Source organism: Gopherus evgoodei, chromosome 4, assembly GCF_007399415.2.
Source record: "Gopherus evgoodei ecotype Sinaloan lineage chromosome 4, rGopEvg1_v1.p, whole genome shotgun sequence".
NCBI lineage: Eukaryota > Metazoa > Chordata > Testudines > Testudinidae > Gopherus > Gopherus evgoodei.
This window is the reverse complement of record NC_044325.1, coordinates 119,920,944-120,167,092: the sequence shown is the minus strand read 5'-3', so window position 1 is coordinate 120,167,092 and position 246,149 is coordinate 119,920,944. Positions and strand designations below refer to the sequence as shown.

General features: G+C 47.6%; 3 protein-coding genes across 4 annotated transcripts; 2 read left to right on the top strand and 1 right to left on the bottom strand.

Annotated features, from left to right (window-relative positions):
• Window positions 1-54,217: 54,217 nt before the first annotated feature.
• Window positions 54,218-149,084, bottom strand: IGHMBP2 (immunoglobulin mu DNA binding protein 2). 2 transcript variants are annotated; one of them, XM_030560742.1, is made up of 15 exons: window positions 148,933-149,084; window positions 142,572-142,741; window positions 137,451-137,643; window positions 136,403-136,500; window positions 118,784-118,947; window positions 116,955-117,155; window positions 109,732-109,879; window positions 102,592-102,766; window positions 86,003-86,185; window positions 72,379-72,497; window positions 67,394-67,488; window positions 66,749-66,872; window positions 62,939-63,778; window positions 61,262-61,446; window positions 54,218-54,778 (listed from the first exon to the last, which is right to left on the bottom strand). In XM_030560742.1, exons 1-15 carry the CDS (start codon window positions 149,007-149,009, stop codon window positions 54,581-54,583), a joined length of 2,970 nt encoding a protein of 989 aa, XP_030416602.1. In that variant the 5' UTR covers window positions 149,010-149,084; the 3' UTR covers window positions 54,218-54,580. The 2 variants fall into 2 exon arrangements, with proteins under 2 accessions (XP_030416602.1, XP_030416603.1); XM_030560743.1 differs by lacking the exon at window positions 86,003-86,185.
• A 42-nt stretch (window positions 149,085-149,126) lies between these two features.
• On the top strand, window positions 149,127-175,662 carry MRPL21 (mitochondrial ribosomal protein L21). Its single transcript, XM_030562153.1, has 7 exons — window positions 149,127-149,190; window positions 153,744-153,804; window positions 161,043-161,128; window positions 165,592-165,755; window positions 167,958-168,010; window positions 174,131-174,234; window positions 175,518-175,662. The coding sequence occupies exons 1-7, from the start codon at window positions 149,127-149,129 to the stop codon at window positions 175,580-175,582; spliced, it is 597 nt and encodes a 198-aa protein (XP_030418013.1). The 3' UTR covers window positions 175,583-175,662.
• Window positions 175,663-193,787: 18,125 nt separating this feature from the next.
• On the top strand, window positions 193,788-215,123 carry LOC115650575 (ras-related and estrogen-regulated growth inhibitor-like). The gene is made up of 4 exons (XM_030560741.1): window positions 193,788-194,064; window positions 207,496-207,552; window positions 210,852-210,925; window positions 212,877-215,123. The coding sequence occupies exons 1-4, from the start codon at window positions 193,968-193,970 to the stop codon at window positions 213,360-213,362; spliced, it is 714 nt and encodes a 237-aa protein (XP_030416601.1). The 5' UTR covers window positions 193,788-193,967; the 3' UTR covers window positions 213,363-215,123.
• The last annotated feature ends 31,026 nt before the right edge of the window (window positions 215,124-246,149 follow it).

Here is a 246,149-nt window from a genome sequence, read left to right as displayed (position 1 = left end):
GAGGCAGGTGAGACTGGGGGAGCTCTCTGGAGGCCCAAGGACCATGCCCTGCAGCCACAGAAGATGGGCCCCAGTCTGCTCTCTGCACAGCCTCTGTAAACCCAGAGCGATTCAGCTAGAGGCAGTGGGGTGTGTCTGGATTTGCACTGGGGTTAGTGACAGCAGAATCTGTCCCAGTAAGTCTAGCTGCTCAGGTCCTCCCTTGGCCTTTCCTCTGCCCATCTGTTAGCCCCTCTGTTTCCTAAGCCCTTTTTTATCTGCCTTTCTTTTCTCCTTCCCCACCCCCTCCTTCTCTCTTTCCATCAGCCCCCTTTCTCTGTTCTCCATTCCCTTCTTTCTGTCTGTCTGTCACATATCTCCTCTCTTTTTTCTGACCATCCCCATTTCCCTGCTCTCTCCCACTAAGCTACACAGCCTGGTCTTGTTAGCCAGCCAGCAGCAGCACCTCTCACTGCTAATGCAAACACTCTAGGCCCTTCCCTCATTTGCTCTCTGTGTCCCTGAGGAGACACCTCACTGCCAGGTGAACTGGGCCCTGTACCAACATCCTTGGGAGAGTTCAGCAGCCCTGGAGCCTCCATACATGAACATTTGGCTGAGTCAGGGCAGCATTCTGAGAGAGGGCTCTAAGTCCCTTCAGTACAATCAGCAAATAATTCTTCCAGCTTCGCTGGTTCCTCTGCCACTGGGAATTGCGTCCCATTGCCTCCCCTTCTGTGCCCCTAGGCTTTGGTTAGTGTGAGTCCAAAGAGTTACAATGACTTGCTGTGACAGGCAGCACTGGTACTAGCCTTCCCAAACTGGCATTGCCCTGACATACAAGCACAACAGCTGAGGAAGAGGCCACGGAAGGAACATGGGCGAAGAGGGCACCAGTGAGATTTAATCCTGCTTTCTGACTGGATGCTGAGAACAGATGGCTCCATCCCATGAGAGACCAATGAAAGACTCAGCAGGAGCTCCTAACACATCCATGCAAATGTACACACACACAGAGACCAGATTTTGACAACTCATTAAGCAGGCACGTCTTCTGCCTCTCTGTATTTCTGTCCCCATTTCTCCTGAACTGCCTGTATCAGCACAGACACCATCTTGTGTAAAACCTGGTCTGTAGGGAAGTAGCATTGTCTAATGGTTAGAGCACTGAACTGGGCCATAGGAGACCTGGTTTTTAACCCTGGCTCTGCCACCGAGGGACGACATGTCTAGCTTAGGAATTTAGCTGTTGTTCCCCCGACCCCCAAATCACCTCACACTCTTTAATGCATTTCACAGCACCCCTGTGAGGTAGGGCCAATATCCCCATTGAACAGCTGGGAGCTGAGGTACAGAAACGTATTTAGGTCCCTAACTGCCTCTTCAAGCACCAGGGATGGGCTCAAAACTGCTGTTTAGCTGCCACCTAACCCTGTAGGAACCTGAGTCTCCATGGTGCCTATGTTTCTGGGGGGTGGGCATGCACACAGCCGGCTAAGCACTGACGCCACCCAACAGGTAATAGCTGCTCGGAGCCCTAGTGCAAGCCAAAGCCCCAGCACATACAAAGTAGGGGTCTCAAACCATGTGTTCACCCGCCTACCTCGCAAATGGGGCTGGCTTTTGTAGGTGTGCTTAGCATGCACCTAACACGTGTTCTCGCCAACCTCTACAGCAAGACAGCTGGAGCAAGGCCACTGCCATGGGCTGGGGCAGCACAAAAGACAGCTGGGGGCATGTGGTGTGTGTATTCCCCCATAATATCCAATAGCTCAGTGACTAGGGCATGCCCCAGGCTGGTGGCTATTCTGGGTACTTGTGCTTGGGTTTGTCATGAAAAACAGCTGCCCTGGCTCAAGCAGCTATCGCCAGGGTCACAGCTGAGAATCCTGACTGATGGTAGGTCTCCCTCTGGCTTGGCAGGCACCTCAGGTCCAAATCAACAGGTGTTAGGCACCAAAACAACTTTGAGGCTGCCCCACACCTGTTTCTTCTGCATGCCTGGCTAGGTTAGGTGGCTGGGTGGCTTCTGAGAATCCCTTCCTTAGGTGTCTAATATCATATAGGGCGCCCAAGCACCTAATGGAGGGTGAGGCTGTCACTGAGCAGGAGACGTTTGGCATTGCAATGGAATCTAGCCCTAAGTGATTAACCCAAGGCCACACACAAAGTCTGTGGCAGCGCAGGGCCCTAACCACTCACCCACGTCTCCTCTCGTGTGCACTGCCTGACCCTGGGCACTTCCACTCCATGCCAGCTGTTGCTGCTCAGCCATTGTCTGGCTCCTCTATTTAGCTTGCATGTAACAGGCCTTGCTCTAAAAAAATGTACAGTGTGGTTGTAGAGCACCTAGCACAACGGGGCCGGAATCTCGGTTGTTACACAAATCCTAATCATGACTTCAGTTGGGCCAACACCCCACTCAGGAGGTCAGAGGGCTCATTCAAGGACATTGCAGCAATTGTGCTGGAAAGTGACTGTAAGAGGCCTGCCTGGACCACTGAAAACAGACACCATTAATTAAAAAGCATGGTTAATGCAGACTTATGGTTTCTCCGCAGCAGCCTGTGTCCTTCCAGAATGTTGAGTTCAGCCAAACTAAAAATGTCGGGGGGGGACAAAGAAGAACTACAGAGTTTGACTTACACACCCATGTAACTTTAACTCTGCCCTGCCCTTTCTCCCAACCCCAAGCTGGCAATAGTTACTCAGCATTAGTCACATGCACAGCAGCGTGACTGTAGCTATGTTGAATGGTTTGATGGCAGAGGCAGTAGATCGGGAAGGTTGGGCGCGAGGTGTTTGAGAACTGAGCTGAGGGTTAGTTTGAGGGATGTCACAGAGCTGTGCTATCAGGCGATGAGGGCTTGTGCGTACCCTGTGTGTGAGTAAAGGAAAGCGGCACATGTACCCTGAGAAGCTAGTCTGCAGCATTTTAGTGCAAAATTGTGCAGATTAGCGCAGAAGTCAGGCACCTGGGGGAGGTCTTGCTGCTAGAATTGGCAGTAATGAGGCGGGAGAGCGACACAGTCTGTGGGGTTACTCATGAGTAAGGCCAAGTATAGTTTAGATAGTGTATTGTAAGTGTGACATGGTCCATTTCACAACTGTGGTCTATCAGGAGAGTAGGCTTAGGCCTGGGCCACACTACAAGATGAGGTTGACATAAGCCACCTTGTGTCAGATTATTTGGGCATGTGTCTATATTCCGATTTGTCGCCTGCTCCATTATGGTGCTGCAGTAACGCCACCTTCCCAAATGGCACTGAGCCACGAGCAACGTCCTGTGTTCGACGCAATGCGAGTGTGGCCACCGCATGACCTATGTCAAGCCTAATAGTCCTCCGGCATCTGTCCCACAATTCTGGACAGTGACCGCTCAGGTCACAGTTGTGAACTCCACTGCCCAGAGTCACAGAGACTGGAAGCCATGCCCTTCCTCCACACTTTAAAAGCCCTGGGTATTTTGAAATGCCTTTTCCTGGTTGCCCAACTGGGTCAGCATGCCTAGCAGCTCTCCTTTGTTGTGTGCAACTGCCTGTCACACTGCTGGAGGCATGGCCAGGAGATCCAGGAGGCCAGGCACGGTTACAGAGCAGTCTTAAAAACATGGACACCTGCAACAAGATTGCACAGAGGATGCAGGCAAAGAGGTAGGACAGGGATCAGCAGCAGTGCAGCAGGCACGCAACAAGGCCAGGAAGGCTAACAGTTGCTCTGGTGCCAAGCCACAAACTTGACGCTTTTGCAATGAGCTACATGCCATATTTGTTGGCTGCCTAACCACCACTTGGCAGGGCAGGTGGGTACCTCTGAGGAGCCTGTGACACAGACCCCTGCTGTGAACAGCGTGGAGGAGGAGGGTCACATGTCCAGCTGAGCCATGAGCCAGAAATCTCTTTGAGACTCCACCAGCTGTCTAGACCATTCCACCAGGATGAGCCCCAGCCCCAAGTTGGCAGGCCACAGGGGTCGACTTTTCTTTGATTTACGAGAAGAGAGGTAGGCAGGTACAACAAACACAGGTAAAGTTATTATCTGCTTGTCATTCCCCTCTAGGGTTAGGTGGGATCCCAGAACGCAGGCTCCATGCCCTCCTCCCCCAGCCTGAACAGCTACACAGCGGTTTTACAGCCGCAGAGCCTGAGCCCCAGGAAGCTGACTGAGGCCAGCCCCAGGTGTTTAATTGCTGTGTAGACATACCCTTAGGGCCTAGTCTCCCCTTAGGGATTGTAGGCAACTTCCATTGTCACTCTGCTGCAAGAGCTGCCTGTCCTCTCTGTCAAGGAGAGGCACCCTGCTCTGAGAATCTAGGGTCTCCCACTTTCTTGCTTGTTTAATTGCCCAGACCAGCAAGAACCACAACTTCCGCTGTAGGTTTTTAGGCAGTGAGATGCCCATATCATACTCAGGAGAAGGAGGCGCCCCCCCTCTCAACATGTAAGGAGCAAGGGATGTTTTAACACTCTGGCTCCAGCCCCCTTGAGGGCACAGCAGGTTCACTCTACTGCCAGTGGGTTCACAGGGCCAGATCCTCAGCTGGACTAGATGGGAACAACTCCACGAAAGTCAGTGGCGCTGTGGCCATCAAAACCAGCTGAGGCTCTGGCCCACCGTGCTATCACTATGGCATTGGAATGAAGCAGGGTGCCACTATGCGAGGCGTCCCCCCTGGCCAGCATAGGTTGTGATGATCTCAGACAGGACAAAGGAAAGCAGTGGGGTTTGGCGGGAGGGAAAGAGCTCACTGCACAGAGATGGCTGAGCACCACTGAGAACTGCTCAGCCTGAGCACGGCCAGTAGAGCCTGTCCTGTGCCGAGTCAATGCAGGCTGACCACTACCTGCTTCTGAGATGAGTGTTTTACCTGCCACTTTTGCCCACCTGTTTTGGTGTCACCAGCTTCCATTGCTGACTGTGCAGCAGCATCTAAGTCCCAGCAATAGGTTGGTGATATTTTAGGGGCCATCCCACTCCCTCTATTAGTCTGAAGTGACATTTCCTCCCTTCCCATTGGCTGCCTCTGCACAGATGGCCATGAATAATCAGGGACCTTGCCTTGGGCTATTTCCAGCCATGTGTGGAGCTCCCAGCTGTGCCTCCACAAGCCCAGGCCTGTGTTTAGTGAATTGTTCCTACTCAGCATAGAAAATGCCATCCAAGTCAGCCCCGTCACTCATACACCTCTTCCCTGTGGTTGTCAGAAGCTGCTGACTGTATCCTCAGCAGCTGTCAGCGAAGCTTGTAGAATACCACGTGGGGCTGTCAGCCAGCATGCAGCTGCGCCCGTTCCAAAATCGGCTCTCAGGAGTTGAAAAGGGGACTGTAAAATGTTGCTATGAGGATTTCAGAGCAAGTCTCCCTTAGTGACAACTTTGCTCCCTGATGGGCCAGATCCTCCACAGATGCATATCACCAGACCTGCATTGACTTCAGTTATACCAGCGCTGGGCATTTGGCCTGGCTTTCCTAAGTGGCAGTGTTGCATACAGCCTGGGTTCAGAGACTCAGAGTGGGTTCTTTCTGCCCCTTGTATCGGGTCTACCGTGCAAAAGTAGTAACAACATGACCTTGCACTGTGTCGTCGGGCTGCCTGCCATCTCTCCATGTGACAGGTCTTGTCCTAGCAAACTTCCTGCATACCAGATTGCATGCTCAGATTTTACTGTTGCTCAGAGTTGTATGCAGAGTCCAGCCCATTGAGTGTAATCTCTTCATGACAGGCCAAGTGGGACTGGATTCTGTTCTTACTCATGCAAAGATCATTCTCCTAGCCTGCTGCTTTACTATGTTACCTCGCTCTTTGACTTCCTCCACTGGCTCTCCCTGCTTGACTGCATTAAACGTAAGCTCCTTGTACACATTTCCGAGGTCTTTCATGGTGATACCCCACCCTATCTATCATCTCTCATTCGCTGTTTGCTGCTGAGGCTCATCTCCACTCAGACATGACATCAGCCTCCATCACTCACTGCATTTTCAAAGCACCTTTGCGCTTCCTCCCATGTTGCTCCCCATGCTTGGGAAGTGCTCCCCATAAACAAAGCTAGCTCGCCACCCTCGTCCAAAACCCCCCCTTTGCCAGGAGACTCACAGACCGCTTGATAACAGTTAAGGGTTAGGCTGCTGGTATGCAGAGACTACTGCCTATCAAGCTGAGCAATACCGTCTCACGGGTTCCTTGTACGCCCTCAGCTGTCTGTAGCCATTGCCTGGCTCTTGTTTTACACGGGGAGAGAGAGAGAGAGAGTGAGAGAGTGTGTGTGTGTGTTTTTGTTTTCACTCCATGCCAGCCTCTGAAGGAGTTAAGGTGGCTAGGGGGGGCCTGTTAACCACCTGGGCTGTACCTGGAGGAGGAGCTGGGAGCAATGAGGACTAATTAAAGCAGGGGTGGGCAAACTACAGCCCAGGGCTGCATCTGGCCCTTCAGACATTTTAATCCGGCCTTCGAGTTCCTATTGGGGAGTGGGGGCTTGCTTTACATGGCTCCTAGCAGCAGAGGCACCAGAGGTGAAAGGCAGCTATTTAAAGGGCCTGAGGCCCTTTAAACTGCTGCCGGAGCCCCCAGTTGCCACTGCTACCCCGATGGGGGAGTGGGAGGGGGAGGGCACTTACTGGTACAGGGCGGGCTGGGGCTGGCTGTGACCCCCCATTCCTGCCCCTTCCTCTCGAGGCCCTACCCCTTCTGGGGGCCAGAGCCGGCCTCAGCCCAGCCCCGTACCGGTAAGTCCCTATTTCTACTTTCACCCCTAAGCGGCATATTCCGTCCTCCAGCTCCTACGTGTAGTGGCAGCCAGGGGGCTCTGCTCTGCACGCTGCCCCCACTGCAAGCGCTGCCCCCGCATCTCCCAGTGGCCAGGAACCACGGCTAATGGGAGCTGCAGGGGTGGTGCCTGTGGATGGGGCAACGTGCAGACCTGCCTGGCCACGTCTCCATGTAGGAACCAGAGAAGGGACATGCTGCTGCTTCTGGGAGCTGCTTGAAGTAAGCACTGCATAGAGCCTCCAAATCCCTCAGTGCCACCCTCCTGCACCCCAGAGCCTGCACCCCCAGCCAGAGCCCTCACCCCCCCACCTGCACCCCTTCTCCAAGCCCCCTCCCACACCCTAAACTCCTCATTTCTGGCCCCACCCCAGAGCCCGCACCCCCAGCCAGAACCCTCACCCCTGCCACCCACACCCAACCTCGAATTTTGTGATCATTCATGGCCCACCATACAATTTCTATATCCAAATGTGGCCCTCAGGCCAAAAAGTTTGCCCACCCCTGAATTAAAGAATGATGCTGGACAAGAATGGAGGGGAGGGTGGTTGTATTAAGCCAGGTAGCTGAGGGCGGAAAAAGGCTGCAAGGGAAGAAGTCTACAGTCTCTCTCTCTCTCTCTGAGGCCTAGAGGACAGTGGAGAAGCCTGATAAAGGCAATGTAGGAAGCAATCCAGGGAAACAGCAGCAAGTGAGGGTGCAGTGCAGCCTTTAGCTGGTGGTTGTGGTTGTAGGGTCCCTGGGTTGGAATCCAGGGTAGAAGGCAAATCTGGGTTCCCTACCAGCCATTGGGGAAGTGGCACCAGGGAGGGGCAGTGAATAAGATACAATCAACATGGAGAGACTTGCTACACAACCCCCTGGAAAGGGAAAATAACAGCAATCTGCCTGGAGGGCCAAGCCATGAAGATGGAGCCATTGAGTTTTGAGAGAAAGGGAGACCGAGTGAGCACCTGCAGGAAAAGGCATCAGACTGGCAGAGCTAATCCCTAACCACGCCCACAAAGAGGTGCTCCTGTAATGAGTCGAGCAGCCAGTGACAGGCAGTGACTTATCTTTTTGGTCAGTGTTTGTCCAGTGCCTAGCACAATGGGGTATTGGTCCATGACTAGGGCTTCCAAGTGGTACGATAATACAAACAATTAATACTTAAAAATCTGGAGCAACTGTGCTGAAGTGAATGGAATTACACAGGTGTAAAACCGGTGTGAGATCAGAATCAGGTCCCTTGGGCTCAGTTCACCGCACCCCTGCATGCTGTTCACCTATTTGCACCAGTGCCAAGGGAATGCCATGACTTCATGACTTTTAAACATGGCAGATGATGGGGCTGCCCAGAAGGGATGGAAACCTTTCTGCTTTATAAACGATCAGGGTCAGTTTTACATTTGTAGGAGACGGGCAGTGATGAAGTGTCTCTCTCTTAATGAAGCTCCTTTGAACATTTATCTCAGACAGCGAGCAGGCTGGGCGTTGGGGTTTTTTTTGTTTTGTTTTTGTCTGTAAAATATTCTGGGAAGCCTGGCAGGACAGCGTGGGGGTGGATTTGGTATATTTACTAGAAAGCAAGTGACACTTGGGAAGCTAGATGATGTATTTAATGGCTGCAGTATTGAACGGTTTGAATGAATTGAGCAAAGAGAGTGTGAATTGATCAATTTATCCTTCATTACAGATAATGCCAAAATAATTATGGACACGGGATACTTAATGGATGGCGTTTTCCTTTCTGCTTGAATCCGTTTGTTTTAAATATGAGTCTCATTTTAGGATTAAATCTTCATTTTTCATGGTTTCTCTCTCATTTCTTCCACACACACTCTCTTTCTCTATATATCTCCCCCCACAAAAATCACACCCCCAAATCCTCCCCCCCCCGTTTTTCACACTCAGTAGGGCTAGTTTCCCCTCTGTTACCTGCTGTGCAAGTGACTAAAAAGATTGCATCAGCTTCCAGAAAAAGATAGAGGAGTTACATCCAAACAGCACCACTGCCATGGCCTCCCTCTGTGGAATGAACTGAGGGCAGCACAGGGCTGTGGTAGCACTAAGAACAAATGCAAAGCAGGAGCAGCTAGAGAGAGAAAACACCACAGTATGCTCCCCCTCCCCCACGCAGCTCTAAAATACCATGAATGAAAAGGCTGAGGCACAGGGGATCAGATTCTGCTATGTGTCTCAGTGAGAGGAAGGATGGGCCAGTGGCTAGGGAGCTACTCTGGGATTCAGAAGACAGGCCTCATTTCCTTGCTGTGCCCACAGACTGTCTGGATGGCCATTTAGTTGTTTTGTGCCTCAGTTTTCCATCAGTAAAATGGGAATAAGCACTCCCCTACTTCACAGGGGTTTTGTGAAGATAAATACAGGAAAGACTGTGAGGCAGTCAGTTACTACAGGTATGGGGGCCATAGTCACATCTTGATAGACACATCCAGGAGGGCTAGAAACTTCTTTCATTTCAGTGGAGTCAATAGTTATTCTGGATTTACCCACTGTCTGAAAAGTCAAGTCTGGCTTAGGGGGTTCTCCCTGGTGGGACACTATTGGGGGCCAGTGTCCCACTGAAAGGAATTAGGAGACTTGCACACCCCAGAGGCTGCCTTTAAATAAGGCCAAAGAAAATGTTAATGTACCATGGATGGCTGGTCAGCAATGGGGACTGAACACAGGACCCAAAAGTATGAGTCTCTGTTGTTAAAAATAATTTGTACAGAGGTAGCACCTATGAGGCCCAGAACACCATTGTGCTCGGTACTGTACAAAACAAAAAGTCTCTGCCCCAAAGAGTGTACAAATTAAAGGAGAAGATGCCTTAGCTGGAGCTGAACAATCAGTTGCTATACATATAGCCACTAGAGGGGGACAGAGAGCCATGCTGGGTTAGCTTGAATTCTGTCACCAGGGGATACCTCTCATGGGTTGAAAAAAAATGTAGCATCCACCTTACGTCACCTTTCTTTTTAGCTGCAAAATAAACAGTTCAATGTGAATAGTGCTCCCAGTGCCTGTGAAAATACATCTTGACTTGTCCCCCCAACCCTTTGTCAAAGTGCTGGGTGAAACGCCACCCTCGATAATCAATGTGGTTGATAGCAACAAAAAGTCCTGTGGCACTTTATAGACTAACAGACGTATTGGAGCATGAGCTTTCGTGGGTGAAAACCCACTTCGTTAGATGAAAGCTCATGCTCCAATACGTCTGTTAGTCTATAAGGTGCCACAGGACTCTTGTTGCTTTTTACAGATCCAGACTAACACGGCTTCCCCTTCTGATACTTGACACAATGTGGTTGGTGTTAGGTAGAGCTGAGTGAGTGTGACAGACCAACTTTCTGCAACTCTGCTAGGGAACAGGACTTACTCGCCAGGGTACTTGTAAAAAGCTCTTTTGAATCTCAACCACTGAACTGTTCTGGAAAGCAAAGCACTTCAGCTTCCATGACCTCCCAACCACCATGTGGATGTCAATTTTACACTCCAACATGCCATTCCCAGTTGATGTTGATGGCAGTTGGTTCCATGAGTTGCCCAGTCAGAGAAAGAAAAACAAACTTAGCTACATGATTTATGTTACTAATTGACACAGAGTGAATGCTGAATGGCTCATCAATGACTGCAGGCCCAGAGTTACTCACTGCAGCTTTTGTAGTGTGCTGGTGGACATTTCCCAAATAGAAAAAGAGGTGAAATAAACAGATTGAAATGATTTGTTATGAGTTATTTACCTAGCTCTGATCTCAGTGTATGGGCTTCCAAGACACTTGATAATTAGTCTTGCTTCTGGGCCACATGGTCTTGGATTCAAGCCCCATGTTCAGTCTTGGGTTTCTCCCCGCTGCTGAGATTGCAGTACCGTGCTGTCCTTTGGATGAGCCATTAAACTAAGCTAGGGTCCCTGGAGCTTGTCCAGCCAGACATCAAAGCTGCCTTGGCACATTCTGAAAAACAAAGGTCCCAAGGTCCAGTCCAATCTCTTTCTCAATAAAGCCCACTGAAGTCAATGGGAGTCTTGCCACCTAACCTGGCTCTGGTGCTCAAGGCTGAGCACCAGCTGCTGCAGAGCGTGGTATGTCTGCTTCTTTTGCTTGCGCACTCCTTGCCCTGCCAGGACCTAACTTATTGCTTTGTGAAGCACTCTGAGTATTCAAACTGCTGCCGAAAACATTCTGTTCCATTCTATGCATAATTTGATTTGGGTCAGTTGAGACCAATGCTTCCCCTCGGAGAGACTCTGCCAAAATACAGATTCCAATCTCTCTGCTGAGGTGCGGGCCACATACTGGGGTCCTCGGTAATTCTCAACACAACCTTAAGGCCTGTATGTGATCCTTGACCCACAGAGCAATCTTTGCCCTACAACAGCGGTTCCCAAACTGTGCGTTGCACCCCAAATGGGGTTGTGCCCACAGCAGATGGGGCCATGGTGATCCCAAGTGTGCAGAGGATACTGTTTTGCTCGGCCCAGTGTGACCTCGCATGTACGGTGCATGTGAGGTCACAATGCACAGAGGACATGGTTTTGCTCTACAAAATGGCATCCTCCACACAGCGTGACCTGACATGCACCAGGTGTATGAGATCACCCAGTGGAGGATGCCACTTTGTAGAGCAAAATGACCTTGCAAGTATGGTGCATGGGAGGTCATGCTGCGTGGAGGATGCCATTTTGCTCTACAAACTGGCGTCCTGTGTGGTGTCTGGGGTCCTGGCAGGAAATACTTTATTACAATGGGGACATGCTGGCAAAAAGTTTGGGATGCCCTGCTCTACAATCTTAGGAAGATTAAACTGATAAATTTATGGCAACACCATTTGTAACAATGTACAGTAAAAAGGCTGTTTCATTCATAACTTACTAAAGGGAGGGTCCCAGTGCTAACTTCTGCACAGGAAGACTGAGCTCATCATAAAACATTTCTATGCCCATCTATCACTGACACCTAAATGCCAGTTCACTGTTCTGATAAAGGCAAGATCAGGCCCTTAGTATGTATTCTAGTGCTTTGTCCACTCACATTTAAAACAGCTCAAGCAATAAAATTTCCACCTCTCCCCTTGGGAGCCTAATTTCCTAGTTAGGCAGAGCTCTCCACTAGGAAACGGTCCTTTGCTCAATTTTCCATCCCATCTTTTCAGTTATTTCCCCTTGGACTAGCCTGAACAAATCTTCTCTCTCTTTAGCCCATGTCTATACAAACAGCACTGATACAGCTGTGCCACTGTAGCACATTTGGTGGAGAAGCTCTGTGCTGACAGACTCTCCTATTGACATACAAATACCAGTTCCATGAGCAGCACAAGCCATGTCATAGACCAGGGGTCTCAAACACACGGCCTGCAGGGTGATTTTCTGTGGCCCATGAGCTCCTCGTAGGCTCCCTGCCTACCCTGCCCCTGCACTGGCCAGAACGTGAGGAAGGGAGGGACACAGGGTCTGTGTATTGCTGTTGATTCAGACAGTGCCCCCAGCATCTCCCATTAGCCGCAGTTCCCGTTTCCTGGCCAATGGGAGCTGCTGCCCTGCCACCAGTGCAAGCCAGGCCAGAGCTCACCCCTCCACCCCGAAACCCTTCCTGCACCCCGACCCCCTGCCCTCAATCACCTGCCGCACCCTGCACCCTGACTCCCAGCTGCACCCCAACCCACTGCCCTCATCCCCTGCCCTGAACTCCCTGCTGCATTCCACACCCCTCTTTCACCCCAACCCACAGCCCCCTGCCACACCCTTCCTGCACCCCAACCCCCTGCCACATCCCACATCCCTCCTGCAGGCAGGGAGGGGGCAGAGCCTCATGGAAGGGGTGGAGTGGGGCAGGGGGAGATGTCAGTGATCTAGCCCTCAGGGCAATGTACTAGTTCTTATGTGGCCCTTGTGGTCATTTGAGTTTGAGACCCCTGTCATAGACTATCAGGGTTGGAAGGGACCTCAGGAGGTCATTAGTCCAAACCCCTGCTCAAAACAGGACCAACCCCAACTAAATCCCCAAATGGCCCCCTCAAGGATTGAAGTCACAACACTGGGTTTAGCAGGCCAATGCTCAAACCACTGAACTATCCCTCCCCCGGACAGTGCTGTGCACAGTGGCACTTAGATCAGTGTAACTTATGTAATTCAGGGTGGCAATGGGGACAGGAGCGGCTCCAGGCCCCAGCACGCCAAGCGCGTGCTTGGGGCAGCATGCTGAAGCCGCAGGACCAGCGGACCCTCTGCAGGCACGCCTGTGGGAGGTCCACCGGAGCCGCGGGACCGGCGACCGGCAGAGCGCCCCCAGTGGCGTGTCACTGTGCTTGGGGCGGCGAAATGGCTAGAGCCGCCCCTGGGTGGGGAGAATATTTAACCCCCTCAGCAACATACATTTTGCCAAGGTAAGCTGTAGTGTAGACATAGCGTTTACACCATTCAGACACTTTTGGACAGTTACAACCTTTTATCCTAGTTTAGACAAACTGGACCTGATTCTCCACTACACGAAGGCCTTGTCACCTCACCCAGATGGTGCAAAGTGGCTATAGAGAATTTGTACCCACATTAAGGCTCTTTCAGCCTGAAAGATGTGTGTAAAGCAGCCTGAGTGGAAATGAGAATTGAGCCCATTAGACCGAAGTCATTCTTGGTGTAATTCCATTGCCCTCAGTGATTAATGTGGGTCAGTTTTTCTCCCCCAAAATTAATCACTCCGATTCCTTAAATTTTGCTGCTCTCCTTTGAATTTCTTCCAATTTCATTAGCAGCTTTTGGCTCCAGACATGCCCCAAAGCATTTACATGTGCCAGTATCGTACCAATCCTCTCTGGAATGACTGGATCACATTGACACTCCTGTGCCCAACTGGTGGCATGAATGGAAGGACACCCCAGGCAGCTTAGAAATTAAGAGAAACTAAGGGTAGGGCTACACTTACAGCTGTACAGCACTGGGAGTTACAGCTGTCTTCATACAGCTGTGTAGGGAAAGCGCTGCAGTGTGGCCACACTGACAGCTACCAGCGCTGCAGTGTGGCCACATTTGCAGCACTGTTGGGAGTGGTGCATTATGGGCAGCTATCCCAGCGTTCAAGTGGCTGCAACGTGCTTTTCAAAAGAGGGGGGTGGGGTGGAGTGTGACAGGGAGCGTGGGGGAGACAGAGAAAGTGGATTTTTGGAGCTAACACTGTTCTCAGCTCCCTGCCTTGCAAGTTCTAAGGACTGGAAGATAGACAGCGCCAACCTTCTATCATTTTAAAAGTTTCGACCCCGTCCCCCCACCCCTCTCTTATTCACTAAATGCAAATAGCCTTGAGACCAGATAAGCAGCTGCTCCAAAATGGACTCCCCCCTCGTCCCCCGCTGTGTTGCTTCTCTCCTCAAGCAAACTGTGAACATTCCAAAGGAATCCCCCTGCCTGCCTCTGCTCAAGCAAACGAGTTGTTTTTGTTTTTTAGATAAGCAGCTCAGGGAGCCTGGAGTTCACAACAAAACAGCAGAGTGGCTGAACAGGCATTCTGGGATACCGCCGAATACCTCAGAGGCCAATTACAGCGCTTTTGGTGGCCACACTTGTGGAGCAGCGCTGCATCACTAGCGCTGCAATCCTTATACCCCAGGCAGAGCAGGATTACAGCCAGCGCTGCAGCCAGGGAGATGCAGTGCTGTATGTGCCTTGCAAGTGTGGACGGTGAGTAAGTTGCAGCACTGTAAAACCACCACCAGTGCTGCAACTCTCCAGTGTAACCAAGCCCTAAATCCCTGGCTGGAAGGCAGTATTTTTAGGGCAGGAGGACAGGACTCTACATGTTAAGCAGAAAAGGGATAAGAAGGACGTTTTCAGTATTGGTGTGCAAGGAAAACAAGACATACAGTAGAAGTTCAGAGTTATGAACACCTTGGGAACGGAGGTTGTTCATAACTCTGAAATGTTCGTAACTCTGAACAAAACCTTATGGCTGTTCTTCCAAAAGTTTTCACGTGCACATTGACTTAATATAAAACAGCTTTCAAACTTCACTACGCAGAAGGAAAATGCTGCCTTTAACCAGCTTAATTTCAAAGAAACAAGCACAGAGTCCATTTCCTTACTTTGTCAAATCTTTTTTTTTTTAAACTTTCCCTTTATTTTTTTTTTAGTAATTTACGCAGGGCCGTCCTTACTCGTACACAAAGTACGCAGCTGCATAGAGCACCAAAGGTGCGCTGCATAGCTGCGTGCTGCTCCAGCTCCTACTCTTCTCCAGGGCCCCCGCCTCCGCCTCTGCTCTGCCCCCACCCCGTCCCTTCCCTGCCCCAGCCCCACCTCTTCTCGCCCCTGCCCAGCCCTGCCCCCACTCCCCTGAACTATGCAGCAGGGCCAGGCCAGCACTCACTGGTGGCGGGAGTGCAGCGACCCAGCCCCAGCCATGCCATTGTTGAGTGCTGGAAGGTGGTTCCCCTCTGCCCCCCAAGCCAGCCCCCGCCCCCCACAGAAGCCTGGGGCCCTCTCCTCCCCCATGGAGGCCTAGGGGCAGCTCTCCCGTGCCTCTCCACAGAGGTCTGCCCCCTCCCCTGCGGGGGGTGGGGGCTGCATAGGGTCCCAGAATAGCTAGGGACAGCTCTGAATTTACCTTTAACACAGTACTGTGCTGTACAGTAGTTTTTGGTGTTTTTGTCTCTGCTGCCTGACTGCATACTTGCAGTTCCGAATGAGGTGTGGGGTTGATGGGTCAGCTCGTAATTCTGGTGTTCGTAACTCTGAGGTTCTACTCTGTGCCAGTACTGGAGATAAATAAGTTAGAGATCTAAGACCGGAGAACTTTATCAAGCTAGCCACAAGGGGGGATGTTGAAGGCTTGAGGCTATGTGCTGATTAAAATGCTGGCCATAACCCAGCAGGCTCTCTCACAAGCTGGCGTATGCATGGACTCTACATTCCATGAGTAAGCAGTGTGAAAAAGCCCAGGGCACTGTGCCTCCACAGGAACAGGAGCAATTTCAATACCCTTTACACCAGCACACACTGTACAATCAAACGGTTACACTGATTCCATAATAACATCTGACATTTACATAGCATCTTAGACTCCAAAGCACTTGACAAACACTTTTGAGATGGAAGGCAGTAGCCTTTAAACAGCACATGGCAGCACTGCAAGTCTGTTCAGGACAGAAAGTGAATAAGAGAAAGCCCAAGTCAAATGTCAAGGGAACTTCATCAGATGCAATGTAATTACCTGAAGTGGAATTTGGCCAGGACACCTGGGAGTTCCTAGGTTTACTCTTTCAAAAAGTGACATGAAATCTCCAATGAACTACAAAGGGATAGTGCCTGGGTTTTATGTATCATGAGAATGTGCTATGATCATAAGTGCCGACTCCATAGGTGCTCCGGGGCTGGAGCACCCACAGGGAAAAATTAGTGGGTGCTCTGAACCCACCAACAGCCAAGCTCCCCTCATGCTTCTCCTCTCCCCCGAGCGCATTGTGTCCCCGCTCCTTTGCCTACCTCCCAGCGCTTCCCACTGCCAAACAGCTGTTTGGCAGTGTTAGTAAGCTCCAGGGGCGAGGAGCGGGAACATGGTGTGCTCAGGGGAAGAAGCGGGACCGGGGTGGGGATTTGGGGAAGGAGTTGGAATAGGGACAGGGAAGGGGTGGGAAGATGCGAGGCAGGGGTGGGGGACTCATGGAAGGGGTGGAGTGGGGGTGGGGCCAGAGGCAGAGTGGGGATTGAGCACCCATGTGAAAGAGCGGAAGTCGGCGCCTATGGCTACAGTAGCTGCTCTGTCCACTGGTGTCATGCTGGCGCTAATGATGAATCAAAGAGAGGAGCACCAGCTACCAAGTCACCAGTCTCATAGCTGTGGAGATCTCATATCAAGTTACTGACTATGTCTGTAGGTTATGTGATCAGGCAAGGATGGTTTCACAGCCACTGCAAATGCCATGGGCAGGAAATAGGGCAACAGAAATGACTGGTGTTATTTTATTTTGGAATTGGTGTCCATAACGTCTCCATCATCCGCTCTGCAGGCCCTGCAGGATTTTGGGCTCTGCATCTGAAGTAAGCTGCCTCATATAAACCTGTTTCTGAAGCCCATTATCTCAGAGTCTGATTACTTCCTGGATTTGAAAGGTAACACTGGCTTGTATTTTGTGCAAAGCCAGCTCTTCGTTTCCTGGCAGAATTAGTGATTTCATTCCATTTGCTCCAAACGGTACTGGTTTAATGAAGGGCTCTGCCCTGGAGCAGTGGAGCCTGATCAATATGGGTTTCTGAGTGAGAGAGAAATGAAGGCAATCACAACCAAGTTTGGTGTATCACTGTCCACCACTGGCAAGAGGAGGCTGTCATAGTATAATTCCCAATTCTGGACCTTAGCGTCCAAAATATGGGTACTAGTATGAATTCCCCTAAGCTTAATTACCAGCTTAGATCTGATAGGCTGCCACCAATCAGGACTTAGAGTAGAGCGCCTGATAGACTCTGGTCTCCCCCAAAAACCTTCCCTGGGAGTCCCAAGACCCAAATTCCTTGAGTCTCACAACAGAGGGAAATAAACCTTTCCCTTCCCCCTCCCTTCTTACTCCCAGCTCCTTCCCGCCCTGGGAACACTAGGAGATCGCCTGATTCAACTTCTTGAATCACCACACCGAGAGGAGTGTTACCTTCCCTCTCCCTTCTTCCCCCTCACCCAGAGGCCATACAGATTCAAGCTGCGTGAATCTAACACAAAAAGAAAAGTTATCCTTCCCTTCTCACCACCAATTTCCTGGTGAGTACAGACACAATTCCCTTAAACCTTAACTAGAAAAAAAAATCAAACAGGTCTTAAAAAGCAAAACTTTTAATAAAAAAAAAAGAAGTAAAAGGTTTATCTCTGCACTTTAGATGGCAAACAGTTGCAGGGTCTTTCAACTTATAAACAATAGAAAAAAACTTTCTCCAGCAAAAACACAATTTAAGCTACTTCGAGCAAGTACACATATGCAAATAAAAAAACAAATTAAAAGATTATAACCGCCTTTTTTCTTACTCACAATTCTGAAAAAATAAGAGACTGTAGCAGGGAGATTGGCAGAAACCTGGTTGCACCTCTAGTCTCGTCCAGGACCCAGAGAAAACAAAGCCAAACCCCAAACCCACAAACAAAGGCTTCCCTCCACAAGATTTGAAAGTATCTTTTCTCCTAATTGGTCCTCTGGTCAGGTGTTTGCAGGTTGCTGTTTGTTAACCCTTTATAGGTGAAAGAAACATTAACCCTTAGCTATTTGTTTATGACAGAGGCAGCAATAAACTGCCTGATACTGATGACTGAATCCAACTGAGGTGTTTAGGTGACCATTTGTGTAGCTCCTCCTTGTCTCTGCTGCGATGATGCACCACACTGTCTCCCCACTAGGTGAAATGCGATCTGGTAAATGTTGAGATGGATACGCCAGTTCCATAGTGCCGTAAGACCCTTGCACAGTTGTGGGGAATGAGCTGTTTGTTCACACAGAACATCGCTGTCAAAATGTCGGTCAGTACTTTGCCTTGTGAGGTGGAAAGGAGAACAAGAGAAGAAATCCAAGGAATGACACACAGTGTGAGAGGGGGCTTTCATTTTCGCTTAGGCTCTGCTTTTTTGGCTAGAGTAAAATGGTTAATTAGCAACAAAACCTGTAGTACAGTGTTGGGCCATGGGCTTTTGGCTCCACAGCACCGTTAGATCTCAGCCTTCTTCTGAAGGGGGATTTGAGGAGGGCAGGAAAAGGAACCTCTTGAGAATGGCTGTGACTCCCATTGACTTCTGAGGGAGGCTAGAGCATCTCTCAAGATTTTTCATTTGATATACCAGATCCAACCATCAGTCATCTAGCCCAGGAGTGTGATATCCTGCCTCCTGCCGGGCTCAATCTCTGATGGCTCAGAAGAAGGCTTCCACAGAGCAAGCCAACTGCATATTTCTGTCCATGAGGCAGGTGAATTACTTGCTGTCCCATCAGTGGTCAGCTTCAGCCTTCCTGCATGTGGTTTGATTACCATTATCTCAGGCTTGTCTACAACACAAAGTTAGGTCCACATAAGCTGCCTTAGTCAGTGTCTATGTCACTATGGTAGTTGCTACACTACAGCCTTGTAGTAAGTGCCCTACTACACTGACATAACTCCACCTCCACCAGAGGTGTAGGATTTATGTTGATGTAGTTAGGGCGATGCAGAGTCTGTGTCAGTGGTTCTCAACCTATTAACCATTGTGGGCAGCATCCAATACTACCTGCATGGCCCTGAGGATGTCACGTGGGATGCAGCTCTGTGCCGATTGTGCCGCAAGATTACAGGTTGAGAACCACTGGTCTGTGTAGACGCTGTGTTCCTTACATCAGCTGTTGGCTGTCTTAAGAAAGCCTGCTCCTGGCTCCCCAGCCAGGCTGCTGCCAGCTCTCCACTCCAAGCCAGGCTGCCACCCAGACTCCTGGCTTGGGCTGCCACCCAGGCTCCCGGCTTGGGCTGCCACCCAGGCTCCTTGCTGGAAGCCCTGTTGCCCCCTGGAGTCCCAGCTCCCCACTCCCTGCCGGGAGCACAGCAGCCCAGAGGACTCTGGTCAAGGATCTCCTTGACAGAGACAAGAAGCCCCAGGCAATTGCCCCACCACCCCTGGGTAGAATGGGGAGGATAGAAGCCCTGGAGGAAATTGCTATCTGCTCAGAGAGAGAAAAGCAAGGAAGCTAAAATTAGTCCTATAAATTAGCTGTTGTGAATTATTTACCCAGCTCCAATCCTGGTATTTTGTTCCCTGTCACTGGGGAGAGACTTGGACATTGGAATGGTTTGTGCTGTCTCACTAATAAATGCTGTGCATGATAGCAGAGGCTAATGTGCCATTACAATCAGAGACTAATGTTGTGAGATTCCATATTTAACCCTCTTTTAGTTACCTCCACGTTACATTTGGTCTATTTGTAATTACCAATTAAAATAGGAGTTTCCTGACTGTCCACCCTGCAAACTCATCCTAGATCTGAAAATCCAGCTCCCGTCATTAATTGGGGTTCTGCAGCTGGAGTTTCACTGACAATGCACGAGGCAGAAGATCACCCACCTCATTCTCCTCTGGCTGGACTGCAATTACAGCATTAACAGGAGCAACCTTGTGTCTGTCAGTTAAAAAAAAAAGTGATACTTTAAGAGGATGTGGTAAGGAGAAGACAAGATTATACCACAACTAAGATCAACTGTAATTCCTGTTTTAACTCATTGACTTCTGCCATTTTGAGGAGTTCATTGCTACTAAGTCATATCCCAGAGGAAATCAGCACACACACATATCCCTCTCCTGAGGTGATTGTCTCTCAGAGTTCTGAAAATCTAGGAGAGCAGAATATAGGAGTTGAGATTTCCTGATGCAGATCTGAGAGGAAAATTTGTCTCCAGATGAATGAGTCACCCAGTCATTAGCACATGGATCATACCACCTGAAGAGAAGATCTTGACATATGGTAAACAACCTTTAACAGCAGGAGGGCTGGAACTTGGCAATCAGAAGGCTCCAGGGAAGTTGGATTCTTGGAATCCTTGTCCTTTGGAGTAGTAGAAATCTGATTGGATGGGTTGAGAACAAGAGATCCCTCTTGGCCAATAGAAAATTAGGGAGGTGAACATTCTGGTCCGAGAGGAATGATTGAGGAGTTCTGCATGATGGGAAATGGAAGAGGTGAACTTAAAAGGAGACACAAATGTGTTAGCAGCGACGTGATAGGACACCTGAACTACACTCCATTTGCACACAAATCCAGCCCCTTTGAGAATTGATCTTCCCCCTCCAGAAAGTACATAAATTTGAGATAGTTACCTGCCAGTCTCCTTGTGCCATGATTGGTTGGTTGAAACATGAACTGGCCAATCTCCTGCAATTGGGTGTGTACCTTCCATTATGAATCTCTGGTGTACGGAAGAAGTGGGTGTTTCTTCCGGAAAGTCAGAGGAACTCTGCTGAACTGAGTGGTGTAGAAGTGACAGTCTCAAAGGAATGCTCTGTCTGGCTTACAGCTCCAGCGAAAACAGGATGAACTAGCAGAGGACAGATCTGGCTAGGAAATGCAGAAAGTCTTGTCTTTTTTTTGTGCTGTTATAGTCCATATGTGGATAGTCCTCCAGGACTATCAATTACAAGTTAGACTTTTTCAGCAGATTTTTCACATTTTAAAAAGGTGGTTCCATTCTGAAAAGTGACTGGTCACCGATAGTCCTTTCTCATGCAGCCAACGCTCTCCCAATTTGTGTTCAGAATCAGATCAGCTGGCATTAGTGACAAAAATAAGCCCTCATTACTTTTACTCCTGCTAGCCCTGCAGAGCCAACACTAAAGGAATGTCTACACTACGAAATTAGGTCGATTTTATAGAAGTCGATATTTTAGAATTCAATTTTATACAGTCTATTGCGCATGTCCACACTAAATGCATTAAGTCGGCCGAGTGCATCCTCACTACCGCGGCTAGCATCGACTTAGAGTGGTGCACCATGGGTAGCTATCCCACAGCTCCCGCAGTCTCCGCTGCCCATTGGAATTCTGGGTTAAGCTCCCAATGCCTGACGGGACAAAAGCTTTGTCGCAGGTGGTTTTGGATACATGTCGTCAGGCCAGTGCGGATTAATAAATTTGGTGCCCCAGGCCTTCAAAAAATTGCCGCCCTCCCCAGCCCAGCTCACCTCTGCTCCCCCGCCGTAAGCCTGGGAGGGAGGGAGGAGAAGGGGAGTTGTGGCGCGCTTGGGAGATGGCAGCGGTGGAGTGAAGGTGAGCTGGGACAGGGAGCGGTTCCCTGCCCCCCCTGAAGAGTTACTCCCCGTGACCGTCGGCCCCAGGTCACCTCTGCTATCCCCTGATCACGCCGCTACTCGCTTCTCCCTCCCTTCCAGCACTTTTGCGTGGCAAACCTAGGAGGGAAGGGTGAGAAGGGGAGTTGTGGCACACTCAGGGGATGGCAGTGGTGGAGCAGAGATGAGCTGGGGTGGGGAGCGGTTCCCGGTTCCCCCACGTTACTCCCCGCTCTCATGGGCCCCAATTCACCTCTGCTCCACCTCTTCCAAGTGCCACTACTCACTTCACCCTCCCTCCCAGCACGGCAAGCCTGGGAGGGAGGTGGAAGGAGGGAAGCGTTGCATGCCTGGGGGAGGAGGTGGGCTGGGGATTTGGGGAAGAGGCGGAGTTGGGGAGGGGCACAAGCAGATTTGCCGCCCCTGTAAATTTGCCGCCCTAGGCCTAGGCCTTGTTGGCCTAGGTGATAATACGCCGCTGTGTCAGGCCCCCCTCCCTCCCTCCTTCCATGAAAGCAACGGCAGACAATTGTTTCGCACCTTTTTTCTGGGGTCCCATCTGCCGGAACCATTCAGCCCACTGCCCGCCTGGACGATCGGAACCCCAGGAAGGCAATGGGCTGAGCAGGGCCGGTGGATGGAGCCCCAAACTGGCAGCGGGCTCCTGCCAGCCGGCTCCTGCCAGCCAGGGTCCTGCTCAGCCCCTCTCATCTGGCAGATCTCAGTGAGATCAACCAGGTGTGCCTGGGCAGACATGGCTATCCTCTTCTTACAGAACTGAATGGGAGTGACTCCAGGTCATTCTCTTCTTTAAGTTTTGTCTCATGGAGATTCAATCTTGCCTGGAATATCATGCGAGCTGGAGGCTTCTGCCTCACGCTGCTCTCCCAAGCCGTCAGCACCACGCGGTGGCACCTACACCAGCCTGCCCCTTGCTCCCATGGCTCATGAAGCCTGGACAGTACTAAGGAGCAGTTCAACTTGTGGAACGAAGGATTGCACTCTATGGGCCACGTTAAGATTATTTCAGAGTCCTAGATAGCATTTAGTCCCTATAAAAGGCTTCAAGAAAATGTCCCCCCACCCCTAACAAAAATGTTAATTTATCAGAGCAGCTGAAAAGGAAGGAATCCCGGACTATAACTTAGACAGAGCTTCCATATTATTTAACTCATAATTGATATAATTCAAAGTAAAATTTCACAGCGTGGTCTGTTCTAAGACTAAAAACGCAGGAGGGGAGTCGGAAAAAGGAACAGTGACCTGTTTCTGCCTGGGGACATTTTGCATGTTAGGTGAACATGATAACACTACCCTATGGGGCTTTTGAATATTAGGTGAATGTGATAACCACTACACGATAGGGCTTCTCTTTTTTTGCCACAGACTTTGCTGAATGCACAGGAATGTTTTCTCTAGCTACAGAAGCTACCTAATGCAATATTTATATCCATGGCCTTCCTGCTCACAAAGCAGTCATGCCCCCGCCCAAGGCTGACACAGCACAGAGTGCATGTGACACAGTGACCTGGCTCGGGCAGGATCGCTAGTGAGGCATGATACTTTTGCCGTTGAGAAAACAGCAATTCTTTCCTGGCCTCTGCCACTGAATGCCTCCATGCATTATGCTGTGCCCTATCAGTGCGGGAGGACTGCGGGAACTCAGAAAACATGTCCTCGTGAGTGCATTTTTTTCACCTTCTAATCTGCGATAATCTCAGGGATGGAGAGGATAGGGGGAGCGTAGAAACATTCTGGGGGGACTGCATGGTCACCCATGCTGCTGAGTTCACCAGGCTGGCCAAACAGGAAATGAAATTCAAAAGTTCCCGGGGCTTTTCCTGTGTATCTGGCTAGAGCATCTGAGTTCAAAGTGCTGTCCAGAGCAGTCACAATGGAGCACTCTGGGATAGCTCCTGGAGGCCAATACTGTCTAATTGCATCCACAGTACCCCAAATTTGACCGAGTGACGTCGATTTCAGCACTAATCCCCTCATCGGGGAGAACTACAGAAATTGATTTTAATAGCCCTTTAAGTCGACAAAAATGTCTTCATCGTGTGGATAGGTGCAGGGTTAAATCGATCTAATGCTGCCAAATTCAACCTAAACTTGTAGTGTAGACCAGGGCTAAGAGGGAGGGAGCTGGATTCTATGCCTTTTTGTGCAGTACAGACCAAGGAGGAGACACCAGTGGTAAAGTTTTCAAAAGCACCTATGTGACTTGGGTGCCCCAGTCCCATTTCAAAAATGACTTCAGCATTTAGGAGCCTAAATGCCGTTTCCAATGGGATTTAGGCTCCTAAGTGCCTGCCACTTCTGAAAATGGGACTTAGGTGCTTTTGAAAATTTTACCCAACACTTTTATGAAAAGATGGGTAAACACCCCAGAGAAACTAAAATGCAAGTATTTGCTTACTGCCAATACAGTGAAAACCAGGGACTATTCCAGGCTGAGAAAACAGCTTCCACTGTCTGCGGTACTGAATCCTCTGTCTCCATGGTGGCTTCAAGTTGTTGCTGACTCCACAATTCCTTTAATGGAGAGGACGCCATGGCACGATGGGTGCCACCATGCATGGAAAGAGAGATAAGAACTGGCTGCAGATTCAGAAGGAGAGAGGTCCTTCGCTCAGAAGCAGGAATCTGAAAGGACTCTCTCTGCCTAGGCAGTGAGTGTAGAGAGTTGACATATTTTAGTGTGGCAGCTGGTGACTTTTTCAGATCCGCCTTCTCTGTCTATTTGTTAGGAAAATGTAAATGACAGAATTAAAACCAACTGGCTGCTGGGCAGGAGGCCCAGAGGAAACCTTAGCCACTTTGCTGCAAGTCTGTCCATTTCCTGGTACTGGCATATTTTATCTTCACAGAGTAACCGTGTGGAAGGAATTAACGTTCTCCTTGGATTTACTGCATGGCATTGTAGTCTCGTGGCTTGCTTCTGATCTTTTGTACTCAGAGAATGGAACAGGGCTGGTGATATCGCATCCTTCACTCTTGAAGTATTTTGGAGCACTTCACTAAGTAATAGACTGTCAGCAGGACAGGAGGCAAAGAGAAGCCAGCGTGTGCTCAGCACCACCTCAGACAGAGCCTTGGATATAAGGCCTGATATAAAGAGAGCAGGAATGTTGGCCTGAACATTGGGAATATCCCCTAAAGTGTTATGAGATCTTTAACCCCCACCTGGACAACCAGCAGGGCATTGGAAAAGCCTCCCCTGAGGATTCAGAGCATTTAAGGCCAAAAATGACTATCAGATCATCTAGTGTGACCTCTTGTATGTCACAAGCCCAGTTACTCCTGCTCTACTAGGACCATCTGCCCTGGCATGGAACTGCAATGTCAGTGTTTTCCTATCTAAGCCCCATGCCTGGGGTTTGGCTTCACCTTCATGGGGCCAGAATCTCTGCTGGTGTAAATTGCTGTAGCATCATTGACTTCAATGAGACTGTGGCACTTTAGACCAGCTGAGAATCTGGCCCATGATTTTCAGGCCTAGAGACAAGTGGCTTGATTCTCTGCTGCCTGTAGCCACGCATACCTGTGCAAGGTGGGTGGGAAACGTTACCAAATGTGACAGATCCAGACCAGTGGGGTACAGGAGTCTGGTAGAGGGCAAATATACTGGTCCTATTGGCATCCAGCGGGGGTGGGCGGGCGAAGCCCGCCCACTTCTAAAGGGCCTCCCCCCAGCCTAAGTGGAGGACCCACAGGTCTGGGACACCAAATAATTACGGGGGACAACTAATGAAAAAAACAGGATCGGGAGTGAGGTCATAGGGCTAAACGAAGGGAACCCGATGGGGACACCGAGCAGAGAACCCCGGACAACGCCCACTGCTCCTTGAAGACGTCAAGGGAGCCAGTAGACGCCGCCCAGAGGAACTCTGCCCGGATGCGTGAGCAGACGGAGGAACGGAAATAGGCCCTACAGTCGCAGGAAATCCCGTCGGCCAACCTCCTCTCCCTGGTGTTGTAGATGGCCAGTTTGGCCAGGGCCAAGAGGAGGTTGAGAAGGAGATCCCGCGACTTCGTGGGGCCACGGATGGGGAGCGTGTAGATAAAAAGGTGAGGGGAAAAGTGCAACCAAAAACGCAGGAAAATATTCAGGAGGAGCCGGAACAGGGGCTACAACCTGGCACACTCCAAATAAACGTGCGCCAAGGTCTCCTTCTCACCACAGAAAGGGCAGGTGCTAGGGACAGATGTGAACCGCGCCAAGTACACGCCCGTGCTCACGGCTCCGTGAAGGAGCCTCCAACTGATATCCCCAGCGGGCCTCGGGACCAGGGCAGAGTACAAGCTGGCCCACCGGGGCTCCTCACCCTCGAGAGGCGGCAGGAGGTCCCGCCATTTGGTATCAGGGCGGGATGCGAGGGTGAGGTAGTGAAGGGTATGGAGCACGAGCGAGTACAGATGTTTCCGTGGCGCGGTCTGGAACAAAACCGGCTGCAGATCATGCAGCCGGCTGGCAGTGAAAGGGTGAGGGGGCCGATTGGGTCCACGGGGCAGGGGCCCGATAAAAATGTCCACGGGGCCTGGGGTGGAGGGTGGGCGGGGCGTGCCCTCTCGCAGGACCCGGTCGAGGTAAGCCCGAGCAGCGGGCAGTAAAGCGGCCTTCACCTCCTGAAGTACGCGCTGGGGAGTACGAGGTCTGGAGAGCCCCATGCGCTGAGCGAGCGTCAGGGGATCCAGCCAGTCTCCCCGGTCGTAGTCCAGGAGGTCTCCGACCCTGGTGACTCCCGCCGAGACCAACCTCTGGCACACCGTGTGGGACTCCGCCACCTGCACACGAAGCTGGGGATTGTGTAGCAGGGGCTCCGCGAGGAGGTCAACCCCCACGGTGGCCGCCACGGACCTGGTCGTTGAAAAGAGCTTCCAGGTCCGGAGGAGGTCTTGGTATAAGACCGGCAGCCTGGAGAGGTGTCGAGGAAGACCTCTCGGATGGAGGTAAAAGAGCTGCCGGTCGTATCGGAGCCCTCGAAAGCGGCGGAGGAAGGCGTGCGCCAATACGCTCCACGCCGGACTACCCGCACCAAACAGGAGCCTCTGCAGGGCCTGGAGGCGGAAGACATGGACCTGAGCGCGTAAGCACTTCAGGCCCTGCCCCCCCTCCTCCAGGGGCAGGTGGAGGACCCCTGCAGAGACCCAGTGCGTCCCTGGCCAAAAGAACTCCAGAATCACAGTCCGGAGGTTGGCCAGGAAACCCGGGGCCGGGACCAGGGTGTTGAGTCGGTACCAGAGCATGGACAGGACCAGTTGATTAAGCACCAGTGCCCTCCCCCGAAGGGAGAGGCACCGGAGTAGTCCTGTCCATTTCCGGAGCCGCTCCGTCACCCTGCCCTGCAAATCCTGCCAGTTCTCCGGCGGAGACGGATGCGTGGCAGAAAGGTAAACGCCGAGATAGAGCAGCGGACCCGCGCTCCACCTGATGGCCTGAAGCGCAGGTGGGAGGGAGCTCGCCTGCCACCCGTCCCCGACCACCAGGCCAGAACTCTTGACCCAGTTGACCCGGGCGGAGGAGGCCGCCGAGTACACAGCCTGGCAAGCCTCCACCCGCGCCAAGTCGCCTGGGTCCTGGACCACGAGGAGCACATCGTCAGCGTATGCCGACAGGACCAGCCGCAGCCCCAGCTCCCGAAGCACCAACCCCGTCAACCTCTTGCGGAGGAGACAGAGGAAGGGCTCGATCGCCAGAGTGTACAGCTGGCCCGAGAGGGGGCACCCCTGCCGCACTCCCCGCCCGAAGCTGACCGGCTCGGTCAGGGTCCAGTTGAGCCTGACCAGACACTCCGCAGAAGCGTACAGCACCTGGAGAAAACCCACAAACAGGGGTCCGAAGCTGAACGCTCGCAGAGTGCCCAGGAGATACCCGTGATCCATCCGGTCGAATGCCTTCTCCTGATCCAGGGACAAGAGGGCGAACGACAGACCATCCCTACACCCCAATTCCAGAAGGTCCCGGACCAGAGACAAGTTATCAAAGATGGTGCGGCCCGGGACGGTGTAGGTCTGGTCTGGATGGACCACGTCCGCCAGCACGGACCCTAGCCGCATCGAGATGGCCTTCGCAACAATTTTGTAGTCCGTGCTGAGGAGCGAGACGGGACGCCAATTCCGTAAGTCGCGGAGGTCCCCCCTCTTCGGCAATAAGGCCAGCACGGCTCGCCTGCACGAGAGAGGGAGGACCCCGTTCTGCAAAGCCTCGGCCCAGACGGTGACCAAGTCTGGGCCGAGGACGTCCCAGAACACGCGGTAGAACTCCACGGTCAGCCCGTCCAAGCCCGGAGATTTATTGGTGGGCATGTGACGGAGGGCCTCCGAGAACTCGGCCAGAGTGAGAGGCAGCTCTAGCCGGTCCCGGTCGCCCGTGCTGACCGTCGGGAGCCTGTCCCAGAGCACTCTGCAAGCGTTAGGATCGGTCGGATCCGGGGAGAAAAGAATGGCGTAGAAGGCCCTGGCCCTCTGGCACATCTCCGCCGGATCCGTGAGGGGGGTGCCATCCTCCGCCAGGAGGCAGGTGACGTGCTTCTTGGCCCTCCTCCTTTTCTCCAGGGCGTAGAAGAAGCGGGAGCCGCGATCCATCTCCCGAAGGAGGTGGATGCGGGATCGAACAAAAGCACCCCGGGCTCGATGGTCTTCGAGGGCCCGGAGCTCCTCCCGCTTCTCCCGGCACGCTCCGCAGAGGGATGGATCCTCGGGGTTGACGGCTAGACGCCTCTCCAGCTCCAAGACCTCCCGCTCCAACTGCCCTATCGCCGCATCCCTCCGTCGGCTGGCACCCCGAGTGTAGTCACGGCAGAAGAGCCGGGCGCGCACCTTCTCCAGATCCCACCAGCGCCGCGCCGAGGAAAAGGCGCGCCTCTGCCCTCGCCAGGCCAGCCAGAACTCCCGGAAGGACGCCACAAAGCCCGCATCCTCCAGCAAACTATTATTAAAGTGCCAATAGGCCGGCCCCGGCCTCTCCGCGCAGAGAGAGGCCGTCACGGTGGCAAGGTGGTGATCCGAAAAGGGGGCCGGCCGAACGCTGGAGGAGTGGGCCCGTGAAAGGTGGAAACGTGACAGGTAAATACGGTCCAGCCGGGAGTGGCACGACCGATGGGCCTCCACCCGGACGAAGGTGAACGTCGAGACGTCGTCTGGGTGGTGGTCGCGCCAGACGTCCACCAGGAAGTGGCGGTCGACAATCTCCCGGAGGACGTCCGCAGCTGCCGGGCACTGCTCGGTCCCCGAGCGGTCCCGTTCCTCGAGGGTGGTGTTAAAACCCCCTCCCAGGACCAGGCATTCACGAGGATCCAGGGAGCCAAGGAAGGCGGACGCCTGCTCATAAAAATGTAGCCTCTCCGGGGCCGATGTCGGGGCGTAAACATTGACGAGATTAACCACAAGCCCCTCCACACGGACCCGGAGGTGCAGCAGGCGACCCGGCACAGCCTCGGCGACCCCCAGCACCTCGGGCCGTAGGTCGGGGGAGAACAGGGTCGCCACTCCAGCCGCGCAGACAGAGAAGTGGCTAAAGTAGGCCCCGTCCCCCCACTCCAGCCGCCAGCTAGCTTCAGCGGCAGGATCCGTATGGGTCTCCTGCAGGAAAACCACAGAGTACCCCCCGTCCCGGAGGAAGGAGAGCATCTGGCTCCTGCGGAGACCCATCCTACAGCCTCGGGTGTTGAAGGTGGCAAGGATGATCGGCGCCATGAGGAGGGCTGGGGGTGATCCTCGCTGGCAGAGACGCCCACGGCCTCCGGCAGGCCGCGCAGCAATCCGTGACCAACCCCGAAGGTGAGTAAGGAGTCACGGAAGACACGGACCCGCCGGTAGGCCGCGGCGGTCTGCTTCCCGGTCCTCCTACCCTCCCCCATGAGGGCCCTCGCGGCCCGGAGGACCTGATGGAAATCCCCCCACCGCTGGAGCGCAAGATGGACTTTGTTCCGGGAGCCACGGACGTCCTCGAGGAACTCCCGCAGCTCCTCCCTCAGCGCATGGGGGGGTGGGGTCACTGATCGATGACTGGCCCCCAGTGGGGCCCCCGTCACAGCCCCGTGGCCCACTGAGGCGGGTAGGCAGGGGGCAGATCCCCAACGTGGCAGCAGATGGACCGACGCCACACGACCCGCCCCACTCCCAGATTCAAGAAGGGGCGGTGGAAGGGGAACAGCAGCCCCTGGGGGGTCGGGACAGGAAAGAACTAGTGAACCCGCTCCCTGGGAAGGATTGCCAGGGGCGGCACTGGCATCACAGGAAGTGCGGGGGACAAGGACAGAGCCAACAGGAGTAGGGCATGGATCAGGGAGAGAATCCGGGAAGGAGGTAGAGGCAGGATCCGGAGCCCTCATAGGTGAGACGCCGGAAGGTGGCTCCTCCTGGCCAGGCTCAAGGATCTGGGAAGTGGGCAGGGGACCCCTAACGATGCCGGGCTCAGCCACTGTGGCACGTGCGGCAGCCTCGGCATCCAGAGAGAGATGGTGGTCAATGGGGTCCCCGCTGGGGAAGGAGGGCGGGTCCTCCACACCAAAGAGGGACACCCCCTGGGAAGCGGGGCTCGGCAGCGAGGCACTGGCCGTCGCCCCAAGGGGCTCGGCGGCCGTCAACAGAGTGCCACCCGCAGCCAAGTTGATAGAACATTCCAGGGGACCCTCAGAGGTGGGAGCAGAAACAGCGGGCAGGGGAAGGGAACCCAGGGACAGGGGGGATGTAGTGAGGTCACCCAGATCGAGGCTCGCCGGCAGAGGGTCGTCCTCCCCCTGCGTGACCGGGGTCAAACCCAGGGCCTCGATTTCTGCGTAGATGGGAGGGAGATCACAGTCCACCACCCCAGGGCCCTCCCTGCCAGCACCCGAGGCAATACCCACCGCGGCGCTCTCAGAGGCGCCAAGTGGGAAGGGGGCGAGAGAGGCTCCCTCGGGGGCCTCCACGGGAAGGGACCCTGGAGGAGGGGCGGTGTTACCGTCCGGTGCTGCCACAGCATCCCCAGCCAGTTCCACAAAACGGGAGTCATCAGGGGGCAAGGCGGAAGACTCGACATCGGCGCCCCCCTTCCTGCTCTTCCGGGGGGCCTCCGAATCCGAAGTATGTAAAGAAACTCGAGCCTTCCGCTTGCCCCGCTTCCCCTGCACTAAGGACCAGCCCTCCATGGCATCATCCGGGGGCTGGCTAACAGGGGTCGGCTCGGGGGGCAAGGGCAATGGCTCAGGGACTCGAGGAGGCAGTGGTGGGACAGAAGAAACCGGGGAGGATTCCCCCTGGGACGAGCCCTCTCCCACGGCTGGCGGTAGCCCCGCCAGACCCTCCTCCACAGAGGTGGACCGAGAAGGAGGAGGAGGGGCAGCTTCGGGTGCCGGGCAGCTAGGGGGACCGGCGATGACAGGGCCGGTGCCTTGCCGGGACTCGGGGGTCCCGGATGCTCCTCCGTGCTGGGCCAAGGGACAGTCCCTCCGGACGTGCCCCATCGCCCGGCAGAGGTAGCACCGGGCCTCCCCCGTTGAATAATGCACCCGGTAGTGGGCTCCCTGGTAAGGGACCAGAAAGGACCCCTCGAGCGCCTCTCCGCCACGCGCCGCCGGCGGCAGTTGAAGCTGCACTTGCCGGCGGAACGAGAGAACATGACGGAGGGCGGGGTCCTTGCAGCCCAAGGGGAGAGGGCTGATGACAGAGACGGGGCGTCCCAGGGCAGAAAGGGCGGGCAGCAGGGCGGCATTGGGCAGGAAGGGAGGGACGGAGGTCAAGATCAAGCGGACCCCCAGGTCTTCTAACGGCTCCAGGGGGACGAACACGCCCCCCACCGCCAGGCCCGTCTCTACCGCCTCCTGGGCGGCAGCCTCCGATGCCAGGAAGAAGACCACCTTCCCGTACATTTTGGAGGCCGCCACGATGGCCGTGGGCCCCACTACCCTGGCCAACGCCCGCACGTAGGTCTCCACATGGGGCGAGGCGGGCACCAGGAGGCAACGGACACCGTGCTTCCTGGTCAAAGTGGGAAAGGGGCCCCGGCCGCTGTAGATGTTGGCGGAAGCAGCGGTCGAAGGGGCAGCAGCAGGCGGGGGGGCCGCCGCCACCTGGGCGTACGCCCTGGGGGCCGAGGGAGGGACACCTGCAGAGCTGGTGGAGGGAATAGCGGGGAGGGATGCCGCAGCCGGTAGCGGGGCTGCGGCAGCGGGGGCAGTCTCCGCCATGGAGGGCCTGGCCTTTCTAGCGGGGCCCTTACCCTTCTTCCCACCCCGACCCTTCCCACCGGCTGGGGGGGCTCCCCCTGAATCAGAAGGGGCGAGAGAAGTGGCAGCAACGGAGGTCTCCCCAGTACTCGCCGCCGCCGGTGCCCCAGCAGGGGCGGTGGTAGGCGGATCAGCAGCGGCGGTCGAGGTAGAGGCTTGGGCAGTGGACACGGGGGCAGGTGGAGGAGGGGTAGTGGGAGCATCGCGAGGGGTCTCCCCCGCCGCATCCCCCGCCATAACGAGAGCGGGGAGGGGGACAAACAGCGAGGGGAGGGGAAGGAGAGGAGGCGGCCACCCTTCCCCGCTAGGCTGCAGGCAGGGGAGGAGGGCGCCAGAAGGGGAAGGCTAAAGGGGCGTAGGGAGCAACCAAGGACTAAGGGTGGGATTGTTGCAGGGCACCAACGCAGAGGGGGGTTCCGGCTCCTCCAGTTGCACTAGGGGAGCGGGGGGGCAACGGCAGAGGGGGGAGTGCAGTGAACAAGGGGAAACCAAATGGGAAGGGCACAAGCGCCTGAGAGGGGGCGTGGGCGCATGGGGGGGAACCGATCAGGGCTGGGGAAGCACAGGGTGGGGGGAAAGGGCGAGCCGAGATTGGGGTAGAGGGACCACGGGGACAGCTACAGGGCCGGGGCAGAACTATCAGGCAGCAGAGGGAAATAGGTGGGGTGGACAAATGTGGCAAAGGGGAGGGGGTCAGTCCAGTATGAGGGGGGAGGTGGTGCACCCACAGGCACTTGTGCCAAAAAGTCAATGGTTGGCTGCTGCTGCTGCAGGCCCAAATGGTGGAAGTGGGCATGGTGAGCCAGGCGAGCAGCTCAGTCCCAGAGGCAGGAGTCCAAAGCAGAAGGAAAACAGCCAGCGGGGGTGGTGGAGGGGGCAACGATGGTGGTGGGGGCGAAGGGGGACACGGATGGACTGGGGACAGGCTCCACGCCACACCCCCGGTGCCCCAGCAGACACAGTCTAAACCCCCACCACAAGAGCACAGTTTGAAAAAGACTCAGTCCAGAAAAGCCCCCTCCACAGTGGTCTTCATACTGTCTCCAGCAGCGGGTGGTCCTGTTCTCCTTCCTCTCCTCCTCCGGGCACCAACAGCTCCCCAGCAACAGCCACAGTAGGCCCAGCAGCTCCAGGTGGTGGTAGTCTGGCGTCCAGGCAGGAGGGACCCCGCTTAGAGGGTGGTGGTCTCAGCAACAAGAGCTGGGGTCCCTTACTCCCCTCCTCTCTGGGAAGCAGGCCAGCAGCCCCCCCCCAAGGGGCTGTAGGTGGAATAACAGCAGTAACTGAGGTGGGGGGGGAACCACCAGCCAGCCAGCAAACAGACAGCAGAGAGAGGGGTAGGTGGTGGTGTCTAGCCCAGCCAGGGAAGCAGCAGGAGCAGGAACAGCAGCAGAAACAGCAGCAGCGAGGGCCCAGCGCCCAGCAGGAACAGCAGCAGCAGCAGCAGCAGCCCTCTCCCTTCTTCCTCTACAGCAGAGTGATAGAAGGAAGAGTCAGTACTGGCCCTATTGGCATCCAGCGGGGGTGGGCGGGCGAAGCCCGCCCACTTCTAAAGGGCCTCCCCCCAGCCTAAGGGGAGGACCCACAGGTCTGGGACACCAAATAATTACGGGGGACAACTAATGAAAAAAACAGGATCGGGAGTGAGGTCATCGGGCTAAACGAAGGGAACCCGATGGGGACACCGAGCAGAGAATCCCGGACAACGCCCACTGCTCCTCGAAGACGTCAAGGGAGCCAGTGGACGCCGCCCAGAGGAACTCTGCCCGGATGCGTGAGCAGACGGAGGAATGGAAATAGGCCCTACAGTCGCAGGAAATCCCGTCATCCAACCTCCTCTCCCTGGTGTTGTAGATGGCCAGTTTGGCCAGGGCCAAGAGGAGGTTGAGAAGGAGATCCCGCGACTTCGTGGGGCCACGGATGGGGAGCATGTAGATAAAAAGGTGAGGGGAAAAGTGCAACCAAAAACGCAGGAAAATATTCAGGAGGAGCCGGAACAGGGGCTGCAACCTGGCACACTCCAGATAAACGTGCGCCAAGGTCTCCTTCTCACCACAGAAAGCGCAGGTGCTAGGGACAGATGTGAACCGCGCCAAGTACACGCCCGTGCTCACGGCTCCGTGAAGGAGCCTCCAACTGATATCCCCGGCAGGCCTCGGGACCAGGGCAGAGTACAAGCTGGCCCACCGGGGCTCCTCACCCTCGAGAGGCGGCAGGAGGCCCCGCCATTTGGTATCGGGGCGGGATGCGAGGGTGAGGTAGTGAAGGGTATGGAGCACGAGCGAGTACAGATGTTTCCGTGGCGCGGTCTGGAACAAAACCGGCTGCAGATCATGCAGCCGGCTGGCAGTGAAAGGGTGAGGGGGCCGATTGGGTCCACGGGGCAGGGGCCCGATAAAAATGTCCACGGGGCCTGGGGTGGAGGGTGGGCGGGGCATGCCCTCTCGCAGGACCCGGTCGAGGTAAGCCCGAGCAGCAGGCAGTAAAGCGGCCTTCACCTCCTGAAGTACGCGCTGGGGAGTACGAGGTCTGGAGAGCCCCATGCGCTGAGCGAGCGTCAGGGGATCCAGCCAGTCTCCCCGGTCGTAGTCCAGGAGGTCTCCGACCCTGGTGACTCCCGCCGAGACCAACCTCTGGCACACCATGGGGGACTCCGCCACCTGCACACAAAGCTGGGGATTGTGGAGCAGGGGCTCCGCGAGGAGGTCAACCCCCACGGTGGCCGCCACGGACCTGGTCGTTGAAAAGAGCTTCCAGGTCCGCAGGAGGTCTTGGTAGAAGACCGGCAGCCCGGAGAGGTCTCGCGGAAGACCTCTCGGATGGAGGTAAAAGAGCTGCCGGTCGTATCGGAGCCCTCGAAAGCGGCGGAGGAAGGCGTGCGCCAATACGCTCCACGCCGGACTACCCGCACCAAACAGGAGCCTCTGCAGGGCCTGGAGGCGGAAGACATGGACCTGAGCGCGTAAGCACTTCAGGCCCTGCCCCCCTCCTCCAGGGGCAGGTGGAGGACCCCTGCAGAGACCCAGTGCGTCCCTGGCCAAAAGAACTCCAGAATCACAGTCCGGAGGTTGGCCAGGAAACCCGGGGCCGGGACCAGGGTGCTGAGTTGGTACCAGAGCATGGACAGGACCAGTTGATTAAGCACCAGTGCCCTCCCCCGAAGGGAGAGGCACCGGAGTAGTCCTGTCCATTTCCGGAGCCGCTCCGTCACCCTGCCCTGCAAATCCTGCCAGTTCTCCGGCGGAGACGGATGCGTGGCAGAAAGGTAAACGCCGAGATAGAGCAGCGGACCCGCGCTCCACCTGATGGCCTGAAGCGCAGGTGGGAGGGAGCTCGCCTGCCACCCGTCCCCGACCACCAGGCCAGAACTCTTGACCCAGTTGACCCGGGCGGAGGAGGCCGCCGAGTAAACAGCCTGGCAAGCCTCCACCCGCGCCAAGTCGCCCGGGTCCTGGACCACGAGGAGCACATCGTCAGCGTATGCCGACAGGACCAGCCGCAGCCCCAGCTCCCGAAGCACCAACCCCGTCAACCTCTTGCGGAGGAGACAGAGGAAGGGCTCGATCGCCAGAGTGTACAGCTGGCCCGAGAGGGGGCACCCCTGCCGCACTCCCCGCCCGAAGCTGACCGGCTCGGTCAGGGTCCAGTTGAGCCTGACCAGACACTCCGCAGAAGCGTACAGCACCTGGAGAAAACCCACAAACAGGGGTCCGAAGTCGAACGCTCGCAGAGTGCCCAGGAGATACCCGTGATCCATCCGGTCGAATGCCTTCTCCTGATCCAGGGACAAGAGGGCGAACGACAGACCATCCCTACACCCCAATTCCAGAAGGTCCCGGACCAGAGACAAGTTATCAAAGATGGTGCGGCCCGGGACGGTGTAGGTCTGGTCTGGATGGACCACGTCCGCCAGCACGGACCCTAGCCGCATCGAGATGGCCTTCGCAACAATTTTGTAGTCCGTGCTGAGGAGCGAGACGGGACGCCAATTCCGTAAGTCGCGGAGGTCCCCCCTCTTCGGCAATAAGGCCAGCACGGCTCGCCTGCACGAGAGAGGGAGGACCCCGCTCTGCAAAGCCTCGGCCCAGACGGTGACCAAGTCTGGGCCGAGGACGTCCCAGAACACGCGGTAGAACTCCACGGTCAGCCCGTCCAAGCCCGGAGATTTATTGGTGGGCATGTGACGGAGGGCCTCCGAGAACTCGGCCAGAGTGAGAGGCAGCTCTAGCCGGTCCCGGTCGCCCGTGCTGACCGTCGGGAGCCCGTCCCAGAGCACTCTGCAAGCGTTAGGATCGGTCGGATCCGGGGAGAAAAGAATGGCGTAGAAGGCCCTGGCCCTCTGGCACATCTCCGCCGGATCCGTGAGGGGGGTGCCATCCTCCGCCAGGAGGCAGGTGACGTGCTTCTTGGCCCTCCTCCTTTTCTCCAGGGCGTAGAAGAAGCGGGAGCCGCGATCCATCTCCCGAAGGAGGTGGATGCGGGATCGAACAAAAGCACCCCGGGCTCGATGGTCTTCGAGGGCCCGGAGCTCCTCCCGCTTCTCCCGGCACGCTCCGCAGAGGGATGGATCCTCGGGGTTGACGGCTAGACGCCTCTCCAGCTCCAAGACCTCCCGTTCCAACTGCCCTATCGCCGCATCCCTCCGTCGGCTGGCACCCCGAGTGTAGTCATGGCAGAAGAGCCGGGCGCGCACCTTCCCCAGATCCCACCACCGCCGCGCCGAGGAAAAGGCGCGCCTCTGCCCTCGCCAGGCCAGCCAGAACTCCCAGAAGGACGCCACAAAGCCCGCATCCTCCAGCAAACTATTATTAAAGTGCCAATAGGCCGGCCCCGGCCTCTCCGCGCAGAGAGAGGCCGTCACAGGGGCAAGGTGGTGATCCGAAAAGGGGGCCGGCCGAACGCTGGAGGAGTGGGCCCGTGAAAGGTGGAAACGTGACAGGTAAATACGGTCCAGCCGGGAGTGGCACGACCGATGGGCCTCCACCCGGATGAAGGTGAACGTCGAGACGTCGTCTGGGTGGTGGTCGCGCCAGACGTCCACCAGGGAGTGGCGGTCGACAATCTCCCGGAGGACGTCCGCAGCTGCCGGGCACTGCTCGGTCCCCAAGCGGTCCCGTTCCTCGAGGGTGGTGTTAAAATCCCCTCCCAGGACCAGGCACTCACGAGGATCCAGGGAGCTGAGGAAGGCGGACGCCTGCTGATAAAAACGAAGCCTCTCCGGGCCCGATGTCGGGGCGTAAACGTTGACGAGATTAACCACAAGCCCCTCCATGTGGACCCGGAGGTGCAGCAGGCGACCCGGCACAGCCTCGGCGACCCCCAGCACCTTGGTCCGTAGGTCGGGGGAGAACAGGGTCGCCACTCCATCCGCGCAGACCGAGAAGTGGCTAAAGTAGGCCCCGTCCCCCCACTCCAGCCGCAAGCTAGCTTCAGCGGCTGGATCCGTATGGGTCTCCTGCAGGAAAACCACAGAATACCCCCCTCCCGGAGAAAGGAGAGCACCTGGCTCCTGCGGAGACCCATGCTACAGCCTCGGGTGTTTAAGGTGGCAAGGACGATCGGCGCCATGAAGAGGGCTGGGGGGATCCTCGCCAGCAGACACGCCCACGGCCTCCGGCAGGCCGCACAGCAATCTGTGACCAACCCCGAAGGTGAGTAAAGAGTCACGGAAGACACGGACCCGCTGGTAGACTGCGGTGGCCTGCTTCCCGGCCCTCTTACCCTCCCCCATGAGGGCCCTCGTGGCCCAGAGGACCTGATGGAAATCCCCCCACTGCTGGAGCGCAAGATTGACTTTGTTCCGGGAGTCACGGACGTCCTCAAGGAACTCCTGTAGCTCCTCCCTCAGCGCATGGGGGGGTGGGGTCACCGATCGATGACCGTCCCCCAGTGGGGCCCCCGTCACAGCCCCGTGGCCCAGCCAGGAGGGTAGGCAGGGGGCAGATCCCCAACATGGCAGCAGATGGGCCGACGCCACACGACCCGCCCTGCTCCCAGATTCAAGAAGGGGCGGTGGAGGGAGAACAGCAGCCCCTGGGGGGTCGGGACAGGAAAGAACTAGTGAATCCGCTCCCTGGGAGGTATTCCCACGTGCGGCACTGGCATCACAGGAGGTGGGGGGGACAAGGACAGAGCCAACAGGAGTAGGGCGGGGATCAGGGAGAGAATCCGGGAAGGAGGTAGAAGCAGGATCCGGAGCCTACATAGTTGAGACGACGGAAGGTGGCTCCTCCTGGCCAGGCTCAAGGATCTGGGAAGTGGGCAGGGGACCCCTATCAATGCCGGGCTCATCCACTGTGGCACGTGCGGCAGCCTCGGCATCCAGAGAGAGATGGTGGTCAATGGGGTCCCCGCTGACGAAGGAGGGCGGGTCCTCCACACCCAAGAGGGACACCCCCTGGGAAGCGGGGCTCGGCAGCGGGGCACTGGCCGTCGCCCCAAGGGGCTCGGCAGCTGCCAACAGAGTGCCACCCACAGCCGAGTCGAGGGAAGATTCCAGGGGACCCTCAGAGGTGGGAGCAGAAACAGCGGGTAGGGGAAGGGAACCCGGGGATAGGAGGGATGTAGTGAGGTCGCCCAGATCGAGGCCCGCCGGGAGAGGGTCGTCCTCTCCCTGCGTGACCAGGGTCAAACCCAGGGCCTCGAACTCCGCGTAGATGGGAGGGAGATCACCGTCCACCACCCCAGGGCCCTCCCCGCCAGCACCCGAGGCGATACCCACCGCTGCACTGTCAGAGGCGTCAAGTGGGAAGGGGGCGAGAGAGGCTCCCTCGGGGGCTTCCACGGGAAGGGACCCCGGGGGAGGGGCGGTGTTACCTTCCGGTGCTGCCACAGCATCCCCAGCCAGCTCCACACAACGGGAGTCATCAGGGGGCAAGGCGGAAGACTCGACATCGGCGCCCCCCTTCCTGCTCTTCCGGGGGGCCTCCGAATCCGAAGTATGTAAAGAAACTCGAGCCTTCCGCTTGCCCCGCTTCCCCTGCACTAAGGACCAGCCCTCCATGGCATCATCCGGGGGCTGGCTAACAGGGGTCGGCTCGGGGGGCAAGGGCAACGGCTCAGGGACTCGAGGAGGCAGTGGTGGGACAGCAGAAACCGGGGAGGATTCCCTCTGGGACGAGCCCTCTCCCACGTCCGGCGGTAGCCCCGCCACACCCTCCTCCACAGAGGTGGACCGAGAAGGAGGAGGAGGGGCAGCTTCGGGTGCCGGGCAGCTAGGGGGACCGGCGATGACAGGGCCGGCGCCTTGCCGGGGCTCGGGGGTCCCGGATGCTCCTCCGTGCTGGGCCAAGGGACAGTCCCTCCGGACGTGCCCCATCGCCCGGCAGAGGTAGCACCGGGCCTCCCCCGTTGAGTAATGCACCCGGTAGTGGGCACCCTGGTAAGGGACCAGAAAGGACCCCTCGAGCGCCTCTCCGCCACGCACCGCCGGCGGCAGTTGAAGCTGCACTTGCCGGCGGAACGAGAGAACATGACGGAGGGCGGGGTCCTTGCAGCCCAAGGGGAGAGGGCTGATGACAGAGATGGGGCGTCCCAGGGCAGAGAGGGCGGGCAGCAGGGCAGCATTGGGCAGGAAGGGAGGGACGGAGGTCAAGATCAAATGGACCCCCAGGTCTTCTAACGGCTCCAGGGGGACGAACACGCCCCCCACCGCCAGGCCCGTCTCTACTGCCTCCTGGGCGGCAGCCTCCGATGCCAGGAAGAAGACCACCTTCCCGTACATTTTGGAGGCCGCCACGATGGCCGTGGGCCCCACTACCCTGGCCAACGCCCGCACGTAGGTCTCCACGTGGGGCGAGGCGGGCACCAGGAGGCAACGGACGCCGTGCTTCCTGGTCAAAGTGGGAAAGGGGCCCCGGCCGCTGTAGATGTTAGCGGAAGCAGCGGTCGGAGGAGCAGCAGCAGGCGGGGGGGCCGCCGCCACCTGGGCGTACGCCCTGGGGGCCGAGGGAGGGACACCTGCAGAGCTGGTGGAGGGAATAGCGGGGAGGGATGCCGCAGCCGGTAGCGGGGCTGCGGCAGCGGGGGCAGTCTCCGCCATGGAGGGCCTGGCCTTTCTAGCGGGGCCCTTACCCTTCTTCCCACCCCGACCCTTCCCACCGGCTGGGGGGGCTCCCCCCGAATCAGAAGGGGCGAGAGAAGTGGCAGCAACAGAGGTCTCCCCAGTACTCGCCGCCGCCGGTGCCCCAGCAGGGGCGGTGGTAGGCGGATCAGCAGCGGCGGTCGAGGTAGAGGCTTGGGCAGTGGACACGGGGGCAGGTGGAGGAGGGGTAGTGGGAGCATCGCGAGGGGTCTCTCCCGCCGCATCCCCTGCCATAACGAGAGCGGGGAGGGGGACAAACAGCGAGGGGAGGGGAAGGAGAGGAGGCGGCCACCCTTCCCCGCTAGGCTGCAGGCAGGGGAGGAGGGCGCCAGAAGGGGAAGGCTAAAGGGGCGTAGGGAGCAACCAAGGACTAAGGGTGGGATTGTTGCAGGGCACCAACGCAGAGGGGGGTTCCGGCTCCTCCAGTTGCACTAGGGGAGCGGGGGGGCAACGGCAGAGGGGGGAGTGCAGTGAACAAGGGGAAACCAAATGGGGAAGGGCACAAGCGCCTGAGAGGGGGCGTGGGCGCATGGGGGGGAACCGATCAGGGCTGGGGTAGCACAGGGTGGGGGGAAAGGGCGAGCCGAGATTGGGGTAGAGGGACCACGGGGACAGCTACAGGGCCGGGGCAGAACTATCAGGCAACAGAGGGAAATAGGTGGGGTGGACAAAAGTGGCAGAGGGGAGGGGGTCAGTCCAGTAAGAGAGGGGAGGTGGTGCACCCACAGGCACTTGTGCCAAAAAGTCAATGGTTGGCTGCTGCTGCTGCAGGCCCAAATGGTGGAAGTGGGCGTGGTGAGCCAGGCGAGCAGCTCAGACCCAGAGGCAGGAGTCCAAAGCAGAAGGAAAACAGCCAGCGGGGGTGGTGGAGGGGGCAACGATGGTGGTGGGGGCGAAGGGGGACACGGATGGACTGGGGACAGGCTCCACGCCACACCCCCGGTGCCCCAGCGGACACAGTCCAAACCCCCACCACAAGAGCACAGTTTGAAAAAGACTCAGTCCAGAAAAACCCCCTCCACAGTGGTCTTCATACTGTCTCCAGCAGTGGGTGGTCCTCTTCTCCTTCCTCTCCTCTTCCGGGCACCAACAGCTCCCCAGCAACAGCCACAGTAGGCCCAGCAGCTCCAGGTGGTTGTGGTCTGGCGTCCAGGCAGGAGGGACCCCGCTCAGAGGGTGGTGGTCTCAGCAACAAGAGCTGGGGTCCCTTACTCCCCTCCTCTCTGGGAAGCAGGCCAGCAGCCCCCCCCCCAAGGGGCTGTAGGTGGAATAACAGCAGTAACTGAGGTGGGGGGGGGGGCACCACCAGCCAGCCAGCAAACAGACAGCAGAGAGAGGGGTAGGTGGTGGTGTCTAGCGCAGCCAGGGAAGCAACAGGAGCAGGAACAGCAGCAGAAACAGCAGCAGCGAGGGCCCAGCGCCCAGCAGCAGCAGCAGCAGCAGCAGCCCTCTCTCTCCTTCCTCTACAGCAGAGCAGTTGAAGAAAGAGTCAGTACTGGCCCCAGGAGAAGCAGGCTTCTGCTCCCTGAGGGACCAGAGCAGGGGCTGCACTAGAGTAATCAGAAACCTGCTAGAACCAATTAAGGCAGACAGGCTGATTAGCCTGCCTTCATTGGCTGCAGGTGTTCTAATCAAGGCACCTGGGTTTAAAAAAGAGCTCACTCCAGTCAGGTGGGGGGGAGCCAGAGGAGAGGAAGTGCGTGTGAGGAGCTGGGAGCAAGAGGCACAAGGAGCTGAGAGTGAGAGGCTGTGCTGCTGGAGGACTACGGAGTACAAGCGTTATCAGACACCAGGAGGAAGGTCCTGTGGTGAGGATAAAGAAGGTGTTTGGAGGTGGCCATGGGGAAGTAGCCCAGGGAGTTGTAGCTGTCATGCAGCTGTTACAGGAGGCATTATAGACAGCTGCAATCACAGGGCCCTGGGCTGGAACCTGGAGTAGAGGGTGGGCCTGGATTCCCCTCAAACCTCCCAACTCCTGATCAGACACAGAAGTTGACCCAGACTGTGGGGAAGATCACTGAGGTGAGCAAATCTGCCAGATAAGCACAGGACCCACCAAGGTAGAGGAGGAACTTTGTCACGCAAACCAGAATGGTGGCATTTTACACCACACTGCCTGGGGTAAATGGCGAGCCATGGTGCCCAAGGTGGTGGAGAAACAGGTGTGAGAGTGAGCTCATTCAAGCCAAACTCTACCCATACGTTGTTCATGTCCTTAAACATCTTCTGAATCCCAGGGCTGCAGACTCTAGCATCTAAGACAAGTTTACTTGTCATCCATGGTCCATTGGGTCATCTGTCAACACCTTACCGGTTGGGCCAAAAATCATGTGCTGAATCCTCACCTGTGTTAACTCAGCAGGTTACACAGAGGCCCTGGATGCCAGGGTAAAACCAGAACACAGTCAGGATGCTCTTCGGTCCCATCTCTGTTCACCCATCTCTCATCACAGCATTAATTATCATGCAATTCAGCAGCATAGGGAGAGGCAACGGCCTCTTCCATCACTGATGAAAGGAACAGAGGTCAGAGAACCAGGGAACAGGGGTCCCCCTGCTCCTTGGTAAAACAGACCCTTAGTCCTTTTGGATGCCCCAAAGTGTTAGCACAATCCAAGACTCCTCTTACCAGGAACACACATAAGCCTCCAGCTGGTTTGTGGGAGAAGCCCTCACAGACTGAAGTGCATCACTGAGACCAGGGAGGCCACATCTCTGCATGGGATTCTCACAGGTTAGTTCTGGTCTCCAGTCGAGGAGAATGGTTGCAAAAGGATTACAGTAGAGAATATAGAGAGAGAAAAGTCTCCTTCGTGGATGGGAGAGCGTGTCTCTCTCTGAAGCACAGAACAGATCCAGGCTGAGTAGACTAGTTTGGGTCTAATGATTTACAGAGCAGCTTGTTCTCTGTATTGCACATCAGATGCAGTTAGGGGCTAGGAAGAATGGTGCAATTTACTGAGCAGCACATTGGCAGCTCCCATTTCTCAGCCAGTTCTAAGGACAACAGCGACAAGCCCTGCTAGCATATTGTGAGTTTGGGTAGTAAACCAGAAGGCCCCGCAGATCCTTTGAGAGGGACATGGATGGCTGGGGCGATCCCAAGGAAATGGGCAGCACAGGTGCTGTATGTGAGTCTTTCTGCAGGTAGAGGTAAGAGATTTGACATCTTCACTTGCCAGTTCCCAATAGGACTCTATATGAACAGCCCTATCCCAGGTCGGCTCACAGATGAGGTCTCCAGACGATGAAGTGACTGGCACATAAGCCAGAGCCATCCTTGTTCGCTATATTAGCTAAAGATAAAGAGCCTGATATTATTTATTACTCTTTCCATCTCATGATTCTGGGGGGCTTGTTGCATGGTTTTTAAACATTCGGGGCTGGCACTACTGCTCAATTCTCATCTAGCCCTGGCTCCACAAGGCTGAATTAAGGCCATCTGGTGCCCTAGCCACAACCAACATGGCCCCTCCCCTCTTCGGTGTGGTAGCAGGTTTCAGCGTTCAGATGAATGGGGTAGATCACATACCTTGGAGCTATTGTTCCAGGCTGGCTGTAGACTCCGGCAGGCATCAGTTACACTTGGTTAATGGTTTCAAGCTGTTCTTTGCATCCATGAGGCCGAGGAATAAGTGTTCAAGGAAAGAAGAGATTCTGATCTCAGCATCAGAGGGGTAGCAGTGTTAGTCTGGATCTGTAAAAAGTGACAAAGAGTCCTGTGGCACCTTATAGACTAAAAGAAGTATTGGAGCATGAGCTTTCATGGGTGAATACCCACTTCGTCAGTCTCAGCATGACTCCAGAAGCTAGTGCCTTAATCCCACCTTCTGGCTCTGTAGCCTATTACTAAGTTCCTGAGCTATTCATGCTCCCACTTCTCCTTTCCTTTATTTGTGGGTGCCACTCAAACATTCCAAGGCCACACAGGGAATTTGCAAGGGCACAAAAATCTTTATATTTTTGTTGCTAATTGTGTGGTTGGAAAGACGTTTGGGTCTAATCCAGTAACAGAGTGAGGTATCTGGACTCTTCTATGTGACCCACCCTTCCCTGCAGCCTAACCACTTAGTATCACCAGGAATAATGTATAGACGGGACAAAAAGTGATCTCTGAAAGATTGGAAGTGAATGGCTTTGCTTGGATTGCAGCTAGTCAAGAAATAGAATGCAGAGGGCAAACAAGCCAGACCGAGTAAATGGAAGCACTGAACACTGGAGATGGGGGTGGGGAGAAAAGGGCCATTGACCCTCCCCCCACTTTTTAAATAGGGGAGTGTGCTCCTGCACTTCTTAAACAAAGGGGCCATGAAATCATCAGGGACACAATGAAGGAAGCCGAGGTGCCTCCCCCATTGGCTTCAGACTGGAGTTGGCTGGCGTAATGGCAGAGCCCTTACCTTGCTGGCTTGACAGAGGAGTGGCCAGGCCACATTTGAGTGACATTGAGAGCCCACACTCCAGGTCACAACCTCACTCGCTCAAATTTGACCCAGTCGCCCCTCTGTCATGATCAGGCTAAGCTTGGAATTCGCTGTTTTGCAGACCACCGACTGAATGAACAGCGAATCTATTATCCACAATTCGTGCAGCACTCCCAACTGGGAAACAAGGAATCAGATGATCAGTCCCCATGGCAGAACAAAGCACTAACCATGAGGCCGCTGGGCCAAAACATGCACCCTCTCTAGCCTCTACGAGGGAGAGCTATGGAGCAGGAAATGAATGTGCGTCGCTTGTGTGGTAATACAGAGAAACTGCCCACTTAAATGACATTAATTTCTGGGACATGCAGGGCCAAGCAACCACCAGTGATGGTCCTTGATGGGCTTCCTTTTAGCCCCAAAGATGCTTGCTTGTTTTCCTTTATTAAATATGGCCACTTACATAACCTGCAACTGAGATCTGGGGTCACTGGCCTCCTCTTGCTTTAACAACCACACGTGTAATGCAGAGCTCCCTTTGCTTAACAATTTATCCACCCCAACATCCAAACTTTCTGCCAGCCAAAGAAACAAATCCCTCCAATCTATCTAGGAAATGGGAATGCCCCGTCCATGTTCTATCAGAGCACCGATGACTTGACATTGAGCGCATGGTCTGAAAAGCTATTCTCCACGCATATGGCATGGATTTGAGACTGTAAACCTCACGGCAGGATTTGTCTCCTCCTGTGTGTTTGTATGGTGCCTCGCTCAATTGGGCCCTGATCTCAGTCGGGCCTCTAGGTGCTACTATAATACAAATAATCATAATTAATCATCATTGTACGAGTTACTCTCAGCAGTGCAATGATGCTGAGCCATTCTCTTTGTTGTGGCTATTGTGAGAAAACTATTGCACGCAATTGATTTATGTTCTGAAAGGGTCATTCTAAGATGAGGTGTCAACTCGCACAACGATGACAAACCAAAGAACCCTGGAGAGAGCAAGAGCGGAGTAGAATTCTCATCCCGACATGCACCTGCAGCATGTGTCTCTCCCCTCTCTGCAAGATGGAATGTGCCAGCCCTGCGGATGCGCAAATCAGATCCCAACCAGTGGAGCCACTCATTGAATTAACTCACTGGGAGGAGGCCTCTGTTCCTGCAGCCAAAGGCTTTGAGTTCTTCTCCCCAATTCTGGACGCACTGGCTGGCCATGCACCACTGCACCCTTCCTGCAGCTCGTTCTCTGGTAATTTTCTAAGGTTACCACAAGCCACAAACTTGAGGCAGTGGACTGGAAGGCAGCCTCCGGCTCCAATGAGCACTCCTTGCGTAAGACCAATAGCGCCTACAAACACCCTATATATATTTTTATGGGAGTCTGTATAAATGAATCCCACCGGCAGTGCAGGCGACACGTAGCAAGTCTGGCTGCTCGCTCTGCCCTGCGTAATTTTGAGAAGACATTTCCCTCCTTGGGACACAGGAACAAGAATGATTCTATTGCTGTAGCACAGGGGTCGGCAACCTTTGAGAAGTGGTGTGCCAAGTCTTCATTAATTTAAGGTTTCACGTGCCAATAAAAGGTTGTGTGTGCCAGACACGGCAGCGTGGGTGGCAGATGGAATCCCAGACCAGTAGTGGGCTGAGCCACTCAGCCCACTGCTGGTCTGGGGTACTGTCCGCCGGGCCCTGCCAGCCAGGGTCCTGGCTGCCGGCCCCGCTCAGCCCGCTGCCGGCCCGGGTTCCGTGCATCCAGGCCGGCAGCTGGGACCCTGACTGGAAGCAGCGTGCCATTAAAAATCAGCCCACGTGCCACCTTTGGCAGGTGTGCTGCAGATTGCCGACCCCTGCTGTAGCAACTACTTTCCGGATTATTACACACCACCACCAAATCCAGATCGAGGGCCAGCTCCACAGTTACTCCAGATTTACAGAGGCTGGCCCCAAATGATTTGAAACAGCCAAGACTAAAACAGGATCAATTCAAACCATTTGGAAAATCAATATGCCAGCCCAAAGGACGCTGGGAACAAACGGGTGTAGAGAGGACTAATTCAAGGGCTGTTAATGCAGCACAGGTTGTTATAGACAAGGCCTGTGCTGCTGCTCCAAATCCCAGCACTCAGCTGCCCTGTTCTCTTTGCCTCCCGAAAGTGGGCACAGAAGGAAGCAAGGTGCTAAGTGCAATTGGCACTGTCACATTTTAAACTCCACCCTTGCCAACAAGGGCAGCAGCCAGTGACCTGAACACAGTAGCGAGGGTTGAGGATCCCATCTGCTGCCCACTCCAGAGCTGCCAAGCTCCAGGTAAAATATTTAATCAACACTCACCTCGGGCAAATAGAATTTCCATCATCAGCTATTTTCCTGAGTCTCTATATATTTGCAGAGATTCATACATTTCAAGGCCCATACAGACCATTATTACCACACACTCTGCCCCAGTCTGCATAGCACCAGCCATAGATTTTCACCCAGCAGTTGCTGCCTTGAGCCTAGTAGCTTGTGACTAAGTTAGAGCTTATCTTTTAATTTAGGCAGATGGTTTTTGAAAGGGGAAATTCCTTTCCAAGGGCATCTGTCCACCTGCCAGTGCTCCTTCCCTAGACTCAGTGGAGGTGTCAGGAGAAATTCAGATGTCCATCACATGCACCAAGTGTATCTGACACCCTTGCCACATGGGAAATCGTGTGTTTCAATACCTTTCTCTCTGAATAATATCCAGTTCCGGATGTTTTATTTCCCCTCTGACTCCCCACTGTTGTCAGCTTTAAGCTCTATTTTGGTATTTTTCAGTACAAATGTTTCTCGGGGGGGATGAGAAGGATCATTAGTCAGGTTGCAGAAAACTCACCTGAAAGATCTGGTTGTGCAGCAAATTTTGCTCAAAGTTTGGCTCACTGGAAAGTGGGCTCACCTGCTGGTGGATCTGGTGCACATTCTGGTGAACCCTAGCACTTAACAGAGTAGTGCTTCATCAGCACTACCTAATTAGCAATCACAATGGCCTGGTAAGGCAGGTGGGTGTTACTGTCCCCATTTCACAGATGAAGACACTTGAGGCAGAAAGGTTGATTAAAGCCACAGAGAGCATCAGAGCCAAGATCAGAACACCAGCAAACTGGTCCCTTGTTCTCAGCCCCCATGCCTCATCCACTAGACCACACTGCCTCTCACACTGTTGACTTATCTCATCTTATAGCCAGAAGCCACACTGGCAACTGGTGGTGATTGGGAGTGTCCCTAATGCCCATTACAGTAGCCAGGCCAGTACACAGCAGCAAACTGGTCATGGCAACTAATCTCAGGGCTTCCAAAGGCCAGACACAAGGACACTGGCTGGAAACTTCAAAAGAAAAATTAGATTAGCCTTGCTATTTCCAGACACCTGAAACGGAGTGGGCCTCCCAAGCCCCAAAGGGGGCACTGGCTAGGCTTGTTTGAACATTTCATGGAACCTTGACACCCAGGCCATTTTTAGAGATACAGACTTGGCCCAGGTCTCCAATCCTTAGCCTACCTCCGAGTTATCACTGATCTTCTAGCAACCTCACGAGTGGGCTCCGATGCGAGACTCTGTTTGTGCTGCCCTCCCTGTGACTCAGAGAGAGCCACTCTTCAGGTGGGTTTGCTTTTGAATTTTGTTCCTGATAACGGGTTACAATTTCAAGCTGCTTCACACAGAGCTTACGCAGGCACATCACAGGGGCATCAGGAGGGTCAATATTTCTGTGGGAGAAGGGATGACTCCATATTAGGACAAAGAGGATATTAGTTTCTAATCTCTGGTTGCATCTGGGTAGTTGCTTACTATTATAATGTTTACATTATTGCACAGTTTACTAGTGTTTTGGAAAGGAATAGTCAACATGGATGGCCTCCTAATTTGCCTTTGGGCCCCCTAGCTGGCATTGTCAGAATTCATGAGCACTAGGAATGCTCTGAAGTGGCTGTGTACAGGGTAAGTGCTGGGTCTCTCTGAACATAGATAGTATTTAAATCCCATGCTCTATACAGAAATTGGTGCTTAAGGAATCGGTCTCATGTTTAAAGTGACCGGTGCACAAATTGGTTTTCTTCCTCCTCCTGTTTGAATACATGAGATGCACTTTCATAGAAAAATGGCTTCTCTACTGGAGTCCCATTCTCTCATGTCTCGAGTAACCTCAGCTTCTATTGCAGTGGTTCTCAAACTTTTTTTCGCAGACCACTTGAAAATTGCCGAGGGTCTCAGTGAATCACTTAATGATCTTTCCAAACGTTGTTTGCACCATTAGCTAACTATTGTAAAGCGCTTTGGATAAAAGCACTATTGTTAGGGGGCTTATTCCTTCACCCTCTCAATTCCCTGTCCTTCTTACATCAACAGAGAGCAGCAATACCCGAAGTCCGAAGGTGCAAACAATTCAATGTTTATTGGGTGAACTTCCAGGAAGCATGATTCCAGTTTCCTTCCTCAGTGTCCCCCTTCCCAGCTCTGACACCACAGATCCTTGCCTGTGTCCCTGTTCCCATTCTTCCCCCCTTAGCGAAACATGATTCCAATTCCCCCAGTCCCAGTTCCTGTTCCCATTCCCCCCCTTACTTCCTGATTGACTGCAGACTATCTAGTAAAACTTGAGTTCTGCTTAGCTATACCTTAAACAATCATTTTACTGAAATTTTAACTAACCAATCCTAACATACTGTAACATGGTTATTTAACCAATTATATCCCACCACCTTAATTAGTTTACACCCAACAAAATTAATTATACAGCAGACAGAAACAATCACAGAACCAGACAGAGATTATACAGACAAACAATAGGGAAGTGGAGATGACAGTGATAGAACAATACAGAAATGAGGATTTCACATCCCAGCTATTGATAAGTGAGTTCTTGTCAGACCTGATGCTATCAAACTAAAGTTTCCTTTTACATCTTCTTGGCTCTTCCCTTTCTCTGGAGGTGATAGGAATATCAAGACAGGATTGTATTCCTAACAACCCAATAGCACCTTATTTCAATGTGACTAGTTTGAAATGTGAGGATGTGACCATACACTGCCCAGTTTATGGCTGTCCCTGCTACTTAGGCGAAAGCTTTAGCCTAAGAACAGGGCCTCAGACTGTCACTGTAAGAGAAGGCCCTTACACAGACAGACAGTGATTATGATTCTTTCTTTTATACCCCTATAACTAGCTTAGTGATAAGAATACACCTACATTCTTAAAGTATAGGCCTTAGCAAACAGGCCTGAATATCTGTATCCTAACAACTATATTTAAAAAACCTTAATAATAATTAATGGTTTTTGTTCTACAAACAAAAGCACACAGCTCATATTTTAATATCAGGAGTCTTACCTTTCTAATGCAATGGATGTGCCCTCTCTCCCCCGCCATGGCAGCCCCCGAACTGGGGCTGGGAAGGAGAAAGGTCTCTCCCTCTCCCCCCACCCCCACAGCATCCCCCAAGCTAGGGCTGGGAAGGAGGGGGGTCCTCCCCACCATGGCAGCCCCCAAGCTGAGGCTGGGAAGGAGGGCCATCTCTCCCTGGCAGCCGCAGCCCTGGAGCTGGGGAAAGTCGCCTCTTTCTCTGGCCGTCGCAGCCCTGCATGCCCCAAAATTTCCCCCACTCCCTCTTCTCTTCCCACTCCCCCCTACCCCCTATTCCCCCCAAGGCCACCACCTCATCTTACATATGTGTCTTCTCCAGGGTCCAGGCATCTAATTTGTAGAGCCATGCCCGTGCAGCTCCACGAATTAGGTGAGTGGCCCTTCATCCTCTCATGTGTGGCCGCCCAGGTGCACATCTTAGAGAGAACTATCCGCGGATCTCCTGAATGGAACTCGCGGACCAGTGGTGGTCCATGGACCACATTTTGAGAACCTCTGTTCTATTGACTCCACTGGGGATGGCAGGTGCTCACCACTTCATTGAATAAAGCCCTATGTGAAGATTCCCTTGCTGCCTCCCTGAAGCAAACAGGAGGTGGCTTAGGTAAGATGGCAACATTGCTTTACTTCCTGGAGTATAAGCAAACTCAATGGCCTTCCTGTCCACTGGGGGAGAGCCTGGAAACCCAGGAACTCTTTTCAGGTGGGAAGACGATTTCTCATAGCCCTTAGAACACAGAGATTTTATCAACCAAAAACCTTTGACAAAAATTCTTCAGCCCCAAAAGACCACATTGTAAAGAGACAGTTTGAAGGGAAGGAAGATAGGAACCTGGTGGTAGAACAGGACCAGAGTGAAGCTCGGTTGGGTGATCTTAGCTAAGCATTTCCAACGTTTGGTGGCTGTTGTTTGCATTTTAATGTTGAACCCTACACTCTGAAAATTAAGATTTTTCCATCTTTTTTTTTCAAATTCACTTTTTTTGTGGTTAACTGCAACATTCTTTTAAGGCACTTTCTGAAGAGATTAAGGGTATGTCTGATCAAGCCTTGCTCCGGCTACACACACTTTGTCTGGGGGAGGTTTGAGAGTTTGGCACTGGCCTGAGTTCATGTTACACCTCCTTCTTGGCATGGTCTATGGCTTCCTGCCGCCTCTCCTTCTGGACTGTGCGTCTCAGATTTGGTGCATTCAGAAGGTGAAAAAATGTGTTTCTGATTCTCCTTGCTCCAAGTGTTTGGAGATTCTCTATTTCCTACAGCCTTTAAAACCAGGTGGCCACAGAACCCTTTGTGTTCCCTACTGAAGCTTAGCTAAGAAACTGTAGCTTCTGAGATGTAACTGACCCCTAATCTTTACTCTTTGGGGGCAAAATCCCCCCAACCCAGAAGGCCTGTATTTATACATACACAGAATATCTCCTGTCTGTGTGTTCCATTCTATGCATCCGAAGAAGTGAGCTGCAGCTCACGAAAGCTTATGCTGAAATAAATTTGTTAGTCTCAAAGGCCTGGTCAACACTACGCGTTTAAACCGATTTTAGCAGCATTAAATCAATTTAACGGTGCACCCATCCACACTACGAGGCCCTTTATATCAATATAAAGGGCTCTTTAAATCGGTTTCTGTACTCCTCCCCAACGAGAGGAGTAGCGCTAAAATCGGTATTACCATATCAGATTAGGGTTAGTGTGGCCGCAAAGCGATGGTATTGGCCTCCAGGCGGTATCCCACAGCGCATCACTGTGACTGCTCTGGACAGCAAGCTGAACTTGGATGCAGTGGCCAGGTAAACAGGAAAAGCCCCGCGAACTTTTGAATTACATTTCCTGTTTGCCCAGCGTGGAGCTCTGATCAGCATGGGTGGCGATGCAGTCCCAAATCCAAAAGGAGCTCCAGCATGGACTGTACGGGAGGTACTGGATCTGATCGCTGTATGGGGAGACAAATCTGTTCTATCAGAGCTCCGTTACAGAAGACTAAATGCCAAAGCATTTGAAAAAATTCTCCAGGCTACACAGTATCAGAGGGGTAGCCGTGTTAGTCTGGATCTGTAAAAGCAGCAAAGAGTCCTGTGGCACCTTATAGACTAACAGACGTTTTGGAGCATGAGCTTTCGTGGGTGAATACTCACTTCGTCAGATGCATGTACTGGAAATTTCCAGGGGCAGGTATATATATGCAGGCAAGCTAGAGATAATGAGGTAGTTCAATCAGGGAGGATGAGGCCCTGTTCTAGCAGTTGAGGTGTGAAAACCAAGGGAGGAGAAACTGGTTCTGTAATTGGCAAGCCATTCACAGTCTTTGTTTAATCCTGAGCTGATGGTGTCAAATTTGCAGATGAACTGAAGCTCAGCAGTTTCTCTTTGAAGTCTGGTCCTGAAGTTTTTTTGCTGCAGGATGGCCACCTTAAGGTCTGCTATAGTGTGGCCAGGGAGGTTGAAGTGTTCTCCTACAGGTTTTTGTATGTTGCCATTCCTAATATCTGATTTGTGTCCGTTTATCCTTTTCCGTAGTGACTGTCCAGTTTGGCCGATGTACATAGCAGAGGGGCATTGCTGGCATATATTACATTGGTGGACGTGCAGGTGAATGAACCGGTGATGGTGTGGCTGATCTGGTTAGGTCCTGTGATAGTGTCGCTGGTGTAGATATGTGGGCAGAGTTGGCATTGAGGTTTGTTGCATGGTTCCAGGCTACACAGTGCTGCGTGACAAGTGTAACGGAAAGCCAAAGAATCAAATGGACGCTCATGGAGGGAGGGAGGGGGTACTGAGGATTCCAGCTATCCCACAGTCCACAGCAGTCTCCGAAAAGTATTTGCATTCTTGGCTGAGCTCCCAGTGCCTGTAGGTTCAAACACATTGTCCGGCGTGGTTCAGGGTAGGGTTCATCAATTTACTCCCTCCCCCCACCATGTGAAAGAAAAGGGAAAGAAATCGTTTCTTGACTTTTTTCAATGTCACCCTATGTCTACTGAATGCTGCTGGTAGATGCGATGCTGCAGCAGTGAAGAGCAGTATTTGCTCTTCTCCCCTCCCCCGTGGCAGATGGTACAATATGACTGCTATCTGTCGTCACCATCAGCCCGTGAGTGCTCCTGGCTGGCCTCAGGTGAGGCCGGCTGGGGGCGCCTGGGTAAAAATAGGAATGATTCCTGGTCATTCCCAGTAGATGGTACAGAACAGCTGGTAACCGTCCTCATCATAGCAACTGGGGGCGGAGCTCCATCAGCCCCCTCCCTTTCCTGTGTAAAGAAAAGATTCTGTCCTGCCTGGGCTGTCATAGCAGTGGGATGCTGGGCTCCTCTCCCCCGCATCGTTTAATATCCTGCCTGGACTGTTATAGCACTGGGAGGTTGCTTCCCCCTCATTTAATCTCACTAACAAGTCACTGTTTCTTATTCCTGCATTCTTTATAACTTCATGACACAAATGGGGGGGACACTGCCACGGTAGCCCAGGAAGGTTGGGGGAGGAGGAAAGCAACGAGTGGGATTGTTGCAGGAGCACCCCCTGTGAATGGCATGCAGCTCATCATTTCTGCGGGATCTGGCACAGAGCAGCTGTGCTCTCTGATACACTGGTTTTCTAGTACACTTGCCTCATGTTCTAGGCAGGACTGACTCTATTTTTAGAAACCATAAAGGAAGGATTGACTGGGGGAGTCATTCCCAGTTTTGCCTTTGCACCCCCGGCCGACCTCAGTCAGGGTCACCCATGATAGCAGCAGACAGTACAGAATGACAGATAACAGTCATCTCATTGCCAGTTTACAATGGCAGCAGACTGTACAGAACGACTGATATCTGTCTCCGCTATCATGCAAAAGCAAACGAATGCTGCTGTGCAGCGCTGCAGTAACGCCTCTGTCAGCGGCATCCAGTACACATACGGTGACAGTAAAAAAAAAGCTGAACGGGCTCCATGGTTGCCATGCTATGGTGTCTGCCAGGGCAATCCAGGGAAAAAGGGCGTGAAATGATTGTCTGCCGTTGTTTTCCCGGAGGAAGGAATGAGTGACGACATTTACCCAGAATCACCTGTGACAATGATTTTTGCCCCATCAGGCATTGGGATCTCAACCCAGAATTCCAAGGGGCAGGGGAGACTGCGGGAACTATGGGATAGCTATGGAATAGCTACCCACAGTGCAACGCTCCGGAAATCGACGCTAGCCTCGGACCATGGACGCACACCGCCGAATTAATGTGCTTAGTGCGGCTGCGTGCACTTGACTTTATACAATCTGTTTGTTTTACAAAACCGGTTTATGTAAAATCAGACTAATCCCGTAGTGTAGATGTACCCTAAGGTGCCACAAGTACTCCTGTTCTTTTGGTGGATACAGACTAACACGGCTGCTACTCTGAAACCTGGAAAATTTCAGTTCATTCTGACTTAAAAATCTTGTTTGTTCTTCAGTACACAAGTGAGATTTCTGGGCTGGAGAAACTGAATTGGTTATACTATTTTTATTCTGTTGTTTCCTTAATGCATGGTCACCTGAGGCTGTTAAGTTGTTCCCACCCAACTGGTTATGAGGTTCTCATTTCATACCCCCGGACATTTAACTTCTTATTACAGTATCACAATGAAATGTCACACTGACAGCTTACTGCTTAAGGTGTTTCATACCATTCTTTATTGTAATTCTGTGCATCCTCTCTGTATACATTACCATGCGCCAAACAAAGCAAATCGCCTTTCCTCCTCCACTACCCCACCCTTACCAGCAGTGCCTTTTAGATTGGTCTTGACTGATCTTTATTTTGTAGCACATTATACAGTCCCAGAGCAGCTCTAAGCTTTACACACTTTCAAACTAAAAGGTCCTTTTTCTGTCTTCAGCATAATAAGAACCCAGTTTATAAAGGCCATAGATTTAAGATCTCCATAGGCTTTTCACATCCCTGTGTGTTCAACCTGAATATCAGTCCCCAAAGGGAAACAATGGGATTCAGACTTTAGTGAGAGCAAATCCTTCATTTTTCTTTGTCTTTCTTTTTGCTTTTTCTCTGGCTGGTCAATTCATTAAGTTTTTTATCCAGGCGCCTCTGGAGATGAGCTCTTTTTCCTGGGTCCAGTGACTTGTCTTTTGATCCACTCCCAGCGTAGAGAATTCCTTCTCTGCTAATTCTCTGCCGAGCTTGTGCTTTGGCCATCTCCCCACACCCATGAATCTGTAGGAGACACAATAATAATTTTGGTGGCAGACCTGAAACTGCCCTAAGATGCCTTATGAATGAGTGGCATTGTAAGAGCCTGAAGTTCCTCATGCAGAATCCTAAGCTTGAACATACTTCACAGTCCATAAAAACTGTCACCAGTTATTTATAGCTCTTTTAATTCAGAAACAAAATACAAAAATCATTTGCCCGATAGAATACACACAGTAATTAAATCATCTCTTTAGACAGCTTAAGTATTTTGCTCACAAAGTCTAAACATTTTGGGAGATCACTGCTTTTTAAACTTCTCTCATGCCATCTGGTGAAATATTAACTGTTTTCTAACCTGTGGTGTTCATGTCTGCTATTTCTTTTCTCTTTCACTGAGGGAACATATCTAAAATAGGTCTTTTCAAGCAGGTAGTGCACTTAAAGTCAGAAAAGTGACTCTGGAAAAAAAAAGGCACCTTTTATTCAAGTATCTGCCCCTTCTGTATGTTTGGGCCTATTTATACTGGGAAAATTTTCTAAGTGATTTTAAAATCAGGTCAGCTAAAGCAGTTTCAAAATTGGACAGAACTGTAGTGAAGACTCTCTTTAAGGTGGCCTGATTCACTCAGCTCATTTTAAGATTATTACTGGTTCTGTAAGACAGGGTCAGGCCACTTTAAATCATTTAAAACCAGGCTGAAACTAAAGCTGTTACCAGTTTACTCAATCAGTTTAGTTCAACCTATTTTAAAACTGGCTTGACATTTTCCCAGTGTAGACAGATTCTTAGAGTCATATTACCTGATTCTTTTATTGACGTGATAAACATTTTTACTAGTTAGCACTACAGGGCCAGGTGGTAAACTCTTTGGGGGAAGGATTATCTTTTTATTCAGTGTTTGAAGAGTGCCTAGCATAGTAGAGTCATGGTCCATGACTGAGGCACTCCTAGGCACTACAACAATATAAATAATATATGTTAAGAAATTAAAGAACTGGATTCTGATCAGCCATATGCAACATAAACATTACTGCCACCTAAATTCTTTTTCTGGAGTCTTTGTTACCACTGCTTACGTAGCCAGAGAGAGAGAGAGAGAACACTGCTGGGTTTTCAGATCCCAGAGACAGCTTGCAGCGCTGACAGTTCACACAGATGATGTATATATGATCTAAAGATGACTGAGGGAGATTAAATATGGAATCCCACTGTCATGGTATAATTCCCCACTCTGAACTTTAGCGTCTAAAAGATGGGGTAGCAGCATGAATTCCTCTAAGCTCAATTACCAGCGTAGTATTTGTAGCGCTGCCACCAACCAGGAATTCCAGTGCCTGGTACACTCTGGTCCCCACAAAACCTTGCCCAGGGACCCCCAAGACCCAGTCCCTCTGGATCTTAACACAAGGAAAGTAAACCCTTTCCCTCACCGTTGCCTCTCCCAGACTTCCCCTCCCTGGGTTACCCTGGAAGATCACTGTGATTCAAACTCCTTGAATCTTAAAACAGAGAGGAAAATTCACCTTCCCCCCTCCTTCTCTCTCCTCCTCCCAGACTCTCCCTGAGAGAGAAAGTAATCCTAACACAGAGAGAAAATTAACCTCTCTCTCCCCCTTCCCTTTCTCCCCACCAATTCCCTGGTGGATCTAGACCCAGTCCCCTGGGGTCTCACCAGAATTAAAAAACAATCAGGTTCTTAAACAAGAAAAGCTTTTAATTAAAGAAAGAAAAAACAGTAAAAATTATATTTGCAAATTTAAGATGGAATATGTTACAGGGTCTTTCAGCTATAGACACTGGGAATACCCTCCCAGCCTAAGTATACAAGTACAAATTAAAATCCTTTCAGCAAAATACACATTTGAACTCCTTCCAGCCAAATACATATTTGCAAATAAAGAAAACAAACATAAGCCTAACTCGCTTTATCTACTTAGTACTCACTATTCTGAACTTATAAGAGCCTGTATCGGAGAGATTGGAGAGAAACCTGGTTGCACATCTGGTCACTCTCAGAACCCAGAGAGAACAACCACCAAAAACTAACAGCACACACAAAAACTTCCCTCCCTCAAGATTTGAAAGTATCCTGTCCCCTGATTGGTCCTCTGGTCAGGTGACAGCCAGGCTCACTGATCTTGTTAACCCTTTACAGGCAAAAGAGATATGAAGTACTTCTGTTCTATTAACTCTTACTTATTTGTTTATGACACCCACAAAGTAATTTTAATAAGAATTTTGGGACCTTGGAGGCCCTATCTGGTACCATTTGAAATCAGTGGGAGTTTTTTTCACTGACTTTGGCCCTGGTTCATCCAGGTACTTAAGCATGTACCTAAACTATGAATAATCTCAATCCTATTCAGCAAAATTCTTAAACAGCACACGAAATGGGATTTAACAAGGGCTTTGCTGAATAGGAATGGATTTACATGTGTTTACAGATAGGCATACGCTTAAGTGCTTTGTTGAGTTGGGGTCTTTATTAGGAAAAAAAAAACTGGACCCTTTTATGAAGACTGTTCAGTTCCCACCGGCACATCAATCCCAACAGGAGCTAAGAGGTTTGGTTTGCATGTTAACGGCGAGCCTGCCCCCTTACTAGATAAGACCAAAGTCTGACCTGCTGAACCCAAATAAACAAGCTACAAAAAAAGTAGTGAAGCAGGTTTTATCCTTACAATTAATTCCCATTTAATTCTTCATTCCAATTCATCACGGAAAGGATCTCAGTCAGATTCTGAATGAACATAAACACAAATACTCTTTGCCATGGAAATAGATCTTGTTTTTTCAGTAGAATAATCTACACTGATAGTTTACAGAACGAGCGAGGTTTTTAGAAGCATACAGGATACTCTGATGGGTGATGTAAAGGCCTGTGTTATGCAGGTCAGACTAGATGATCATAACAGTCTCTTATCCATTCTGGCCTTAAAATCTCTGAATATCTGACAGGGTGGCACAGACAGTTCAGATATACTCGCTTTTCATCTCTGCACAGCTGGATGCAGATTCTGGGTGTGGCACATGAAAAATCAATTTGGTGGTCTCCTCATATTTCATATAACTGGATCAAGCTGCCATGGAATCTGGCCCAGCAGGAAGTCTGCTCAGGAGAAGCCCAGTCTAGGAATACAGAGATTCGGGTGCATTGGAAGAGTAGCATGGAGGAAGTTTAGAGAGAGACTGCTGGGTAACTGGTTCAGCCAAACATGTGGACACAACTTTTGGAATCAGAAATCAAAATCTCCAAACAAGGAGAAGCTTCCCCAGATCTACTTACTGAAAGGAAGGAACTGATGAGGTGTATGAAAACAGGGAAGTTTAGAATCAGTGACCATGAGCTACTTGAGTTTACTCAATTCAGAAACCTATCTGTGCAGCTTAGGTGTATGGCCCAGGCCGCCCGTTTCAAAGCTCCTGGGTTCAAATCCCAGCTATGCCTTGTCAGCAATGGGTACATGTGTGGCTGCTTTAATTTCAAGACTATCCCAAATTGTTATAACTAATAATAAAAATTCTGAAGGGATAATAAGCCTCATACTTCAGCTTTTAAGCCAATTGTTAGTTATTGGAGACATAATATGGGATGGGGGGGCAATTATACGACATCTGCCTACTACAGGGTTTGTTACGGAGTAATTCTAGAAGGGAGGATAATTAGCAAGCAAAGGCCTATAGCTGGGATTTTCAGAGGTGTGGCACCTGACTCCTGGGTGACTTTGAATGGGACTTGGGTGCCTAAATCCCTTCAGACTCTGACAATTCCAATCTACAACTGTTCTGGAAAAGAATTCAAGAAAGAAGAAATGGCCATTGCAGCTCCCTGCTCAAAGATCTGAGGTTAAAGAGAACCTGCCCTGGATACAGAAAGAGAAGAGGCCGTCCAAGAACACTCAGCCTCTAAGGGTTGGAAAGGAAAAGGCAAAAGCATCAATAAAAGACGGATGAGCTGATTCTAGCCACCTGCGTAAATGGGAATGAAAAAGGCATTTTACAAACATACCAGGGAGGAAAAAGTTCCTAGAGAGAAAACAAGTCCACTCTATAGAGCACTGGACTGGGAGACCTGAGTTCTATTATCGGCTCTGTCACTGTCCTCCTGGATGACCTTGGGTAAATCATGTCCCTGCATGGTGCCTCAGTTTCCCCATCTGTAAAATGGGGAGAATAAAACTACAGTGGAGTAAAAAATTGATTTTTCAGTTCTGAGCTCACACTGAAAAACACAAAACCTAGTTCCGTTCAAATCAAAACACAGTATTTTGGGGTTCTCTCACCAAACCTACAAACTGGGGGAAAAAAGAAAATGCCAGTTAAAATTGCCTTTTTTTAAATGACATTTTCAAAATGAATCATTCTGACATTTCTGATAATTTTGTTTTTTTTTGGGGGGGAGAGGGGTTTGAGCTGAAACTATTTGTCAAATTCTACCCAAATTCACAAATACTCTCCGTGTCTGAAGAATATATTTTTCAGCAAATTGCTGGAGAAAAAGTCACCCAGCTCTAAATGATACTGACCTCCTTTGTAACGTTATATGAAATCTACTGATGAAATGGGCTATATAAGACCTGGGTATTATTATTGTTTTTATTAAAAACTGAGGAGGGAGATGGGATCAACAGTACTGCTCACATACTTAAAATTAGGCATATACTTAAATACCTTGCTGAATTTGGGGGCCTCATCTTGCACCTATCATGATGGCACATTAGCAGCTACCTGTCCTATGACTGGCTCTAGCCAGTGCTATTAGCTTAGCATCACATTTACATAAGCATTTTTTAAAAAATCTGTCATCTAAAAAATGAATAAGCTAGAAGTCACTTATGCAACTGCCATGTGATTCATCTCCACATGCTCATCTAGAGAGTTAGTTACATGCACATAAAGCAAACGGGTTTTTTTTTTTTAAGATCAGAGCATATTTCAAATACCGTATTATCCCCTAACACTTCTGATTGGATTTTCCTTGCTGATACTAGGACAAACCGACGGGTCTTATCCTGTACCAAGGACTTTGTGTATGAGATTGTCACAGTGGATATTACTAGAGATAAGGGGTTTTAAGGAGCATCTTCTACATCAAGATGCCATGGAGAGCAAGAATACAGGGGGGATTGACGCACGGCAATCGATGCATCGGCGGTTGATTTAGCAGGTCTAGTGAAGATACCCGTCAACATCATATAGTGTGGACCCCACAGTAAATCGGTAAATAGATCTAAGTAGGTTGACTTCAGTGACATTATTTAAGTAGCTGAAGTTGCATAACTCAGATTGATCTCCTCCCACAGTGTAGACAAGGCCAGAGTGTTCATTGTGAGCTGAAGAGGAAAGAAAGGTTTTGAGGTGAGATCTGCAGAGAGGAAGTGACTCAGACTCTGTGGGAGGGAAAGGACTCCAAAGAGCTGCATTATTTCAGCACTAACACATTCCCATGCTTGGAAAGAAAAAACATGCTGGACCTGAACCTTGACAGCAAGTAAAACCTCTCTCAAGTCTCTGCTGGAGAAAAAGGTTAAAGGAGATTTTTTTTTTTTAACCATCAATAGAAAACAATTCAAATCAGTCCAAACAACTAATGCACAAAACAAAGACCTGTGTGAAAAACCAACAGGAGCAAATGCTCCATTTTTCCATCTCTGGAGGCTAACCATCACCTCTAGACTTGCTTCTATTTCTCACTCACATTCTAGCAGGGTGTGTGTTGGTTTCATTATAGTTATTATCTGTATAGAATTGCAGTAGTGGTTAGGCTTCGCAGCGGAGATCGGGGCTCCAGTGTATTAGATACTGTACTACTTACACAATGCCAAGGATGGGAGACAGAAGTGCTATCATCTCCATATTATCCCCATTTCAGATGAGGATCTGAAGCAGAAAAAATTTAAGAGCTGATCCTGCAAGGTGCTGAGCACTCTGGTCCCAATCCAGCAAAGCACATAAGCACATGCCTAAATGCTTTCCTTTACTGGGGCCAGAGTGCTCAGCAGCTCTGCAGGATCAAGCCCTAATTGACTTGGGAATTAAATCCACCTTTTCAGATCGCCAATACTGTGCCAAGATCATCCTTTCTTCTTTTCTATTTCTATTTTCTAGAAATGTAAATGTCAGAGATCAGTAACAGAGAGCAGCTGCTTTCACCAGGAGGACTTTGTAGCCTGTGTACTGCTAACAAAACCTGTATGCTCTTTGTGTTCACTTTTTACAAATGCTCCTGATTTACAGGGTTTCCTCCAGAACAAAATGGTGCTCAGATTCAGGAGCAGAGCCTTCGTTTTAAACTTCGCTGAGAAGCCAAGAGCAATGCTAAGGAAATTAGCCTCAGAATGTTCAGTAGGAAAAGTCGATTTCACAATTCCAGGTTATAAAAATTCAGCTTGTGTCAAGCTTGGTCAAGAGAATAAACAGATGGCAAACTCCCGGCAATGCTCAGCCCCCTGCACTCAAACAGTTCCTCAGGGCTGTCTGAGGCGGATACACACAGCTCATACCTCTGGGATGTGATGGCTAAGGCAGTAGCGCTTGTTGCAATGCAGACAGAGCTGTCCCAAGGTTGTAACGCTGGCTTTACACCTGGGGAAACCACATATATTGTCAGCTTGCACTGCTGCAGAAATCAGGGCATCGATATCTTCTGCAGCTTGGCTGTCCGCTCCGGTTTTAACCACAGTCTTTCCTAGAAGTCCAGGGAAAAACCCAAATGTTTAATTGGTTACCTGACCGTTATCAAATGAACCCAACAGACAACGGGCTACATTCTTTGCTGGTATTATGGGTGCAGCTCTATAGATTCCAGAGAGCTTTGCCCATTTATGCCAGCAGAGGATTTGGCCTCAAAACACCACCAACCAGCCATGATCAGCAAGAACAGTTGCTGAGAGCCAGATACTACAGTGAGATGTACCAAATGGCATATGCCACTGATATACATGCATGGCAGTGGATATGTAACAGTACATAGCACACATCTCAGATTGTAACCTCTTCTAATTGTTCCCATAATCAGTTTTTCTTCACCACCCCGGGTTTATCTGCCTTCCACTGACTGGGCATTGTTAGGACACTTACTGGTAATGCTGAAACAGATTGGTGCAGGCTACTTGTGCTATAAGAGCTTGGCCATTGGGTTAAAGACTCATGTGGCCTTAAGCCTCAAACAGTTCTAGCTCCTTTTTGTCATCCCCGGCATGCCAGTGTTTGCCCCATGTGTCTCTCGTCATCCCCGGCACGCCAATGTTTGCCCCATGTGTCTCTCATGAACCCCGACACGCCAATGTTTGCCCCATGTGTCTCTCATGAACCCCGACACGCCAATGTTTGCCCCATGTGTCAATAAGCCTAATTCTAAGCATGTGAGTGCAGCTTCCAATTCATTCTACACAACAAACAGATCCAGGCCCCAGCCATCTCCTGTGATCATCTAGGAGCTATTTCTTTGCAGATGAGCATCAGTGACCTTTCTGAAAATCAAGTCAGATGCTCTGTGGACACATACAAAGCTCATACCCTGAGGGGAAACGTAGGGAATTAATGAGAGCCCAGCATGGCCTGGATTTAAGCATTGTCAATAATTCTGTTGAATCCCTCATCTCATGGAAACGGTCAAAGACTACGTCTCTCTGAGGATAAAATACCCCCGGGCTGGCGGGTCAGCTGACTTGGGCTTGCTGGGCTCAGGCTTTGGGGCTGAAAAACTGCTGCGTAATGTTCAATGTCTACAGAGCAATTTTCTGCCCCACAGTCCAAGCCCCTTGAGCCAGTTGACCCAGGCCAACCCCAGCCATGCCACGGAGCTTTTCTCCCCATGCAGGCCTTCCCAAAGGGGACATTATTCAGAAAGGGCCTGTTCTATCCATGGGCAGAGGCAGAGAAACAGGCTGTAGCTGGGAGTACATTACTAAAGCAATGCAGTGTTCAGAGGTCTGACATAGCTACAGGCTTAGGCTGGGATTTTCAAAGCAGCCTAAGAGAGTTAGGCACCCACTGAATTTCAGCAAGAGTTGGGCACCTTAATTTTATTAGGCTCTTCTCAGAAGAGCCCAGGGAACAGTGACAATGGGAAGCCTGCAGTGTGACTGGCTTTTGCTATGGAAATAGCAAATCTTCCTAAAGGTGGGGAAAGTGTTAAAGAGGAAAAGTCCTGGAAACCCCTGGAAGGAGGGGCCTACCTTTGGCTTCATTTTTGTGTTTCTTTCCAGCTATTTCCTGCAAATTGATGCTCAGCTCCTGATTCTTTCTCACCCTCTCTTCCTGTTTGGCTTTTTCCCGTTGCATTCTCTCCAGGTGCAGCGTTTTCAGATCCACTTTCCCTGAGCTCATGCTGCTTCCTCCCTTCTTGACAGAGGCTGGTGCCTCTTTTGCAGGGCTTTGAGATTCAGCAGGCGGGATTTGCTCACTGCCACCTGTATTCGCTGGAGAGGAGCTTACGGTGGTGGTTCTCTTGCGGATGCTGATGTACCTCTCTCTCCCCTCCCCGGTGCTTACATGCTGCAACCCATATTCTTCGGCCATTTGGTGCACCAGCATCCTGTTGTGAGAGTTTAAGGAGGAAGGGAAATCCAACTGCATCTCGCTGCTCTCCAGAAACTCTACTATCATGGCTCTGAACTTGCCTGAATTGTCTTTCATCTCTGGTCTTTCCACCCTGGCCTCGTTCACACTCTGCAAGTGACCTGCTGCTGGCTTGCGTGTGGATGGTTTCATTGAATTTGGTTTGGACTTCTGGCCTTCAGGCGGAGATTTCAGAGTAGAGGTTGTGCTGGTCTTAGTCCCTACCCCTTGCTCACTATGACCTTGAGAGTTCTCGTGAGAGTAGTTTTCTGGCACAATGTCGTCGAGGTACTCGAAGGCCGTCCGCACTTCCCCATGCTCATTCAGATAATCCACCAGCCGTTTCAGAAAGGCCTGGCTGCTGACGGTCCGCGAGTCACAGATGACTGCCACATGGCGTCGTGCCCGAGTCACGGCCACGTTTATCCTCCGCTCTTCAGCGAGAAAACCCACCTCACCTATAAAACACAAACCCCCTCGGGCCATCAGAAAGTACAGCCTGGTGGTTGGCCACGCAAACAGCAATGTTTCCATAGTAAAGGCCAGATCCTCAGTTGGTGTAAATCAGCACAGGTCATTGGAACTACAGGGGTTTACTCCAGCAGTGGATTTGGCCCAAGATATTGTATTGGCTGCAGAGTGAGATAGCAGGGAGCACAGCATCTAGTGGCCTGAACACTGGGAGGCAACAACTCCAGAGTTCCAGTCCTGGCCCTATAGCTGATTCCCTCTATGGCTTTGGACAAGTCATTCAACCTCTGCCTCAGTTTCACCATCTGCTAAATGGAACTAACAATACGTATATAGCTCACAGGTGACAGAATGGATAAATGCATAAAGGATTTGAAGATGAAGAGCATTATACAAGGGCTACTGTCTGGATGGATTATAATGAGGGCTCAGGAAGGCAACAACAGGGAATGCCTGAAATAGAAGGGGAAGCTACATATTAAAATTACGACACACTGGCAGAAATCAGCCTTCCCGGCACCTGCCCACCCATAGTCTGTCTCCAGCTATCGATACCAGTCTCACTTTCACAAGCAGAGAAATATATCAATCCCAAGCTACGCCCCCCCCACATACCTACATAGATGAAGGGTTAAAAATAACAAACATGTAGGAGATTATACCAAGTCTATTTCTGCTCTCTGGCTATTTTCTCAAGGAACCATAATAACCGATAGCAAATGCCAGAATGACTCAGCTTGGCTCAGCTAGCGAGAAGGCCAGCGTGGGTGGCTCCTGAGTCTCCTTCTATGATAAATGGGAGACAATTGGAAAAATAAACATTATGCAGATCTAGGCGACAAGCTTCTTTCTGAGCACCTGAGGATCACAATGCAGAACGAATCAAGCCACATTGGATTTTAATAGCTAATTGTGTGTGACCACGTCTCTGTGCTCCACGACCTGGCATTAATTGCCAGATATCACTGTCAGCTTGCAGAAGCAGTAACGTGCTGGAATACACTTCTCCAATCCCTCCTGAGTATCTGACTGCTGGGAAAGTTCTGCTTATTAAAATCCACAGCAATACAAGTGGGCTTCACTGTTGGATTCTGCAAGTGTATTTAGCAGTCATGAAAATATGAGGCCAGGCCAGGACCGGCACTGGTCAGAGCCATTCATGCCCCTGCTGTTTTGGTTGCTGGTCTTCACTGGGCAGAGGCTATCAGCAGTGCCGAAGTGTGGAGTTTCTGTGACGTTCATCTTGGGAAATAGGATAGATTTGGGCTCCTGTCCTTAGTGAAGTGCTGTCACCTACTGTGACGCCTCTGCTCAGATGCCAACTAGATGAGAACAGGGGCAGACTGTGATGGGGAGTTTGGGGATGTAGCCACCTATACTAAATTCATTCTGGGTAAGTCACTGACAGCTGTCAGATGGCAGAGAGCCCTGATTACTAATGGCTTTCAGTCATCACCACCGACGCCCCCTCTTCTCCGTCAATCTCTTCTCAAATCCCACTTCTTCCACGAATCCTTCCCAATTCCTTCTCTCACTCTTAAAACCCTGCACCCCTCCCTTTCCCAAACCACTGCTCAGTGTCTCGTCTGTAACGGTCTTAGACCGTAAGTCCTTTGGGTCTCGCTCTATGTCTGAAAGGTGTGATGCACACAGAGATTAAAGGAACTTAAAGGACTTACGGGTATGCAGGGCCAGGGTCCTGAGGGATAGGGGAGGCGGCTCAACCGGAATGGACAGGCCCTCAGGCAGAAGGGGCAGGGCCTTTAAATCCCCAGGACCTTTAAATCACCGCAGGAGCCTCATGATAGCAGTAGCAGCAGCCCTCGAGCTCTGGCGGTGATTTATAGGGCATGGAGCTCCAGCCACTGCTGAAAGCCCCAGACCCTTTAAATCGCTGCCTGAGCCCTGGGGCTCCCAGCCGCCGCTATCCCAGGGCTCCGGCAGCAATTTAAAGGGCCCAGGGCTCTGGTCGCTGCCGGGAGCCCAGAGCCCTTTTAAATTGCCAGCCTGGAGAAGCTGTCCTCTGCTGGCACAGTCAGCTGTGTACCGGCTCTTGCCAGTATGTCAGACTGGACCGGCTTACTTCCACCTCTGGATGCACATTTATGGTGCTATAGAAATGATTCTGAATGATAATCCTTACGGTTCAGAGAGTGCAAGATGTGTTGCGATGGGCCACAATTACATGGTTCAGCAGATTGAGTCTCAGAAGAAATACAGGGTTAGAAGGAACTGCCAGGATCATCTAGTCTAACCCCTGCCACGCTGCAGGATTTGTTGTGTCTAAACCATCCAAGACAGATCGCTGTCCAGCCCCCTTCTGAAGACCTCCAGTGAATAAGACTTCCAGCTTCAGGTGACTAGCCTCATTCCAGTTATTATCTTCCCCTGTATTCACTGATAGGAAAGAACCCAGTTTTCTGCCCTAGATTTTGCTCTGAAAACAAACAGTGTTATGCATTATTTACAATAGCAGCTTCGGGTTGCTCTTTCTCTAATGGAGGAAGCTTGCAAAAAATAGGCTTCCCCAGGAATTCTGCCTTCTGTGGGGAATGTCTGGGCTTTGCATCCAGGTAGGAAGCTGGTGATGTGACTGCAGGACTGCCAACCCAAAGGGTTCAAAAAGCCATTCTCATTATTTTTTGAGGACATATGGATCATGAGATTTTAAAAATAATTCACGTTGAGTTCTTATTTACTTTCTGCTGTGTGAGCCCTTGGGGGTCATAGTTTCAAGCTTTTCTTTGCAATCATGAGGGCTACAAGCTGTGATTCTCAGGTAATCATGTGGCTCCAAAAGCTGGGGCCTTCAGAAAAAAACACCAGCTCTCAAGAGGCTTGCAATAAAAATCACAAGAGCTGGCAATGCAGAATTTTACAGTGTTAAATTATTCCCATTTCCTTATGTGACCAAGCTTCCTCTTCCCCAAAAACACTGTCCAGCGCGGAACACATACCCTTCCGATTGGATCTCACAAAGGAGAGCACGACAGCCTCCTTCTCCCGTCCTTGGAAGCCATCTACTGATTTAATTTCCAGCTCTGGATATCGGTGACAAAGATGCTCTCTTAGCATGTCCACCTGAAAAGCAAGGACATGAACATATTAAGGACAAGGTAAACGCAAGATAAGAAGGATGAAAACAATATCGCCCCCTTCCTGGAAGATGCCTGCCTTCCTTTCTCCACATTCATGCATACCTGAACCTGTATATCCTAAGGGGGAGGACTATTACCCAAGGGAATGGTCATGGGACTGTTAGTGAAGAACCTCCTTTGTACCAATTCCATCTCCGACACTGATTCCCTCTGTGGCCTTGGAATAGTCACTTAATTCTGCTGGGCCAGATCCTTAGCTGGTAAAAATTGGTTCGGCTCCCCTTAAGTGAGACCCACTTACACCAGCAGAGGGATAGCCCTCTGTTTCAGCATCATCACCTGCAATATGAGGATACTAGGGAGCATTAGGGAGGATTAGTTATCAGGCTCTGAACCTTTACCATACTAAGTACTATTTTAAAATACCAGCGAATCTGGATTTGTTCTAGTGTATTCCTTCTACTCTCAGCTTGAAAAGCTGTGGAGGGGGTGCTGTGTGCTCACCTGGAGGTTGTAAGGAGCAATGACAGCGATGTCTTTTGCTTTAACACTAGCTTTCACCAAAGCCTGGACATGCAGGCCGACAAGACGCACTTCCCCTAGGGCAAAAGCAAACCCAGCAGTAAATCAAGAGCAGGCGATTTCATTCCAGGGGATGCTGACAGGTAAAGCCAAAAGGTGATGGCCACTCGACTGCTCACTTCTGCTGCAGTGATTAAGAAAAGCTACATTTTCCAAACTAATTCAACTGCATCATTAAAGGCACCCTCTGGAATTGGGACATTTTCCATAAAGTCAGATTTATATATCATGGCACCAACGTAGACAGAAAGCCCCAGGGTTCAGTGAAAATGTCAGAGATAGGACAGGGTTTGTTATAGTAACCCCACACCAGTGCTTAAAAAGCACTGGCAGACAGAGGACCAGTGAAAGTCTTAATGGGTTCCATCCCACTATCTCCTTGGATGGAGCTTATTGTTATATACTGCTGGAAAGCTAGGACTCCCCAGTCTCCCATCCATTTATTTCCAGCTCTCCCAGATCATAAGATATCTAGCCATTGTGACAGATCGAGGCCAGTGAGATACAGGAGTCTGGTAGAGGGCAAATATACTGGTCACTGGATGAGCAGTTTTCTGTTCCCTGAGTGACCAGAGCAGGGGCTGCACTAGAGTAATCAGGAACCTGCTAGAACCAATTAAGGCAGACTGGCTGATTAGAACACCTGCAGCCAATCAAGGAAGGCTAATCAGGGCACCTGGGTTTAAAAAGGAGCTCACTCCAGTCAGGTGAGGGGGAGCCAGAGGAGAGGAAGTGCGTGTGAGGAGCTGGGAGCAAGAGGTGCAAGGAGCTGAGAGTGAGAGGGTGTGCTACTGGAGGACTACGGAGTACAAGTGTTATCAGACACCAGGAGGAAGGTCCTGTGGTGAGGATAAAGAAGGTGTTTGGAGGAGGCCATGGGGAAGTAGCCCAGGGAGTTGTAGCTGTCATGCAGCTGTTACAGGAGGCACTATAGACAGCTGCAATCTACAGGGCCCTGGGCTGGAACCCGGAGTAGAGGGTGGGCCTGGGTTCCCCCCAAACCTCCCAACTCCTGATCAGACAAAGGAGAAGTTGACCCAGACTGTGGGGAGGATCACTGAGGTGAGCAAATCTGCCAAATAAGCACAGGACCCACCAAGGTAGAGGAGGAACTTTGTCACACCATTTAAATATTTGATCACAGCATTCTGATTATCATCAAGCTTCTTCCCATCCTCCCATTTCAATTCAGACATGATTTCAGTTGTCAGTACTTTATATTGTCTAGAAGCATGGCCCTGTGTATCATCCAAGTGTAAGAGATGCAGTGTTATTTTTGAGTCTGCAGAGAACCAGACCCAGTAGTTCTGAGAAGAAAAAAATCACCTAATTCAGCTCAATGAGCTGTTAACTCTGAATCCTGAAGATAGTTATTAATGTTCACATTTACATCACCATTTCCCCACTGATCATTTTAACAATGGCCAACTAATGTGCTTATCCCACAATACTTCCCACTCCTTCCCCAGTGCTAAAATTTACAAACCTAAAAAACCGAGGGTCATGCTCAACTGCCAAAACTTCCAGCTTTCCCCCAACACATACATGCCACCAAACCCCTGGCAACTTCTACAATTCAATTACTCTTTGTCAATACCAACATTAGTGGCCTTTTGAAAACTATAAATATGGGGACAGCAGAAAATAAATGGAATTTAACACAAAAAGAAATACCCCAGGGGCTGCTGGACTGACTGTTACCTATGATTGTATTTAATACTTTTTAAAAATCAATTTTTGTGCTTAATGGTAACTGCCATTGAATTTCCAGTCCGCCAGACAAGAACGTCGCAGAGTCCAGGGATCATGTTGCAGAATTTAGGTCCAGTTTGTCACAGAGTACACAGGGTTCTGTCTAGGAGCTTGGAATCTTGGCTTTCAATGCTCCAAAGCCCCGTCTAGCTTTAGAAGTTCACGGGATATGGTATTAGTACCTGATCTTTCAAACATTTCTTACACCCATGATTAACTCTTTGCAAGTGAGTAGGCAAGCGGGTAAGTTTGCAGAATCAGAGCTTTAGTTGATAAAACTAGGTTCTTTGAGGTGAAGGGTGGCCCAGTGGTTAGGGCAACAAACTTGGGACTTAGGAGGACTAGGTTCCATTCACTCTTCTGCCACAGACTTCCTGCATGACCTTGGGCAAGACGCTTAGCCTCTTAGTGCCTTGGTTCCCCATTTGTAAAATAGGGAGAATAGCACCGCCAACCTCACAGATTTTGAGGCACTCAGACACTGTGGTAACAGGGGTTCCATAAGTACCTCATCTAGACAGATAGGTTTCAACTGAAAGAAGGTTAAAAAGGCTGATTAGGTAAAGACTGTGATGTTCTCTTAAGGTCTGACTTGCCAGAGAAGCACTCAGACCCAGGAAACTAGAGCATGACACTTGGAACATTCAATGTCATGCACATTCCAAGCACGGGATTTGGGCTAGTGAGCAGAGAAAAAAATAATCCCTGAAGCAGGCAGCTTAGTTATCAAGCAGGCTGCATTGCCATGTGGCAGACAGATACTTGATAAGAAAGAAAAAAAATCCAGGCTACTGTAGAGGTGACGGCGTGTGGGGCAGGGAGTACACAGCATCGCTGGCTCAGGGAGACGCCGAAAGTTTTCAGCACACTTGGTTATTATTACTTGGGAATCTCAGTCAAGGATCAGGGATCTGTGGTGCCAGGCACTATATAGCACTGCACAGACAACTAACAAAGAGGACAGTCCCTGCCCCAGAGAGCTTAAAATCTAGGCAAGGACATGCTATTGTACTAGCAGCCAGCATATAGAGATTGGGGGAGAGGGCTTTTACTTTTGGTCTCAGATGATTACAGTGTTCAGGCATCACCATGATACACTGTGTAAATGGCTGGTATGAGGAAGTCAGAGCGGCTTGCTTTTCTACTATCCTTCCTAACATTTATGTATGATGTACGCTAAATCGAAATAAGCCAAACTTCCGAACACACAGGGCGAAATGGGCCCCATCAGATACAGGAAAGATCTGAAACTCACTGCTTTATGTAATGCCAAGGGATAAAATTTCATCGTTATTGCCCAACTAATTTGCCAACATAAAATGCTGTCCCTAGTGCTCTGGTTTTTCTCTGTCTGGAGTCTCATTATATGACTATGGTGAAGCTGCTACTGTCCCATTTAACTGTACAGGTTTACATACCTAATGTGTTACGATAAAGATCTGACAAAGTGATACTCCAAAGCAATTAAAGCAACAACCCCGTAGACTACTGTACAACATAAACCAAATGGGAGTTCAGCATTGAGGGCGACACTCCGTGCTGAAAACTCACAGCTCTGCCCACCATTTCCTGGCTGGTGTGACAATCTATGTGGTATTTAAACCCCCCTTATCTGATCAGAGGCGATTCAGTCTGTTTTCTTCCAGCCTGCTCCAGCTCTAACAAGCAGCAGCTGGTGCGGCTATGGTCCCAAGCCATTGTGTTGCCACCCAGAAACCCCAACGCATGCAGCACATGCCAGGTGTCATGCTCTAGGCCAGCAGAGCCTGTTTATGCAATGCAGAGAGCTGTGCTCATTCTTCCTGTTTCCAAATTCCTGGCTGACTGATCCATGGAGCTAAACTGGCACTGGCGCCTGCAAGAGACATTGATTTGTCCCTTCTGAGAGGAGGGCAGGAGCTGCACTTACAGAAGTGGCTCCAGCAGGAGAGGAGAAGTGGCTCCAAATTATAGTTATATTTTGGCTGTAAGCTCTCTGGGGCAGGGACTGGCTATTCATCGTGGGTATGTACAGCACCTAGCAGGACGGGGCCCCGATTCCTGGCTGGGTCTGGACTAAAGCAGAGGAGAGAAGAAACGGATTCAGAGGACTCAGATCTCACTCTGGGTGTGTGGTTGGGTCTGGGGTAAAGTGATGAAGAGGAAGGGGAGAGACGGTCACAGAAGGGAAAAGCGGTATCAGAAAGCACTGGAAAGGAATGGATGCAGACCTTAACTCCAAAGGACCAGAGCTGTACACAACCGATTCGCTTAGGAAACAGTCACTGCCAAGTACTTAAGGAAATGAATCTCACAATGATGGGAAGAGCGGGTAATAAACGGTGTGACCCATTTGATTAGGCTCCACTCCCTGAACTGGTAACCAAGTAAGAAAGAGGTTTGTCACTGTCTATGAAAGCCCTTGCAGATATCGCGGTGCAGCAGCCCTGAAAGGGGGCAGGGGAGGCACAGTTCCTGCTGCCCTCTCTCCATGGCAGGGTGCCACCCCGCTGGCATTTTATGTCCAAAAGGAAGAGGGAGCTGACAGGAGGCATTAATCCTTTTAAAGTAAGGCGGTTAATGGCATGAAGGTGGCTGCTGCTTTCAGACCTAGCACACGGCGCAGCCCAAGAATGTCAAGTTCCACCGCCCTCTGTGGCCCAAATCTGGACCCCAGCACAGCAAAACTCTTGGGTGGGGAGGATGCAGGAGCTCATGGGGAGGGGGCAATTATCACTGTGCACAACTGAGCCCAGCTCTGTAGGGGTCCTCGGGTAGCTCTTTGGGATGTGGCAGGGCTGGTTGATCAGCCACTATGAATATCCTTCAGCAGCCCCTTGCGTTCCTTCCATCTAACATACTACATCTTATTGCTTTGTTCTTGCCGGAGTTTTAAGGAAACAGGGCTAACTCCATCCCCAGGAGACACCACTGCATAGTTACTGGCAGTCCTTGCCAGCTGACCGGTCCTCTGTATCCCTGAAGAGCCAGTATATCATTTTTCAATATCATCCACCCAATAACACTCCAACTTCCTCTGACAGAGATTATCCAGTGTTATTTGAACCCTCCTCTGGGCTGTGCTACGACTCAGCTGGTGAATGAACAGCGTGGCTGCAAGCCAGAGGGCTGGGGATCTGGGTCAGCGAATCTTACGTCCTGCGAAGCAACAGTACCTTGATTCCCTTTAGACTGTTCATCTTCCACTTCAAGCTCAAATAAGCCACAGCCAGCTGTGTCTATAAGCAGCAATGGAATCCTAGTTTCGTCTGTAGAAGCAACTCCCGGCAGGTCCCTAATGGGTTATGTGGAAAAGAGTGAATTAGCAACACTCAGGTAACACTGGAGCATCAGACATTCTGCCTCCCCCCTCCGCCCCGACACAGAGAATAAAGAGAGAGACTAGTTTCAAGGGTAAGACAGAGAAACCGTTATATAGCATCCACTACAGGCAAGGTTACAGACCAACACTGGAGGGGGGAGTTCAAACAGGTCTGTATGTCACATGGTGCACAAGAACGGTGACAAGACTGGGAGTCAGGAGTGCCTGCATTCTAATCTCAGCTCGGCTGTGTGGCCTTGCACAAGTCCCTTCACCTCTCTACTTCATTTTCCCCACATATGTTATAAAATGCCTCCTTGATCCCCTTCTCCTCTCCTCAGTGTTCTGGGCGTGTTGCATTAGTAATGACATGGCTCTAATTGTCATGTATTGCATCACTTTAAGAGTGCAGCAAATGCTGCAGCTCCGGGATCACCCTGTGTAACCCACTGGGTGTGTTACATGTCCCAGACAGTGCCTGTTTCACAGAGAACGTGGGTCTGCTCTAGCTTTCAGCTTGAGAGCCTGTTTCTTCAGCTAGTGAAAAGGCTCATGCCTTTAGCTCTTGGGTCCCCACGCTCAGCCCCTGGTATTGACCAAGATGATGGTCACTGCAGTGCATTGCAAGACAGACTCGTGACCATGCCATATATCAATTTCCAAGATGGTGGCAGTTCAGCAGTGGCAGAACTGTGTGTCTGAAAAATGGAGCTGAACACTGGTCACAGGGACTATGTTGTACATTCCTGTGAACCCCTCTCCCCAGCAGCCCAATGGTAGGGGTGATGGGTATCACCGGGCAGTTGCTTCTTCCCAAAGCCCAGGCTAGCCAGCCAGCCCTGAAAAGTTTGTGATTATGTAAAAACCACACACCACTTTTTTATGAACTGCAATCGTTTCTAATACTAGCCAAAGTAGAGAGTGTGGGAGTTAGTATTTCACTCCACTAGCGTCAGACAGTAAAGCTACAGAAATAGGTTTATGCTGCAGCAGTTTTTAGCACCGTAAGGAAGGAAGAGTCCTTAAAAGTGTTCTAAGATGTAGCAATTTGACAGCTATGACATTAGTCGAGTCAGAACACACCAGCCAGGTAACTAGCCAGGGATTCTGGTTTCATATCATTTCTACATCTGAAGAAGCTACGTCAAAAAGGTACATTTTAACACCAAAGAGAGTTGTTCCTTGAATTCACAGTCTGTGAATGGACCAAGAGAGGCAAGGGCTGCATTAGGAAACCAGCAGAATGCTGGACAGCTCCAAGGAAGTACACTGCAAATCCAAAGGCTCTGATCCTACAGTACAATCCTATCATCACTGAGATGCCACAGGAACAAAACCAAAGTTGCTATTATTACAGCAGCACTGAGAGACCCCAGTCCAGACTGGCAGCACACTGTGCTAAGAGGGGAACACGCACATAGCAGGAGACAGTCCCTGCCCCAAACAGCTTACAAGCCAAAGAGACAAGAGCGACAAAAGGTGGGAGAAAGGAAGGGTTATCTCCATTTTACAGATAGGGAACTAGGACAAAGGATGAAATCCTGGCCCCAATGCAGTCCGTGGGCCAGGATTTCACCTAGAGAAATGAAGTGGCTTTCTAAGGTAACCAGGGAAACCCATGGCAGAACCAGGAACTGATCCCAAGCTTCCTGAGTTGCAAGACAAGGCCTTAACCACAGTCCCAAACCCTTGAATGGTTTTCCAGCTCGGCAAGTTTGCACTTGCATTCCACTGGTTTGCTTTGCTTTCAGTGGATATTACTCGCTTCATCAGCAACAAAAGAACTCTCCTCTCTGGACTGAAATTCATTAATTTTCTAGCTAGAGACGTTCCCAGATTAGCACGTGCACATGAGCATACACGAATGAACACCGACACAACAGACTCTGTACATCCCTATGAAACTTCCAGCCAACTATTCGACTTGAGTCAAACTCAAGAAGCAGCACAAAGTAAAACTGCAGCTTAAGGGACCATCATGTAAAGCTCAGTGTTGCCCCTCACAGGAATGGTCTAGTGCCCACTTGAAGGGACAGGGGACAGCATCTGGTGCCTGGTGCAGTTTGGCTGCACCCTTGTGTGGCATAGAGCTGTGCTATGCAGATGCTCACTGCTAACCAGCACGTAGGGAGTTCAGGGGCACTGGGACAGGGCCGAGCTGGATTTACCAGCCACAGCACACTGCACCTTGCCAAGACACTCCATTGCTGCTTTCAGACTTAGAGGGAGATTTCTTCCCCCCAGCCATGGAGGTTCCCTTCCCAAAGCACAGCTGTTTGGGCTTCATGCTGCAGTCCAGCATTTGGATTTTAATAAATATGAGACTCATCCCCCATATTTACAGTTAATTCCTGCAATTACCATCCATATTTTCTACAGATCCAGTTCTGAGCACCAGTAAAACAGTTTCTCACTGAAGAACTTCTTCCCCTTTGGTCTGCAGGACAGATTTATCCCTCTTTTCTTGATGCAACCCTAAGCAGCTTCCCATCCATTTAACATTTGTCCTGCTATTCCTCATGCTGGTAGCCTGCTTACATACACCCTGAAGGATCTGTCTAGCACCCAAACATAGACTCATAGACTCTAGGACTGGAAGGGACCTCAAGAGGTCATCTAGTCCAGTCCCCTGCCCTCATGGCAGAACCAAATACTGTCTAGACCATCCCTAATAGACATTTATCTAACCTACTCTTAAATATCTCCAGAGATGGAGATTCCACAACTTCCCTAGGCAATCTATTCCAGTGTTTAACTACCCTGACAGTTAGGAACTTTTTCCTAATGTCCAACCTAAATCTCCCTTGCTGCAGTTTAAGCCCACTGCTTCTTGTTCTATCATTGGAGGCTAAGGTGAACAAGTTTTCTCCCTCCTCCTGATGACACCCTTTTAGATACCTGAAAACTGCTATCATGTCCCCTCTCAGTCTTCTCTTTTCCAAACTAAACAAACCCAATTCCTTCAGCCTTCCTTCATAGGTCATGTTCTCAAGACCTTTAATCATTCTTGTTGCTCTTCTCTGGACCCTCTCCAATTTCTCCACATCTTTCTTGAAATGCGGTGCCCAGAACTGGACACAATACTCCAGTTGAGGTCTAACCAGCGCAGAGTAAAGCGGAAGAATGACTTCTCGTGTCTTGTTTACAACACACCTGTTAATGCATCCCAGAATCACGTTTGCTTTTTTTGCAACAGTATCACACTGTTCACTCATATTAAGCTTGTGGTCTACTATGACACCTAGATCTCTTTCTGCCATATTCCTTCCTAGACAGTCTCTTCCCATTCTGTATGTGTGAAACTGATTGTTCCTTCCTAAGTGGAGCACTTTGCATTTATCTTTATTGAACTTCATCCTGTTTACCTCAGACCATTTCTCCAATTTGTCCAGATCATTTTGAATTTTGACCCTGTCCTCCAAAGCAGTTGCAATCCCTCCCAGTTTGGTATCGTCCACAAACTTAATAAGCGTACTTTCTATGCCAACATCTAAATCGTTGATGAAGATATTGAACAGAGCCGGTCCCAAAACAGACCCCTGCGGAACCCCACTTGTTATACCTTTCCAGCAGGATTGGGAGCCATTAATAACTACTCTCTGAGTACGGTTATCCAGCCAGTTATGCACCCACCTTATAGTAGCCCCATCTAAATTGTACTTTCCTAGTTTATCTATAAGAATATCATGCGAGACCATATCAAATGCCTTACTAAAGTCTAGGTATATCACATCCACTGCTTCTCCCTTATCCACAAGGCTCGTTATCCTATCAAAGAATGTTATCAGATTAGTTTGACACAATTTGTTCTTTACAAATCCATGCTGGCTATTCCCTATCACCTTACCACCTTCCAAGTGTTTGCAGATGATTTCTTTAATTACCTACTCCATTATCTTCCCTGGCACAGAAGTTAAACTAACTGGTCTGTAGTTTCCTGGATTGTTTTTATTTCCCTTTTTATAGATGGGCACTATATTTGCCCCCTTCCAGTCTTCTGGAATCTCCCCCGTCTCCCATGATTTCCCAAAGATAATAGCTAGAGGCTCAGATACCTCCTCTATTAACTCCTTGAGTATTCTAGGATGCATTTCATCAGGCCCTGGTGACTTGCAGGCATCTAACTTTTCTAAGTGATTTTTTACTTGCTCTTTTTTTATTTTATCTTCTAAACCTACCTTCTTCTCGTAAGCATTCACTATACTAGACATTCCTTCAGACTTCTCAGTGAAGACCGAAACAAAGAAGTCATTAAGCATCTCTGCCATTTCCAAGTCTCCCGTTACTGTTTCACCCTCCTCACTGAGCAGTGGGCTTACCCTGTCCTTGGTCTTCCTCTTGCTTCTAATGTATTGATAAAAAGTCTTCTTGTTTCCCTTTATTCCCATAGCTAGTTTGAGCTCATTTTGTGCCTTTGCCTTTCTAATCTTGCCTCTGCATTCCTGTGTTATTTGTCTATATTCCTCCTTTGTAATCTGACCTAGTTTCCATTTTTTATATGACGCCTTTTTGTTTTGTAGGTCACGCAAGATCTTGTGGTTAAGCCAAGGTGGTCTTTTGCCACATTTTCTATCTTTCCTAACCATCGGAATAGCTTGCTTTTGGGCCCTTAATAGCGTCCCTTTGAAAAACTGCCAACTCTCCTCAGTTGTTTTTCCCCTCAGTCTTGATTCCCATGGGACCTTACCTATCAGCTCTCTGAGCTTATCAAAATCCGCCTTCCTGAAATCCATAGTCTCTATTTTGCTGTACTCCCCTCTACCTTTCCTTAGAATTGCAAACTCTATGATTTCATGATCACTTTCACCCAAGCTTCCTTCTACTTTCAAATTCTCAACAAGTTCCTCTCTATTTGTTAAAATCAAGTCTAGAACAGCTTCCCCTCTAGTAGCTTTTTCAACTTTCTGAAATAAAAAGTTGTCTGCAATGCAGTCCAGGAACTTATTGGATAGTCTGTGCCCCGCGGTGTTATTTTCCCAACATATATCTGGATAGTTGAAGTCCCCCATCACCACCAAATCTTGGGCTTTGGATGATTTTGTTATACTTCCATCTCCTATGTCCATCTCCACCTCAGTCCAAGTGTGTACATTTTTAATATATAAGGCAACACCTCCTCCCTTTTTCCCCTGTCTATCCTTCCTGAGCAAACTATACCCATCCACACCAACATTCCAGTCCTGTGTATTATCCCACCAAGTTTCAGTAATGCCAACAATGTCATAGTTGTATTTATTTATTAGCACTTCCAGCTCTTCCTGCTTATTACCCATGGTTAGTCTCCTCCATATAGACAATCCTTTTAACACGATTCTTTGACAACTCCTAGCGGCCAAAGAACGTACTTGCAGCACGTCTCATTACAAGGAACAATCTTAATCCGGAAACTTCATTTCAGAGGAATAATTCGCTGCGTAAATCTTTTTGGGGGAGAGAAACAACATGCTGCTTTGGGAGAGGAAAGCATTCAGCAGAACAGGGTGTTACCCTGGAAACATTTCTGGTGCTTATTTAAACGCTAACCCCTTAGACACAAGGGGGAAAGTTAGCCCACTGGCTGTTGCGAAGCAACCCGAACTGCAGCAATGTGTTACAGTTTTAGGGAGAGAATCCTGCTGTCAGTATCACAGTCGCGACAGTCACTGCAGCCAAACGCTGGATGGAATCCCAGTTCTGGTGCAATATGTACACAATGCCTTACTGCCTCCTGCGCTTCCTTTGAAAGAAACATTTCCCAACTCCTTGTTTGTTTACTGACTAGTTAGCTGGACACAGTAAGCACAGGGGTCAAGTGCCTCTCAGGCACAGCCAGTGTGGCCAACTCTTGTGATTTTGTCACGGGGACTCACAATATTTGGTGTTCCACTTATAATGCCCGGCCCTTGGATTCTTGTGCTTAGGGGAGAATCTCACCTTTCGCTTTAAAAAAAAAGTTTCTAAGCCCTCAAGGTTGCACAGAAAATCTTGAAAACATGATCAAAGTGCACCCTAAAGGCTCAGAAACCAGGCAGCTAATAAAAAGTACCCAAGAGGTAAGTCTTGTTTAAATCTCATGATTTCTTAGGGACTGACTCATGAATTCTTGAATGCTGAGGGTTGGCGATACTCACAGATTTAACAATGAGATTCACGGGGTTTCTTACAGCCCATGCTCCAGCTTCATAAGTGTCCTATCACCTGCTGGTAGTGTCTGAAGGGAAGTTTGGAAAGAAGGGTTTGGTCCTTAAGAAATACTAGGACTATGAAGGGATGCTGAAGGCAAAGTGTATCCTTTTGATAAAACACAACCCCGGTTTACTGAAAACCCCTGTTAACTGAAATCTAGCTAGGTGTCTCATAGGGCTGGGCTGTGATTATTCATTTTCATTATTTCTATGACAGAAGCATCTACCAACCCCAACCAAGGTTCAGGCCCCCACCCCCTTGATAGACGCTCTACAGAAAAGTAACACAAAGAGCTGTCCCAGACTGCTCACAAAGTAGGATTCTGACAGGTGAGTAGACTAACATGGAAGGGGAGAACAAGGTGTGTTTGCATAAGTTAGTATCCCTGAATAAGGTGCCAATCAGCGTCAGAATCAAAGCCAACTTTAAAGGGGCTGCACATCACCTGGCAGGGTCCCTTTAAATAATCTGGCATTGTTTTCACTGGAGCCCATGGTCCAGCAATCAGAGCCTGGACCTACCAAGCTCCTACTTTGATCTGAGACCCTACTTATCCAAAGGTTTTAGGTGCCTCCACCAAGACCTTCTCACAGAGAGGACTGCATTGGGCACTGCTTCTCCTAGGACAGCATCCTTTCCACTTCTTCAGTGACCCAAGTGGTTGAAGTTTCAATCTTGCCCAGAAGGCTACTTCTATTTACTATTCTCTGAGTAAGAATGACTTCCTGCAATCTGCTTGGAATGTTCTTTTCTGTACCTTTCACACATGGCTGCTGGCCCTACCATTTATGCTGTACTTGAATAAGTAAGTGATAATTAATTATCGCAGCATAAATGTTGCAGGATTCCTTCTGTTTTCCTGTTTTGCTGCTATGCCTCTGACTCACAGCAGCAGGCCAAGCAGAGGGCTCTCCTCAGATTCACGCAGCTAGCCAAGAAACAGTCACAGCTGGAGTCTGTTGGCCTTATCTGTTATCTGCTGCCTAATGTACGTTTTATATGCTCACAATCGCTTTATCAATGCAAAATTGGACTCAGATAGATCAGTGCCAGGATGCAAAACAGAGGAGCTTGTGTCCGACTCCTAGGCGGGGAGGCAATGGGGTTCTGCGCGCTGCCCCTGCTGCAAACACCGACTTTGCACTCCCATAGCTGTGGGGGCGGTGCCTGCGGACGAGAGCCAGCTGCTTGCGCCCCTCCGCCTAGGAGCCAGACCTGCTGCTGGCCGCTTCCAGGGTGCAGCACGGTCCGCAGTGCCAGGACAGGCAGGAAGCCTGCCTTTGCACCCCAGCTGTGCTGCTGACCAGGAGCCGTCAGAGTTAAAACCACGCTGCAACATCGTGCCTCAATCCCCTGCCCCAGCCCTGAGCCCCCCCTTCAAACCCAGAGCCCTTCCTGCACCCCAAACCCTCAGCCCCAGCCCCACCCCAGAGCCTGCATCCCCAGCCCAGGGCCTTAACCCGCTCATGCACTCCAACCCCCTGCCCCAGCCCTGAGTCCTCCCTAAACTTAGAGCCCCCTCCTGCACCCCAAACCCCTCATCCCTGGCCCCACCCCCGAGCCTGCACTTCCAGCCCAGAGCCCTGACCCCCTCTCACACCCTTCATCCCCAGCTCCGTTGGGTCGTGGGCATCAACAATTTTCTTCAACTGGGTCACCAGAAAAAAAGTTTGAAAACTACTGTCCTACAGAATGTCAGCACAGGGCAGATTTTCAAAAGCACTCAGCCCTGGACTAACTCAGCTCCCATTGAAGCCAAATCTCACCCTATATATCTATCTCATGCATCATTTTATCATAGGAGTTGGCATTTAAACACCAGATACCTTGGTGGTAGGGTCAGGAACCTTGGCAGCCAGGAACATCTCAGATCCTGTATACTTTGGTGTTTCATACAGGGTTGCAGACATCTTAAACCCCTTTTAGCAGCTCCTTTTGAAGTCAGTGTTACGGGTGTAACAGTTTTTAAAATCAGGATACTTATTTAGGTGCCTAAATACTGACTTCAGAGCTTAATTTTAGATACTCATTTTTAAAATCTTGGCCAGTGTTTCTAGCTCAAAGGTGTTTTTGACAATATGCTGAGCAACCCCCTCCCAACAAGTCAACTCAAGATGTTTCAAGAGGGGGACACACTTCACTTTGAGCCTCCATATCTCGCAAACATCCCAGAAATTTCTACCCTTGCACAGAATCACATCTATGAAATAGCAGGTGGGTGGTGCGAATTTGACAAAGCTGGGGGAGTGGACAATGAGGCCAAGATCAGAGTTTTGAGGGTTAGGTTGCTCCAGCCTCACCTATATAGATTCTAGCATCTCACCAGGATATGCCCAACCAGTCTGTAAAACGGGTTCCAGTATCCCTCTCACCCCAAACCTGCCAGGACTTAATTAATCTGATCCTCATTTACTAGCACCTGGGCACAGTAAAATGAAAAGGCAGCAAACTAGAGTCAGAATACATGAGAATGCTGCAGACATGATTAACACTGTAGGACACTTCACTTTCAGATATTAATAGGCAAAAACGTCCAGAAGTCCCTTCCTGGGGATGCAGTCTTCAATATCAGGAAGAAAACATACCTACTTGTCCACTAGAAGTAGACGGAGACAAATCATTTGGCATAGGCCACCAATAGCCATCAGACAGTCACAGATTTCATAAACAGAGCTGGATTTCCACCAGCAACCTAAGATCTTGTCATAGGCGCCAACTTCTGCTGGTGCCAGTGGGTGCTCAACCTGCCTCTGTCCCCGGCCCTGCCCCAAGTCCACCCCTACCCCTGCGTCGCCCATTCCCACCGCTTCCCCACCCCCATTCCAACCCCTTCCCCAAAATCCCTGCCCCAACTCCACCCCCTCCCTGCCCCTATTCCAACCCCTTCCCCAAATCCCCACCCCAGCCCTGCCTCCACCCCTGAGCAAGCCACGTTTCTGCTTCTCCCCCCTCCCTCCCGGAGCTTGTTATGCCGTGAAACAGCTGTTTCACGGCAGCAAGCACTGGGAGCTGGGGGAGAAGTTTGGCTGCCGGTGGGAGCACAGCACCCACCAATTTTTCCCACGGCGTCGACACCTATGGATCTTGTGTTACATGAAGGAGTAAACACTTCCCTATTCACCTTCTCCACATCATTCATGATTTCACAGACCTCTATTATATCCCCACTTAGTCATCTCTTTTCTAAGATGAACAGCCCCAGTCGCTCCTCACATGGAATCTGCTCTTTACCCCTAATCATTTTTGTTGCCCTCTCTACCTTTTCCAATTCTAATATATCTTTTCTGAGATAGGGCAATCAGAACTGCATGCAGTATTTAATGGGTGGGCATACCATTGATTAATATGGTGGCATTGTGATATTTTCTCATTATTTAATCATTATTTATCCCCCAATGGTTTCTAGCATTGTTACCTTTTTTGAGTACTGCTGCATATTGAGCAGCTGTTTTCAGAGAACTATCCACAGTGACTCCAAGATCTCTTTCTTGAGTAGTAACAGCTAATTTATACCCCATCATTTTGTATGTATAGTTGGGATTATTTTTTCCAATGTGAATTACTTCGCATTTATCAGCATTGAATTGCATTTACCATTTTGTTATCCAGTCACTCAGTTTTGTGAGATTCCTTTGTAACTCTTCACAGTCAGCTTTTGACTTAACTATCTTGAGTAATTTTGTATTATCTGTGAACTTTGCCACCTCACTGTTCATCCCCTTTTCCAGATCATTTATGAATACATTGGACAGAACTGGTCCCAGTATAGATCCTTGTGGGACCTCACTATTTACCTCTCTCCACTTTGAAAACTGACCATTTATTCCTACCCTTTGTTTCCTATCTTTTAACCAGTTACTGAACCATGAGAGGAACTTCCTTCTTGTCCTATGACTACCTATTTTGCTTAAGAGCCTTAGTAAGGGACTTTGGCAAAGGCTTTCTGAAAGTCCAAGTACACTATATCAATTGGATCGCCCTTGTCCACATGTTTGCTGACACGCTTCAAGAATTCTAACAGACCAGTGAGGCAGGATTTCCCTTTACAAAAGTCGTGTTGACTCTTCCCCAATACATCATGTTTATCTATGTGTCTCATAATAATGTTCTTTACTATAGTTTCAGCCAATATGTATGGTACTGAAGTTAGGCTACCCGACATCATCTGGTATATAGGTGGATTTAAGCCACAGATTACATACCACAGTTAATAGTTCAGGAGTTTCATATCTGAGTTCTTCAGAACTCTGAGGTGAATACACTGCCTGGCCTGGTGACTTATTACTGTTTAGTTTATCAATTTGTTTCAAAACCTCCTCTACTGACACCTCAATCTGGGACAGTTCCTCAGAAGTGTCACCTAAAAGAATGGCTCAGGCTTGGGCATCTCCCTCACATCCTCTGCAATGAAGACCAATGCAAAGAAATGATTTCGCTTCTCTGCAAAGGCCTTGTCTTCTTTGAGTGCTCCTTGATCGTCCAGTGCCTTTATTTGGCAGGCATCCTGCTTCTGATGTACTTAAAGAAATTTCTGCTGTTAGTTTTTGTGTCTTTTGCTAGTTGCTCTTCAAATTCTTTTCTTGCCCGGCCTAATTATACTTTTACTTACACTTTCTCTTGCGTGCGTCTTACAGTAGCATTAACTGTGCAAATGAAAAAGAACAGTTGCTGTTTAAGAGCCTGATCCAGAGTTCACTGAAGTGAATGGGAATCTTTCCACTGACTGCACTGGGTGCTGGCTCAGGCCATCAACGCACTGCTTATATCCTCCTAGATTCGCAGTAATATCTCATTTTTATTGAGAAAAGTTTCATCCATCATGCTGTGTTTATACAATTCTCGGACAATATTTCACCAAAACTAACATGAGTTTTATGTAGTGAGATAATCTCTCAAGTAATTCATATCCAAAATGTGATCTATCATAAAACTGTTTTAATCTGGTGGAAATGTTCTCTGAATTTTAAATATCCACCTAAAAAAAAAAAAGACACTAAAAATTTAAGGCACCGAAATGTGTAGGCCCTACAGTGTTTTGTGCTTCTGCAGCCCCACGAGAGGGAACACAAGTTACCCAGTCACTCTGACCCTCGGAGCTGTGCTGACTGCAATTTTAAAGGTTACCAGTTAGTGCCAACAGCGGTGGATTTTAGCAGATACTTGTCTGTAATGCAAATGAAATGGTAGTCACTTCTAAACTGCACAGAAACACAGGAAATCATTACAACTCTTAAAAGAGGTCTTAAATATACAAGCAATAACTAACCATCAAATATGGGTATCATCTTGACAGTCTGACAATGTAGCCAAGGACATAGGAAATTTAGTTCACTGTTGGAATAAATGGGAAATCAGAGATTTTCAAAGCTGTTGTTAGATAGGTTGTATCATATAGAAGAAAGGAAAAAGAAAAAGAAAAATAACTTATCTAAACACTTTGATCTCCCATTCATTCCAGTGATGAGCTCCCAGAAAAACTCCAGTCTAATTAGACTGTCTACACTACACAACTAATATCGGCGGCATTTACTGTATGTGTAGCTACACAGTGAAAAGTACACTGTGTCTCCGCTGCAGTGTGTGTAGCTACACATGTCAGGGAGACTCTGGCAGAGGAGAGGCAGGGGGAAAGGCTTCAGCAGCTTCCTGCAGCCAAAACCTTTCACTGAAGTGAGGAAAGGATCCGGCACGGGAGAGACAGCAGAAATAGGCTCAGCCTTTCCCCACCACGTCCCCGCTGCCAGAGCCTTTCCCTGCTGCCCAGAGTCTTTCCCTGCAGTGGGTGAAGGGCTGTAGCCGTGGGGAGCTGGCAGAGCCTTTCTCCGCTGTTGGAATCTTTCACTTTGGTGGGGAAGGACTCCAGCAGCGGGAGACAGCAGAACACTACATGGCTAAAAAACAGCAGCATAGACAGGTGCACGGCTTGGGCAAGTAAAGAGCCATGTAGGGTACGCACTCAGGTACATACCCACACCATTCAGGCATGTCTTTACTTGCCTAAGTCATGCCTCACAGCCAGCCCCTATTCCCACAGAAACCCCCTTCACAAAACTTGGTCACTCAGACTTTGCACACAGATGAGAATTTGATCCATGAAACTTTGATTGTGAAACTCACTACCTGGGTACGCACACTATTCGCTGCCAAAAGAAGTGTGCAGTGTGGACGTAGCCTTGGATAGTAAGACTTGTGAAGCAGCGATTGTCTCTTTTCTACAGTTGTACAGCTCCCAACACAATGGATCACGATTTGGATTGGGGACTTTGGACGCTACCATAAAATAGACATTGAGAACTACTTTTGCTGATTAAATATTGAGAAAATACTAGTGCATCTTGAAAGAGACACAACCACCGTATTCACTAAGAGAAACAATGGGCCTGTGGTTAAGAACTGGACTAATATTTAAGAGTTCTGAGTTAAATTCTCCACTCTGCATTACCAACTTCCTGTGTGACCTTGGGCAATTCATTGAACCTTTTTCTGCCTTAGTTCCCCATCTATAAATGGGAGCAATGATACTTCCTTTTTCTCCCACCCATTGTCTGTCTTGTCTATGTAAGTTGTAGGCTCTCCAGACTGGGACAGTCTTTTATCATCATCATCATCATCATCATTATTATTAAATTATAATTACTTTTAGTATTATGTAGGAGTCCCAGTCACAGGCCAGGACCCCACTGTGTTCGGCGCGGTAAAATCAGAATAAAAAGAGGGCACTACCCCAAAGAGTTTAGAATGTATGTCCAATGCCTAGTGCCAGAAGGCCCCAATCTTGGTCAGGGCCTAAACATACTATCAAGCAAACCACCAATAAAAATTCCATAATGAACTTAACTTGCTCTCACTGAAATCTATCACAAAAACGTCCATTGACTTCAGTGGGAGCAGGGGCAGGCCCCAAATGAAGACACTGAGAAAGTAACAGGCATGTTTAAAAAAAAAATCCTGTTTTGAAAACCCACTTATAGATTTGTCTCAACAGATACAGTGCTAAAGATGTTACAGCTAGTCAATATTTAACGCTCTGTTCTGGGGAGTTCTTCTTGGAGAGGCTGCAGATCAGGCCTTCCTGTATAACAAGCCATAGGAGGATTTTTTAAAAACCAAAACAGAGTATAACCCTGTGGCTTTCTATTCTGTAAGCTGCACAAGGGAAAACAAAATCAATGTTTGCTAAATGAAATAAGAACAAAATGAGAAATAGCAAAAGGATATCACAGACAGATGGAAAATTGTTAACTGTTGATAAGTATTACTGACAATGTCCATTCTTCACTGAAACCTGGTTAAAAAAAAGCCAAGTCACTTACTTCAGTAAATGATACGCCACGGAAGGGTGAGCGGAGAGTCGGCCACAGTACATTTCTGTGGAGGCCCACTGCATTATGGCCTGGTGCATTCGGTATTGCACAGTCAGCATCTTCACTATTCTCTCGCCATATTTCTGAATCAGACGCTCCATTAAGGTGAGAGAAAGACCCTTTGCTGCAGCCCTGCACCAGGAGAACAATTAACAAGACAAACTGAACAGGCGAGGAGGACAAGTCTATTAAGGAGGCTGTTTTTAAAGACTGTTAAAGGGGTGCCACAGACTTAGTCATCATATTTCCGTCTGACTTTCAAAAATTATTATTAGATTAGCAGCCATGATCTCCATTAGAGCCTCTAGAACCCAGAGACCCAGTCCCAAAAACTAACCATCTCTGTATATCCTTGTTTTATAACCAGCCATGGCTTCCACTATGCAGATTGTTTTTTCTAACTGCTCATTTTAAATTCTCTTACACAAAGCGTAACTCTACAGGGTTCAACAACTACTATCTATGTCTGCCTCTCTGCTGCAATGCATTCTGACCTTGCAGCACTCTGTCAGAAAAGATCTAGAGCCACCGTACTTAGACTACAAACTCTTGGGCGCAGGGACTATCTTTTTACCCTGTGCTTGTACAGTGCCTAGCACAATGGGGTTCTGGCCCATGACAGGATCTTCCAGATGCTACAATAACACTATGAAATAAATAAATTAATTAACAACAACGACAGTGAATAACTCAGTAAAGCCACTCCCCCACCTTTTAAACACACAAGGAGCGTGCAATTAACAAAGGGACCAAAGATCATTTATTAATATTTCATTAAATAATGCATGCCCTCTTTTGTAGTACTGCCTGGTCACCTCATGTTAGAAACAAAGCAAGATTTACATAAAATGAGAGATTGCAGAATAATTACAACTGCAAAGGAGAAGACTCAGGAGGGACTTCCTTGATGAGGAAAGGGTCTATACTGAAGTATGACCACATTCTCCTTCTTACCTTGACACATATTACAGTATCAGGAGAAGCCCCTTGAAATTAAAAGGGCCAAATTTTTGGAGCAAGATGAAACTACTTCTTTACATCATCAGTGGTTAATATGTGGAACTCACTGCCACGGGAGGGCAGAGAAAAATACAGTGGCTGGATTTTTAAAAGGACTCACTAATTTTATGACTATAATCAACATTTGTAGCCACAGACGCACAGGGAAAATTTGGCGGGAGAAAGAGAGGAAGAAATGTTACATTATATGGCATACTCTGATTGCTGCCAGGATCTAGGAGAATATTCCACCTCACACTACAGTATCATGCAATTGACACTTCCTTGCCACAGCTGACAGAGAGCTCAGACATGCATTGCCTTGCAATTCCACCACTGGGTCTTTCAGAGTTTGTACGATTAAACCCACAACACAGTTCAGCTCCCTCCAACAGTAGAGACAACCTTCTCAGTCTCCTTCAATGGGATGGCTTCAGGGCTTGCCTGCTCCTTCTGACACACGTATCAACTACAGAAGTCTTTTTCATTGCTCTGAACTCCATAAACCAGAATGCTGTGATGGACAGTAAAGGTGGATATGGAAGTCACTCACTTCACCCATCTAAGGTAAATGGTGAGTGAACACACACCAAGACAGACCCTTCTGATCAGGTAGTAATTTTATTACCAAAGCTGCGTAAATAACCAGCAAAGAAAAAGCAAAAGTTTTGGCACTTAGTACATACTAAGTAAAGTCAAAACCTTGGCATGAACAATGCAAGCAATGGACTGGGGCTCTGTGGTCAGGTGCTGATTTAGGACAGGCGTGGGCAAACTATGGCCTGTGGGCCTGATCCGGCCATGAGCTCTTTGAAGCCAGCCTGGGTGCTCCCACTGGGGAGTGGGGTCTAAGGCTTGCCCTATTCCGGGCAGGGTGCTGGGTCAGGGCCCGCACCACACAGCGTGGCCCTGCTCTGGCGGGGGGCCGCACCAGGCAGCGCAGCACTTATCTGGCTGGGGCCCTGGGTCAGAGGTCGTACCACGTGGCTCCCGGAAGCCACAGCATAGCCCCACTCCGGCTCCAATGGGAGCTGCAGGGGTGGTGCCTGTGGACGGGGCAGCCTGCAGAGCCATCTCGATGTGCCTCTGGGTAGGGGCTGGAAAAGGGACATGACTCTGCTTCTGGGAGCCACTTGAGGTAAGTGCCACTTGGAGCCTGCACCCCTGAACCTCTCCCCATGCCCCAACCCCCTGCCCCAGCCTTGATCCCCCCTCCCATGCTCCAAACCCCTCGGTTCCAGCCCAGAGCACCCTCCTACACCCCAAACACCTCATCCCCAGCCCCACCCCAGAGCTTGCACCCCCACCCCATTTGTGAGCATTCATGGCCCACCATACAATTTTCCCGATGTGGCCCTCAGGCTAAAAAGTTTGCTCACCTCTTATTTAGGAACAAACAGAATGACTAGACCAGAATGGTCTTCCCTTCTTGGAGCAGAAATCAGTGAGGAAGTAACTCACGGTTTGATCCCTCATCTTCCCCTCTGCCCTGCTGCGGTCCTGAAAATTGTTAGCTCAGCCCTGAGGCAAGCAGGAAGAGAAGCAGCGATGCCGGAACAATAAACAACAAAGAAAACCTGTGGCGAGTGATGTATGGAAAGTAGAATCAAGTTGGATAGACTCTGATCTGGGTAGACTCCACTATTGATAGCTTTGGACCTAGCAATAGTAGGGCCAATTAACTCTTAGCGAGAAGTAAAAGGCATAATGATCACCTGGGAGAACTGAGATAATCCCCTCCGGCCACATGCAGGGGTCATTTGAATCAAGTCGTTTGTCTACAAAGTGTTGGGATTAATTTTGATATATGTTAGAGCTTGGCTACACGTGGACATTTACTGAAATAGCTATTGCAGGATAATTATTTCAGCATAAGCCCCCATGTGGATACTCTTATTTTGGAATGAGAGTGTCCAGAATAACTGTTCTGTAATAAGAACAGGAGTACTTCTGGCTCTTCTCTGGATGTGTATTTTTATATATATGAAATGGGCTGTAGCCCACGAAAGCTTATGCTCAAATAAATTTGTTAGTCTCTAAGGTCCCACAAGTACTCCTGTTCTTTTTACAGATGCAACTAACACAGCTGCTACTCTGAAACCTGTTCTGTAATAATTATTCCAGAACAGCTAATTTGGTAAATTTCCAGCTGCAGACAATCTCTTACACACAGTTATTTTAGTGCTGATGAAAGGGGCTGGCTTTAGAGCCCAGGAGTTTGAAGGGCCTGATTCTGATTGACATGAAGGCCCCTTTGCCTTGCTCTGGCAGGGTAAAGGAGTTGTAGTGTCAATCAGAAAAAGGCCCTGGAGTCTGCTGTTTATCCACATAACAAGCCTGGCATTAGGAAACTAAGCTTTTCTACTCTACTGAGCCAATCTTACCAGGCAGGGCCACCTCCAGGAGTGAGAGGCTGCTGTGCTCCATTCACATTCAGTCCTTGCAGTTTCTCATGGCACTATCAACAAAGGCAGACATCAGTGCTAACTGTGAAGTGGATACCTGTCCACTAGAAACTGGATTGAGACCAACTTGCTTCACGCAGGCCACCAGAGAGCCAGCAGCTGGGAGTAAATTTTGCTTACTTAGTATCTGGACTCTCATTACCAACTCCCTGGGCCTCCCAGCCCTCTGAATATCTGCCATTGCTAATGAAAAACAAGCCACTTATTGAGACGTGGACTCCAGGTCTATGTTAGGGAAACCGCTGGCTGCATTAGCCAGGTCAGGCAAATCAAGAGTGAGTAGCACTGGTTAGGAGATTTGCCACTCGGCTCCAGACAAGCAATGTAAAAATACCTCTCGGTACATCAGCGACAGCTTCAACTGGATGTAACAACAGATTAGAGTCTTTCCAAACCAAGAGGATCTTTTCCCCTCACTCAGTTGACAAATTCTTTACAAATCTAATAAGCAAACCAAGGATCGTGTTTAAAGATGACCCATGAAGTAGTTGCAATAAAACTTCTTTTTTTATACCAGCAAAAAATGTTCTAAGGCGTTTATTTTAATGGCATCTCACAAAACACAGGCGACGTAACAGAACATGCCCTATCCTCTGAAATACAACCCCATATAGATATTCACAGCACTGTTTCCAAGGTCTTATATACCCACTGGGGGAGAATTGGGCTGCAGGGTAGTTTGGAGAAATTCAAGCTCGTGAAAATGAGTCTGTAGCTCTGGGGTGTAGCTGTAGCCAACAGAGCTGGTCTGTGTGCATCCAGGGTGTGTATGTTGTGTGTCTGTGCTGGGGGAGAGGGGTGTATGAATAATGAGGACATAAAGCCACTTAAAAATCATTCACCTGTTAATAAAATTTGCTATTATTTCACCATACAATTAGTTTCTGCAGTTGTTGATTCCCACTCCAGAAAAGTCATGAAACATGGTGCGATGAGGCAGGTAGCCCTACATTGGCCATGACAGGGTTAAAAAGAGCCCACAGCAAATGCCAGGACTGGAGTGGGGAGTTAAAAGGAGGAGACCTAGCCAAGCTCAAGACTGACCAGGAAGGAGAGCAGAGCTCTGCTTCTGATGTGAGAGAAGCCACTCAGAGACTGAGCTAGCTTACCGGCTGGGCAAGCCTCCTACTAGACGAGACAACCAGTCCCTGGGGAACGGGTGGAAACAAGGACTGTTTAAAGACAAGCCCTGAATAGAAGGGCAGGGTCCTACCAAAGGTTCATCAGACCACCCTGTTCCGAGCTGTGGTATTTTGTTCTTGGCTTTCTTTGAACCTTAACACGCTGAAAGGGGCTGGACTGAAGTGTGCTTTGGTCACGGGGCGAAAGCATCACTACCTAAGACCTAGCAGAGCCAGCGACCTACACGCAGAGACCCATGGCTCCACGAGTCATGCCCTGATGAGCCGTGCAGGGAGGCTGCAGAGGCAAATTCAGGCATACATGGAGTTACGGCTGTAGGTCTCAGTTACTTAAGACAAAAAGTCTTTGGTGGAAAAATGTAGTTCTCTCAAAACACACATACGGAGTCAAAGTTAAGATCATACTTAAAAACTAGGAAGTCAGGAAATGCATAGCTAAAGTCACCCAACCCAGCTGAACTCATCGTGTGCCCTGTCAAATTGCACTCATCATACCTTGCACATTAAGAGAGAGACATTGCGATGCGAGACTAAAATTCCACTTGCAGAATTTCCCTGCCAAATCAAGGTTGGGATTAAAACGTGCTGAGCAGCTGTTCTATGAAAATTGGGCCCCATTAAGATGTCTCAAGCTTAGCTTTGAAATACTGAGGGACATAAAACCACTTTATCATCTTGGTCTCAGTCTTTTGACTTCTCAGTGGATCATATTTAATGTGGAAGTCCCTGAGAACATGGATGTCCTATGAGGAATAGCTTCATACACTGTCCATAACACAGTCACTTTACAGAAAGCAATCTCATTTTAAATTGCATCTTTAAATCAGAGCCACACTACTCCATCAATACCCATCTGTTAGCCACATATCACATTCCTGTGAAAGGATTTAATCAAGGAACTAAACGCAACAGGGGACAGTTCAAAATGTTTGGACGAGATGGGTTTAAGATTGATGCATTAGGCTAACGCAGACTGCGTTGGGCCTTCAATGCACTTTTCTGGGAGCCTTACTTCTGATGCCTTTCAAAAGATATTTGCTGCAGCTCAGTTGGTCACTGATTCTTCTCTGGACGGCTGGGACTAGATTTAGAGGGCTACTGACTGGAGCTTTTCCAGAAAGTGACACTCTTCTTGATTGAAGATGAAATGATTTCTTACTAGGAACAGTCCCTTAGTAAAAGACTGGGATTTGCAACCATATGCTCCCCTGCCTGCAGTTTTCAAAGCACACACAGCTGACGATCAGGTCAATGCAGCCCTTGAGACATGCCAGAACACAAGCACCAGAAGTACCTAAAGAACCACAAGGCACCTATTTGACTCCTAAAAAGAGTTCCAGCATGTCTCCAGTGCCGGTGAGTGAGGACACTTCCTCCAACCCAGTTTCCCCATGGCGAAGCTGGTGTAAAACACAGCAAAGCTGCAGCCTGGATAGTGACACAGATAGTCCAGTCACCATCCATAGCAGATTGATTGGAAGATTGTTTAGAAAAGTAATGTTGTCCTGCTGTTAGAACGTTATTTGGGGAGGAAAGTGATACAATATGCAAGCCAAGTGGCCTAGAGGATGACAGGCACATACTCTGTTATTTCGAGTTTTTGAAAGATACATAAAAACTGTCTCCCCTACCCTCCCCCAGGCATTTTTATTTACTTTTATTTTCCTTGTTCGAGTAAATGTCACTTTTTATTATCACTTGATTTTTAAATTGATTTGCACTTGGAAGCCAATCAGGAGCCAAGGAAGTCTTTGGAGCACACGTGACTAACTCAAGCAAGCACCGTCGGGGCAGCTTTTGCGTTGCCTCCAAAAGGTACCCCATGGAGATGACATCACAGCAATTGAATTGGTAGGGCACAAAAGCAGGGAGAACTTCAGCAAGATCAGAGAGAAATGGTGATATTGCTGCATTGCAAGAAACACTGATGAGAGGGGAAAGAGCTTCTGCTGATCTAGTCCTTAGCTGTTGGAGGTGCCATAGTGAGGTTAAGACACAGAAGTAAGGCCCCAACTGCTTATACTATTCTTGTAACTGGAGAGCCAACGATACCATTTAGAGGAGGAAGGCTACTGAGCCAAATTTCAGTTCTGAAGCCCTGATGCTTATAGTCTGGCCCTATTCAATTGTCCCCTGCCAGTTCAGTTGTTTAAATTATCCTTCATTTCCTGACATGACTTGCTGGGTGATTTTTCTGGCACTGCTCAATGTGTACCCTCTATCCCATCCCAGAAGCGGATGGGATACAGCCCTGTACAATCCTTAGGTGCCCTGTTCTTCTGGATGATAGCGTTTTGTAAATGGTAGAGGCCAATGAGAATGGTCCATGTCAGAAGCTCCAAAGAGACCACCGCTGCTGTTCTTTTGCAGGCAAGCCCTTGTCTGTCAGCACTTGAAAGAAGTTATTTGAATGAACTATCAGCGTCTTTCATAGCCAAAGAGGGCTGCCATGGCCTACCCAAAGGTGTGACTCCACATTCTGGGCTGGTCATGACAGGGATCATTAATACTTCCAGGATTAAATAAGGTTATTGAATTAAATTTACATTTTAAGAAGCGACACTACTTTGCATCTCATGAAAGGATGGAACTTTGGCTTCCGCTCTTCAATCTTGTACTATTATTTGTAAAACCAAGTACCATTAAAAGCTTTTAGCCAATATGTTTTCATTCTCTGGCTATTTTTGTAAAGATGGTCTTGTCACTAAGACACAGCACAGGGAGTCAAGAGATCTGGGTTTGATTCCTGGTTCAGAACTTGACTCTCACTGTGCAAGCCTGAGCTTGTCACTTAACCTCTCTGGGCCCTGGCTTCCTCATCTGTAACAGCACTTGCATACATAAAGAGGGCTTAACTCACTGATGTCTGTAAAATGCTTTGGCATACTTTGCACATCTACAGCAATATCTATGCAACAGGATTAGATCTTTCATGGGATCATCAGTTTCATGCATTTGGCATTTTGTCTTATATTATGCTGTATCATTAAGAGATTACTGAAACTGCTATGAAGATAGGCCTGCTATTTAATGTACTGTAATGATTCCCTCCCCCACACTCATTTTCCTTTTAAATCACTGCAGGAATAAGCTATACAACTGCAATAAAACATGTGGTGCAGCTTATTGTTTGGATCTGCAGTGGCTAGCCACAGAAAGTTAAGGCCCAATATTTGGTATCCAGTGATTAAATGAAAGTAAATTTGTTTGGATGCCACATGCAAATACATCATATATCTGAGCATGAGGACTGCTGCTGTACCACTATGATGATTTCAAGGCAGCTCAGTGGCAGAAAGATGCAGACTGATTTATGACAAATGATTAGAAGAGCTAAATATGTCTAAGTTTATCTGAGCAACACCAGGAGGAAGGGATATGATAATTATCTGCAAATATTTTAAGAGCGTAATGAGGAGTAATGGACTGGTATGAACCGACAAAAGCAAAGGTTTAGGATAAATATCAGGAAGCGTCCTGACAATGAGGTGCATTATGGCACGCATCCAAAGTCAACTGAGGTCAATGGGACTCTTTTTACATTGACTTCAGTGGGCTTTGGAGCGGGCCCTAAATTGGGAAACAGACTCATAGGAAGTTGTAGGAATCGCAGTGTTTCAGACGCTTAGGATTAGACAGTTTCTCAAGGACATAGCCCTTCAGGGACAGTGCACTGTTGTGTAAACTCAGAAGGAGCACAGGGAGGGAACAGTGGCTCTGGGAGTCATATTCCCCCTCCATGCTCCCCCACGGTAATAATTTGCTGGGTTGTCCCTGCAGTAAATTATTACCTATCTCTAAGCCAACTAGGCTCTACTGTCTAGCATGTTGTGGGAGGTAGAGGAAAGACTCTACCCATTTCCCACCCACTTGCTCCTCTGCACCCAGAGCCCAGGTCCAGGTAGCCCATGCCATGATATAAGAAAGCGGTCTGACCTCCCACACTTTTGTGCAGCCAGAGTAAAAAATCTAGCCCTTAAATTTCAGCTGGAGAAAGCACTAGAATAGGTACTGTATGATCTAGCAGGGCGAGGACGTAGATGACAATAGCTGCAATATCATCTATTGCCCCTGTGGGCTATATAGTGTTTCAGAGAGGAAATGGTCCCTGATAAGCAATGGAGACATAGCTGGAACACAAGTTGTGTGGAAGCCTGTTTGTTCATGTCTGCAGCTCTAGAGCGTTTCATTTAATAAAGTCTTCCTGCTTAAGCAGGGCTGATTCCATACATCATGACAAGAGTCTTTTATATATCCAACGTCCTTTTGCAGGCACTGTGAAAACCATACAATCAATACTCCAACTACTGGGTTTATTTGTACTGCAAATGGGCAGTATCGCAAGGCACACCCAGGGTCATGATGCTTACATATTTTATTAAGCCTCGTTTCTGCTCACATATGACAATTAAAACCTATACTTTGTATATCTGATCCTACTGGTAACCCCACTGTGCAAGGTACTGTACTGCTGTAATGTTCTTCCTGTGGCTAGAACTAATGGGCTACTCCGGCCAAGGCAAAGTCCACCATTCCACCATCTTGAGAATCAGCATTCCGCTCAAATCTTGGCACTCTTTGCAAAGCAGTTGAATCTATAGGCTGCTAGACACCACTTCAGATTGCTAAAATGAGATGTAGAAGTGATGCAAAGAATCTCATATTAACAAAAATACTAAACTAGTGTTGTCTGTTTTTACTGGAGATTTAATTGTATAATGCTGATAGTTCTTTTAAATGCCTTCTAAATCTTTTAAAGTGTTCTACCACTACAGATTTAAACAACAACAACAAAAACCCACCGTTGTCAGCATTTGTTTGTAAAGGATAAAGATGTGAGTCGAGTCCAGTAGCGATACTGGATTAGCTGACAGAGATTGGATTGATAATCCTCCTAGTTAAATGCAACAGCTAATACATTTGGGGTACAATTATATTATTTTGAAGCCTGATGAGAGAAAGCTATTTAAAACGTCATATTTATTTTTCAAAGAATCTACTAGAAAAAATTAGTTCTTTCCCTTTGTAAATCTGATTCTCCAAGTGAGCTGAAATCAGTGTGACTCCTTGCACCAGTAGCTGCACTCCTGGGTGCCAGCTCAAGCTCCCGATTTGTATCCTGTGTAACAGGCTAGGGGGTTACTGATCTACAGAGTACTGCTGATGCCTTGAGCAATGACTTTGTTTAACACAGTAAGCTCCTTGGAGCACAATTTACTGGTAACTTGAGAGATGTAAATCTGTTAACAATATTGATTTAGAGACACATTCTCTCTGCTCTGTTTTATTCCAAATCTATGAAACCTAAAGAGAGACATTGGGTACCACAGCATCCTAGTGCTAAAGCTTCTAATTCCGAAGACTTGCATATCTGTCCACAAGAAGCTGATATAACAACAGATTTTACTGCAGAGTTGTTTATAAGGATGCCATTAAGGTTGAAAACTAGATATTTGGCTTCCACCCATCCCTTCTCCGTTCTTAGTCTCACAGAGTCCCATTATTTGTAGTGTAAGAGCTTTAAAAAATGCATGAAGATGCTACAAAACTTAAAATAAAAGTCAGCAGCTTGGCACTTGTAGACTTAGCAACAACAAATTAGCAAAATAGCACAACTGAGGGAGTGGGGAAAAATTAAACATCATAACATGGAAACATAGGGTCAGGAAGGAGAAAATGGTGAAAATTGTGAGGGATTCATTGCAAAGTTAAACAAAAACTCAAAGCAGAGGGAGAGATGCATTAAGACATCCAGGCAAGAGAGCAAATACAAGTTTCCAAGAGCATCTGCAAACAGATGGAGTCTTGATGAAGTGGAAAGATGTCTCCTGTCAGATACCCAGAGCTAGAGAAGGCTCTTGGCACTGGTAGTCATGAGACTGTGTAAAGGGAACAGAGAGGAGGTCAGTATTACTGCAGCTAAGGGATCAGAGAAGGGCAGCTAAGAGATGCAAGGCCTAAGGGACAGGTGGGAGCGAAGTGAACAGCACAGAGACAAAATTTGGGGAATACCACCCAAACATATGCACCCATCACACGAAAGGCAGTTCAGCTTTATCTTGTCGCCATCAAATAGCCTCATTACTTTTTCATGTAACCCAACCACAGGGAAGGTGCAAGACAGGGAGTAGGAGGTTGAATCTATGAGAGGATCCTCACCTTCAGTGATCTGCAATATGAAAACTTCGGAGAATCACTCATCCATTGGGTGAGGCAGTGTTGCCGAGTGGCTAGGGCACAGGGCCGAACGCCTGGAGACTTGGGTTCTAATGTCGGTTCTGCCTGCTGTACTGGTATTGAAACCAGTGCATGAGAAATGGTGCAGTTATACACAGCAGGGTACCTGCATGCCATTGGTGCAGGGTGAAATGTGAAGCTGAAGCACCTGTAAACAACCCAAACTGGCTAAGTATCTCTGTTAAAATTTCACGTCTTGAAAGAGGTCAGTAGTTTTCAAGATTTTCAGCTGGTGCAAATGAGCACAGTTCCATTGAAGCCAAAGGCACTAAATAAATAAAAATAAAGCTATGGCAACATACACCAGCTGAGGACCTGACCCATTCATTCAGAGCACAACGTGCTTGGTAATGTCTTCTTTGTATGCTGATAATTTGGCCCAAATTATTTAAACAAGTAAAGACAGTGTTTTAAAATTTCCTAATGGTACAGCTGTGTCCAGTAAAACAACCTCCAGTATTCAGGATGCTTCGTAGTCTGACCTGAATTCTGATGTCCATAAAAAGTGCTTCATACAACTAAACCTAAGATATTTACACGTGTTGACGTTTTTTCAGACAGGTTTTAATACTAATGCATAGCACTTATGCAGCACTTCAAAATTTAACAGAAAACTGGAAGACCCAGATTGCAAGCCCCTTGTTCTCACCGGTAAGCACTTGCAAACACAAGCAGTACCCCTGAAGTCAGTGGGACTGATCAGTCATGTAACTGCTCATGGCTGGGAGTGAGGAGCTCATTATCTGGCCCTAAATAATTAATCCTTCTAAGACTCCTCTGATGTACTTATGCATCCTTATCCCCATTTTACAGATGGGAAAACTGAGGTACAGAGGCATGAAAAGACTTGGCCAACAAGCTCACAAAGCAAGACAACAGCAAAAGCTGAGACTAGAATTCAGAGGTTCCAGCCAGGCTTCCCAGTTACTCACTGACTCCTTTTGCCAATAGCTGATTACCAGGCTAGTGCTGGGAGATCTGCTAGTATTTGTCTGAGATTTTGATGTGCTGCATAACACCCTCTCAAGATTTATGTTCAAATCAGAACCTATTGCTCCAAGATGATGTGTTGCTTTAACCTTATTTATAATGATCTCTTAGCAGCTTGCATTGAGTTGTTCTATCCTCTGGACATATATAATAGGTGCTTTTCACTATTCTGAAAGTTAAGTCAGGTTATAGATATGTATTTTGCTTCTTTTGGCTGCCATGTTATGAAATTAGCTCCCTTACTCAGTTTGTGGTGCAGCAAGTGCCTAGTCCTTTCATGTTTTTAAAAAGGTGCAATTACTCAAGACACTTTTTTTAAATTACAGGGATAGATGCTCAGCAGGTGTAAACTGTCATAACTCGCTGGAAGCCATGGCAGTTTACACTAGCTGCGGATCTCCCCTGCAATGTAATCATTCTTAAAGCACATGCTGTATGTACTGTAATTTTATAATTTTGGCTGTGTGCATGATAACTGGCATTGCTTCCTCTTAGTAGGCCTACTACTGCATTCATATTTTAAATAAATAAGAGTGGAAGCACAGTGACAGAATTTAATAAGAAAAAAGAATGCATGAACTAATAAGAGAGTGTCTAAATCCATCACACAAAGCCAGATGCTCTAATCAGCAATATGGAGAGGTAGGCCAAGCAAACCCTTTGCCAGGGTCAATAAAAATCATGATTTATAAAATAAAACAAAAGCTTTTATTTACATTATGATTATTTTCAAAAATTAAATTAATTTTTCATTTAAATCAGACTTTTTATTTATATGTTGTTAGTTCTCTATTTTCATACCTTTTTATGGTCTTAAATTTCTGAAGTGTTTGGGGTTTTTTTTGTACTTGCTTCTTTAATTTGTTTCCCAACTATTAGCAGAATTTCAGATTTTACATAGGGATTTTCTTTTTCTGCTAAGAAGTTTCACACTGAAAATGCTCATCTGCACTAGACAAATCCAGGTCCTCATTAACTTCCTGACTGTGAGAAAACCACAATGCACAATTGATAAGCAAAGAGCCTGCAGTATATTTGTAACCAACTCCTCTTTCCAATACACTAAAAGTTCCACAAGTCACAAAAGCTGAAATGCTTCAACCAAGCTATGCCCCTCCTTCAGATTTTGGGGTTTGAAATCAGTGGGACTTGTACTCCTAGCTGCTTTTGAAAATCCAACCTTTGGTGCAGGAAGTATGAACTGAGAAAGCAAACACTGGGTTCCTATTTTTGAAAACGTTGGCCTGTTTGTATCAAGACATTCACAATATCTTTGTTAAATGTATCAAAAGTCTAAATAACTTTGCTTTGTTAACACTGTTGTTTTGAAGTGACAAAGATTTATGCCACTAATAAGATTTTAATAAAAATACAGTGATAGGCAAACATTTATGTACATGTTTAGCTTAATTTAAGCATGAGTCCCTGGAAGCCTTCATTTTCAATCTTTTGTTCTTTACCTACAGTAGTTTAGTAAAATTCAAACATACCCTACTAGTAGTGGCACTGAACCCCACCCCCCCACTGTTTATCATTTAATTCATTATAAATTGAAATACAAATTTGCTATCGCATAAATTGATGGCTGAGGGAGTTAGGCGCCTAACCAGCTTTGGTGCTCTAGTAAACCCCACTAAGCACCTGACTCCATTCTTAAGTACCTAAATACTTTTGAAAAATCTAGTCCTTAATCTCTCAGTTCCCCACCTGTAAAATAGGGGTAATAATTCCTCTCTTCCACCCTCTAGTCTTTTTTGTCTATTTAGAGCAGAGATGGGAAAACTATGGCCTACAGGACTGTCCTGCCTGGCCCTTGAGCTCCCGGCCGGGGAGGCTAGTCCCTGGCCCCTCCCCTGCCACCCCCTGTCCCCCAGCCTCAGCTCGCCGTGCTACCAGTGCTCTGGGGCGGTAGGGCTGTGGGCTCCTGCCAGGCAGCATGCTGTGAGAGCCACTGGCCTGCCCCGGTGCTCTAGACTGCGCGGTAGTGTGGCTGGCTCTGGCTGGGCGGTGCGGCTGCCAGTCCTGGTACTCTGAGCAGCATGGTAAAGGGGCAAGGAGTGGGGGAGGGCTGGATAGGGGACAGAGGGTCATGGGGGGGGGCAGTCAGGAGACAGAGAGCGGTGGGGTTTGGACAAAGAGTGGGGCAGGGCCGCCCAGAGGATTCAGGGGGTCTGGGGCAAAGTGGGGGAGCTGTGGCGCTTGTACTCACCGGCGGCGGTCCTGGTCTTCAGCAGCATTTCGGCGGTGGGGGGCCCTTCAGTCGCTCTGCGTCTTCAGCAGCACTGAAGGGCCCCCTGCCGCCGAAATGCTGCCAAAGACCTGGACCGCTGCAGGGCCAGGGCTCGTGGGGCCCCTGTGGGGCCCGGGGCAAATTGCCCCACTTGCCCCCACCCTCTGGGCAGCCCTGGAGTGGTGTCCCAAGGGGCAGTTAGGGGCAGGGGTTCCGGGAGGGGGTGGTCAGGGGACAAGGAGCTGGGGGGTTGGATGGGTCAAGGATTCTGAGGGGGGCAGTAAGGGGGCAGGAAGTGAGAGGGGGCCGATAGGGGGCAGGGACCACGCTGTTTGGGGAGGCACAGCCTTCCCTACCTGGCCCTCCATACAGTTTTCGAACCCCGATGTGGCCCTCAGGCCAAAAAGTTTGCCCACCCCTGCTTCAGAGTGTAAGCTCTATGAGTCAGAGATTGTCTAGGTATATGTACAGAACCTAGTACCAGGGCCCTGATTTTAGATGGGTTCTCTAGGTGCTACTCTAATATAAATAATTAACGTTAAAAGTGTACGTATTTCTGGATATAAAATTAGCTCCGTTGCGCACGTTCCTGTATATGGTAGGCCATTCATGCATCTAGCCGGCAATATATAGTGAAAAGATCCATAGCTATCGCTTGCATAAAACCAAATTAAGATTCACATGTTAAGATCAGCAAACATAACAAATACACAGTCTAGGAAGCATTATGCAGGAAATCAATATTGGGAAAGGATATTAAAAAACCAACTGCTGCTAGTGATTTATGGCTCTCAGGGAAGAGTTCCACATATTAGACCTAATTTTTAATAAACCAGCAGTAATTCATAACAAATATGCAACCCAACTAAAAAAGCCAAGCAATAAATTAAATCCTTTGGAACCTAAACTTTGATTGATGGAAAGATGCAGGCAAGTATCCATTACAGACAGTGGAAAGGAAAAGTTTGATTCTCTGATGGAGCAGAATGGGGGATTGGACAGCATCAACTCATCTTACATTGTATTCCCACGATTTCTCTCATTACTACCTGTCCCTAATCCAAAACCCATGGAGGTCAACCGAAAGACTCCAATTGACTCTATATGGTGTTAGATCAATCCCATTCAACTGCTGATTAAGGCCCCATTCCCTCAAATCACTTAAGCAGATGCTTAATTTTAAGCATAATGGGACTATTCATATGCTAACAGTGAGACATGTACTTGAGTGGTTTGCTGAATAGACAGAGACTTAAGCAGATGCATAACTTTATGAAGGGTGTTTTGCATACTCGGGGCCTTAATGCACATGAATACAGGGGCATGCCATCATTATAAACCCAAGAAAGCCACATCCATCTTCTGTTCCTTTCATTCTCCTAATCACATCTTCCACTAAAATGTATCTAGCTGCTGTCGGTTATTCTCTTTCCCCTAAAAGACCACCAGTTCTTCCTCTATTGCTCGCTATGCCAGCTCCACATTTCAGTTAGCTAATTTGTAATGACGCTCTACACAGATCCTCCTCTTCCTTCCACAGTCTCTTTCTAGTTCCTCTATCAGACTGATTTGCTCTTCATTCTTTCTTTTGCTTTCAAGATCTCAGACGCCTGTATGTATTGTATTAAACCCCAGGTATGTGTAATGAATGGATACATTATTGTCACATAAATGTCTGGAAATTCAAAGTTAAAGCTGCCAAAGCAACCATAACTCTTCCCCTTCGCATGTATCACATGCATTAAAATGGGGTCCTTGGAGCATATGTTCTACTTGGCTCCAAATGAAGTCTATACATACCACATGAGGTCAAATTTATCTGATTCCTGGGATTTGCATTTACTGGTAACTCAAACAATAATCCCCACATAAACTTTTCCTTACAAGCCTGGCTCTTTCTAGTTTCCTGCAGGATCTCCATGTCACTGCCCCCTAGTTCTGACCAGAGTGTCATGCCTACATGTTGGTAGAATTAGCAAACTGCTACAATGAATCAACAGAATTTACTCAGCAGCTTAATGCATCGTTCAAACACCTTCCAAGAGGTTAATTCAACAGAAGACCACTAAATTTCTAAGCAGGGTCACAGATCCTGCCACCATCTTACAAGTCCTTTATTACTTGGTTCTACAGTATTCACACATCACCACAAGATACTCCATATACGTGCATCTAAGATAATACAAAAGGTGCAATGCCTTTGTATTACATTATTTGGTCACCAGCATATAAAATTACATGGAACGAAAGAGCCTGCTCAATGTATACACATTAATACACATTAATCTTTAACAAGGGACCATAGTTAAAGTTGCTGTTATGTAACTATGGATGTGTATTATGTTCACCCAGTGTAATATACATACCAAACAGTTCGTTCTAATGAAGTGTTGTCCACAAAGAATCTTTGGGACCTTTATCAATGTCTGCCTGAATAATTAATGGAAGATTCTAAAGCTGTGAAATGCTGCTTACTTATCAGATATGATTGTGGGAGGCAGCTGTTTGTGATCACCAGCCAGGATACACTTTCTGGCCTTCAGCAGAGGAATCCAGCAGCTTGCTTCTAGGGCCTGAGCACATTCATCTATCACTACCAGATCAAAGTGATTTTCAGGAAGTAACTTCAGTGGACCATCAGAGGAAGCACCTAATCAAAGGAAAAATCAAAAGAGAGTTAACACATCTTCGCAGGAGAGAATAAGAGCACAAAGAAGCCTATTAAAAAAATCCTTTACAAATGAATTGCTGTTAAAGGCAGGTAACAAAGATGCTGGTTCTCTGCAGAGATTCACAATTTCAAATCTGCAGTCCATACAGGAAAAAAAGGGACTTGTTATTTGCCAGCATCAGACAACAACTACAGTTTTTGCTTTGGCATTCACAACCATGCCCTCTTGAGCATCTTAAAAACAAAAATAAAACCAGATAATTAAAACCACAGAACACTATGCTCCACTATCTCACCAAAGCAGAGCAAAAGCACTCACTTCCCTTCTGCCCTCTACATCAAACAACCAAAGCTAGAAGGGAAATAGATTTGAGATTTGCCTTTAATGATATACTATGGGAAAGAATTTCTGACCTTAAACTGAACAGGCTTTGTCTAACCTACCTGTCATCTCAAGAATATATTGTGGCATGGTTAGGAAAACCAATTCTACCAACAACGCTGCACAAACACTCCTTAGAACATCTGTGGTGTAACAGAGCAGATAAAATTATTTGGGACAGGGACTGTCTTTTCATTAAGTGTGTAAAGTGACTAGCACAATGGGGCCCCAACTCTTAAAAATCAGGGTCTCTAGATAAAACTGCAATCAAAATATTAAATTAAATTGACAAGTCTATTGCTCAGAGCTCTACATTTGAGAGGCATTGAAAACGCTGGTGAAATAATTCATGAAAGTGGGTGAAAAGGGGTGAGGAGGAGAGAGAAAATGTAGGAACCTGTTGTATGCTTATTATTCAGAGCAATGTCATAAAGGGAAAGATTGGTTTAAAAAATATCTTGTACTATTCTAGGGCTCAGGAATGCAGCTCGGGTTAGGGATGATTTAGTTCTTTTCTAAACCACAGTCTGTGTGTACAGTTTTGGATCAGACTGGATGCACCTGACGCAAGCTACAGTTTGTCAGCCTAAGTGCGATTTCTTTTTATTAGGCAAAACTTTTTCAGAATATACTTACCCAATATAGTTACATGGGATATATAATTTGCATAATTATGAATGTGCCACGCAGCAAGCCCCCTCCAAAAAAAGATATATGTAATGAAAGACTTTACAATTGTGCAGGTAGAGAGGGGCTATACCAGGGGTCGGCAACCTTTCAGAAGTGGTGTGCAGAGTCTTCATTTATTCACTCTAATTTAAGGTTTGGCGTGCCAGTAATACATTTTAACGTTTTTAGAAGGTCTCTTTCTATAAGTCTATAATATGTAACTAAACTATTGTTGTATGTAAAGTAAATAAGGTTTTTAAAATGTTTAAGAAGCTTTATTTAAAATTAAATTAAAATACAGAGCCCCCCGGACCAGTGGCCAGGACCCAGGCAGTGTGAGTGCCACTGAAAATCAGTTCACATGCCACCTTCGGCATGCGTGCCATAGATTGCCTACCCCTGGGCTATATCATTCTAGCCATATAGCTCACTCTAATTTATTGATCTCCACTTAACTAAAGGTCACGTATGTCTCACAGGGTTGCAGTAATTAAGCTCTCCTCCTGCTGAGCTTAGCAGCAGAGTGATGCAGAGAGATCTGGCTCGAGTGAATAAATCCGGCTAACTGGATGGTTCAGAGTAAGCCAGCAGGCTTTCTGTAACTGGGGAAACCATAATTATCTGAATCTCCGGTTTTACCAATGCTGTGACTATCCCAGTTTTGCAAAATCAAGGCTGCATTGGGTTGTTGGTTTGGTTTTTTTATGTAATGTATTGATTTGTTTTGAAAAGGACTTTTGACAAAGCCAAGTTATTTAGATGTCAAAACTAGCTAGCAAGCCAGCAGGGGTGCATGAGTTTGCAAGGAGAACCCCAGCTGAGATGGCAGAGGTCAAGCCCCACTTCTTTCACACAGTTACAGCTAGAACTGAGGGACTACTTCCCTACAAATAATTTATTTCAAGGATTTTATGGGCGATTTCCTGTTAGTGAATTGTCCATGGCCATCCTGTGAAACTCTTTAATATATATGTAATTTGAGATTATTCACCCTTTTCTTCAAATAGTTATTGATCAAATAATTGCAGGTTGCATTTCTTGATGCTTGGGCCCTGATCCAACAAAATACTTGAGTATGAAGTCAATGGAACTGCTTATGCGCTTAAAGATAAGCATATGCATAAGTGATTGGCATGATCAGTACCTAGGTTACTTCCTTAAGCCATATGATATCGTTTCTGTTCCCTAATTGGGTGAATAAACAAACACTGCATATATTGTGTACAAATAAATATTCCTGTGACGTTGCACCCCATAACATTTTATAGAAATATGCTTATAAGTGTAAATATGACATAACTAGAATATGTTTTATGCTAGATATGCCATGTAACATATCTTTGCAAAGATTATGTTCTACTGCATGTATTCGTCCTAATCGTATGCATGTATCATTTTTATATCTGAAGTTATAAGCATCAGCTCTATGCTTGTATTTAAAGTGCTTGCTGTAGGAAGCACATAAGGCAGATTTGGTCAACATGGTGTGAAGGGGTGAGTAATTGGGAGTACTCAACTAACAATGGACCTTGACAGAGGACAATCCACATCTGAGCTTTCCTGGGAACGTTCGGGCTAACATGTGGGCAATGGCTTCGGCCTGTAGAGAACTGAGTCATGCATGGACATGTGACTTGCCCATGTGATTCCAAAACTCCACCTTGTAGCTGTGATTCTACATGGTGGAGAGAGGGGTTTCCACCCACAAGAGAGACTATATAAGCCCCTGGAAACCCCTCCATTTTGTCTTCAGCTGGCTCAAGAAATAGTGTCTCCACCCCAAAGAGATGCCTGAAAGAAACTGGAACAAAGAACAGTAACTACAGGGGTGTGAGGGATTGCTGGACCCAGATTAGGAGGAAGTCTAAGCTTCTTTTACAGACTATTGGAACATCTCTGAGGGTATGGCTACACTTGAAATTTCAAAGTGTGAGTGTAGTCGGAGTGCCAGCACCAGGAGAGAGCTCTCCCAGCGCTGCACGTAAACCACATCCCTTACGGGTGTAGCTTGCAGCGCTGGGAGCCGCGCTGCAGCACTGATTACACTGAGGCTTTACAGCGCTGTATCTTGCAGCGCTCAGGGGGGTGTTTTTTCACACCCCTGAGCGCGAAAGTTGCAGCGCTGTAAAGTGCCAGTGTAGCCATAGCCTGAGGGGTAGATTTACCTGCATTTAGTTAGGCTTAGACTTGAGTGTTTTATTTTCTTTTGCTTGGTAATTCACTTTGTTCTGTCTGTTATTACTTGGAACCACTCAAATCCTACTTTCTATATTTAAATAAAATCACTTTTTACTTATTAATTAACCCAGAGTAAGCAATTAATTCCTGGGGGGAGCAAACAGCTGTGCATCTCTTTCTATCAGTGTTACAGAGGGCGAACAATTTGTGAGTTTACCCTGTATAAGCTTTATATGGAGTGAAACAGATTTATTTGGGGTTTGGATCCCACTGGGAACTGTGTATCTGGGTGTTGGAGACAGGAATGCTTCTTAAGCTGTTCTCAGTTAGGCCCACAGCTATTGGGGGACGGGGTTCAAACCTAGGTCTATGTTTGTAGCAGGCTAGCGTGTCTGGCACAACCAGGCATGGCACTGAAGTCCCAAGCTTCCGGGGAAAACAAGCTCCAAGGTAGTCCCAGCACATTGGGTGGCAGTCCCAAGGGGGTTTCTGTGACCCAACCCGTCACAATTCCATTCAAATTTCTCACTCTGTTGGTCAAGTACCTAAAACATCCCATCAGGAATCAGAAACATGTGACCTACAGACCTGACTAGGGACAGTGTAAAATTTCCAACAACAAATTTTACTCACATTTGAAAATAGAATTCATAGTTCATACTGTGTTGGCTGTTTAATCACCATGTGAAGTGCAAATTTTACAAGCAAAAGCAGTTTGAAAGTCATTTTTGGTGATTATTCAAGTAAAAAATTCACTATTCAGGTGTATTAAGAGTACTGAAGTTGGAATGTTTGTGGAAAGTGAACACAAAAGGGTCACAAATAGAAGTGAAAACAGATTTGGATTTAACAAAATAATTATATGTGAATCTTCCCAGCCCTGCACCACTACTTGCTTAGCTCTGCTTTCAATACTGATTCCTCTTTCAATGCTGTCTCTTTCTGTTTCTGCCTCTGACCTATTGCTGTTATCAAGCTCATTCCAGTCCATGGTAAGCCTCTCAGAGCAGGGTCCTTCGTCGTTTATAGTTCTGTAAAGTGCCCTGTACGCTTACAACACTATATAATGTGACAAAGTTCCTCCTCTACCTTGGTGGGTCCTGTGCTTATTGGCAGATTTGCTCACCTCAGTGATCTTTCCACAGTCTGAGTCAACTCCTCCTGTGTCTGATCAGGAGTTGGGAGGTTTGGGGGGAACCCAGGCCCACCCTCTACTCCGGGTTCCAGCCCAGGGCCCTGTAGATTGCAGCTGTCTATAGTGCCTCCTGTAACAGCTGCATGACAGCTACACTTCCCTGGGCTACTTCCCCATGGCCGCCTCCAAACACCTTCTTTATCCTCACCACAGGACCTTCCTCCTGCTATCTGATAATACTTGTACTCCTTAGTTCGCCAGCAGCACACCCTCTCACTCTCAGCTCCTTGTGCCTCTTGCTCCCAGCTCCTCACACACACTTCCTCTCCTCTGGCTCTCCCCCTACCCCCCGCCTGACTGGAGTGAGCTCCTTTTTAAACCCAGGTGCCCTGATTAGCCTGCCTTGATTGGCTGCAGGTGTTCTAATCAGCCTGTCTGCCTTAATTGGTTCTAGCAGGTTCCTGATTACTCTAGTGCAGGCCCTACTCTGGTCACTCAGGGAACAGAAAACTACTCACCCAGTGACCAGTATATTTGCCCTCTACCTGACTCCTGTACCCCACTGGTCTGGGTCTGTCACAATAAACAGTACATTTTGCAAGCAGTTGGTGAGTTAGGCAACTTCAAAGGGTTTTTGTTGTAGTGGTTTATAAACATTTAAAAAAAAAAAAGACGGAGGTATTCATGTTTGCAATCAGATCACGAAACATCTGCAAATGTTACCTTTTCACAGAATGTTTTATTACCTTTACATGACAGTGTTAACTGTTTTATTACATAAAACTGTGATCACAATGGGCAAACATTATTATTTATTCTATGTACTGCTGTAGCACTGAGACCCCAAATGAGATCAGGCCTCTATTGTGCTAGGCCCTATACAAACAGGTAGTAAGGGACAGTCCTTGCCCCAAAGAGCTTACATGCTAAATAATAAATATAGTCGCAATGCGAGTGTGTGTGTGTAGGAAGGTTCAGTGCTAGTCTGTTTTATGAACATTAAAGAGAACACAAAGGAAGATAATACCAAGAAATTAGATCAGGATTCTCAACCTCCGGGTCACAATCCCACCAGGTGTTAGGGAATCACAACCACCCTGTCGTTCTTATATTGCTCAGTGGTAAGCAGGTAATGGACAGAAAGGAGGAGGGTCTCCATAGGGGAAAAGGCTGAGAACCAATGAAACAGATTAAAATTGAAAAGGCAGAGAAAAGGAGTTCTAAGACTCCTATCCATCCTGGGTACACATGGGCGTTACAGACCACACAGTCCCACCACACTGAGTGATATTAAATTACATATAGTTTGGCTATCTAAGTCAGGGGTGGGCAAACTTTTTGGCCCAAGGACCACATCTGGATATGGAAACTGTATGGCGGGCCATAAATGCTCACAAAATTGGGATTGAGATGCAGGAGGGGTTGCTCCAGGCTGGGACTGAGGGGGTTGGACAGTGGGATGGGGATCAGGACTGGGGTAGGGGGTTGGGGTGTGGGGAGAGGCTCAGGGGTGCAGGCTCCTGGAAGCAGAAGCATGTCCCTTCTCCGGGCTCCTACACAAAGGCGCAGCCAGGTGGCTCTGTACGCTGTCCCATCCGCAGGCACCACCCTGGCAGCTCCCCAGCCGAAGCTGCCGCGGTGAGGCACCTCTCACCTGGCCCCGAGCTGCTGTGGCGAGAGAGGGCTGGGGGAGTCCTCTCTCCCTGCCACAGCCCCAGGGCAGCCTGCACTCCAAATCCCTCATTCCCGGCCCCATCCCAGAGCCCTCATCCCCCCCCAACATCTCAACCCTCTGCCCCAGCCCTGAGACCCCTCCCACACTCTGAAGCTCTCAGCTCCACCCCGCCACACATCACCTCCGTACTGGTGCACATAGGAAAATTCATTCTGCACATGGACTTAAAAAATTAGAGGGAAAACTGCAATCAACATTACTCAGAAGAGCCAGAGTAGTGTGAATTCATTGTTTCATTTACTATTTTTACATATATATATTATTTTCACAATGACGACTGGCCAAATATTCTACAGTTGGTAAATAACATAGTAAAAGCACCCTGACTGGTTAATAATTAAATCACCCGGTGTTTTAATATCAGGTGCTACAAAGAGCTGCAGGAGACATATTAAAGAGCCACTTGTGGCTTCTGGAGCCTCGGTCTGAGTATCGCTGCTCTAGGTAGTACAAATACCAATAGCAGTGAAGTCAGAGAGGCATGGGTTTCAGCATGGGTTTGTGCAAGCCCACACGGGCCTTGGATACTTAGGTGGCTAGCCCATGCTGAAGTCCATGCTGCTGTGGCTTCACTGCTATTGGTATTTGCACTGGTTGTATTAAAGCTAGTTTGGGCGTGTCTACACACAATCACACCTCGGACTACAGTGTAGATATACCCTCAGTAATTTTAACAGCAAAGTAGGTGACCAGACAGATTTTTGTGTATTGCTTTTACTATTACAAACTATCTGGAAGAATCACTTTGAGCTACTTGGAGCCTCTAATGAAGCTATGAAGCTGTGTTGAACAACCTAATTTGACCTAACATTTCTAAAGGCAAAAGAGAAAACAGTATGTCTAACCTGTATTTGTTGCAAGAACAACATTAGCCCGGGTAAGGATTTCAATCATAGCAGTTTCTTCTCGCTCCTTCAGCTCCTTTCTCAGTGCCTTAATCTCATTTCGGAAATGGCTTCTCTCCCCCTCATCCTGGGTCTTTTTGGTTTTTATCTGCACAATGGAAATCAAAACCAGATGAAAAAGAGACAGACTATAGTCCAATGGACTACCAGAGGAAATTTGTAGTAGCCCATTTAAGAATGAAAGCAGCAGAATCTCTTGTATAAGCACAATTTACTGAATTTCATTCAACAGCACTTCATTAAAAAAAAATAAAAGATTGCTCTATAGGCTTATGACTCCAACCCTCAAACCGTTATTCCCATGGCTATCATGTGACTAAGGTTTGCAGGATAGACTCTAGAACCTTAAGACATGATCCACACCCTAATCTTGATCTGCTCCAATCTCGGTTACTCAATTCTGCAACCATTACTCCTTTTCCAGCACAAGGAGACGGCAGGGGAGGAACTGAGAGACCATCAGAGTAACACTCTGTTCTCTGCTCTACTCACGGGACGCTGTAGCTATCATTTTCCAATATATCCTTCACACAGTAAGGCTAAATGAATTGTTTGCACTCGTCTAGCCTAAGCAGCAGCTTTACATTTTTTAACAATGGCCTTTACACTTTTACAAATGATTTAGAATATAGATTTTTAACAGAGAGGGAGTTTTTTTTAGTTGCACCTATTTAAAAAACAAACCAGAAGTGCCTATAAGATCCATGCTGATCTTTGGTGATTCTGGTGCACTGGCAAAGCCACCTGCCATTGCAATTCATCTTGGAAGGACACCAAGCAATGATACGCTCCCAAATGGAAAACAACTTTGAAATGGTTTTATCTCCCTGGTGGTCAAAACTTATTAGAAAGCTGGAAAGGCTACAAAAACTCCGCTCAAACTGCTGCAGTAAGTTGTCTGCTGTGGAAGAGAGTGAGTGAAAAGCAAACTTGGCTTTGATTATAGATACTTTGCTGACTGGTGCCATAGATGGATAAGACAGACAGATACCAATTATGTCTCTTGCAGAACAGCAGGAAGCAGAGGGGAAATGGGAAAATATATGGCCTCGGTAGATCGATGTTTACAGTTTGCTCTGCAGAAGGATCCTGTATGACTAAAACTGTTAGTAAAGGTATAAGTGGAGTAACTGTATCCTGAAATCTGCTGCTGTCATTAGGACGCGGAGAGCAGATTGGATCTGAGCACAGAAAGCAGTCAGGGGAGCCAGCTGCAGTGTGACGGGGCCAAGGCAATGCAGTAAGTGTGGTAGAAGGGCCCCGAGGAACCCTTTGGGGTACACAGCATACAGTAATAGAGTTCTGTTTGCTGGGCTTGGCTATTATCTTTGTCTCCATCTCCTGCACATAAAATCAGTGCAGCTATGTGTCTCCTTCAAAAAGTTATTTATTGCCGAGAGATCAGGGCCCCATTGTGCCAGGCATGGTATAAAGGGAGGTACAGACAGTCCCATCCCGACAAGCCTGCAGTCTAAAGAGACAAGGCAGAGAAAGGGACAGAGCAAATGGCATATTAATTCCATGAGGTTTTTTGGAGGGATGGGGGTTTTATTGGAAGGGGATTAGCTAAATGGAGAGACAAAGGTTGAAGGGGACAAGACAAGGGAGAGAAGTGTTAGGGGTGGAAGTAAAAGGATAAGAAGGACAGGTGGAGTGAGGCTGAGATGAAAAGACTGGGGGGGGAGGAGGAGGCAAGAAAACATCTGGAATATCACCGACACAGCCTCAATATGGTATCCTGCATTTTCAACAAATATCCCTGTTTGGCCACTCTTCAGTATCTTCCCTTCAGATTTCCTCTCAAGAGGCCAAGACTAACCAGCTGTGACATCTGGGGAGGGACAAGGCATCCACCTCAGCTTCCAAATCAGCTCCAAAGTAGAGCAATTTGAATGCTGCCCACTATCAGGCTGCTCTTCGCACGATGACTCAATCGGGGGCGAGGGGGAGGAGAACGTAAGTCTGGAGCATCATTCTTCAGGGAGAGAAACTCTGGGGAAATTCAAGTATAGATGGTTTAATTGCCAGGGGATCCAATCAGCGGCCCTTAAAAAAATATTCTTGCTAATTCTGCATTTTGAGGATTAAGCATATGCCCAGTGCTTAATTGCCAGGGCTGAGACCCAGCCCCTCTAGCAGGTCATAGTCCCAGCACTCTGGGCTTGCCACGTCAGTTATGAAAGTAAAAAAAACTGCTTGAGCCCCGGCACCTCTTTCAGTACAAATAAAGCACTGCATACACCCCTTTAAGGGCCTCCCTTCGGCAGCCATTTTGGAATACTGTTCATCAACCACATCCATTCTCACAAGAAGCAGCAGAAAGAGAAACCCTAGTACCCATTTCCCCCCTAGTTTTCATTCTGCTATAGGGAATCAGGAGAGTCAAGGGGCTTGTCAGTCAACATTTCCCATTTCCTCAACGTACCTCCAAGGAAGCAAAGTTGAGGGGAAAAATTACCTGCAAATTGGAAAGGTATGAAATGACTTAAAACATAATGAAAACCTACAGCTTACAGATGTGAAAACCACCTAAGTGTCTGTTAAAGCAGATGCTAAGGGAAGCACTGTAGCTACTGGAAACCCATTCATTTTACAGGACAGATCCCTGGTTGTGGACACTTATCCATCTATCCATGGAACAAAGTCCTTTCCTGCCCCAATGTCAACCTGCAGGATCCTGAAAGAAAAAGCTGCCAGGAGACCTGCCTACCAAGTGAGGTTACTTTCTAGCTCTCAGCTGCTTCTACTGCAAATATGCTCAAAGGCAGCAACAGAAAGACAAAATGATGAATAGCCTCAATTGAAAAACTTAAGTAAGCTGCTGCCGTAGCAATGGCTGCAGATAAATGATTATGGATCCAGGAGCCAGAGTCAATCTGCATCATCTATATAGTAAAAATGCGTTGCTTTGTCTCCAGCCTTACAAAGAAGAGTCTTCTGCTTTGGAGCAAAACCTTCCAGCCTTGCTGGCAAAAGTCAGCATTTTATTAGAGTGGGGGAGGAAGGAAAGCAGTGGTATAAAAAATGGCCTTGGATGCTTTGACTTCACGGCTGCACATTTTAGCTGCTACTGGAGATGTTAAAAGGAGTCATGAGCTTAGGGAATGCAGAGAACAAAGAGGAAGGGAAGGACTGATTAGTCATGGGGGAACTACATAACAGATTTAGCAGACATGACACGATTTATGTTGTGCTGGGATATGAGGATACCTCAAGTGTTTCGCTGTGTGAGAAGGGAATATCTTCCAGCACAGTGTGTTATTGATATTGTAAAGTCATCCTGTGCCATGTCATCGTTGGGGGGAAACATTAATCTGAATGTTTTATGCTGATTAAAAGTGCCGCATTCTAAATTAAGTTAAAAATAATTACATTAAAATCATAATGGGAGGATGTATCAGGGCAACCAGAACGATCATTCTGAAGTTATTTAATGATGTGATTGTGTCTCTGCCTTTTCAGTGTAAAAGGTCATACTGGACAAAGGTGCCAGGCCGACTGTCTGGGAGGCTGCAGTGGCTAGCCACAGAGCACAGACAATACAGCACACACTTCTCTGCCATGCCCTGCCAATATGTCTCAATCATCACCCGAATGGATCAGCTCTAGCCATAAAGGCCCACTCCAGTCAATGGTGCAGCTCCCACTGACTTTGAATCAGGTTCTAACGCAGGTATTCAGTCTTCTCCACTTCCACTCAATCCATGGCCTTTCTGCTGATTCTGTCAACAAGGCTAATGACCGTGCCGATGCGGACACATGCCCAACAGGAACTGTGCTGAACCCACCTAGCCGTTTCACAGAGAACACACTAACCAGCACTAAATACACTGCTGGCACTTCACAAATATAAACAGAATGGTAGCAATTGGCCATGAGTTCTAGTCTTGGATTGTATTTGAACCGCCGATCTAGATGTGAACCACTAAATATTCCATTACCAGCCCTCTGAACTATTCAGACTGTTAATTATGTCTTCTCTCTTTTCGGAAGTACCCAAATGATAAAATGGCATGAAATAACTCAGTTCTGAGAGCAGGCTGTAGCTTTTAAAAGTGCATAATGTGCAACTAAACAGACCACAGTGGTGACATGCTAGGAGACTACCACAGTCACGGACAATTCACAGAAGGGAGGGCTTGCTAGCCATTTTATGAGGAGCTTGCTTTTATGTGTTTCATTTGTTAGCAGGACAGAGATCTCATCAACACAAGGACACTCAATACCCACATGGGCTTGGTCCATGACTGGATACCATTACAATATGCTGCCATATGAGAATCCCATTCACTCACTCCCTGGGCTCACAGGGCTTGGAAGTGGCATGCTGAGACTAGGGAAGTATGCTGCGCAGGTCCCCTGTGGTCAGGCTGCTGATCTGTGTTGATGAGCCATAACTAGAGCCTCAACCAGCCCTCCATGGCCAGGAAGAAGGAGGACACAGTGCCACTAAGTGGGAATCAGGCAAAAATGGGGAAATCCTGAAAGGCTTCCTGCTCACCAAAAAGTAATAAGAATATTTCTCTCTTCCACAGAGCTTAGATCTCACACCTCTTTGCCCAGGATGAGGAATGGGTGTTCTTAGCCCCCCTTTCCAAATGTGGAAACATACTCAGGAGAGGGGAAATGACAGTCCCAACGTCACACAGCACAGTCAAGGATAGAACCCCGGGCTCTCAGACCACTGCCCTGTCCCCTGAACCCCACTGTCTCCTTATTCCCACAGGAGGAAAGAAATCAGGCTCTAATCATGAATATATTCTCGCATGAGAAATCTAAGGAACACTGTGAAAATAGCTCGTGTCAGGGTCTCAGTGTTTGAAAGGCGGAAATGGATTCATTAATACTAAGTGCTCTTTTGGCATACAAAGCACAGAAGTCATAAGGGACAACACTATGGAAAGGGCAGCTTTTTTCTTTTAGATCTGTAGTAAACAGATTACACAGAGTTTTCCACAGTGCATTACTTTTAACCCTTCACTGCCTTGGAATGATCTGCAACTGCTGAGCAAAGGGAAACCTCCAGCCCCTCTGAATCCTATACATTCCACTTGAATGACCTTCAGCATAAATCCAAAGTCATCACCAGGTTTCACTTTTATGGATGTAGGATACTTACAGCTGAAATGCAGGATTAGAAGCAAGAGGAAAACCAAGGACAGGGTGAGCCCGTTACTCAATGTGGGGGGGAAACAATAACGGAAAATGTGGCAATGGCAGAAATGTTAAATAACCTTTTTTGGGTTGGTTTTCACCAGAAAGGTTAGTAGCAATTGGACATCAAACATAGTGAATGCCAGTGAAAATGAGGTAGGATCAGAGGCTCAAACATGGAAAGAACACGTTAAAATTTACTTAGACAAGTTAGATGTCTTCAAGTCACCAGGACCTGATGAAATATATCTTAGAATACTCAAGGAGCTGACCGAGGAAATATCTGAGCCATAAGCTACGATCTTCGAAAAGTCATGGAAGATAGGAGAGATTCCAGAGAACTGGAAAAGAACAAATATAGTGCCCATCTATAAAAAGAGAAATACGGACAACCCAGGGAATTACAGACCAGTCAACTTAATCTCAGTACCCGGAAAGATAATGGAGCAAATAATTAAGCAATCAGTTTGCAAACATCTAGAAGATAATAAGGTGATAAGAAACAGTCAGCACAGATGTATCAAGAACAAATTATGTCAAAACAACCTAGCAGCTTTCTTTGACAGGGTAACAAGCCTTGTGGATGAGGGGAAGCAGTAGATGTGGTATATCTTGACTTTAATAAGGTTTTTGATACTGTCTCACATGATCTCAAACAATCTAGGGAAATACAATCTAGAAGGAACTACTAAAAAGTGACTGCATAATTGGTTGGAAAAACTTTCCCAGAGAGTAGTTGTTAGTGGTTCACAGTCAAGCTGGAAGGGCACATCAAGTGGGGTCAGTTCTAGGGCCAGTTCTCTTCAATATCATCATCAATGATTTAGAAAATGGCATAGAGACTACACTTACAAATTTGCAGATGACATCAATCTGGGAAGGATTGCAAGTGCTTTGGAGGATAGGATTTAAATTCACAATGATTTGGACAAATTGGAGAAATGGTCTGAAGTACAGAGGATGAAATTCAATAACGACAAATGCCAAGTACTCCAATTCGGAAGCAACAATCAGTTGCACGCATACAAAACGGGAAATGACAGCCTAGGGAGGAGTACTACAGAAAGGGATCTGGGAATCATAGCTGATCACAAGCTAAACATGAGTCAACAGAGTAAAACTGTTGCAAAAAAAGCAAACATAATTCTGGGATGTATTAGCAGGAGTGTTGGAAGCAAGACACAAGAAGAAATTCTTCCGCTATACTCTGTGTTGACTGGACCTCAGCTGGAGTATTGTCTCCAGTTCTGGGTGCCACATTTCAGAAAAGATGTGGACAAATTGGAGAAGGTCCAGAGAAAAGCCACAAAAATGATGAAAAGTCTAGAAAACATGACCTATGAGGGAAAGTTGAAAAAAGTGGGTTTGTTTACTCTGGAAAAGAGAAGCCTGAGAGGGGACATGATAACAATTTTCAAGTACATAAAAGGTTGTTACAAGGGGGAGGGGGAAACATCGTTCTCCTTAACATCTGAGGATAGCACAAGAAGCAATGGCTTAAACTGCAGCAAGGGCAGTTTAGGTTGGAAATTAGGAAAGTCTTCCTGTCAGGGTGGATACACACTGGAATAACTTGCCAAGGGAGGCTGTGGAATCTCCATCTTTGAAGATTTTTAAGAGCAGGTTAGACAAACATCTGTCAGGGATGGTCTAGATAATACTCAGTCCTTTCAGGAGTGCAGGGGACTGGACTAGATGAACTCCTGAGGTCCCTTCCAGTCCTATGATTCTATGATTATTCAAAGTATCACTTTAAATTCCTGCACTACAATTTATTTGTAATAAATTTTGGATTTGTTTCCTACATTTGATGTCAACAAAATGAGGGGTCTGATTGCTATATGATAGGTTACAGTTGCCCAAAGTGAATGCATTGAAAAGTAGGAAGAAGTCATAACAGTGCTGTGAGAGTGACATTTTGGTGCATATTTACATCAACCCAGAACATTGTCCGCAATATAAATATTATCTAGAAAATAAGTCTGTTGACAGTGGAATGGGATACATACGAATGCCTGGTCAATATCCTTCCTGATATCTGCCACTATCTGGGCATTATCACCCCGTGCCAAGACCGCATCCAGGGAATGATGCTGGATGGTCTCCAGCAGACGAGCAGGGTGACCAAGACGCAGTATCTTCTCCTTGTAGCCAGCCAGTCTTTCCACTAGATTATCCACCGCAATGTTTGAGGGAGCACAACACAGGACCTTGGAGACAAAACGAAGTGCTAATTAACTGCAAACACTGAACTGCTGAGGATTGCAAAGCCTCTGATTAAGAGCATTTAAAGTAATGATAATCTCACCAGTGCACAGATGAGGGAAGAGGTGATTTTCTGAATGCAGCTAAGAGGAAAGGCAACAGTTTAAATCTCTTTAGCTTCAAACTACTGCTGGAAATATGCATGTACACAACACAAAACAATGCAAGATTTTAAACAATTACCTACAGTCCATGTCTTCAGACTTCATTTAGGCCCTGTGTACACTTGGGATTTGCCCCAGTTCCAGCCATCCACATTTGCAACCGACAGTATAGGCAGATGAAGCTGCTACTTGCACCAGTAGAAGAACTTTTCTTGGTTTCAGCCAATGGCTAGAATTGGGGAAATCTCTGGTGTCGATAAGGCCCTTGATTCCAAAGTACAGACACTCTGTATGCTCAAACAACGCAAATGACAACATGTAAATGCACATACTATAGCTACAGCACTACCATTAGAATCATGGACTGGTTGGCTCAAACAGATAGGGCCCTTCTCTCTCAGGTGTCAAAGCCTGGGCTCTCTGAAGACAATTAGTGCCTGCTCAGTATGCTGCTCCCCCTTTCCCCCTTCCCTGGGTGCCATGCAAGTGACTTAACATTCTCAAGAGAACCCCATAGTAGGACGAGAGCTGGCTTCCTAGCCCCTGACAGACGTGTATTGTTGCCAAAAATCACCATTTCATAAAGATTCAGAACTAGAATGTTTTATAAAACTTACAGCAGTGTATATTTAGTGAGCAAATATGGAAAGCCACCCCCTTTCACACAGCCCACAAATGTGACATTTCACCAGCTGGAGGGGAAGGGTGGTCCTGTGGTTAGACACTGAACTGGGAATCAAAAGATGTGGGGTAAATTCCCACCTCTGCCACCGATGTCCTGTGTGATGTTGGGGAAGTCTCTTAATCTCGCTGTACCTCACGTCTCCATGTGCAAAACAAGGAAAACAATACTTCCCTACTTCATGTGAGTGGGCGAGAATAAACTACACTGACTGCAGTCACTGGGGCAGAGACTTTCTTAGACTACGTGCACGTACAGCACCAAGCACAATGGGGCCCCAGACTTAGTTGGGAACTCTGGGTACAATTGCAAGATAAAGAATACAAATCCAGTCATTGCTAGAGTGCACATCATCGTAGTGTCCAGGTAACTTAAGCCACTGCTTCCAAGTGGACCTGGTACATGGGGTAAAATGTGTCAGGTGCTGCCCAATGCATCAGAGATATCACTCAAAAGCACTGGAGCCTAGGTGCTGGAACTAGGGCTGCTGCCGCACCTCCTGCCTTGCAGTGGTTTCCATTATATACAAGGTTTACAGTTTGGTTCAATGGCTCTCAGCACCCCCACTATAAAAATTGCTCCAGGACCCCTACACGGGTGCATACACACACACTTTTTTCTTATTAATATCAACTCCCCCGACTAATGCCGCTGGTATGTGAGTCAACATTGAAGCTGCAGTGGAATGCAGCAGGGATGGGCAGCAATAAAGAATTCCACAGCTCAATGTGTCTGATTAGTTAGCAAAATAAGCATATCCCTAGCGACTCTGGTATCTCGCACTCACTTTCAGGCCTTGCTGCACAGCTTGAAGTATTAGCTCGACCACAGTAGTGGTTTTGCCAGTGCCTGGTGGTCCATGGATGATGGCAAGTTCTTTCTGTGCCAGCGAGAAGGAAACAGCCTCCCTCTGGGAGACATCCAGTGATTCATTATAGAATTTTAAAGGCTCTGTGGAAACAACAAGAGGATCATTCAGATGTCAGCTACACATTGGGCATTTGCAAAAGAGCGAATACACAAGTACAAATAAAGGATGTTCTTGGTAGCTGGCGTGAATCAGGCAGACAATGAGAATAACATTTCCAGTGAGAGAGGCAAGCTGTTTAACACCCTGGGGACTAACACTTGAAACTTGGATTTCTTTCAAAAATGATAGATTACATGCATTTTCTTGATCATCCTTGCTTTGTTATCTTGGGCATGCTTCAGAGGGAATGTGTATTATTTTTCCAGATAGCTTGTTATCAAAACACTGCTGCACTGGATAGCATTTAAAGGAGCAGTCTACTTACAGGAAAACCAAAGGGTTTTTGTTGTTGTTAAAGGGACCAGAAATGTTTTGATAACATTAAAAATTCAGTGAGAGAAAATTCACGATTTTGTTTGTAATTTAATCACTCCTCTGTTGTTTATTGAATCCATACATAAAAGCATTGTGTTAGCAACCAGGAGAAGCAGAAAAATTATACTGGCTGTAAACAAAAGTAAAACAGGCCAGCCTAGTTTCACTGCACAACCCCAAGCAAACAGCATAAATGGTGAAAAAGAAAATTCGATTTTCAAATCTCTTTCAGTCCTAATTATCTAAGATGTTACTAGCAACACAGGAAAAGGAAAACTAATACATGAGTTTCGTCTTTCCTGTGCTCTTAATTTCAAAATATGGGATTCTTCTCTTATTTCTACAAGCAGTTTATTTCTCTTTATACCTCTCAGATTTCTCTGAGTTGGAACCAAAGTTATTCTCATCCCACATAATCCTGCTGCTAATCTCCCTTGTTATTACTGCAAATTAATTATCACCGAAAAGCTAACTCATGAGACTGAAGTTTACACACACAAAAATGATGTGTGAAAACCCACACAAGGCAGGTTCCTGGCACCATCCTTTGCCTCGTGTCATTCATTAATTTAACTTAGGGCCTGATCCAAAGCCCAGTGAAGTCAGTGAGAGACTTTCTATTGAAAGTGACTTTCCATCTTCAATGAACTTTAGATCAGGCCCTGGCATATTGGCAGGTTGAATTATGGTCTTCCCTTTGTACACCCTTTGCCACCTCACAGTTCCCATCTAGGGTGCCCACCTTTAAAACTCCTGAGGACAGGTTAATAACACAGGGGGCTCAAAAGGCTTCAAGGGGTAGGGGAAGAAAATGGTTTATTTTCCATGGGTCTTATTCTGCTTTTTTTGAGGGTAGAGCCTGTTACAGTAACTATCAGAAGAACATCAGGTCTCTGTGGGATAGGGAAAAATCAGCTCCCAAATGAAGGCATTTCCCACAAAGAGGAACAGTTGGTAAGTAGGAGTCACTGCTTTTTTTTTTTTTAGTTTGGCAAACAGGAACAGGCGTTCTCAATTGCATGCTGGCAAAAGATGCACTATGGAGCAGGCACATCAGGAGGAGAAACAGTGCCAACTTCTTCCCCCCTGCCAGTGTGCTTACTTAGAGGGGCCATCGCGCACAAGGACAAGGTGGTCCAGTCCCCAAGCTCATTCAGTCCTCAGCCTCACTCTACGACCACTAAAAAGGAGTAAATGTTGAGAATATTTTGTGTGCATTGAGACTACTAGTTGATTTCACTATGGCCACCAAGCAGCCATCAGTCACTGGCATGGAGTGGAGGAACCGCACATTAAGCCAGGACAGAAGGGGGTTCTGGCGTTCCATGGTCTCAGCTGAAGATAGAACTTGAGGTCTGGACTACTCCAAAACACCTGCCAGAAGTGTCAAGCCTAGAGGGGAACATTCTCCAGCTAGACAAAAGATCCAGGAGGGGCAAGGAGAGAGACCAGAGGAAGCAGAGGGAGGAGCCCTTTTGTAGATCCAGAAGGATCTTTGTTCTCAAAGGCTAGAAAACAACAGGCTGCCCAGAAGACAGAGGGGAGGAACAGTGGTGGACCCACCCTGAGTGGCAGGGAGTTCAGGCTACAGACTGCTCATCCAGCCGGCAAGTGGAAGAAGGAGGACTGTTCCCCTGCGAGTCAAGTTTGGAAACCTCAGCAGGTCTCTCTGAGGTTAACCAGTCTGGGAAATGGAAACCTCAGCAGGTCTCTCTGAGGTTAACCAGTCTGGGAAATGGAATGGAGGGGGTGGTGGGTTTTGTCTCTCTAGAACAGACCCCAGTTCATTCCCAGCATAGGCCTGGACTTTTTGTTGATTCTTCAGATTAATCAAACTAATAAAGAATTTTTCATCTCTAACCCCACTCGGAAGGAAGATCTTCCTTTCTAGTTCCTGCCATGGCCAGCTGGTCTTCTCCTGACACAACATTTACCTGTGCTGACCAAGTTGCTGCTTTCCGGCTGCTGCTATGGCCTCTTTGTTTGTCTTATTTCTCTTCCCCATACATCATTTAGGCTCAGAATATCTGCTGTGAAATGCACAGAGCTCAGCTGATCTGCTTCAATATATGAGCAGACTGTTGTTCTTAAGAGCAGCTCAGAATTATTTTTTTTAATTAAGAATTTCCAGGTGTCAGAGCAATGAGGAAGCAGTTTGCAGGGAGAGTTATACAAGGAGCCTATGAAGTGGGATGGTATCCCTCTAGCAGGTGATTACCCAGATCCCTTCGAAATTTAAGGGCCAGATTGCAAACCCCTTACAGGTTAATAAGTGACGAAGTCTTCCCACTGTCATCAATGGAAGTACTCCTGTACCTGCTCACCAATGTAAGGAATTCAATTTTCAATATGTGGAGGCCTCTCAAATCTGAGGGGTTCATTGACATATATTCATAGCTGTAGTGACATTAAAGAGACTCACACACACGTACTGGTAGAAGAACAGATCCCATTCAGCTTCTCAATTATAACCTGACAGCACCTAAATGACTTTAAAAAAGGGGTCATGAGGGCTTTAATTCGGAACAAGATGCTCTCCTCTCTGTTCCTAATTAGACAGGGCATGTCACAACTGGACACATACAAAAATGGGAGGGGTTCTTGCATGGGGCAGCAGCTTCCTACTTCAAAGTGTGCTTTGCAATCCTCCCTGACTCCTTCACAGATGCTACAGATTAGCAGTGCGGTGACTATGTAAATCCAGCGTGCACTATAAAGAGAGCTGGCATATTTGGGGTTCATCAAGTGAAAGAGTGCAACAACAGTCTGATGTAAATGGAGAACTACCCCACAAGAACATTAGAAAAAGTTCTGCAGTAAATCTTCAGCGGTTCTGTCGCACTTTTGCTGATGGCTCAGCTTCTGCCCTTAATCACCACTACCTTTTAAAATAAAAGTTCTTTAAACCATGTACTCAATAAAACTCAATTGGGATTTCAGCAGCACCTTTTTCTTCCCAAAGCAATGAGCTGAATGTGGGTAGCAAAACAATCGCACAACCAAATGCAGCAGCCACTCTGTCCTCAGTATTGGCTCACAATCAGACCAGGTCAGCAAAACAGATTCTTTTGTGACACGCCTTTGATCAAGACAGCATCAGGATCCTGGGTGACCCACCTACTCTTTCCACTTTCTCCTGGACAGCCTCAAGAGAAAAGCAACAGATTCTGCTACTCTCTGCTGTGCAACTGCATAGTTAGGCCTGTAACATCACAAAAGAAGTTTGAATGCTTCAAGGATGTGAATCCCTATTCTAGGTGACTGCCCTAGCTGCCTACAACTAATAGCACAATGCTGACCTCTGGTGGATAATAGAGTAATTTATAGCCTTGCACATTAAAGACCTCCAAAACCCTGTTAGTTTCAGCACATACACACAGGATGCAATCACTCCAAACACGCTGAAATGCAGCCACCTCTAGGGCGTAATTGAGCAGCTATTTAACTGCTGGAATTAAGTGTGGGATATATTTAGAAAGCTCTGAACAGTTTGGGCCACAGCTGCACAAGGGATGGCACACAGCAGTCGTGATCATGCTGTTTTAAAAGGGAGAGAGATCCTAGCAGGGCATTCTCCATGAGGAGACTCTGAAGCTTGCTGCCTATATGGTTTGAGAAGACCAGGACTTCTCAGAGTTCAGAGCCTGCTATTACGAATATCTATTCTCACAGGCTTCCCTGGAAGCAGCAGAATTAGGGATTTGCTGTAACTGTTCTGAGGAAGGGTCAGTCTTTGCAATAGACTTATTTCATCTGGGCATATTATGTCCAAAAGCTGCTTGTTGTATTACCCTAGATTACTGCATGAAGCATTATATTTGTAGCTTCTCTGAAAGATCTTGTGTTTGTGTTAAAGATATTTATTCTTAGTTGCAGTTTCAATCATTTTACAGTGCTGTAGGCTTGGACAGGCACTATTAGAACTAAAAATTAAATCAATAAATAACACTCAGTGGTTTAGGATGGGAAGTGGATATTGCTGTATCCAGCTGTAACTGCAGTTTGTTTTAGAGATGAATGTAATTAGTCACACTGGGATTTCCCACAGACATAGGGTCTATCATGCCTAGGGCCCTACTAAATTCATGGTCCATTTTGGTTACTATCACAGTCATAGGATGTGAAAAAGCTTAATTTTCATGATTTTAGCTATTTAAATCTGAAATTTCATGGTGTTGTAATTGTAGGGGTCCTGACCCAAAAAGAAGTTGTGGGGGAGTCGCAAGGTTATTCCGGGGGAGGTAGGGGGGGTTACAGTACTGCTACCATTACTTCTGTGCAGCTGCTGGTGGCGGCGTTGTCTTCAGAGCTAGGCAGCTGGAGAGCAGCGGCTGCTGGCCAGGTGCTGAGCTCTGATGGCAGAGTGGGCAGGGAGCTGGGCCCTCAGTCAGCAGCTGCTACTCTCTGGCTGCCCAGCTCTGAAAGCAGCAGTATGGAAGTAAGAGTGGCAATATCATACCATGCCATCCTTACTTCTGTGCTGCTGCTGGCGGGGCGCTGCTTTCAGAACTGGGCAGCTGGAGAGCGGTGGCTGCTGGCCGGCAGCCCAGCTCTGAAGGCAGAGCCGCTGCAAGCAGCAGTGCAGAAGTCAGAGTGGCATGGTAGGGTATTGCGACCCTGACTTCTGTGCTGCTGCTGACGGGGTGCTGCCTTCAGAGCTGGGTGCCTGGCCAACAGCCGCTATTATCTGGCCACTCAGCTCTGAAGGCAGCACAGAAGTAAGGCTGGCAATACTGTGACCCCTCTAAAATAAAGGAATTGCAGGGGAGTCGCAAGGTTGTGTCAGGCCCCCCAATTTGAGAAACACTAGTCTCCCCCGTGAATCTGTACAGTATAGGGCAAAAGCACACACAAAAAAACGGATTTCACAGCGGGAGACCAGATTTCATGCTCTGTGATGCGTTTTTCATGGCCACGAATTTGGTACGGCCCTGTGACAGGGTGCTGAGCAAGGACTGCTTAATCAGCCCCCTGCCACGCCCACTCCAATTAAGGGAAGTAGATTGAAGTTGATTGAATAGGCCTGTGCCTGCCTGGCAACTAACAACAGCTGCCAGCCTAATTAGCCGGGCGATAAAAGGGCTGGGAAGTGGCAGGGGGCGGGGGAAGAGTGGCTCTAGTCTGCTGCTTGTAAAAGCCTGGCTGAAACAAACCTATACATAGATAGTAATGTTGTGTTGGGAAAGAGCTATAAATACAGTGCACTGGTGATTGCATCGGCCTGACAGACCCTGACTGGTTTGCGAGGGCAGCAGGGGCAGAATCAAGAGGGGCCTAGCTGCGCCTTGCTAAGGCCCTAATCATGCCTATGCTTCAGAAAAGTGCTATGGGATCTTAAAACAACCTCAAATCATCAGAATTTCAGCTTTTCCATCTTTTGAGGGAGGCAACACCTCCTATAGCCCAGTGTTCCTTAACACCTTGCTGGTGCATGCAAAGAAGCACCTTCTGAATCACCAACATCACTTCCTTCAGCACAGAATTGTTCCTCAGAGCCCTCCCCTCCCAATATTGACCGGGTCTGGCCCTGCTCAGCTTGCGCGCTTTAAAAAGATCACAACCAGAAGTGGCAGAAATGCCTTCCCAGCATCGAACAGCAATAGCAGTAAGACAGCAGAGGTAGAAATGCAAGTTATATGACCGCTGATGCAAGCCTAGTGTGTCTAAAGTCCAAGGGAGAGGCCCAAAGAAACTCAAAAATGAAAGGAAGTTAGAACTAGGCCTCAGTACCTGGAATTCTGGTGGGAGACATCCCTGCGCCTTGTTGCTACTGAACTGGAGTTCATTCCATTACTGGTGGCTGGGATTTTCTAGCGACACAGGGACTGAGAGAAGGGCAGCGCAAAGATTACTGTCAACAACTCTGTACATCACTATGAGTCTGGGTGGAATTGCTTAAAATTGCTATTACTGTATTATAATCATTTTGTGCCAAGTGATTGTTTCTTTACGCGGTGCAACATCACAAACTGTGGCTGGATGCTGACTGTTGTTAATTCCTTCAAGGCCATGTCTACGCTAGCTTCTTCTTCTTTGGCTATCTATCCCTCAATACAAGGAGGATGTATGCCAAGGGGGTTCATTGGTGAGTTTTTAAGTGGCTGAGGAGCCCAATTCTTGCCATGCAGATTGTCCCACAGATGTGACAGGTGTAATACCCAAGAAGGGGACAAATCGTTGTGCAGGAACTACAGAGGTTTTGCTCTCCTCTCCATCACAGGAAAGATTCTTGCCCAGATCCTACTAAACCACCTCCTCCCTCTTGCCAAGGAGCTCCTTCTTGAATCACAGTGTGGCCATCCCGAGGCATAACCGACATGATCTTCATGGCAGGGCAGATTCAGGAGAAGTGCAGAGAGCAAAACCAGGAACTGTTCATGGCATTCATCGACCTAACCAAGGCCCTTGACTCTATCAATCGTGATACCCTATGGAAGGTGCTGTGTAGGTTTGGCTGTCCACAGAAATGCATTTCCATCATCAGACTACTCCATGATGGGATGACTGCCACCGTTTTGTGCAATGGCTCAGAGACCGAAACATTCACCATTCACACTGATGTCAAGCAGGGATGTGTCATTGCTCACCACTCTTCTCCATTTAACTTGCCGTGATTCTGATTCTCATTCGTGACCACCTTCCTGATGGAATTGGGATTGAGTATCTTATGGATGGCCGACTCCTCAATCTTCGACGTCCGCAAACAAAATCTAAGATCATGAGAATTGGCATTACTGTGTATGCAGATGACTGTGTCATTCTTGCACACACAGATGCTGACCTGCAAAGCACCTAAATCTTTTTGCATATGCCTATCAGAGCCTAGGTCTCTCTTTCAACACTGGGAAAATCAAAATACTCTACCAGCCCTCACCTGCACAAACTACTCTTCGTACTCCACAAATCACCATCACCAGAGAACCCCTAGAAAATGTGGACCATTTTCTGTACCTTAGCAACCACCTCTCCCAAACAGCCAGCACTGACACAGAAATTGAAGACAGGATCCGCTGTGCCAGCACATCTTTTGGAAGACTTCTCAAATGAGTCTTCAATGATAGGGATCTACAAAGAGGTACCAAGATCTTGGTTTACAAGGCAATTGACATCCCCACCTTCTCTATGGGTGTGAGACCTTGGTAATCTACAGACAACATCTCAAGCGGCTGGAGTGGTTCCAGCAGCGCTGCCTCAGGAGGATTCTCAGGATCAGCTGGGAAGACCGACGCACTAACATCAGCGTTCTCTCTGCAGCCAACATCAGCAGTATAGAAGTGCAGGTCATGAAATACCAACTCTGCTGGGCTGGCCACTGGGTATGTATGCCTGACACTTGCCTCCCGAAGCAAGTACTCTTCTCTCAGTTAAGTCAGGGAAGAAGGGCTCACGGAGGGAAATGGAAACATTTCAAAGACGTACTGAAAGTACATCTTAAAAAGGGAGGCATCAACCCAACAAACTGGGAGGACATGGCGTGGAACAAAACACAGCGTCACCCCACCATACACCAAGCCACAGCTCACTTTGAGGAGAACAGATATGCTCATAAGACACAGATGTGACAAAGGAGGAAAGAAAGGGCACAACACTCCAGCCAACAACTATGATTACGACCGTCTTTACTAGCACTTATATCAGCAAAACTTTTGTCACTCAGGGATGTGAAAAACACACACCCCTGAGTGAGATAAGTTTTGCTGGCATAAGTGTTTGTGTGCACAGTGCTACATCAGCGGAGGCATTTGTTGAGCTGGCTTTATTATGTCAACAGGAGAACTCTCTCCTGTTGGCATAACATGGCTACACGAGTGCTCTTAAAACGGCACAGCTATATCGGTACAGCTGTGCCACTGTTAAGCTTGTAAGTGTGGACATTGCCCAGGCTACAATTCGCTTTGTTGGATTCACTGTCCATCTAATCAGCTGGGAAATGAATTAACCAGGCCTAGCCTGTGTATGACACATGCAGCCACTTATATAGATCCTTAAGCCACAGTATTTGGTAGTTTACACATTGGTTCTCAAAATAACAAAAGCTGTTAAGACCACATTGTAAATCACAGTACATTTCATTAGAAGATAACTTAAACCCACTGACTAGTTTGAGTAGCACAAAAGAGTGTCTAAGCTATTACAATTCTATTTCTTTGTGCTCTGATAGAATTTCCAAAGAAAACCAGCCTCATTAATCTTTTGCAAAATGAAAGATTTCTTCTTCAGGCCAAGAGGCTATATGCCAGGAATCAGTCCAGTAAAGAAATCTGCAAGGAAAGCACACAATAGCTTGAGGACTCTGCCTAGCTGCTGACATACCTACAGCAACAAGATATTACTGTCTGACTCTGTCTCTTCATATTGCTAGTGAACATCATTTGACATTCACACTGAGCTGCTGCATCATGTATATTTTTAGGTTATTATACAGCTTAAACTTTATACTTCCCATCCCCACTTACAGCTCTATCACTAATGAAACCCTGCTCCATGGGTTTGTTACTTATCGTCTCGGTCCTTAGGATCTCCTGTCCTCTGACCTCCTTGCAGCTCAATTCTTCCCCATTCTGTCTATTCAAAGTTCTGTAGTCAAAAATCATGTTCCTCTCCTGCCATTCTGACCACATCTCCTCTCTTCTTGAATCCTTTCCTCGGAATCCATTCTTCATCCTCAATATTAAGTACAAGTTATTCTTCCCATTTGCAAAACTCTCCCCTGCCTACATTTTTTCTTACACCTCTCTCGCTCCCTACGCTCCACCCACACTTCTGTCATGCACTTGACATCTACTCCCAAGTTGGACCAAAATTTCAACCTCAGCATATGAAGCATCTTTGATGCATCTATCCCTGCAGTAATTGCATCTTCTGATTCACAAAAGATGTACTCTTGGTCTTTAAAGGAGATGCTCTGCTACGTCAGAAAAGATGCATGAAATGGTTTAACATTTTTCCAGTCATGTGTCAGAAAGCACAACTGTGAGACATAATTCTCTCTCTATATATTTCCTTGCTGTTTGTAGAATCTTATCCCCATCTAAGGCCTGGTCTACAGTACGCGTTTATACCGAATTTAGCAGCGTTAAACTGATTTAACCCTGCACCCGTCCACACAACGAAGCCCTTTATATCAATATAAAGGGCTCTTAAAACCGATTTCTGTACTCCTCCCCAACGAGAGGAGTAGCGCTGAAATCGGTATTGCCATATCGGATTAGGGATAGTGTGGCTGCAGTTCGAAGGTATTGGCCTCCGGGAGCTATCCCACAGTGCACCGTTGTGACCGCTCTGGAAGGCCATCTGAACTCGGATGCACTGGCCAGGTAGACAGGAAAAGCCCCACGAACTTTTGAATTTCATTTCCAGTTTGGCCAGCATGGAGAGCTCATCAGCACAGGTAACAATGCAGTCTCCTGAGAATCGAAAAAGAGCTCCAGCATGGACCGCATGGGAGGTACCGGATCTGATCGCTGTATGGGGAGTGGATTCTGTGCTAACAGAACTCCGTTACAAAAGACGAAATGAAAAAATACTTGAAAAAATTTCCAAGGCCATGATGCAGAGAGGCCACACCAGGGACTCAGTACAGTGCCGTGTGAAAGTTAAGGAGCTCAGACAAGCCTACCAGAAAACCAAAGAAGCAAACAGAAGGTCCGGGGCAGGGCCAAAAACATGCCGCTTCTACGCTGAACTGCATGCAATTCTAGGAGGGTCCGTCACCAGCACCCCACCCCTGTCTGTGGATTCCGAGGTGGGGGTGGTAATCTCAGCCATGGCTGAGGATTCTGTGGATGGGGAAGATGAGGAAGAGGAAGAGGAGAATGAGCTTGCAGAGAGCACACACCACTCCGTTCTCCCCAACAGCCAGGAGCTTTTTCTCACCCTGACGGAATTACCCTCCCAGTCCTCCCAAGCCACTATCCCAGACAATGAAGCCATGGAAGGGACCTCTGGTGAGTGTACCTTTGTAAATATAAAAATGGTTTAAAAGTAAGCGTTTTTTAATTATTAATTTGCCCTGAGGACTTGGGATGCATTCGCGGCCAGTACAGTTATTGGAAAAGTCTGTTAACATGTCTCAGGATGGAGCGGAAATCCTCCAGGGACATCTCCATGAAGCTCTCCTGGAGGTACTCCAAAAGCCTTTGCAGAAGGTTTCTGGGCAGGGCAGCCTTATTCCGTCCTCCATGGTAGGACACTTGACCACACCATGCATTTAGCAAGTAATCTGGTATCATTGCATGACAAAGCCTAGCTGCGTATGGTCCCGGTGATTGCTGGCATTCAAGCAACATCCATTCTTTATCTCGTTGTGTTATCCTCAGGAGAGTGATATCGTTGACGGCAACCTGGTTGAAATTCAGGAACTTAATTAAGGGGATAGAGATGGCCATTCCTACTGAGCTGTTTGCCTGCGGCTTAAAAGAAATATTTCCCTGCAGGTAGCCAAGCAGGGGCAAGGGGCGGGGTGGGGGGGGGGGAGGTGATTGGCGCTGAGCTTTTTCACGTTTGGCTAGCAGGGATCTTCCCTACTACCAGCCACGTGGTGGGAGTAGGGGAGGGGGGGTGTTTAGCAGTGATCTTCCATGATACCAGCCACACGGTGGGGGGAGGGGTAAAGCAATCATCCCAGAGAATTGGATGGGGGGGTGGTTTCTGCTGTGGCACATTAACAGGAAAGAAGCAGCACTCAACGGGCTTTGCTTGCTATTTGGGAAAGGAGGGCACTGGATATACGAAGGCTGCAGAAGACAAAAGACAATGGCTTACCATGGTCACATGCAAGCTGAATTCTGCTGCCCGGACCTGCGTCTGTGAGATCTCTAACACCAGAGCCGCAGGCACTCCATATTAAGAGGCAAAATGCGACCTTGTAGTGAAATCACATGTGCTATGTAAGGTGAATAGTGTTGTTCACCATGAAAGAGTATAACAATTGTTCTGTTAAATATATCTTTTTAAATACTTCTCTCCCTTTTTTCTCTCCCTCATGCAGCTACAAATTTTTCAAGTCTCCCTACTCCGTCCCGAAGGCTATCTCAGATAAGGCGGCGAAAAAAAAAAGACGCAAGACGAAATGTTCTTGGAAATCATGGAAGTGACCCGCAATGGAAGAGCTCATCTGAATGAGTGGAAGGACGCGGTATCAAAGTACAGGAAAGATACCAGTGACTGTGAGGAGAGGAGGGATGAACGCGAGGAGAGGAGGGACGAACGCAAGGAGAGGTAGTGGCAGGAAGATCAGGGGAGGCATGATGCAACGCTTGGGCTGCTGCGTGATCAAACTGACATGCTCCGGCATATGGTGGAGCTTCAGGAATGGCAGCAGGATCTTAGAGTGCCGTTGCAGCCCCTGTATAACCACTCTCACCCAGGAGCAGCGCCAGGGTTTCTTACGCCCTAGGCGGACGGCCATTTCGCCGCCCCCCGGGGCCCCGGTGGACTTACCGCAGTAATGCTGGCGGACGGTCCGCTGCTGGAAAGGCTCCGGTGGAGCTGCCGCAGTGATGCCGGTGGGCGATCCGCTGGTCTAAAGGCTCCGGTGGACCTGCCGCAGGCATGGCTGCGGCAGGTCCACCGGAGCCTTTAGACCAGGGCACCATCCGCCGAAATGACTGCAGCAGCTCCACTGGAGCCTTTCCAGCAACGGACCATCCGCCGGCATTACTGCGGTAAGTCCACCGGACCCGCGTGCCGCCCCTCCCCCTCCCCCGGGCAAAATAGCGCCCTCCAAAAATTCTGGCACCCTAGGCCATTGCCTAGGTCACCTAAATGGTAGCGCCGGCCCTGCTCTCACCCCTCACCATGTTCCTTAATCTCCTCACCCATCAGACGAGTAAGAACACATGGGGGGAGGCTCTGTGCACCTGCCCACTCCACCCCAGTGGACAGCCCAACCAAAAGACTGTCATTATTATGAAATTTTTTTTAGTGGCCTTTTCCTTCCCTCCTATCCTTCTCCCAAACCCCACCCGGACTACCTTGTCAGTTCTCTCCCTCTTTTTATAATGAATTAATAAAGAATACATGATTTTAAAACGAGAGTGACTTTATTTCCTTAGAAAGCAAGCTGTGTTCGAAGGGGGGGGTGGCTTACAGGGAATGAGTCAATCAAGGGGTTGGGGGGTTATCAAGGAGAAACAAACACAACAGTCACACTGTACCCTGGCCAGTGATTAAACTGGTTTTCAAAGCTTTTCTAATGCGCACCGCTTCCTGGTGTGCTCTTCTAACCGGCCTGGTGTCTGGCTGCGTGTAATCAGCGGCCAGGTGTTTTGCCTCAGCCTCCCACCCTGCCATAAAGGTCTCCCCCTTACTCTCACAGAGATTGTGGAGCACACAGCAAGCAGCAATAACATTGGGGACATTGGTTTGGCTGAGGTCTGAGCAAGTCAGTAATGTGCACCAGCGCACCTTTAAACGGCCAAATGCACATTCTACCACCATTCTGCACTTGCTCAGCCTGTAGTTGAACAGCTCCTGACCACTGTCCAGGCTGCCTGTGTAGGGCTTCATGAGCCATGGCATCAAGGGGTAGGCTGGGTCTCCCAGGATAACTATAGGCATTTCAACATCCCCAACTGTTATTTTCTGGTCTGGGAAGTAATTCCCTTGCTGCAGCCGTTTAAACAGAGTAGTGTTCCTGAAGACGCGAGCGTCATGAACTCTTCCCAGCCATCCCACGTGGATGTTAGTGAAACGTCCCTTGTGATCCACCAGTGCTTGCAGCACCATTGAAAAGTACCCCTTGCAGTTTATGTACCGGGTGCCCTGGTGCTCTGATGCCAAGATAGGGATATGGGTTCCATCTATCGCCCCACCACAGTTAGGGAACCCCATTGCAGCAAAGCCATCCACTAGGACCTGCACGTTTCCCAGAGTCACAACCTTTCGTAGCAGCAGCTTAATGATTGCTTTGGCTACTTGCAGCACAGCAGCCCCCACAGTAGATTTGCCCACTCCAAATTGATTCCCGACTGACCAGTAGCTGTCTGGCGTTGCAAGCTTCCAAAGGGCTATCACCACTCGCTTCTCAACTGTGAGGGCTGCTCTCATCTTGGTATTCTGGCGTTTCAGGGCAGGGAAAAGCAAGTCACAAAGTTCCATGAAAGTGCCCTTATGCATACGAAAGTTTCGCAGCCACTGGGAATCGTCCCACACCTGCAACACTATGCGATCCCACCAGTCTGTGCTTGTTTCCCGGGCCCAAAATTGGCGATCCATGGCTAGAACCTGCCCCATTACCAGCAGGATCTCCAATGCATCGGGGTGCGCAGTTTGAGAGAATTCTGTGTCCATGTCCTCATCACTCTCGTCGCCTCGCTGCCGTAGCCGCCTCCTCTTCGCCTGGCTTTGCAGGTCCCAGTTCACCACAGACTGCACAAGAATGTGCGAGGTCTTTAAAAAAAGTCCATGATTGCTGTCTTGAGCTCAGCAGGGTCCATGCTTGCCGTGGTATGGCATCTGCACAGTTCATCCAGGAAAAAAGGCGCAAAACGGTTGTCTGATGCTGCTTTCACGGAGGGAGGGGTGAGGCTGTACCTAGAAGCACCAGGGACAATGTTTTTTGCCCCATCAGGCACTGGGATCTCAACCCAGAACTCTAATGGGTGGGGGAGACTGCGGGAACTATGGGATAACTATGGGTTAGCTACCCACAGTGCAACGCTCCGGAAATCGATACTAGCCTCGGTACATGGACGCACACTGCCGAATTAATGTGCTTAGTGTGGCCACGTGCACTCGACTTTATACAATCTGTTTTTAAAAACTGGTTTCTGTAAAAATCGGAATAATCCTGTAGTGTAGACATACTCTTAGATAAAAAGCATCACTTGGAAACTGCATGGGGCCTTGATGATCTAATGATCAGAGAAGACAGGACAGGAGTTTGGTCAGTGTTTATATCTAAGTTCTGAACCTTCTTTCCCCATGAAAAAGAGAGAGAATTCTAAGTATTGTATGCTGCACTTTACCTTCCAGCCTTGTTTTCTCTTTAGGCCTGATTCAAAGCCTACTGAAATTATGTGAGTCTTTCTGGTGATTGCAGTGAGCTCTGGATCAGACCACTTATTTGTTCATTTCCGCCTCACTGCCTCCTGTCATGCTTATTTCCTCCTCCACACTGATTTAAGTCTAGATGGCATGTTATCAAGCTCAGCCTCAGTTATGAGTATCATTTGCATAATCATCCCTGCTCTGTGCTGCTCCTACCCCTCTGTAAGGATGATGTCTAGTCTCCTTCCACAGATACTGACAAACAAGATTGGAAAAGATTTGTGTTTTTCCTGCTTAGGCCAAAACAAATGTTTTAAAACATATATTTGGCATTGATAGCAGAGCTCCACAGATCTAGCCAGTGAGGGTAACCCACAAAATAAAGACAGTGGCCGTGCAGCCCCACAGGGAGTCACTGCACAGGCTTCGGGCTCTCAGTATAAGGAAGTAGGATCCGAGATTCAGTAGGTGGCGCTCTTCACCAAGTTGCTCCTGAACCAATGCATCAAAACAGTATTAGAAGACAAGGCTGCTGAAGTCCCTTTCTTTTGGGTCATGTTAGAGTAGGAGTGGGCAAACTTTTTGACCCGAGGGCCACATCTGAGCGGGGAAATTGTATGCACAGCCATGAATGCAGGGCTGGGGCAGGTGGTTGGAGTGCAAGAGGGAGTGTTGGGTGTGGAAGGGGGTGCGGTGTGCAGGAAGGGGCTCAGGGCAAGGGGTTGGGGAGCAGCAGGGGTGCAGAGTGCAGCAAGGGGCTCAAGGCAGGGGGTTGAGGTGCAGGAGGGGTTGGGGGGGTACAGGCTCCGCCCCGGCACCACTTACCTCAAGCAACTCTGGGGTGGCAGTGGCGTGCAGCGGGGATAAGGCAGGCTCTCTGTCTACCCTGGCCCCGCACTGCTCCTGGAAGTAGCCAGCATGTCCAACAGTGGCTCCTTGGGGTGGGGTGGGGCAGGTGGCTCCGCCGCATGCTGCCCTCACCTGCGGGTACCATCCCCGAAGCTCCCATTGGCCGCGGCTCCCTATTCCCGGCCAATGGGAGTTGTGGGGGGCAGTGCCTGCAGGCAAGGGCAGTGCATGGAGCCCTCTGACCCTCCTCCGCCAGGGGCCACAAGGACATGCTTCCAGGAGCGGCACAGGGCCAGGGCAGGCAGGGACTATGCCTTAGCCTCATTGCGCCACAGGGGCTGGCAATCCCGTGGGCCAGACTGAAAGCCCTGTCGGGCTGGATCTGGCCCACGGACCATAGTTTGCCCTCCCCTGTGCTAGAGAGCCTAATGATTATGGGGCTGACCCAGCCAGGTGCTGGGCACCCTCAACTCATGGAGTCAATGGGAGCGAAGGATGCACTGCACCTTCCAGGCATAATATAAAGTAAGATCATTATTATTCAAAGCCAGGTCAGTGCAGCATCTCCCTCTTTAAGCAGAAAGTGTGTATACTGGAGATATAAATGGAAGACATGCTTTGCCCTTAACTGTGGTTTGGTTTTAGGGTGATATGCCACAGTTGTCATATTACAATTCTGCTGATTAATGCAGCTAAATTTGCATATTAATCAATATACTCAATGACTGGGAGTAAAAAAAAAAATCTGCAGTCTCTACAACACATCTGGGCAATTCATAGATTTTTTTTTTTTAATCAGATGAGGTCGTTATGCCAATATGCAGGAAATGCAAAGCTAATGACTAGGGCCCTACCAAATTCACAGCCATGAAAAGCACGTCACAGACTGTGAAATCTGGTCTCCCCCTGTGAAATCTGGTCTTTTGTGAGTTTTTATCCTATGCTGTATAGTTTGCACAGGAAAGACCAGTGTTTCTTAAATTGGGGGGCCTGACCCAGAAGGTAGTTGCAGGGGGGTTGCAAGGTTTTTTTGGGGGGTGTGTGGAAGTGGGCGGGTCATGGTATTGTCACCCTAACTTCTGCGCTGCCTTCAGAGCTGGGCAGTCAGAGACTGGCAGCTGTTGGCCGGGTGGCAGCTGCTAACTGAGGGCCCAGCTCTCCAGGCAGCAGCACAGAAGTAAGGGTGGCAATACCATACCTCGCCATCCTTACTTCTGTGCTGCTGCTGGCAGCGGCTCTGCCTTCAGAGTGGAGCTCCTGACCAGCAGCCGCCGCTCTCCAGCTGCCCAGCTCTGAAGGCAGCACCACTGCCAACAGCAGTGCAGAAGTAAAGGTAGCAATACCGTAACTCCTCCTTCAATAACCTTGAGACAAACACACACACACACACCGACAACTCCTTTTTTGGGGTCAGGACCCCTACAATTACACCACCATGAAATTTCAGATTTAAATAGCTAAAATCATGAAATTTATGATTTTTAAAATCCTATGACCGTGATAATAACCAAAATGGACCGTGAATTTAGTAGGGCCCTATTAATGACACATCCAAACAAGGATGAAATTAATGCACTTATTTAATATAAAAATCTGACACACATCAGAATCCCTGAATATCCAAAAGGCTAAGAGGGGAAGGCACTGGGGGATGGTTCAGTTTATGAACAGTGCTTGGAATATATAGATGCACGACTCCCATGAATGTTATTCTTCATTCCCAGTACATTACACCAAAAATCTACTCCAAGGCATAGTTAAAAAGTGTGAATGAGAGTCTGTGTGAAAGGGGGAAATGTGAGCTCATGCGTGAAGCTCATGTACAAAGAAGCTAAGTAATCAAGATGACAGAAAACATAGCTGCAGGCACAGAGCGCAAGGAAGTTGTGGCATGAAGGACAACAAATAGGATCTCCACCAGTATGTAGAAGGAGGGGTAATAGGGAAAGCATCATTCTCAATCAATGAGCTAAGGCAGGGATTGATTGGGCACTGCATAATGTATAATAGGTCATGAATGATGAGCTAGTGAATAGGATCCTGGACTGGGACTAAGGAGAAATTGATTCTATCCCTGGCTCAGCCTCAGACTTCCCATGTGACTTTGGGCAAGTTCTTAATGTGATCTGTGGGCAGAGGACTTCAGTCTCCAGAATGATCAACCCAACACCTTCCACCAACATTGTATCCATTTTCAGAAAGAGAAATAAGAATTCTTACTTGTTTCACCGGGAGCACTTGGATCAGAGGAAAAGAAGAGGACATCGATAAGATTGCATGCTGGACCAGAGCGATACTGATTTAGTGTGTTTAAAGCTCTGCCAAAGAAGAGAATATAAAAGTTGCAAATTTAAAGAGGACTCCTTCAGAAGCTCCTTATCATCCAGAAACCCTCGTGAGCAACAATAACATTCCCTCCCTCACAAGAGATCCTTAATGTCTAACCATCTAGACATGGATCCAAGCCACAAAGTTCAAATCTGAAGTGGGACTTTCCCAAGGGTGTTCGGGCCCGAGAGCTTAGTCTGGGCCCCTCTCCAATAACAATTGGTTCCTCGGTCTGGTTGTTAAGCTAGAAGCTATCCTTCTGGGCCTTTGCGCCTCCTCCAGCCACAGAGACCTGGCACGTGAATAAACTTTGCATTCTAAAAAGGGCAACTGTCATGGATTATAGTGCAGGCAGGTGTCGGAGCACCTAGGCCTGTATTAAGATTAACAGGGTACAGCTTCAGTGGCTGGAGTATTACACATCCCATGAACAGGGACGGTGCAACTACAGTAATACCTCAGTGGTACTCGCTGAAGCGGTACCTCACGAGGTATAGCCCAGTGTTATTCTGCACAGTGTCTCTCACAGAAACTGCATCTGAAAATGCTATACAGATAAATAATCTAATCACAGAGTTACACAACGACAGATAGAGAAAAATTATAAGGTACAGTGAGAAGGAAAAGACAGGTTTTCAGAGATCTAAAAACAAGATGGAGAGAGAATGAGATGGAAGGAGGCAGGGGGGAAGTTCCTGGCAGCAAAAGCTGCAGCAGAGAAACTCTCCCATCAGTAAAGGCAAAGGCATACAGAAGGACAGACAGGGAATGTGGTACTGGGAGGAGAGAGAGGAATCAGATCAGTGAGGTAAACTAAGGCAAGTCCCTGGGGGGGTTCCTAAAAAAGGAAAGCAGTTTTGAACTGGATCCTGAACCGAATGAGGAGCCAGGGGAGTTGTCTTGAGAGTGTGAGTGATATTAAAGGTAGGCAGCAGCTTACTTTTTCAGCCTCTTGTAGGTGACATCATTGGCTAGCTTCAGCAGGCGGTAGGAATTCTCTTGGCCCAAGCTCAACAGGCCATCTCGAGACTCCTCAAAGGCGACGGTAACTGATTTGGGGGTTATGCGGGTCACAATTCCTGTGGAAAGTGGATCACCCTGACCAGCAGATTCATAAAGACCCACAATGTCACCTGCAAAAACAAGCCACAGCAGAGAAGAAAACTCAGCGCACAATAGGCCAAATGATGTTCACTAGCCAACACAGATGAGGTCTCAAGAGGAGCTTCTCTGAGGAGAGAGTGAGCCAGTCCTCCAGCTGCTGTAAATCAGCATAGGCCGTTGAAATCAGTGGACTCCTCCCAAAGTAAACCCACGAGGATCTTGCGCTTTTGTTCACCACCAGGTTAACACTTGTATCAAACTCCTAAGGAAAGGACTTATTCTCTTAGATGACAGAGAGCCACTCCTTAAAGCGGGGTGGGCACACTTTTTGACCCGAGTGCCACATCTGGGTGGTGAAATTGTATGCAGGGCCATGAATGTAGGGTTGGGGCAGGGGGTTGGGGTGCGGGAGGGAATGTAGGGTGTGGGAGGGAGTATGGTGTGCAGGAAGGGGCTCAGGGAAAAGGGTTGGGGTGCAGGAGGCTCAGGACAGGGGATAGAGGTGCAGGAGGGGTGCAGAGTGCGGGAGGGGGCTCAGGGAAGGGGGTAGAGGTGCAGGAGATTGCAGCAGGGGGCTCAAGGCAGGCGGTTAAGGGGGTTCAGGGCAGGGGGTTGGGATGTGGGGTGCAGGAGGGGCTTGGGGTGCGAGCTCCGGCCTGGCACCACTTACCGTGAGCAGCTCTGGGGTGGCAGCAGCACGCAGCAGGGCTAAGGCAGGCTCCCTGCCTGCCCTGTCCCCGTGCTGCTCCTGGAAGCGGACAGCATGTCCAGCAGGGGCTCCTTAGGGGGACGGAGGGTCAGCTCCACCGCGCACTGCCCTTGCCTGTGGGTACCACCCCCCGAAGCTCCCATTGGCCACAGTTCCCCGTTCCTGGCCAATTGGAGTTGCGAGGGGCAGTGCCTGCAGGCGAGGGCAACGCATGGAGCCCTCTACCCCCCTCTCCACCAGGGGCCACAGGAACCTGGTGCCGGTCGCTTCCAGGAGCAGTCCAGGGCAGGCAAGGAGCCTGCCTTAGCCCCGCTGCCCCACAGGGCTGGCAATCCCGCAGGCCAGACTGAAAGCCCTGACGGGCCGGATGGGGCCCATGGGCCATAGTTTACCCATCCCTGCCTTAAACCAACAACCCACTCACAAACCCCTTCCCTTTCGCCTCCTCTTTCATTCCCCCTCCTAAAACATTGATTCATTCTGGGATACACTCTGCCCTGCACAATGAGAAGTGTTCAGATACTAGTAATCCCCAAACCAACTGCACTGGACTTCATCTCATGCCGGCTTCTGTGCCACGGACCAGCAACAAAGTGCTCTTCCAGAGCCAGCCCTCAGGGAAATGATGTGCATTTACCAGGCTTTGGGGGGGCTTTTCTGAAAGCTCTTGCTTCTCTGAACTTCAGACAATTTATTGCAGACAGCTTGTTTCTTTACAATGACTGAGAGGACATGACATTGTGCTCCTTCCAAATTACTGCTCTGCTGTATGTCAGCTGCTAGGGCTAAGAAATGAATGAGCGAGACCTGACATTCAGATGGAATCACAGTTCATTTTAGCTTAGAGATGGGCCTCTGCTGATCAGGCTACTTGGTTTAATTATGAAATAGTAGTTTAACAAGATGGATGTCTGCCAAGAAAGCAACTTAGCTGCAACCACTAGGTTGAGATCATCTAAAATTATATTTTTGAATCATGAGCTACAAGACGTTCTAGTTAATAAGACCTATTAAATCTTACTTTAAAATGATTCCATACTTATAATTTACCACTGCAACAGTGTAATTCCTCTTTGAATAGTATTGATATATGCCATTTTTTGCCCCCTTGGCAAGATACAGATTTAGGCCAAGTCGTTTTAATTTCAAAGGTTCCTCTGTGGGTTGGAGTCAGGCTGAAGATAAATATTTTTAATTAAACCCTAAAGTCTGTCTTTGAAATAATACTAAAAAAGCAGGGTTGTAATCAGAAAAAGGTCTGTGCTCCCATGGCACCTGTTTAGTCAATAGATCTGCTGCCTCTGGAGTAGACTATGCCATGGAGGTACAGCCCTGCAATGAGGACAGTGCAGTCACACCCTCCCAGGGGGACTACAGGGAGGACACCTCCCTGAACTCTTCAGTATCCAGGGGGAGCATGCTTAATAGTATCTTTATGTGGTAAAGATTATACTACACTTAATATCCCTTTACGGGGTGCAGCCTGCTCCTCTCACGTGCTGGTTCTGCATTGGGGGTCAGTACAGTCGACGTGAAAGGCCAGGACCACTGTCTCTCCATCCCCAGAGGAGAAGGGAGGAAACAGTCTCTGTGCGCAAGGACAGCAATTCTGCAAGAGGAGGGGAGAAGGTGCCTTGCGCGCTACATCCTTCTCAGATGCACACGGGGCACCCAGGCACAATCTGGTTAGTCAGATTCATAGATTGCAAGGCCAGAAGGGACAGCTGCGATCATCTAATCTGACCTCTTTTATAACACAGGCCATAGGACTTTCCCATAATAATTCCTAAAACATCTCTTTTAGAAAATCATCCAATCTTGATTTTAAAATTGCCAGTGATAGAGAATCCATCATAACCCTTGGTAATTGTTCCAATGGTTGATAACTCTCACTGTTAAAAATGTATACCTTATTTCTAGTCTGAATTTGTCTAGCTTCAACCTCCAGCCATCTGCGTGTTCAAGTCACATCTAATTATTTCACAAACAAATCCCAGTTTTTAAAGATGTTAGCACACAAAGCCAATTATGGGAGAGCAAACTGGATTCTAGCCTTCCTCATGCAGCATCAACAAAATCACCAGCTACAATCTGACTGCCCTCGTAGCTTATTTTGTACTGACAGTGATGTACAGTGAGAGATGGATAGAAAGAAAGAACAAAGTCAGATTTGCTGATCCCAGGCTGAGCTGGGAGGGTAAACAATTTCATCTTTTGAATTGCAAGATGAACAAGTTTGATCTAGAAGACAACGGGCTAACGATTTGATATTTCTAAAGCACCTTTTATTCCAAAGGAGATCAAAGTGTTCCACAAACTTAAATTAACAACAACTGGTACACTTCTCCCACCTTTGAAAAGCAGCCTCCACAGGGGAAAAATGAAGCAACCTTATATAATAATTCAGGACAAGAAGAGAGTAATCCACGTTCCAGTTAGAACTAAGGGACAGTTTCAGTAAGTAGAATGTAATTACCAGAACTTGGCGTTTGGCCAGAACAACAGTGGCAACCCTGCTTTTTTGAAGGAAGCTGTGAGATTTTTTAATGAAAGATATCAGGACCGCTTTTTCATATTTTATCTAATCCTCCCAATCCTATATGGAGACACTGATTCAGGAGATGAGTCTCTTTCTTCTGATTCACCAGCACCATTTCCTGTTGCACCTTAAGTGTTCCTTTAAGGTCTCCCATCCGAGCACTGAGCTGGCTCAACCCTGCTTAGAATGAGTGATCTCATGAGCAGAAGGTCGCATGGTTGCAGGCTGAGAATAAATGTGGAACCCCACAGTGTCACTCAGAGTGTCACTTTTCAGACAATAAATCCACCTTTTGTAACTGGAGACATAACTCTGAGTTACAGAGAGGGTTGCCAATCCTCTCAGATTGTCCTGGAGTCTCCAGGAATTAAAAGATGAATCTTTAATTAAAGATTGTGTCATGTGATGAAACCTCCAGGAATATGTCCAACCAAACTTGCCAACCCTAGTTTACAGACAGCACTGGGCATTTATTTTACACCATTGAGTAATGCAGCACAGGCAAACCTCTACCAGCTGGCGATTACATACCAAGGGTGGCCTTTCATAGACAGAATAATTTCATATTACAACTGAGGCCCATAATATTATATCCATCCATATGGCACTGCCTGTATGAGTGACACTTAAAATCTCCCAGTGACCATATGACTTTCTCGGTTTAGGCATAAAGGGACAGATTTGCAAAGGCATTTAGGCACTTAAGATATAGATAGATTCTTGGTGAGATTTTACAGGAGTGCCTAAATGAGTTAGGTGTCTAACTCACTTAGGCACTTCTCACTGACAACCTATCTGCATCTTTAGGTGCCTAAATACCTTTATAAATTTGACTCAAAGAGGATGAGTTCAAGAGAATTTTTGCAATGGGACAAATTTTAAAATGAGAGCATCTCCCAGCCCAGCACTGTCTATGCTCCCTATGTTCTTACGGACAAGATGTATGTTTTTATAAACGTGGTTTCTCCTGCTGCTTTATCCTGCAATGATGTCATAATCCTGGGGTGACATGACTGATCCTTTGCACCAGAAAACACTCTATGTCAACAATTCAGCAAAATGACATAAGAGATAGGGATGTGTAATTACCATTGTACAAGGCACTGGTGAGACCTCATCTAGAATACTGTGTGCAATTCTGGTCTCCCATGTCACTTGCTGGTTTGAACTAGAGTAACTGGTGGATTCTCTGTAACTTGGGCTTCAGTAACTCTACCAAAGGTTATGGGAATATTGCAGGAGTGAATGGGAGAGTTTCTGTGTGGCCCTCAACATGCAAGAGGTCAGCCTATATGATCATGATGGTCCCTTCTGGCCTTGTAGTCTAGGAGTCTATAATAGATTGGGAAGAAGCAAGGTCCTTTCTCTATAGATTCAACATACACCTCTACCCCGATATAACGCTGTCCTCGGGAGCCAAAAAATCTCTGTGTAATAGGTGAAACCCACGTTATATCGAACTTGCTTTGATCCGCCGCAGTGCACAGCCCTGTCCCCTCAGAGCACTGCTTTACCGCGTTATATCCGAATTCGTGTTATATCGGGTTGCGTTCTATCGGGGTAGAGGTGTATAATGAGTATGCGTTTCCCCTCTTTTAGCCTCAATTGTTCAGCCTTTTCAAAAATATTAATAATACAAAGGATATTACAAAAATACATGATTAACCTTTCACCTTACATCCTTTATCAGCAACAGAAATGTTACATACCAGGCCCAAAGCTGTTACAGGGCAGCTCTGCCTCTGGATCATATTTTCTAGGCTGAAACATTACAAGTAGCCGTCCATACAGCCCAGTTCTTTGACTGGCTACTTGCAGTTTGAGCAAGCAGACCCCTCTGCGCTGGAGTTCTTTCAGGAAGATGCTTTCCCGCCATGCCCTGGAAAACACACACATAGGCACTGCAATGCTTTGCAAGTAGATAGTACCAATCCACACTTTCAAATACTAAAGGAGCAGACCAGAAGGGAGACGGGCAGAGAAAGAGACCTCAGCAAAAAAATACAGTAAAGGGTTAGTCTAGACCAGGGGTCAGCAACCTTTCAGAAGTGGTGTGCCAAATCTTCATTTATTCACTCTAATTTAAAGATTTGGCGTGCCAGTAATACATTTTAACATTTTTAGAAGGTCTTTCTATAAGGCTATAATATACAACTAAACTATCTGTTGTATGTAAAGTAAACATGCTTTTTAAAATATTTAAGAAGCTTCATTTAAAATTAAATTAAAATGCAGAGTCTCCTGGACCAGCGGCCAGGACCCGGGCAGTGTGAGTGCCACTGAAAATCAGCTCGCATACCGCCTTCGGCACACATGCCATAGGTTGCCTACCCCTGGTCTAGACACAGTTTTTGTACCAATTTAACTATATTGGTTTAATGGGTATATTTCCAGAAGTAAGCTATACCAGCACATGCACCTTTATACTAGAATTACAGCCTCAGCACTAGGGGGTTGCAACAATTTGACTATGTCAGTACAAATCAGTACAGAAACCTGCGTGCAGCCCAACTTTTGGAATCAGCTGTGTGGGATTGAGGGGGAGGACTGGCAAGCAAGCTTTAGAAGGCCTTGGCTACACTCACACTTTACAGCGCTGCAACTGGGGTGTGAAAAAACACCCCCCTGAGCGCTGCAAGATACAGCGCTGTAAAGCGTCAGTGTAATCAGGGCAGCAGCGCTGGGAGCGCGGCTCCCAGCGCTGTACGCTACACCTGTAAGGGATGTGGGTTACATGCAGCGCTGGGAGAGCTCTCTCCCAGCGCTAGCGCTCCAACCACACTCACACTTCAAAGCGCTGCCGGGGCAGCGCTTTGAAATTCCAAATGTAGCCATACCCAAAGACTCACAAAACGGAAGTTAAGGTTGTACAGAATAAAGGCTAAATTGAGTCTTTAAGCATGGGGGTGTTGTATAAACTGCACTGCCTCAGGAGTTACCCTAGAGGGCAATGAGCCTCAGGCCTTGTCTACATTAGAAAGAATTTGCCAGAACAGTATAGCTATGCATGTGAAGTGCATCTGCACCACTGTAGAGCTTAAGTGTAGACACCCCCTACGCTGACAGAAGGGGTTTTCCTGTCAGCATAGGAAATCCACAACCTCTAAAAGTTACAGTTAGGCCAACAGAAGAATTTTTTTGTTGATGTAGTGCTGGATTTCTCACACCCCTGTGCAACGTAGTTAAGCTTACCTGATCTTCTAGTTTAGACCAGCTTAAAGGTATGTCTCCCATTAAAATGCTACAGTGGCACAGCTGTGGATTTTTCACACCTAGTGTAGACCAGCCCTAGGGCTTTTGCCAGCACAGTTATGTCAGTTAAGGGGTATTCCCCCTCCCTCCCCCCAGACATAGTTATGCAAGCAAAACTGTAGACAGGACTCAGTCACCTTCAGAGGCACATGCCCCTCGTGTCCTGCAAGAGGAGTGCAGTGGATTAGTATGGGTTTGTATATGCACACAGACTGTATCACTAACTATAGTAGTGTAGTTAGTAAGTGGTACAGTCCTCCTAGTCCAGACGCTTAGAGCAGTATAAAGATCCCTTGTACCAGCACAGTTTATTCCCATAAGAGAAGGAGAATAAGCTACACTGCTATAAGGCACCTTTATACTGATCTAAGTGCACCCATAATCACTGTTGTGATTGAACTATTTCAGGAGGAAAAAATCCACACTTCTAATCAAAATAATTGAACTAGTACAAAAACTGTGTGTAGACCAGGCCTAAGGCTATGTCTACACTACAGCCTACGTCAGCATAACTTATACTGCTCAGGGATGTGAATAAACTATCCTCGAGTGACATAAGCTAATCGACAAAAGTGCTCTTATGCGCAGCACTATGTTGGCAGGAGAGCTTCTCCCACCAACGTAGTCTTCTGCCATTCGCTGAGGTGGTTTTATTCGTCCTCACCAGACGCACTGCAGCAGTGCAGCTGCATTGATACAGCTGCGACGCTGCAATGCTGTACATGTAGACATGCCCCAATTTACTACACCTCTACCCTGATATAACACGACCTGATATAACATGAATTTGGATATAACGTAGTAAAGCAGTGCTCCAGGGGGGCAGGGCTGCACACTCCGGTGGATCAAAGCAAGTTCGATACAATGTGGTTTCACCTATAACGCGGTAAGATTTTTTTGGCTCCTGGGGACGGTGTTTTATCAGGTTAGAGGTTATTTGCCTATATTCACAGCATATGATCATACCCCCTGTGCCAACTCAGGTGTGCAGCACCCATTTATTCCTTCACACCTGGTCTCAACATCTGGTAGCCCATAGACAAACATAAGAGGGGCTCTTTACTCTTCCTTACCTGCCTATGTAAGCCCATCATCCAAGTCACAATCTACCCTTTAGTGATTATAAAACCTCAAAGCATTTTACTTAAAAACAAGAAGCCTGGATATTTTATATTAAAAGGGAAAAATAATTGGAAAGAATTTAAATACAAAGCTAAGTATGCTAAACCACCTTAAGTACACCCCCGTATACCACCAGCCTGTTCTTAATGTAATGAGAGCTTCCAGATATGCTAAAAAACAACAAATTTTTTTTTTGGTGGAAAACACATCCTGACTGGTTACTTGTACAACTCAAATCATCTTGTTGTTTTTGGGCAGCTTAGTTTTATAGTTGTGGACATCGTAAACTCCATATAAGCACACATATCACAGATTCTAGTCCAGTCCCCATCCCTGATAGACATTTATCTAACCTACTCTTAAATATCTCCAGAGATGGAGATTCCACAACTTCCCTAGGCAATTTATTCCAGTGTTTAAATACTTTGACAGTTAGAAACTTTTTCCTAATGTATAACCTAAATCTCCCTTGCTGCAGTTTAAGCCCATTGCTTCTTGTTCTATCATTAGAGGCTAAGATGAACAAGTTTTCTCCCTCCTCCTTATGACACTCTTTTAGATACCTGAAAACTGGTATCATGCACCCTCTCAGTCTCCTCTTTTTCAAACTAAACAAACCCAATTCTTTCAGCCTTCCTCCATAGGTCATGTTCTCTAGACCTTTAATCATTCTTGTTGCTCTTCTCTGGACGCTCTCCAATTTCTCCACATCTTTCTTGAAATGCGGTGCCCAAAACTGGACACAATACTCCAGTTGAGGCCTAACCAGTGCAGAGTAGAGCGGAAGAATGACTTCTCATGTCCTGCTCATAACACACCTGTTAATGCATCCCAGAATCATGTTTACCTTTTTTGCAACAGCATCACACTGTTGACTAATATTTAGCTTGTGGTCCACTATAACCCCTAGATCCCTTTCTGCTGTACTTCTTCCTAGACAGTCTCTTCCCATTTTGTATGTGTGAAACTGATTTTTCCTTCCTAAGTGGAGTACTTTGCATTTGTCTTTGTTAAATTTTATCCTGTTTACCTCAGACCATTTCTCCAATTTGTCCAGATCATTTTAAATTATTACCCTGTCCTCTAAAGCAGTTGCAATCCCTCCCAGTTTGGTATCATCTGCAAACTTAATAAATGTACTTTCTATGCAAATATCTAAGTCAGATTAGCCTTTATAGTACAGGATATGTTACCAAACTATTTTGAGACTGATGGTGTTCATGGACATATCAGCCCCAATCCTGCAAACGCACCCTCAATTTTACTTGCATGAGCAGCCCTATTGAAATTAATGGGACTACTCACAGTAGTAAACTTAACGAGGAGTCCTTGTAGCACCTTAGAGGCTAACAAATTTATTTGAGCATAAGCTTTCGTGGGCTAAAACCCACTTCATCCGATGCAACATACAGACGAACATGGCTACCCCTCTGAAAGTAGTAAACTTGAGTATATGCACAATTTTTTGCAGAATTGGGGGCATAATCCATGAGACACACAGTTCCAGCCTTTCTAATGTTTGCCTGCTTTTTTAAAAGTTCAATTACAATTCTTTGGATTTCCTCCGCCTCTCTTAAATAACAGCTATGTCTTTACATCCTCAACTCTGCTTTGGGGAGAGGAACCAAGTTATTATGTACCCTTGTCTTATAGTTAGACTGTAATCCCTTTGGGACAGGGACTATCTTTTTGTCCTGTGTTTGTACAACACCTAGCACAATGGCACCTTGGTTCATGACTGGGGCTCCCAGGCAGTTCCGCAATACAAATAAATAGTAATAACTACTACCAAATCACAACTAAGGCCTGCGCCTGCAAATGCTTATGTATGAGTTGTAGCACTGAGTTCAGTGGGATGACACACGTAGCTAGACACTCACAGAATCATAGCCCAAACCAACAATTTCTTCGTTACATTTGTAACTCACACATACAGGTCCTGCGAGCGGGCATGCATTGGCCCTTTCCATGTAAAAAGTTTTTAAAAACAAAAAGTAAGGTATAAACATTGATTGCAGCTAGATGATTCACATCTCTACATGTTTACAGGATCATGGCCTAAAACAATAATTTGTATATTTTGCAATTTGTATATATGCAGATTTGCATCCTTTTGTCCTGATTATTATTTGTATTACCATAGTGACTAGGAGCCTTCCACATGGCCCAAGACATCATTGTGCTAAATTCTGTACAAACACAGAACAAAAAAACTGCCTCAAGGCAATAACAAAAAGAATAAGACAAAAGATGGATACAAACAGACAGAGACAGATGGGGGAAGGGGGAATAAATAGAAAACAGTGACACAGCACTGGTCACCATGATAGGTAGTGGTCTCTGCAGACCAACAGCCTAACCATTGTCAAGATTTTAGCAGACCTTCTGGCAAAAAATAGTCCTGAGGAGGGATTTGAAGGTGGATAGTGAAGTAACTTTGAGTATGGGAGAAAGCATGAAGGTGCTGGTTTGAAAATTTAAGAAGTGGGCAAAGGAGGCTGACATCTGGGGCCAACTGGAGGTGAAAGTCGACACTGCAATAGCAAACGAGAGATGATAAACAGGGTGGGATTGACCATAAAGGGCCTTGTAAATTAAGGCAAGCAGTTTATCTTTGAGGTGATAATAACTGTTATGTTACTATAAAGGCCTTGCTCATTGCATTGTCTGTTTTTTTCATGAAATCGATTAAAACATGCTGCTAAAAATATGTTGCTAAAATAAATAAATTGAAGTTAATTCCTTCCTCTGAGTCTCTCAGCATGTTTTGTTTTTCCTCTGACTGCATGGGAAGTAATTTCTACATTAGAGAAATGTAGGGAAAAATTAGCATCAGGCTAAGTTTCCTTAAATTCCCAGATGTAGACAAGCCCCCAGATTGCTGTCCTTGGAGACCTTTATTGTATGTCTACACAGAAACAAGCCCCTAGTATTTAACATATAAATAATTACATACGAATAACCCACAAGCAAACAAAACTCTACTAAAAGAAAACTATTTAAGTTGCAAAGTAGAACATTCAAAAGTTTACAACATAAATAACATTCTTTTAATTTTCTTTTTTTAATAAAGTATAAAAATCATATTTTATAATGAAAAGTGTTGGGCAACCTTAATCCAGGGGCTGATACCGGCCACTCACTCATGTCTACACACTTCTGAGTGGCAAGCACAGAATTCTATTATAATAGGGCACTGCTGGGATCCACAAGAGTGTGTGGGCACTGCAGGGCGAGTTGCAGGACCAGATGGTTATGAGCCTGGGGGTTAGAGGGAATCTACTGTCCCAAGTAACTAATAAGGTGGGGTAATGTCGGACTGTGGGACTATAAGGTTATAAGAGAGGGGGAAGGGGTGTCCAGAGAGGATGGTTGAGTTTTCTGGATCTCATAGGGATGGGGGTCCCCAAAAGGATAAGGCGGGGTTCTTTATATGGGATGATGAGAGGTCTCTGTAGGGCATAGTGGGGAGCCTAGATTTCATTGGGGTGGGGGGTCACAGTAGGGGATATCGGAGGTCTCCATGAGGGTGGGGTGGGGAGTCCTGGATCTCACAGGGGATGGTGGGGGTTGCTAGCGCCCCGCAGGGGTCGTTATAGGGGGCGGTGGGGCCCCTGGATCTCATAGGGGATGATGGGGGTCCCCGTGGGGCTGGGGGACGCCGTGTCTCTGGCGGGGTCTCCCCCACCCCGGTACCTGGTCTCCTCGATCTCGGCCTCTCTCTCCTCCTGCAGCAGCTCCAGCTGCCGGGACATGAACTCCTGCACCGCCATGGGCGCCGGGGGGCAGGCGCGGGGCCCCTCCAGCTGCTGCTTGGGCCGGGGCTGCGTTCCCGGCCGGCCCGGTACGTCCTCACTCCGGCTCCCCTGGCTTCCGGCTCCGGCGGGATGATGGCGGCGGCGGCCTGCGGGCGGCTCCTGGGGCCGGGGCGGCAGCGGGCGGGCCCCGCGGCAGGTGAGACCCGACCGAGGGGGACCCGCGCTCTGGGGTTTTGTTCCCCACCAGCCCTGCGGTTCCTGGGGGGTCCATACGGGGTCAGCTGCGCCCAGCGCCGGGCCCCTCTGTACCCCAGGGCCCTGCCCCCATGGGCAAACCCGGCATGAATGTTACTGCCCGCGGAGCCCCGGTGCTGGGCCAGGGCCCCAGGGTGCTGGGCGTGCTGCAAACCCAGGAGGAAAAGCCCGTCCCTGGGAGGGTGACAGGTGTCCCGGTTTTATAGGGACAGTCCCGATATTCGGGGCTTTTTCTTCTATGGGCTCCTGTTACCCCTTATCTCTGCTCCGATTTTTCATATTTGCTGTCTGGTCACCCTAGCCCAGTGTGAGCGCGCGGGTTAGTGATGTAGGGACGGGCGCTCTCGCTGGCGGGCTCTGGCGCTAATGCTCAGGGGCTAGTGGATTGTCCTGTGTGGGGCTGGGGTGGAATCTCACACACACACACACCAGTTATTTTGGGGAAGTTCTAGGGCCTGTGTCACACAGGACAGAGATCAGACTAGATGGGCACAGTGGTCCCTTCCAGCCTTGGCATCAATGAAGGGTCAGATTGGCAGTGACCATTGCCCTTGGTTTTTGGCCTTCCTTTGCAGTATGCGGGTGCAGTTAACTTGCCAGGATTATCAGGGCATATCTCACTTAATCATTTCCCTGCCATTGTGGGGGCCTCAGGGAATGGTGCACCTCAGTCCTCCTGTTCTTTTTCTGTGGCACATAATAGTTTAGTCTCCTGTGGGCTGTTATACTTAGGTCTAATCAGTTGGGTTTGGTGTGTGGGTATTGGGTGGTGTTGGTGACCTGTGATTGGTGGTCCCTTCTGGCCTTTAACTGTATGACAGCTGGCAGGGCTTCAAACATGTTAGGATTTGTCTACATTGGAAAATTGTAAGATATTAACCATTCCAGTATAGTTAAAACTCTTAGAGTGAATGCAGTTGTATCCCTATAATGGTGCTTTATAGCAGCATAGCTATTCCCATACAGGAAAGTGAATGAACTATATTAATAAAATCCCTATATGCTAGTTTAATTGTGTCCAAACTAGGGAGTGTACTTGCATAACTTTAATTTAAAAAAAATCCCTAACTGAAATAATTGCACCAGTACAAAAACTTGATAGCTTGATAAAGGAAATGGTGTTGATGTAATAGACCCCCTATAAGGTATTTGACTTTGTACCACATGACATTAAGAAACCAGAATATTACAAAATCAGCACTGTACATGTTAAATGGATTTAAAACTGGCTAATTTACATGTAATTGTAAACAGGGAATCATCAGGTGGGTATGTTTCTTGTGGGGTCGTGGAGAGATGAGTTCTTATCCCTACACTATTTAACATTTTTACCTGTGACCTGGGGAAAAAACCACCATAAGATCATCACTGATAAAATCTGCAGATGACACAAGATATTAGGGAGGTGGTTAATTATGAACATATGGGTCACTAATTCAGAGCAATCCGAATCACTTGGTAAGCTGGGCTCACACAATGTGCATTTTAATACAGGCATATGTAAAGTCATCCATCTAGAAACGAAGAATGAAAGTCATACTTACACGATGGTGAACTCTGTCCTGGGAAGCCATGACTCTGAAAAGCACTTGAGGGTCACAATGGATAATCGGCTGAACAGATGCATATATTATTTGTTAAACCCTGGTGAAATCTGCAGACTAGCTAGATATTGGCACCATTTCCTGATTCTTAAATCTGCTACCTAACACAGTCACATATTGCCCATACATATCACTCAGCAGTTGGGTCCTGCCATAGGCAATTGTGCATGACAGGCACAGCATCTCTGCCAGAATCACTGGCTTGAAAAAGTGAGTGGCAAGCTTGGATGAGTGAAAAAGGAGATCTATACCATCAATTTCTACAAAACTTATGATTTCATCTAAAATAAAAAGTGTCCGGCCCTAATTACCTTCAAAATATAGGCCAGTGCCAGTTGTCTTCCTGAGTCTGCAGGCAGGTAGCTTGAATGCCCTTTGATGCTTAGCCTTGGCTAACAGCAGCAGAGTAAAATTAATAAATATTCTGGTTGGGTTTTTTATTTGCTATTCAGAACCCTGTAGTTCTCAGTGAAATTGTCAAGAATTATGTCAGTTTCATGCTGCTGCTGCTCCAAAAAACTATGACGTGCAGCAGAGGCAAGCACCGCAGATTTTCGTAGGGGAACAAGACATAAAGAAAGGCTGATAAGGAGTAAAGTAGCGGTGACCATCCTCTCAGCAGCCAACAGAAGGTAATGCTTCACATTTTTGAGAGACCTACTAGTTAGATTTCAGAGGGGTAGCCGTGTTAGTCTGTATCAGCATAAACGATGAGGAATCCTTGTGGCACCTTAGAGACTAACAAATTTATTTGGGCATAAGCTTTCATGGGCTAAAACCCACTTCATCAGATGCATGGAGTGCATGCATCTGATGAAGTGGGTTTTAGCCCACAAAAGCTTATGCCCAAGTAAATTTGTTAGTCTCTAAGGTGCCACAAGGACTCCTCGTTGTCTCTACTACTAGCTATAGTTTGTCATAAAATATGGAGCTCTTAAGCAAAGTTCAGGGACAGCAGTCTGGTAGCAATCCCATCAAATGAGAGAGGTTGAGCTACAAACCAGGACATTCATAATGTGAATGACTAAACTTGTAGGTGTGGTCAATACCAGGGTGCTTGTGAAAGCACTTTGAGATCTACTAATGAAAAACACTATATAAAGAGCTAAGTGCGATTATCTAAATAAGCTGGCTGCCTCACGAACTTTAAATCCAGACCTACATTTGGTTTGTGCTACCAGTTGATTATAATAATAATAATCAAAAGCAGAGCTCACAGTCTAGAATCGTTATGTTTATTTGGTTGTAAAGGGCCCTTTCCAGAGATTTGTATTCATTGCACTCTGCAGGGTGAAGGAAGGAGGCAACGCAGCTTCCAGCCGCTTAAAGGAGCTGTGCAAACACTTTATTTTCGTTACGCAAACAATTTCAGAGACAGCTTCTTTTTCTCCTAATAAAGTTCAATTGCTGTCTTTCTTATTTGCTAGCCCAGTTTTCCAGGGCTAGGCCCTTCCTGTTAATTAGCAATTGTGCAGATCTAGTTCCTTTCCAAAGAAAATCTCTCCAATGCTGTGACTGCAAAAAGGCAATTAAAATGATAATTGCCCATCAAAAAGCAACCCTTCCGTTAGGGGATTTTTGGTCACATTAATGATAATCCTCCATTCCACTCTTCCTTTGCCATTTCAGTTGCTCATTGTCTAGAGAGTTAGACGTAAATGGAGAGCCCTGATTTAGCCATTTAAAACAATCTTCATGTTCAAATTTTCTGTTGTTTTTTAATCTCTTCAATTGATGCTGTTCTACAGCCTGCTTGTCTGAGAGAAGAGAGACGGTACTTGGAGTCAGGGAAAGCCCAGGCGTATGCATGTAAAAACCGAGGTCCCCCACTCTAGAAAGGTTTCAGAGGGGTAGTCATGTTAGTCTGTATCAGCAAAAACAATGAGGAGTCCTTGTAGATTCTTAGAGACTAACAAATGTATTTGGGTATAAGCTTTCATGGGCTATAACCTACTTCATCATATATTCACCCCTTCTTGTCAACTGTTGGGAATAGGCCACATCCACTTTGATTGAATTGGCCTTGTTAACACTGACCCCCCCACACTTGGTAAGGCATGTCCCATCTTTTCATTTGCTGTATATTTATACTTGCCTACTGTATTTTCCACTCCATGCATCTGATGAAGTGGGTTATAGTCCACGAAAGCTTATGCCCAAATAAATTTGTTAGTCTCTAAGGTGCCACAAGGATTCCTCATTGTTTTCACTCTAGAAAGGTTTCTTTAAGCCCTCTACACTTACACTGGTTCCCTATGTTTCACTTGACATGGAAGTGATTGCTTGGAGAATGAATAGCCAGGGAGTTACTGGAGTTATCTGCAGTGCTCTCTCTTCTCCTTTGCATGCATGGAAATGCAGGTGTGGCAAGGCTAAGTGAGGCTTAATGAAAGTTGCAAAGAGGCACCTTGTTTTGTCCTACAAATATTATATAACTTGTCACAGCCTTGAAAGGGTGAGTCTTCTTGACAGGGAAGAATACACCTAACCGTATCCATTAAAGTAATAGTTCAGCACTGGAAGGATGCAGCACAATCGTGTATACACCCCTGGAACGTTCCCGTCTTGGTGACAAAACAGATGTTATGCACAAATACAACAATATAAAATTGTTATAATCCACATTTGGAATTTTATAGCTGACACTCTCACTTACTCTACGTATTCCGTGTATGTTGTATAAGTGATCCTGTCTCTGTTCTGCTCCCTTGGGATACTGTGCAGTAGGGAGGAGTTCTTGATTTCTTATGTACTGTCTCTTGTTTCTGTCTCCTGCATTGTGGTGCTTTTCCCAGGACTGCTGAAATGACATGGCTCATACTTATTAAATTACCAGACACTGATAAATGTTACTGCTTATTTTTAATTCTCTCTCCTCTCTTCTTATTAGCCTCTCTGTTGTGGTCTACAGTTCGAAGCAAGAGATCCCAAAGCACTTCACTACAGCAAGGGTAATGTCAATATGTTGCTCTGCTTCCCTCTGAAATACTGACCTTCCCTTCCCCTCCTCCCCATTATTGTCTCCCTCCCCTTTCAGTGACCCAGTATAGCTAGAGCTACAGTAACTCCTCACTTGAAGTCGTCCCGGTTAACGTTGTTTCGTTGTTACCTCGCTGATCAATCAGGGAACATGCTCTTTTAAAGTTGTGCAATGCTCCCTTCTAACGTCGTTTGGCAGCTGCCTGCTTTGACCACTGCTTGCAGAAAGAGCAGCCCGTCGGAGCTAGCTTGTGGGGGCTTGGAACCAGGGTGGACTGGCAGTCCCCCTATCAGCTCCCTGCTCCCCTATGTTCCCTGTACTGCAGCCGCCCAGCAGGCTATCAATTTCCAGCAGTTCAGCTGTCCCTCCCCACACTGCCATGTGCTGCTCTTGCCCTCTGCCTTGGAGCTGCTCCCAGGAGCCTCCTGCTTGCTGTGGGGAAGAAGGGTGCTAAAGTCAGGTGTCCCCCTCCAGCCTCCCCCCCCATCTCCTGTATCTTATCTCAATTTGTTAATCTACTTAAAAAGGCAGTGTACTTAGAGTGGGGTCAGCCTACTTAAAGGGACAATGCACATCTGTCTCTCTCACACAGAGTATGTGTGTCTGTCTCTGTCATCCTGTCTCCTCTCCCTCCATTCATGCTACCTTGTAGCGTGTGAGGCTACATTAACAACAGTGTGTTAACCCTTGAGGGCTCAGCTGAGTGCTAGTTCATCATTTAGCAGTGAGACATTCCCTGGGAAATATCCCACCCTCTGACTTCAACACCTCAACCAAGTGATACAAATATCATTGCTGTGTACAGTATTAAATTGTTAGTTTAAAACTTTTTTGTGTGTGTGTGTGTGTGTGTGTGTGTGTGTGTGTGTGTGTGTGTGTGTGTGTGTGTGTGTGTAGGTAGGTAGGTAGGTAGGTAGGTAATCTTTTGTCTGATGAAAAAAATTTCCCTGGAACCTAACCCCCCCATTTACATTAATTCTTTTGGGAAAATTGGATTCGCTTAACATCGTTTTGTTTAAAGTAGCATTTTTCAGGAACATAACTACAACATCAAGCGAGAAGTTACTGTACCTGTAACTGTCTGAGCAAGTCAGGGTACAGCTTCAGTCAGTGCCGCTCCTTGCTTTAGCCAGAAGAGGTCACTAAAGAAATAGAACATTACTCTGTCCTGGAATATATGACCTAGTAATTATTTTCTGTCTCTGATTTCTGCAGTTTTAAAGAGCAAGATGAGACACTCCCTTCCCTTTGTCTTGAGTGCTTGAGAGAGAGGGTTTTTACTATGCCCCTGTATCACAGAATAGGGCACTGCCATTAGGCCATGGAGCCAGTCCAAAAAGACATGGTTCTTGAGAATTTTTTTGTAACATTTGGTTTGTGTTTCTGTTAAATATAGGCACTTTAAAGAGCATTAATGGACATTGCCAAGTAGATTGAACATAACTCCCATGCTATTCATTTTACCCTGATTTACTAGTGTCTAGTATTTACCTTGAATTTGAAAGTGCTTGTTGTAATTTTCACATCACTTGCTAACTATGGTAACTACTGCAGGGAAGTACTGACCAGAGCTCTCTGGAAATTCTTTGCTCCCTTTTTATGTCAGGGACAATTTCATGGAAATCATACAATGTCTTTCTGGCCATACCATCAGAGACACATTAACTGTTCAAAAGAGAAGATGATACTGAATCAAAGACTATTTTCCGCAAATGTCTTTGCAGTGTCATTGGTTCTTACTTCAGGAATAAATATTTTAATATGTAAGGAGCATTTTAACTGTGTGTCTCTTTGAATTAAAGCATCTTGCAACTGTTAGGATACCCTTAGACACTGATATATGCAGAGTCTTTCTTGATGGCAACTATTACTTAGTGTTAGAGTATTTGCAGGAGAAGATAAGCTTTCTGCTCCACGATGGGGCTTGCATAGCAAAACACAAAGCTGCTGTGAGGAGTGGGACTTCGGTTCTGTTCCCACTGCCACTGACTCAGTATGATTTTGTGTAGTTCATATAATCCCTATACCAGTTTTCCCTTCTGCAAAGCTGGTATACATGAGTGCTTACCTTTGGTAAAGTGCTTTGAGACCTCTGGGTGAAAAGCATTGTATGTGAGCAAAGTATTGCCCTTTAGAATAATCATGCTTTTCCCTCCATTGTTCTATGGAACAAATGATAGCTTTCGTAGAAAGTCATGAAGCAGAGGTGTTAGCTGTTGCCGCAACCCTTCCAATATGTCACAACTTGTATGAGAGATCATAAGAGGTTCCTAACTCCAACAAAGGTTACTCAGATAATTTTTCCACCTAAGATCACACTTCTTAGATTATAAAGCCAGAAAGGATCATTGTGATCATTTAGTCTGACTTCCATTTTATAGCATATATGCATTTTTATGTACCTTTTCATCTTTTAATTAAAACCATTGAAATATTTCAGCAGTTTTAATTGCTGCTCATCTCTGAAGTTTATAACAAATAAATATTTTCACTAGTGATGTCCTCGTTCCTTGGCTGTCATCCCTTCTTTGGCCAAGCAAACCAGCCAATGTAGTTGACATGCTATTAGTTGAACAGGGCTTTTCAGGTAACAAGGGATTCTTTTCAGTGTTGGGGCAAAGAATCCCCCACAGTGACAGTCCTGAGTGAAGCAGAGAGAATCCACTCAGATTGCTGACAGGAAAACATGATGGATGCTGGTTTAAATATCCTTGCTAGCTTCCATTCATCAGTGTTATGGCAGCTGCAGAGGATTTGCTGCCACTCATTGCATCCCCAGGATACTCACTTAATTAGAGCTGTCATTGTGTTAGCAATTTTGACATTTCCAGTAGGTAAGGTAGCAACACCTAAGAGTAGAAGGTAAATCAGCCTCTTGGGAAGGCCTGTTCAGCACAGAAATTGGCAGCCAAGTGCTTGGGCAGTTTGAGCTCTGATGATAGTTCCTTTGAATTGTGGATGTCAGTACTGAGTGCCCTTAGGGAAAGTCAATCGATGGTACCCAGTGTCATCCAAGTATCATGCTCTGTTCTTCCTGTTAGCCGGATTCTCAAGGAGATTTCTCAGGAAAGAATGTCTAGCACAGGGGAGGGTAAACTATGGCCTGTGGGCCAGATCCAGCCTGTCAGGGCTTTCATTCCAGCCTGTGGGATTACCAGCTCTGTGGCGCAGCAGGGCAAAGGCAGGCTTCCTGCCTGCCCTGGCCCCACGCCACTCCCAGAGGTGACCAGCACCACATCCCTGGGGGCTAGAGGGGAGCAGAGGGCTCCATGTGCTGCCCTCGCCTGCAGGCACCGTTCCCCACAGTTCCTGTTGTGCGGGAATGAGGAATCACGGCCAATGGGAGCTTTGGGGGTGGTACCCACAGGCAAGGGCAGCATATGGCAGAGCCACCTGCCCCCCCACCCACTCCCCGCCCACAGGAGTCACTGCTGGACATGTCGGCCATTTCTGGGAGCGGCGCAGGGCCAGGGCAGGCAGGAAGCCTGCCTTAGCCCCACTGCGCGCCGCTGCCACCGCAGAACTGCTCGAGGTAGATGACGCCCGGTCAGAGCCTGCACCTCAAACCCCTCCTGCACCCCAAACCCCTGCCCTGAGTCCCCTTCTGCACTCCATACCCCCTCCTGCATCCCAGCCCCCTGCCCTGAGTCCCCAGCCACACTCCCCCTGCACCCCAACTTATTGCCCTGAGCCCTTTCCTGCACACCGCACCCCCTCCCACGCCCCCTCCCGCACTCTAGCCCCCTTGCCCCAGTCCTACATTCATGGCCCTGCATACAATTTTCCCACCCAGATGTGGCCCTCGATCCAAAAAGTTTGCCCACCCCTGGTCTAGCATGCAGAAACCCTTCTCTTGGTGCAGTCAGGAGGTACGTCAGGAAGTAAAGGAATTTGGATCACAGCTATAAGAGGCACAGGAAAAATGCTGAGGATATAAGATGGAACATTTAACAAAATTTGCTGGACCTCATTCCATAGACCAAGTCTGTATAAATCACAAAACTAACAACAAACCACAGCTACATGGTTCCGTATATGAAGTGCTGCTGTGCAAGCTGGCACTAAGAATTCCTGACCTCTTTGTATCCCCCCAAAATGGTAACTGTGGTCTGTGAGCTGGATCTGTTAGCCAGGTAGATCCAGTTATTCAGAGGACACACATTATATCTACACAGCAAAGGGAACCCTTCAGCTGGCCTGTGCCAGCCGACTCAGGCTTGTGGGGCTCAGGCTGCCGGGCTGTTTCATTGCTGTGTAGACTTCCAGGCTCAGGCTGGAGTCTGAACTCTGGGACCTTCTCACCCCACAGGGTCCAGAATCTACACAGCAATGAAATCACCCCACAATCTGAGCCTGTGTCGAGTAGTAAAGGCGAGCCACGGGTGTCTAGTTGCTGTGTAGACAGACCCACAAGTCAGTTTACCCCAAAACCCAAAGCAAATTGGAAAGTAACAAACAAGCTCAGTGGTACTTACGCAGGATAGTTAAGTCCAAAGCAAACTGTGAAGAGCTACAAAAGGATCTCACACAACTGGGTGACTGGGCAACAACATGGCAGATGAAATTCAGTGTTGATAAATGCAAAGTAATGCACATTGGTAAACATAATCCCAAACATACATACCAAATGATGGGGTCTAAATTAGCTGTTACCACTCAAGAAAGATCTTGGAGTCATTGTGAATAGTTCTCTGAAAACATCCACTTAATGTGCAGCAGCAATCAAAGAAGCTAACTATGTTAGGACCCATTAGGAAAGGGATAGATAATAAGGCAGAAAATGTCATAATGCTACTATATAAATCCATAGTACACCCACACCTTGAATACTGTGTGCAGTTCTGGTCACCCTATCTCAGAAAAGATACATTTGAATTGGAAAAGGTACAGAGAAAGTCAACAAAAATGATTGAGGATATTGAACAGCTTCCACGTGAGGAGAGATTTAAAAGACTAGGACTTTTCAGCTTGAATATGCAAGGGGTCTATAAAATCCTGGAGAAAGTAAATAAGGACGTGTTATTTACTCCTTCATATAACACAAGAACCAGGGTTCGCCCAATGAAATTATTAGGCAACAGGTTTAAAACAGACAAAAGGAAGTATTTCTTCGCCCAACGCACAGTCAGCCCTTGGACCTCATTGTTAGGAGATGTTGTGAAGCCCATAACTGTAACAGGGTTCAAAAAAGATTTAGATCAGTTCATGGAGAATAGGTCCATCCTATTAGCCAAGGTGGTCAGAGATGCAACGCAATACTCTGGGTGTCCCGAGCTTCTGATTGCCAGAACCTGGGAATGGACGACGGGATGGATCACTCAGTGATTGCCTTCTCTGTTCATTCTCTCTGAAACACGTGACATTGGCCATTGTTGGAAGACAGAATAGCGGGCTAGATGGACTATTGATATGACCCAGTAAGGCTGTTCTTATGTTCACAGAGGGCCTTTTGGATTAAATAAAGTCTCTCGGCTCAAACGTTGTATTAAAGCAGACATTTCCAAGAGGGATGTTAGCAACTATCGATATCTTCATTCAAGATTTGCAGCTGGAAGCTTAAAAAAAAGCAACTTCCTTAATCTTGTATAGGGAGCCCAGCTGTGGTTCTCAAGGCCCTCACTGAATTACCAATTTAGCAGAGAAGAGCTTTTAAAAATAGTCCTCCTAGAGAGGGACAAGTTACATGCATGAGTGATTAATCTCCAGTCCCCTGAGGCTGATTTGGGGACATTATCTTAGACCTTCTTTTCCTTCTAAGGCTGCGTCTGTGCTGGGTTGTTTTCTGAAATACTCCCCACCATTGTTAGCACCAGTGCAGCAATGGGGAGAGTAGACAATGTAGTGTAAGGGCGGCAGGCACATCCCTTGGCCCACGCCGCTTCCTGCAGCCCGCATTGGCCTGGGACAGTGAACCGCGGCCAGTGGGAGCCACGATCGGCTGAACCTGCGGACACAGCAGGTAAACAAACCATTCCGGGCTGCCAGGGGCTTTCCCTGAACAAGCAGCTTTGAGAAGCACTGGTGTAGACAGTGCTTCAGGCAGCCCCCAGCATTTAAGCAGTCTAGGCCTGCTCCTGCTCCCACTGAAGTCAGTGGCAGTGGGGTGGGATCATGGCTCAAGGCATCTACACAACATGGTGGTAAAAGCCATTGGTGACCCCTGGAGCTTTATGTGCACCAGCATTCCCAGCTGTAACTGCAATGGTGTCAACAGCGGTGCTAAGTTACAGCCTGATGTAACAAAGGCCAAAGGAGATTTTAAGCTTTAAGCATCTCTCCAGCTCAGCTTCAAACTGCTTATTCTTAAAGGTCATTTTTGCATATTTTGGCTTGTTGCATTATAAAATTGAAGAAAAAACTTGTCTTCGACTTGTACTGTTTATACGGGAGGAGCGGGGGAGGACGACGACGACAAATGAGCTATTCATCTCCTTTCTAGCAAAGCTCTCCGGGGTCCTCTGAACTTTGGTGTGTAGCCGAATGGCACTGAGCATTGCGGGTAGCAGCTGTTTCTGTTTGAGTACGGTGCCTTTTCTTAATTTGCAAGACTAGCTCGGAAGCAAGACAAAGCTTTTTCAGCGTGTGGTTAAACAGTCTCTTCAAATGGGCTGCAATTTCAACACCTTTGAAAAGTGCTTAGTGGTGCCTAATTGTCAGAATGCCTCAGTGTATTTTATTACTGGGCCTGCTTTTAATGTGGTCTTTCTTAAGGCAGCTGCTCAGTTGCAGTGATGGGAGCTGAACGAAGAGTATGGGGAGATAGGAATGGGAATTTTGCTCCATCAAAAGCCCCCTTACTGTAGCAAGTTTTATCCTGATTCTTATGGGAAGAGGCTGTTTTAATTGCTTCATCTAGTTAGATATCCCCTGACCATCGTACAAAGCACTGGAGTGGGGCGAATCAGTAACCAAAACTTCTTTAACTCACTCAGGGGCTGATCCAAAGCCCATTGACTGGAAAGTTTCTGATTGACTTCAGTGGGCTTTAGATCAGGCCCTGAGTGCGGATAAGTGAGCTGTGTCAGGAGGAGAGCCGTAACTCCTGAGGTTTTGCCTTCTCTCCGCAGATGGCAGAACAGCCCTGCTTGTCACTCTGCCTCCATGTAGGAATGTTATGTGCCTGTGCTATTGACTCTAGTCTTCGTGAATGTTTTGGGTCTCATGGTAATAAATATTTGTAATAGCTGACTCTCACCTTATTTTTGACAGAATTATTGCCAAAACATCATTGTCCTCACCCCCATGGCCCGAAGTCAGACTGCCAGATCCACTAGAAGAGGCAAAGTACCATGCAGGTAAAGGTCTCCAGCTGCAAAACCCGGCATCACTACCTCCATGCTATGATTGTCAGGCTGAAAGATTGTAAGGCAGCACATCCTTGATCTTTAGACGGGGGTTTTGGTCTTCTCAGTCTTTTTCATATTTTTGTTTCATTCCACCGAGCATATTGTAGAGAAGGGAGCTGTTGCACTGTTTACTGAGGCCAGTTAACTTAATGGGATGCTGCATTTAATGGATGTTCACTCAGCAATAGAGGGATAAAATATCAATAAATAACTGCATGGATAATCAGCTACTAGAAAAAAGGCCTTCAGCTCCAGTCCTCCTTTTCTGGATTGTTTTCATTCTGCTCACTGCACCGTTCACTATTGCTCAGGTGACAAATTTAATGTAATGAAGAAAAGTATTTGTCCTGCAGGTACTGTTTGTTGACACAGTGAATCATAAATTTTTAATATCAACGCTGGGGGAAATAAGTATTGAACTGTTTGGTAAAATGTATTAAATCTTCTGTTGGGTCTGATTTGCACAGGGCTCTGTCTTTGAGCCACTGTAATTTCCAGGCTTCATCACCTCATAGATATTCATGAGTTTGTGTCATTCCGTACAACGTGTCCAGGAAGCCTCTTCCCAAAGCAACTGGCTTGTTCATCCGGAGCAAGCTCAGAATGTTACAGCTCTGACTTCAACTCACATCTATCAGAGCATTTGAGTGCTGCCTGCCAATCTTTCCCTCTCTTGTGCCTGGAAATGGTCACAGATATTTTATGTAAGATCACTCCCTGCACTGCAAAAATGCAGATGACTATTAATGATAAAATGGCAGCATTGGTTGATGTGACTTTCCTTTTTTAAGGATCCGATCATGAAACTGAAGTCATTTCAGCTCAGATAAGATTATAGGCCAACATTTTCAAATATAAAGGTCTGAAGTTAGGCTTCTGAATATAAGTAGCGTGTACAAATCCCACTGACGTCAATGGGAGATACTAGTACTGTGTGTGACAGGGTGCCACCTGGAACTGGGGTATCACTGAGCCCTCTGACTTGCCAGCTTAGGCTCCCTCTCACACCTTGGTGCTGTGACAAGCTTTAGACCCCCTCCGAGTCCTACACACCCATCTGCAGTTGCATGTAGGCTTTGGCCAGCCACTGCTTGAACCAACAGTAGGGAGGCTGCAGCCAAAATAACCCCCACCTCCCCAGCCTCAGACCCCAGAGCTGTACAGTCCTGCCATGGTCAAAACTCCGGCCAGTATGAGCTTATTACTCAGTTCACCTCTCCTTCAGTGTGGAGAGGAGTATGCACACTTGTGGTAACCAAGCTGGGATTTTCCCCAGACACTTCAGTCAAAGGCACACTGGTTTAGATTAAAACACAGAACAAATTTATTAACACAAAAAGATAGATTTTAAGTGATAGCAAACAGATCAAAGCAGATTACCTAGTAAATAAACAAAACTGCAAACCAAGCCTAAGATAATAGAAAGATTGGATATGAATCAGCAATTTCGCAACCTGACTGATGATACAAGCAGGCTTGCAGCTTCTCAAGGCACAATCTGCACTTGCTTTGTAGCTTGGGCTCCCCAGCCCCATTCCAAGTCCTTTTCTTTCGGAGGTTCTCTCAGGTGTTGAGTTGTGGGGGAGTAAAGAACAATAGATGATGTCACTCCCTGCCTTATATAGCCTTCCATAGGGCAGGAACCCTTTGTTTCAAACTTGGTTGCCAGACCAATTTGTGGAAAAATACAGGTACCCAAAATGGAATCCAGAATCGTGGGATCTAGTCACATGCCCTTGGAGCTGTCTCTTACAGGCTGTCTGAAGCGTTCTCAGGAAAGCTCACCAGGTGGGGGGTGAGCTTCTCCTAAGGCCTATTTTTTTTTTTCTCTAATGGCCCATTACCCTGAATAAGCCCTTCACAACCAGCTATCTAGGCTGGAAACATTTTGCCTAGTGGATGTCACTCAGGTGTAACCACAGTTGAAATGCAGATACATAGTCAATATTTATAACTTCAGATACAAAAATTGTACATGCACACAAACAGGATAATCATATTCGGCAAATCATAACTTTTCCAATGACACCTTACACGATCCATCTTGTACAAAATGCAGCATAATTATGCCATAATCATATCATAATAATATTACTATGACAAAGATGGGGTGTAGTGTCACACTGTGCGTTACTGTAAATCAGCCTACTTTTATTTAGGAGCCTAAGTAGGAATTTAGGAGCCTAACTTAAGGCACATAGATTTGAAAATTTTGGCCACAAGGATATTGACCATAATGGAATAAGCAGTTCACGATCCTGAGTCACGACACTTATTTTCCCAACAATATGACAAAGTGCAGTTGAGGTCATAATGAAAAGGAGATGGGGATCACACTTCCATCTCTGAAGCATCCAGTATTAATAACTGTGAATCAAAGGATACTAGACCACATGGACAGTTGGTTTGTTCCTGTGTGCAATGCGTACTGACCATAACATAAGCTCCTACCTTAATTGTAGTGGGAGTGGCACTGACTTCTGTGATTAAGGTTGCATAATAGTTTCCATCTCGCTCCCTGTTTTCAGTTGCTCATAACTTTTGTGTGTGTGTCTTTTGGGGTAAAACATTCCATGCTTCATTTCTTTCTGAAATGGGATTTTTGTTTAAATTCTGAGTAAAATTGTGTCATTTATTTTTGAGCACAAGGCGAGGGAGAATATACTTTTCCTTATGATAAAAAATACTCATTTTCTGAACAGCTTGAGAGCTGAAAGGCCTGAGGGTAGGAAGTTGAAATTTGACAGGGAAATAACACTCATTAGGAAGTGCCTGTGAGTGTTCCCATAAAGGCAGAGTTTGATTTGACTGAGGCCTTGGCTACACTGGAGAGTTACAGCGCTGATGGTGGCTTTACAGCACGTAACTCACTCCCTGTCCACACTGGCAAGGCACATACAGCGCTGTATCTCCATGGTTACAGCGCTGCTTGTACTCCACCTCCCCGAGAGGAATAAAGAGTATAGCACTGCTGCTGCAGCGCTGGGGTGCCAGTGTAAACAGGAAATAATCTTAATACGCTGTGACTGACCTCCGGAAGCTTCCCATAATGCTTTTAAGTGAAGGTTCTGCTCTTTGTTTTGTTGTGATCCCTCTCTTTCTTTTGTTGTGAACTCCGGGCTCCGGAGCTGCTTATCAAAAAAACAAACGCAGCTACTATTTGCTGTGAATGAGCAGAGGCAGGCAAGGGGCTCCCTTTGGAATGCCCACAGCTAGTGTTGGCTTGAAGAGAGGGGGAAGGAGGAGGCTTGAGGAGAGAAGCAACGCGGTGGCAGGGGGTGCGTTTCAGCAGCGGCTGCTTATCTGGTCTGTGAGTAAATAAACAAACAGCAGCTGTTTGCTTTCAGTGAGTGAGAGAGGGGTGGGGGAGAGGGTCGGATCTTGCAAGGCAGGGTGCTGACACAGTGTCGGCTCCAAAAATCCACACTGTCTCTCCCCCACACTCCCTGTCACGCTCCACCCCCCACACACACGCTTATGAAAAGCACGTTGCAGCCACTTGAAAGCTGGGATAGCTGCCCATAATGCACCGCTCCCAATGCCGCTGCAGATGCTGCAGATGCTGCCACGACAGCGCGCTGGTAGCTGTCAGTGTGGACAGACTGCAGCGCTTTCCCCACTCAGCTGTACGAAGACAGGTTTAACTCCCAGCGCTGTACAGCTGCAAGTGTAGCCATACCCTGAGTTATGACCTTAAAAAATGGTGCGCTTTGCTCGTGTGGAACATTTTGCATAGCTAAGGAAGGCTGCAGTGCACATGCATGCATGGATAACTTCTCTGGGAAGCGTACAGTAAGGGACTGAGGAAGGGTCCCTGCTTGCTTTGTGAAATACACAAGATCAGAAGCTTGAACTTTGCAGGTACAGTGGAGCCCCAATTCCTGCTCAGTTTGCAGAGCTCTTTGTACTTTACAAAGTACACTGGAGCCCTCCTTCAGCCCTTGTGAATTTTGTACAGTTTTCAGGATTTAAGGGATGGCTCCTGTACCCCGCGGGATACACCGAAGGCAGAGTGGGGCACTCTCTTATAGAACACTTTGGATCTGTGAGATAGGGCGTTCCAGTAGTGTCTAAACAAATGTTTCAGACTTCAGCAATCCGATATAAGCTGCCCCAATATAAACCCGGTCTACATTAGGGGGTTGTATGGGTTCAGCCAGTCCAGCAGCTAAAATCCAAGTGTAGACGAGACTTCAGTCTTTTAAAAAGGGAGATCTGGTGCATGCTTATGAAACATCATCACTGTTCAGCCAATCCCTGCAACCCTAAGTAAGACTACTGCTGAGATAATGGTGTCTGTGGGAGGGTGGCAGGGACAAAATGTGTTGGTGTTGAACAGCTAGCCTTTTCTGCTCTTTTTTCTCACTGTGGCCTATCCTTGATTTATTCATTAACTCACCATTTGTTAATAGAGGTCGTGCAAAAGGTGAATGAGATGATTACCACTGGGCAGTACGGGAGGCTCTTTGCTGTGGTTCACTTTGCCAGTAAGCAATGGAAGGTAACCAGTGAAGATTTGATTTTAATGGAAAACGTGCTGCCAGCTGAATGTGGAGACCGAATCCGACTGGAGAAGGTAAAACCCTCCTGATGTTCAGGATTATGTACATTAACTCGCGAACTGCCAGACCCCCTTATGTCAGCTATTGTTTGTGACGGACGTGTGACTTTATTCCTCACCCACGCAGCCCACTGTGGCTTTGGTTCTTTCTCCAGGCTGCCTCAGCTAATGCAATTGAGGGGAAAGTATATTTATTTCATCCTTGGGGAAAAGCTGTTGACCTCTATTCATTTATTGAAGCAAGAGATCACTAACCAAATGATCCGAGCCACCTACTTACTGTTCACTGTGCCTGCTTCACCGGTTCATAAAACCCTAGGGGTCCTCCTTCCTGACCAGCAAGTCAAGAAAACTCCATTCACCCATATGGAAGGCAATAAAACTGACTCAGCGGGGTTGGTGAATGTGGTGGTATTTAAGATTGCACTGAGAGCTGGAAGAGGGAGCTGGCTGTTTATAAAAATAAACAAACAACGGATTATGGGAAACTGGTGTCCCTTTGCTCTCTCCTGCCACAGTAGCCCTCTGTAAGGTTTCATCTCATGGATGTGTTTCCCTAGAAAATGTTTATACTGCTCAGCCCCACTAGTTCTATGCTAACCACAAGGATGTGTTGTTATTCTTTGAGCTCATTAGCAGAAATGCCATGGATAGAGGCCAGCTTTCTCAACATGGCATCATAAATGGGAAAAAGTTCCCTGAGAACTCAGAAATCAATTTCAGAGAAGTCCTGAATATTCTCCTTCGATGTGCAGAAGCTCCAGTTCTAACTGTAGCCACTTGCAAGGCCTTCATATTGCTGTGATTTTAATTACCCTCATATTGACAATGTTAGCATGATTTACACCAAAGAGAGAGAGAGACTGAATTGCTCTGTGTGGGAAGACAGGCAGTTTGCTTTACCCATTCAGTCCGAAGTCGTAAAAATATCCTGTTGGATGTTGTCATTCCCAGACATGCTGCCCAAGAAAAATTTGTTGTCTTGGGATTGACAGCACTAATCAGCTGATGCAGCAATCTGTCCAAAAGAGACTGTACGTCCAAAAGTGACATAAGAGTAGATTCCTCTCCCAAGTTTCCATGATGTTCATTGTATCTGTGGATGAGGAGGGCATGGACGGGATAATTGTGAGCTCCTGGTTAGATATGTCCAACTTAATCCACTTCTAACATTTAAATGACCCCACAGAGAGTCGTTAATCGAAACCTTGGATGAAATACCATGAAGTGAGGCTACACTGGATTAATTTTTATTCATCATGGCCAAGCATGTATTTGCAATGTAATAGGGTATGGAAGAGGCCACTTTTCTACAAGTTTGTTGCTTTAAAGCCCAATATCGAGGCACCTTTTCTGGCAGCTGCCTGTTGAATCCTTGTGTGAGATAGGCAATTGCAAGAAGCAGCCTGCTGAGAGTGCAGCGATCTGGGTCAGGGTGAAGAAAGTCAGGCATTTATGTTTAATCTTCCAGTAAATCCCAGTCATAATCCTGTCAGGTTTTTGCTAACAAATGTCTATCTGAACCAAAAATCAAAAGCCCCAATTATTTGTGCATCGCTTTTAACTGCTGCAGTACAGTTAGTGGGGAAAAGAAATAGGCTGTAAAAACCCTGTGTGTTTTAAATACTTCCGAGTCTGTCCAAGTCTTGACTGCAGGTGCTGCCTGTTCTCTTACTTAAGCAGGCAATTTAAATTCCCCTGAACCAAAGGACTAGTACATGGCATGAGTCTATCCTGAATATCTATTTGTTTATTACCCATCTGAGTGTGTAGAGAGAAGAAGAATGAAAATGTTGCTATTTCCCTAAGAAGTGCATAGCAACTGCTATAAAACTCCAGTGATTGTAGCAGCTATGGGCATAGGCCTTGGCATGGAGATCTTGGAAATTCACGGTCTTTATTTTTTCTCTGCCTTTTTCTTCCACTGTCTTACAAATGCAGATGGAATCAAAGGGTTAAGGGGCTCTGATTAGTGTATAGAATGTTTGTAAAATACACTCTGGTAGAATAAATCTAGCCCTGGCAAGTGTTTATTGAATGAGTCTGTTTCTTGGCAGGTCGCTCTCTTTCAGCAGCAGATTGAGGCTTGAAGCTCATAAAAATGCAAATTTTCCAGCACCCCAGCCTCTAGGATACTTGTAAAGTTTCGATAATACTGTTTCTAATTACATTGCAACCACTGACAAGTGACCCAAGTGCATAATTTAATCTCTCCAGGTTTTGCTGGTTGGTGCCGATGACTTCACGCTTATTGGAAAGCCACTTCTGGGGTAAGAAAGACACACTTTATAATAACCTATCTCCAAATCAGCTGACTGCCGAGTGAAATGTTTTCAAGATTCATCCCTGCCAGGGTTGGGGACATACAAGAAATCTGTGCAGCGTATTGCAAGCAGTGCTGACGGGGTTGTGCATCTGTAACCTCTCTTAGAATTTGTGGGGAGTTAGGTGCACACATCAAAGGGATTAGGCCCCTAAATCTGTGACTCTCATTTAATCCTAGACCTAAATCTGCTCTTCTAGTAACACAGAGCAAAATAGGTAAGGGTGGAACAAAGCTGTAACGTATTAATAGGTTGAGGAAGTGAATCCCACTCTGTCTAGAGTCTGCTGATGGGGGCAACGTGGAGGCATCTTACTCTTAAATACACTGAAAGACTGTATAATCCTCTCAGAGAGAGGAAGGATGGTCTTGTGACGAATATCCCCTATTCCTGGCTCTGTCTATCTCCCGGGCCACTTCTCAAGATGAAATTCATCAATGTTTCTAATGTGCTTTGAGATCTTCAGATGGTAGAATTGTAAAGCATTATTATTGTTACTCATACTAAAAATAGGAAACAGACTGATGATTACAGCAATATTTTTTCACTTCAAATGTTTTAATGTAAAATATGCTCGTGGGGCTTCTCAGGGCAGAATGTGTTAAGCGGGGGAGGCAAATTCATTCCGTGGACCGGGCCAAATCACATTTTTAATTATGGCCCAGAGTATGTACGTTCCTCAGCACACAGCAGAACTCTCCCTGATGTCACAGGTTGATATGCACAAAGATCAAGGGTTGAAAGATTGGATGCTGTATAGTATAGTGTAGTAACCGCACTTTCTGTTGTTATTTAAGTGTCTTATTGTCATATTCAGCATCACGTATTGGATAAATACACTTCCCTTTAGAGTTAAATTTACTTCCTTCCTTCCTCATCCTCCCTCTCCCGTCCTTGGTAAGGTCTAGGCAAGAGTGATTTGCTGGTATAGCTTTTCAGGCATATTATACCAGCAAAGCACTCCTAGTGTGGATGCAGCTTATACTGGCAAAACTGCGCTTGTGCTGGGATAGCTTATTCCAGTCCCCCTGGAGAAATAAAATATACTGGCAAAAGCATGGTTCTCCTAGTATAAACTGTGTCCACACTTGGGGCTTTTGCTGGCACAGCTATGTGGAGTTGCAAATCACACCACTGACCAACACAACTGTGCTGGCAAAAGCATGTAGCATAGAGACCTGACCGTTGAGTGTCTCCTCTTTTCTGCTCTGTCTACTTCCTCCCTGCAGCTTCCCTCAGTTTCTTAGCCTCCCCATCAGCTTTGTTCCCACTGCCTTCCACTTCTCATCTGCTACAGTGAACAGCAGCGAAATAGTTAATGTTGATGTGTTGCATGACAGTGTTAGGCTTTAGCATTAACACCTCAATGAAATGAACTGAGAGGAGAGGGAGCTCACACTTCTCAGAGCCTTTATTTCAGGCTGTGTTCATGCATAATCAGGAAAGCAACGCTGCATTGATTCACATTCTGTTCTTGGCTGGACAGTTTTCTTTGCAACCATATCCTCATCTACGCAAGGGATTATTTGTAAAACATTTGCACAGTCACTATCGTCTGTTCAGCTGCAGAAGTGCTAGCAGCATTGGGAGCCCTAGAGTAGACCAGGCTTCTGTGGCTACCAGCATTTTAGACCTGAAACACTGGGGCCCACGGCAGCCTTGTGTACTCTGGGCTCCCAACAGTGCTACCACCAGAGGAACTGAACCAGCATTCACATTTATGGGGAATTTTTTGCAAAATACCCAGTAGGGCTAGAAACGTAATATCTTGCAATGAAAGCTCAGATTTTGCAGATTCTGAGTAAGTTGTGAGTCACCTCGAACAGGCCATGTTTTTGGTACCACTTAAAGGAATGTTCCTCTAGTAATGCAGATCTTTCTGTGCAGTGCCTTAAACTCTGCTAATTAATTGCCATCATGACAGTACCCTGGCAAAGCTATAATTGTGCACTAGCCTTTGGGCATACACTGAAACACAGGGCTTCCCTGGAGATTTTAGGGAAGAGGAGCCATCATTTGGTCTCTGTATGTGCCTCAAAAGTGGGGAGGCTTTGGCAGTGTAACCGACTGCCGCCCAAACTGTTGCATTTCAGTGTTAGGTTACACTGCGTTAAAGGTAGTGGAAGAGAGGAAATGCGTGTGAAGTAGAAGTGTGGTGTGGTGTCCCATCCTCTCTTTTAGAGCTCTGGGGAAACTGACATATGTAAAAGCTGCCCACTACTGTGGTATGAGACAAAGGAAAACAGAGCACTGCCTCTTAGAGATGGTGTGGGCTGTAATATTTGTGCATCCCTACTCTCCCTAAGCCACAAGTGTTTTGGAGGATAGATAAGAGCTTGGATTAATACAAAGACTTTTTGTTTTCCATTGGCTTAAAAATCAACACATAAATGAATGTCTGAGCCAGTGTCGGCGTAGTGCAGTCCATTTCAGCTGCGTTCCCTGATCAGACTCGGAGGCGGGTAGGAACTTGTTCTATTTTAGACAGATGGTCGTTTTAATTTTCTGTAGAAATCAGATACCTCCCAACATGACACTCCTTTAACATCTTCAAACAAAACAAAATGTCTCTCTCCTCCCACTCCCAGTAGCCCATGCCAAACGCCAAGTCTGTGGTCTGCCTTGTTCTTTGCAACCGCTTATTGTCCAGCATTTCTATGCAAAAGCAATATTAAGTGGTATGCAGTTGTCATTTCCTTAGCTTAATAACTTGTACAGTATTGTACACCCCCAAAGCTGCAACAGGAAATGATTGTGACCCAGAAATCATAGCAGTGCTTTCACTGCTTTCTGGTGAGGTGTTTACGCTCCGAACCATTGCAAAACACCCTAAGGTAATTTAACCCTAAGTAAAGGGGACACGGCATCCTTCGTGGTTCATGTGTTAGGCAAAGAGCTCAGCTTACTCTGACTGTGGGTGCTGTTGATCAGATTTCTTTCCATTAACGTAGCCAGCTATTTCACACAAGGATTCCTCTTGTCTGCTTGCCCAGGTTGGCCAAGGTTACAGACCCCTGGTTGCCAGATGGCACGGTGCCACACTGCCTCTTTCCCCCCAAAAAGCCACGTTGACATTCACCTGCCTCCTGTCAGGAGAGAGACTCCTGGGCATGATATAAAGATTGTCATCAGTAAGCATCTTGATACTTCTGGGACCTCCCCTGCATGGGTTATATTCATTATTTAGTAACAATCACTTTCACTCCAACTTGGATATAGGAAGTTATTGTATGAATTCCTCTTCCTTATTAGAAAAACCTAATCTGGAAATTCTGGCTCCACTGAAGTCAGTGGGAGTTTATCATTCAATTCCGGGACACCAGGAGTTCACCTCTGTGATTGCATAATGCTAACAGCTGAGAAGTTTAATAAGCCATTACTATTTATTGTTTATATTGCTGTAGCGCCAAGAGGCCTTGATTCAAGATTTGGGCCTCATTCTGCGCCGCACTGTATAGATGCCTATTGAGAGCAAGAATCCCTTCCCTGAAGAGCTCAGACATTCAGCACTAACGACTGATTCAGCACAGGGCAAAATTCACACTGTAGTAAGACACACAGCTTGGGTCAGATAGCTTTGAAACTTGACTTGTAGACAGAAGTTGGTTCTTGGCACCTGGGCGTGCTCAAGAATAGCATTTTGGAAGGTCTGCTTGTATGTGTGTCACTGTTGCTCAGTACACATGCCTGTAGGACAGAATGTATCCAGCACCCAGAGAAGGGAGTTCTCTACATAGGTCTGTATAGATATTTCCCTAGTGTAATACCTCTGGCTGAACACAAGTAAGGCCCACCATACTTCTGGTGGCTTGTAGCCAAATACTGCACTACTTAAAATCATTACGACTATTTGCTTAAAACGGCCCACAGATTTTAGTGTTTGAATCACTCTGTCCTCATTGATCTTGCCTTCTGAGGGTCAATTATTTCCATGTGATTCCACAGCACAGCTGCTAGTGTTAGTGACTGGACTTGCTTACATGCACAGACTTGCTAATCCTGCAGTAGTGAGGCAAGCGGGAGTCTAGCTTTCCTGTTGGCTTCAATGGGTGCAGGGTCAGGCAGAATAGTTCCCTAACAGGAAGCCATTTTCATAAAATACCCCTGTATCCTCCTTTTCTTTGCCTTTGCTGGTTTCTTTTCTAGCATTGCTGTTACCTAGAGACTAACTGTGATTGGGATACCATCATGCAAGCTGTGGAGTACACCCTTTCGCTGGGTCACACTCTGTTCTCTAGCTCATTCAGGTGTGGCCAGTAGCCATGTATATTAAACTATATTTGTTCCCTGTAGCTGGCTGCCGAAGAGGCAGGTAGGGGTGTGTGTGTGGGTGTGTGTGTTCTCCTCTAAGAACTGAATCTCTTATAAATATTGTATTCCAAAGGTATATGTTAATACTGATGGTAAATGTTTCAAAGCCTTTGGCCCTTTCATTATCTTATTGGAGGGTTGTTTTTTTCCGTACTTGCAGACGGAATCATTTGTCAGGGAAATGTTCTTTAAGTGTCCTCCGGCTGTGAAGGGAGCACAATAATGAGCTTTTAATGCTGTTTTGGAGCAAAGCGTTGTGAAAAGATGTGTCTTCCACCACTACCATTCATTATAACCAGAACTTCCCAAAGCACTGGCCTGGATTTCCGGCCCTAAAATGAGGCTGATTTGTTATGAGAGAGAGGGACAGTTGCTCAGGCAGGTAGCTCATTCTTCGATGTGGACTTTAAATTGCCATCCTTTCTGTCTGCCTCTCTAGATGGCAGTTAAAGATTCCAAGGTGCTCTTCCAAAAGGGGATGCATACCTCAGTGGTCTTGATCAATAGTTCTCCTCTCAGTAGCTTCCAGAGTCCAAGGATGTGTGTGTGAGCTGTTGCTGAGTGCCAAATTCCATGTGTGTTTGCTCGCTGACTCACTGCCATTTCGAGAGAGAATGCCTTGCATGCCAGCTCATGTGAGACGGGAGTTTTTGGAACCATGCTGCACTGAATATCTGTCATGGAGAAGGGAAGATGAGAAAGATTTTATCATTGAGTGATGCTGACTGTGGCAATAGGTTACAGAATCAAGACATTTAAGGCCATATTCTTCCCTTAATAATCTCTTGGCAAGCCTCCCACAGGTGTCTGTAAGAGATCCATTCTGGATCTAGGAGAGCATGAAGTCCTGAATTTATATCTGGACTTCTCCTCTAAATGTGACTGAAATCCCAGGAGTAAATAGACAAGGCAGACAAAGGGTGGGAGGAGAAAGAGAGGTGAAATGACTCATGCAAGCTCACACAACCAGTCAGAGAGTGGCTGTTTATTAGCCGCATTATTGGGCACAGAGGATCAAGTCTTGCTCCTCTTATCAGGTGAACAGTCCATTGTCTTTTCTAGGAATAGAATCATAGAAGATTAGGGTTGGAAGAGACCTTAGGAGGTCATCTAGTCCAACCCCCTGCTCAAAGCAGGTCCAACTCAATACTTCGGTAAGTCATGCTAGAATAATTTATCCTTCAGTCTATAAATCAATATGCCAGTGATTGCTGTCTCTGCTGCTTTGTAGAAGGGGGAACAGCTTTGGTCTTGACTAAGGAAGAGCCCTGTAGAAGAGTTGTCAACTAGTCTGAGGCCAGTATTGAAGGTTTACTGTACTTCAAGGCAAGGGGGAAATACAAGATTTTTTAAAAGCACGATGTACATCAGGCTTCCTTGCAGGCATTCACAGCACTGGGAATTTGGGCTTGCCAGCTCTGAGTGTCATTGCAGACTTCCACTGTTACTCTACCAGCGTCAGACATTTCTAACTCCCTCCCAGTGAGGCAGAGAAGTACTGCCCTACAGACTAGTGTGGCACTTACCTGATAAGACTTGCAGAGTCAATCCTGTGTTTCTTCAGTGCAGAACCTGCGAGTGGGCACTGCTGAGATGGATTTACCCACTCAGCAGCTGGGGACCTTGCAGTTCCCACAGGACAGGGTTTTGTCAGGAAGATGCATTACTTGTGATAGTTTTCCAGGGAGCCTGCCCATTGATTAGAGGAGGACATCATTAGTTACGCTGTGTTTCCTTTTTTTAATTATTTTTAAGGAAAGATCTTGTTCGTGTGGAAGCCACAGTTATCGAGAAAACAGAATCTTGGCCAAGAATTAACATGAAATTTTGGAAAAGGCACAATTATCAAAGGAAGAAAAGTAAGATGAAAAGAATATAGCACTGTCACTTCTCACTGCCTTTATGGCCCAGGGCCACAGGGTCGGTACAGAATGCCCTCACGGCTCAGAACCCAGTGACACAGGCATAGCACACAATGTCTTTGCAGCTCAGAGTACGGACAAGGGCATGGTATGCAGTGCCCACAGGAGTGCCCTGATGGCACAGGGATATGGGCTCAGTACCCAATGCTGTCCTGGCTCAGTGCACAGGGACATGGTCCCACTACACAATGTCCTTGGACCTCAGAGCATGGACACAGGCATGGTACGCAATGCCCACAGGAATGCTCTGCTGACACACAGCACAGGGCTATGGGCTCCGTACACAATGCCCTCGTGTCTCACAGCACAGGGACACAGTGCCCACAGGAATGCCCTGATGGCTCACAACACAGCAGCATGGGCAAGGTACACAAGTCCTGACCGTTCTGAGCAAAGTGATCTTATTTCTTTCCTCCACTTTCTGACACTGATTGCCAAAAAGACCATTTAAAATACTGCTTCAACACAAGGAAGTGTTGCTGTTCTTGTTCAGCAGGCTCTAATCTTGCATATTTATCCGCAGATATTAACAAGTCTAAACAGCATCTTGAACCAGGCCTTGATTACCGTGTAAATGAGGCACTTGTAGAATTTCTTCCTGAATTATCAACAGGAAAAAACAGTGAGGTAGAAATATTGGGCAGAAGTAAAACCTGACACACTATCACAGGAGCTCACCATTCATGCTTGTACCTTCGCTCAGGCCCTGTCTATATGAGAAGGCTTTGCCAGTGTAGTTATCCCTATGTGTAACTGCACTGTTGCTGGTGTAGTCCACTCCAGCTCTCTCAAGTGACACAAGCTATGCTGATAAAAGCACAATTGTTTTGATATAACTGTGTCTACATGTAGGACTTTTGCTGGCACCGCTGGGTGGGTCATGGATCGCACCTTATCCTACCCCGCATCAATATAACTGTATCAGCAAAAGCCTGCTAGTGTAGACATGGCCTTAGGTCCAGATTTTTAAAGGTATTTAGGCATTGCTGTGCTCAGCATCACAAAGCCTAACTGATTTAGGTGCCTAATTCTCATGTTTGTTGAAGTGATTTAGATACCTGAATGCCCAAATCTCTTTTGAAAATGATATTTAGGCTTCTAATCAGTTAGGCATTGCAGCACTGAGAACAGCAGCATCTAAATACCTTTACAAATCCGGGCCTTAGTGTATAAGATATATTAATACATGATCTTACTTTTCTTCTTTCATTCTTTTTCAGTTATCGTGCAGCCACAGACAGTCCTCCGGATAAACACCATAGAAATTGCTCCCTGCTTGTCATGATCGATTGTTGGTCTAGTAGGGCTAGGTTTATTTTTACTGCTTTAGGAAGTATGGAAATAAAGAACTCTTGTCATTGGAAAGTCTTGGGCTTTTTATTATTGTCTATAATGGAAACCTATTTTTACTTTTTTTAACAAGGAAACTTTTTTTGTTGAAATACTATTTCAGCTTTAATGTTGTTTATTTGTAACCAATTCGTTCTGATATTCAGGATCCAGGGATCATTGACAAGATGTTTAATTCCACTCCAGTCTGTCTTTGCCTGAGCTCCAGCACTCTCACAAGCAGAAGACAGGCATCATGGAAAAAAATGAAAGCAAGTGCTCAGCTCAACTTTTAAAATGGACGGCGACCTAGTGGTGTAAAAGAGAAAAGCCATGTAACTTCACAACCTTGCAGCTTAGGCCCTGATCCAGCAAAGCATTTAAGCATGTTAATAACCCTATTAACTTCAATGGGACTGCTCTTGTGCATAGTTATTCACATGCTTCAGTGCTTTGCTGGATGAGGTCTAGTGCATGAATATAAATGAACCCTACAGTCAGGTCAGTAGACATTGTGTGTAGCATGTGAGTCCTCCCTCTCCTCATGACAAATCGCTGTTGTTCCATTCTTTGGGGAGCTCACAACCAGAGTAGTATGATATGATCCCTGCAGTTCTGCAGCTCCAGAGAATGATATGGTATGGTGTGGCACATAACAAACATGGGGGCAACAGGAGAGATGAACCCGGTGACTGCAGGACTTAGAATGCGCTTCATGATGGGGCCAATCAGTGTAACTCCGTGTTAATGATTAGCAAGAGGGGATGCAGCTAAGGAGTTAATCCTTTTAAAGGTGAACCTGATTATTTCTAAAAAGCTGTTCAGAGTCCCAACCCATTAGCAGAAGTCATATACCGTATATACTCGTTCATAAGCCGAATATTTTTGGTAAAAAAGTGATGCATCAAAGAGCGGGGATCAGCTTATAAATGAGTCTACACCAAAATTTGATGATTTTAAATTCTATGAAATCATTGACTTGAATATCTAATACATTGTTGTTTTGTTTACCTGGAGCATCTGCAGTCATGGAGCCCCTCAGCTCCCTGTGGTAACGATTCGCTGCTCCCATTGGCTGGGAACGGCAAACTGCAGATACTGGGAGCTGAGGGGCTCCATGCCTGTGAACGCTCCAGGTAAACAAAATGTCCAGGCCCACTAGCGGCTTACCCTGACAGGCCAGGAGCCAAAGCTTGCCAACCCCTGAAATATAGGGTCCGCTTATGAAGTTTTTGCTATTTTTACCTAACCATCTTGGGGGGTCGGCTTATAAACGAAAGGGCTAATGAACAATGGTAAATAGCCTTAGAAATGACAGATCTCTGCAGCATTTGAAAATGTTCTTTTGGCTGAGTTCAGGGTCCCTTAACAGGTGGTGGCACTAACATTAAAGCAGAGAAGAGGGGCCTATAAGCTCTTTGGGATGGAACCTCTCCTTTTGCTCTTTATATGTACAGTACAGTGGGGCCCCAGTCCCTGGGTTCATGATTTGGGACTCCTAGGCACTACTTCAGTACCAATAGTAATGTAAGGAAGTGTTGGCAGATGACCTTCTGGCTAAGGCACTGAATGGACTCCAGAGTTCTGGATTCAGTTCCCAATTCTGCCACAGACTTACTCTGTGACCTTGGGCCAGGTGTTTAATCTTTCTGTGCCTCAGTCCCCATCAGTGTCTGGGGATAGTATTTCTTTTTCCCCAGCCATTGTCTGTGTAGATTGTAAAACCTTTGGGTCAGGGACTGACTTTGACTATACTGTGTGTGTACAGCGCCTGGCACAGGCGGAACCTAATCTCAGCTGGGATCTCTGGGCGGTTCTGGAATATAAACAACAGGATAGAACTTGTTTTTACCCTTCCTCATTTGAGATGTTTTTGGATTGTAAATTGAGGGGTTTTGATGTCACTGTGTGGTTCTCCTGGTTTCCATCACTGTCTGGAAATCCACAGATCTTGTGTTATTTACATAAACGCTTGCAAGCTGACATAGCTTGCTTAGAAATCATAAGCTTTCCCCACTGTCTGTGCACTTCCTTTTAGCCTCTGTGCCACATTTTCCTGCTGATTGTAGGACTCCTCTCTTGATCAAACATGCACACTCCAGCAATTGGAACTCAGCTGCAAACAGTTTGCCTGAACAATTCCAAGGCATTCAGACATAAGGAGCAGCACTCAGGGTGATGAGAAAGAAAACTGCTTTTCTTAGATCTGTCAGCGCCTTGTCAGAGTAACTGTCAGATTCCCTGCAGCTACTCCATAAAGTAAAAAATGGCCCTTACTCAGCACTTCCTAGGAGGTGTAATAACCCTTTCAAAGTGGCAGAGACTAAGCCCAAAGAAAGGATGCTGAAGAGAGCCCAATATCTCATTTACAACCACCTAGTTCTCTACCACCCTGTGCCATAATAACATTCATTATAAATATGCTTGGGTACTTGTGCTGTGAGCCTGTGAGAGCTAAGCAGGGTTGGGTGAAGGGAGTACTTGAATAGGAGCCTCCAAAGGATCACTAGGTGGTACAGGAAACAGAATTAGTATATCTCCACACTACAACGGCTGTACCAGTGTAGCTATGCCAGCATAGCCTCATTGTGTAGATGCAGCCAACACCAATAGAAGGGGGTTTTCTGGTGGCGTAGGAACGCCACTTCTCTAAACAATGGTAGCTACGTTTGTCCATTGACATAGCTGCATCAATCCCAGATATTTTTGGTGTCCTTAAACCTCCAGCTGCCAGAACCAAAAGAGACTGGATGAGACTCTCTTTTAATTTTTTAAAAAACTAAACTTCTAGCTCTCTTGGTTGTAGAAAAAAGCTTGATAATGTGACATTAAAGGCTGAGAAACCAGAAGGCAAATAAAAAGAACGCACCTTTTATCATTTAAAAAAAACCCTCATACTTTTTAAGCCACTCTAGAGCTGGTCAGAAAACTTCCAAAGGACAAGTTTTCTACTGGAAAACACATTTCTGTCAAAAGCAAAACACTTTGCAAAATTTGCAATTTTCTGAAATATAATTTTAGAGGGAAAAAAAGAAAAAAAGTTCCAACAATGTCAAAATGTCTCGTTTTGACATTTTCAGAATGAAACCTTTCAATTTTTCATTTCAACATGACTTTTTATTTCTAATTTTTTTATTTTGTATTATAAGATTAAAAAAATCAAGATGAAACATTTAGCTTTTGTCAAAATGAAATGTTTAGATTGAGCCAAAATGAATTTCTTTTTACAGCAACTTTCAAAATTTTCAGGTTTGAGTCAAATAGGAACAAAAGACAAGTTTCAAAAATCTTAAAATCCTCCACAAAACAGGATTTCCATTCTCCTCCAGCTCTACTAATATGATTTAGCGTGGGGGGAGAGGCTCATTCATGATTTATGAATGCTTGAAGTTGGCAGTTCTGCAGGTGGTTTGCCGAAAGCTTGTCTATTAAATGTACAAGGAGACAAATGCTCTTTCTCCATCTTTACTAATACTATTAGAGAGACCCATGCGGTTTCTGAATTTGTTAGCGATTGTATGCAATGGGCTGGATTAATGGCTGTGCAGGCCTTCATTTCCTGACTCAAACTGAAGACTTGAACAAATCCCCCACCCCACCTTTTCAGTCACTAATCTGGAGAACTAAAGGGAAACCACTTAACCAGGCAGTAATTAAGTGTTAGCTCTGCTGGGGAGCAGCTGCATTTTTGTGCAAGAGATTGATAAATTGTTGGACTGATTAAACATCAGTGTTATGATGAATTCGTCAATCACCCTCAAGAACAATGAGCCATGGCACTTTAATTTATTTGTGTGGGTTTTTTAGCCAGATACGAATGTTTTGGGGTTTTTTATTTTGAATAATGTTTTATTCAGTAGAAGAGCTAATATTGTTCCCTTTATTCTCCAAATGTCACCCACTGGTAATGTTTGCTTGTCTGTTAAATGTGCCATTTGGTGATGCTTGTCCCTTAAACAACAACAGATTCATTAAAATGAAGGATGGAAAAAGGCTTATCAAATTTGTCCCCAAGGTGTCCAGTGCAGAATTGCTCCCTGCAGCATAATCTACAGTGCTCTGTCCTGTAAAATTTTTATCTGTTCCCTTGGCAAATTAATCCGCACTTAGAATAAGCCTTACTGCTAAGAAATTTCTCTTGATGCTCAGCCTACACGATGAGGATTCATTAGTGTGGTACAGTGTAATGAAGCACTATGTACTTGCTAAGTGATATCATCATATCCTGCCCCACTTTTACAGAGACTGGCGTAGGATTGTATGAAACCAAGTTGTGTGAAACTTATCTATTCAGACCCACTGGCAACAGACGGGCAGCATCTAGTTACAATCATTGGAATTAATTCTTGAACTCCCGGACACGTCTCATACTGCAGCATGTTTCCAGCTAAATGAAAATGCAGTTTGAAAATTCGTAGAGCTTTGAGGCTGGAGAGGTGCTAAAGAAATGCTATTGTTCTTCCCCTTCGCTTTTTTTTCCTTTCTTATTCTGTCAGCTTTGTAAGACATCTTTGAACTCTTTCTATACCCAGATTTATTTTCTCAGCGTGATACAGACACATTCCGGCTGCAAATACAAAATATGCTGTAGTGGTTAGAATTCAGAACCAAGAAGACTGTCATACCAGGAAATTGTTGGCTAGATTTCTCTGTATATTGGAGCTTTTCTTTGTGACCAAGGAATTAAGCTTTTTAATAACCGGGGGGGAGGGGAGGATATTTTATCAATAGGTGTATGCAGTTATAACTGTTTTGCAGAAGTCTTGCATCAATGAGTGATCTAGGACATGATCAGACATTGAGGCCAGTAATCTTTCACACATGTTCTTATCTCCTATTTATAGAATTTGGAAAACAGTGACTGTGGCCTGTGTCACTATCCTACCAGCAACTGCTCAAATTTTAGGTTCATTAAGTTTTATTTTAGGTTAATTTCAGTGGGAGCAGAAGCAGGTCCACAGACCTGCTAAGAAAAATGGCAGGTTCAGTTCCCCCTGAAGTTAATGGGAGCTCTTGTTAATTTCTACAGCAACAAAATAAAAAACAAAAAACCCACGCTAGGTGTTTATTGACAAGGTGACATTGCTTTCCCTACAGGAAGAAGGCTGAGTCCCCCAGAGTGAATTTTCTGAATGTATTACTAGATTAACTATAGAGATGTATGGTGATACCAATGTTTGTGACATAGTGTGTCACAATAGGATGACAGTATTTGTAAGATCACTAATGCGACAGTAAATTTTTCAAAAGCACCCGAGTTAGGCTCCTAAGTCCAATTTTCAAAAGTGATTTGAGCACTTAGGAGCCCGAGTTCCATTAAAAGTCAATGAGACTTCGGCTCCAAAGCCGCTAAACCGCTTTTGAAAATGGCTCCAAAGTCACTTGGGCCCTTTAGAAAATTTCCCAATATTTTTGATTACATCTCCTCGCTTTCAGTTCATTGGAGTGTGAGGGGAGGGCCTGACTCATAAAAGAAATAGCCAGTTATTTTTTCTCTCAGTCCCAGCAAAGTTCAAATCGATTTTGGTCTCAAAATAGCCAGTGACCCATGCTAAGATACAGTTTGGATCATGCGGTCGGAATCCCGTGCTCCAAGACAGTAGCCTGGGGTACTTTCTGGCTTCATTTACTTTAAGACAACTGTTGGTTTTTATCTGCCTGCTGAGAGGATTTTATTTGTAATGCAATTCACTTTGAATCTGGCCTATTTCCAAATGCAAACTCTACATATATCTTCACTCTGCTTCAAAGGTAGCAAGGCACAATATGGAATATCCTGAGCGTAGATATTTGATAGCACAAAACGCATTCAGAAAGTACAGACCTTCAACTGGCTCCACTGCACATTGCTAGTGCTCTGGTTAACCTGGATGCTGGTTTACATAACTGCCAATCATTATGCCTAATTTCCTATCTATAGTACAATGGAGCCTAAAGGCCCCAACCCAAATTGAGACCCCATCATTCTCTGTATGGTGCCCACGTATAGTAAGAATCAGTCCCTGCCCTAAAGAGCTGCCACTGGGCCTCCATGGGTCACAGCTGAGGATGCCAGATTCAGGACAAGCTGAGAAATAGGGCAGACTCGCCCCAAACTGGTGGTTATTCCATTATTAGCTGTACCAAGCCAGAAACAAAAGTAAACTTCTCTCTCACCACACTGGTTAACTAGAAGTCCAAAATACACTTTCCTTAGGCATCCCAGCCCTGGTTTCCCCACCCAGACACCAGACTTTATGATCAGAGGTTACTGAAAACCAATGTCATCAATCAAAGGGTTCTTCTGATCTCAAAAGATCTGCCATGTACCCAGGTCAATATATAACCCGGATCTTACCCAATAATCATGCTGTTGCCAGTCCTTCAGTGTCTAATATCTAGATGTTTATTTATGAGAGAAAAGAAAGTTAAAAAGGCTAAGGAAATCAGATATATACAATCATTGCAAAGTTACTGTATCAGGTTTCTAGCTGTGATGGAATAAATTGCTAGTTTGCAAAAAGTCTCTCTGGAAATTACCCAAACAGCTTCAGGATCATCAGTCCTTGTTTAGAGCCTCCTTGTTAGAAATCCAGTCCAGAGAAATAATGCAGGAAATTAAGACAAAATGGAGATTTTCCAGCCAGGATCCTTTTTATCCTCTCCCATGTGGATGGAATTTTACTGTCCCAAACAAAGCTCACAGTCTGTTTGTGGAAAATTATAGGCACAAGATGGAGTCCAGGGTCACATGAACAAGTCACACGCCCATACATGCTTTGATGACTCACAAGCACAGCCATTACCCATATTCTGGCTGGGGCGTCCACAGGAAGGCTTGCTGGGGGGGATGAATTTCTGCTATGGGCCATTGTGAGCAGGGCCAGCTCCAGGCACCAGCATTCCAAACTGCTGCTTGGGGCAGCAATCTGCAAGGGGTGGCAGTCCCTGTTGTTTTGCCTCCAAGCAACGCGCCGAATTGCCGCCCTGGACAGCAGGGGCGTTTCCGTGGCGATGGCAATTTGGCAGCAGCCTCTATGTTTAGCTGTTCGTGGCAGCTTCAGCTAAACATAGAAGCTGCCACCGAATTGCCGCCGCTGCGAAAACACGCCTGCCGCCCTAAGGGCACACGGACTGTCCCCGCCGCCCACGGCGGCAATTCGGTGCGCTGCTTGGGGCAGCAAAAACTGTACAGTCAGCCCTGATTGTGAGAGTCTTGCTTCAGTGTAGATTTTATCTGGGGGATGTTGCTCAGCATATACATAAGATGAATACAGCATATACATAAGATGCCAGAATAATAGTCAATGTTCATAACTTCAGATATAAAAGTGATACATGCATATAAACAGGATAATCATACTCAGCAAATCATAACTTTTCTACGGACACCTTACATCAGTGGTCCCCAGCCCTTTTCCGGGTGGTGGGCACCAGACAACAAGCCATCGAGGACTGTGGCCAGCAGACAAGAATCTGCCAAAATGCTGCTGAAAAGCAATGTCATCAAGTGGCGGTGCCACCAAAAAGCCACTGAAAATCAGTGGCATTTTGGCGTTGACGTCTCTTGGTGACGCCGCTTTTCGGCAGCATTTCAGCAGATGCGTATCCGCCGGCCAGTAAGCAGGCTCACATAGATGCCCCAGCGGGTGCCATGGCGCCTGCGTACACCGCGTTGGGGACCACTGCCTTACATAATATACTTTGCACAAGTTTTATTGCAGTTGTGCAACAGTGGCAATATTAATGATACCCATGACCATATCTCAATCATACAAGAGCTTAAAATCTAAATATACAAGACAGACAAAGGGTAGGAGGAGAAACAGAGCATAGAAAGAGAAAGCAACTTGCCCAATGCCATACAGGAGGTCAGTGGCAGAGCCATGACTAGTAGAAACCCATGTCTCCTCAGACCAGTGCCCTTTCCACAGACTTATATTGGCTTTATGGTATTAACTGACAACACTTATACCATCTGTTACTCCCTTTGCACTCTGTGTTATATACAGCAGGTGCCTACCTAGGCAGGTAGGTATGTAGCATGCAGCAGGTTTGCTGCATCTGGATATAGCATATGCTGCTGTTACTTGCACACATTAGGGCACCCCACATTTTCCCAGTCCGTAGGGCTCCAGATGAAAAGCACCTGCCCTTACCCAATTCATAGGGCTCAGGGCCACCTGTACCCAATTCATAGGGCTCAGGGTATGACTAACCTGGTCAATTTAAGTACCCACATCCTTTCCCAATAGGTAGGGCTCCGGGTGTATATTACTGCTGCAGGTGTGCAGGACCTTTTACCAGTGAAAGAGCCTTACATAGTAATATCCATAACCTCTATTTATTAACAATTACCAAGCAGAATACACATTAAGCCTACAATGCCATGCTCACCATCTTGATCACACAGGCAGACTTTCCCTATTGGCCAGGCAAGGTTGGTCTCATCTGGGTCCTAGTTGCTGCACGTCACGGTCATGCATGGGATTCTTAACAACTCTGGTCTTAGGCTGAGTCTTGGGAATGAGTTCTTCTTCTTCCAGGTCTTTCCTTCTTCTTATTCTTCTCTTCCCACCTGATCTCCTTCTTGGACCTCCAGTTTATTTAGTGAAATGTGAGTCCTGCTTAGCTATACCTTAATCAGTCATTTTACTGAAATCAATCTAACCAATCCTAACATAGTGTAACAGAATTCTCTAACCAAGTATATCCCTCTACCCTAATTAACTTACACCTAGCAAAATTAATTATATCGCAGACAGAATCAATTAAAGAACCAGCCAGAGACAGTACAGGTAAACAATAGGGAAGTGGGGACCATAATGAAAGAAATGAGGATTCCTCAACCACAACTATTGATAAGTGATTTCTTGACAGACAGGATGCTGTTAAACTACGTTTTCTTTAACCATCTTAAGTTCTGTTTCTTTATCTGGTAATAGTGAGTACCATTAGGATGGGGTCTCCTTCTTAACAGCCTGATATTACGTTGTTTTAATGTAATTTAGACGGAATGTGAGGACGTGACTTCCTGCTTCTCAGCTAATAGCTGCTGCTTGGCTGCTCTTTTAATCTGGCTGCAGACGAAGGCGTTAGGCCTTAGGCCGTCCAATGTGGCTGCAGACAAAGGCCTTATCCTTACACAGCCACCTCTAGGCATCACATGCAGCAGGTGGGCTGGAGCCCGGCTGAGAAAGGAGAGCCATGTATGGTGGTTTGTCATTGTTATTTCTGAATGAGTTGTCAGGGATATAAACCCTTCTACTTCAGGGCATATGCCAACCTCTGCATGGGGTGTGCATGGTCAAACGCAAACTGCTTCCGTGTGCATCTTATTCCATAGTTGGCCACGTCTGAGTTTCTTGTACCTTGCGCTGAAGCAGTGGTGCTGGCCACCCTCGGAGACAGGATACTGGATTGGGGGGCCCAGTGCTCTGCTCTGCCCTAGCAATTCCTGTGTAAATGGAACAGTGCAGCCCTCTCCTGTTGGATGCATTCTGGGCCATGTCTGGACAGAAGGCTCCGGAGTGACAAATATTAATCCTATGCCTCCCAGGGCCAGCACTTAATTGGGTTGAAGCTGAGTATGAGTATAATGGAACATGATAAAATGCTCTCCCAGGCCTATTGACTTTCCTCAAGGAGGAAGAGAACAAATGTGTACAAGTCTGAGCCAGGCTTTTATTTGAAGTAGGTGAAATAAGGCAGGAATGTGAAGGCAGTGGAGGAGGGAGCCTACAGGAGGGACAGCAACTACCATGGAGCTCAGCTTCCCGTCTCTCCTTTCTGACAACGCTCACTCTCCGCACCTGGGTTAGAGACACTACAGTTCTGTGCCTTGCAGTGAAAAGCAATTAGTGCTCATGATTAGCTCTTCTGGGGGCTGATCCAAAGCCTACTGCAATCCACGGAACACTGTTATTACACAGCAAGTCTATTACACAAATTTAGTACACCAGGATCTTCCTTCTTCCTCCCAGCAGAAAGGTTGCCTCTCACTTTTTCAGTCAGAGCAGGGGCAAGAGAACTGGGGTTTCTATTTGTTTTTTATCCTCTGAGAGCTTTACAAAGTGGTGGCTTAAATATGGACAGCACAGCCACTGTGTGTGTGTCGCCTGTAGGTTCTGCCCTTAGGTTCATTGCAGTCATTCTCCTGCATCGTTGACCTGTGTTTTAGTGAGAAGGGCAGGTTGACCAGGCTCTCTTGGTTGGCTACAGACTGATTGTCCCATGAAACTATGCCAATGTATAAATGCCAGAGGTGCAGAAAAATCCCCACATCACACCAGCGTTGTTTTTCTTTCCCTTCGGTTCTTCACACAAATACCTTGGGACTTCAAAAAGAAGCCAGGCCACCCTGTCCCCAGCCCCTTATGGCAAGGGGGACAATCTATGTGGATGAGCTATTGAGAGGGTGCTTAGCAGCTCTGGGGACATAATACATTTTCTGCTACAGCCTCTGGTACTGTCCCTCCGAGTTTCAGCCTAAGGTCAATGCACCATTTATGCCCTCAGCCTATGAGATTTAAGAGCACTTTGGTCTTGTGCAGCAGCTACTTCACCCATAGAACATTTGACATGAAATCTGTGGGAGAAAAGTTCCATTAAATCCCATCACCACATAGAGGCCTCACTGGCAAATCTGCAGTCACCCCAGTAGGCTGCTCTGATGGCTGACAAGACCAACAGATGAGGACTTAGAATGGACCTCTCTTTATTTTCCTGATGTTTGCAAAACTCCTTCCCTAGCCTACTGTCATGTGCTCATGTTCACCTTCCCCTAGCACATTGCCCAGCCAAAGCCAGACTCCCCATGGAGAAATGAGGAAGGAGCTGCTCTGTCCTCCCACACTGTGATTATTCACAGAAGGCCTGAAGCCAACATGCCTCTAGTCACTACAAGCAAAAGCTGGGGAAAGGGAATGCAGAAGCAAGGGGCACAGTACAGTATGGACAGTGCCAGGTTATGTTGGTTCAAAACCCCTCCATCCCTCTCAAACCAGAGTAACATACTAAGTACTTTTAAATTAGTTCCTCTTTAGATAACAGTCATGTTATAAAGTGGCCTGCAGCCATGACTACTCAGGCTAGGATTTTATAATCTCCTAGGCAAAGAAGGGCAGGTCAGATTAGATTTTCCTCGGGGTGGGGAAGGGTCTCTGTGACAAACTGTGCCATTAAATTCACCATTTTTACAAAACCAGGATAAATTTTGTACAAAGTATGCCTTGTGAGGTATCATATGAAAACTTATGATTCACTGATCATTATTGTCCTGGTAAACTATGGGTGGCAACATTTCATGTAAAGTTATAAGATTCTACTGCATGATGTTACTAAGACATATTGCAAATCTGGGGAAGGAGCCCAAACAAGTTCCTCGGAGATAAAGGCAAACTGATGCCTCAGCCAGGTGTCAGCAAAATCAGATGGACTATGATCTTGTTAAGTGGTCATTCTTTGACAGGAAGAAGAGTGTGAGCGAGAAATTTACATTTTAGCTGGAGGTTCCCATGTAAACAGACTGGCTCTCCCAGCTGGAGATGATTCTCAAAGAGGAGGAAAAGATATAAAAATGAGGAGCAGAGGCCACTAATCACCTCTCTCCCCTTATCTCTGTTCATGGCATCAACAACATTTGAAAGACAAAAGAAGCATCACTAAGCTAGTTAAGGTAGGTGTTAGTTTGCATGTTACCTTTTATTTCTTTGTTACCAATCCTGACTTTTATGCCTCATTACTGTAATCACTTAAAATCTATCTTTCTGTAGTTAATAAACTTGTTTTATTGTTTTATCTAAATCCGTGTGTGTTTGGATTGACTTGTTTGCAAACCTCCATTTGAGATACCAGGATTTCTGCATATCATTGTCTATTGTCTCTTCCAACCCTAATATTCCATGATTCTATGACAGACTTTCTGTGAGCTTGTATTGCACAGAAAGGAAGAGGTGGGCTCTGCACTGTCAAACAGCTGCTAAGACTTACCCCAGAGGTGGCTGTTTTTCAGCAGTGGGGAAAACTGATTTCAATATTTGTAAAGTTTGTTGCACCACTTTTAGGATGCAAATTGCTACCTTTCAATGTAAGGCACAGTTGTTTATTAAGAACATGAATAATGATAGACTGTTAATCCACTGAAGAAATGCACACATCTGACATAATACAAGGGACTTCTTAGCACGTATATAACACCTTCCACCCAAGGAACTTGGCAAGGAATGGAACTATTAATTAAGCCTTTTAACAGATGGGGAAGCTGGAGCACATAGTGTTTATGGGATTTGCCCAAAGTCACATTAATTCAGGACTCCTGACTTCCAGTCATCCACTTTAACCTCTAGGCCATATAGCCTCCCACAAATGATACAGGCTTTTAATGTCACAAATGAAAACATCTCTCCAAATGCTAATCCATTGCTGAATATCGTTTTGTCAATGTGTGTGCACACAGCACATTCCCTGATGTTGGGGTAGAAGATGTATTTCACTAAACATTAGCTTTCTGTTCTTCACTCCGGTCTGCAGGGATAAGCAAAATGTGTACAGTTATTAAATACTTTCTGGCATATTTGCAAAGGAAAGGGCAGAATTGAGAGAGAATTTACAGTCAATGTACCAGGTTTGATAAGGGAAAAATAAAGCAGCCTGTCCTTTGTAAACATAATCCATGAAGCTGTACTTCATAACCTTACATGGCAAAACAAAGATCATATTAAAAAAAGATCATGGTGTAGAATTATGAAATCTTGTTAGCTTCATTTGTAAACATCATACTGTCATGGTCTCTCTGCCTAGTATGCTTATTCTCTCCCTGTTCCTCCATCTACATTATTATTTGCACCTAGATGTCCCAACTGAGATCAGGGTTGTATAGTGCTAGGCACGGTACATACATGAAGTGAGAGACAGGCCCTGCCTTGAAGATTTTACAGTCTAAATAGATGAGACAAAGGAAGTAGAATTATCTCAGTTTTACAGATGGAAAACTGAAGCAGAGAGAGATTAAGTGACTTGCCCAAAGTCACAAAAGAATTCTGTGCCACAGCCAGGAACAGAATACAGATTGTCTATCTCTCAACCCAGTGCCTTAACCATAATGCCATTGCAGCAAAGGGTTCTGTGACACCTTATAGACTAACAGATGTTTTGGCATAATGCCATTCTTCACAGATCAGTCTTCCTGTACACAGAGATACAGCCATCCACTTACTTCGGAGGAATCAGCGGATTTATAGATATTGGGGGCTAGACAGGATCTTTTAGATTGGCTGGCCCAACTTCCAGCATCAAACAAAAGGGTTCTAGGCTAACCTCCCCATAAACCCAGATCTAGTGTATCATATTACAGTACCATAGGAGGCACACACTGCCTCACAAGTCAGAACAAAGGAAGCACACACTACCTCACCCCGATCCATGTCCCTCTTGGGCTGCACCCTCCTTTGAGTACTCTCACTGTGAAAAATTCACCTTGTGAAGAGCTGTGATCGTGGTGCCTATAGAAGACAAGCTGGAAATGGAAGATCTGCATTTGTAACTAGGGTCGGCAAGAGGAGAGGTGGTTTCGTTTAGTAAGTAAGGAACTAGACTGTGGTTCAGAAGACCTGGCTTCTAGTCCCAGCTTTGCTACTGAGCTGCTGTGTGTCCTTGGGCAAGTCACTTTACCTTCCACCCTCTGTCTTGACTATTTAGACTATAAGCTCTTGCGAGCAGTGACTGTGTGTGTGTGTGTGTGTTTGTACCCTTGTGACCCTTGATCTTGGCTGCAGCATCTAGGCACTACTGTGATACAACTGATTGAGACAGTTGAATAAACAAACGTTCTGTACGGTGTCACTTTAATAAGCTCAGTCTTATACTGGATGGTGTTACCTGGTGTAGGGGACACAAGTGACATCTCCATGTTCATGCTTCTTAAATTGTGCTCAAATCCTTTGAGCAGTGATCGGTATTTACACCAAATAGTGCCTCATATGGGGGGAGGGATAGCTCAGTGGTTTGAGCATTGGCCTGCTAAACTCAGGGTTGTGAGCTCAATCCTTGAGGGGCCCCCTTAGGGATCTGGGGCAAAATCAGTACTTGATCCTGCTAGTGAAGGCAGGGGGCTGGGCTTGATGATCCTTCAGGGTCCCTTCTAGTAAGGGGATAGGTGTGTATTTCCATTATGTGAAGCAGAGTATTGCCTAACAGAAACAGCTGAGGTTAGCAACTCAGAACATCAAGCTGGATTCAAACCAAGGTTCCAACAGTACAAGTCAGAATATGCATGCTCACTCACCTGACTGAGGTCATGTAAGCTAACAGGCTTCCTGGTGCAAGCCTGAATCAGGATTATTGCTAGTTCCAACATCCATGTTCTGTTGATGTTGGGAATGTGGAAATTACTGCCATAGGTCCTGTTAGCCCAGTATCCTTTCTGATAGCACCAAACACTATATGCTGCAGAGCAGGAATTCAAATATAAAAAGATGATGTACTTCATTGTGCAATGGAGGCTTTTTTTTTGCCTGACCCCATTTGGTAACCAGCTTTGTCCTGATGCATGAGGTTTGAGTGTGCCCTAGGTTAGGAGGGGTGTCTCATCAGCCCATGTGTCCTTTGTGGGAATGGGGGAGGTAGACAGGCAACTACTTCAGAGGCAAGGAAAAGGCAGCGAGTCTGCAATGAGGAAAGGGGATATCCCGCCCCTGGGGATTAGGGAGCGCCTGGGGAGCTAGAGAGATCCCGGCCCCCTGGGAATTGGGGAGCAGCTGGGAAGAGGGGAGATCCTGGTGATGGGGGATTGGGGAACAGCTCGAGATAGCAGAGATCCCAGCTCCCTGGGGATTAAGGAGCAGCTGGGGAGGGGGAGATCCTGGACCCCTGGAGATTGGGGAGCAGCTGAGGAGAGAGGTGTGACATTGCACTCCATATGATGTTATGAAAATATGCTAATGAGTGTGAATATGATGTAACTGGAATATGCTTCATGCAAAAGGTCTCTTGTAAGGTATCATTACAAAGTTCATAATCTACTGAGTGTGGTCATTCTATTTGTATGACTGTATCATTCTTGTATCTGAAACTAGGAATATAACTCTTGAGGTCCTATTGTAGTTATGCAAATTGTGGGCCATTAATGGTGGTTTAGAACAGGGGTCTCAAACTCAAATGACCATGAGGGCCACATGAGGACTAGCACATTGGCTCGAGGGCAGCATTACTGACACGTCTCCCCCGCCCCTACTCCACCCCTTCCACAAGGCCCTGCCCTGCCTTGCCTCTTCCCACCTCTTCCTTGCCCCCATTCCAACCCCTTCCTCAAAATCCCCACCCCAACTCTGCCCCCTCCCTGCCCCCAGGGAGTGCAGGAGGGGTGTGGCAGGGGCTCAGGGCAGGGAGTTGGGGTGTTGGGTACAAGAGGGATGAGGGGTGTGGCAGGGGATCAGGGCAGGGGGTTGGAGTGCAGGAGGTGTGTGGCAGGGGGCTCAGCACAGGGAGTTGGGGTGCAGGAGGGGTGAGGGGTGTGGCAGGGGGTCATGGCAGGGGATTGGGGTGCAGGAGGGGTGTGGCAGGTGGTTCAGGGCAGGGGGTCGGGTGCAGAGCGCAGCAGGCTGCTCGGGGCAGGGGGTTGGGGTGCAGGGAGCTCAGGGCAGGGGGTCAGGGTGCAGCAGTGGGATCAGGGAAGTGGGTTGGGTGCAGGAGGGGTGTGGCAGGGGATCTGGGTGCAGGGGGCTCAGGGAAGGAGGGGGGGGAAGGACTCTGGCCTGGCGCGCACCGGGAGCAGGACAGACTCCCTGCCTGCCCTTCCCCTGCACCGCTGCGGAAGCGGCTGGAACATGGGATAGCAGGGGCACAGGGGTGTGTGTTGCTGTTGCTTCAGGCACCGCCCCCAGCATCTCCCATTGGCTGGGAACAGGGAACCGCAGCCAATGGGAGCTGCTGGGGGTGGTGCCTGAAGCAACATCAATACACACCCTTTCGCCTAGCCTGTCTTACATGTTTTTTCCGCTTCCCAGAGTGACCTGGGGGCAGGGCAGGCGGGTAGGGAGGCAGGGAACCTGCCTTGACCCCGTGCGCGCCGGGCCAGAGCCACTCTAGGTAAACACTGGGGAGGGGGGAGAAGGGCTGCAAGGAGCTGGCAGGCCACAGAAAATAACCTCGTGGGCCACGTGTTTGAGACCCCTGTTTTAGAATCTTGATGGCTCCCATCAACTAGGACAATTGTCTGTAGATGGCTCTGTTTACTTGCAAGCCTTCCTGTGAGTCAGGCTGGGAAGAATGAAAGCTTAGGGTTTCACAGGACATATGACCATGTCACCTGGTACTGGAAACCATCTTTAACCTGGTGCTTTTCCATTTAGAAGGAGGGGTGGGGAGTCTGAGAGACAAAAGCTTCCTGCCTTGTGCCAAAGTCATATAGGGGGCGTGAAACAGAACAAAGGAGGCTGCAGTCATGAGAAATCCCCTAGCTACCACATGAGCTGGGACCAGGGGTGGCTCTAGACATTTTGCTGCCCCAAGCATGGAGGGTGTGCTGGTCCCGCAGGACCAGCGGACCCTCAGCAGGCAGGGCTGGCGCTTCCATTGAGGTGAACTAGGCAATCGCCTAGGGGGCCAGGATTTTCGGGGGGTGGCATTTTGCCGGGGGGGGGGCGGCGGCTCCAGTGGACCTACCGCAGTCGTGCCTGCGGAGAGTCCGTTGGTCCGTGGCTCCGGTGGAGCTGCCGCAGGCACACCTGCTGATGGTCTGCTGGTCCTGTGCGGCTCCAGTGGACATCCCGCAGGCACGGCTGCAGCAGCTCCACTGGAGCTGCAGACCAACGGACCCTCCTCAGAAATGGCTGCGGCAGCTCCACCGGAGCTGTGGGAGCTGCGCAGGCGGCGGCGAAATGGCTGTGTGCCTAGGGCGTGAAAAACTCTAGCACCAGTCCTGTCCGCAGGCACACCCGCGGAAGGTCAACCAAAGCCACGGGACCAGCAAAGCCTCTGCAGGCATGCATGCGGAAGGTCCACCGAAGCCACGGGACCAGTGGACCCTCCGCAGGCAAGCCGCTGAAGGCACCTGCCTGCCGGCCTAGCGGCGATTGGCAGAGCGCCCCCCGTGGCTTGCCGCCTCAGGCACGCGCTTGGAGCATGGGTGCCTGGAGCCGCCCCTGGCTGTGACTAACAAGGACTGTACTGGGGAAAGGATTGGGCCCAGACTAGAAAGGAGTCTGGTCTGTGAAAGAAGCTTATTGGACCATCTCTGAGTGCGAGGTTTCATCTGTAATCAGTTTCTTACTGTATTAGGCTTAGACTTGTGTGTTTTTGTTTTATTGTGCTTGGTAACTTGTTCTGTCTGTTATTACTTGGAACCACTTAAGTCTTACTTTTTATACTTAATAAAATCACTTTTTGCTTATTAATTAACCTAGAGCAAGTGATTAATACCTGGGGGAGCAAACAGCTATGCATATCTCTCTATAAGTGTTACAGAAAGTGAACAATTTATGAGCTTACCCTTTATACAGAGTAAAATGGATTTATTGGGGTTTGGATCCCATTGGGAACTGGGTGTCTGGATGCTAGAGACAGGAACACTTCTTAAACTGTTTCAGTTAATTCTGCAGCTTTGGGGCAGGTGGGTCAGACCCCGGGTCTGTGTTGCAGCGTACTGGTGTGTCTAGCTCAACAGGGCAGAGTTCTGAAGTCCCATGCTGCCAGGGAAAACAGGCTCAGAGGTAGTCTCAGCACCTCAGGCAGCCATACCGGGAGTCTCTGTGACCCAAACCCCTCACAAAGGGAGATCCCAGCCCCCTGGGGCTTGGGTTGCGGCAGGGGAGAGCGGAGATCCCGGGCCCCTGGGGCTTGGGTTGCGGCAGGGGAGAGCGGAGATCCCGGGCCCCTGTGGCTTGGGTTGCGGCAGGGGAGAGCGGAGATCCCGGCCCCCTGGGGCTTGGGTTGCGGCAGGGGAGAGCGGAGATCCCGGCCCCCTGGGGCTTGGGTTGCGGCAGGGGAGAGCGGAGATCCCGGCCCCCTGGGGCTTGGGTTGCGGCAGGGGAGAGGGGAGATCCCGGCCCCCTGGGGCTTGGGTTGCGGCAGGGGAGAGCGGAGATCCCGGCCCCCTGGGGCTTGGGTTGCGGCAGGGGAGAGCGGAGATCCCGGCCCCTGGGGATTGGAGAGCGGCACGAGCGCTGCTCCGGCACTGACGGGCTGGGATCCCGGGAGGAGTCGGGGGCGCTGGCGGCCAGCCCGTCCCTCCTGGGCGGAGCTCTGTTCTCCCCCGCTGCAGACTGTGGGCGCCGGGGAGCCAACTTGGAGCGAGCCGGAGCCGGAGCGCGGCGGTCGCTTAGCATGGAGCGGGCAGCGCCCTGAGCCCCTTCCCCGACGGCAGCATGAGCTTCTCACGGCCCCTGCGGCGCTCCGTGAGCCTGAGCCAAGGCCGGACCCTGCGGCTGGTGGTACTGGGACAGGGCGCCGTGGGCAAAACAGGTAGGGATCCTGCCCGCCGTGCGCCCGGGGGCCTCTGACCCCCCGCCAGGCAACTGCCCCGCTCCCTCCCGGCTTTGCCGGACGGCGGAAGGGAGAAGCAGGCGGGGGAGGCTGCCTGTGCCCAGCCGCCAGCGCCCGGCTTGCGGACCTGCATGGACCGAGATGCCGGACACGGGTTTTAGATCACCGCCCCCAAGCGCCCTGAGGACTCAGGCTCCCCCTGGCGCCCCAGCAGGGAGTTCCCCAGCCCTGGTGCTGTCAGGTTTGCCAAGTGGGTGCACTTTGTAACCCCACCCTTCCCGCCAAAGCCCCCGCCCAGCAGGTGTGTTATGGGCTTCCCAGGCAGACTCGTGCGCTGGGGGCGTGAATAGATCACTTCCCCCACGCCTGAAATGTTGCCGATCAGATGCTTCCCATTGCCGTTCCGAAACAGGAAAAGACACGGGCTCTGTAAGGGGGCAGGCAGGCAGTCCCGGCTTCTAAAATCCGCCTTTGCAAAGGACAGTGGACTGGAGATTGCGGGGCTGGAGGCAATAAACACAAGAGTTCTCATAGGGGGAGGTGCTGAGCTTCCACTGACTCCAGATGGAGTTGCAGGAGGCTCAGTGCTTCTGGGAATCGCACCCAAAGGATTTTTGGCTCATGTCACCACCCGCCTGCACAAATGCTCCTTGTAGATCAGCTGGGCTTAGACTTTTCAGTCAGAGTCCTCTCTCTTCTAGCCATATGACAGATAATATATTGAAGAAAACAATGTAAATGCCAGGTTTAAACTCCATCAGTTACTGTGAATTTCCTGTCTGTATTTAGTAAATTAAAGCAAGCAAGCCATTAACGCCCTTTAGTTATAAGTTTGGAGGGGGGGGGTTAAAAGTTGAAGGACTTTCACTGCACTTTTAAGTGCCTTTTTTAACGCTGAAGTTTGGATAGGTTTGTGAACTGAAAGACTGTGTGGTCTAGTAGATTGAGCACTGGTCAGGGAGCTGGGTTCTTCTAGTCCTTGTTCTATCACTGAACTGCTGTGACTTTAAACAAGTCGCTTGCTTTCCCCCACCCCCATCTGTTCGTTTTGTCTGTTTAGATTGTAAACTATTTTTTGGAGGGGGGGCATTTTCTACTAGGTGTTTGTACAGCACCTAGCACAATGGGCTGAGAATCTATAGAGCTGGGGCGGGCAAACTTTTTTGGCCCAAGGGCCACATTGGGGAATAGAAATTGTATGACAGGCCATTAATGCTCACAAAATTGGGGTTGGGGTACAGGAGGGGATGCGAGCTCTCAGGTGGGCCTGGGGATGAGAGGTTTGGAGTGTAGGAAGGTGCTCTGGGCTGCAATCGAGAGGTCTGGAGAGAAGAAGGGGGATCGGGGCAGGAGGTTGGGGCATGGAAGGGGCTCAGGGGTACAGCCTCCGGGCGGCACTTATCTCAAGCAGCTCCCAGAAGCAGCAGCATGTCCCCCATCTGACTCCTTTGCTGAGACACAGACAGGCGACTCTGCATGCTGCCTCATCTGCAGGGACTGCCCCTGCAGCTCCCACTGGAGCGCCGTAGAGGCCATTGAAGCGCTTGGGAGCTGGAGTGGGGTAATGCCGTGGCTTGCAGGAGCCATGTGGTGCAGCCCTTAACCCTGCACCCTGACTGGAGTGGGGCCAAGCTGCTGGTGCGGCCCCTGAACCAACACCCCGGCCGGAGCAGGGCTACCTGTGTCATCTGGCCCCCGACCCAGTGCCCCAGCCAGAGCAGAGCTGAGCTGCGTGGTGCGGCTCGTGGGCCAGCTTAAAGCGGCTCGTGGGCTGGATCTGGCCCATGGGCCGTAGTTTGCCCACCCCTGCTGTAGGAGCTTCTGTAATACTACTAATAATGGGAGATATAAGTTTACTCTGTTACAGTCATACTTTATCTCTGTTACTAGGGGTCAGTGGTGTTGGCAGTTGAAATGCAAATTTCCACAGTAAACTCCGGAAAAGTATTGTGGTAATTTTGGGGTGGGGGAGAGAGATGGCAAGTTTTAAAGACCACTTCCCCCCCATTTATTTGCCTACTCCAGAAATACTCTACAGATATGGTATCCCTGTCTGGTTCACAACACAGACTCTGCTTTGGCTGCAGATGTTCTGTTAGTTGTGCATTTCCACTGAATGTATTTCTTTGTAAACTGGTGAATTCCTTCCTTTCATGTCAATGAAAAATCAGTTTTTCGTTGTTTAAAAGGAAGTGAAATAAACTTAAGTTTATGATTTTTTTTTAATTCAAGCCCAGGCTCTAGGGGCTATGGAAAGAGAATTAAAAATGCAATCCAACTAAGGCAAGAAACAAAAACCCAACAGGTTTCAGAGTAGCAGCCGTGTTAGTCTGTATCCGCAAAAAGAACAGGAGTATTTGTGGCACCTTAGAGACTAACAAACGTATTTGAGCATAAGCTTTCGTGGGCTACAGCCCACTTCATCGGATGCATGCAGTGGAAAATACAGTAGGAAGATATATATAATCTCCTCCTACTGTATTTATATATATATCTATCTTCCTACTGTATATACATATACATACACACAGAGAACATGAAACAATGGGTGTTACCATATACTCTTGTTAGAGTGTGTATGGTAACACCTATTGTTTCATGTTCTGTGTGTGTGTGTGTATGTGTATATATATATATACACACACACACACACACACACACACACACACACACACACACACACACACACACACACACACAATCTTCCTACTGTATTTTCCACTGCATGCATCCGATGCAGTGGGCTGTAGCCCACAAAAGCTTATGCTCAAATAAATTTGTTAGTCTCTAAAAAACCCAACAGTGGTTGCAAAACAACAGCCTTTCTCCACACAGAAAAGAAGGCAAATCATACCACCTCCATTTCAGCTCCTGTGAAATCCTAACCTCTCCCACCAAATAAATACTCACACCCATACACCTTCCTAGATAGACAGATTTTGCAGCAGGTTTCAAAAGTCAACACCATAGGCTATTTTAGACCAGGGGAAGGAATGAATACCAAATTGGAGGGACCCTCTCATAGGAAAACATCATTGAATATCAGGGTTGGAAGGGACCTCAGGAGGTCATCTAGTCCAACCCCCCACTCAAAGGGGGACTAATTCCCAGACAATTTTTTGCCCCAGATCCCTATAATGGCCCCCTCAAAGATTGAACTCAGCTCTGGGTTTAGTAGGCCAATACTCAACCCACTGAGCTATCCCTCCTGCCTGCAGCAGCAGCAGCAGCAGCTGCAGCATCAGCATCCTAGTATGGGGTACAGTTGCAACAAAGACAGCACCCTGAATATGTCTCTGACATGGGTATGTTAAGTGTCAAAATCCCTGAACTCCCAAGTTTCATGTGGGCAGAGCCTGCTGGGACTCCACGTAGGTGAAGGGATCCTCCCACACCCAGCTGCTTGTAGAATCAGGACCTACATGTGGTATCCTGGCCAGGCTTGAGTAATTGGAAGTGGGAAGAACAGATGGAACAGTAAATGATACAGTCACAAGAACTGTGTTTCATGCAGAAGAATGCTGGTATGAAAAGCCCGCAGACCAACAGCTAGTCAATATCATAACCTCAAAACTGAACATATATGGTTCTCACATGCATTTTAATAACTCATCAGCCATAACATATGAGAAAAGCATTGCAGAGAGAACACGTTTTGATTAACCAGATGCCAGGGAATTTCAGTCCACCCCTCATTACAATTAAGGTGGTGGTTCCCATTTTCCATTTTCATTAATCCTAGAAAGAATTATTTTCGTCTATAAAATGACTGTGGAGTTTTATTTTTTGTTTGTTTATTTTAAAAGATCAAAGTGGACTGATGCACTTGAAAGGTTAATGGCTTTTGGACTTGTCTGCGCTGAGGATTTGCCCTGATTGCAGCCATCACTGGCCAGCCACCTGTCTAGCAGCAGCGGTGCAAACCAAGATTTTGTCTACATTGCAGCTGAGAGAGAGCCTCTCAGCCTGAGTATACAGGCTTGAAGCTTGCACAAATGTGGTAAAATAGCTGTGTGGAGGTTGTGGCATTGGCAGAGGCTTAGGCTAACTATCAGAGCTTGGACCCACCCTGCCTCTGGGGCCAAGGCCTGGTGACTAGTGCAGGCCTCTGCTGGTGCTGCAGTGTCCACACTGCTTTTTCTAGCATGCATGTGCGAGGCTCACTAACACAAGCCTGTCTGCCCAGGCGAGGAGATTGCTCACAGCTGCAGTGTAGACATACCTTTCCAGTGCAGACAGCCAGTGCTGCGCCTATAAACCACGATTTGCAGTGATGCCGCTTAGCTCAGTTTCAAGTAGGGAGTGAACTGCATTGGTGCAAACTATTGCTTCTAGTGGCTTTGCATGTTTACGTTATGGCTCTGCGTCAGTTCAGCTGCACCAGTGGTGGAAATCCCCTGTGAAGTCTAGACTTCACTCCCGATGCTTTTGTCTCTACACTGTGCTATTGCCATGGCATGTTAAAATAAGTCAGTCTCCAAAATGACACTAACATCTGGATTACTTTTTGGCTTTAAAATACAAATCACGAGAGTGAGTAATTAGCTGGGTAGCATCCCTAGAGACTGTAGGCATGGGGGTGAGGGGAGAAGTGTCTCCCATTGCTTGCCTTTAAATAGTTATTTTGAAACATTGCTTGGACAAAGCCAAATCTTAGAAGTCTGATGGAATTTCATACTTATTGGAAGGTGAATTCTGGTGCTTGATTCATACTTGGGACCATGCTGTTGTTCAACTCTCAGCGTTCACATTTCTAGTATATTAGCAGAGCTCCACAGTTATATATATGTCCCAGTGTTCACCAACAAGATGACCTACTGCCCTGTGTTTGGGGCTTAAGACATGGAAATGTTTGATGACAGCTCAGGTAGACTATTTATTATTATTATTATTATTATTATTATTATTATTATTATTATTATTATTATTATTATTAATAATAATAATAATATTTACTTTTGTATTACAGAGACATTTTGAGGGCCCAGCTGAGATCTAGGCCTCATTGTACTAGGCTCTGTACTGGGAGACTGTCCATGCCCTGAGTATTTTATAATCTAAAAATGGGCAAGACAGACAAAAGAAATACTGTCTCCATTTTGCAGTTAAGGAACTGAGGCACAGACTCAGTGACTTGCCCTAGGTCACAGAGGAAGTATATAGCAGTGCTTGGATTTGAACCTAGGGCTCTGAGTCCCATGCTTTCCACTCTTGTTTTGATTTAAACGTTTCCCTTGATTGTTTTTAACTCACACATTGTGTTAGTGCATGAAAACCAGAGTGAGTAGTTTTCATTATCCAAACTGAAAAAGATATAAAAGCTAAACAGGCACCACAAATGAGGAAACATGAATTCCAGAGACAAGGTGGGTGAAGCAATATCTTTTATTGCACCAGTTTCTGTTAGTGAACAAGGTGACTTTTCAAGCTGCACAGAGCTCTTCATCGGCCTGTATAGCTCAAAAGCTTGTCTCGTTCGCCAACAGAAACTGGTCCAATAAAAGATATGACCTCACCCACCTTATCTCTCATGTCCTGGGATCAACATGGCTACAACGCTGCAAATGAAAAATGAATTCTTTTTTTTTTTTTTAAATCCCCTTGGTTTCAATCATTTGAAGTGCTGCTAGGATCAGCTCTGCTCCACGTCTCCCCTCCTGCAGTCTGATTTGTAACTTGACAGCATTGTCCTGTTAATGATCCTTTTGGAATCACACAGTTAAATTAGAGGTCAGGTTTAGAGAGCTATCAGGGACACTCTCTGTGAATCCCTTCCACGTGCAGTAGCAATTAAAATCTTGAGAGATGGCGAAAGGTACGTTTGCAGAAGGAAAGTGACTCACTCCTTGAAAATAATTTAACTGCCAATCCTTTGATGTGGTTGACTGGAAATCCTCAACAAGTGTCAGTGCTAGCAGCAAAACACTGTGACCAGGACAAAACCATGGTCAAAGCCATTGCCGGAAGGGTGGCAGGGACCAGCTGCATCTGGATCTGACTAGCATCAAAGTTGAGCAGCTTTGGTTCAGGCTTATCTGTAGTTTAGAGGTTTGGATATTGAACGACATAAGTCACCTGTAAAAACTTATAAATCCAGAATATCTAAATCCTTTAATGTGTGTTTGCTTCCCCCTCTCACCCCGTTGCATATCTTCTGCTGTCTAATTTTGACACTAGCCAGTGTAATCAGTCATATTTCACATGAAGGTTCTGTTTATTAAGGATTCGTAAGTGATTAAGAGATGTCAGGAGCATGTTGCAGCAGACTTGAGTAACGTGATATAAAGAGCGATATGCACATTGGTAGATGGCATTATAGATGGTTGTAAAGTGTCATTACAAGCAACCTATTGGTCTCTATAGCAATCAGTTAACGATTTATTAAAACATCTGTGAATAATTTATTAACCATTTATAAATGGAACCTTAATATAAAGTGTGACCATGCCCACTTATTAAATCCCCCTCTCTGAAAGGTCACTTATGTACACGATGAACAAAAAAGGCCTTAACGTTGTCACGCCTCTCTGCCCTCATCCACTTCTGTTGTGCTCTTGTGCTCAAGCCAATTTTTAATCAATTTAATTGGTTCTCCGCCTTAATAAAGTACCGTTTGTTGCAGCTTTGGGAGACTGCCGAGAGCGTCTACAGTATCAGGTGCTTCCTAGGAATCAGGTTTGATTTGTTCCGCTGTCTCACCCTTTCTCTGACAAATCAATAATGTCCTTAACAATGAAAATAAATACCCGCTGCAGGATCCAGCTCTGAGTGAGCCCTGTTGGGCAGTTTTATTAAGCTACAGTGTATTTCTGCATATTGTGTCTCTTGTCAAGAATTACAACACAGGGAAAATGATGCTAGAGCCCTGTAAGACTTCTTGGATTTTTCCCCATAATATTTAATAAATAATAGAGAGTCATTGTGGCAGATAACTTTTCTGGGGACTCCATAAACTTGTGTTGTTAAAATGATTAAAAATGTGTATCAAAACACTTACTGCAAAGTAAAGATATGCCAGGGGCTAACAGGCTGGTTTACAGTTCCTGCTGGTGTAAGGCAACATTGCATCTTATCCACCATTTGGTTTGCAGTCACTATTGATTTTGTGATGTGATAGACTCTCAGTATGGAAACAGGAATTGCACAGATAGGTGATGAGATTTCAGTTGTAGACTTGGCAGATTGTATCTGTCTTATAAATAAAATAATTGAAGATATGCAACAAATAGGATTGCTACCTGTCCAGACTTTCCCAGAATCATCCCTCTTTTGAGGTAGTTTTCCCAGGAAATCTATAAGTTGTGTTGTCACTTGTCCCAGTATTCCAGGATTGTCCCAAATAATTTCGTCCAGGACAGTTACCTCAAATGAGGATGTCCCGCTTTTTTGTGGAAGGTGGAAACCCTAATAACAAAATAGAAAGGTTCTTGCAAATTCTGCCAAGAAAATGCATCTTATCAAGAAATGAAAGACAGATATTATGAAAATTAATTTACCTATTTTATCTGCTTGGAAAACTGTTAAGAAATGTCCTTATCTGGATAGCCTTATACAAAATACTGGTGATTGTGTTTGATGTAAAGTCCAGAACAGGTAAAGCAAGTACTATATTTCAAAAATTCCCTATAGTATGGAAGTCCAGTGTGATTTGCAAAAATAATTAACTAAGATCTTTAGAAGCAACTTCCTAAGTATCCTGATATATGGACTAGAGTCCTGGAAAAATAATAGGTCCATCCAATGAAACTGAACAACTTTTAATGCAGGTGTAAGCATAGAATATTCAAAATAAAATGGACTGATAGAACATCAGGATTGGAAGGGACCTCAGGAGATCATCTAGTCCAACCCCCTGCTCACAGCAGGACCAATCCCTACCTAAGTCTCCCCTTTAAGGGCTGAACTCACAACCCTGAGTTTTAACAGGCTAATGCTCAAACCCCTGAGATATGACACAGGCTTGGCTACAGGAACACTGAATTCATGGCAACCTGGGCTGCAAATCAATGTTGCGCTAACTGGCTGCGCACTGTGTCCATGTAAACCCTGCTGCTGCACACTAAAAATGCCCTTCTCCAGTGGTCTCAGCAAAAAGTTGCGAACGACTGCTCTGGTGCACTTTATTGTTTCAGAGCAGGAGTCCATTTCTCATCCCCAGACAAAGTGAAACCCTTTTCCCTCCCAAGAGCTCCAGCATGGCTCTTTCCTTATCAGCTGGAATGTTGTTGGTGTTCTGAGCGTGGTGTGATGTGTGTCCAACACTCTTGTTCCATTGAAACCAATGGGAGTGGTGCCATTTATTAGTATGGGAGCAGGAGCAGACCGTTATTTCTCTCCGAGTCCAAACAAGGTAGAATCAGGGCCCTTTGAAAATCCTTTTTGTGTTTGCTCAGTCACTTCCCAGCCTCATTGTTCTCTCTGGTTCAGTGACCATAATTCCTGTGGCTCTTTCACAGTGGGAAATCTGTCTGACTGTATTCCCTAATGGCTGGAGCACACAGTTTCTGCTCCATCCATGCTTTAACTGCTGCCTTCTTTCACCAACAAGACACCACCCACTTCCTCTGCATGGCTGCCTGGGTCCACGACATTAACTACGTTCCTGACCTTAGTGCCCTGGTAATTATCCTTTCCCGGATAGAGCGAGTCTCTAGTGTCCCACTTAACGCTCTATACCTTCTACCTCTGGCTTTCTGTTTCTCTGCTGAACTCTCTGTATTTGTATGGCTAGTAGTAAGTCAATACTTCTTGAACCTCCACTTTGTGTGCCCTCCCCTCATTACCCATAAAGCATACAACCACAATCATTTCTTCCACATGGGTATGTGCTTTGCTAAGTTCTTGTGTATAGTGTGGCATGTAGATTCCTCCTCCCCTGCCCTCTCAGTGATTTCCAGCTCCTGACAGAAGGGAAGCCCTCCACCTTGCATCACATCATCTCTCCACCCTGATGATGATCAGGTTTCTATTCTATCTGCTCTCCTGTTCCCTGCTAAACAATGAACCAGTGAACCTTGCCTTTCTGTTCTTGGCCTCCCCTGTGGAGTATTCAACTGATTTCTTTAACCTTACCCACCACCAGCAGCTTTCCCCTATCAGCATGAACCCTGACCTCATCTTGTTGCATCCTTAGTAAGGCATTTCTGGGACTACACTAATTACCAACTGGCTGTGTCTCTGAAATACCTCCTTCCCAGCACTTTGAACTTGTCCTCAACCTCTCCATTACTATGGATAAGCTGCCAAAGCAGGATCTCCTCTGTATTCCAGAACAGGACTCCAGAGCAGCTGAAATAGAGCCAGCCCAGAGTCCAGCCCCAGGGCATGCTAGGACAGGGCCATATGGGACTTTGATGCTTTTGTGTAGACTTTCAGCCAAGCTGGAAGTGTTCAGTAAACTGCTAGTTCTTTATCTTGATACTCAGCCTTGATGTATTAACTTTTAATGTTTCTGGTAACCTGGCACACAGCCATTAGTTTGACTATAATCTGTGATTAGCTCACACCTTGTCTTCCCTCATCAGAGCTTCACTCTCGGTGATGTGATGTCCTGCACCTGGAAAACTCTTGCATTTGAATTCATGAGAACACACCCCTTCCCTCCCATCTGCAAACCAATCCCTAAGAACCTCCTCTCCTGTTCTCTGAGATTTCTGGGGAGCCATTTGTGAACGTGGGCTGGTTCCTCTTTACTCGTCACTTCATTTATCAGGCACCTTGGAACTACTAAAATAGAGATTCAGTATAAAATCTGTCTGTCTAGAGCTCCCTTGGAGTCACTGGGAACAATGCTGAGTGCTTCTGAAAATCCCACCCTAAATGGGCATTTTTTCTACTATACCCTTAATGACCCCTAGTCTAGCTGCCCACTGTACCCCCTTTTTTACTCTAGGCATAGATGCTCGCCTTCCCATCACATGGAAGAGTGATTGCCATCTGCTGATTGTTTGATGCACTCAGTCAAGTTCCTAGTAGCCAGGAATCAGCATTGCAGTAGAAACACTGAGACGATAGACATCTCTTGAGTGTCCATGTCCAGTCAATCTTTGGACTCTATAGTAAACTGCACTCTCACAGCTTATCCTTCAAGGTCCAGGAAGAGGAACATTGGTAGGATGGGGTGGAGAAGCTTGTTCAGCTGTTGCCCCTGCCCCCATTCTATGGTGAAAGGCAGAGTTTGACACTTCAGCACTGCAGTCGCTCACTTTTTACAGAGAGCCTTTCCTCCTTTCTGAATGCTCCTGGACTGTAGCCAACTGAGCCTCCACACTCTGTGTAAGCAGATGAGCAAAAGTCTGGTTCTCCCCACTGCTGGAGAGGGCATTTCTCTAGGAATCTCCAGAGGACATCTGCCTCACCCAGAGGCTAGCCTTGTCACCTAGTAACCCAACTCTGAAGAGGCATTTATTTAGTTCCCAGACCGCTGTACTTCACCTTTACAAGCCTGTCATTTCACTTGGGTGGCCTCCCTCGAGGATTGTTCTTTTCTCGAGGCTGCTTTGGGGTTAGTCTGGCTTGCTCAGAGTGAATGTGGAAGATATGACACAAGCTAGTACTTTTTCCATGACAGGGGAAGGGAGAAAGGGGCATATGCAATGCTTAATTTGTGCCAGGGCTTGCCAGGGCTGAACCCTGGCACGTCTGGGCTTGGCAGTTCATAGCCAGGCACCTTCAGGCTTGCTACGTCAGTTATGAATATAAAAAAATTGCTTGAGCCCTGGCACCTCTTTCATTACAAATTAAGCACTAGGCAGATGCAGTGTTGGGATGGAACTACTGGCCCAGCGCTCCAGCATCAGGCTTTGTCCTGGTTCAATTGAGCATTACATTGGACACAAAGGATTTGGGCCTCCTGCCCCCCTATTACAGGGAGATTGGATGCTTGGATAGAATGGTTTAATTGTGTTCATTCCTCTTCTGTGGCTGTTCCCACCCAACGCCCTTAACTGAATGATTTGATCTCTGTTACTGCTTCCGGGCCTGCCTGATTGGGAAATACAAAAGGGGAAAAAAGACATTTTCACAGCCACCATCCAGTTATTTGTGAAGGGCTAAAGCAAACTCCCCTGGGGGCTTCGGCCCAGGTATGCCTACAGCAAGCCTCCCAGCCTGGGTCCACAGGCTTGGGCTAGCGGGGCAGGGGTTAGTGATCTAAAGAAAACTGTGTAGATAGTGCTTTGACATTGCAGCTCGTGCCGGAGCTTGGCCTCCAAAGCCTAGGTAGGGAAGGGTCGAGCTAAAGCAACATCCCTTCCCTGTGCTGGGGATAGACATTCCCAGGCATAAATGCAGCATACATGTGGCCTGTAAGGGGTAAGTGACAGCAAACAAGAGTGAGGAGAAAGGGTCTGGGCTACATTTCAAGTTATTCCTTGTATTGACCCTTCTGTCTTGCTCTTCCCCACTCTCCACTACGTTCTCAAACGTAAATATTCTTTAATAGTCGTTTTGTTGTACGTCTCATTTTAAAAGGATATTGCCGAGTATAGGTAGAACCTAGCTTTGAACTATCTTCCCCCCCTTTGTTTGCCAAGCTCCTCTAATTTATTATATAAAATACAAATGTGGTGTTGCTGTCTCATTTTACAACTATTGTGGTGCTGAGCCCTTCACCTATTGAATGTGAATGTAGAAGCTGATACAATTTGCATTTGATATATTTAACTTGAGAATAAAACATTCAATAAACAGTATTGGAAATTCATCAGATTGCTCCAGGAAGGGCGGGATATCTGCACAGTTATGTCATCTAGGCTGATGTGATACATCAAGATCCCTCTGTCCTGCCAAAGCATGCGCACATGCTGAACTTCATGCGCTGTAAATAGCCCCACTGAAGTCACTTGGGCTACTCACTGTGCATAAAGTTATACACATAACGCAGGATCGGAGCCACAAAGCACTGTTTGCAAGTATCACACATACAGAAAAGCATATTGGATTGTGATGACCTGTATTTGAAAGTGCTCACCAGAATAGTCTCTGACTGCTTCTACATTATATGCTCTTGTTCAGTCGCAAAGTATAAGATTCAGGGCAGGAGTTTTTGTGTGAAATTCCGTGTTATACAAGAGATCAACTAGATTGCTCGTAATGGTCTGTTCTGGTCTTAAAAATCTGTGGGTGAAAACCTCTCTCCATTGAAATCAATGTGTCTCTTCAGGATTACTTATGAAATGTTATTTTAAAATGTGACATGCACCGTTGGATAGGGTGTTGAAATAGGAAGCATGTGAAAAAGCTCTGGGTCTCCATGATCTCTCTGCTCTTAGGGAACTTGTCAAATGCCACTGCACTGCTGTATATTGACTCAGGTTCATTTTCTGTTGATATTGCTTCTGGGTGTGAGGGAAATATTTGTGCACAAATGCAAGGGTTAAGAGAAGCACTAAGAAGCACCCCTAAAAATACATTTCTGACTGAAAGGATTGCCCAGGGTGTAAATTAGGCCAGAATTTAGTCCATCTGTGTCGCTGTGTGGTTGGATACATTCAACAGATTTTAAGGCCAGAAAAGACTGATATGATCATCCAGTCTGATTTTCTGAACTGCACAAGCTGTGGAATTCTACCCAGGGACTCCTGCATTCAGCCCAGCAATCTGCCATTAAACTAGAGCATATCCTTTAGAAAGACATCTGACCTCTGCTCTGGGGATCTGTGTTTGTAAAGCGGCTCCTGTATAAAAACAACTTTGGGCAATGCCGACTCAGTTCTCCTCCACCACTCAGGAGAACAGACTGTTAGCTACATTGTGAACTTCTCTGTTGGAAGCAGCTAGGCTACCATTTAGTTCTAGTTAGTTCCTCTGGTAACCAGGGTGCAGAGAGGCCCAGTCAGGCTGTTTATGCTCTTCTGTTCACACACTGGCAAGTCCAGACTTTGGATTTTGGCAGAGAACTACTTGCTGGTCAATGTAAAGTTACCCTCAGATCCTTTCCAATCTATCTACTGTAAGTCTTGCAGTTTTCAGCCTTCAAACTCTCAGCATACTGGAAATAGGTCTTGGCCAATCTGCCATATTAATATGCTCTCCCCTGGCCCATAGCTTTTCAGATGGCAGCGTTGCCAGGTGCGGGAGAGAGACTTTGTGTTCTATTTGTTTGTTACACAATGTTTATTGATGCTCGTGGTTATGCTTTGGAGTAGCTTCTTCAGAGATCCTGACTGACTCACAACCTAGGTACTAGTATACCTGATTGAGATCAAGAACCTCCTCCCACTGCCTGTGCTGAGTCCAGCAGGGCATGCCACGATCAGCCTTTGCTCAGGATTGGAGGATGTCCTTGCTCCAGAGAGGAGCAAACTCATCAGAGCCCTCCTGTCTCAGTTAATCAGTGTTTTACTGAGTTTGCCTTGTTGATCACAACTGACTTTCGAGGGGGGGTTGTTTTGTTTTTCTCCAATGCAGCTCTAACTGTGAGATTCATCACCAAGAGATTCATTGGGGATTATGACCCTACTCTAGGTAAGCAAGTATTTAATATTATTATTATTATTTTATTTATTAACATTATTATTTGTGTTATGGTGGGGCTGAGGGACTCCATCGCACTAGGTGCTGTACAAAGAATAGTAACTGCTCTATTAAATATAGGCTTAGTAATCTGGAAGCAGTTTGGCCTCGGGGTTGTTTTATGGGGAGAGAGGCTTTCAGTTCACAGAGCCAAAAGGGCCGAGTGATTTCCAATGCCCTCGTATTTGGGTGTGTTCAGTCTGAGCACCCTCCTTCTGAAAATCAGGCCCACTGAATGGTGTGTCAGGTTGGGCATCCAAAAACTGCTAGTCACTGTAAATATAAGTCATTATGTCGAGTACGTGTTATTCACTGGACAGTGTTTTCATGTGCAAGTGCAGGGGTTTTGGTGAGTGGGGGGTGTCCTGGGAATTTCTCAGCCTTGTTGCATTTCATTGAAGAAATGGGTGATCCCTAATGGAAAACTCAGATCAACAACCCTGCTAATTCCCTGTCCATCTTGTACTTTCTTGAGTTTGCTTCCCACGTTTGTTAGGACTAGACATGCTTAGTACAAAAGTAAATTTGTTTTCCTTTGAGAGTTCCTCTCTGCTTGCTGCTTATTGCCTCACTTGGAGTTGGTCTCTGTAATGCTACCAAATATTTAAACAATACTGTAAATATACGTGGTGCTGCAGAGAACGTGGCTGGTTCCCTGCCCCAAAGAGCTTACAGTCCAAATGAGACAGGAGAAACGGGGCAGGAGAGGGTCAGTGTGCCTGAAAGTCTGAGACTTAGAGAAAGGAATAGGGGAGAAAGGGAAATGAGGAGGACTGGGAAGAACACAGGAATCTAGGGGGATTGAAAGCAGAGGTGTAAGTGGGGGTGAGATTTAACAGCTTAAAGGTGAGGATGAAGTGGAGTTTTGTGCGGAACCAATGGAGGGATTCAGGGACAGGAGCAGATGGGCTGGGAGGGAAGATGGCTTTAGCAGCTGTGTGAACAGACTTGGGCAGCCAGAGGAAAAGGTTACAGGGTCAAAGACTCAACAGCTGCGATGTCATCACAAGCCAGAAAATGACACCAACAAATGGGAAATAATGCTCAGCCTTGATAGCACTTGACAGACATTAATTAACGTCCACAACACCCTGTCACAAAGTACGTAGGCAAGTATTATCCCAATGATCAATGGCAGAAGCAGGAATAGCATTCAAAGCCAAGCGTTTCAAAACTTGGTGCCTAAAGGTAGACCCCTAACTCTGTAATCTCCTAAATAAGAGCCTGGTTTTCAAAAGTCCCAAATATCCAGCAGCTCCCATGACACTTGTGTTCCTGAGTCCACCCTGTGATCCATCCACTGGACCATGCTGTCTCTTGGAATCAGAAGCAAGAAGACATAGACTCTGGAGGGGCAAAGATCCTGTTTTCATATACACATTTCTATTCATAAAGAATGGGGAAGAGAAATCCTGGAGCGCTCTCTCTCTCTCTCTGCAGAGTTGTCGCTAAGCAGGATGTTGTGGGATTTATTTCCTGGAGATGTTAGTGAGGCTTTAAACATTTCACTCCATATTTTATATTGAAAAACCAGTAGAGATACAAGCATCAGTGCAATTTTTATCTCTTGTTTAGAAAAGCAAGATCTCCTCCTATCCTATTTGTGTGTAATATGAGCCAGAATGTAGGCAAGCTAGAGGGTGTGGATTAGCAGCGCCAGTGGGGCTGAACAGCAGTATTAGAATAAATTATTTTTAAATATAGCTTGAAAGGACTCATAGCTTTTAAGTCCCTCTTTGCTGGCAATGAAATCACCCTCATTCTCTTCCTATCCCTTTTGTTCCTAGCAGTCTGAAGCCACTGATCGCTGCTGTCTCTCCCACCCTTGCACTGCCAACAGCACAAAGGCTGCTGGTGTGGCTTGGATTTTTTTGTTTTTTTTTCCTTTACTTTCTTGTCTTTGTCTCTGGCTCAGTGGCCTTGCATATGAGGCCAGGGCCACATGTGGGTCTAGTTTGGGGCAGATGGGATCCATCTCCAGAGGACTTAGAAGCACCACAGGAATCTCACGTGGATGGTTCAACTTTCCATTTGTTGAAAATGGAAAAAACTTCAGTGCAGATAGCTCTCCCACTGCCATCCCAAGATCCACCGGTCCTTGCAGAAAAATTACCCAGAATGCAACACACCAGGGAGCAGTGCTGGGAACTCTGGGACCTATACCCAGAAGGTGGCCTATCACAACCAATACAAAACAGTGCCACTGTGGATATAAGGCAAAACCATCCAACAGTTTTCGTTTACAATGTAGACAAACACAGTATGAGTTAGATCAATTGGATTATAGACACACATTGATATTACTCTCTAATGTAGTCAGGGCTTTTGGAGGGAAGGGCATTGACAGATGGACATAAAGGAATGAGATTTGAATGAGATGCTTCTGTGCTCCCATGGCTGTTACTGAAGATACTTGTGTTTGTTGAATAAGGGCTTTTCTCCCTTAAGCGCCAGGGTTGCTTGATCCCAGAGTGACATCACTATTCTGTTTGTGTGGCATTATAGTTGGTTGTCACAGAATTAGCTGTGACAACAGAAATCTTGCCTTTTGATTTCCCCGCAGGACGGGGCAAAGGGTTGGCAGGTTGCAAGAGAGAAAACAGTCTTTAAAACACAGATTCTTTGACAAATAGGAAAAGGAGCTAGGAAAGTGTTGCCAAAACACATGCAACACAAACAGATTTATGTATAAAAAGATTGTACAGGATATGCAAGTCCCTTCCTCTGACCCAACATGCTCTGTTATTCCTTCTAGATCTCAGACAACAGAGGGATGCCCTTGGGCGAAGATGAACTAATAAGACTTGTCAGAACCTGCTGATGCTAAACTCAGGGGAGGTTTGGGCGTTTGATATGAGAACAATGTGTGGAAGGAAAGATGGCAGCTTTTTGCACTGCTCACTGTGAACTTCTGTGTGTCATGTTTTCTGTAGATGAGAAGGTTGTGCTCTGACAGTGTCTCCTTTAAGAGGTCCTGACCCTGTACCCTTTTGAAGTCACCGGCAAAGTCCCCATTAGCTTTCGGGGAACCGAGAGTGGGCTCAGAGTCTGCCTGTTCAGTTTGGTGCATCAGGCAGTTACTGTGTCATGGGCAGGCTGGTGACTCTTTTCAGTGAGCAGAGAATTTCTGAGTCTCCCTTTTGTGTCATCTGTGCCTTCTCATTTAGCTCTTCACCTGACTGTGCGGAGTGGAATCCACCCGTGCTCTGTGCAGGGATCAGGGAGTTCTCACGCATCTTTGTTTCCTACAGAAATGATTTACAGACACACGGCTGTCATCGATGGGGAGATGGTGCACTTTGAGATTCTCGACACAGCAGGACAGGTACGGTCACAGTCACCGCTTAATGGACAATCGAAGTCAGAAAATACTAACCAGAAATGGTCCCAAGGGTGGGGCATTGTCTTTTCAGTCTGTGGTGGTGTTGTTGGCCCCATGCGTGCATTAGGACAGATGGATCGTAGCTGGAAATGTGCTGCAGTTGCCCTGAGAGTAGTATCTCTGTGTTACGAGGCTTAACCATGCATCCGACGAAGCGGGTATTCACCCATGAAAGCTCATGCTCCAATATGTCTGTTAGTCTATAAGGTGCCACAGGACTCTTTGCTACTTTTACAGATCCAGATTAATATGGGTACCCCTCTGATACTTGAGGCTTAACTAATTAGTGTTGGCACTTGCTGGATGGTCACTTGAGCGGTCCCAGCAAAGGCCATCTGACAGCAGCAGACCAGGGTAGCAGGGAGGGGCACTGGCCGGAACAGCGTAGGAAGCCAGCGCCAATGGAAGAAGAGATTTGAAAGCAGCACTTATGCCAGACAGAGATCCCAGACTCTCCCCAATGTGTGAAATATTGAATGGTGAGGCTGTGACTCCATCTTGGGGCACAGGGGAGGGATGCGCTGGGGGACTCCAGCTTTGCTTTTGTGCTTTTTGATGTCACCAGAACCCTTTGATGGGATTTCATCCACATAATTCATAGGTTGCCCATTGATTCTCTCTCTCTCTCTCTCTCTCTTTTCCTTTGCTGTGTACAACACAGCCCCATTTTATCTGCAGTGTTTGGGAATATCCAATACTCACACATGAAGAGAAGAGTGATCCCCTTTGCTGAGGGACACATAACCCCACTTTGGGTAGCCAGAGGCAGGCTACCTAAGACCAGCCTGTCTACATTTATCCAGATATACTTACACAGGTTAAATTCAAGCCAAGGGAGCCACTTTAACCCAACCTCCTGACCCCTATTTTTAACAGCACGCTGTAAATGTACATTATACTTTACAGGACATACGAGAAGCCCCCATCCCTGCCAGGAAACAGCTCAGCAGCAGCAGAGGTGGCGTTGAAAGGACAGAGAGGGGGCCCTATGGCTGGCCAGTAGCAGAAGGCTGCTCTGAATACAAAGCAAAGGAAGAGGGGAAGCCAGAGGATGGGCAAAGGAGACCAAGGAGGCAGCAACACTAAGTGATTTTGATGAGTGCAGAGAGGAAGAGGAAATAGCAGTGGAGCTGTGGGTGGGAGTGAAATTATGCAGGGCCTTGAAGGGGAGGACAAGGACCTTGAACTCAATGTGGTAAAAGGCAGGAAGTCAGTGCAGGGGCTGGGGAGGAGGAAGGCGACGTGATCAGAACAGTGGGTGAAGAAGGTGGCTTGGAGCCTGACCCAAACTCCCCAGACATGAATGGGAGTCTTTCCAGTGACGTCAGTGGGCTTGGCTCCCGCCCTATAGCAGCAGTATTGTGGCTAGACTAGAGAGGATGAAAACACAAGCCACGCATAGAGCTTGAGGGACCATGTGGCTACGGAGCTAGAGTAAACGCAACCACAGAGAACACACAAAGACTCTTTGATTTGCTAGCAGCAGTGGAGGGTTCTTTGTGAGAGGCATGTTGCATTGTGATCATGTTTAGTTATTTCTTGTTAAGATGCCCAGAGGCTTTCTGGCATGGCTGCCTGTAAATTAATTATTACTGCACAGTGGCTTGCTGCCAATCAGATGTCACAAGCTGAGCTGGGTCATACTGGGTCAGTGCTTAGATGGTCATCCTCCAATAACCACTCTGCAAGAGATGGTGTCGGTGGCCTTTTGGCCTCGAATCAGTATTGATACCCCAGAATGGTATTACAGGGTGCTGTGCACTATTGCGTTTTACCATTGACCCCAGTGGGAGCGAAAGCAGGAGGTGGTCCAGTTTTGGTAAAACATTTTGAGCTCATTGCATTAAAAAACTGTCTCGCGAGGTGATGCTGATTTCTGTTCTCCCCACCCAAGGAGGAAGACTCCTTGCAGATTGAGGAGAAGATCAAGTGGGGCGACGGCTTTGCCGTGGTATACTCTGTGACCGACCGGTGCAGTTTCGACGAGGTCATGAGGCTGTGCTTTCTCATCAACCACATCCACTCGAGCCCCAAGCGGAGTGGTGGGAGTGACCAGCCGCCCGTGGTGATTGTTGGCAACAAGAAGGACCTGCAGTTTGACCGAATGGTGTCTTGTGAGGATGGTGAGAACCTCTCCAAAGCCCTGAAGCTTCCTTTTTATGAGATCTCCACCAGGGACAGCTATGAAGAGACCGTGGTGGTGTTCAACACCCTGTATAATGAGCTGATGAGACAGGGGCACTTCTCCCCGGGCTCCTTCAAGAGGAGGGCCGTGTCTAAGCTGATGGAAAAGATTCCAAAGATGCATGCCAACTCTACCCTGAACTCGGGCGGCCGGAGCCTCAGCTTCAACTCCTTCAGGGACTACATACCGGAGTGAGCCCCCACATGGGCAGGGTGTGGGAGAGAACAGTGCCCCGTAGCAGCCTGGATTGGCAATGGACAGGCTGCAGGCTGCTCACCTTCCCAGTCTAGAGAGCACTGTATGTCACAAGGGTGGGTCCTTTCAGGCATCTGTATTCCAGGAAGGTCACAATGCAGATCTATGCTGGCTTCCTACAGGGAATTAGCAAGAGGTGTGTGGCTCAGTGGGGTTGGTGCATCAGCCATTCACCTGTAAAGCCCAGGGGTTTACTTCCTTGCTTAGATTCAGCAGTGAAAACTCATTTGAGGGGAGGTCTCCCTCCTCCTCCTCCTCCCCATTCTGTGCACATCACAAACTGCCACCGAATTTAACACAATTGGCAGGCTCCGCTCAGGAGAGGCTTGGGGGCACTGCAGGCTAGGACCGAGGTGCAGACCTGTGTGAGTGCCCAGGCCATGGTTACCAAGGTCTGCTGTAGCGCAAAATTGAGATGCATTGGTAGAATTGGCAGGAAGCTTGCACAGCACATGCTGTCATTCTGCCTGGCTATTGATCTCTCCATTCCATGAACACAACATCCACAACTTAGGCCATATAATGGACATTGGATTTGTCAAAGCAGGTCAGACCAAGGGTCCGGCCAGCCATGTCTGTTATCTCCACTGGTGGCCAACACTGGATGCTTTGATTACATACAGTTGTTGGTGTATGGATGCCACTAGCCTGGAAAGTAGCCAGATCCTGCTTCGGCAAACTTCTTCAAAGTGTTTCCAGCATTCCCTGCCCCCACCCCATTTCCCACACTTACTTAGGACCTAATTCTGCACCCATCAAAATCATTGATTGCAGTGGTGCAGAATAAAGCCCTTAGTGCCTCGGAGGTCACACCACTGTGACCCCACCAGCTGAGTTTGACTCTCAAAGACTTGCACACAAACACTCAGCACTGAATGTTTCATTCCACCTGCAGCCTGCTCAGATCCTCTGAGTGACTACTTTGGTGAGCATGGGGAGCCTACTGACACAGAGATCAAGTGGCCGTATTGAAAGAGCCTTATTTCTGACTGTTATAAATGTCTTAGATGTATGTCTCTAGCTCAGATGATGGAGAAACTATCAAAGGACCGTGTTTTCCCTCTTGCTGCTCTCTAGACTTTTTATTCACTTTTTTACCCTGAGGAAAATAAATCAAGTGAGAAAAGAAGAACAAAATCTCTGTGAAAAGTGCCAGCCCCCAAATGGATTCAAAATTTAAAGGAGTGCCATCAATTTGAAATTGAGTTGATTTCAAAATAGAAATTAAAAGCAGTTTGGTGCCCTACCCCTGCCTACCTGTCAATCTGTGTGGTTTTTCAATACTATTTCTCTGTTAGTGTTTGCAATTTTTGTCTTTCTCATGGCTGTCCTGAAAGATTCACAGAAACCGGGGAAACTGACTAGCAGCTATACAGGAAACCAGTGAAATGGACTATGCACAAAGTGAAATAAACTGAGAAGACCAACACTTTCCTGGAATCTCTTTCACTTGAAGTGTTCTTAGGCGTCACTTTTAACAATAACAAGGGACAACTGTGAGACAGAAAGGGGATTTTCAAGTTGGCAATATCCCTGTGAGAGTTGCATGATGGGAATCTTGCTGTCGCTCTCCATAGGGCTGGGGGCAAGGCATTCTAATAGTAAGGTGTGTGTGCTACAAAGACACAGATGCAGGACCGGCTCCAGGCACCAGCTTAGCAAGCAGGTGCTTGGGGCAGCCAATTCAAAGGGGCAGCACTCCATCCAGTGTCGGGGTGGCACATCCGGGTCTTCAGCAGAAATTCAGCAGCAGGGCCCTCATTCCCTCTCTTCCTCCTCGAGCTGCCACCAAATTGCCGCCAAAGAGGAAGAGAGGGAGGACCAACCGCCGAACTGCCACAGAAGAAGCGACGCGGTTGAGCTGCTGCCAAAGTGCCGCCACTCGTCTTTTTTTTTTTTTTTTGCCGCTTGGGGTGGCAGAAAAGCTGGAGCCGGACCTACACAGACAGAAGGAGACTTAATGGCTCAGGGGATTGGAGCCCTTCTAGGATGTTGGTGTGACCTTCCCCTACTTGCCCCCAAGCTGTGATGGGTAGTAACCAAAAGTTTCCATTTGATTATGAGAGGAAGGATGGTCTAGTGGTTAGGGTGCTTGCCTAGGAGACCTAGGTTTAATGCTCTGCTACAGACGACTGTGACTTTAAGCAAAAAGCTTAATCTCTCTGTGCCTCAGTGTTCCACCTGTGAAATGGGAATAATAGCACTTCCCTATCTCGCAGGGGCGATAGGACGTTAAAGATGGTGAGATGCTCCTATGCCCCAGTAATGAGGGCCATATCAGTAGATAGATTTGATACATAAAATAGATTTGCTGGCTGTACAGTGGCCTGTTTGAGCTGTTGCAATCCCATGTTACCGACTAATTACTAGTGACACTTCAACTATAGAAAGCGAATGTTCTCTCTGCTTTATTTTTCTGCATTTAAACTATAGCTGTCTCCCTTCCTGTCTGTCAGGCACTGACCCTGCATCTTGTACTACAGAGAAATGTTTAAATGTAAAAGAGAAAACCGCTTACAGTGACATTGTATTAAAAATATGCCTATTAATCCCAGGTTTTGTGAAACCATTTTTGGTTTAAGCTACTTGAGAAAGTGTCCTTTAAATAGCACAGTAAATAACATCTTAGGCCAGGAAAGGCAAAGATTTCAGGTTTTGCTGTCCTACTTCAGCCTAAAAGATCCAGGCACATTTTAATGTGGGTTGGGTGGGGTTGTGTTTTTGTTGTTGTTGTGGTTGCTGCACTCTTTGCTGAATCTATGCATCTTGTGTTCTTTGTCTCACTTTGGGTCCTCCATCTCCTAGGGGAGGGACATGCAGGCTTCTTGCACATTCCTAATAAATCTAGCATTTGAGTTAAATTTCCATATCACTTCTGATGAACGGAATATTTTTACAGGATCTGCAGCTAATGTCTACAGACCTAGGCCCGTTAAGGGACTCTGTCAATCTAAGAGGATTTTTCATTTTAAGCACCATCTGTTCCCTGCTGAATTTTCTTAGAAGCCAGTATGTGTACAATCTCCTCTACTGCCAGTCTCTGTAGAATGCATTTGAGTTACTGCGCATCGCAAAACAAGGAGACTGCATTTCCAGTGAGACCCCCTACTGAAACCTGTGCTAACAATCACCTGGTAACCACACTCATCCATTCTAGGAGCCAGTGAAATATTAATCTCTGTGGGGATTACTCCATCTTAATGGCATTGCTTTATAGCATGGTTGAATAGTGAACAGAACACTAGATGTCTAGTGGAAGAGGTTTCAGTGTATATGAGGAAGACCAAACATCTGGGCTGATAATTCTAAATGTGGATTAAATGGTGCAGAGAGAGGAATCTGGTGAGGCACAGAAGAACTGATTCTTTGTCTATTAATTGTCCCGTCTTTGTACCAGGTACCAATTCAGACATGCTCACCAGGGAGCAAAATCTGCTGTTGCGGGCTGGGTGGAGAGATCTCTGTGGTCACTGCCATGATGTATAGAATTTTTGTATCCTACTGACAACTTTCTTCATGAACAAATGCCTCACTAGGGAGCAGCCAACCATCGACACATGCTCGGCTTCCAGCTAGCAATGTCTCTCCCAGTGCCTTCACGCACGAGGGCTTTGCAAAACATATTCTTGGCTTTCTAAAAAAAATCATAGAAATTAGAGACAGAAACTTCCTTTTGGGTCTCCTTCTCCCTATCCCCCCTGTGAGTATAGAACTGTCCCTTCCAGAATATAGCTTTGCTACGTGTGATGGATTTGCTAAAGATCTGTGATGTAAATAACATGACTTGCGTTTCTCTCGAAGAAATAACCCTAGTCGACTGTTGAACTGTACACTAGCTGCATTCTGTTATAATAAAACTCAGCTTCAACAACCATGTCTGGTTTGCTGGGTAAAGCTTTGGCCATTGACAGCCTGGGTTCTATCCTCTGCAAGGGAAGGGCTTTACTTTGTTTTAGCAGCAGGCACGCAACGTTCTTTGCTGTCCCTATCCAGGGATAGCATGGTGGTGGTTGCTCTCTAAATGTATGTAATAATATCACACACAGCTCGTTTATTATAGAGCCGGAGCAGATGTCTCTTTGTTCTCGCTCCTCTAACCCAGAAATGGGCAGGTGTGAAATTCACCAGTGCCAACCCCACGTCCAGGAAATCAATTCTTTTGGGATAACGTCTACTGGTTTTAATGTGTGATCCTGTTTCAGTTCTTCAGCAAAAGGTGAAAATTGCCCCAGCGTCTCTGGAGTGGACCATTCGGCAGTGCAGACAAAAGAAGCCTTAATTTCTGCTGCTTTTACTTGTATAGGTTTTCAGCCGACCAGATGTCCCAGTTTGGTGTGATAATTCACACCGGGCTCTGTTCTTCTCTCATGATGTTTGTAATTCTTGCTGCCTTCAGTGTGAGTTTTTGCTGCAATATGGGGCGGGAGGAAAGACCTTTGGGCCTGTGTCTTTCTAAAACTTTGTGAGCTGGATGCACTTAGCAAAATGGTGAGAAATGAGTACATTCACCTAGACACAGCAGCCTGCAGAATTAGACACATCTGTCCTAGATCAGACCATTTGACTACCTAATCCAAGGGCGATACCAAATTAGATTAAGAACCTGATATAGTACAAGAAATTCTCAGTTCCACTTGACAGGGGGAGCTACAGTGATTCCCCCACACTTCTAACTGCAATTATTGCAAGGCAAATAGGTATACAGTGAGATTTTGGGCAACTTCTATTACACTTGAACACAGACAGTGTGAAAGCATCCACGGAGTCATTCTTGATGTGTGTACATTTGAAGTGGGAAAACCTCGCTCCACTCATTTCACTGCTGTTATGGCTCTAGGGCTTTGGATTAGAAGGCCCTTCCTGAAGCTCCATCAGGAGCTGAGATCCTGCAGAGGACAGACACGAGAGAGTCATTCCTGCCTGCACCTTGCAAAGGAACAAGCCTCTAGTTAAACACACAGTGAAGAGATCGTATGACATTCCTGTTAAATCAGTGCACAGTAATGCAGGCAAAGGACACTCTGATCTCACCTTTCACCATCCCACTCTCAGGGAGCTGTGCCTTCCACCACGCCAAGCAGTCAGCATGTGAGAGGCGCTAGCTTGGCAACATTGATCCTTAGCACACTGAAGCAGATCTCCAGGACTCTGAGCCCTGAATGGCCGGGCTCCTCCACTTCTCTCTCCTGCCACGAAAATGATCTCCTACAACAAAACAACCCCCACCCACAAAGTGCCTGAAGATGTCCCTCCACCTGTCACCCAACCTCAGGCCTCCTCCCTGCTGCTCACGCCCAGTAGTCCTACCTCCTGAGAGGTGCAGATGCTTATATATACCCCCTCTATATGCCTCTTAATGTGACCTGTCTCCTCCCTGCAGGGAAGTGGTAGCTGGTGAAGATGAGTCTAGTTGTGGGTTTGGGCTAACAGAGACCAGGGGGGTGGATTCTGGAATTCTTCCCCACCAAAAGCCTTCTCTGGGCTCCACCTCCCAGCAGGCAGAAATCTTCCCAGGCACTGCCAGTCAGCCTCAGGCCCTGGAAATCAGCCAATTCTCAGCTGACGCTGAAAGCCGCTCAGTGCTTTAAAGTGCATCAGTGGGGAGTGAGGGGGAATCCAGGACAGAAACTGGGCAAAAGTCAACTTTTCCTAAAGCCGCACAAGAGCATAATTCCAGGAAAGTGCCGGCGACACAGACTGCCTACCTCCACCCCCAGGGTCTGGTCATCTCGCCCTGTCCAGTCCCCTGGGCACCAGCCACTTTGTTCTGCTTGTTCCTATGTGAGACAATCCTGGCAGCATGGAGGGGAGAGGGGCTTAGTTGATGTTTGATGACAAGCCTCAGTCTCTGGTTGTGTCAATAGCTCTGGCTGCTGCCTCACCTCCCACTGCAGGGTGGCTGCTCCTGGGAACAACTCCGGCAAGCCGGCTGCTTGCTAGGCCAGCCTCGCAGCAGCTCTCATTAGTCTTTCAGCAGTTAATCTTTCAGAAGTCACCTTCGGGGCTGAGTTGGATGGCGCTGAGATTTTCCATCGCTCCCCCACAGCAGCTTGGGTGGGGTTTTATGGACAGGCTGCTCCAGAAACAATGACCCTGCTTTTCCAGCCTCTCAGGGACAGGAACGTGCTGCTGGGAATGATAATGTCCCTCTAGCCCCTTCCCTCGCCTTGTGAAAGGGCCTTTTGCAAGCCTAGCCTCCTGCTGGGCACCTTTTGGGACCCAGCTCCCCCTGGATCTAGGAACAGCCCACTGGCACTCTGCCCATCAGAGCACTGGCCATGGGAACCCAGAGACAGCATCTGAGCTTAGCTCACCCCTGCATCACAAGGGGCAGCAGCACCTTAAGGGGATTCCAGTTTGCACTGCCCACCTCTCTGGGCTTCCAGCGGGATGGGGCAGCTTGAGGTTGCATCTGCAGTGTGCTGAGTCAGCAGCTCCCCCCTCTCCTACCCGCCCAGCTGTGTTTGTTGCATCTACTTTCCTAGCCCACCCGAGGGTCCCCCAGCAGAGAAGAGGATGTGGCCCCTTCCCTAGTTTTCTTCCAGCTGATGCCCTGTGTGCTAGTGAATGGTCTCCGTGTTAGGCTTCAGTTTTACTGCTGCTGCGCACTGTCAAGCCGCATCCATTGAGTGAAGGGGATTAAACGGCCACTCTAGACATCATGCCCCTTTGGAAATTCACTGTGTATAAAAAGGCTGCCCCTTGGCTGGCAGAGAAGGGGTTAAAATGGGCCATTCAGCGCCCCCCCCCCACTTCCCAGCCACCTCTCTCTCTCACCCCCACTCCCCTACTCCCCATCCGGGTAACAAAGCCAAGGACTAGAAGAGCCTGCCCATGGATTTCAGCCCTAGAGATGAGCCATACGGCTCAGGGTTGAGACTGATAACAGGGTGGCCTGGGGGAAGCTTATACTGGTGCTGCCCTTGCTGTATCTATTTGGTGAGCAAACAGATGTGAGTCTCCAGCAGGTCTGTTAATCTGGCCCCTCTCCCCAGCACTCAGTCCCCCAGAACCTTTGTGAAGCCAAGGAAAATGCAAACCCCTGGGAGAGGAGCAGCAGCTGCTATCCTGGCTTCACGGCTGGGCCTGCTAAGGAACCCAGCCACGAGGGAGAAGAGTGGGTGTGAATATGATGGCTTAGCTGCACTCAATGACCTCACTGTGTAGAACCCCAGATTATAAGTGGAAGAGGATGTGTGGAGGTGGCTTTGCACAGAGTTTGACAAGTGCAAAGCCCAGCCTTTCCCTCAGCCCAGGGAAAGCGAGTATTTTGTACCACTCCTAATGGTTTGAACTCTGTGAGACGGGCGCTGCCTTTTGTGGTCTGGCAGCCAAACCAGATGTTTATTCCCCTATTGCATAGGGCTCCTGCGTCTTACAGGCTGCCTGGAAAATAGCCTCTTATACCTCTGACGTTGCCATACTGATCGCTTCATTGTCATGGCTGCTGTCCCCTTCTCCCTCGGGTGCCCTCTGTCAGGCTGGTGCAAACTGGCCTTCAGTCTGTGCTAAGGGATGAGAGCATCCTCAAAGCCTGGGTAGAAGCCGCCAGAAGAGAGACATGCAGCTAAAACACGCAGCAACTGGACGGCAAAAGCCGATCATTAAGCAGCTTTGTTCTGTATCGAAAGCTCAATTAAAAAGATACATTGACCATGGCCAGATCAAAACACTCTGGGGGCAGGAACAAAAGTTCAAGAGCCCCAGGCATTCCATTCCCCTACTCTGAGTGCTTCTGTGGCTTTCTGCTGTAATGAGAATCATCATCAACTAAATGGGATTGACCACAGTCCAGACTCTCCTAGCTTCCTCTCCTCCCCTCCCCACACCCATTAGACCTACATTCTCCCCACTCCCGCCAGTACTGCTGGGTGGTAATTTCCCCACTCACGGCCCCCCTGGCTGCCCCAGCGTTCCATACTCCTAGAAAACTTTGGCAAGCACTTCCCAGCTAATGTCATTCAAACATTTCACGCCACTCTGCCCAGTTTAAAATAACAATGTGGTATTTAGGCGCTGGAGGAAATGGAGGCCTTGGCCTTGTGGTCTGACGCACAAGATGATTTCCCTGCATTGAGCCAGGATGTCAGGGCACGACCAAAGGAGAGTTCAGCATGTCTCTTACGCTTCCTTCTTTACAGGAGGGGGAACGTGGTGGGGAAAAGGAGGACATAGGTGCTGCTGCTGAACTTCTACTGTACTTCAGCACTGAGGTGAGTCCTTCAAAGCAACGCCAGCCCCCGACCCCAGTCCCCCCCAACACAGCTCCTTCACCAGCGTTCATCAGGGCAGTGAGGGGTTAATGCCCAGCACGGCCAGGGAAGGGGGGATGGTTCCATTCTGGCCTGTGCTCTCTCTTACTGTCAGCCTGGGAAGAGCTGGGGGGGCTCCAAATGAGGCAGCTTGCCTAGCTCTGAAAGCGGGGAAGCACCTCACACTGCACAGCGGCAGCTCCTTGTGGCCCATTCAAGCTGCAAGATTTAACCGCTTTGAAGATAACGCTGGCCGGTCCCATTCACCCGAAAGGTCGGTAGCTTTAAAGGTGGCAAAGGACAGGTTTTTGGTGAGGCCACGAGCTTGGTACTCGAGATCTGGGTGCAATTCCCAGCACCATTGGTGTGACCTTTGGCAAGTCACTTAATATCTGTGCCTCGGCTCGCTGTCTGTCAAATGGAGATAATATGTCCTTTGGTCTGTTTAGACCAGGGATGGGCAAACTTTTTGCCTGAGGGCCACATCAGGTTTCCAAAATTGTCTGAAGGGCCGGTAAGGGGAGGCTGTACCTCCCCAAACAGCCAGGCGTGGCCTGGCCAATGCCCCCTATCTGACCCACCCCCGCTTCTCGTCCCCTGACAGTCCCCCAGGACTCCTGCCCCATCCACACATATTCCCCACTGCCTGTCCCCCATACCACCCCTGGACCCCCCGCCCCTGACCGCCCCCTGCAACCCATCCAACCCCCCCTCTCCTTCCTGACTGTCCCCCCAGGCCCTCTGCCTCATCCAATCACCGCTTCTCCCTGACTGCCCCCTGCCGCCCCATCCAACCCCCCCTCCTTCCTGACTACCCCCCAAGACCCCTGCCCCCATGTTCCCCACACTCTGACCTCATCCAACCACCCCTTCTCCCTGACCACCCCGGAACCCCTGCCCCTGACTGCCTCCTGCCGCCCCATACAACCCCTTGCCCCCATGTTCCCCACACTCTGACCTCATCCAACCACCCCTTCTCCCTGACCACCCCCCGAACCCCTGCCCCTGACTGCCCCCTGCCGCCCCATCCAACCCCCCCTCCTTCCTGACTACCCCCCGGGACCCCTGCCCCCATGTTCACTGCCTTCTGACTACCCCGACCCCTATCCACACTCCCGCCCCCTGACCACCATCCTGAACTCCCCTGCCTTCTATCCAACCCCTTCTGCTCCCTGCCCTCTTACCGCACTGCCTGGAGCACCGGTGGCTGGCGGCACTACAGCTGCGCTGCCCAGAGCACCAGGACAGGCAGCTGGGCTGCCTGGCTGGAGCCAGCCACACACCGCGCAGCACAGAGCACTGGGTCAGGCTGTGGCTCTGCCGCTGTGCTGCCCCAGGAGCTCACAGCCCCACCGCCCAAAGCATTGCGCCGGTGGTGCAATGAGCTGAGGCTGCGGGGGAGGGGGAACGGCAGTGGAGGGGCCAGGGGCTAGTCTGCCGGGTCCTGGGGCAGGAAGCTCAGGGTCTGGGCAGGAGGGTCTTGCAGGCCAGGATGGGGCCTGCTGGGTCGTAGTTTGCCCACCTCTGATTTGAACTCCGACGTCTTTCAGGGAAGGACTGTCTTTCCCTCTGTGTATGTACAGCACCTGGCACAATGGAGGCCCTAGCTGAGCCTGGAGCCCCAGCTGCCACACTGTGATGAATGAATAAAACTAATGACTAAGAGGTGGTCAGTCTGGAAGCAGAGAGCTAGGCAGAGGACAGGCTCCTGAGGCAACAAGTGCAAAGGTTCTCAATCCGTCTTTGCCGCCGGGCAGAAAACAGCCCTCAGTCCTGGAGGGGCTTTGTCCTGAACTGAACCCCACATTTTTTTTTATCTTGCAAGAAATTCAGAAATGGTTTTTAGCCAGAAGCCTAGTGTATCCACTGTCCTTATTTAAATCTTTAGCCACTTCCCAAAGGTCGGCGGGCTGTTTGTCTTGCTCATGTGCTATAATTAGAAAGAAACTGTATTTCTGTCAAACTCAAATGATTGCAGAGTCTGCTAGTGGGGGTTCATTTGGCCTGCTAACAGCTGGGCTTCAGGGGCTTGATCAAAAGCTTGGGGTGGGGCTGAGTGTCCTGTTTAGCATCCCTTAACAAAAAAACAAACAAAAAAAGCCAAGTAGTCTGCAGTAATGGTCTCCAGCCCTGCATTTTACAGTGACGTGACTGCAGTGATCTGGATCCTTACAGCTGATATTTTCATTAGTATCGCAAGTTTCTCTTTGACATTGTAAAACAGGGGTGGGCAAACTACAGCCCCGGAGCCGCATCCAGCCCTTCAGATGTATTAATCCGGCCCTTGAGCACCTACTGAAGAGCGGGGGCTTGCTCTGCGTGGCTCCCAAAAGCAGTGGCATGTCCTCCCTCCAGCTCCTACATGTGGGAGCAGACAGGGGGCTCTGCTCTGCATGCTGCCCCCCATGGCAAGCACCGCCCCTGCATCTCCCATTGGCCAGGAACCACGGCCAATGGAAGATGCAGGGGTGGTGCCTGTGGATGGGGCAGCGTGCAGAGCCACCTGGCCATGCCTCCTTTTAGGAGCGAGAGAAGGGATATGCTGCTGCTTCTGGGAGCTGCTTGAGGTAAGCGCCGCCTGGAGCCTGCACTCCTGACCCCACTCCAACAACCTAACCCCTTCCCCCAGCACTGATCTCCCTCCCATCCTCTGACCCCTCAGTCCCACCCTCCTGTACCCCAGAGCCCACACCCACAACCAGAGCCTTTCCCCACCCCCGTACCCTCCCCCAGCCTGGAGCCCCCTCCCACACCCTGAACGCCTCATTTCTGGCCCCATCCCAGAGCCCGCACCCCCAGCCGGAGCCCCCCCCACATCCTAAGCTCCAATTTTGTGAGCATTCATGGCCCACCCTACAATGTCTATACCCAGATGTGGCCCTCGGGCCAAAAAGTTTGCCCACCCCTGTTTTAAAACATATTAGGCCCAGCATCTGCTACAACGCAGATTTCTAGCCCACAAGCAGAGGGGATGGTGCTCTTTGGTCACAAACTCCAGGCTTCTGTCTGCTTTGTGCTGTCTCTATGCAGCCATGTGCAAGGGTCAGTATGTGGATGAAATTAAATAATCAGCCCACTCTGTTTTGGTGTTTAAAATAGGAGAGCACACACAGTGGCTGAGCCAAAGCCCACTGAAGTCAATGGGTGTCTTTTTAATGATGCCAGTGGATCATGCCCTAAGTGCTCATGAAAGACCAAACATGGCCCATACCAATGGCTTAAGGCAGGCATCCTGCAGGCAGGAAATATAGGTATGCTTCTTCCACGGCCCTGCCAGGGCACTTCACTCCTGACCTGTAGCACCCCTGCTATTGTAGCACTGAACCTATAGGCGGCGGGTTATATACATTTGCGGTGCTCGGGCTCCAGGAATATTCAGGGCTGGGGGCCCTGCTCCAGCAATATTTGGAGCTGGGTCTCTCCCCCAGCCCTGCCTGGATCGGGGCTCACCCCGGCCCCCACGGGTCTCCCCCCACCACCCCGCCCCGCCACATCCCTGCCTGGAGCAGGTCCTGGCCTCCGCCTTCCACTCCTCCCTCTGCGCCCCCCTCCGCCACGTCCCTGCCTGCTCCTGCTGCCAGAGAACGGCTCCGGGCAGAACTGCTGTCTGCTGCCCCAGGGTCCTAGCGCCTGCCCTCCACTAATGGCACGGCAGGCTGCCCTTACCCTGCCCTTCTGCCCTAGCCCTGAGCCTCTCCAACACCCCAAACCCCTCATCCCCAGCCAGAGCCCTCATCCCCCTGCACCCTGATCCTCTGCCCCAGCCAGAGCCCTCATCCCTCTGCACCCTAATCCTCATCCCCAGCCAGAGCCCTCATCCCCCTGCACCCTAATCCTCTGCCCCAGCCCTGAGCCCCCCCGCAGCACGAAGCCCTCATCCTCAGCCCCAACCCTCATTCCCCTGCATCCTGAGCCTCTGCCCCAGCGTGCACCACCTCCCACTTCCTACACTCTCACCTCCAGCCGAGCCTGCACCCAAACTCCATCCCAAAGCCTGCACCTCTCACCCCCTCCTGCACACCCACCCCCTGCCCCAGCCCAGAACCTGCACCCAGCACCCAAACTCCCTCCCAGAGCCTGCACCCCTCACCCCTTCCTACACCCCCACCACCAGCCCAGAGCCTGCACCCAAACTTCGTCCCAAAGCCTGCAGCCCTCACCCCCTCCTGCACACTCACCCCCTGCCCCAGCCCGGAGCCGGCACCCAGCACCCAAACTCCTTCCCAAAGCCTGCACCCCTCCTGCACCCTAATCCCCAGCCCAGGACCTGCACCCCAGACCTCCCCCCTGAAACCCCGCCCAGAGCCTTAGGCAGGTGGAGGCGGAGTTTGAGGGGGCAGAGTTGGGGGGGCAGGTTCTGGGCACCACCAAAATTTCTACAGGCTTGCCTCCCATGGCTGAACCCCCTTCTCCAGCTCTGCCTGTGCACCTTAATCCTTACCTGTGGTTCCCCTGCTATTCCAATCCCCACAGACACCACATTGTGCAGAAGAATTTGAACACATTGCTCATTTCTGGCCCTCCCACCCTCTCCCTCCACTGCTTTGCCGAGTGGTCATGCTGAGTCTATAAAATGTGGGTATTTGTCAGCTCCTGCCCTAAACTATTATGTTGTTCTGTTGTGTACTGCAATTAGTGAGGGAAGGGATCCCTATAGAGTTTGTCAATTAGGATGCATAGTGTGCAAGCCAGCCAAGATCCTCCTGAAAGAAAGGTGCTGTCTAAAGGTAGGTCACCATTAGTCTCATTCTGCATGTCACATCAGCCAGCCGACATTTTGTTCCACAAAAGCTGATTGAGCCCAGTGAGCATTCCTTTATAATGAGGTTGTTTGGGGGGTTTTACCTCCAGGTGTGGTAGATCAGCTGCAGCTTGACATCTAGAAATAGCTCAGAATCTCTTCTGCTGCTTGCTTGGAAACACACGACTCCTGGGGACAAGTGCTTCTTAGTTTTATGCAAAGTTCATTTGAGCCAAGAGAACTCTGTGTTCCTTCCAAAGTAACCTGCTGAGTAGACAGATCATCCTGTCAGCAAACTCCGTCTCTCCCTTGCAGGAACATGCCAATACTTGTTAGAAATCCTGTACGTCTTGGCATGTTTTTGAAAGTAAATCCCCAGGATGCTGCAGGTACTGATAACTCTACAGTTGGCAAATCCCTGGCACCCAGCTGCGGCTTTGCAGCTAATGTTGCTGGCTGAAGGTAATTGTATGCAGATTGCTGATGGAAAAGTAAATACTTTTTTTTCATACTGCTACGGAATGTCAGATATTTAAAAAAAATAAATTCAAACAACCCTCAATCCAAAACTATAGTTTAATAATTTGGGTCGTAGGTTCAAAATCCCACTCCTATCCAGGGACGAGAGCCAAAGTGCCAGCTGGAAAGCTTTGCAATATATTTTCTTTGGAAACACCTTTGTCTATGCATAGCATATTCTGAGTTCCATCTCCCTGTTCTTAGTGCTGGCGATGCCTCCATGAGATTGACATCTGCATTCCTTCAGGGTCCCTCTGCTACAGCTGCACCATTCCCTTATAGCATTACAAGCTCCTTGATGTTGCAGCAGGCTGTGAGGGGATGTCTGTAAGGTCAGAGCAGAACAATCAGGGGTGGCAAGCCACAGGGGGCAGCTTGCCAGTCGCTGTGAGGGCGGCAGTCAGGCAGCCTTTGGCGGCATGCCTGCGAGAGGTCCGCTGGTCCCGCGGCTTTGGCAGTAATTCGGCGGCGGGTATGCCGAAAGTGTGGGGCCGGCAGACCTTCCACAGGCATGCTGCCGAATCCACGTTACCAGCGGACCTCCTGCAAGCAAGCCACCAAAAGCTGCCTGACTGCCATGCTTGGGGCGGTAAAGTACATAGAGCCACCCCTGAGAACAATGGCCTGGAGACTTACTGTGCCAAACACCTCCAGCTCCTGTTGGGCCTAGTTTTGGGTTGTCCTGCCTGTTGCTTATGCTGCTCTGCCATAAACCAGGCAGAAATAGCCCCAGGGAATAACTCCAGGATAGGGGGTTCTGTGGCTGGTGTGGAGTTACCCCAGTGGGGGCACATAGGCCTGCCTACTCTTTGCCCATGGTATGGGACATATCAAGAGAAGGAAGGATGGAGGGTGGCTCATAAGAAGGTATTGCTGTCACACTGAGGGCAAGGAAGTTCCCAGGCAGGAAGCCTGCAAATACAAGAGGTGCAGAAGTGGCTGAATCTGCCTGCAGGTTGGAAGAGTCAGCCAGAGCTGGGGGGCTGCTAAGAGACAAATGGTTCTACAAACAAAATAACAGAAGTAAAACCTAGAATGATGTAGAAGCAGAATGGTTCAGTGAGAGCCAATCTGGCTCAGGGAGGGGCTTTACAGGAGCGGAATTCATTTAGGTTTGCTTGTCACAGTGTTTATAATTAAACTTTTCTGTAGCTCAAAAGCTAACTGACAATTATTGTAATGTCTGCTCTGGAGATTATTCATCAAGATAAAAAAAATAGCAGCCAATTAAAATGAAAGCTCCCCTTCATTCACAGGGCTCCTTTGAGTCTCCTGTACTAAAGAGCATGGTCAGGCACTCAGGGTTGTGGTGTGATGGAGCACTTGAGCATTTGTAGGTCATTCTTGTCCATTTGACTGTCATCTATTTAGCTGAAACTTTAACAAGAGAGACAAGCTTTTGAGTTTACACAGAGCTCTTCAGGTCTGGGAAAGGTACTTCAGTGTCACAGCTAAATACGTGGTGGAACAAATTGTTTAGTTGTAAGTAGTTTAACACCCACTCAGGGTGAAGTGGCCCATTAACATCCCTTCAGTCATAGAGAGGGAAAGAAGGGGGAGCAGGGGAAATCAGCTGGGGGGAGGGTGGCTTCTTTGTGGGTTATAGAGTGTTGTAATAGGCCGTAAATCCAGTGTCTCTATTCAGTCCACAATTTTTAGTGTCTAGCACAGTTATGAATTTAAGCTCCCAGGCTTGTCTTTTGAAAGTGTTGGGCAAGTTTTCTTTTCTTTTTCTTTTTTCCCACAAAGCAATCACTCTTGGTCTGACCTATCAGTTCTCATCCTCAAAGAAAACCTGAACAACACCTTCAAAATACAAGCTCACGACCTTAAGTTAATAACTTTGCTAGACACTACAAACCATGGTCTTGGTAGTAACGATACTGGATGTATGGCTTATTACAACACTCTGTAACCCACTAATGGCCCTTTTTTGTCCTATGACTTCAGGGGTGCTAATGGTATGCAGTGTAGTTGTAGCCATGTCAGTCCCTGGACATTAGAGGGACAAGGTGGGTGAAGTAATATCTTTATTGGACCAACTTGTGTTAACTACTTATGCTAAACAATCAGTTCTTCCTTGTATTTAGGTTTGAGTATCTTTTCAAGACCTGAAGTAGCTTGAAGGTTTCTGTTTCATCATGTTCCAATAAAAGATACTACCTCACCCACCCTGTCTCTCTGCTGTAGTGAAATACATGATTGGGCTCAAATCAGGGGTAATGGGGTGAAATTCTATGGCATGTGTTAGACAGAAAGTCAGACTAGGTGATCATACTGGCCTTAAAGACCATGGTGACCCAAGGCCCCCATCCTCCTCCTCATTTACAGGGGGAACTAGAAGACTGAGGAGGAACCTCTCCACTTTCTTCTTTTTTAAAAAAAAGGAGTAAATTCCTAGCACTTTTCCATGTAAAGAGTCTTAAAACTTCAGAATTGCAAACCAGCTTCTAAGGCGGAAAGCACCATGCAAGTGGGCTTCAATTCTGCAGCAACAGCATGGTGGGGTGTTGATGATCTCTGACCCACTCCTGTAAAGTGAGTCAGTTAAGTGTGAGGGGTGTATCGTTAACCTTCTCTGCCCCCCCCCCCCAGTGCATCATGATTTGATAATGATGGACAGGAATTTGGTTAGAATTTAGGTGAGAAGCAGAGTGACTATATTTCCCAAAGAGAAAAATGGGACACAGTGCAGGGCTGGCCCAAGCAGCACCTCCCCCTCAGGGCTGGCCTGAGCTGCTTACCCAAGCCCTACCCTGCCCGCCCCCCACCGCTGGGACAGGGGATAAAAAAGGGACTGTCCTGGCCAAAATGGGACATATGGTCACCCTAGTGAGAACTGGGTGATTAAAAATATTACAGAGTCCCACCCCAAATTTCAAGGCTAGCCCTGGATTCAGACACTCACAAATGCAGGTGCATATACAGCTTTTTACATACCCTCATCACAGGCATGGTCCCAGAGATACACCCACCCCCACTTAGAGTCCCACAGCATAGACATGGTCCCGGAGATACACCCACCCGCCAAAAGGAAGGATTTAAAGGTTGCTTCAGGCTCTTTCAAAGCCACACCAATGAAAACGAGCAAGGTATGAAAAATTTAGGCCTGTAATTTTAAATGTCTCATTGAAACACTTTGCAAACCCCTTAATCAAAAGAGCCAGAGGCTTTTTAAGCTGCCTTCCAATTAATCCCTAATGAGTGAGACTTGGCAGAATCTCTTCCATTATTAGCGTTTTGAGCCTTAATGGTACTGGCTCTTCTGCTTAAATGTTCAAAGCAGTTTGGCTTAAGCTCACAGAACTGGTTTAAACTAACTTTAGGGGCTGGAACCCAAATCTGGAAAATACAGTCTTAGGCCATGTCTACATCTAAAATTTTGCAGCGCTGGTTGTTACAGCTGTATTAGTACAGCTGTATAGGGCCAGCGCTGCAGAGTGGCCACACTTACAGCAACCAGCGCTGCAAGTGGTGTTAGATGTGGCCACACTGCAGCGCTGTTGGGCGGCTTCAAGGGGGGTTCCGGGACGAGAGAGCAAACCGGGAAAGGAAACCAGCTTCCCCGCGGTTTGCTCTCTCGGTCCCGGAGCCACCCAGCAAACCGCAGGGAAGGAGACCTGCTTGCTCGGGGTTCCGGGACCGAGAGAGCAAACCGGGAAAGGAGACCAGCTTCGCCGCGGTTTGCTCTCTCGGTCCCGGAGCCAGCCAGCAAACCGCAGGGAAGGAGACCTGCTTGCTCGGGGTTCCGGGACCGAGAGAGCAAACCGGGAACGCCGCGGTTTGCTCTCTCGGTCCCGGAGCCAGCCAGCAAACCGCAGGGAAGGAGACCTGCTTGCTCGGGGTTCCGGGACCGAGAGAGCAAACCGGGAACGCCGCGGTTTGCTCTCTCGGTCCCGGAGCCAGCCAGCAAACCGCAGGGAAGGAGACCTGCTTGCTCGGGGTTCCGGGACCGAGAGAGCAAACCGGGAATGCCGCGGTTTGCTCTCGCGTTCCCGGAGCCAGCCAGCAAACCGCAGGGAAGGAGACCTGCTTGCTCGGGGTTCCGGGACCGAGAGAGCAAACCGGGAACGCCGCGGTTTGCTCTCTCGGTCCCGGAACCCCGAGCAAGCAGGTCTCCTTCCCTGCGGTTTGCTGGCTGGCTCCGGGACCGAGAGAGCAAACCGCGGCGAAGCTGGTCTCCTTTCCCGGTTTGCTCTCTCGGTCCCGGAACCCCGAGCAAGCAGGTCTCCTTCCCTGCGGTTTGCTGGGTGGCTCTGGGACCGAGAGAGCAAACCGGGAAAGGAAACCAGCTTGATTACCAGAGGCTTCCTCCTTCCACGGAGGTCAAGAAAAGCGCTGGTAACTGTCTACATTGGATTACCAGCGCTGGATCACCAGCGCTGGATCCTCTACACCCGAGACAAAACGGGAGTACGGCCAGCGCTGCAAACAGGGAGTTGCAGCGCTGGTGGTGCCCTGCAGATGTGTACACCTTCAAAGTTGCAGCGCTGTAACTCCCTCACCAGCGCTGCAACTTTCTGATGTAGACAAGCCCTTAGTGTGGATCCCTGTTCACAGAAATAACTGCATACGCACACACACTGACAGGTGGCCCTGTATGTAGCTGAGGATCAAAAGCAGGATGTAAAAACCTTGTTTTCGCTTTTTATTCTTTCATCCCACTGAGACTTAGTGATATTTTGCACATTTGTTTTTTCTTTAATATCTTCCATCTGGCAGCATGTAGCACACAGCACAATCTCCCCCTTACTGTGTGATGAAGGCAGAAGTTTTCCAATAAGGAGACTGTACTCTTTTGTTCTCTGTGGAGATGAAAGACCTTAACCTCCGAGGGTTATACATAGCCACATAACCTGGCACTCTCTGTTCTTCATGCTAAATGCTTACTCCTGCAGTGCTGGATTAGCTGTAGAGATGCAGTCAAAATGTCCTTGCTTTAAAGAAGACCAAGAGAGGACTGATTATGCAGGAGCAGGGAGAAGGGATCCAGAGGCAGCAGGGAGTCATATGCAAGTGGAAACAGTGTGCAAGGAATGAGCGAAACAGGCCCATATCTAGTCAAACGCAATGGCCGTTGGCTAAAGCAGGACATAGGACTCCCTGCTACACAATGCACATCGGCATAACTTGAGCTAAACAAACATTTCCATAAGGTGCTAGGGCTCAGATCCTAGCCAGTGTCAGATAATTACTGGAGAATTTGTCTGACATATTTCATCCAATAGGGGGCAGCTAAGCACACACACACACACACACACACTAGAAAATGTTAAATATTATGCATTATTAAAGTTGAGCTGGGGACACTGATTCTCCAGGGCCACATGCTGACTGGCTGATTGGGTCTTTGATGATGCAGCTGTGTGCTGACTCCCAGCTACCTGAATTTGGCATCTTGTTATACCAATTATATTAGACCAGTAAAAACCAGCAGGATCTTATTAAAGGGGACAAGGCAAAGATGCCACATTTATTATGATAACAATTTATGACTAATAACTAATATCTTAATTTTTATACACACACATTATACCTAATACCTATACACACACACCCACACACCCACACCCACCCACATCCACATTCACATTATACCTAATACCTATACACACACACACACACACACACACACATCCACATTCACATTATACCTAATACCTATACACACACACACACACACATTCACACCCACACACACCCACATTCATCAGGTATTCTGCAGCTGCTGCATAGTTACCAGTCCTGAAGATAGCTTAAGTTCATGACTTGATTTTGCAGCTTGGGTTTGTAGCTTGTGGCAGCTAACTGGCCAGGAAAGCTGGGCACAAGGCTGAGCTGGATCTCTGTTGGGCAGGCACCGATGTTCTTCCATGTTGGCAGCAGAATGTTACCCAGAGTCTCTCATCTCACCCTTCTTTTTTATAGGCTTTTAGTTTGGATTCAAAGTCTATAGGTCTTGCTGTGTCACGCTGCCTCTGGGTTTAGATTGATCACCCATCAATTGCAGGCGTGACTTTCAGCCTTGGACCTGGCTTTGATCTTCCGTCTGTTGTCCTTTTCTTTTTAGGGTGGATGCTTCTTACTTTGTTTAGGGCTGTTGTCTAGGTCTTCAGCTATTGGTATTTGAACTTTATCTCATCAGGACAGGCTGGGGCTGGAGGTTGATTCCATCGTTCATACATACCTCATTCACACATCTAAACTAAACTAATAAGATTACAGCAGGGTTTGCAAAAATGAAGGTTGGAGGAAGCTTTTATAAAATGGAGTGAGTGTTTTAAAATGGGGTTTGAATTACAATATGGAACAGAAGTTACAGTGTAGGCAAGTGTAGTGAATAGTGAACAGAAGTTACGTTAATAAAGTGAACAATTAAAAACAATTTCATTTATCAGTTCTACAATCTCATCAGTGGAAACTCACAGAAAAGCCCTACACCTGTTATGCTGAATGGAGAGAGGCATTAACAGGGCATTTAACATTTTAAGAGTGGAAGAAAATACCTTTATGAAATAAGTGGAGAATAATCTTATGGTCAAGTTACATTGTGACACCTGTCAAGTCCATCCAGTTAGTCATCACATTGCCATCTTTTGCAGCCTTTACCATTTCGCAGAGTCAGTGGGAGCTACCACATAGCTGCAGCGTGAAAGGCCCAACCAGCCAATCAGAATGTGGCTTTGGAAAAGGCACAGAATGCCCCATTCCATAAATTGTGGAGCCGCACTAAACAAGGGGCTACTTGCTTTGTCTTTTGATTTGATCTTGTGCTTTGCTGTGGATTGCTGAATGTTCTCTGATCACTTGACAACTCAGCACAGGCCTTGTGTATGGTAGGAGTTTTCCCTGTTGACAAATTCAGCATCAGTACCTTATGCAGTCTACCAAAGGGTGAGGTGGGGAAAGCATATTTTTTCCTACTTGCCCTAAAGCAGGCCAAGGTCACAGAAAGGGTCAATCCACCATCGCTCAGGGCTCAGCAGGCACCCATCTCTAACCATGGTCTAACACAGGATGGTCTACCCTTTTAAGGGGGAGGTGGGGTAAGAGGCTGGAGCCTGCCAGCCCTGATGCATTACCAGACCCAGCTGGGATGGGTCAGGTCTGATGCCTGTAAAGATGTGCAAAACTACAGCTGGAAAGGAGCTCTGGGAGAGAGAGCTGTGCAGAGCAAAGGGCTGCTGTAGCCTGTGGTGGTCAGGGAAATAGCTTTGTTTCACATTAGAGTTCTGAGTTAATATATTGTTGCCTGAGGGAAGGGCCTGAAAGAGAATTGGGGGCAGCATTAGGCCTGCTTGGGCTGGGGAAGTGGGAAAGCAGGCCTCCAAAGAAGTACTCCAGAAATGGTCAAAGGAAAAGCAAAGAGCATAGCCCGTGCACTGGGAGGGGTTCAAAATGTTGTCCCTGTGATCCACTGACTGCTATTGTGTGTACCCATCACCAGTGGAGTGAGGGAGAAATCTAATAGTCACACTCCATTCACTTCCTTGAAGCAACGCCAGCAATGAACTTGGCTGGCAGACTGGAAGGTAGAAAGTGTCTTACAGAGATCCTCAGAATTGGGCATCAGGCAAAAATGGTGTGATAAGCCATGATCCAAGGCTTTAAAACTTTACAAAATGTCTGTGAGTTTCAAATTGAAAAGCTCCTTTTAGTTTGTTAAACTCTTTATAAAAAAAAAATCTACAAGATCAGGTTATGTTTCCTCAATGATAGGGAGCGGCGAAGAGGTATCCCTGTCCAACTACTGTGTCTATGGGTACGTCTACACTACGGGATTATTCCGATATTACATAAACCGGTTTTATAAAACAGATGGTATAAAGTCGAGTGCACGTGGCCACACTAAGCACATTAATTCGGCGGTGTGCGTCCATGGTCCGAGGCTAGCGTCGATTTCCGGAGAGTTGCACTGTGGGTAGCTATCCCATAGCTATCCCATAGTTCCCGCAGTCTCCCCCGCCCCTTAGAATTCTGGGTTGAGAGCCAAGTGGCTGATGGGACAAAAATCATTGTTGCAGGTGGTTCTGGGTAAATGTCGTCAGTCATTCCTTCCTCCGGGAAAGCAACAGCAGACAATCATTTTGCGCCCTTTTTCCCTGGATTGCCCTGGCAGACGCCATAGCATGGCAACCATGGAGCCCGTTCAGCTTTTTTTTTACAGTCACCGTATGTGTACTGGATGCCGCTGACAGAGGTGATACTCCAGCGCTACACAGCAGCATTCATTTGCTTTTGCATGATAGCAGAGATGGTTATCAGTTGTTCTGTACTGTTTGCTGCTAGTGTAAATTGGCAATGAGATGATGGTTATCTGTCATTCTGTACTGTCTGCTGCTATCATGGGTGACCCTGGCTGAGGTTGGCTGGGGGCGCAAAGGCAAAAATGGGAATGACTCCCCCAGTCAATTCCTCCTTTATGGTTTCTAAAAATAGAGTCAGTCCTGCCTAGAATATGGGGCAAGTGTACTAGAGAACCAGTGTATCAGAGAGCACAGCTGCTCTGTGCCAGATCCCGCAGAAATGATGAGCTGCATGCCATTCACAGGGGGTGCCCCTGCAACAACCCCACCTGTTGCTTCCCTACTCCCCCAACCTTCCTGGGCTACCATGGCAGTGTCCCCCCCATTTGTGTCATGAAGTTATAAAGAATGCAGGAATAAGAAACAGCGACTTGTTAGTGAGATAAAACGAGGGGGAGGCAGCCTCCTGGTGTTATGACAGTCCAGGCAGGACATTAAGTGGTGCAGGGAAGAGAATCCCAGCATGCCACTGCTATGACAGTCCAGGCAGGACAGAATCTTTTCTTTACAGAGGAAATGGAGGGGGCTGATGGAGCTCAGCCCCCAGTTGCTATGATGAGGACGGTTACCAGCCGTTCTGTACCATCTACTGGGAATGACTGAGAATCATTCCTATTTTCACCCAGGCACCCCCAGCCAGTCTCACCTGAAGCCAGCCAGGAGCACTCACGGGTTGATAACAAGGATAGCTACCAGTCCTTTTGTACGGTACCACGATGAGGACAGCTACCAGTCCTACTGCACCATCTGCCACTGGGCAGGGGAGAGGAGAGGATACTGCTCTTCACTGCTGCAGCATCGCGTCTACCAGCAGCATTCAGTAGACATAGGGTGACATTGAAAGAAGTCAAGAAACAATTTCTTTCCCTTTTCTTTCACATGGGAGGGGGAGTAAATTGACGAGCTATTCCCTGAACCACGCCGGACAATGTATTTGAACCTACAGGCATTGGGAGCTCAGCCAAGAATGCAAATACTTTTCGGAGACTGCTGGGGACTATGGGATAGCTGGAGTCCTCAGTACCCCCTCCTTCCCTCCATGAGCATCCATTTGAGTCTCTGGCTTTCTGTTACGCTTGTCACGCAGCACTGTGTAGCCTGCAGATTTTTTTTTCAAATGCTTTGGCATTTCGTCTTCTGTAACGGAGCTTTGATAGAACAGATTAGTTTCCCCATACAGCGATCAGATCCAGCATCTCCCGTAAGGTCCATGCTGGAGCTCTTTTTGGATTTGGGACTGCATTGCCACTCATGCTGATCAGAGCTCCACGCTGGGCAAACAGGAAATGAAAATCAAAATTTCACAGGGCTTTTCCTGTTTACCTGGCCACTGCATCTGAGTTCAGATTGCTGTCCAGAGCGGTCACAGTGGTGCACTGTGGGATACCGCCCGGAGGTCAATACCGTCGTTTTGCGGCCACACTAACCCTAATCCGATATGGTAATACCGATTTTAGCACTACTCCTCTTGTCGGGGAGGAGTACAGAAACCAATTTAAAGAGCCCTTTATATCGATATAAAGGACCTCGTAGTGTGGACGGGTACAGCATTAAATCGGTTTAACGCTGCTAAAATTGGTTTAAACGCATAGTGTAGACCAAGCCTAAGTGATTATAATCCTCATGGGAAGTCTCATTTAGAAAAGAGCTTGGAGAAATGTCTAACTACTGTGATCCAGTAGGTGGTGGTGTTAACCCAGGAGGTTAGGACACAGGCAGATTCTGGCACAGCCTTGCATTGCAAATAACCTCCAGCTTTTCTGCCTGGGAGGGGAGCTGCTGCATACAAATAGATATAAAAGTGAGAGCTTTCAAAGGAACATCTCATTCTCCCTCCCCTATTAATTTCCTGCTTCTCTGGTTCCCGCATTAGTCTGCTACCTGCACAGGGCCATGGTTACTGTGGGGTCTTATGATAGGAACTTGCCTTATCACTAAAACAGGAGGAAGGAGTAACGATAACAATACTTAGCATTTCTCCAGCACTTTCCATCTGGAGACCTCAAAGCACGTTTACAAAAGAAGGTAAGTGTTAACAAGGCTGTGACCTTTATTGTAGCCTCACAGTATTTCCTGTCTGCTACCAGAGAATAAATGTGTGCAGAAGGCCCAGGCAGATAAGAAAGTGGAAACCTTTGGTTGCTTACTTCCCTTGTTCTGCAAAGAGGAGGAAAAAACCCCAGTGAGGTTCCCCAGCAGTGGATCAAGGGTTTTCCAATGAGGGAAACAAATAGGATGCAACTGAGTGCTGTGCAAACTATCTGGACCTTTAAGAAAGACAATGAAGTGCATGGCGCTTTAAACAAGCAGTCATCCAGGGACTTTTTGCCATGTGCTCAGTTGTATTTTCTACCAGTTTATTAGCGTCTAGGGGCAACTCCCAGTGAAAATCATAGGAGCCAGTCCACTCAAATGGTCGTTTGTTTTGGGTATGTGTTGATATATTTTTGGTGGGATAGGAAAGAGTGGGATAAGACTGTTCCCAAGCAGTTACGGGCAAAGTGACAAACTCCCCTATCAATATACAGATTTTAATGTAAAAAAATACCAGGCCACATGGAGCTAGAGTTTTGATAATGGCATTGGATGTAACTTCCTTTCACTGCCATTTGCCCCATTGCTTAGTACTTAATGGAGACCTGGGGTGAAATCCTGCGCTTCCTGAAGTCTGTGGGACCAGGATTTCACCCTGAGGTTTATCAGCAAGTGAATATGGCAGGTAATCCCTAACTGGAGGTTCACTGTAAACATATTTGCTGGAACTCCCATGGAAAGAAAAAGCAATGAAATTGGGGGCGATTTTACTAGAAGTTCCAAAGCTGTCATTTAGTTGCACCAGTGAAGCATCCATAAATAGAAGGAATAGTGTATGTTTATGATGTTACGTACAAGGCCTAATGGTACAGCCTGCCTGTGTTGTTGTTATTGCTTGATAATACAGGGCATTGAAAATTCTAGTCTGGCATCACTTCCCATTCGTCTTGCTTTTGCAAAGCATTTGTCAAATTAATCCTCATTTTAAAGTCAGCCCTGGACGCTTTTTCACCGTGTTATAAAGGCTGTTGGCCACAAGCAACTTACTTGCTGTGCCCTGCAGCCCAGTGGGGGCTTTATTTTCCTTGTGCAAAGTGGCTACAGAATGCTGAGTGACACGGGAAGAGCTGTAGTCTGTAAAGCACGCAGAATGTTTGCACCTCCTGGCACGTTCCAACCTTGTGAATCCTGCAGAGTGTCTAAAATATATCGACAAAATTGGTGGAAACAAATGTCAGCATCATTTCAATCAGTCACTGAGTATCGTCTGATGGATAACCCCTTGGCGCTCATGCTTCACTCTAACTGCAGGTTCCTTTGCCTAACTGCAGGTGCCTTTGCAGCCCCATTGAAGAAGACCTGTAGGGATAGTGCTGCTTTTCATTCCACCTCTGGCTAGGCTTCAGGATCACAGTCGCAGGCTCAGATTCACTGCTGGTATAAAGAGGTGCAGCTCTCTTGCCCCCATGGACTTTTGCCCATTTATGCTAGCAGTGACTGTGACCCACTGAAAGCAAATCACCCAGGGCAAGTTGTCCAGAGTACCTGGTTCATCTGGATAGCTATAAATCCCCACTAGTATCAGCAGGACTGAAATGGCAGCGGAAGAGCTGATTTGGCTAAATAACAGTAAGGTGACTAATGTGGCCGGGTGCTGATTGGATTGTCCTGGTGACAATGCACCCTCCTCGACCCAGCCAGCCTCAGTGTGCAACCCTGACCCTGATGCCTTCCCAATGACAGGCATGATACCATAAAGCTGAGGAAGGAGCTGATTCCTTCATGAGCTCCAATCGGTAGGCCTCAGTTTTGGGAAGCTAGCATTTGCCAGTAATGACTTACCGATAGTGTGGCACTGTGGGAGGCAGGTAACTCTGAGGTCTGATGTGAGTGATGTACCTTGTAATGAGGGGTAATTGAGAACCATGTTTTGCTGTGAGCTGCATGAAAAACTTCCAAATGAGATGGACCAGAATGGTGTGAGGGGTCTGTGCATGCACCACTGCCCTCTATGGGATGGAACTCAGATCAGCCTTGTTCAATCACTTTTCTATTAACACATCTAACATGCTACCCTCCTATCCTGCCAGCCGAAGCTGTGGGATCCATTCCTGATGATGCATGTATAGCTAGTGTATGTCACCACCCTGGAACATAACCAAAATGCCTGCTTCCTGTCAGGAGAAATAAGATCTGTTCCATCACTAGCTTCTCTGACGGACCATTCGATTCATTCATCTCCTGCATGGGATACAATCTCCCCTCTGAGGGACCCAGGAACTTTTAGAAGATGAAAGTTATAATTCAGAGCCCTGGATCCATAGTACTGCTGCCCCTGCAGCTCTCATAAACAGCTGTCTGGATATTGCATTACACCGAAGGGCCCCTCTGGCTGCTGTCACCTGATGGCCCTGGATTAGTAGTTAGTATTTGCTACTCAGCTGTTCCTGCAGAGTTCCATTAAGGGGGTTCTCTAATTATTCCTACTCAAGTGATCCACGCTTCAATTTTATAGCTCATTTGAATGTAAAAGATATAGATACAGGCACATTTGAATGATAGACTTCAGTGATAAAATGTCTCCAGCTGCCCATTTGGAAATCTCCAGATAATGTTGCCTATTAAAGATCTCTCATGTGCCTGGATTTTTTTACCTAACCTTTGACACCCACAAGGCTACATCACTGGGGGAGCAAAGGGAGACTAGCTGGATAGATTGATCAGCCTGCAAAGCCCTTTGAGGGTAGAGATGCAGTGTGTATGGAGATAGAAGTGGGATACCCATAACTTGGGAAGAAAAAAATCCAACTTTCAATATATTAAAAACAAAGTTGTCCATACAATGCTGCTTTTATCTGGAGAAATATGGATTTACTAAACTAGCTGAAGCCTATGTCTGGTTCTTGGGGTGGGGGAGTGGGGGAAAGCATATGCTATTTTAGCAGGAACAACTCAGAATAGATAGTGCTGACAAAATTAAAGAGGCTAATTAAAGAGCACTAATTTATTGGTGCAGTCTTGGCTTTGTCAGGGCAGAAGGGCCTTTCATGAGCATCTCTCTCATTCACATAGTAACACACCGTCAAGATATAGATGTTGACTGGAAAGCTCTGCAGATGATAACAGGACCATGAACAGACCAGACCTGTTGTTCCACTGTAACCGCATGTATTGACCAATTACTGTTTTAGTACAATAAGGGGACAGTTCCTCAACTGGTGCAAATAGGCATAACTCTGACTTCAGTGACGCTTCACTGATTTACACCCACTGAGTTACACCCACCTAGTTCCTGCCTCTATTGAGATTCATACCTGCTAAACCACAACCTCCATCTGCTTTGCTGTTGGGTAAATTGAGTCCGCTTGGTCTCTGCTTGATTTGTCCGCCTTATGCAATCTGCCCCCATACTTGGCTTCCACAAGCAGCACAATTAATGATCAGTGTGGGGTTATGAACCATGAGGGTCAACAAGAGGTAATGGTGGACCCGACTGACAAAAACAAAATCCTTTTTTGTGTGTGAGGCTAGTATTACATTGCTGTAGGCAGGGTGTTAAAACTGCTGCTAACTATAAAACTTCTAGTGTCTTGTAACAGGATTTTATAGATAGCATAGGAAGGAAAGCCGGAAGGCTCCTGCACTTGTGTCCTGGCTGGAATTGTGGCCATTGTGAAATGTAATAGGCAATTTGTTTCAATCACACAAAGTCAGGCACTCTCCTTTTAAAAATAAACTGGGTTCAGTTTCTATCACAGGGGTGGGTTAACTTTTCGGCCTGAGGGCCCCCTCTGGGTATGGAAATTATAGGGCAGGCCATGAACGCTCACAAAATTAACAATGGAAAATTAACACTACTAGAACATCAGAGTAACCTAAGCCAACACGTAGCAGGCACATGGGTTTGCATGTTCCGGGTTCTGATGGCGCGTGAGGCAGAGCCGAAGTAACATGGGGGCCCTCACGCCTGTCATGCAGGTCCTGAACGTGTGGGAGCACCACATGGGTGGAGTGGGGCGGGGCAAGCCTCTGACCTCGCTCCCCAGCTGGAGCACCAGAGTGGGGCAATGGAGCTCGAGGGCCAGGTTAAAAGGTCTGATGGGCTGGACGCACCCACCCCTGTTCTATCAGCATCTGAGCGATAACAAAACTCATGATAAAAAGAGTCTAGACTTGCGTGTGTTATTGTAGAGTTGATGAGCAGGTCTTGTATACTCCTCTGGCCAGCTTTCCTGGGAATATGTTGGCATGAGCCAAAGGTTTTCGACTGAGTATTTCTTACATGATGGGTTGTTAGCGAAGGGTCAATGTGGTAAACATTGTGAAGGAAAGGGCTAGTCTAGGTCTGCTATCCAAAATGGCCACTGTCTGGTTCTATATGCAGTGAACTTCCTGGGGCACTCTTCCTCCCAGGCTATAGTGCAGTGGTTCTCAACCCACTGGCCACTTGCAGCCCAATCAGCACAGAGCTGTGGCCCATATGACATCCCCAAGGCCATACTGATAGTATAGATATTGTTTGGAAGTGGCCAGTGTAATGCACAGAGTGCTACATATGCCATTCAGAATGGCAAATAGGTTGAGAATCAGTGCTATCCTGTGTGCATGTGAGAATGCAGTGTGAGTAGAATTTGCCTGCATGACAAAACCACACCAATTGGTCCCCTTACTGGGAACCTCAGCGGAGAAGCTAAAGCTTAAATTGCCCTGTGACATTGCCTTCTATATGATTTTATGAAAGTATGCTGATGAGCATGAACATAATGTAACTAAAATATGCTTCATGCAAAAGGTCTTTTGTAAGGTATCGTTACAAAGCTTATAATCTACTGAGTGTGGGCATCCTATTTGTACAGATGTATCACTCTTGTATCAGAAACTAGAAATATTAAATGTAACTCTGAGGGCCTATTGTAATTATGCAAAGTCTGGGCCATTAATGGTGTTTTGGTATCTTGATGGCTCCCATTAACCAGGACAATTGACTGTGTATGGGTCTGTTTTACTTGTAAATCTTCCTGTATGCAGGTGTGCTGGCAAGTTGGTAATGAAGTCTTACAGTGACTGGGATCCATCTTTAACCTGGTGCTTTTCCATTTAGAGGGGAGAGGTGGGAACCCAGAGGGACAAAGGATTCCTGTCTTATGTAAAAGATATGCAAGTGGGTGGAAGAGAGCAAAGGGGGCAGCCATCATGAGAAATCCCCTAGCTACCACCTGAGCTGGAACAAAGATTGTACCGGGGAAAGGAGTGGGCCCAGACTAGGAAGGCATCCAGTTTGTGAAAGTAACATATTGAAAGATCTCTGAGGGTGAGATTTTATCTGTATTCAGTTTTATTACTATACTAGGCTTAGACTTGCGTGTTTTATTGTATTTTGCTTGGTAATTCACTTTGTTCTGTCTGTTACTACTTGGAACCACTTAAATCCTACTTTCTGTATTTAATGAAATCACTTTTTACTTATTAATGAACCCAGAGTATGTATTAATGCCTGGGGGGAGTGGTGGAAAACAGCTGTGCATCTCTCTCTATCAGTGTTCTAGAGGGTGAACAATTTATGAGTTTACCCTGTGTAAGCTTTATACAGGGTAAAACGGATTTATTTGGGGTTTGGACCCCACTGGGAGTTGGGCATCTGAGTGTTCAAGACAGGAACGCTTCGTAAGCTGCTTTCAGTTAAGTCTGCAGCTTTGGGGCACATGGTTCAGACCCTGGGTCCATGTTGGAGCAGACGGGAGTGTCTGGCTCAACAAGACAGGGTGCTGGAGTCCCAAGCGGGCAGGGCAGGAAAGTAGGAGCAGAGTCGTCTTGGCACATCTGCTGGCAGTTCCCAAGGGGTTTCTGTGATCCAACCCGTCACATGGCCTATCGACTGAAATACCCCACTTCATCCCCCTAGATGTACCTACGCTTCGGCTATATGGCGGGGGAGGGAAAGCTTGCATTGCTTTTGGAGGACAGAGAGGCTGTTCCCTGCTCTCCATTCTCCAGTGATGTGCCTCTGGAGCATGAACTCTTTGAAGTGGCATCAGGCTGTGCTGATGTCGTGAGATGTTAGCGTAACAATGGTCCTGGTTAATTGTGGAGACTGAAGTAGAAAGCGTCTCTCTAGCTACCTCTACACTGGTGACTAGATATGGATCCACATGGTTGTATCAGAGCCCCCCTGCAATCCACATCTAAACCCCAGGAACATGGGTTTCAAGGAGTGCACAGGGCAACAATGCTAGCTCACCTCAGGGGTGTGGGTTTGAACATCTCTTGGGCTGTGGCACAGCCTCGTACCTAAGCCACTTTGTACTGTGGATGGGGCTGAGTGGGTTCAGTAGTCCTCCAGCCCCATTCCCACAATGCACTGACCCTTTCCTGCCTGATTTTTACCCAGATCTACAAAGGTCCTGTTCCCCCCAATTCTCACCAGTAGTAGGGAGCTGTGCTGATGACTTCCAGTCTTCCACTGCACTCGCTGACCAGTACATGGAACCTGCTCTGACAGCTGCCTCCCGATCAGCCAGGTACATCCAGGTGCTGATCAATGTGCGGTCAGAGATCGCCGTCCTTTACGGCTTCTCCCACAGCACCTGGAACATCCAGCTGTACCAAGATGTTTTGGAGAGGCTGGCACAGGAAGGCATTCACTGGACTCCATCCCTGGCCTATGAACAGGTAAAGCCCCTCAGACTCTTCAGGTTCCAGAAGGTAAAAGACTCCAGCAGTCGCACTGCAACGTGCCTCTTCTTCAAGGAGCTGGACCAGGTGCTCTCCAGGCTCCCAGTACCGAGCTTGAGGTGACTCTCCACCCACTGGCCCCATCGCCCAACAGGATGCTGAGGAGGCAGTGGAGACTCTGGAGGAGGAGACCCTGGAAGACCCAGAAGAAGAGGAGCATGTTATCCTGAGTGGTTTCAGTATGTCACAATCTCATGTCTTTTGGTCTCAAAGATTGTTTTGAATAAAAGCAAACAATGCTGATTTAAGTTCCAGAAGACTGGAAGAACGCTAATGTTGTCCCAGTTTTTGAAAAGGGTAAATGTGGTGACCTGGGTAATTATAGGCCTGTCAGTCTGACATCAATCCCAAGCAAGATAATGGAGTAGCTGGTACAGGAGTTAATTAATAAAGAACTAAAGGGAGATAATGTAATTACTGCAAATCAACATGGCTATAGCAGAAATAGATCCTGTGAAACTAACTTGATATTAGGGTTGTTGATTAATTGCAGTTAACTCATGCGATTAACTCAAAAATTAACTGCAATTAAAAAAATTAATTGTAGTTAATAATACTGTTAAGCAATAGAATATCAATTGAAATATATTAAATATTTTTGGAGGTTTTCTACATTTTCAAATATATTAATTTCAATTACAACACAATACAAAGTGTACAGTGCTCACTTTATATTATTTTTATTACAAATATTTGCAATGTAAAAATGATAAACAGAAGAAATAGTATTTTTCAATTCACCTCATACAAGTACGGTAGTGCAATCTCTTTATCACAAAAGTGTAACTTACAAATGTAGATTTTTTTTGTTACATAACTGCACTCAAAAACAAAACAATGTAAAACTTCAGAGCCTACAAGTCCACTAAGTCCTACCTCTTGTTCAGCTAATTGCTAAGATAAACAAGTTTGTTTACATTTATGGGAGATACTGCTGACTGCTACTTATTTACAATGTCCCCTGAAAGTGAAAACAGGTGTTCTCATGGCACTTTTGTAGCTAGCATTACAAGGTATTTACATGCCAGATATGCTAAACATTAATATGCTCCTTCATGCTTTGGCCTCCATTCCAGAGGACATGCTTCCATGCTGATGATGCTCGTTAAAAAATGTGTTAATTAAATTTGTGACTGAACTCCTTGGGGGAGAATCATATGTCTCCTGTTCTGTTTTACCTGCATTCTGCCATATATTTCAAGTTATAGCAGTCTCGGATGATTACCCAGCACATGTTCATTTTAAGAACACTTTCACAGCAGATTGGTACCTTCTCTGTGTTTTGTCAAATGTGAGATTTCTAAGGATAGATACAGCACTCAACCCAAATTTTAAGAATCTGAAGTGCTTTCCAAAATCTGAGAGTGACAAAGTGTGGAGCATTCATTCAGAAGTCTTAAAAGGGCAAAACTCCAATGTGGAAACTACAAAACCTGAACCACCAAAAGAGAAAATCAGCTTTCTGCTGGTGGCATCTGATTCAGATGATGAAAATGAATGCATCTGCTTTGGATCGTTGTCAAGGAGAACCTGTCATCAGCATGGACGCATGTCTTTTGGAATGGTGGTTGAAGCATGAAGAGAGATATGAATCTTTAGTGCATCTTGCACATAAATATCTTGCGATGCCAGCTACAACAGTGCCCTGCAAATGTCTGTTCTCCCTTTCAGGTGACATTGTAAACAAGACGTGGGCAGCATTATCTCCTGCAAATTGTAACCAAATCTGATGGGCCGTGTGCCAAAGGTTGCTGATCCCTGATTTATATGATCATTAAATTTTACTGCAAATCCTGCTGTTTGTTTCATAGTTATTATAAATAATTGCTAAGCTACCATGGTGTCTTCTGAAGTTCCCTAAAGTCAAGGGTCACTTTCCAACTATGAAATGGGGTGTCTGGTAGTTATAATATAATAATAATTATAATTATATAGTATATGTGATCCAGCACTGAGAGGTAATACTCAGCAATGCTGTGGCCAGCTTTTTATGCTGGGCTTCCTAGCACCTTTAATTGCACAGCTTTTTATGTCTCCGCATAGAAACTCTCAAAAGTTAGAGACACACAAGCTGTGTTCCATCATCTGGTTTCATCCTGCTTCCTACAATATGTTCTGCAGTGATTTGCCCATAGAAGATTTG

What these genes read in the sequence shown, in the direction of transcription:
- IGHMBP2 (XM_030560742.1), bottom strand. Translation starts at nt 149,009, where the DNA reads ATGGCGGTGCAGGAGTTCATGTCCCGGCAGCTGGAGCTGCTGCAGGAG. An exon ending in AAGTGCTCCCGGTGAAACAA is followed by an intron (nt 118,948 to 136,402) that starts GTAAGAATTCTT and finishes TTGTTTCCACAG; the next exon opens with AGCCTTTAAAATTCTATAAT. An exon ending in GTGGCGTATCATTTACTGAA is followed by an intron (nt 72,498 to 86,002) that starts GTAAGTGACTTG and finishes ATAACCCATTAG; the next exon opens with GGACCTGCCGGGAGTTGCTT.
- MRPL21 (XM_030562153.1), top strand. Translation starts at nt 149,127, where the DNA reads ATGGCGGCGGCGGCCTGCGGGCGGCTCCTGGGGCCGGGGCGGCAGCGG. An exon ending in GCGGGCGGGCCCCGCGGCAG is followed by an intron (nt 149,191 to 153,743) that starts GTGAGACCCGAC and finishes TCTTCTTATTAG; the next exon opens with CCTCTCTGTTGTGGTCTACA. An exon ending in CAATTATCAAAGGAAGAAAA is followed by an intron (nt 174,235 to 175,517) that starts GTAAGATGAAAA and finishes ATTCTTTTTCAG; the next exon opens with TTATCGTGCAGCCACAGACA.
- LOC115650575 (XM_030560741.1), top strand. Translation starts at nt 193,968, where the DNA reads ATGAGCTTCTCACGGCCCCTGCGGCGCTCCGTGAGCCTGAGCCAAGGC. An exon ending in GGGCGCCGTGGGCAAAACAG is followed by an intron (nt 194,065 to 207,495) that starts GTAGGGATCCTG and finishes TCTCCAATGCAG; the next exon opens with CTCTAACTGTGAGATTCATC. An exon ending in TTCTCGACACAGCAGGACAG is followed by an intron (nt 210,926 to 212,876) that starts GTACGGTCACAG and finishes TCCCCACCCAAG; the next exon opens with GAGGAAGACTCCTTGCAGAT.